Source organism: Cupressus sempervirens, chromosome 11 (genome assembly GCF_028749045.1).
Source record: "Cupressus sempervirens isolate cs-2001-9-10 chromosome 11, ASM2874904v1, whole genome shotgun sequence".
NCBI classification, from domain to species: domain Eukaryota; kingdom Viridiplantae; phylum Streptophyta; class Pinopsida; order Cupressales; family Cupressaceae; genus Cupressus; species Cupressus sempervirens.
The window spans coordinates 659,847,785-660,136,142 of record NC_143128.1 but is presented as its reverse complement, the minus strand read 5'-3'; the positions used below and the strand labels follow the sequence as shown (position 1 = coordinate 660,136,142).

At 33.8% G+C, this 288,358-nt stretch overlaps 3 protein-coding genes across 4 annotated transcripts in view; all 3 read left to right on the top strand.

Annotated features, from left to right (window-relative positions):
* LOC149531504 (uncharacterized) overlaps nucleotides 1–483 on the top strand; it is an 806-nt gene extending 323 nt beyond the window's left edge. The window contains exons 2-3 of the mRNA XM_089809973.1: nucleotides 1–63; nucleotides 224–483. The exon at nucleotides 1–63 is cut by the window's left edge and continues 43 nt beyond it. Coding sequence (XP_089666099.1) covers nucleotides 1–63; nucleotides 224–357 — 197 coding nt within the window. The 3' untranslated portion in view covers nucleotides 358–483. The remainder of the gene's footprint in view (nucleotides 64–223) is intronic.
* A 169,519-nt stretch (nucleotides 484–170,002) lies between these two features.
* LOC149531503 (uncharacterized) lies at nucleotides 170,003–170,810 on the top strand. Its single transcript, XM_089809815.1, has 3 exons — nucleotides 170,003–170,173; nucleotides 170,260–170,365; nucleotides 170,531–170,810. Exons 1-3 carry the CDS (start codon nucleotides 170,135–170,137, stop codon nucleotides 170,662–170,664), a joined length of 279 nt encoding a protein of 92 aa, XP_089665941.1. The 5' UTR covers nucleotides 170,003–170,134; the 3' UTR covers nucleotides 170,665–170,810.
* Nucleotides 170,811–210,831: 40,021 nt separating this feature from the next.
* LOC149531502 (uncharacterized) lies at nucleotides 210,832–212,577 on the top strand. 2 transcript variants are annotated; one of them, XM_089809772.1, is made up of 3 exons: nucleotides 210,832–210,946; nucleotides 211,060–211,165; nucleotides 212,284–212,577. In XM_089809772.1, the coding sequence occupies exons 1-3, from the start codon at nucleotides 210,902–210,904 to the stop codon at nucleotides 212,397–212,399; spliced, it is 267 nt and encodes an 88-aa protein (XP_089665898.1). In that variant the 5' UTR covers nucleotides 210,832–210,901; the 3' UTR covers nucleotides 212,400–212,577. The 2 variants fall into 2 exon arrangements, with proteins under 2 accessions (XP_089665898.1, XP_089665899.1); XM_089809773.1 differs by having other exon boundaries at nucleotides 210,849–210,947; nucleotides 211,109–211,165.
* The last annotated feature ends 75,781 nt before the right edge of the window (nucleotides 212,578–288,358 follow it).

Here is a 288,358-nt window from a genome sequence, read left to right as displayed (position 1 = left end):
AACAGGAATGTGCTCATGCACTTTCTATGCATGCCAATGTTCAACCCACCATAACAATTACAGGTGTAAATGCTAACTTTTGTATGTTATTAGCGAATAATTACCAACACTTTCTTTTTTTTGTTTGGCCGATTGTGGATCTATTCTGTTTATTATGATTGGACATAAAAACCAGTGATCTTCAAAGATTTGAGGGTTTTTGCTGTGTTTATTTTCATTGCAGTGTGGAATGAATTGGAAAAGGAGAACAAAGAATTCTTCACCAAGTATAAGGAAAAGAGAGGAGAACATCCAACGCAAGAACTGAAACAGATGTTGGATGATATAACTGCTAGATTTTACAAACAAAATCTTTAAAACAGTTTTGTAAGTTGTTTAATTTTAGAACTTGTGTGATACAGTTTAATTTTATGGGATCAAATTGTAAAATATATTATCATCATGTGGTTTTCGGTACATTCAATACAAGTATATATTTCTTAAGCCTATTGATCATTTTGGTTTCAGTGGTGGGTTTGGAATGAATATAGTATGGTGAAATAATTGGTCCTGCTTTGGGATAAAAAAAGAAAACAACTAACTGTTCTTCCAAGTGATCTTAGAGCTGCATCTAGCATTAGATTAGTACATACAAAAATTCTATTTTTTCTAATGCAAATAAATTAAAATACAATCTAAGCCATCCAATGTGGCGGAATCTTTGCAGAGTCAATGGTGAATAATAATGTTTAAATTTCTTTATATTTTCCAATATTTAATTGTCTCGTCATTGCTATTTTATTAAGCGAAAGCAACAGATCCTTTCTGGAATTCGATGGATCTGGTATTAGGTACCAAACGTAACAGCAGAAATAGAAAAGTTACACACAAAAGTAGACTGAGTTGGTAATAATGATAATAATAATAATTCAAATAAAATGATTTTTTAAAAGCTTTTATTATTACTAAAAAATAATTTTCTAAATAAATAATATTTTTAAATATTTTAGTATTGGTCTTCTTCTTATCATATTTTAGGTAACATAGGTCATTTTAATGTGTGATTCTATTTCAAAATAGGCATAAAAAGCTTTATTTCATCCTTGTTTTTTATTCTATTTTGCATAAGTGAAAAATAAAATTGTCTTTTAATATTAAACATTAAGATATATAGCTTAATACATACAAGGAGTAAAAATATGTCCATATATTTAAAATCTCAAATATGCTTGTTTTCTCAATCAAGTATACAAAAAAATCATAGAATTCATTGGTATCTTGATCTCTTCATCAACATACTTGTTAAAATCCCACATCCTCATATGTGTAGTGTCTAAAAGTGTGACATTTACTCTTAAGAGAGTTGGAAAAAACATTATAAGTTGGAATTAAGTGCATGCCTTATCATGGTGTACATCATTTACCTACCACAAATAATTCCTAAAATCATAAAACAATTTCTAAATTCCATAATGGGTTATTTTTCATGTTCTAGCAAGATAATATTATATGTTTGACACCACAGGTGTGCATTGATCTATCATTTTATTTTTCTTCTTAATGTTTGTTAAGATTCTCATATTCTCATACGTTGTAAAAATAGTCATCTCATGTATTAAAAAAAAGGTGACATTCATTAACTAGTATTACATGATTCCTTTTAAATAGGCATGAAATACACACACACACACACACACACACATGTATATATACACATATATTCATATGTGTATATGTACATATATTTATGTATATATGTGTGTGTGTGTGTGTGTATGTATACATGTATGTATATATATGTATATACATATGTATATATGTATGTATGTATATCTATACACACACACACACACACACACACACATATATGTATATATATATGTATGTATCTATATGTATATATATGTGTATGTATATACATATGTATATGTATATGTATATATGTATGTATATATATGTATATACATATGTATATGTATGTATATGTATATATTTATGTATATACATATATACATATGTATATACATATATATACATATACATATAGATATGTATATACATACACACACACACACACATATATATATATATACATATACATACATACATATGTATATATATACATATATGTATATATACATATATACATGTATATATGTATATGTATGTATGTATGATACTAGTCCTAAGAGGATCAAAAGAGAAGTTTACAAATTAGTGTAAATTACTCTTAAAATTTATAGATCATACATTACTTGAACTCTAACTTACTATAGAAATACACATTCAAGATGAATAGAAGGTTAATATTAAATTGTAATATAGAAATAAAGATCTATATAAGATATTGTTATATGATTTTTTATGGTGGTATGATAGTCAAATAATAAATATAATATCCAATGTTAGCTCTTCAATTTTGTTAATGGTTAAGCTAGGCACCTACCCTAGGAGGAGTTATAGAGAATTTAATATTTGTAGTACTACTATTATTGTTTTTTAAATTTTTAATGTTTTCTATTTAAGCTAATGTCTTTTTTATCAAAAAGTGAAGTCTTTTTCTAAGTGCTATAAGGAAGAATATCCATTCATATTATTTGTAGATCTATTATGTTTAATGATATGACAAGTATAATTCAGTACACAAACTTAGTTGAATGCCTTAACTTAGTTGAATGCCTTTGTGTGTGAGATATTGAATTTCTAAATTTAGGACATTTGGAAGAGATGGGTCAATCTAGATTAATCAAAAAGGAAGTTAATTTTATAGATATAGATAATGAAGATTGGAAAAATATATTCACAAAAGATTAACAAATTATTATTGTTGATTTCTACATATTTCTTCTTCTTTATGTCTCAATTTGTGGATAAGGTTAATCATATTTATTTGATGAAAATTATTTTTTTAATTATATTTAAAAATAAATGTATACACTTCAAAGTTAAAATAAAAAGAGTGTTATGAAGTATTTGAATTATATGAATTGATTGTCATTCATTAACAGATTGAGAAAGAAGAAGATGACAATTTTGTATTGTGTATTTTTTGTTTTCCTAAATTCTAAGAGAATTTAATTATCACCTTGTCTAGTCCATGAAAAATTAAATTATGATTCTATTGTTATCCAGTTTATGAAAGATAGGAGGAGAGAATCCATAAATGGGAGATTGAATTTTTGAATTTTGTATTACATAAAGGCCAAAAACAACAATTAGGTCTAGAATAGAATAAAAAAGTAGAAGATAATTCCAAATATAATGGACTATTAAAAACCCCTAAAAGAGAAAAGTGATCTAGTGGATATATTAGAAATAAGAAAGAAGTGTGGAATAAAAAGCTTATGTAACCATTCCTCCATGACTAATATTTTTCTAATGATGGTTGTAGTCATGCAATTGTTTATTGTTACTAATGTTAATGCAGCCATGATTCTTGGGGAAAAAAAAATCAGGTTGATCTTAGGATATGACTCCTCACAACAATGATTGGTTCTCATTATACTAAGCTTATGATGGAAGCGAGATTATTTTTTATTGTTACTAATGTTAATGCAGCCATGATTCTTGGAAAAAAATGGGTTGATCTTAGGATATGACTCCTCATAACAGTGATTGGTTCTCATTGTACTAAGCTTATGATGGAAAAGATATTTTCCCACTACAAATACTACACATTAATTTCTTTGAAGGAAAAGTTGAAAATGAGGTTCAATGGTTAGAGGATGAAAATTCTTTATTTTGTAATAATATGCTACTTTTATACAACTTGCATTCTTTATTTATGGAGTAATGATAGGCTAAATATGACATTTGATAAGTTTGGTTATATGTTATTAAGGGGGAAATCAAGTAGTAGAATTTTGAGGCTAGTAAATGGGTAGTCAATGACATCTTTCTTCGTTGAGAAATGGTGCTCACTATTGAACTTGCAAGGATTATACTTGGACACTAACTCTGTTTCCATATTTTATTTTGTATCCTATCAAAGGTGGGTTTCAATCCATCATTGTGCTTGAATAATAAGTTATTAGTTTTCCTAAATTTTGATCGCTAAATATTTTACCTTGTGGATTTATCAAGATCATTATTTCAAACATATTTGTTAATATATTTTGTTCTTTAAGCTCAATTTGTAATTATCTTTTGATAGATAATAAGTCAAAGTCTAGATTAATTATTATTATTTGTTATAATTAATTATTATTATTATATGTTAAGGTTGATTATACTAGAACCTAAGACTTTCCATATAAGAGACTCACATGATATTGTTGTGTTGTAGACTTTTTCCTTTCATTTTTAATTTCTTTACATTATGTTATCTATTAGAATTAGAATTTTCATATACATTTCATTTCATCTAATTTATGGGAATTCATAATCTATGTAACCTATTATATTATATTTTTCTTTCTAAATTATTAGATTTAATAGGCTCACTTTGGATTTCCTTTGAAACATCAATTAAGACGTATTCCTATGCATCAAATTTAAGTTTTTTTTAATGATTCATTTTTCTTGGGTTCCAAGATTGGTTGTGTTTTAATATACTACTATTTAGAAATGTTAAAAATATCTAAGTTCAAGTCATTCCATGTTCCCAACTACTTTTGGATATTCATATTTCTATGATACTTTTTGTATTAATTTTTTAGATCCTTGATAATTTTATTATAAACTATTTGAGATCTTGAACTTTGGTACCCAATAATAATTTACACATAGTGTAAGGATTTTTTTATTATTATAAGGGATACCATACATTTTTTAAGTTGTTCTTCCTTTGGGGTACTATCAAGGATATGAATGTAGACACTAAACATCAAAGAATTCATGCATAGGTCAAATTCTAAAGGAGATGTAGCTTGCATAGATAATTCAAGGTTTATGTTTGTCCATGTGGATACATCTCCTATCTCATTACTTCCAAGAATTTAATTATTTGAGGAATGAGTTATATTTGTGAGATAAATTTTTTAATCAAAATATTAAATTAAATTTTAAGTTAGATCACATTAATTTCTATATCAGTAAAAGACATGTTGGCCAAATAGTTCTATAGTGATTTCTTCATTTTTAGGAAAAGAATTTTGAGTTCCTTCTTCTTTATTATCTTCTTTATCTATTAGTACTTTATATGTTGACCATGTATGTCCTTCCATGCTACCTACAAGATTCCAACCTTGTTTAAGGTCTATTTATTAGTATTGTTCAAAAAAAAAGATAAATAATTTTTTTTTTAATCATAAATTAACTCTTAATGATCTTAGACCTACTTCATATCCATTAAATCCATGTTTTTCCTTTGCTAACATCATAAAGTTATATAATATTTATTTTTGTGTTTTTTTGTCAATGGAGTACAAGGTAGGTGTACCTCCAAAGGAGATAACCAAGCCCCCAACACTAACAACACAACATAAGTGGGTTAGTGCACAAAGATGGGTCTCAATTTTGCAAAAGTACACAGATTGAGATCATGCTCTTAAGAAACTCATTTTTTTAAAAATGTGCACCCATATTAGGCATAGGTACCCTATCCAAATTTCAAAAAATGGGCACCCATTTTTTTAAAAATCGGGTGTCCATTTTTGAAAAAATTAATAAAAATAAATTTTAAAATGGGCACCAATTTTTAAAAAATAAAAAATGGGCACCTGATTCTTAAAAACCGTGTACTAATTTTTGGTTTTTATAAAATGGAAGCCTGTCTTTGAAAAAATAAAAAAAATGATTTTTAAAAAAATGGGCACCCATCTTTTTAAAATAAAAAATGGGTACCCATTTTAAATTTTTTTAACAGGTGCCCATTTTCAAATTTTCAATTTTTTTTAAATTTTTGGGGATTTAAAATGCATTCTAACCATTGGAAATACTTTTTCAAAATGGCCACCAATTTCTTAAAACATGGGGTAGGATTTTTTTTCTCCCGCCTTGAACTTCAGTTGAGGATAGGCTTGGTGAGACCAAGCTTATGCCTTAATCTCTCAAGTTTTGGCTAAGGCATTGAACAAATTCAGGCTTTACCATAATTTTTAGAGGGTCTTCCCAATCAAATATTTTTACAAAACAAAAACCATTAGAGTTCTCACTATCTTGATTTTAGATATAATAATTTTAGTGTTATGATCTTGTATTTACTATTTTTGCATTATTTTTAATCAAAGGTGGTACCTAAATGTAAAATAGTGAGGTTTACAAAAAAAATTTAATTATTTTATTTTATGATTTTATTTTAACTTAATTTATGTCATCAATCTACATACAAGTCTTTTGAAGTTCAAAAAAATAATTTTTCAAAAAAAAAAAGAAATTTTAATCAAATTATGGTGTTCGCACATGAGAGGTTTTAAAATTTACCTTTATAGCCAATTACAAATTAATAATAAAAACTTTATTCATTTAAAAATTAAGGAAAAATATTTTCATCAATATTTGGTGTGTTAGGTAACTTCCTTAGGATTTATAAAAAGTCATTTATTTGTGTCAAATTAGGGTGTTCATGCATGAGTGTGGTATGGTTCTAAAACAAACATTTAAAAAAAGTGATTTCTAAAGATCCATACTAAAAAATAATATATCATATGGGTACACAAATAAATTACATATTCAAAAAGTAAATTCTGAGCACTAGAAAGTTTATTTTTGAAGGTTTTCAATATTCAATCTCTAAATGCCTCAAATTTTTACATCAGTTGATAATAAATTTCAAAAATGGGAAAAAATCATCCACATTTTTGCCCAAAAGTGAGACCCAACTTCTTGTACTTACCTAAGTATAACAAGATACAAATGAAAATAACTCACCTTATTAACAAGAGATCTTTAATTAAACATTGAATACTAATTGATAAGACAAATCACATATAATATGTCAAGTTTTAGGGCCTTCCAATTACAACCAATACATTCTAGATTACAAGTCCAAACCTTTCTAATCTTGAGCTTCTTCCAACAATACTAATAAAATGAATTATTTAATGCTACCAATTCTACTTTCTAGGACTCAAGAACATTAAATAAATATCCATTAGGAAAAACATGTTGGATTTTAGTTCACAATCTCTAATAATAGGTAATGTGTTATACCAAATATGACTGACCCTCAATGAATCAATGATGAAATACACAATAGATTATAAAACCTTATGCACCCTTTAGGTATAGGTCCATGTGTTAATCATCTATCTAAATACAAGAGAACATAAGCTAACTCTTAAATATAGAATCTCTTTGAATTAAATAGAAAGCATTGTATGAAGAACAACATAGGAACTCAACACCCGATAAGATGAAGCATAACTTCCACTAGTTGTAATTTATTAAATTATACATACTTAGGATAATGATCCATGATATGTTCATAATAGGAAATGAAGCTTGAGAAATATGGAAAGGACAAACAAGTGTTTACTAATTCAAGCCATCAAATAGATAATAGGAAAATAGACAACAAGAAAATATCTTTTTGGGCGATGCAAAATTGCTAATAGCCCAAGGATTCTCTTGCATCAGACAACCGATGTGAAAAAATGTTTTCCATAAGTATTTATGAAGATATGGAAGAGTTCATAACATAAATCCCAAGCTCATTCTTAATCCATACATCCTCTCCATCAATCAATATAGAAGTCTTGTTGTTGCAACCAACTATTCCATTAAATACCTCAAATCTACTATTGTTGTTACAATGAGGATTAAATGAATCATACATGTTTTCTATCTTCATTCAATTAGATTTTTTTTTTTTCTTTACCTCTATCTTTAATCACATGATCAGATAATGTTTTCAACTCAAACTATCTCTCTTCATTTCTAACCTCCACCACAGGTTCTGCTATATTCAAATTGAAAAGTTTTGAAATCACCTATGTTATTTTCCTTTCCTCCAGCCTCATCCTTAAAAGGAAAAACAAAACTTATTCTATAATTTTCAACTATAACAATACTCTTTCTACAATCATGTATAGCTCCTCTATCAAATTGTGAAGGTCTTTTGAGCAAAATATGAAAAACACTCATATCTATTACATCACATAATACATCATCCTTAAAAGGTAATATACTGAAATCAACCAAGTATAGTTCTCTAACTTGTTCCCAATGATCATCTTGAAACCAACTAATACCATAAGGAGTAGTATGATTTAATATTTTAAATCCAAGTTTCAAAACCATTTCTTTAGAAACAAGATTATTAGTACTACTGTCATGCATAATAACCTTGTAACATTTACCTCTAGACTTACAAATAGTTTGGAATACGTTTCTTCTTTCCACTGGTTCTATAGCATGCTTAGCAAACATGATTATTCTCATCAAAAGAGATTCTCCAGCTTTAAGTGAAGCCAAAATAGCATTTGAAGTTTCTACTTTTTGATCTTACTATCCTAACAAGTTTTGTTTGTCAATTTTCACACCAGGACATTAAAAATATCAATTTCCACCTTTACCACATTTTTGAAAAGTACCTCTAAATGCATACTTATTATCAGAAAGAACTTCCTTACCAGTGTCTTCTTGAATCAATTATTTACCTTGCTTTCTTCTTAACTTTTCTTCATCGGTCAATGCATATTGATAAATATCTTCCACTAACCAAAGTTTTGACATACTCAATTCATCCTAAACAATGAATTTTAAACCAATAACATGCCTTGTAATCTTATCCAAGTAAAAGATTCACAACATCTAGATCTAATTTATAACTTGTAAAATTATTCAATGTAGTTATTCATAGACATATATTTCTACTTCAAATGATGCATCTTCTTAAACAATTAAATCTCTTAATACTCATGGATGAATTTTTCCTTCAATCTAGAAACCATGTATTACCATCTACTAATCTTAGGTTTATTAAAAAAATCTCTATCCTTATGTAATTCCTTCCACTAAGAGGTAGTGCAACCTTTTAATTTAGTTTTTTCTAACCTAACCCTTTATGGATCTACAATATTTTCAAGCTCAATGTAATTCTTAAGTTCATTAATCCAATCTATCAATTCCTCAGGATCTAAAGAACTAGAAAAATTTGATACATCCATTCTATGACTCTTGCCAACTTGTGTCATAGATCTCAACAATATTTCTTCTTTACTAGGGACCTCTAATTTAGCTACTTCAAGATCTCCAACAACTTCAATATATTCATCTTTTTTCTCACGATTTCTCCTCAAGCCATTCAAGGTATTTCAGATCCCATTTCTCATCTTAGCCTTGAATTCTTCAAACATATGTTCCAACCTCCTACGATTCATTCTTATAGGTGGCATATGAAATCACAACAAGGTGAAACTACCTCGAACTTTGGTGATCTATCTAACAACTAGAATCAATAGGTCTATGAAAGGATACCAACATAACTTGAACAAGTCCTTTACAATTGTGAGCTAGAACCATGATCGTCCATCCCACAACCAAGAAGTCTAGGTCTTGAAAAGTTCATCAAGAGTAACCATGATCAAATTAGACACAACTAGACCAACCTTCACTATGACACCATCTGATGCAGTACAAGGTAGATGTACTTCCAAAGGAGATTACCAAGCCCCCATCAATAACAAAATAAAAGAATTATAACAAGATAAAAATGAAAACAACTCACTTTATTAACAAAGTATATTTAATTACATAGTCACATACAATATGTTGGGTTATAAGCCCTTCTTGATTACAACCAATACATTCTAGATTATAGACCAAACTTTCTACCCTTGAACTTCTTCCAAGCATAGTACTTGGTATAGGAGCACCTAGGTTAGGCTACCTAACAACCTAGGGTTCCTAGTTGAGTTTTGGCTTATAGTGGCCTTAGCCAAGACACTATTGAAATAAAGGGGCATAGAGATCCCTAGAGTAGCACTTAGCCATTAGGAAGTCTAATTGGGTCTTTATTACTACCTAGTCATCCAATGTTGTTGAGTGATGTTCAAATTGTTGTAATTATGGCAAAGAGTGACAATTATGCATCTAGAGGGATAGATTAGTGAACTCAGTGGTGGAAGTATTTTTTAATGTCATAAGTGATATATCTAGGAACTTGGTAGAGTTTCATGGGATTTGGACCAAGTTTGGCCTAACTAGGACAAAAATTGTAACGTTGCTTGACAATTTTGCAAAATTGCAAAAATTGTCATGAACACTTTTGTTGCAAAAAATGAAACTTTGGTTAGATGGTTGTGTAACCACATCTAATTGGTTGGATCAGGTGTAATATACTTATATAAGCCCTCCCTTGACCTATAATAAGGGTTGGATGGAATTGTGATAGAATTTTGTTGAATGAGCAAGCATATTTCAGTGTTATTTTATCATAATACAAGTTTTTGGCTTCTTGAAGGAATTTCATGGATTGAATTTCATACTATACCATGTTCATATGTTGGTAGATGTTATTATCTAGTTCTATGTGTGATTATATAGTTTGTGGAATCTGTTTCATTTCCTTTTTGTAAATACTTTGGTTTGTGCACTGTTGTTGTCCTGAACTAGGCAGTTTGTGAAAAATGGGGTCATAACTCACCTTTCCACCATGGAATCCATATATTAGCTTGGGATGTGTGAGGTGACTCCTTGAACTATAAGCATGCAAGAGCTTGGGCCCTAGAAATCAAATTTGGCCATTTTGTGGTGACACCCTAGGCAAGCCAAGTGAGCATGGTTAGAGATCATAGAGTTTGAAATAAATATGTAGGTGGAGATAAGGACATGAAAATGGAGAAGTCTTGTGCCAAAGGAGACCTCTTGGTGACATGCCTAGATAGGTATTTAATCAAACCCTTATGAATCTTGTCAACAAATTTGTAAACCCTTAAATTTAGGCTTAAAATCAATATCCCATTTTACAAATAGGCTAGGGAAGTAAGACCAAGTGAATATCAAAGGTCTTCCAAAAAATATCAGGATATGAATTTTTTTTTCACCTGATTAATCCATTTTCTAAATTAAGTGCCAAAAGATGAGTTTGGAGCCTAAGTCCATGTAGTCCTTCTAAGCCTAAATTGGAGCAATTTCTTGAAAGTGATAGGGATTTCAATGGGTTTTTGGTGAATGATCTTTTGAATGGACTCAAAACCCTAGGGGCAATCCTCTGTCTCCATAATGAGTATTTTGTGACTATGTGTGGGTTTTTTGCAAAGATGAGCTAGTGAGGCATTTGAGTAGTGACTGGTTAATGTTAAGTTTTACATTGGTATAGAAAAGTTAATAGAGCAAGGACTTAGGAGTATGATCCTCCTAATTTAGGGTTAGTTGAAAAACCCTAAAAGGAAAGAGGAAAGGCTTGGAGTAGACCCTAGGAGAAGCTAGGGTTAAGGAGCAAGACATTTTTTTAATCACTACTCCAATGAATTTTTGAATTCTACCAATGCTACTTTCTAGAACTAAAAGACATTACATATATATAGCCATCAAGAGACATAGGTAATCTTTGATTTCAAAACCTCAAATAATAGGAATCATTTTATACAATATAGGAATGACCTTCCATGAATTTATTACTAAATGCATAATACATTATAAAACCGTACACAACCTCTAGCATAGGTCCATACATTAACCATCTATCTAGATCCAAGAGTGTGTAAGATAACTCTTAAATATAGAACATTTCTTAATTAAGTACCAAGCATTGTATGAAGAACAACATAGGAAATTGGTGCAAAAGAAGATGAAGCATAATGTCAACCATTTTTAATATTAAATTATGTGCACTTAGGATAATGATCTATGATATGTCCAAAATAAAAAGCCAATCTCACAGAATCTAAAAAGAACAAACAAGTGTTCACCAAGGAAAACTATCGGATAGATAACTGGAAAACAAAAAACAAGAAAATATTTTTTTGGGTGATTTAATATTTTCAATATCCCAATGATGCTCATACATGAGTACTATATGTCTTCATCCTTCCTATGTCAGATGGAAATGAAATAGATTTTGTAGTTGTTTCAATGAGTTGTTTAAAAGAAATTTTGTCAGTTTAGTATATTCAAGTAATTTAACTAGAAGGAAAGAAGATGATTTTAATCATACATATTTTGGAATTCATCTTCAAAAACACTAGGAAAATATGAACCTAGGTTAGCTATTTCATCTATTATTATTCCATCTAAACATAGGTTAGCTAGTTCATAACCTTGGTTATTACCTTTTCTATAAATGTGTTTAAATTATGTTAACCATTTTATCCCCAATAATTTATTTCCATATCACCATCAAAATCCTATCTAATGTAGCCTTAGCCTTAGGTTTTGTGCTTCAGTGGGAGATTGTTTCATTTTCATATTTTTATCAAGTGTTATTATCCTACAATCAAGGTCAATGGAATCTACTCTTAAGATTTGTAATTTCATCTCCTAATGTTATGAAATGAAGGCTTACAAAGGATCATGGGGGTAATTTATGGGTCTCCTGATGTTATGATGGTCACTTTTATCTTCGCATTGCAAGGGAAAATTTTGAAGGTCCCAATCTTATGATATCTTATGTGTTTGTAGCATCACAAGTGTATATTTTCAAGGTTGTGATCTCATGATCATCCAGTTATCGTGTCATCATAGGGATCTCATGGAAAATGGAAAGTTGATGTTGTGATGTTACAACAAGCTATTGATAGCATAATATTGTAAAACCTATAAGAAGGACTCGCAACCATACAGAAGGATAAGATATCGTGTGGATAGAAGGGTAGAACATAAGTTTTTCAAAGCTATGGGGATAGGATGATCATAAGATTGTAAGAAATAAATATGTTAGAGTGAGTTTTTAGAGTGATAGTTTCTGATTGGTTGAAGGCACTAACTATAACAGTGAAGCTCATGTTTTATTGTGATCATCCCACTTTATAGAGATGCATAAGGTTTAGAAAAAATTAGAAAGTAATGTAGCACCACCTAGAAAGGTGGGACCAGGTGCATAAACATAAAGGATTATTCCATCAGGAAATTTATCTTCCAATCTTATGATAAATGGTTTCTCATAAGATCATTGGAGTTGTAATGAAATATTTCAATCTTACAAAAGGCAAATGGCCATAGTATCACAAAAGGCTTCCAAGGATATGCCAAAGAGGAGATAGCGGATAGAATAAGATCATAAAAGTAAAACCTGAGGCTTCCAAGGCTATGATAAGGAGAGATCACCACCAATGTGTATCAAAAGGTAAAGGAAATGGTTAAGGGGTGACTTCCAAAGTCAGGATAATTTCAATTAACTATGATCATGAGATCATAAGATGTAGACAAGGTGAGGCCCAATATTACACAAATAGTTTGGTAATAAGATTGGAAGATTTCATGTGTAAGGGAATGAATATACAAAAAGGAGTTTAAACCACCAGTGTAAGATCATAGCTATGAAGAGGATGCAAATGATGTTCCAATCTTACAATAAACTATTGATTGTAAGATTTTATGACCTTAAGTTTGACATGAAAAAAGCGTTCTCACTTTTCTAAGTTGGAGAATGATGAAAAGCCGTCTGCCAATGAAATTGGAGAGTTATGCAAAACAAAACATAGATCAATACTAAACAGAGCTAGAAGGATAAAATCTAATACAATAATGATCAAAATCAAATTTGTAGAAAGGGTAGGGTAACAATAAAATTATCTAAGATCAAATGTATGAAACAACATCCAAACACAAACTAAATGGTTGGGAGTAGTTGGAGAGATTAAGAAGAAAAGGTCTATTCACCTACAACCATGCTTTTGATGTCCTCGATGCCATTGCATTCCATGCTTCTTAAATGCATATCATAATAAATTATAATGGATTAGATCTCTTGTGATTGTTTGTACTCCTTTCTTTCTCTTTCAATCATTTCCAGTGGATAGTTGCACTTCATGATTATACTTCTTCTAATTCTTAGTTATTTCTCTCATCTATAATCCAATCCCATGGTCAATTGGATTTTAAACTCAAGATTGTATTTGGGTTATGCCTACACCTTATAAAGGCAAGTTTTGTCATTTTTTAAGGGATCTCTTTTTTCCTAGTCTTTGGAAGATATTCTCCATAAATATTCTTACCTAGATTATTCAATAGAAATTACAACTAGGATATCCATTCTCAGCCATTTGAATTTTTGTAACCTAATTATACCTTATTTTTTGGATATATTTTGAAAATTACAACACTGTGTGCTCATGTTCAATTCAATTAACTAATTTGTTAAGTGAATTTGTTGCATTACTTGCATGGTTATGTTAGTTCTCAATTGTTCCATAGTGTTAAGATTGAAACAATATAGATAGTGATATGTCTTGTGGTGTCTATTGGATGTTAGTGTAATTATTAGGAAGAAGTGGATCAAAATATTATTTGGTGTATCGCCCCCTCTAGATTAGAATAGGTACTTCGACTTATATATGTATTCCCTTCTCCCTTTTCCTCTCAAGAAGTAGTTAGGTGCACCCTGATAGTAAGGAAGTTGTCCTTCTCTAGAGATCTAATCTCTAATTGCAAAGTCCCACACTTTTGAGATTATTTCCATGTTACACAAGGTCTCTTAAGGATCATACCTTAAGAAATGGTGCAAAATTTCATGTGAATATTTTTTTGCACGCTCAATGGGATGGATATTGAAGCATTTCTCAGTCAACCGGCTCACTGGTGTCAAGAAACGACTTCAAGTTATGTTGAGAATATAACGTTTCCCTTAACATTTCAAGCCTATAAGAGGCTCTCATTCAAGCACTTTGTGACTCCATCTCTATATCTTAGTTTCAAACTCTTATTGCTATGATTCATGCCCCAAGTTCAAACAAGGGAATCTTCTAGAGGTATTTTTCAATATATCAAACTTTCATTTTCAAATCCTGGGAAAAAAAGAAGTACACTCTTTTTATCACTACTCAAGAGTAGAAGTGAAACATACGCCTATTAGATCTCTTTGTACTCCTCTAATTGATAGGTCACAACCTAGGGTACCATCCCTTCATTCAAATAGATCACTATTTCACATGACCCTCCCTCAAAATTAGGTTTTTGCCACCTTTAATGGTGGGAGTCCTCTTATTTTAGCTTAAAGACACGATATCCCAATAGCTGCTCTTAAAAGTCTCCTAGGTTTTACTAGAGAAACTTCAATCTCCTCAATAGAACACTTTCACAAGATTTCAAATATATATAACATACATGGTATTATAGAAGATGATATCATTGTTAGACTATTAGCTTGATCTCTAAAAGAAAAAGCCTTACAATGCTATAGAGGATTGCCACATAACTCTATCAATAACTGGGATGAGCTAGGAGAAAAATTATGTAAACAATTCGAAGATAAAAGTGATCACTTATCACTCTTAGAATAGCTAACCATAATCAAAAGGGCACCTCATGAGTTCATGACAAATTTCAATTATAGATTCCAAAAAATATGTTATAGAATACCTGCTACAATGAAACCTACACCTCATAATGCTTTCTTGCATTACCTCAAAGATTTTAACAATGAAATTGCTATCACATTGCAAACCATGGGAGGGGACACTTTTCTAGATTCTTATGACATTTCTATAAAGACAAAGAGCACTTTGATTCAAGGAGGAAAGCTAGCTCCAAGGCCTCTTATGCCACTTTTTGCTGACATGCATACACACCAACTTGTAATGGCCCCCTTCTCAACCATTTCCACATGTCAACCTCTTGTTATTGCCCCTCAACTTCCATGTCTTCAAATGAGATCAATGAAATAAAGACTATGATGCAAACTATGATGCAAAATATGGATAAAATCATTGCTCATAGATAGAAGATTTCAGGATGCAAATGCAGTAATGCAAAAAATGAACAATGAATTGGTGACCCTAAAGAGACAACAAGATCAATGTAGCAGAATCTTTTAGAGTAACTATCAAAATCCTCCTTTCAATAGACAGAAAAACTTTGATCAATGTCTATTTAACCAAAATAGACTTATGGATAATTTTACCCCTACAAATGCAAGTACAAATCCAATAAAGACAGTAGTTGCTCAATATAATTTGGCTCAAGAATATGAACATTTTTTAGTTTATAATTTCTCATATGAGAAATGTATCTGCCATAGAGTGGAACCTTCTCAAGCCTTGAATACACAAGAGAAAACAACAGCGCATTAATACATGATGCTAATCAGCCCACTTTTGGTTTTCAATCCCAACAACAATGGGACTATACTTTTATGAATTACTAGTATGAAGAATACTACCATGTAAATCATGATGATAATGATAGGATAGCTCACAACACTAGAAGAAAAAGGAGAGTTGTACAGGAAGCTCCATCTTCTTCATCAAGTCAGGTTGCAACTTCAAAGACTATTCCACAAGCCATAAGTGCAAATATACAATAGGATGTTGTTGCTCCATTGCAAAATTAGAATAGCAAAAAGACTAAAGAGCCACATATTTCTCCCATTCATACATCAAACCCTATGGTCACCAAGGTTCTAGCCAAGATAAAATACACTCCTCTCAACATTGTAGATCAAATGAAGAGGAATAATATCAATGTTCCTATTTGGGATGTTCTTGCAATGCCATCTTAGTTGGAATTGTTGCAACAATAATTAAAGACTGTCAAGGTGCAGGATAGACCAGCCACCATGGAAGGAGAAATAATCTTTTTGCAACCTATAAGGGAGGAAGAAATAAGTAAGAAGAGTTATCCTTCCCCTTTTTATGTCTCTTTGATTAAAGGAGATAAGCTAGTTCACAATTGCATAGTAGACTTTGGAGCTAGTAACTAAGTTATGCCAAACTGTGTGGCTCATGGCCTTGAATTGAGTATGAGCCAATGGCTAAAGTGGTTCTTCAGTTTTATGATAGTTTTGTTACAATAGTTGGAGTGTTTAAAAATATGAAGATGACATTACATGCATGTCCTAGTTATAATGTCACACAAGATGATGATGGGTGCTCCCCTTAAAACCATAACCACATAATAGAAACAAAGAAACAATAGCAAATGCAAGAAGAAAATATGGACTTCTTATTTACGTTGCAAATGTAGTATTACAAAATTCACAAGTACAATATGCTAACCCACATGGGTGCCTTCATTACAATAATCTACAAAACAAGTTGCAGACTGTCACCCAGAGTTATCCTAGACAATGTTCGAGCATTTCTTAAATAGGCAATTTTATGCCACTTGGGAAGGTTCAAGATATTGAAACTTAGTACCTAGGGCCAATAGATGTTAAAGATACATAGAGTCATCAAAATACATCTTTGACAATTATTTAGATATTTTGGGTAGCCCAACTTTGGAAGGCCATAACTCTCAAACTGTTGCATTGATTAGCTATTATAACCACTTTTCAAAAATGCCAACTCCTAATCTATAGGCTTGGAACCATGCTAGTGCCCTTCTATTGAGTTTTTAGACCTCATCTAGGCACTCTAAGGCCTCCAACAGTGAGCCTAAAGATTTTTCTAAAAATGTGTCCACTAAAAATCAGAAATAACTTCTCTAATACTTAAGCTTGAGTAATGAGATTTTTATGGTGGGCTTGCAACTCTAAAATGAACCTTCTTGTAGAAAATGAGAACATTCCAAGCTCATATGAAAAACTTACTAAAAATAGAAATTTTTCTTAAATAGTAACCACCCTGTCTACTAGTCCTTATTAAAATAGAAAAGAATGAAAAATAAAATATTTTTGGGGGATGCAAGATTGCTCTTACACCTAGGATGCTCTTGCATAAGACACCTAGGGTAATTTGAGAAGTGACCCCATCACGTCTCAAGTGTTCGGAGGAAAACGAAAATGGTTAACCTCCTCCTTTGCTAGCCATGATGAATCCTCAACTATGCTCCCTTTCCATTTGACTAGATATTTGTCATAAGTTATGTTCTTAATACTTTTTCCAACATGACTATCTAGTATCTCCTCAATCTCCTTTATAGCTAAATTAGCTGTTGGAATACTCTATTACACTTCTACAACTTCATCTCCATCACCTCCTTCATAATACTCTATTCCTTCATAATACTCTGGCAAATCTAAAATGTTTAATACTGGTGACGTATTCAATTTAGTGGGAAAATCCACTTCATAAGCCTTTCTAAAATCATGGCTTTTCACTATCTTGCATGAACCAAACTTCTTCATCTCAGCTTATTATATGTAGCCACTAGAAAATGCTCCTTTCTCAAATGAACCATGACTTCATCTCCAATTTGAAATTCCTTATACATCCTTTTCACTATTCATCTTTATGATGTGTTTCCACACCTCCTCATGGATGTTCTTCAAATGTCTAGCAAAATCTTCTACTTTGGCACTACTTATCTCTCCTTTATTCAACTGTCTCAATTCAAAAGCATTTATGGAACTACTCCCATATACAATCTAGAATGGTGATTTACTAGTACTCCTATTGAGAAAATTATTATATGAAAAATTTTCCTATGATAAAATCACATCCCATCCTTTTGGTTTATCTCCAACCAAGCATCTTAGAAAATTTCCCAAACTGTGATTCACAACTTCTATCTATCCATCAATCTATGGATGATGTGATGAATTGAAATTCAAATCTATTTTCAACTTCTTCCATAATGTACACTAGAAATACCCAAAAAATTTGCTATCTCAATCTAAAATGATACTCTTTGGTAGACCATGTAGTCTCACCACTTCTCTGAAAAACAACTCTACCACATGAACAACATCACTAGTTTTTTTGTAGGGAATAAAATGTGTCATCTTTGAAAACTTGTCAACCACCACAAAAATAGAATCATGCCCACATTGTTTCTGCGGTAATTCAAGAACAAAATCCATGCTAACATCCTCCCATGGCTTCTTTGGTACAAGTAATGGTTGATACAACCTTGTATTTTGCATCACTCCTTTCACCATCTAACATACTCTGCAACTCTATAAAAGATTCTTCAAATCTTGTTGTTATTGTGGCTAGTAATAATTCATAGAAAACAAAGCTATGGTTTTATCTCTACCAAAATTTCTAGCCAATCCTCCACTATGCTTCTCCTTTATAAGATTCTCTCTCATTGAACTTCGTGGAATGCACAACTAGCTTCCTTTGAACAACATACTATCTTGGATAATGAAATCCAACCACTTTGTCCTATCAAGTGTAACAAGTTCTGTACAAGCCTTCCATGCTTCACCAAAATTAGGATCATCTAGATACAAAGTACTAAGTTACCTAAACCCAACCACCTCTATCTGCATTTTTGTCATCAAAATTTCTCTTCTACTAAGAGCATCTACAACTTTGTTAGACTTCCCACTCCTATGTTTCAAAAAATATATAAAATTCTGCAAAAACTCAACCCACTTTAAATGTCTTTGGTTCAATTTTCAATGACTATTCAAATATTACAAAGCTTGATGATCAGTATACAAAAAAACTCCTTAGGAAGAAGATAGTGTCTCCACTTCTTCAATACTTGAACTATAGCACAAAATTCCTGATTATAAATAGAATATTTTATTTTTACATCATTCAAATTCTCACTAAAATAAGCAACAAGTCTACCTTTGAGGCTCACAATAGCTTCTATTGCAATACCACTAGCATCATAGTCTACTTGAAACACCTTGTTAAAATCTAGAAGTGCTAAAATAGGCTGCATAATGAGACCTAAATAGTCAATAAAGAGGGAAGGAGAGAGAGAGAGAGAGAGAGAGAGAGAGAGAGAGAGAGAGAGAGAGAGAGAGAGAGAGAGAGCGGGGGGAGGGAGAGAGAGAGAGGAGAGGGGGGTTGGGTGTGTGTGTGTGTGTGTGTGTGTGTGTGTGTGTGAGAGAGAGAGAGAGAGAGAGAGAGTAGGAGATGGGAGAGGGGAGAGGGGAGAGTAGGGGATGGGAGAGAGAGAGGAAGTGAGAGAGATTGTGTGTGTGTGGGATGGGAGAGAGAGGAAGTGTGTGAGAGAGTAGGGGTGGCAGAGAGAGTATAGGATGGGAGAGAGAGATTTAGAGTAGGGGATGGTAGAGAGAGAGAGAGTAGGTAGTGGGAGATTGAGTGAGAGAGGGAGATAGAGGAGGATGGGAGTGAGAGAGAGAGAGAGAGAGAGTAGGTCATGGGAGAGAGTGTGAGAGTGAGAGAGAGTAGGGGTGGTAGATAGAGAAAGTAGGGGATGGGAGAGGAGGGAGAGAGTAGGAGATGGGAGAGAGAGGAAGTGTGAGAGAGAGAGTAGGGGTGGCAGAGAGAGTACAAGATGGGAGAGATAGATTGAGAGTAGGGGATAGGGGAGAGAGAGACTAGGTGGTGGGAGACAGAGTGGAAGAGGGAGGGAGAGAGAGAGAGAGAGAGGGAGAGAGAGAGAGAGAGAGAGTAGGGGATGGGAGAGGGGAGAGAGAGGGGGATGGGAGTGTGTGTGTGAAAGAGAGAGAGAGTAGGGGATGGGAGAGGGGAGAGAGAGAGTAGCTTGAGAGAGAGAGAGAGAGAGAGTAGATGGTGGGAGAGGGAGTGGCAAAGAGAGAGAGATAGGGGGATGGAAGTGTGTGTAAGAGAGAGAGTAGGGCATGACAAAGAGTGTGAGAGAGAATAGGGGTGGTAGAGAGAGAGTGGGGGATCAGAGAGAGAGAGAGTAGAGAGGGAGGGAGAGTGAGAGAGTAGGTGGTGGGAGTGGGAGTGGGAGAGGAAGAGAGAGGGGGGATGGGAGTGTGTGTGAGAGATCTAGAGAGTAGGGGATGGGAGAGAGAGGGGGGGGATGGGAGTGTGCACCTATGAAAGAGAGAGAGTAGGGGATGGGAGAGAGTGATAGAGAGAGAGTAAGTGGTGAGAAAGGGAGTGGGAGAGGGAGAGAGGGGGGATGGGAGTGTGTGTAAGAGAGAGAGTATGGAATGAGAGTGTGTGTAGGGGGTGGTAGAGAGAGTGTGGTATCGGAGAGAGAGAGTGAGAGTAGGGGATGTGAGAGAGAGAGTGAGAGTAGGGGATGGGAGAGAGAGAGAGTAGGTAGTTGGATAGGGAGTGGGATAGGGAGAGCGCGAGAGAGAGGAGGATGAGAGTGGGTGAGTGATGGAGAGTAGGGGATGGGAGAGAGGAGAGAGAGTAGGGGATGGGAGAGGGGAGAAAGAGAGAGAGAGAGAGAGAGTAGGGGATGGGAGAGAGAGTAGGCAGTAGGAAAGGGGGTAGGAGAGGGAGAGAGAGGGGGATGGAAATGTGTGTAAGAGAGAGAGAGTAGGGGATGGGAGAGAGTGTGAGAATGTGAGAGAGAGTAGGGGGTGGTAGAGAGAGAGTAAAGAGGAGAGAGTGAAAGTGTGAGAGAGAGAGTGAGAGTGAGAGAGTGTAGGCAGTGGGAGAGGGAGAGGGAGTGAGAGAGAGTAGGATATGGGAGAGGAGAGAGAGAGAGAGTGAGAAAGAGAGGGGGATGGGTGTGTGTGTGTTTGTGAAAGAGAGGGAGTATGAGATGAGAGAGGAGAGAGAGTAGTTAGTGGGAGAGGTAATGGGAGATGGAGAAGGGGTTTGGAATGTGTGTGTCAGAGACAGAGTAGGGGATGGGAGAGAGTATGAGAGTGTGACAGAGAGTAGGGGGTGGTAGAGAAAGAGAATGAGATGGGAGAGAGAGAGTGAGAGTAGGGGATGGGAGAGAGAGAGTAGGAAGTGGGAGAGGGAGTGGGAGAGGGAGAGTGAGAGAGGTAGGAGAATGAGAGTGCGTGAGTGAAAGAGAGAGTAGGGGATGGGAGAGAGAGAGAGAGAGAGAGAGGTAGTGGGAGAGGAAGTAGGAGAGGGAGAGTGAGTGAGAGAGTAGAGAATAGGAGAGGAGAGAGAGTGAGAGAGAGAATAGGGGATGGGAGAGGAGAGAGAGCAAGAGAAAGTAGGAGATGGGAGAGGAGAGAGAGTGATAGAGTAGGGAATGGGAGAGAAAGTGAGAGAAAGAGTAGGTGGTGGGAGAGGGAGAGGGAGAGGGAGAGGGAGAGGGAGAGAGAGAGAGAGAGAGAGAGAGAGAGAGAGAGAGAGTAGGGGATAGGAGAGGAGAGAGAGTGAGAGAGAACAAGGGATGGGAGAGGAGAGAGAGTAGGGAGAGAGCAAGAGAGAGTAGGGGATGGGAGAGGGGAGAGAGAGAGTAGGTGATGGGAGAGGGAGCGTAAGAGAGATTAGGGTATGGGAGAGGAGAGAGAGGCAGAGAGAGTAGGAGATGGGAGAGGAGAGAGAAAGCAAGAGAGAGTAGGCAATGGGAGAGGAGAGAGAGTGAGAGAGTAGGGGATGGGAGAGAGAGAGTGAGAGAGAGTAGGCAATGGGAGATGGAGTAGGAGTGGGAGAGTGAGAGAGAGTAGGGGATGGGAGAGGAGAGAGAGAATAGGGAGAGAGATAGAGAGTAGGGGATGGGGGATGGTGGGCTAGGGAGAGATTTATTTTCACATAGTTTGTATGCACTATAGTGCATACACACTTTATAGTGCATACGCGCTATGTAAAATCACCAAAAAATAGTCATAAAGAAAGTTTGGGTACCTACTGATTCATATTTTTCTTTTTGTCTATTATGCATTCTGTTGTTTTGATAGAAAACATGGGTTTCAAGTTGTTGGAAGTTAAAAAACACTATTTGAAGACTTTTTGAAGCTAGAAAACAACAAATTCAATCATTAGATACGCTATTTGAAGGCTTTTTGAATATTCTTTCTATAGAAAAGGTTAGTGTAGTGCTTTTTAAATATTGCTTGTTGAAATATAGAGACAAATTTGATTATAATTTGACATGTTTAATATATAGTGAATTCATTGAGATTTGTATGTTTGAATGAATTATTATTTGGAAATGGTTAGAAATTTTTCATATTGTTTAATATATATTGCGTATTCATTGAAATAATCATAATTTTTATATGTATTTGAATGATTTGTAATTTACAAATTGTTAGTAATTTAAATGTTTGAATAATTTGACATATAGAAATCATCATGATGTCAAGGAAGAAACCAAAAACTCAAACAAAGGAAGAGAGAAAGATAGATTTGGCAATTAAAAGAGATAAAATGAAACTACTAAATGAACAAAGAAAATTTCAAAGCAATAATGAAGAATTGACTTTCGAAGAGGAATAAGAACCACTGATACAAAGAAAAAAAGAGGAAGAATTGGAAAGACAAAGACAACGAATGAGATTATTATGCTCAAGAAGATGTTTGAATTGTGAAGCTACACCATCTTCCAATGTTGGAGTCATATCATCTTCTCATGTTGAAGAGATGCTAATTTGTAGATCTAATGATCTACAAACTCCATCATGTCATGTTGAAGGCACAACATCAACATATCAAGTAGGTGATATTCCATCTTTTGCATCTTATTGCCAAGGCACATCATCTTCGGCTTAAGGTATGCAAAGCACTCAAACTTATGTTGATGTTTAAAATGTTGAGAGAATGGAAGAGATTATAACACCTAGAATTTGTTTTAGAAGACCAAAATATTTGATTGATATTGATAATAACATTTTGAAACCAATGCCTCACAATATTAGCAAGCATACTTGTCAAAGAAAAGTTAATCATATGTGGAGATTATTCTTTGAAAAATTAAATACTACAAGTCAATGCCAATTATTTGTTGAAATGATGGAAAATTTGAAATTTAGGCCTATCATGAAGATTCTTGGGCTAAGAATGATGGACGATTCAAATGAAAAAAGTATTGTAAAGAATCTAATGAGTGCTTATGACAAAGTGGGTTCTAAATCACGTACTAAAGATAGTAATATCACAAGACAACTACTTACATAGACAATAGTAATTACCCAAATAAAGAATGCTTGACTCATGAGAAAGAAAAGAAAAACATTGAAAATTGGTAGAGGTACTCTAAGGAGAGCCATACTAAGGCATGAGAGATTGGAAGATCCAACAAAAAATGAGTTATGGACATTTAGCGGTAGACTACTATGAAAGGATAAAGAAATTAGTGAAGCTTTGAAATCATTGATCGAAGATTTTTAGAAAAATAAAACACGTGTTTCCCCTAATCAAAGAGATGTTGTAAGAAGGAGGATTGGTAGCCCAAATCATGGCCCACATGCAAAACATTTTTTGGACTCAACTAAGGCACAATTTTTTGAAAAATTTATTGGTATGTATCCTCAAATTTGAATAAGTCAAAGATTTTTTTGAGATGGGGAAACTTTTTTATGTGAAGATAAATCACACACACACAACTTGTTGTTGTGGGATACATATTCAATGTTCTAATGATTTCGATGTTTTTAGGCATATATGTGTGTTTTTGCATTCTAAGTTTATTTTGGAGGATTGTGACATAAATGAGCCACCAAGATCTTTAAGGGAATTCATATCCAACATTTTATGTGAAATAGGGGATAGCCAACAATTTTACAAGACATCATGCTTTGATGGTACATTATTATTTTGTGGTTCTTTGCAACTTTTACCAACTTGTGAACATATGGATAGTACACATGCAATGGAAAATGATATAGTAGATTACAAAACAAATTAGTGACATATGCTCTAAAAGACGGAAAACAAGGCAAAAGATTGTGATTTAGTCATTGAAAAGATTCTAGTGTATGAGTTCATGAAGATTTTTTCTGAAAATATTATTTATGAGTAGGCAAGACATACACATAGAGCTCAAAGGCTAGATTTTCAATTCAAGTTGTCCAAGGATACATTTCAATTGGCATTGAAATCAATAAAAAGAACCTTGTTTTCTGCATTTTGGGCTTTTTTTTTGCATGGTATGGTCATGTATGGATGTCTAAGGATCAGTTCTTGGTATGATTGGATAGATATTTGAATCAACTTTCTAATGCAATTGGTTTGAGGTCTTCAAACACTATAGAACTCAAGTTATTCCTATTTTAGTGCTGATAGCCCGAAATTCAAGGGTTTCAAGGGTTTTGATTGAAATCAAGATATAATGTGAGATTCCACCATAGGAAAATTATGGACTTTGGTTGGATCATTTTATTTTTAATTCACTTTAAGATGCTTTTGGTTTCAAGTGATAAGATGTAGGGAGAAGGAAGAAACATGATGCCCTAGATGCATATACCTTGTATGCATCAATACACAAACATGTTGTCCTAGCATTTTAAGGCCTCAAAACTCCATATTATGGTCTATAACTTGGTAATCATCATATTTTGATCATTCCACAACATATATAATTGGTCTCATGTTTTTAGCACATGTTTAAATGTACCTCCTTTGTAAATGTGGCCTAATTAGCACTTGTATCTAAATGTTGTTCCCATGGGTTTTGACAATTTTCTTGCTAATGGGATTTCTCCACTTTGGAATATGATAATACATCAGAAATAAGAAGTAATTTTGGTGTTAGTATTTTCTTTTCATGGTAAGTGTACAAGTTGCATACCTAAGCCTCATTCCTTGGGCTACTAGGAATCCAAGAGGTTAACGAAGGAACTATGTCCTTTTCTCAATTTGGGGTCTTCAATTCCAGTCCATATGCCTATTCTAATGTAAGAACATCATTTCTTGAGTCTATGTTCTTGGTTCCATGTCTAGTGTAGGTTTCTTTTATTAAGCAATATTTTTTGTCAAGGTGCAAGTTTGGGGTCTTGAGCCTTGTTTGGGTTGTCAAACCTTGTTAGGTTGTTCTTGTAGGTTGTACTCTCCCAATATACCATGTTAGTACCTTGCCACTTGCATCACTTAGGAACTTTTTTTATATCTTTGAATTCCCTTGAATTATCCTCATAGTTACTAGTGTATAGGTCAATATTTGAATCTCAACATGTGAATAGTTTGTCTTAGTTCTCATATCTAGTCAAGGTCCTTGACATCAATTACAAGTCACAAGTTATATGCATTAATAAAATTAAATTGGGTCTCATAGAATTGATTACAAGTTTTCTCATGCCTAAGTGGTTGGCAAGCCTTAAGACCCAACCAATAAGTCATCCTTCTATGTTCATAGGCACATATTGTAATCAAGTCTCTAGGAATTGATTGCAAGATCTTTAAGCATCTTCATACATCATTGGGTTAAGTCTTGCATCCCTACAATCTATTCTTGAAGAAATAATTGCATATCACCCTCTTAACACAATCATAGTTAAGTATTTGAGACTTGACTACATATCAACATGTAATGAACTTACAACTTGTAATGTAGCTCTAGGACCCAATTACATATTGTATCTCTTCTACACTTGTGCAATAAAGTCTTTAGGGTATGATTACATATCTTCTTTATAGATACTTGTAGGAAAAGTGATGCAGAGAAAGATGGTCCCTTCCAAGTTCTATGAGAAAATACTTCAAACAATGTATTTTCCCAAAGGTTTTCGAATGCAACCTTAAGGCTTAAGTTTCCCAAATCAAATAAATGACTTATCCAAAGACTTCTTAGTAATTTAATGGTTTTGAATACCCTAATACACCAAAAATAACAATTTTACCAAATACCAAGAGCCTATCTCTAAGGTAAACCAATCATACCAGCCTACTAGGCCTACAAGCCCCAATTAGCCTTCAAATGTTGTCCTCTAGCATTTTTCTCCACATTTTTCCAGAACATCAAGAAAATAAATTGGATATTGGGATACCCATTTGGCTTCTCTATAACATATAAAAAGATGAAGTATGGTTTTTTTTATCAAATCTCTGCTATTACACAATGGGCCACTTTTTAGGCATGAAAACCCCTCCATTTACAAATGAACTATATGGAATAATTATCCCCCAACTATACAACTTGGTAAAGTATCTTAATATGATCCTACAGTGAGGATTCATCAATTTTATTGAACCCATGAACTCTCTACATGTGTTTTTTATGAAACCCTCACCAAGCAAGGCCAAAAACTAGGGCCTCTTCAAATCTGACCAAGAAATCACTTCCAGGACATGTTAGTTGATCCTACACCATGTTTATGATAATTTATTTGACTATTTTACATAAAAATATGGCCTCTTTTAGGAAGATCTCCCGCTTTTATACCTATTGCATCAAATTTAATGCATTTTCATGCACCCAAGCACTCCAAACTTGTCCAGTTGGATGATTATCTACATCCTCTAACTATTCCCTACATTAGTATGCATAATTACATATGATACATGTTAATAATCCATCCCCAAGTCACAGCTAGAGTAGAAAGGAGATGGTTACATCATTTGTCTTGAAGGAAACTGGTGCAGGGCACCAAGGCAAATGGATAGTGGTCATAGTTTTTGATTTGAAACATCAATAAGAATATTGTAATAATACCAAAATGTAAGGTCAATTGGGCTCTTGATGCCATTAAAAGCCACAGTGCTAGATTGTACCAATGGGTCAAAAATAAGCAATTTTGGTGGTTTTTAAATGAAAATAGGATTTTTGTGATCCTTAGAAGCTTTTAATGGTCCTTAGGGTCATTTGGTCAAGTCCTGGATGTATAGGAAGTTGTCAAAAATTGTCAAAAATTGCAAAAATTGTCAAGGAAAATTGCAAAAATGCTAACAACTTTGCAATATGGTTGCAAAAATGGTTGTACATTGGCATAACCATTTGAAATATGGTTATTATGATCATTGAAGACATAGAGGAAATGTTTAAATATGTTTTACATGGAGAGGAAAACATTATGGTACAGACTGGTGAACATTTGCATGAATAAAACTATAATGTTTTGTCATTTTTACTATTTTTTAGTGTTGTATGGAAATTTATGGATTGGGAGAAGTGATCAATTGACATGGTTGGATAGCCTAATGAACTAGGATTCATTTTCTTTTGGTTTGAAGGATTTATCTATCCATTTGTTCAAGTTATTGAAAAAAAAATTTCAAGTTGCTTGTTTGGGGTTGAATTTGAGGGTTTTGGAAAACATGTGCCTCTAACTTGCAATCCCATAGGTGGAATTTAATGACACTTGGAGGGATGCAAGTTAGAGGAGTATACTTTGATATAGTAGAGATTGAAGCCTAGAGAAGAAGGTTTCATATTTTTACTAGCTAGCCTTAGGCTAAACATCCCTATGTGTTCAACCCAGATTTTAGGAGAAGTGGTGATTAGATTTCCAAACCAACTGATTTGACCCAAGAAAAGGGTGAAATGGAGATGTGAAATTGGGAGGAAGAGTTCCATGTAGTTGTGCTAGTTCTATGAAACCATATCCTAACATGTGCTTTGGAAAGCCAACCTAATTAGGCCTATAAGGTTTGTGAACAAGGGAGAGAGAGATTAGGGAGAGAGTAGAGAGAGAGGGTGGGATAGAGAGAGAGAGAGGAGGGGGGATGGAAGAGGGTGTGGGTGTGGGTGTGTGAGAGAGAGTGGGGAAGATGGGAGAGGGTGTGTGTGTGTGTGTGTGTGTGTGAGAGAGAGAGAGAGAGAGAGGATGGGATTGTGTGTGTGTGTGTGAGTGAGTGAGAGAGAGAGAGAACAAGGGATACAAATTTGAAGGGTTTTTGAACATTCTTTCTATAGAAATTTTTAGTGCAATCCTTTTAAAATATTCTTTTTTACTATAGAGACAAATTTCATTATAATTTGAGAAGTTGTTTAATGTATAGTGAATCCATTGGAATTTGTATGTTTGAATGAATTGTTATTTAGAAAAGGTTATAAATTCTAATGTATGAATAATTCAATATAATTTTACAATTTTTTTAATATATATTTTTTATTCATTGAAATAATTGTATTTTTATATGTAATTGAATGATTTTTTATTTACAAATTGCAAGTAATTTAGATATTTGAATAATTTGACATATAGAAATCATCACCGTGCCAAGAAAGTAACTAAAAACTCAAACAACAAAAGAGAGGAAAATATATTTTGCAATTAAGAGAGAAAATAAAACTACTACGTGAAAAAAGAAAGTTGTAATTCAATAATGAAGAAATGTCTTTTAAAGAGGAACACAAACCACCAATACAAAGAAGAAAAGAGGAAGAATTGGAAACATAAAGAGAATGAATGAGATTCATGCTCAAGAAGGAAAATGAATTGCGAAGCTACACCATCTTCCAATGCTGGATTCTTATTATTATCTCATGTTGAAGAGATACTAATTTCTACATCTGACAATGTACACACTCCATCATGTCATGTTGAAGGAACAACATCAACATATCAAGTAGGTGATATTCCATCTTTTGCATCTTATTTCTAAGGCACGTCATCTTCAGTTTAAGGTACACAAAAAACTCAACCTAATGTTGATGTTCAAAATGTTGAGAGAATGGAACATATTATAACACCTTCTAGAATTCATTTTAGAAGACCAAAATATTTGATTGATATTGATACTAACATTTTGAAATCAATGCCTGATCACATTAGCAAGCATACTTGTGAAATAATAGTTAATCATGTTTTTAAAATGATGAGGAATTTGAAATTTAGTCCCATCATGAACATTCTTGTGTTAAAAATGATGGATGATTCAAATGAAAAAAGTATTGTAAAGAATCTAATGAGTGCATTTTTGGGTGATGTGATGAGCTCCCCTGGTCACAGGTGGTTAATTATGTGGTGTTCCATGTTCACTAACAATCATGGCTTTTGGTGCAACGGCAAATGGGCCCTACATGCATGTGACAAAGTGGATTCTAAATCACCCACTAAAGATAGTAATATCACAAGACGTGTACTTACATTGACAATAGTAAGTACCTAAATGAAGAAATCTTGACTCATGAGAAAGACAAGAAAAACATTGAAAATTGATAGAGGTACTCTAAGGAGAGCAATGGTAAGGCGTGAGAGAGTAGAAGATCCAACAAAAAATGAGTTATGGACATTTAGTGGTAGACTATAATGAAAGGATAAAGAAATTAGTGAAGCTTTGAAATAATTGACTGAAGATTATTGGACAAATAACATTCATGTTTCCCCTAATCAAAGAGATGTTGTAAGGAGGATTACTAGTTGAAACCATGATCCACATGCGGAATATTTTTTGGACTCAAGTTAGACACAATTTTTTGCAAACTTTATTGGTATGTATCCTCAAATTTAAATAAGTCAAAGATTTTTTGAGATGGATAAACCTTTTTATGTGGAGATAAGTCGCACACATAGAACTTGTTGTTGTATGATACATATTGAATTTTCTAACCATTTTGATGTTTTTAGGCATATATGTGTATTTTTGCATTCTAAGTTTTTTTTGCATGATTGTGACATGAATAAGACACCTAAATCTTCAAGGGAATTCATATCCAATAGCTCATGTGAAATAAGGGATAGTCAAAAATTTTACATGTTGTAATACTTGCATGGTACATGCTTATTTGTGGTTCTGTTTAACTTTTATCAACTTGTGAACATATGAACAGTAAACATGCAATTGGAAATTAAATAGTAGATTACAAAAAATATAGGACAATGACATATGCTCTAAAAGATTAGAAATAGGGCAAAAGATGTGATTTAGTCATTGAAAAGATTCTAGTGTATCAGTTCATGAGGAATTTTTGTGAAAATATTATTTACGAGTATGCAATGCATACATATAAAGCTCGATGGCTAAATTTACAACTCAAGTTGTGCAAGGATACATTTCCATCAAATACCATTATTTTTGTTGTAGGATTTGCATAGAACTACACTCTACAAAAACAAAATGAGGTGCAAGAAAAGTTTGATACTTCTTAGTAGGTTTCCATATTTTTTCACATAACATTCATGCATTCACCTACAAGTACAACAGATGACCAGAAGATAGAGGGAGTACTATTTTTACATCATTGATGATGAATGACACTCTATAAAGTTTGTATATGGTTGTTTTCAACCATTTTATGGAGATTTGGCTAACATGGCATACCATATCATCTATCATCATTACATTATTTGATCAGACAATTGTGCATCTCAATTCAAGAATGCACTAATGTTCTATTAGTTGAGTGAGATGCATAGGTTTTCTAGAATTCAATATATGTGAAATTTCAAAAAGTTTGTTCATGGAAAGGGAAAGCACAATGGTGTAGGCACATGCATCAAAAGAACCTTAGCTCTGTTAGGATAAACCACAGACATAAATAAAAACTACATGCAAATATAACCAATAACAAAAAAATAATAGATCACACAGAAATGAACACAAGGCACCAAGATTTAACATGGTTGACCCAATCCTTGGGCCACATCCACCAAATAGCAAGTCTGATCTTATTACAATCTAGTGATTACAACCTAATTACAGTCTGTAATCCCTTACAGCTCAATACCGCCACAAGAAGCAATTGTGGATCACAACATAATGAAAATACCCAACCCTAAACCTTTTTATACAAGTATTAAACCACTTTAGGGTTATAACATGCCGGCCATAAATTAGCCATAACTGTAGTGGTGAATCTATGAATAGTACCCAAAAAAAAATTGCCCACTAATTATGGAGTATGTACAGTACTTTCCTGATCAGTCACCATAATCTAACAATCTCCCACTTGGGGACTGATCAGGCTCCACACTAAACAACAATCTCCCACTTGCAGACTGATCCTATAGAAATACCACTACCACATGGGGCTCCCACTAGATCAAACCATCCTAGACTCTGTTGTTTTTTTATTCATGTTCGGTCTAAAAGACCAACCGAAGCTGAAGAGGAGTTTCGCTTCTTCCTTGTTAGAACCTTTGTCAACATATCTACTATATTTTCATTTGTATGTATCTTCTCTAGCTTTAACTTTCCATCCTCCAAAACTTACCAAATGAAATGGTACCACAACTGTATGTGTTTGGTCTTAGAATGCAAAGCTGAATTCTTTACAAGATGAATGGCACTCTAACTATCTGTGAACAAATAATTATCCTTCTAAGGATGTCCCAATTCTTCCAAGAAGAACTGAAGCCATATCATCTCCTTGGCTGCCTCTATAGTAGCAACATACTCTACCTCTATAGTGGATAGAGCATTAATCTTCTGTAACCTAGAAACCCAACTCATGGCTGCCCCACCAACAATAAAGACATAACATATAGTACTTCTCCTGGTATCAATGTCCCCTGCCAAATCTGAGTCAACATAGACCTACAAATTAGTAGTAGAGCCCCCAAATTTGTAAACACTTATTGGATGTTCGTCTCAAATATCTGAGAATCCACTTGTCAGCATTCCAATGCTCAAATCCTAGATGACTCATATACCTACTAACGACTCCCACTGCATGTGCAATATCTGGCCTAGTGCATACCATAACTTACATCAAGCTTCCTACAGCTAAAGCATAGGGTACCTTGGACATCTTATTCTCCTCTTCCTATGTCTTAGGACACATCTCCTTAGTCAACTTCAAATGACCAGGTAAAGGTGTGCTGACAACTTTAGCATTCTCCATAAAGAAACGTTACAACACCTTCTCAACATAATCAGCCTAAGATAGCGTTAATGTTCTGTTCTTCCTATCTCTTGAAATCTTCATACCAAGGATTTGTTTTGCTGCCCCCAAATCCTTCATAGAAACTGTATGTGCTAACTATAATTTTAGCCCCTTAATATGATCAATGTTAGACCTAGCTACAAGCATACCATCAACATATAAAGATAAAATAATGTAGTTATCATCATTCAACCTCTTAAAATAAACACAATAATCTGAATGCCACCTATGATATCCATGCTCATGCATAAATTTGTCAAATTTTAGATACCATTGTCGAGGTGCTTGCTTCAAGCCATATAAACTTTTCTTCAATTTTCACAGTAAGTTCTCCTTACCTTTGACCCCAAATCCCCGTGGCTAAGCCATATATATTTCTTCATCCAAATCACCATGAAAGAAGGTTGTTTTAACATCCATCTGCTCTAAATAAAAATATTTAGTAGCCACAAGACTTAAAATAGTATGGATAGAAGTCATTTTAACAATAGGAGAAAATATCTCATCAAAATCAATTCCCTTTTTCTGTGCAAATCCTTTTACAACTAACCTAGCCTTAAATCTTTTCTTACCTCCTTCCTCTTCTTTCAACCTGTAAACCCACTTATTCTATAAAGCCTTTTTACCTGTAGGCAACTTGCATAAATCCCATGTCTTATTCTTTAGCAAACAGTCCATTTCATCTTTCATCGCAGACTCCCACTAAATCTTAGTATCCACCTACATAGCTTCATCATAACTTTCAGGTTCACCAGCATCAGTAAGTAAAATAGAATACAAAGAGGGAGAAAATCTTTGTGGAAGTCTAATTTGCCTCGTTAACCATCTAACATTCACTAGTGTGTGTGGTATTTATTTTTGTGATTGTTGTACATCATGAGGAATGGCTAGAACATCAGCTTTTTTAATATCATCCAACACTACATAATCATCTTCTTTCTTCTCATGTTGCTACAACAGATCTTTGTACAACACTTTCTCATTGAATATGACATCCCGACTTCTAAAAATTTTATATTTTTCAAAATCCCAAAGCCTATAACCAAATTCATTAATGCCATATCCAAAAAAGACACATTTCTTTAATTTAGCTTCTAGCTCGGTTCTATTTTCAGAGTCTATATGAGCAAAAACTTCACAATCGAAGGTCTTCAGAAAAGAATAACTCGCCTTCTTACCAGTCTATGCCTCCTCTAGAATGCCATAGTCCAAAGGAGTAGAGGGACCTCTATTAACCATATATACAGTAGTATTGACAACCTTCGCCCACATGTGTAAGGGCAACCCAACATGAAACCTCATGCTCCTTGCGCGCTCCATTATAGTCCTGTTCATGTGTTCAGCCACTCCATTTTCCTGTGGAGTCCTTAGAAAAAAATTTTGTCTATGAATACCATTAGTGGAGAAATAATCTTGAAATTCATGACTACAATACTCACCACCATTATCAGATCTGAGACATTTTAATTTTTTACCAGTCTCATTTTCAACCAAGCATTTCCATTTCTTAAAAGTTTGAAATACATCATATTTCTGTCTAAGGAAATAAGCCCATACTTTTCTAGTTGCATCATTAATAAATGTAACATAATAATGAGAGCCACAAAGGGAAGATACTTGAGCTAGTCTCCATATGTCTGTATGCACAAGGTCTAATTTCTCCTTTTTGTTTTCCTTCCCATTCTTTACCAAACTCACTCTCTTTTATTTTCCATACACACAACTTTCACAAAAATCCATATTAACACATTTTAGACCTGGTAAAATTTTATTTGAATGAAGTACTTTCATACCTTTCTCATTCATGTGCCCAAGTCTATTGTGCCACAACACTGTATCATAATTTACAGCAGCTATTTGTTCTCCCTGCTCAACTACAACAATTGTTCCTGAACATTCATTTTTCTCTGAAACAATCAAAGTAGAAGGAACAATATAACCTATACAAAGATATAAGGTGCCTACTTTCACACCTTTTGCTACTATAAGGGAACCTTTTGAAACCTTCCAATTTTTATCATTAAACGTAACTACACAACCCTCATCACCACGTTGGCCCTCTGAAATCAAACTCCTACTCAGCCTTGGAACATGTCTTACCTCATGTAGTAGCCAATTATTCCCATTCTGCAACTAAATCTTAATTTTTCCCTTTCCAACAATTTGACAGGGTTCATTATCCCCCAAATAAACAAGCCCAAAATCCCCTTGGACATAATCAATGAAATAACCTCTATGAGGTGTAACATGAAATGAAGCACCAAAATCTAAAACCTATGAATCATCAACACTTTCTAAAGACAAAAGCAAAGCATTCTCTTTGGATTTTTTACTTACCATATTTGTCTCCTTATCTCCATTTGATTTATCTCCTTCATTTTTCTTTCGATTCCAACAATCTTTCTTTTTGTGGCCTGGTTTCCCACAGTACCAGTAGTCATTTGGTCCTCTTGATTGAGACCTCTTCCCCTTTGACTTTCCTCTTGATTTCCCACGATTTCCAGAGTTACTTCCTCTCTCAGTTGTTATGCCCCTGCTTTGTACATTCAAAGCACTTCTTGATGTAGATCCACCTAAGGATTTCCTATTAGTTTCCTCACTTAAAACAACACCGATCAAATCATCATATTTTAGGATATTAGATCCAGGAACAGAATTACTCACAACCATTACCAAGGCATTCCAGCTTTCAGGCAAAGAACACAAAATTAATAGAGCCCTAATTTCTACATCAAAATTGATACCCACAAAAGATAACTGACTAGTAATAGTATTAAACTCATTAAAATGATCTGCAACAGATCCACCTTCTGCCATTTTCATATTAAATTAATGCTTCATGAGAAATACCTTGTTTGAAGCAGAGGGCTTTTCATACAGTGTCGCTAGGGTTTTCATCAACTCTTTTCTTGTCTTCTCTTTTGTAATATTAAATGCCACTAATGGTGTTAGGCATAATCGAATGCTTCCAAGTTCCTTTCTATCCAAAAGATCCCATTCAGCATCTGACATAGTTCCCTAATTCTTGGCTTTGCCTTCCAATGACTTCCATAAATCCTTCTAATATAGATAGTCTTCCATTTGCATCTTCCATAACTAGAAGTTCTACCCATTAAACCTATCAACCCTCAACTTACCCTCATCTACCATTGCTCCCACTCAACTGTGAGACTCCCACTTAACCGTGAGACTTTCCTGCAGTGGATAACTAAAAGACAACCTCACTTTGATACCACTTGTTAGGATAAACCATGGACAGAAATAAAAACTACATGCAAATATAATCAATAACAGAAAAATAATAGATCACATAGAAATGAACACAAGGCACCAAGATTTAATGTGGTTCACCCAATCCTTGGGCTACATCCACCAAACAACAAGTCTGATCTTATTACAATCTAGTGATTACAACCTGATTATAGTCTGTAATCCCTTACAGCTCAATACCACCACAAGAAGCAATTTCTCATCACAACATAATGAAAATACCCAACCCTAAACCCTTTTATACAAGTATTAAACTGCTTTAGGGTTATAACATGTCAGGCATAAATTAACCATAACTTTAGTGGTGAATCTAAAAATGGCATATGTACAGTACTTTCCTCATCAGTCACCATAATATAACAAGCTCATGAAGAATAAAAGTAAAAAGATGGAGCAATACTGAAAAATGCAAAATACATCATCCAATGGTGTAACACTATAATGGGGACTAGGTAGGGAAGGTAAGTCTATGTTTCATAGATATTTTTGACTAATAGATATTGGATATTGACCAGATCAAGTGAGTTGCACCCTTTTAGAAGCTCTGATGTAGGTTCATGGAGTACCCATACATGAAAAATGGCATGCTTTTTTCCATCATGTACAAAGGAAAATTGGGATGATTGTGAGTCAATTGATTGGGTGGACAAATGGGATATATGGGTTTTGGACCCAATTGACATTTGTCATCCCACACAAGCACTAGAAATGGTAGAGATGGATTCATCCATTGACTTTGACAACTTGTCTAATCTATTGCAACCTAGTAATATATATATATATATATATATATATATATATATATATATATATATATATATATATATATATATATATATATATATATATATATATATATATATATATATATATATTCAATATGTAACTTTATAACTTTTACCTAAGTATTTGTTGAATTAATGACCACATTATGTAGATTTATCACAATAGGCCATGTTTTTGTTGTTATTGCACCTAAAGACAATTAAGAAGAGACTAATTATTATTTTTGTCATTGTGTTCAAACCAAAACAAATTGGATCACTTGATTACAGATGGTGAAGATTTAGAGTACCATATAGGTGCAATGGTTGTAGTGGGTACATGGTTTAGACAATATTCTATGAAGAACCCTAACTTGTGGTTATTTGAGGATTGGCAAATAGAGAGGAAGATTCTTCATTAAATTTGAACATTTTCATCACATTAAATGTCCACTTGATAAAATATGGAGGAAAACCACATAATAAGACTCTTTAGAAGGTTCACGAGTCAAACCATGAGGAAATACTTGAGACATTTAAAATGTAGAGAAGATCTAGCTAGTTCATTAGATTGAATATAATTACAAAAACATGGACCTCTCTCAATTTTTGTGATGCAAAGTGCACAACTAGGCAACTTCAAATGTACTTTCCCACTCTTTCACCCAACCAAAAAAATACCAAATCTCCAACCTTCTCAGAAGCTTTTAGCAAGTCTCAATCCTATAATTGATTAGAGAAACAAGACATCCAACTTTACCAAGAATCCAAGGACAAAGAACCAAGTTCACCCAATTTATGGTTTTAGGACCTATTTCCCACAACTAGGTCAATACTAGAAAAACACCATAAATGTTTGTTCCAAGGGTTCAAAAATATGGAATGGACTGAGGGTACTTAGACATGACAAAATACACCAATGGTGTTATTCCTACACTTGCATAATGTCTCAAACCCCAATTTCACCTAGTAGCCCCATGAACCCCTATTAGCCCTCCTTAAGAGGTTTTTGGGATCTAACTTCTCAAATTCCCAAACAAGACCCAAAAAGAATCAATTTTTTGGATACACTTTTTAGATTTGTAGCAAATCCCAAAGCACCAGGTTCCAATTCCACTCTAGCACTCCCTTTCCTTCACTAGACAACACAAACCTAATTGATCAAGTTAAGCTTGGTTTACAAAGCAAAATAGAGGAAATGGATTCATGGAAACACACACAACATTGAAAAATGAATAAAAACAATATTTCAACTTGTTTACAAATGGTCAACCATCCAACAAGTCTCCAACTCTTGTCATACTCCAAACAACATGTCCAAAAGGGCAAATCCTCTTAGGTACTTGACCTAGGGTTGGTTAGGAAAAATAGAAAAAATTCTTCTCTAGTATTGAAACCCTAGAATAATTTAAAGGACCCTACTAACTATTGTTACCTAGGAGGCCATGAAAATCCAATCGTAGAGTTTGTAGTGAGGCACCTATTTATGGAATGTGCACAAAATTGTTGTCCTACAAAACCCTACTGCACTAAACCTTAAATAAATTGAGAAAAGTAGCACTTAGAATGATGAAACCAAAAGAAAAAGAAATTTAAGTCAAATATGATTCTTATAAAATCATTATATTAGACTTTCCTATCCATACAGTATAGCCAGCGTACAAAAAATAGTAAAAATAGTTCCAAAACTCAAAATCCTTAATTGCAACTTCTCCCAATATGTATAATATGCCCCTTCAAACCTTAAAAATGATGTATTCATCCATCCTAGGACTATTCCAATGGTTACAAATATTATTTTGATAGTTATAACTCCTTTCAAACTGAGTTGCATTATTTAGCAACTTTTACAATTTTTTAAATTTGCAATTTTGCGCAAAAGTGCAACTTTTGTGATTTTCACTAGATTTCACTTCTAGGACTTGGAAAAGGTTCTAACTTATTCAAAAACAACTAAAAACACCTAATCCTAGGATATCTTGACCAAAAAATCAAAAAACCCCAATTTTTCCTAATTAACAACTTTTTCTCATATCTTGGACAAAGTGGCCTAGGCATACATATCATGCTCATATCTCTCTCATTGTTTGTTATGGAACTGGGAACTATTTTCTCTATTAGCTCCAAATCATCAAGTAAACCCAAGTTTCAATTTTTTCCCATCCTTTTGACTTCTCAAATGTTCTCAAGCATGCTAAATAGAATTAACACTAAGAGTAATTAAATGCCATAGGACAATGATATTTGATGAGGCATATGTCAGAGCTCATGTGAGGTATGAATGCAATTCTAGGTACTATAGGATCATATTATCAACACCTACAATAATCTCTCTTTTTAGAGATTGGATTCTATTTTGATTTTGCAGCCCCATCTCAGGTGATGCTGAAATGTGCGGTATTGGCCAATACAAAGTCACCAACTATTGAATCTCCCTAACCATTTGTAATGGGATCAAATTGCCTAGTCTCTTAGCTCTAAGTGGAAGGTTAAACCATAGTCCCAATATCATCCTATCCCTTTTACCACTTGACCATTCTCAGGCACACTGAACAAAATTGACTCTAAGAGTCACTAAATGCCATAGGGCACTAATCCTTGATAGGGCATTTGTTGGAGCCCGTATAAGGTATGGATATAATTTTGAGTGATACAAGATTTTTTTATCGACCCCTATAATAACCTGCCTCTCTCTTTGGAGATTATATTCCATTTTGATTTTGTGGCCCTACCTTGGGTGATGCTTAAACTTGTAATGTTGGCGAGTACAAAGTTGTAAAATAGTGAATCTCTCTAACCATTCATCATGGGATCAAATTGTCTACTTTGTTAGCTCTAAGTGGATAGGTAAACCATAGTCCCAAGATCATCCTATCTTTTTAACCACTTGAACATTCTTGGACACACCAAATAGAATTAACCTTAATAGTGGCTAAATGCCATAGGGTATCAATCTTAGACAAGGCATGTCTTAGATCTCATACAAGGTATGGATGCAATTTTGGGTGCTACAAGATCATATTTTTAAAACCTTTAATAACCTCTCTCACTTTTTGGAGATTGGATTCTATTTTGATTTTGCGGCCTCATCTCGAGTGATGCTAAAACTTGTAGTGTTGGTGAATACAAAGTCACCAACTAGTCAAACTATGTAATTGTTCATCTTGGGATTGATTTTTCTACTTTTTTAGCTCTAAGTGGATAGTTAAACCCTAGCCCTAATAATTTATTATACTATTGGCTACTTGAACTTTCTTGGGCATGCTGAGCACAATTGACCTTGAGAGTTGTGCTAAATGCCAAAGGGTAGCGCTCTCTTTGTTGGGACATACCTCAAAGCTCATACAAAGTATGGATAAAATTTTGGGTGCATTAGGATTGTGTTATTGACACCTACAATAACCTCTCTCTCTTTTTGGATATTAGATACCATTTTGATTTTGTGGCCCTATCTCAAGTGATGTTGAAACTTGTAATGTTGGCCAATACAAAGTCGGAAACTAGTGAATCTCTCTAACTATTTGTCATTGGATTGAACTATTATCTCCATTAGCTCTAAGTGGCCAAGTAAATCCTAGTCCCAAGCTCATCCCATCCTATTGATTTCTCAAACATTCTCAGGCACGCCTAATGAAATTGATCCTAAGAGTCACTAAATGCCATAGGGTAGTGATCTTTGATAGGATATATCTCATAGCTTGTGTGAGGGATAGATGCAATTATGGCTATTTGAGGATCATATTATCAATACCTATAATAACCTCTATCACTTTTTTTAGATTTGATTTCATTTTGATTTAGTGGCCTCATCTCGGGTGATGTCAAAACTTTTAGTGTTGGCCAATATAAAGTCACCAATTGGTGAATCTCTCTAACTATTCATTGTGGGATCGAAATATCTCCTCCATTAGATTTGAGCAAAAGCTAGGCAAATAGTAGTTCTAAGCTCATCCCATCCCTTTGAATACTCAAATATTCTCAAGCACATCGAACAAAATTTACCAAAGATTACTTTAGTGGTGAATCTTCACCTTTTGGAAATCCCATCTCATGGGTCAATCATCATTTAGAGAATAACACATGTAACATAGGTCAACCACATTACTAGATATCTATCAGATTTGGTTCCAATGCCCATGGTAGTCATCCATTAGTTATCACATGATTGGTCAAAAATATCAGTCTAATTGTCAATGTAATATATGTTTTGGATACATTTCTTTCTTAAAAAATTCCATCCTTTACATGTTATTTCTTATTGGACAATGTTCTTTTTCCATTACTACAACCAAACAATTTTCCTTTGGGTTGGGTGTCTCCTATCATTTTCCTGACATGTGTTAACCACCAGCCTCATTTAACCAATTGTTTCCTATTGTGGGCTTGCATAGGAAGGTGCATTTCACCTACATTTGACATTTCCGCTTGTTAATCCCATGTTATTCACTAGTCTAGATTGGACTATAAGATATTATTATTTGACACAATTCTCTCTTTTCTAGTCTAGAGATTGGAATTTCTTTTTTTTATCAAAGTTTTAGAGTGTTGAGTGCATTGCCCATTGAATCACGGACTATGCTTTCTGTAAAAGGCAAGTGATTTTTAATTTATTTTTTATGTGGATAGTGGTACTAGTACTATTTTTATTTTAGTTTTACTATCCAATGTCCATTGGTGACTAGACATCTCACATGATAAGATAGGTTTATGAATTTTACTGGGTAGTACAAGAGATTGTAGTACCATAGTAGTAGTACCTTTTTTATGAGAATGAATCATATTATTGTTATTATATGTAGTGTAAGTAGTCTACTATCACTATTCATATTCTTTGACTCATCACTATTTGAGTCTTTTGTTCAACAACCATATTTTTTTTTTGTAACCTTTATTGGTTTGCAATGTCAAACAAGAGGGGTAATAGGGGTTCTGGTAGGATCCTTGAAAGCCAAGAGAGGCCACTAGTACCAAAATGTAGAACCATATCCACATATTTTGGTGGTGGAGATGTTGGCAACCTACAAGATTCACAAGTTAGATCTCCAATGCTTATTGAAAAAGGAGATTCATCACAAGTTGGAGACCATATTGAGGAAGTTCAAGTTGGTGAACCTCAAATATTAGTCGAGAATGAACTTGAACATGATTTGGAGGCACTTTTTTTGAGTAGAGAGTCACAAACTAATATTATAGAGTTGGAGTTGGTTAATGACCAATCGAGTGAGAAAACCATAAGTGATTCCATTAATCATGTTCATGTATAAAACGGGAAAAGAAAATTGGAATAAAAAAAGATTGATCTCCTTGTAATCTTTCCAAAATGAATTTTCAATTAGAATGGGTAGAAAAGTACCATTTCATAGAACCAATGGCTAATCCAATTGATGGTGAGCCTCTAGTAGAATGTAGATGCAAGATTTGCATAGAGATAACAAAGAAGGAGAAGAGGTTGGAGGTTAAACTTGATACCATAGAAAAGCATTTCAATAAAGTTTACAAAAAGGAAACTATAGATCGAGTAGAAAAATCCATGCTAACTTAGAAAAAAAAGGATAAATATCTACATATTAGGAATGTCAAAATATACGAGTTACATAACCAATTATGGGAGAAGCATTCTACAGTAAAAGGCTCCATTGGGAAAGCAATGGAAGTGCAAAATATGGGAAAAGTAGTTCAATTAAGTGTGGTGTTTTATATTTTGAGCAAAGGACATCCTATGATAGACTACCCTTCAATTACTACTTTATTGTACTTTTTTTAAGTTTGAAACTATTTGACTAGTTCCTGGTCACTCAATAGTGGGTGGGAATGGGCTAGTTGTCTTGCACAGGTTGCAAAGAAGATATGAAGAAAAAAATTAAACACTCCAATTTCATTGCATTATCTCTAGATGAAGTTATAGTAATTGATAATACTTCCTATATGTGCATGCATATTTATACTATAAATGATCTTTTTCGTCAACCCTTTCTACTAACTATTGCTAAATTGAATTATAGTGTGATAGTTGAAAATTTATATGATTTATTAAAGAGTACTCTAATTGAATGTAGAGGTTTGGATAACATGGAGATTGCAAAAAAATTGGTGTGTGTTGAAGTGGATGGAGCTTTAGTTGTGCAAGGTCATAAAGACGGTCATAAAGACGGTCTTTGCAAAAAGATCAAGAATGACTTGGCACCCTATGCTCTTCCCATTCATTATATGGCCCATCAAATGAATCTAGCTTTTGGAATTTTCAGTGATTTTGGTTGTATAAGTAAAGTGAAATATCTAATTAAAGAGATTTACCAATCCTTTTTTTGAAGTCCAAAATGATTCCAGGAATTTCAACACTTTGCTTAAGGACTTACTGATGGGAGGAAACATCTTAAAGACAATGATACTTGATGGATCTCTTGGACAGACTACTACATTAAGTATTCTTTGAATATCTATCATTTCTTGGACTAATCCAATCTGTGTGAGATAGAGTCTCTTATCTATATTCAAGTCTAACTAATGTTAAGATACTCTTAACTTGAGCAGCTATTCTCCCCATGCTACAAGACATGAGAAATATTATGAAAAATATTCAACAAAGAGCTATGTACATTGAAAAATGTAATAAGCTACATAAAATGACATGTAATAGCTTGGATACTCTATATCGATTACTACCATTACATGAATCAAAGTTTGCAAAGTGGATAGAAATCACATATTTGAACAATCTCAGGAGCTTTTTACATATTAGTGCAAATGATGAGGTATTTGCTTAGGTACATGGAGTTGGCATACCAATGTATTACTATGTTTGCATCGACCTTGACTCTAACTCCAAAAAAGCAAGAAGTAAAGTAGAACCAAGAATAGAGAAAGTACTTTCAAATGTTACAAGTGAAGACTTCAAGAAGATCAAAGACTTTGTGCTTGACTCTATCAAGTGAGTTTTCTACAATATTTCATCACAAATTAGATTCAGATTCCCTCCAAAGGAATTGCTTGAAGTAATGTCTATTTTTTTTCCTCAATAATGGTCTCTAAACTATCTGATTGATTTTTGAAGAAGGGTGATGACTTTGATTCGATATTTTTGCAAACCTAAAGTAATCAATGGAGTAACTATAAATGAAATTTTAGATGAATCTTAACTAAGAGATCAATCATATTCTTTTGCAAACATAATGAGAGACTAATATGATCTTATGGAGAATCCAAATGAAGAGGGACCGGTAACAAAGCTTTGGAAAAACCTTGGTCAGAGAAATCAGTTGAGAAAGTCAATATCAAAATATTTTAAGCTTATTGATTTATGTTTAACAATGATATTGGGTCTAGTGGAGGGTGAGAGAGTTTTTAGTACTTTGGGCTTCTTGAAGTGAAAGGTTAGAAACAAATTAGACAAAAATTTGGATAATTGTTTGAGGCTCTATAATTATAGGTATGAGGTAGATAGTTTCGTTTATGATAGGGCTCTTAGCATTTGGAGAAAAAATGTGGAAAAAGAGATATGGGCAATATTTCAAGCCCAAATGGTAGTGCTAGTGGTGGTAGCGGTGGCACTGGCGATGGTAGTGGCAGTGGTAGTGGTACTGGTTCATGTCCTAATATTGGAAGCAATGAAGATAATGTTGACTTTGGCATGCATATTAACACTAATAGTGAATTTAAAGAAAAAATAATGAAAAATGAAATTTTATATGCAATAAATGAGGACTCTAATGATAGTGATGCTAAGCCAATCGAGGTAGAGTGGCAACTATAGTAGCTTCTCAACTTCAAGTACTAACTTATCTGTGACTCAAGTAGTAGGCTAGTAGCTTTGGTCTAAGACTCTATCTACTAATTAATTATGTTTGTAGAAGTTAATTTATAGCCTTCATTCAATGTCCTTTTATAAATGCTTCATTTTTTTTCAAAACTTACATGTTGAGATTTTCATCGAAACTAGTTTTTACTCTTAAAGTCTACACATGTTGAGATTTTCATTGATTGCATTTTTTTAAAATGTTGAGATTTTCATTGATTGTATTTTTTAAACATGTTGAGATTTTCATTAATTCTAGTTTTAATACAATAATACGTGTTGAACTTGAGATTTTCATTCATTCTAGTTTTTAGACATTTGTATAATTTCATTGGTTCTAGTTTCTTTAATAAATTATAACATAATGCATTTAATAGAATAAGCTTTATTTAAGAAAAATTGTATTATAACTTATAATTATAAATCAGCTTGTAACATAGTACATTTAACAATTACAAACAATTACAACCCATTGCAAATGACTCAATCTCAAATGACCCTAAATTCACTTTTATAGATATAAGGGAGCAACAATAGTTGTAGGCCAATTTTTTATTGTATATATAATTAGATTATTACTACATAATACATTATGTGTGTACAATCACATTGCTAGTTTTCCACATTGCCAATTGTACAATTTTTTCAAGTAGGAGTAGTGAAATTTTTCAAACTACTCTATGAGTAATAGTATGACAGTGCCTAGTTGTCCAACTATCCTGATACGTTAGCTCTTGATTATTGTAACAATTAACATTAAAAAAAGTTGAGATTAAATCCAAAATTTGAAATTAAAGAGCAACAAGTAACACAATGATTATAGTACTATCATTTACTAAGTTGTTACTTCTCAATGCTATTAGCTATGACTGTCACTGATAGTAACAGTAACAGTTTGAGTAGATGACCCAGCTCCAATGATGTTCTTTAGGGTTAGGTTGTAGCTAAATAATTGTAACCTCATTAACAATGAATACTTAAAATAGATATTTTTACATGAATCAAAGAATTTATCCATAACTACATTCATAATTGATAGTGGTTTGATGCAACTTACAATTCTTTCTGGAGTGGTTTCCTTAGGAAAGTTGCCTAAATTAGAATTTAGAGTGTTGTGCAACTTTTCCATGTAATGTTCTTTTCCAATGAATTTTCCAACTCAGTAAGCTAGATTTGGTAATCCAACATTTAGCAAGTTCAGTATGTTGTGATTCATCTTCATCAAGTCTCTAGAAGAAAATTTGAGAGCTTTATGTATTTCCATTAATTGTTCACAATTGTGACAAATAGAAAAGGTCATTATAGAGGCATCCAAGTAGTTTTTTATTCCTTGGTTTTCCAAATCACTATCACTGGATCTCTGTACTTTATTCAAAATTTGTTTAGCAAGATTTTTTAAGGAATTGGTGAAGATACTTCTTTTACCCTCAACATTTTTTTTAACATTTTGAAAGACAACTTTGAGATTGTTATTTAAATCAAGCCATTCAAACAAATTATTATTGTTCTTCATTATTTTGTCCCAATTTTCTTGTTTGATAAGCTTAACCATGTATATCATAGTGTCCTTGATATGATGGTCTTTGGAAGATGTTATATTTTGTGCAATTAGTTTCACCATATTTTTCTTCATTTAGACATCTCTATTTCACTCTTGTTTAGTATTTCCTCTAGTTGCTCTCTTCCTCTCATCCTCCAATTTCTTCTTCAAACCTTGCATTGTCTTTGTAGTAGTTACCTCTTTTTTCTTCTCATCCCCAAGTTTCATTTTTAAATCATGGATTGTCTTTACAATGGACTCCTCATTTTTCTTCGTATTATCCAATTTTTTCATCAAATCATGAAGTGTTTGAGTAGAATCCTCTTTCTTCATGTTCGCCAATTCCTTCTTTAAATCAAAGATTTTGTTTTTAGTTGAGTCCTCTTTTTTCTTTGCATTCTCCAATTCCTTCTTCAAATCAAGGATCTTTTTTTTTAGTTGACTCCTCTTTTTTCTTCATATTCTCCAATTGCTTCTTCAAATTGTGGATTTTGTTTGCACTAGACCCCTCTTTTTTCTTATCATTCTCCAATTCCTTCTACAAATTATCAATTATCCTTGCCTTAGACTCCTCCTTTTTCTTTTCATGCTCCAATTAATCTTCAAATTATTATTTTCCTTGACAATAGAGTCTAGGTCAATTTTCAATTTATTGTTGACCTATTCACTTCTCTCTATAGACTTGAACAAATGTGCAGTAGAGGTTTTTTCATGTTGAATTCTTTTTTTGCACTCATCCAATTATTTAGTCAAATTTTTTATTTGTTCATTCATCTTTTCTTGCCAAAAAATTACCTCTATAGAAGAGGAATTATTTATCCTATTTTGTAATTCTTTGAACCTATTGTCTATTTCTTTCTCTCTCACCTTCACATTATCAAGGTCTGCCTATAACTTTTATGTTTTCTTTGTAAGTATTTTGTATTCCCTCTCTGCTTTCAGAAGTGTAGAGTAGATCATTTTCTTGCTCTCTTTTGATATATTGATTTTGTCAATATTTTTCACTTTTGAGAAATTCATTTGAAGACTGGTAAATTGTACATCATTGCAATTTATTACATTTTCTAGTGGATTATCCTTGACATTCAACAATTGCATCACTTTTCAAAGTCTTCATAATTTGCCTATTTCTTTTTCTTGTCTAATCAAACTTTTATGCAAACTCCTTTTAACTAAAATCTGGGCTTACTAACACAATTGAGTGTTTAAAAGATGAATTATCAATTGTATTGTTTATACTTCTCCAACTTAAGTTAAACTTACTCTACCTACAATTGTATTTTGAGGATTGCCAACATACTGAAGATGGCCTATTCCAAATCCTGGCATTTTGGGACTATTTTTCAGGGTTTTGTATAGAAGCTACTAGTGCATACATTGGGGAAGTAACCATTGACATTTCTTGCATTGTAATTGTCATAACTTTTTTCTTTTTTTCACAAGGTTCATCCATGCTAGTGCTAGTGCTAGTGCCAATGCCAATGGTATCAACTGTAATTGGATTTGAAGCTTTAAGAAATATTGTGTTGGGATGACCTTCAAAAGAAGAACTATAATCTTTTTTACCCTTTCTAGATGAATCATCTTCAATCTCATTAGAGATTACAATTATTAGTTTACATCATCTTTTGGGTGGGTCTGGTACTAGAACTAGATTCAAAATCTCTTCACTATTTGCACCAATGGGCCATATACCTACATAACTGATTTCTATATCATAGTTGCCCCTTTATTATATGTTTGTTTAATAGAATCACTCATTTGAAGATTAACAATATTTCTACCTCTAATTGACCTAGAATCATGAATACCTTGAATGCCTCCATCAAATGTGAAGTCTACGTACTATCTTTGAATATCACTATCATTGCATCTACCAAAATCATATAGTATAATTAGATGCTCTTTAGTCCAATAATTACTAAAAATTTCATCCTCCTCAATTTCCTCAAAACCTAAAAATATCTTTGGTTCACCTAAATTTTACTTCATTTTCCAAAAATCAGTCATCTTGGTTTGACACCAAAATTGAGATGCACATGTCTCTTTAATTACTTTCAGCATAGACCTCTTAGAAGGTTGAGATGCTTTCTTGTATAAATTTAAGTATGTCAAAGGCTTTGATTTGTGTGACTCTGATATGTGTAATGTCATAATTTGGGATGACAATTCTCACATTGAAATATTATTCTCTATTGCATGTTTCTCTATCTCTCTCTTAACCTCATCCCACGAATCCTTATTTTTTAACTTTTCTATCAATGGCATCTCCTGATGTTGATATTTTCTTGTAGAGTTCCCATTGGAAATAATTCTTATTTTTATGATGTTCAGTGGATCATAATTCTAGTGACTAAAAAAATCAAAGCCAAAAAAAATTACCAATTCATTTGCCACTTTGAATGCCTTTCTCTCAAATGTAAGGCCTCCAATTATGAAAGGCAAGGAAGGAAATATCATTTTATTTTTTTGTATAGTGAAAAGTTCATATGTGCTCTCCATCTTCCATACATATTCTAAAGCAAAAACCCTTTCTATAATATGCATTGGAAGTTTGCACGGTTCAACTGCTAAACTATAAAACCTTACGACAATGTACTCTTCCATGAAGAACTAGTCAACCAATTGAATTTGACTTTCTAGTTGAATGCAATCTTTACAATACATAGCTAATCTAGTCATTGAAGTGCCTATGATTTTTTGGTAAATAGGTGCCAAAAAGAAATCTACAAAATAGTTGTAATTATTATTGTTAGCAATCATCCTCATCTTATGTGTACACTCATATATTGGGCTTGAAGTCTCTAATTTCTTCTAGATTTTCTCATCAAACTTAGAGACCTCAATATCAAGCTTGTTGTTCTATGTCTCAAATATTAGGGGATGTTTTGCTAAAAGAAGGTAGTACAAGTAACTTGCGAACCTAAATGTCTTCATCTTGTCTATAGTTGTACTTTGTTTAATCATTAGTAATAGTTGTTGCATAGATTCAACAATGTGCTAAACAAAATTATATTTTACATCTACCTTCTCAACTGACTAGCCTTGACAACATATATTATAAATCATTTCAAGAACAATGGCTCCCGCTTCTTTCTTACTTTCCAATCCTAGACAAAATGATAACAAATAAATAGCATTCTAAACTCATGGCACAATAATATCATACTGATAAGGAGGGTTATGGTCTATGTCTAATTTAATAGTAATACTAGTATGATCAGTAAATGACTCTAAGTTTATTAAATGCTTAATATATGAATCTTGAAAAACTCTATCTAGTCTTTCATAAGTCTATGCTAGTTTATCCAAGTCAATGTGCTCATTAAAGTTTTTGGGTTTAAACCCTAGCCCTAGGTCTAATAGAGTGAAAAATTCACTCTCAGTTATGGATAAAATTTCCTCCTGAGTGTTTTGGTTTACAATTGTCTTTCTATTTTCATCATAATTTTGAGTGCATAGCATTATAATTTCAGGGCAAGGGAATACTTTGGGCATAGTGAGGTTTGCTAATCTAGTAACCAAAGAAGCTAGTTTATTTGTATGTGCATGAATACTTTTGTTATATTTGTAATAATTTCTCCCCTTTTGTGAATATTTTCACTTATTGAACAATGAATGTCTAATGCCCATGATTCCCAAATCTCCATGGATAATAGCATCAAAAATATCATGACATTCATCGATGAAACTTAGGGTTTGTAGCACTTGCCTGAGTTCTATAATGTCTTTCTTTTCCTTTATGCTCACACTTGTATTGGAGGTTTTTGACTTTGTTTTGACCATGTAATATACTAGTTATTACACAAAATTATTCTTCAAGCCCTATTTAAAAAAATTGTAAAGTGTAAACCTAAGACAATAAGAATTAAGATTTCTATTGTTGCAAATTGTACTGAATTTTTTTGTTCTAATTAAGTACCTAGAACTAAGAATAAAGATTTGACAATATTGGTGCTAGTAGATACTCAAATAATTGGTGTTGTCCTATGATACTCAAGTTTCACACTTTCAGTCTTCAAAACACAAAATGGAATTCACTTAGTCTTTGAAATGTTGAATTTTGAAAACCTTATTGTATTAGTTAAAACGTAAGTATTAAGTAATTAATGGTTTTAAGTACTTTACTAATACTATGTACAATGTACATGTAAACAACATAAAGGGTTAGTAATGTACATAACTATAATAATAAAAAGTTAAAAAAATTAACATTAATATACATTTGAATTTTGAAATTTGTTCATATTAAATCAATTTATTAATAAAAATCAAACTTAATAATCTATATGATTTTTAGGTCAATTTTTGGAATGCTATCATTGTTTTCAAGAGTCATCCAAAATTGTGACACTTGTCATGATTTCTAATGTTTCTTGACAACAATGATAACATTTCCAAAATTTACCCAAAATGCATCTCTAGTTGTTGATCTGTCTTTTACTTAACAATCGTCAACTTGGGATTAAGTAATAAATTATTTAACAGACTAAACATAATTATTATTAGTATTAACTGAGTTTGGACACTTAATCGAGCTTAACAATGAGTATACACGTGTTGCGATTCATCTAGGCACATGGGAAAACATTCCCCAAATCGATCCAAAATTCATCTCGGGTGGCTGATCTTTCTTTTAGTCAATGGTCAGGAGTTAGGACTTGAACATAACTATAACTTATAAGAAAGAATCTTTGACTACACGTGTCCCAATTTTAGGTAGAAATAGAATTTAACTTTAATCTTTTAAAATTTGACTCAAAATAGAGCCACAGTCAATCTATCATTCATTAAACAATCTAGATCAAATTGTGAATCGTGAACATAAAGTCCAATCTTCCAACACATTTTTACTATACATTGCAATTAATTGATCTATTTGTACATATAAAAAAATCCAAACGTTGATTAAAAAATATACAAATACTTGAACACATGAAAACTTATAAATGTTATAGAAAAAATAAATATATGAATTCATTAATGAGTGAAATAACTAACTTTTTATCTCAAATAAAAATTAAAATATCATAGCTATTTCATATATGTGTGTCATTCAAAACATAATATGCTCAATTAAATAAACATTGATATCTTAGTCTATAAATACTACTCCTATGCATACAATTATTGGGGCAGCAATGTATATGCATAGAGTAAATCATATCAATAATATATCTGATCACAATATAAAAGGTGAATATTTATATTTTCTTATGAAATGTGTGAGATTGTCAAAAAAAATTAGTATTCAACTAGTGGTCCCTTTGTGTTGATTATAGGTTATATTTTATATAATAATGTGTTATTTTCATAACAACAATTTGTTTTTCTTTGAAGTATTTGTCATTTTGTTTTATATATAAAAGTTATATAAAACAAATGTTTATGATTAATAATAACTATTTGGTCCATTTAAGTGATATATATGTTGCATTTCATATAGTTATACAATATTCTATTAACAATAAATAATAATTTTAAATTTAATTATTATATATTTTTAGATTAAGCTTTGGTCAAATGTTTAAAAAGTCATTTTTTGGGCACATCTCACTAGGTGCACTATTTTAATGAGTTGTGTGATGAGTTGCAGCTTCAAACCTGAGTTGTAGCCTATAGGTAGTTCAATGTCCATTTTATATTTCTAAAAAAAATGGTCTTACGATATCCTATGTAGGCTACATGTTGACGAAGTTAGCCCTCATGACTACTAGTTCCTCTCCCCTATCTTATAAGTTATTGTTGCACAATGAAAATTAAAACTTAAATCACAAAAAGTGCACTAACTAGTTGGAAACATACAAATTATTTAATGTTCTTGACAATTTCCAAAGTCAATGATTTGGATGAATAAAATTAAACATGTAATTCAATGAAATGTTGAATTTTCAAAAATATAAAATTATTATTTGTAAGTTGTAATCTATTATCATTCATCAATCATTAATTGCTTGATAATTGTTGTCACAGAGGTTTTCACCCACATACAAAGTTTTTACCTAAGGACAACCTTGTGAAACATGGAAACAACCTCCAAGCTATTGGACTTGAACTGTGAGGTTGAGTCTCCAAAGAAGGCTGGCTTTCTTTACTATTAGGGTGCAGCTAACTACTCTTGGAGATGAAAAGGGAGAAGGAATGCATGAAAGAAAATCTACCTACTCTAACTTAAGGAGGTGATGCACCAAAATAGAGTGTTCAAACCAATCTCTACCCATACATGCACTATTGAACCATCATGACACCAAAATATATACACATCCAGACTTGCTTTAATCTAACAGTCACATATAGATCAGAAAACCCAAATGAATGACACAAGGAAAGAGAGGATTCACTTATATACCATTCATAGGCCAAAAGAGATACAATCATGCAAGATTGCAGATCTCTACAATACACCAATGAGAGGAAAATAGTTCTTGCACTTTACATCAATGGCTGGGGGAGATAAGGTAGAATGTCATACAGTTCAGAGGCAAAAGGGGATTTACACTGAAGTTGCAGAGCAATATTAGAGAAAACAAAGAAGATTCGACTAGTACAAAATCTACAAAAATTGCCTTTATAGTTTAGGCATAACTGAGATATCCTCTAACTGAAGTTACTCCACAACCACTACCATTAAACCGTATAGACAATAATCATGGAGATCTAAAGAAAATTTGATCTGAGCATAGATCCAGATGCAATGATATCTGATCTTTGTTGAAATAGGGCCCTGAGAAGATAGAAACGACACCATTAAATTGTCCTAGCTGGGTAGATGGATCAGCTAGGGAATTAGGGTGTTTTCCCACATTCACTAAGTTCAACATTCATCCAAGAGTGGTTGGCATTGATCACAAGGATCAGATCATGCAACAAAACTTGATTTCTCCTATTCCTAGCTAGTGAATCAGTGAAGTCAGCAGGTCAACCTAACTTTGTCACTAGGATGAGCCACGTGGGCTAATGATTTTCCTTTGTTTTTCCACTTCGTAGAGTCTCCACATGGTTGACCATATCTTTTAACTAACTATAGCACCTCCTTAAATCCTAACTATGATGTAACTCCTTGACCTCGCCATGTTTATCATTTTTAGGTGAGTCACTATTTCACAATTGACAAAAGTCACAAATTTCTTGATAGCGACATAGCGAGCTCTGGCAGGTAAAGACTTCCACCCCTTAACCATCAATGCCTTCTATCAATGCTTAAGCTAGACCTACTGGGACATGTGGAAAATCCTTGCTATGTCACTATAGCTAAAGATCAAGCATTTTCTCATAGCAACATAGCGAGAGACATCGATTTGCCACCATCTGATAGTTCTAAAGGTACACCCAATCTATCAGTGTACCGACCAATAGGAACATGGCCCACCTTGGCATCACCCAATGGCTTATGGAACAAGCCTAGCCCCATAAGAACACATGTCACTAAGTCACTATCTCGCCATGTATAACCTTCAAGCAACTCCCCATAGCAAGATAGCGATGATCATAGATCAAGACTGATCTGACGGTCAGAAATCCTCATGTGTTTACAGAAGGGGAGTGGGTCTAGGGTACCAATGACATCAAAAAATTTGCACAATTGGCAGAACAAAACCTTGTTTCAATCATAGTCATCCTTCCATGTTGCCTATGGCCCCACCATGTTCACTTCACGATGCATTGCTATGTTGCTAACAACAAGATGCCTAAGTTTTTGGATAGCGAGATAGCAAGTGCCGAGGACTCTATCAAAACTCGATGCCAAAAAACAAAAAACACCACCATCATCATTCAAACCAATAATAGTTACCAAGAAAATGGGGGACCACCGTGTCTTACATTTCATAGTGCCTCACTATGTCGCTAACAGTGAGATGAATAGATTTTTTGATAGCAAGAAAGCAAGGCATTGGAAAGACCTTTAGTCAGGCACTGACTTTTGGCTGCTTTCACCGAGTCCCTTTCTTTCTCTAACAGTACTTACCAGGTGCACGTGGCTGAAAAAGTCAGCCAGAAAATGAATCTTGACCGCTGCCCCTTCACATTCTAGTTCCATTTTCCATAATTCCTAGTACTCTCTATGTCGCTAATGAAAACAACCTTGGAACTTTTCATAGTGAGTTAGTGGCATCCATTGATCTCACAAGATCTGATGGTAGGGAGAGTTATGGCCAACAAAAAAAAATTATAAGGTTTTAATTATTTCATTTGGTGTTTCCTAGGCATTAAAATAATACAAAAGATGGAAGGTGATTGTTGGGTAGGGCAAGCATTTAAATTCAAATTTTGGCGGGAGGGGGGGGGGCAAAAATGGTAACATTTCTGGCAAATAAGAGGGGCTGCAAGCTTGCTATGCATGTGACCAGTGGCCTTCTACATCCATTAGGCTATGGAGTCACACAAAATTTGGATCTATGCACTGTAAAACCCTAGCCCTACCTCTACAATAGAAAAACATTTGGAAAACCTTGTCTTTGCAACCTTCAAAACTTCAAAAAATTGGCTGCCTCACAGAGAGATAGCATGTGCTCATACACTTCTTGGAAAATAGGAAACTATAGGAAACAAAACCAAGCTACATATGTACATGAAACTTCAATCCTTATTAGAGACATGGCTTGAGATGGACCCCATTAACTAGGATAGGAAAAATTTGACCACCACACTAGCTTAATTGAAAAGCATTGGCCTTCTTGCAACTAAAAATCAAATAGGGAACACTCCATAGTGCATCAAATTTTGAGTGTCTCACTGGTTTTGCCCTGTTTGCATCCCATTTTAAAACTAAGTCACCTTCTCTGAAGGTTCTAACCCTAGCCTTCTTGTCAAAACTCTTTTTTACCTACTACTGATGTGTTTCTAGGGTCTGTATGGCCTGACTTCTTTTCTCTTAAAGCTCCATCAACTCTGAGGTTCTTACTGTCATGGCATCATCTTCAATTAGCTCCAACTGATGAGCTAGTTGTAGGGATGAGAATTCTAATGAAATTAAATGGTGAGTTTCCTATTGACCTCTTAGGTGTTATTTTGTCAACCCAAAGTGCAATTCTCAACTTTTGATGCCATCACCTTTGGTTATCCTCTATAGTACTTTTCATAATCCTAATCAGGTTTTTGCTAGAGGACTCAACCAAACCATTACCCTGAGGATAGTAGTTTGAGGATGTGCTCAAGTAGATATTATGGTCAACTGCCCATGCACAAATCTAAGCTCCTACAAAAGATTTTGCATTATCTAAAATAATGGTTGAAGGGGCACCAAACTTGGTTACAATTCCATTAAGGAACTCAATAACTAAAGATTCTATGGCATCCTTCAATGCAATTGCCTCTGTCCATCTAGTGAAGTAATTTGTAGCAGCTAAAATCCATTTGTGACTAGAACTAGAAGGAGGATTGATAGGGCCTATGAAATCCAATCCCCATTGAGTAAAAGGCTAGTCCACCTGAATGGGATGAAGAGGAAGAGCTACAAGCCTTTTCTTGCCAGAGAAGAAGGCACATTTTTCACACTTCCTCACATACTTATGAAAATCATAGAATAGGGATGGTCTGTAGTAACCAGCTCTCATGATCTTAGTGACCAGCTCTCATGATCTTCATTGCAATTGTCCTTACTAAGAAGTGACCAACATCAGGACCATCATGAAGCTCTTTGATCATTCATTCAGCCCAGTCCTTGTCAATGCACCTTAATAGGGCTCCATTAAAATCTTTCCTAAAAAGGATGCCATCAACTATGACATAAGGGATTGACTATAATCTATACTATCTCCTTTTAGTTCTATCTAATCCTTGAGGGTATCCATTGCCTAATAAGAAATTTTTCATATCATCCATCTAGTTCCTTGGATCATCACTTCTTGCCTCCTATTTTTCTATTAGTATCATAATAACTTCCTCATCAGATTCCTAAGATGATATCATCTATTTACACAACCCCTTCCCTCTTACTAGCTTGGTAACCTGGATGTCAACATCATATTCCATCACTTTAGTAATCCAACTAGCTCTTTTCTCACTAATATCTTTGGTCAAAAGGAAATCCTTCACATTGGCATGGGGTACTAACAAATAAATCTTTTTATGAGACAACAGGTGTCTAAACTTCTTTAAAGCTTTGATGGCTGCAAGAGCTTGCTTTTCTACATAGTTGTATTTGTCTTCATACACTTTAAGCCCTTCACTGAAGAAGGTTATGGGTTGTTCTTCATCTTTATCATTTGTTTGAGTCAAGATAATAGAAATATTTTACTCACCACCCAGGGTATAAAGGATGAAACCCTTTTCAAAATTTGGATTAATGAGAGTAGGGGCTGAGGCTATGGCTACCTTGATCTCTTCACAACTTTCCTTCCCTTCCTTGGTCCATGCAAAGACCATACTTTTCTTAAGCATAGTTGTAAGGGGTTTTACCATGGTAGCAAGATTAGGGATAAATCTTCTCACAAAATTTATCTTACCAAGGAAACTTTGCACCCCCTTCTTATGTTTAGGAAGAGGGAGAGAAAGTATTGCTTTTGTTCTCTCTGGATCAATGGTCAAACCATCCTAAAATACATTGTGTCCTAATAATTTTCCTTGATTGCTGGCAAAGACACATTTTCTTGGATTAAGGGATACCCCAAACTGTCTACACCTGAAGAATACCTATCTTAAATGATCAAAATGATCTTCTACATTCTTTGAAAACCCTGTGATATCATCAAGGTAAACTAATACGAACTTTTCAATCATGCTTTTGAAGGCCATCTCCATTGCCTTCTAAAATGTAGCACCTGCATTGGTTAGCCAAAATGGTATCTTACAATAAGCATAGGTGCCCCATTTGGTGGTAAATGCGGTCTTGTACCTATCAGACTCTTTTACCAGCACTTGATTATAGCTAGAAAATCCATCAAAAAATGAAAACCTCCTTGAACCACTGACCTTGGACAAAATCTACTCCATGGAAGGGAGAGGATGGTGATATTTAAGGGAAGCTTGGTTAAGGTCCCTAAATTCCACACATAATCTAATTTCTTCATTCTTCTTCCTAACAGGGACAAGATTTTCTACCCATGATAAGTGGTTGAAGAGGAAAATTCTATTGGCCTCAATCAATTTGGATAGCTCTTTTCTCATTAAGGGTTTAATTTTGGGATTCATTGGCCTCTATTTTTGTCTTACTGGTTTGACATTATCAATTAAATCTATGGTATGCTGAAATAACATTGGGTCAAAACCCTTTAAATCATCATACGTCCAGGAAAATATATCTTTAAATTCTTGACATAGATGAATAAAACTTTCTTGCTCAATCTCAAAACATACCTTCCCCATGTTTAAGGATTTTCCATCAGCCACTATGATTGGGGTGTGATCATCTTCATCAGAAGCTAGGTTCATGAATCTACCTCTTGCTTGGTCATTAGTATTGAAAACACTTTCTAAGGTAATGAGACCCTTAGGCAATTTTTTGGAACTAAGATTAATGATTTGATCACCATACTGGTCCTGCAGTCTTGACTGGTTTCTATTTGAAAACTCTGCTTCATTCTACAAGAAGCTTACAATTTGTTCAGTAGATTCAAACACTTGGCAATGGATGTTATTGTCAGGGATGTCAAGCCTTACTACCATCTTGATTTGTTGCTTCTTCTTCTCCTAAAGATTCCCTGGCACATCATAAGATGCACCTTTTGCTACAAGTCTATCAGGATGTCTATTTTCTTTTCTAGGGATGCTTTGAATATTAAATGCATTGAAACCTTCAAGTAAATCTCATACCTTATGTTTATAATACTTGAGCAAACCATTCTTGGTGGTATTCTAATTTCTCACTTGATTAACCACCAACTCACTATCTCCATATACACTTAAGGTTTGAATTCCTCTTTTTTGAGCAAGTAGGAGTCCTTGAATCAAGGATTCATACTCGGCCACATTATTAGTGCAACTAAACTAGAGCCTAAAGGAGAAGTAGTACCTTACTTGTGTAGGAGAATCAAACATTACACCAGCCCCTATTCCATTCTTATTGCTTGATCCATCAAAGTACATACTCCATATCTCACTCATGTCTTCTTTAGTCTCCACAAGATTGGGAACTAGAGAATCCTTCTCTAATATACAATATATATTGAGGCCTGTCTCAAGGGTTTCTAGCATAGGATCAAATTGATATGCATTAGCCCATTCATCTAAGAGAAAATTGGGTATCTCTGCTAGGGAAGTAGTAGGCTCATTCACTATGTGTTTCTTATCCATTTCTAGGATAATGCAATTCATGTTGATGAGATTAGGGGTGTAGGGTTCAGTATGACAGAGGGCTAGAGGCTATACTTTGATCAAAACTTTGGTCCCATATCTTGTTCTAAAAAACATATATGACCAATCAGAAGCTATGTAGCCACCAATTTGTGTAGTGAAATCTCTTGATAGACAAATGGAAAAATGTGGCTTGACTTCAACAATGGATATATCTTGAGTTATAGTACAACTAGGACATGCATGTAGGGCCATTTCCACATTCCTAAGTATCCCTATAGTCTTGATAGTACTACCATCCAATTGTAATGCATCCCTAAAAATGGGTTCATATTTCATTCCCAAAGCATCAGCAACACACCTAGGCATCACTAAACTACTAGCCCCTAAATCAATCATGCAATTGTGGACTAGTTTATCCCCTATGATTAGAGAAACATCAAACAGAGGGGGTCTAACTTTTTTACTTGTTTCTTCCTCCCTTGATGGTTGTACTAGGCTTGTGGCACCTTCCATGTTGGGTGACTGATCCTTTGGTTCAATACTTTCCAATTCTTGCTGTAGCAACCTCTTTTGCATGGGTATAGTACCAATAGCATCCCACATGGAAATATTCACATTTTTCTTCTTCATTTGTTCTACCACACTAAATGGCATAGTAGGTACTTTGGTAGAAACCTTGGAGGCTGCATTTGTAGGAGGTTGAGATGGAACAAACTGAGGATCATTTACATATTTTATGCCATTATTTCACCTTTGTTTTTGAAGGGTATTTGATTGATCATTTACTACTTGCTCATGAGGTATTGCATTTGAAGTTGAGGCCTACTTGGGAAGAGGAGGGGTAGCATCTTCAACAGCTCTTCTCTTACTCCTAGTGTTGTGGGCAATGGAACCCTGGTTTACATTACAATGTTCCTCCATTTGATGATTCATAAAGGAGCAATCACCCTATACTTGCATATATGAGGCCTCTTTAAATTGGTCCTCCTTGTATGATTGTCCTACTGCAGGCTCTTGGATGGTCAAAGCCCAATAAGATTCAGCCTTTTGACACATGCAACAAGCATAGGAGTAGTTATAGGAGGGACAAAAATCCTAATCTTGGGCCATGTTGTTTTGAGGGACTATGGCCCTACTTTGATTTACATTTGAGGTTAAAGCATGACTACTCTGCCTATTCTAATCAAAAGAATTGTTCCCATAATTTTGATTTGGAGGCCTACCACTGTTCATAGTTTGATGCTGTAATTAATGAACCTTACTACATTGAGCTTTCTATCTTTTTTGAATCACAAAGAAGCTATCCTCCAGCTTCTTCTCTTGGCCCTGCAATCTTTTATCTATGCTCAGTATCATAGATTGCATCATTTCCTTGATTTCATCTATTCCATTTGAAGATGTGGAAGCTTGAGGGACTAGAGCAAGGGATTGTGATGTGGAAGTTGTGGTAAGAGGAGCCATTTTTGGTTGGTGATTTGGAACATTAGGAAAGAAAGGCATGGGAGGCCTTGGAGCTAGCTTACCTCCTTGTATTAGGATTTTTTTTGACTTTATTGCTATGTCATAAGCATTAGGTAAGGTATCTCCTCCCATAGTTTGGATTATAGTGACAATGTCACTGTTAAAAGCTCTAAGGTAATGCAAGAAGGCATTAACCGGGGTAGGCTTTACTGAAGTAGGTATTCTATCCCATGTCTTTTGAAATCTATAGTTGAAATCAGTCATACATTCATAGGGGGCTCTTTTTATAGTAGTCAACTATTCTAAAAGTAAAAAATGGTCACTTTTTTCCTCAAAGTGTTTGCATAATCCTGCTCCTAATCCATCCCAATCTATTATAGAACCATGAGCCAAACCTCTGTACCATTGTAGTGCTTTTCCCTTCAAGGATGAGGCCAAAAGCCTAACTATAGCATCATCCTTCGTAATACCATGGATATTACAGACATTTACAACTTCTTGAATGTTTTGAGGGAGAGATAGAAGTTTCACCAGTAAATTCTGGTATACTCTTGAGTGCAGCTATTGGTATGTCATGTCTTTGGGCCAACAAAAGAGGACTTCCACCATTAAAGGTGGCAAAAGCATGAGCTCTAGGAAATGCAATATAGACAAGTGATCTATTGATATGTGTTGATTGTAATCTAAGCTAAGATCTAATAGTAGGAGAGTAGAGATAGATCTTGCAGGTGTATTTTCTACTATTGCACTCCTAACTGGTGATAAAGATAGTCTAGTCCTTCTTCTAGGATTTGAAAATGAAAGCTCTTGGTACTGAAACTTACCTTTAGAAGATGCCCTTGTTTCAGCTTTGGGCATGAATTACTGCAACTTTGTTTTGGAAACAGATGCATTTGAAGCTCAGAGTCACCAAATACTTGAAGAATGAACCTCTTGAAGGCTTGAACACTGAAGCTAGTACTATCTCTATGGCATTAATCTCAAGATCTTCCTTTTGACACCAGTAGACTTGAGATTTTTTGAATATAGTCCCACCGAGCGTTCCAAAAACTATTGTCACAGAGGTTTGCACCCATGTCCAAAGTTTTTACCTAAGGACAACCTTGTGAAACATGGAAACAACCTCAAGGCTATAGGACTTGAACTATGAGGTTGAGTCTCCAGAGAAGGCCGACTTCCTTTACTATCAGGGTGCACCTAACTACTCTTGGAGAGGAAAAGGGAGAAGGAATGCATGAAAGAAAATCTACCTACTCTAACCTAAGGAGGTGATGCACCAAAATAGAGTGTTCAAACCAATCTCTACCCATACATGCACTACTGAACCATCATGACACCAAAAGATATACACATCCAGACTTGCTTTAATCTAACAATCACATACAGATCAGAAAACCCAAATGAATGACACAAGGAAAGAGAGCATTTACTTATATACCATTCATAGGCCAAAAGAGATACAGTTATGCAAGATTGCAAATCTCTACAATACACCAATGAGAGGAAAATAGTTCTTGCACTTTATGTTAATGGTTGGGGGAGATAAGGCAGAATTTCATAAAATTCAGAGGTAAAAGGGGATTTACATTGAAGTTGCAAAGCAATATTAGAGAAAACAGAGAAGAGTCGACCAGTAGAAAATCTACAAAAATTGCATTTATAGTTCAGGCATAACTGAGATATCCTCTAATTGAAGTTACTCCACAACCACTACCATTAAGCTCTAAAAAGAATAATCATGGAGATTTGAAGAAAATATAATCTGAGCATAGATGTAGATGCAATGATATCTAATCTTTGTTGAAATAGGGCCCTAAGAAGAAAGAAATAGTGCCATTAAATTGTCCTGGCTGAGTAGATGGATCAACTGTGGAAATGGGGTGTTTTACCACATTTACTGAGTTCAAAATTCATCCAAGAGTGGTTGGCATTGTTCACAAGGATCAGATCATGCAACAAAACTCGATTTCCCTTATTCCTGGCTAGTGAATCAACAAAGTTAGTAGGTCAACCTAACTCTATCACTAGGATGAGCCACATGGGCCAATGATTTTCCTTTGTTTTTGCACTCTACAAAGTCTCCACATGGTTGACCATATCTTTTAACTAACTGTGCCACCTCCTCAAACCCTAACCGTGATGTAACTCCTTAACCCCATCATGTTTATCATTTTCAGGCGAGTCACTATTTCACTATTGACGAAAATCAAAAATTTCTTGATAGTGACATAGCAAGCTCTGGTAGGTAAAGACTTCTAGCCCTTAGCTATCAATGCATTCTATCAATGCTTAAGCTAGACCCATTAGGACACGTGGAAAATCCTCACTATGTCACTATAGCTAAAGAGCGAACATTTTCTCATACCGACATAGCAAGAGACATCAATCTGCCACCATCTAACGGCCTCAAAGGTACACCCAATCTATTAGTGCACCAACCAATAGGAACATGGACCATCTTGGCATCACCCAGCAGCTTATGGAACAAGCCTGGCCCCATGAGAACATGTATCACTGAGTCACTATCTCTCCATCCATAAACTTTGAGCAACTCTCCATAGCGAGATAGAAATGATCATAGATCAAGACTGATTTGATGATCAAAAATCCTCATGTGTTTACGAAAGGGGCATGGGTCCAGGTTACCAATGACATCAAAAAATTTGCACAATTGGTGGAACATAACCTTATTTCAATCATAGTCATCCTTCCACATCACCTATGGCCCCACCATGTGCACTTCATGGTGCCTCGCTATGTCACTAATGGCAAGATGCCTGAGTTTTTTGATAGCGAGATAGTGAGTGCTAGGTACTCTATCAAAACTTGGCACCAAAAAAACAAAAAATAGCACCGTCATCATTTAGACCAATAATATTTACCAAGAAAATGGGGGGCCACCATGTCTTACATTTCACAGCACCTCGCTATGTTGCTAATGGTGAGATGAATAGATTTTTTGATAGTGAGATAGCGAGGCATCAGAAAGACCTTTATTTTGGTGCTGACTTTTGGCTACTTTCACCGAGTCCGTCTCCTGCTCTGATGGTACTTACCAATTGCACCTAGCTAAAAAGGTCAGCCAAAAAATGAATTTTGACTACCACCCATTCTATTCTCATTTTCCATAATTTCCAGTACTTGCTATGTCGCTAACAGAAGCAACCTTGAAAATTTTCATAGAGAGGTAGCGACATCCGTTGATCTCACAAGATCTGACCATGGGGAGAGTTACAGCCAATGGAAACAAATCATAAGGTTTTAATCATTTTATTTGGTGTTTCCCAGGCATTAAAATAATACAAAATATGGAAGGTGATCATTGGGTGGGGAAAGCATTTAAATTCAAATTTTGGCGAGTGGGGGGCGGGGGGGGGGGGGGGGTGAGGGGGTGCAAAAATGGTAACCATAATGATAACTTGATTTAATAATCATAGCATTTTTACTTAATCAGAATTGTTTTAGATTAAAATTGGATCAGCTTGATAATGATAAGTGATAACTTAATTTAAACTTAAATAACTATGGTATTTTTCATTTAATTCAAAATATCATAAAATGTTAGGGGTGCAAAAATGGTAACCATAATGATAACTTGATTTAATAATCATAGCATTTTTACTTAATCAGAATTGTTTTAGATTATAATCAATATTTGCTAGATTGGATCAGCTTGATAATGATAAGTGATAACTTAATTTAAACTTAAATAACTGTGGTATTTTTCATTTAATTCAAAATATCATAAAATGTTAAAAATATTATGATGATCATGATATAATTTAAATAAATTTACATTTCAAAATAGGAAGAAATGAATAATTTAATTAATATTCAATATTTTATATGAACATTTATATAAGTTATAATTTGAACTTTTGGTTTTTAAATCAAATTTCCATATTATCTATATAATTTAAATTGCATAATTATTGATCAAGATTTAGGATTCATGATTCACAATGTTACATGTATCATAAGTTTAACTTTAACAATCTATCTTTTTATTTATTTAATATTTTTAAATAAATTAATAATAGTTATAAATATTCTAATTAATAACTATTAACTTGCATGGCCCTGGCCCCTGCATTCATATATTATAGAATTTTATAGGTTTTGAAATTTGAAGGACATACATAAACATATTACAAATTTACAAATTTTCATTGGATAATTTTCAATTGAATAATTTTTTACTATAAAATGTTAATCAAATATGAAACCATAAAGGGATTTTTGTAACTCTTTTTTTGGTTTCTAGAACTTTATATAACTATTAACAACTAATTTTTATAACAGAGTCACAAACTAACTTTTCAACAGTGCATTGAGATGCCAAAAACAAAGTCTTAGACTAACATGAACAATGATTTGAGAAGCCAAAAAATATTGTTTTCATTGATAATATTTTAAAGTGTACAATGCATATAATACTAATTCATATCATAGATATTCAAAATAGTAGATTAAATTAGCCTAGTTTTACTATTTCATTATTTATATTAAAGGGCAAGGCCCAATCTGAAGAAAAAACATATATCTTAAAAACATTTTTTTCGCCAAAGGGCAAGGGTCAAGGAAACAGGATTCAAGAATTAGGGAACATGGAACTAGGGAATAACAAGGCTGGAAGCATCGGCAGGGTGAGGGACTGAGGGCTTGAAGCCTTCAATCAGAAAGGTCTTCAAGCCCCTCCACAAGGAATTTGTTGAAAAAGATGGTGTCACTAAACTCGTCCATCCATGTGGAGCCAATCTCATTGACATCATCTAACAACAACCACTTCCATAGAAAATCCCTTCCAAACCTCACCAATTTTTGATGGCAAGTTAATTTTTGTTCATTCATGTCGAGTAGGAAGGGATGCTTCTGTACAATGCTCCATATGCCTTGCTCCCAACACTTGTCTTGTATGTCTATAAAATGGATGGCAATGCCCAACCCTAGTACCTGCTTGACCAATAAAATAATTTTGATGTCATCTTCTAAAAATGTTTCCTTAAAAACATTATGTAGAAGCATCAGAATGTCTACTTGATTGCCTCTAAGGTCGAGAAGAGACGCAAGGAAGTGGGAGGTAATTTATGTTGACACGCAATACCTCTTATCATTTCTTAAGAATTCATGGTTGAGGACCATGAATAAAGAATGGAAGATAAAAGGACCTTAGACATCTTCTTTGGAAACCATTGCTAGGACATCATCAGGTATCATGCCCAAAAAAGGCTTTCGCAAACCCATTGTAGTGTATTTCAAGCCAATTGGCGTATCCATGACTAAGAAACTCTGCAAAACAAATTTAGATTTAGGAATTTGAGAAATGATAATGAAAGACAAATTGAAGAGTCTATTTAATGGCAGTTGCATTAAATTTTTTGGTGTTCATGATCTTTCATATCTTATTTTTTTGTATTCCTATTAATTTTCAAGTGTCTGAAATATGCTTGCACTAATGTCAAACAATCAGAGTGCCTAACAAGGTGGTTGTAAATGGAATGTAATAATTTTAATTCTTAGTACTAAATTTATTATTTTAATCTTGATGTGATTTTCATTACATTTTAGTTAATGGTTTTCATGCAAAATGTTTCACGTGTCTCTATTCTAGAGAATTTCATGTGACTCCAAGCCTTTTCAAGTGACTAGCCCCAAAATGTATCTTTTGTCGTTAATATCTAATTAATAAATGGTCAATAAAACTATTGTATTAACAATATGAAAGTTATGGTAGCCAACTTGGTAATGGTGACACTAATGTAACAACATTATTAATAATAGCCCTGAGATAGTACATAAGTTGAAGTGACTACTCAGGAGTTAGTACAATCACTAGCCAATACATGTGCAAATTTGCTCTTAGATTAAATAATTTTTTAGTTTACCACTAAAGATGAGCCAAGACTATTATTATTCATTTTCCTAAAAAACAAGTAATTTTCCTCTGATATTATTAATTCATTTTTGGCAAGGGAAAAAAAAACCATCATTTATTTATCTGTCAGCAAGAAAAAAATTAATTTACCACATTTAAAATGATTTTTGCTAGGGCAAGAAAAAATTGCCAAGATATAATATTTTATTTCCATATATGGAATAGAAAAATTTCCCTTGACATTAAAATTTTTCCACCCACAAAATGTTAGATTCACCAGCATTTTAGGCATTTTTTTCAAGAGGGTTTTCTTAAAGTTATCCCTAGAATTGACCATAGGAGTCACTAACTACCATAGGGTAGTGATCTTTGACAGGGAATATCTTGGAACTTGTGCATGGTATGGATGAAATTATAGGTTCTACAAGATCATGTTGTTGACACCTAAAATAACTTACCTCACCTTTTTGAGATTGGATTCCATTTAGATTTTGTAGCCTAATCTCAGGTGATTTTGAAACTTGTAGTGTAGGCTAGTACAAAGTTGCCAACTAGTGAATCTCTCTAACCATTCATCATGGGATTGAAATATCTTCTCTGTTAGCTTCGAGTGGATGGGAAATCCCTAATCCTAATCTTTTCCCATTCTTTTGACTACTCAAACATTTGCAAGCACACTAAACATAATTGACCCTAAGACTCACTAAATGCCATAGGGCAGTAATCTTTCACATGGCATATTTTGGAGCTCGTGTGAGGTATGGATACAATTCTAGATGCTATAGGATTGTATTTTAAACACCTACAATAATATCTATCTCTTTTTGGAGATTGGATTCTATTTTGATTTTGTGACCCCATCTTGGATAATGTTGAAACTTGTAGAGTTGGCTAGTACAAAGTCACCAACTAGTGAATCTCTCTAACTATTCATCATGGGATTAAACTTCCTACTTAATTTTCTCCAATTATTTAGGTAAACCCTAGTCCCAAGATCATTCCATCTCATTGACCACTCAAAAATTTTTGAGCACGCCAAATAGAATTGACCTTGAGAGTCACTAAATGTCATAGGGCAGCTATCTTTGATGGGGCATATCTTAGAGATAATGCAAGGTATGGATGTGATTTTGGGTGCTACAAGATCATGTTGTCAACACCTATAATATCCTCTCTCTCTTCATAGATTGGATTCCATTTTTATTTTTTGGCCCCATCTTGGGTGATGTCAAAACTTGTAGTGTTTGCCAATACAAAGTCACCAACTAATGAATCTCTCTAATCATTCATCACGAGATCGAAATGTCTTCTATGTTAGCTCTGAGTGGTCAAGTAAACCCTAGTACCAAGATCATCCCATCCCATTTACTTCTCAAAAATTCTCAATAATGTTGAACACAATTGACCCTACAAGTCACTAAATGCCAAAGCGAAGCGATCATTGACAGGGCATATCATGAATCTCAGGTGAAGTATGGATACAATTCTAAGTGCTATAGGATCATGTTGTCAAAGCCTACTAAAACTTCACTCTCTTTTTTCATATTGGATTCCATTTTGATTTTGCAGCCCCATTTCAAGTGATGTTGAAACTTGTAGTGTTGGCCAATACAAATTCACCAATTGGTGACTCTCTCTAACCATTCAACATGGGATCAAACTGCCTGCTACATTATCTCTAATTGGGTAAGTAAACCTTAGTCCAATATTCATCTCATCCTATTGATTTCTCAAAAAAATATAGGTATGCGAAACAAAATTGACCCTGAGAGTCACTAAATACCATATGATAGTGACCTTTGATGGTGCATATCTCAAAGCTTGTGTGAGGTATGGATACAATTATGGGTGCTATAGGATCATGTTTTTGACACCTATTGTAACCTCTTTCTATTTTTAGATAATTAATTCTATTTTTATTTTCTAGCCCCATCTCAGGTGATGCTGAAACTTGTAGTGTTGGCCATTACAAAGTCACCATCTGGTGTATCTCTCTAACTATTCTTCCTAGGATAGAACTATCTACTTTTCTAGCTCCAAGTGGCTATTTTTCACATCCTATTGACTATTCCAACATTCTTGGGCTTGCCAAATGGAATTGACCCTAAGAATCACTAAATTCCATAGGGCAGCAATCTTTGGTAACACATATCTTAGAGCTCGTGTGAGATATGGATGAAATTGTGGGTACTATAGTATCATGTTGTCAACAACTACAATAACCTCTCTCTCTTTTTGGATATTGGATTATATTTTAATTTTTTGGCCCCATCTCATGTGATGCTAAAACTAGTAGTATTGGCTAGTACAAAGTCACCAACTGGTGAATCTCTCTAACCATTTGTTGTGGGACTGAACTATCTACTTCGTTAACTCTAAGTGAGCAAGTAGACCCTATTACCAAGATTGTCTCATCTCTTTGACAACTCAAATATTCTTAGCTACACCAAATGGAATTGACCCTAAGAGTCACTAAATATTGTGTGTTGATACTTTAAAGAATAAAAAAGATACCAGAAGATGAAGATGACATCCTAAGGGAATAAAAATTGTTCTTGGGGAGGTATCCTTTGTCACAAAGTATCATTTACTATCCCTCTACCTTCTCTAAATTTGGTTTGAAATCTCATCTACCTTATGTTAGAAATAAAAATGATAAATATATACTTTTGAGATGGGGGGGGGGGGGGGGGGGGGGAGAGGGGGTGAATCAGAAGTACTAAACTCTAACCAATAAAACTTTTAACTTTAAAACAATGCATGCATAAACATATTGAAATAACATGTAAAGTAAATGCATCAACATAAACACTTGACACTAGATATGATTACCCAGAAACTCTCTAATGAGAAAGTTAAATTGGGGTGTTGGATGACACCCATAATTCTTCACTACTACAGGAATAAAGTTAATCTATTAAGCATAGTTTGACCATTCTCATGATCTGCCCTATGAAAGATCTACCCTATTAAAGGCTTACAAAGGATTGTTAGATCCTACCCTATCAAAGGATTTTAACACCCTGTTAAAAGTGTGCCTAGCTAAAGGACTTTAGAAAACTCACTTGGAATGTCACCATGTTAAAGGATTTCACTATGACCATTAAGTCAACCTTAGTACCAAGGATTTCATCTTGCTAGTATAGTTGTTAGAAAGCATAGTAGAATTTTTGATCTAACTACTTACAATCTGGTATTGCTGATTTTAGATCTCAATTCAATCCATCTTGATCCTTCTTTATTTGATATGAAATTGCTATATCCTCAATCCTCTATTCTGCTAACTAATTCTATAATTCTATCCTTCTTCTAAGTCATCTTGAATGTATACTAATCAATTCACCCATTTCATTTCTTCAGAACTTCGCTCACATCACTTCCTCATTCATACACACATTAAATTATGGGGCTTCATCTCCCTTTAAAAATACTTTGGTGGCTTAGATTTAGGTATGAATCATTTATAGAGATTCATTCATTTTTCCTACTCAATTCCTTCCATTTTTCTAATTGATTACATGTTGATTTCATAGGGAATCCAAATAGATTCGATCTTATCTTCAAAGGTTCAAGATCTATCCATAAGCCAGCTTTAAAAATGGTTTACATAGTTATTTATGCCATCACAAACAACTAGGTCCATTTTGTGTTACTTGACACTTGTTAATACTAATGCTCGACACATACTATAATTTTGTCTGGCTTGACACCTGAACTTGCTTGACATCTATTGTTCACGTGGCACTTGAAACTTCGTAGATGAGTGACTCGGAACTCATTACAACTCGACATCTATACATATTATACTTGGCATATGTTACTAGCTCGATATGAACTTAGTAAAAAACTTAAGTGTGTTGACACTCAATTGTCAAAACTAATCTAAGATCAACAATATTCCCCTTTGACATGAGTGGCAAAAAACACTTAATTATACATAACAAATCTAATCTCCTCGAGTATAATATACATCCAGTTTTGCATATATACAAAACTTCAAAATTGGTTCAAAATTTTTTTATGAACTATCTACCTCAAAATTTTGTGGCTCCCCTTAAATTAATGTGTCTTTTCTGTATCCAAAATCTCTCTGAGTAGATTTTGCTCTTATTGTTACTCTTTTTCTTCAGTCATTGTGATACTCTTTATCTGATATGATTTGATATGCCTTAATTTTTCTTTTCTATTGTTTTCTCCCCCTTTGTTTATGTCCCCCTTTCACATGTCTCCCCCTTCGCATATTTGTCTCCCCTTGGCTTTTATCTCCATCTTTACATTTATCTCCCCATTTTTGACACATATGTCAAAGGGTCTATACACTGAGTGTGTATTTATCCAAAAAATTCTTGTTAAATTTCATAACAATCTTTAGAGCAGCATCCCAGTTGTCTATTACAATGCCTAAGGATTTGATTTGGATGGTTGTCTCTATTGCAAGGTAAACTAAGTTGTCCAAAGTTGAAAGATTTGTATCTTTCTTTAGCACTGATTCAGCATAGGCTAGTTCCTTCTATAGTATTGCCATGTGAAGGGGTAAGGGAAGCTTGAATCTAGACTAAATTGGCTCTTGTGTTAGCGTCTTCTAATGTTAATACAACTAGTTCCTTTTGTGTGTAAAGCACCGTATGAAAATGCTTCTCACCTTGAGTTACATTTTGAGGCAGTTGTGTACATAGAATTTTCAAATTTATTTCTAGGCTCAAAATCCTATGGGTTGTCTCTTGTCTGAAGAGTGTGGAGTCACACAATTTTGTGTACAATGAGAATATATTCTCAAGTAACTTCTTCACTATTTCAATCTTTGTAGCCAAATCCACTTGTGATATAGTTATTCCACTAGATATCTTCTAATTTACCTTTCCTTGAAATTTCTTTTCAGACCATTCCATGAGTTTTACATTTGTTTCCTAGTCTTCATTTGTAACTTGTTCAACAATTTCTGACAATTGTTCCAATATAGGCTTGGTTTCATCAGGTGTTTGTAAGCTAAAGGCATCTAAATAGATATCTTTAATCTCACATAGTGCTTTCCTTTGCTTATACTCCTTCTTTAGTATCTCTTGGTTCTTCTTCCTTTCCAATGCCTCCTACATGATATTGATATGTTCTAGGTTCATGGTTGCATAGTCATATTTTGGTATTACTACTTCTTCATCTAATGTTGGATCTCCATAGTGAAGTACCCTTGCAACCTTTGTTGAGCTTGATACTAGTGCTCAAATCTAAAGTGGCATTGCATCAATGCTCAACTTTTGAAGGACTTTGGTAGGAGTGCCAATTTTTGGTAAATTAACCAATTGTCTAAATGGCTTCCTACTCCTTTTCCTTTGGAATTTCCTTCTCTTCTTTTGATTTTTCTTGATCAATCACAAATTTTTGTCTTGCACCTTGAGTTTTTGTGTTAGGTACATATGTACCTCTGTCTATCCTACTTGATCATTTGTCGGTTCCTCTATAGTCTGAGTGTGTTGTTCAATCATAAAAACTTTGATTGTGGTGTCAACCTTTCTTTATGTATCCTCTAATGTTTTTACTGGAGATTGACCACTAGTAGCTATGGGGATGGTAGAAGGTGGTTCTTGTGTGTTCATCTTATCCCTAGCTATGTTAGCTACTACTTAATATAGCTCATCTACAATGAGCAATACTAGATTATCACATAATTTATCTTGTAATGTGGATTGGTCAAGGATCTTTTGTAGATCCCCTATATTCAGTGGATAAATGTTCTGAGTTGTCTTGTTAGGAATATCTTTTACTTTTATTGTGACTATAGATGTTTTTTTGTCATGTGGAGGGCTTAATGGTGGCAATCATGTGTCTTGCAGACTCTTTTTTGTTTGTTGCACCTCAACTATTGTCATTTCATCCTTTTGTTGTTGTGTCTCCTCCACTATGTTATCTCCCTTTACTTTCTTAGTTTCTCCTTCCTTATCATTATCCTCATGTTCTCCATTGTTCCTTCCCTCAAAAGGATCCTCTTCTCCTTCCTTGATAGTAGTCAAGCTATATATCAACTTCCACATTTGAGTGGATTTCTTTGCAACATATTCAATCTTACTTTGGAGGATGCTAAATGCTCTGTACTTGGGTGAAAATTTGCTACCATGTTTCTCATTTACCTTTGTGATTTTCCCTTTTGACAATTCTGGCATCACTTGTGCTAGTGCAGACTCTCTTATTTCCTTCTCCATATTTAGGCAATAATGCCATTTATTCTCAATAATTGAGTATAAGTCTTTGGACATTGTGTTGTCAAATTCAAGAGGGGTATTCTTGAATTTTTCCATCATGGCATATACAAACTCTTCTAACCTATTATGATCTTCTCTACTCAATTTATTAAATTCAATATTTTTCAAACCAGTCAAGTCTTCATTGTCCCTCAAATTATCACAAATATCATGACTTGGGAGCATGACTTACCTCTTTGAAGTGGCTTGTGCCTTCTAACTCTATCCTCTCATGATTTGATTTTGGTTGTGCAACATATTTTCTCCTTAGTTTCTTTTACATAGGACCTTGTTGTTCAATAGCCTTCTTCTTTTTCTTTACTTCATCCTTGGTCTTTTGAGTGGTGGCTCTTGCACTAGCTCTTGTAGCTGGAGCAGTAGGCTTTACAGAGCTTGGTTTTGCAATTTTCTTTCCCATTGGCTAAGTTTTAGGCTGTGTTTTAGCATTTCTCTTCTTTGGTTCATGTTTGGTTGGTGGTTCCTCAACTTGTTCCTCCTTGTCACCTTCTTCTTCTTCATCTTCATTCATTCCTTGGGTTAGGGCAAGAGTTTCTTGACCTTGCTCTTATTCTTCCTCTTCTTCTTCACAATCATAATCTTCATCATTTCCTTCAGCTCCTTCACCAAATTTAGCTTTTAGCCTCCTCACCATTTTATCTTTCTTTTTAAGAGTTGAGGTTATTTTCAACTCCATCTCAACTTTAGATTTCACAACATCATAGTTACGAAAGATTTATGTTGGCTTATCAACTTCTTCTACAAGTAGTGCAGTGATGGCTATTGATACTTCATCTATTTTGATTTCATAACCCAAAGGCCTTAGCCATTTGACTCTAGGCACTATAGCTTGTATGAAGCTGTAGTTAATGTCTACCAAGAAAACAATATCATTATAATATTTCTCCACTAGGGAAACTAGAATTCTCAGCCTCTTTTTCATTGACTACTTAAAATCTTCAAAGTAACTAGTCATTAATGACTCAAAATTGTCTCCCATTTTCTCTATATACACATTTATTTGCATGGCCACAGACCTATTGGTCTTCCATCCTACTCTTCCAAAATATGGTAATTCATTTTGAGCATAAAAGAATATGCATAGCAAGATTGAACCAAATTTGTATTGAGTACTTTTAGATTCCTTATTGCTCCTAAATTCTCCATTATTTTCTGCAACTATAGCTCTACAAGATCATAAGTATGATCTTTCTTCACAATCTTATATCCTACATCAACTATTATACAAGGAACACTATTCAGTCAGGTTGACTAATAAAACTTGTGTGATATGACCCTCACTATAAATCCAAGAAGTGGATCTTTGATAGTATCAATGGTCATTCCTCTCTTGTTCCATGTTTCCCCTATATTTCACTCTATTACCTCTTTAGAGTCACTCCTTAGGGTCTTGGGCTTATCTAGGGTTGGGTATCTTGTAAACCTATGTACAATTCTCTTTGAAAGTTTTATGGGTCCACCTTCTAGCCATAAACAACTATTGTGTATTCTGCTTAGAATGATTCTGAACCACTCAGTTTTGAAAATGGTGGGGAAATCTAGGGCATTGGTTAGTCCCTTTCTCTCAATGATTTGGAACTCTTCTTTTAACACTCCATTTTCAAATAGTTTATCATAAGCCTAATGAATTTCCATGTCTCCAATTCCTTCAACCTTGCAGTTATAACATTTCCTTACATCTTGTACCATTATGACCTTGGGTGGAATAACACATAATGTGCCTGCTAGATCGATTTTGTATGCAACCTCTAGTATGGCCCTAAAGTCTGGTTGTTTTACTTCATTACTGACCAATTGAACTTCAAATGGTTCCTTATCCTTAGGATTCTTAGAACTAGAGGCCATTTTACAAACTAGGGTTTTAATAAATATAAAACTATGTAACTTGACATGTGAATAATACCTTTAGATTGATGAAATGATGCTTAATCATTGTTGGAATATGTGAAAATGCTTCAATCCTACTCATTCTTGCTTGAAAAGCACTTCTTCACTCTGCTCACTCTTGCTCTGTGTTCATAATGACAAAAAATGAGTGAAATTTGACCTTATACCCTTCAAACATAGCATTTAATGCATGGTGCATGTACAACTATAAACTTGCCTTCTATAAAATTTCTTTTTCACTCGGCATCCATTGGTTTTCCCATCACTCAGTAGTTATTAGAATTACCCTTACTTGGCTTCTATAAAAATTTCCTTCACTTGATAGCTACTACTGACTTGGCTTCAAGTGGCTTTGGCTAACAACTCAACACACACTGGAATTTTACTAGACAATTGAAGAGAACTTTTTACACTTAGCTATAAGATGAAAACTTAAAAATTTGACCTTGGTTTTTAGTTGTTGATTTACATATTTATTCATGCTGGTTTATCCTTTTCAACACTAACCTTTCTTGGAACAAATGTATGATGAAGCATTTAGCTATCAATCCCACATACCTCCTTTTCGCTTAGTTTGATAAGATGTGATCACTTCACCTTTCAGGTTAAGTGATCCCTTCATTTGATGTGTTGCATCCATATTTATTCCTCCATGTTTTGTTCATCTCTCTTTTGATATTCTCAACATTTACCTTGCCTTTTCCTTTTTTGAACTTTGAGTTAGGTTCCTTTGTTGTTGTTGGGCAGTGCTTGCTGATATGACCAGTCTTCAAACAACTAAAGCAAGTAGCTTAACTCAACCATCTGTTGTAGCTACCACTAAAGTGTATTCTTATGAAATTCTCATGGATGTGTCCATACTCTTGACAATAATGACATCTATTTCTTGTATTGTAATCCCAATTATAGGAATTTTCATGGCTTCTTCCCTTATTTGATGAGCATCTGGACTTGCATCTGTATTCAAAGGCTTTGTATCCAAACTTTTGAGAATTGTAGCAGCATCCTTCAAATTTTGGTGCATGTATGGTTTTGGTTCTACATTCATGTCCCTGATGACCTTGTTTGTTGTACTTGTGATAATGAATTATGTTGTTTGGCTTAGCATTTTGACTAGTATTCTAGCTCCTACAAACATTAGTTGTATGCCCTTTCTTTCCATAGTGATGACAAGTATGCTTAGAATTCTTACCTTTATTATTTATTTCCTCAGCAACTTTGGATGATTCTCTTTTTTTAGTGCTTCTATAGCCCAATCCTAATGTGTCTTTACTATATATAAGGGATTTTAGTAGTTACTCAAAGTACTTGATGGCTTCATCTGGCTTGTTGAAACTTTTAGAAAACTCCTTTTCTCTTTTTAGGTCATTCTTTAGTTGTTGATTCTGCAACTTCAATGTAGTTATCTCAATGTCCTTGACATTAAACTCATGATGGGTATTCATCATTTGGCTTAGGGTGTCTAATTGCATGTTTGAGATCTTGGATAACTTTGCTAACTTCTCTTCCAATCAGTTTGCCAAAATTCTTTTATCTTCTTCAATCATGGCCTTGTCTTCTATAGATTTCTTTTTCTATTTAGTCACTTCACATAGTAGTATAGCTTGTGATTCTTGTTCCAACTTGAGATTTCTGATCTCCTCAGCTTTTTCTCTATTCTTGTCCATGAGATCTATAATTGTTGCATCAAATTCATAAGAGTTACCATCTACAAATAACTTTGTGGTGTCAATCTCTTTGTATTGTGTGTCATTTTCTGCCATAGCAATATCTTTCCTTCTCTTTAGTGAACTTCTCAAGGTATCCCTAGCTTCATTCAGTTGTTATAGTAAGAGAAGTATCTTAATCTCCTAATTTTCAATAGTCTTTCCCAACTTGTAAACTTCCATCTCAAGATCTTTTCTCCAAACTATAAGTTTTCTCCTAATGAGAACTTAGCTTTGATACCAATTGTTGGAAATACAAATGAGAAATGTATACTTCTAAGGGTGGGTGAATCAAAAGTACTAAACTATAACCAATAAAACTTTTAACTTTATAACAATGCATGCATAAACACATTGAAATTACATGTAAAGTAAATGCATCCACATAAACACTTGACACCAGATATGATTACCTAGAAACCCTCTAATGAGAAGGTAAAACTAGGGTGGGAATCACAACCACAATTTTTCACTACTACAACATAAAATTTTCCTATTAAGGTTACATAGTTTGACCATTCTCATGATCTACCCTGTGGAAGGTCTACCTTATTAAAGGCTTACAAAAGATTTTTAGATCTCACCCTATTAAGGATTTTAACACCTTATTAAAAGTGTGCCTGGCAAAAGGACTAGAACACTCACTTGGAATGTCACCCTATTAAATGATTTCACTATGACTGTTAAGTCAACCTTAGTACAAAGGATTTCATCCTGCTAATATAGTTATTAGAAGGTATAGTAGAATGTTTGATCTAACTACTTACAATCTAGTATTTCTAATTTTAGATCTCAATTCAGTCCATCTTGATCCTTTCTAATCTAATATGAAATTGATGTATCCTCAATCCTTTGTTCTGCTAACTAATTTTGCAATTATGTCCTTCTTCTAAGTCACCTTGAATATATAATGATCAATTCACCCCATTCATTTCTTTAGAGCTTTTCTTACATCACATCCTTATTCATACACACACTAAATTATAGGGCTTCATCTCCCTTTAAAAAGAATTTGGTGGCTCGGGGTTAGGTATGAATCTATAATTGAGATTTATTCATTTTTCCCACTCAATTCCTCCCATTTTTCTGATTGGTTTCATGTTGATCACATAGGGAATCCAAATAGATTCAATCTTATGTTCAAAGCTTCAAGATCTATCCATAAGTCAGCTTAAAAAATGGTTTACATAGTTTTTTATGCCATCACAAACAACTAGGTCCATTTTGTGTTACTTGAAACTTTAATACTAATGCTCAGCACATACTATAATTTTGTATGGCTTGGCACCTGAGCTTTCTCGGCATCTATTGTTCACTCAACACTTGAAACTTGGCACATGAGTGACTCAACACTCATTACAACTCAGTATCTATACATATTATACTCGGCATATGTTACTAGCTTGGCATAAACTTAATAAAAAGCTTAAGTTTCTTAACACTCAATTGTAAAAACTAATCTAAAATTAACACCTTCAAACCCAAAACTCCTTCAATTAGCACTTTAATTCCCTAGCCAAGTATCCAAAACTTGCCTAGGGCATCATTGGAAAATGAAATAACTCCATTTCTAAGCCCCAAGCTTTATGATACATTATGTAAAATGTTTCCTCTCCCATTTTCCTTAGTTTCATGATGATTCCATTGTGGGAACTCATGGGAGAGTCATTTTTGTGCAGGTTGCCTTGACAGGACCAACACAAAGGGTGTTTTCAAAATAGTCTCTAAAACCTTAATAGATGAACACTTGAAGGAAATTTTAATGAAAAAAAAGTACCATACAAACATGAACCAACTTAATCCAAGGTAAAAATTCAACATTCAATCCATTATCTCAAACTTTCTTTGTAAAATCTAAAATTTGTTAAAGGAAATGTAACAAAACATTTGTATTCAAATTCAAGAATGAACTCTTCCAACATCCAACCTATATATTTTTCTTCTTCCAAGTCTTACAGGACTTCCCAAGGCATGAATTTAGGTAAATGAACCATCTTTCCTTCCTTCCATGCCATAACTAAGAAGTTGCACAAAATGTTGTGGAGCAACTTTTAAGAGTTGTTGACCATGTTGCATTTTTTGTATTTTTGACTTCTAGACCCTTGAAACTTTTTGAATGGAACCAAACAAGTTCAATAAGGATTTTTAGACATAATGTGGCTCCCTAGTAATTAATATGCCTCTTTTTGTCCCCTAGACCCATTTGAGCAACTTCTTTCAAGATAACTTAGCAAGTTTTGGTATTTGGGATCCTAATCAACCAACATTACATTTTATGAGTTCCAAACACTTGAACAAGATGAAAAATAAATATTTAGGACCTAGTTGGGTTATATCCTATTCACCAATTAATTGTACAAACTTTGACCCACTTTGACCACCTAGTGTCCCCCCTAGTGTTTATTAGCTTGCATATACCTAAACAAGCCTTAGTAAAACCAACTTGATCTAAGCACATCAATACACCACCTTGGCTTGGCCAAAGTTGCAACAAGTCTCAAAGTAGAAACAATACAAACAAAGCCAAAAGAAGATTTTTTAGGTGCCCTACACTAGGATAATAGCATAAAAAATATATCAAAGAAATAATGCAACAACCATAGCTGTAGGAATCATAAGAAGAGCATATATAATGTGTTTCCACAAATGAAGCTCTTGAAGAGATGGATAAGCAAGAAATGTTGATAGAAAATTTCATGAATAAATTAAAAACTTTATTTCAAGTCTTCTTGTTTTCTAAAGATAAAACATATTTAAACTCTTGACATGTTTATGATGATTCTAAGATTATACACTTGCATAATGTAGCCAACTCAAGAGTCAAACTTCAATGTTAATTGTATAATAGTAATAAGAATTCAAGTTTCGCTATTCTAATCCCAACAAAAACTTCAAATAAGTTACTCATAATAAAACGTAATTATAACTTGTACAATCTAAATACAAATTAATATCATAGCCTTATTCACATGTCAAAAGATACTATCAAAATTTATTATAACGACTCCTACCCTTATTTTAGATGCAAATTACATTAAAATGAAATATATGAAATGCTTCAAATGTAAACAAGAAAAATAAGATATATATTATAATAACCAATAATGTCATACATGAACAAACCAATGCATCAAAATTGCAAGTCTAATAATATCATGCATAAAATATATGTCATACATCAAATATAAAATGTCATATATACATCAAATGTATGTCAAATATGTCCAGTAATGCATATACATGTGTCCATCCCTATATCTTCCCCTTCTCCTCATGGGAAGGAAAAAAATCCCTAGAGGTCTTTGGTCATTGCATGGAGGGAGATGATGGGGATGATGGGGTCTTCCTCACATGCTCGCTCGCCCTCTTGTTTAGGCCTCTCTCTTACTAGAGCTGATACAAACAAACTATATACGAATCAATATTTATTATACATTGAAATAAAATATATGTATGCACAAAATTAATTATTTTATTATCATCATCAAATAGTCACTTTGCATATCCACCTCAAAGGCTTGTGGATGATCAGGAGTAACAAGGCCCTACAACAATTTAATCGATATAATCACTCAATCATACTTATAAATAAAATTTGAAATTTCAATGCTAACTATTATAAATAACATCTAAAACTATGAAGACTATTTCATATCTCGGTCAATGGCTCTAAACTATCCATTGAGGCAACAACTCCACAGTCGATGGACTAGCAAAGATGAGGAGTCTCTGACGTCAAAAATTGCAAATCATATAATACAATTTACATGTTTTTTATAGAATATAATATAATCAAATAAATTAAATTAACATGAAAAAAATGTACTTATAGGAAGCTTGTATCATGCCTAGGCTCAAAGTCCCTTGTGAATGTCAATGATCCAGTAGAGAATTAATGCACATGGATTAAAAAAATTGTCAATCATTCATATGATTACTTAATAAATATATGTATTAATTTAAATTTTTAAATCAATACATACATGTTGACTCGTCGATGGGACATAAAATAGGATTGAGGAATTTGTACTAGGGACATCAACGCTCCTACCCAAAATTTTGAAGAATGTAAAGACATGCTAATTTATTAGTCATTCATTATACATACGAAATGTGATCAAATTAGTTTATTATAATTTTAATTCACTTATGTGCCAATGTCAAATGTCTCACTTAGGAATTCATTAGTGACTAGCCTATCATCCATAGTGTCTCAAGTGTGATAGCCAAATGTGTTGGAAATATAGATGGAGTAACTAAGGGGGGAGGGGTGAATTAGTTACCACAAAAGTAATTCCTAGATCCCTTAGATGTCAAAAATAAAATTTAAACTTAGAAAATTGATTGTTGCTATTACTCAGTAAACACATTGAAAATGTTGTAAGTTGATAAATGTAGAGTGTGAATTACTTTTATCAAATCTTAAGACATTAATGATAATTAATATTGCAAGCATAAGAGAAATAACATGAACACATGAGACACCAAATTGAACATGGAAACCCAATATGGGAAAATCCACCAATGTAACTAGTTACTATTTTTCACTCCTTTGAAGTGAGCCCTATTAGGAGCCAACTTGGTTAAAGGTTACAAAACACACTATTAGGTGTGACCTTGTTAGAGGATTTAATCACCCTATTAGGAGTGGCCTTATAAGAGGTATTAAAAAAATTCAATGGAACTATCACCCTATTAGAGGATTTAAAACTGGTTGTTAAACCAACTCTATTAAGAGATTTTGGATCACTACTACAATGGTAAGAAAGTAATAGCGAAATTGACCTGATTGTGATGCAACTAAATTGCTGATTATAGATCTCTATTCTGCTTCATACTAGATCCTTCCTAATCAAATATTATTGTGCTGCTCTACAATGATATCTGACCATCCTTCAAGTTTTCTCACACACTTTCTATCTCAATCAATTAATACACTTGCATAATACTAAAAATCACAACTTGACCTGATATTTATATCATTCAAATTGTCAAGTTAGCTCAATACAAATTACAAGGACCAATAATCATTACCATAGTCGGCTGGAACCAATACTTGAAATAATTATACTTCATATCCCAAATCAACAAAATCCTTTGATAGTCGACCTTGCTTACTAAACATTGGTTCTAAAATGATCTCCTATGTTAACCAAAAGATGCTTAGTTAACACTGTGAACTTGCAAAATTCTTTGGCAACTGAGTTAACTCGATTAATACTAACTCTGATCAACTTTCCTTCATTAACCATGAGAACTCAGTTAACACTACTTTCTGCCATAATTTCCTTCAACACTTCAGTGATCTTGGTAGATACTATCTTTGTCAAATAATCTTTAGGAATGCTTGGTAGATAAGAAAAAACTCTCTTGCTAACCAAGTGAGCTCAATAAGCATTGACTAACAACTGATATGACATTTGTGTAACATCAAAGACAACACATAATTAGTCAATTGTATCCAACAATGTGTGTAAGGATCCACATGACATGTACATGTGGCCATGGTGTAAAGAAGGCTCCTCCTCAACTAATTTTCTGACATGATGAATGAGGGTTTGTGTCAAAGCCTTGATAGTACCTAGAGTAGTGGTCTCTTCATGTTCCTTCCACTAATAAATTTGGACCTATTTTTTGATGCTTTGTGGTTGAAAGTTTGAAACTTCCATGTCAAAAAATAATGTTGGTAGAATTGCATCAAAATATAGATGGACTACAAAGCAGTCTATTCATCAATGGTAAACAGCATCAAAAATTATCCCCATCTATGTAAAATGGAAACATCAAACTACTAGTTCAAAACATTGAAATATTGACAGCTACTAGAGAATATTTGATGGGTTTTTCATACTATCGATGGCATGACACATGAAAATATCCATGACTATCATAGTTTTTTTTTTTTAAATCAATTAGTTTGCACCTATATCCTTAATGGGAAAAGATCTCCTATGTGATCAAAATCACCATATGCCCATAAGAATTGTAAATTAGCTCGTAGAAGCTTTTTTTTTTCTTATTGGTGTCCTCTTTAGACTATGATGACATAGATAAAAGGATTTAGTGAAAATTTAGTTGGAGAAATAGTATGGTAAATCTCTAGAAACTATCGTTAGCAAATACAAATGCTTAACCACATTAAAAAGCTAGTGTTATTGATAACATTTTGAAAATATATATTTTTGGACTTGAGTGCATAAACATTTTTCCATTAACATTTCAGATGACACACCATTTATCTTCTCAAACTATCTACTTTCTTCATCAAGATGATGGATCATGGACTAAAATGAAAATTTGGTAGGGAAAAAGTTCGCTCAAATCAAGAAACATATTTTCAAGATACTATTATTGTTGATCTCATATTGGTTTTAATAATTGAGTGTTAACACACTTAAGTCATTTACATAGTTCATGTCAAACTAGTAATGCATGTCAACTACAACATGTAAATATAAGACCATGCCAAGTTATAATGAGTGTTGAGTCGCTCATGTGCTAAGTCACTCAAGTGCCAAGCAGAAAGACCATGTCAAGTGATTCAAGTGCCAAATTAGAAGTAGAATTATAATGTATGTCAAGCACCAGTAACATCATATGATGAGCAACACAGATTGGATATATTCATTTTCAATGCCACAAAAAAATATGTACAACATTTTTCAGCCAACCTAAGGATAGATTACGATATTTTGAAGATAAGGACAAATCTATATGCAGATTTCCTATGCAATCACATGCAACCAATAATAAATTAGGAAGGTTTAAGAGGAAAAATGGATGTATCTCAGCCATAGATTCATACCTAACCCTAGGCCAGCTAAGTCTTCTTAAGGAGGACAAAGTACTAAATATTTAACGATGTTGAGAGCATTGCAAAGGGATGATTTATTGAATTGGAAGACTGAACAAGATGGTTTGTAGAGCATTCAAGGTGACTTAGCAGCAAGAGTGAATTGTAGAATTAGTTATAGAAGAACAGATGATAGAGGATACAAAAAATTGATACATCTGATCATACAGGATCAAGAAGGACATTGTGTAGAGTTGATCTATTATCAGGCAAGCAAGTGTCAATCACAAGATCTATGCTGAGACATTTTAATAGCTGATATCAGTTAAATCTCTTAGGCAAAGTAGTCCTAACAAGATTTAACAAATCCTTTAATAAGGTGCCATTCCAAGTGAATGACCTAAAGTCCATTTACCAGGCACACTTCTAATAGGATTTTGAAATCCTCTAACAAGGTGGGACTTAATAGTCTTTGTAAGCCTTTAACAAGGTAGACTTTTCATAGGGTAGACCATGATTCATGGTCAAACCATTATAACCTTAATTGGCTACACTTTATTGTTGTAGGAGTAAAGATTTTTGGGTGTCATCCCCACTCTAGTTTTACCTTCTCATTTGGAGGTTTTTTGGGTAATCATATCTAGTTTTATGTGTGTTTGATTACTTACATGTTTTAGATGCATTTACTTTACATTTTATTTTAGTTTATATATTGAATGCATCTAATGAATGGTGAAAGGTTTATGGATCCAAGTTTAAACTCCTGATTCAACCTCCCCCCCCCCCCCCCCGCCCCCCCCCCCCTTAGAAATTTACTCCTTTCCCACTTGTAATTCCAACAATTGGTATCAGAGCTAAGTTCTCAAAAGGAGAAGCTTTGTAGCTTAGAGGAAAGATCTTGAAATAGAATTCTACAAGTTGGGAAAGACTATTGAAAAAATAGGAGATTGAAATACATTTCATACTACATTAACTAAAATTAAGCCAAAGATTCTTTGATGAGTTCCTTGAAGAGAAGGAAAGAGATTTCTATAGTAGAAAATGACACACAATACAAAGAGATAGACACCACCACGCTATTTTTAGATGGAAATTCCAATGAATTTGATGTAGCAGTTGCAGATCTAATGGAAAAGAATAGAGCACAAGCTAAGGAAATCAAAAATATCAAGCTAGAGCAAGAATCTCAAGCCATGATGCTATGTGAGGTAACATAACAAAGGAAGAAAGCCATGGAAAATAAGGCCATGATTGAAGAAGCCTAAAGAATATTGAACAATAGACTAGAAGAAAAGTTAACATAACTAACTAAGATCTCAAACATGCAATTGGATACCTTAAACCAAATGATGAATGCTCTTCATGAATTGAATGTAAAAGACATTGGGATAACCACATTGAAGTTACAGAATGAACAACTATAGAATGATCTAAAAAGACAAAAAAAAATTGTTGAAAGTTACAACAAGCCAAATGAATCCATCAAGTAATTTGAACAATTACTAAAATCCCCTAGATCCAACAATGATATAGTAGGATTAGGCTACACAAGCACTGAAGAAGGAGAATCATCAAAAGTTCTTGAAGAAAGGAACATCAAAAGTAAAAACTCCAAACCTACTTGTTACTTTTGTGGTAAGAAAGGATATACTACTAATATGTGCAAGAGCAAGAATACAAATCAAAATGCTAAGCCTAAGAACATGACTCATTGTCATAAGTGCAACAAACAAGGTCATCAGGCGTGCATGAATGTAGAACTAGAACCATGCATGCACCAAGATTTGAAGGATACTGCTATAATTGTCAAAAGTATGGACATAGAGATTTTGAGTGGAAATCCAAATCCATATGGTCATAAAATAGGTTAGCAAAGGTAAGAAACAATATAAAATTTTATAATTAGGATTACAACACAAGATATAGATGTCACTATATTCAAGAATATGGACATATCCCTAAGAACTACATTAGGACTCACTTCAGTGGTAACTACAAAAGATGGTTGAGTCAAGCCACATGCTTTAGCTATTTGAAGAATGGTCACATCAATGGTCAAAGGCACCAAGTTGTGAATTTGATAAAGGAAAAGGAAAGGCAAATGTTGAACACATTAGGAATGAGATGAAAAATACATGGAAGAAGAAATATGGTTGTATTACATCAAATGGAGAAGGGATCACTTTACCCAATGGGTTAGGTGGTCACACCTCATCAAACAAGGAAAACAAGAAGTATGTGTGATTGATACTCAAATGTAATATCACACATAAGTTCCAAAGGAAATAGTAATGACAAGAACTACATTAGTATGAATAAAGATGCAAGATGTTGTTGAAAATCCAAGATAAAATTTTGAGTTTTTCATGTTGTTGCAAAGCATGAAATTTTCTCTATGTATGTCAAGTGGAATACTAGTTAGTGTTGAGCTGCCAAACTATCTAGTCGATGTTGAACTCATAGTAGCTGCTAAGTGATGCTAATATTAATAGATGCCACATGAATTTGAAATCATGTTGATGCCAAGTTCACAATTGTACAAGCACCAAGCATTAAATGCAAAGGTTTTGAAGGGTATATGATCATATTTCACTCGTTATTCATCATTTCAAATTCAAGTAAAAGCAAGAAAAGTGAAAGGTGATTCAAAAACTCATTCAAAGCATTAGCAAATATCTCAATGATGATTTCACACAAGATCTACAAGATTTTTAAGGTATTTATCACAAGTCAAGCTACACAAGTTTTATTTGCATAAACCCTAGTTTGATAGAATGTCATATAGCTCAAGAAATGTAGAAGGGAAAGATGTTTTGAATTTTCAACTAGTTAGTAATTAATTAAAAAAGCCAATATTCAAGGCAATTCTAGATATAGCCTATAAACAACATCCTTCTGGTGCACTATCCATGATCTTGCCAAAGGTTATTATGGTACAAGGTGTTAGGAAATGTTACAAGTGAAAAATAGGAGTAATGGGAGACATGAAAATCAAAGAAGCCTATCACAAACTTTGTGAAAATGGTCCTCTAAAAGAAGAATTCAAAATTTTCAAAAAGAAGGGTTTTACCTATGCCCTAGACTTTCCTACTATTTTCAAAACTAAATGGATTAGGATTTTCTTAAGCTGAGTACACAATGGATCCCTATGGCTAGAAGGAGGACCAATAAAGATTACCAAATTACTAATTCATAGAGTTATTAGTTTCCCAACTCTAGATCATCCCAAGACTCTATGGAGTGACTTTGAAGAGGTAATAGAGAAGAATATATGAGCAAAATGGAATAAAAGAGGAATGACAATAGACACTATAACTAATCCTCTGATAAAATTTGTTGTTAGGGTTATTTCTCACAAGTTGTATCAATCTAGAAAATGAAATAGTGTACCCTATATTGCAATAAATTTTGGCTACAAGATTGTGAAGAAAGATCATACATATGATCTGGCAGAACTTCAACTACAACAACTAATGGAGAACCTTTGAGCTATTAGGAAAACCAAAAGTACACAATGAAAGTTTGGTGTAATACTTGTCTATATATTCTTCTATGTAAAATATACTTTTCCCTCCTTTGGCATAGTAAGTTGGAAGACAAACAGATCAATAGAATTACTAATCAATGAATTTATTGAACATATGGGTGACAATTTTGAAACATTGATGACTAGCTATTTTGAAGATTCTAGAAATCTATGAAAGAAAGGATACTAGTTTCTTTGGTTGAGGAATATTAGAATGATATATGCTTTCTTTTTTATGCTAACTATACATATGTGCAAGCTACCATACCAAGGGTCAAATGGTTAAGGCCACTTGGGTATGAGATTAAAGTTGATGAAGCATCAACAAAAATCACTGTACTCCTAGCAGAGGAAATTGACAAAACTACTAATTTTTTTGGAAACTATGATGTAATGAAATCAAGAGTTGAAATGAAATTGAAGACTACTTCCACAGTTAAAAAGAAAGATAAAATGGTAAAGAAGCTAAAGGCCAAATTTGGTGAAGGTGAAGGTGAGGAAGAAGATGAGGAGGATGAAGAAGAAGATCAATAACAAACACAAGGACCTCTTGCATTAAACCAAGGCATGCGAGAGGACAAAGAAGAAGAAGAAATAGAAGGTGTCAAGGAAGAAGCAGTTGAGGAAGCACCAACACATGTCGAGCCAAAGAAGAGAAAGAATAAGGCAAAACCTCTGACTAAGGTAAAGAAAATTGTGAAGCCAAGTACACTAACAACACCTACCACTAGAGCCACCACACATGCCACAACACAAAAGGAAAAGGAGAAGTCAAAACAAGTAGAACAAGGCAGCCAAGTGCAAAAGAAACAAAGAAGAAAATATGTTGCACAACCTAACTTAGATGAAGAAAAGACTAAATTAGATTATTTAAGTCAATTCAAAGTGATAAGTCACAAACCACATTTTGATATTGAAAACATGTGTGAAAAATAATGTAGATTTATCTGGTTTAAAGAATATTGATTTTTTAAAATGTGAAAGAGAGGAGAAGAATCTAGTAGAAGAGGTAGTGTATGCAATGATGTCTAAATTTTAAAATACTCCACTTGAATTTTATAACACTATACCAAAGAGCCTATATGACATTGTTGAAAAAAAGTGGCATTATTGTTTAAATTTGGAAAAATAGATTAGAGAATCAACACTAGCTTAGGTAATGCCAAAATTAACAAAAGGGCAGATTGCCAAGGCAAACAAAAACTGTGGAGGAAGGTTTACACCAAAGTATAGATCCTTCAACATTCTTCAAAATAGCATTGAAAATATTGTAAAGAAATTCACACAAATGTGGAAATTGATCTATGGACTAACTACTATGAAACAAGGAGAAGAGGACCCCTTTGAGTGTAAGAATGATGACAAAGAAGAGGATAAAAAAGAGGATAAGGAAGAAGGAAATATAGTTGAGGAGGAGACTAAAAAGATAGATACTGACATGGCCACATCTGAATAGTAGCAAGAGGTACAAAGTGTGCAAGACACACAAATGTTGAGTTCCAGTCCCCCTCATGACACTAGTACAACTGTAGAAACTATAATTGTCAAAGATGTCTCTGATGCATCTTCTCAAAACATCAATCCATTAACTACAAAAGATTCAAAGAAGAATCTAGACCAGTCTACACTATAAGCATAATTATGTGATAATCCAATTTTGGTTAGTGTAGAAGAAATTCAAGAGGCAATAAATGAGGTTACAAGGGATAAGGTGAATATACAAGAAGTACCTTCTATCATCCCTTCAGTCACTAGTGATCAACTTTTGATTTATACAATAGTAGACACATCTATTAAGGTTGACACAAGTGTTAAAGTGGACACAGTTAAGTAGAGGCATACCACCAAAGAAGAAAAAGAGACAACAACAGAGCAAATAGGATAGATAGATACATCTATACTCGAAGCACAAACATAAGGTGCAAGTCAAATCATTTTCATAGATAAATATATGCCTAAACAGAAGGAGCAATCACCTAAGATAAATGATCAAGAAGCCATCTAGGCATTGGTAACTTTACCAACATCTGGCTCTTCACCTACAAAAGCTCTTTAGAAACTGAGCATAGAAGCTATACCATTGTACATCTTAGTATAGGCTGAAGCTCTTCTAAGATTGAAAAGGTAATTCACTATGGAGATATCACTTTGGATGAAGAGATAGTGATTCCTAAATTTGACTAGGCAACAATGATAATAGAGAAAATAGGTATTTTGCAACAAGCACTAGAGAAGAAGAAGCATCAAGAAATGCTTAGGAAAGAACATAGGAAAAAGAAAGCACTAAAAGAAATTAAAGACATCTATTTAGATGCATTCATCTTGCCTACTCCTGAAGAAACAAACTCACTATTAGAACAATTGTTAGACATTGTGGAAAAGTTCAACAATGAAGATATTAATACAAGTTCAAAACTTTTAGAGTGTCAAGAAAAAAATTCTAGAGTAAGGTCAATAAGAAGATATATGGTGAGATAGCACTAAATCGAGTTGCATTGGCAATAAAGGTTGAGGATGTTAAGAAGGTATTTGAGAATATATTCTCATTGTACACAAAATTTTGTGACCCTACACTCTTCACCCAAGAAAATAGACATAGAATTCTGAGTCTAGAAAGAAATCTAAATATATTAGTTACATAGCTACCTGAGAACCTAGCTCAGAGTGAGAAGAATTTTCATACATTACTTCAATAATAGAGTTAATTAACTATGTTAATAGTAGAAGAGGCTAACATAAGAGCCAAATTGACAAATATTTAGGCCTTTCTCACCCCACACATGGAAATCCTCCATAAGGAACTAGGCTATGCAAAAAATCTACTAAAGAAAGACCCCAATCTTTCTACTCTAGATGGCCTAGTACACCTTGCAGTGGAGCTAGATAACCAACTCAAGTCATTGGATGTTACATGTGACAACTAGGATGCAACTCAAAATCATCATGGAAGTCCATAAATTCTTTTTGGACAAATACACTATAAGTGTATAGCCTATTTGACATAGGTGTCAAAAATGGGGAGTAAGAAAGAAAGGGGGAGAATAATGCAAGGAGGAGAGATACAAATGGAAAATATAGGGAACAATGAAAAAGAATGAAGAAAAGGGGGAGAGAGCAAAAAGGGAAAAAGGGAAAGCAATAAATTGTAGAGATAGAAACAAAAGTAGCATAAAGATTAAGTGCATTGAAGTCAAAGAGTATTAGCAGAAATAAATTTACTCAAAATGAAGAATAGATTTTGGATATAGAATTGACATATTGACTCAGGGGGAGTTATAAATTTTGAGGTATATAAGTTATTGCAAAATTTTGAAATTTTGAAGTTTTATATATAAGCCAAGCCATGGATATGTTATACTCAAGAAGATTGGCTTGATTATATATATTGAAGTGTTTTTCATACTCATGTAAAAGGGGGAGATTGTTGATCTCATATTGGTTTTGACAATTGAATGTTAACACACTTTAGTTCTTCACTTAGTTCATGCCAAACTAGTAATACATGTTGAGTACAACATGTAAATTTAAGATCATGCCAAGATGCAATGAGTGTCGAGTCACTCGTATGTTGAGTCACTCAAGTACTAAGTAGATAGACCATGTTGAGTGATTCAAGAGCCAAGTAAATAGTAGATGTCGAGTAGTTTAGGTGCTGAGTCAAAAGTAGAATTATAGTGTATGCTAAGCATTAGTAACTTCATATGCCAAGTAACACTAATTGGACATATTTTTTTGTAATGGCACAAACAACTATGTAAAACATTTTTTAGCTGACCTAAGGATAGATTACAATCTTTTGAAGATAAGGACGAATATATATGTAGATTCCCTATGCAATTACATGAAACAAATTAGAAATAAGGAAGTTTAAGCAAAAAAATGGATGAATCTCAGCCATAGATTTGTACCTAACCATAAGCCACCTAAGTATTATTAAAGAGGAAAAACTCCTAAATTTTTAATCATGTTGAGAGCATTGCAAAGAGTTGAATGATCAAATTGGAACAACGAACAAGATAGTTTGCAGAGCATTAAAGGTGACTTAGCAACAAGAGTGAATTGTAGAATCAGTTAGAGAAGAATAGAGGATAGAGGATATAGCATTGATACATCTGATCATATAGGATTTGTATCACCTAATTTAATATTGCAAATTGAAAACTAGCTATTAAATGAAATATTTAACTATACTAAACCAACTAACACTTAAGATAGGACCAAATAAAACAATATGGAGGAAAGTAGACCAAGAATGGTAAACTCCTCAAATGCTTCTCATGATGACAAAGCTATGTCTCTGATGAGAGGGGATGTATGCTCATGTTATGCTCAAGCTTCCAACTGATGGGGGTTTTTACCAAGTGTATGCATGGATGAGGGTTTCAACAATGGAGGAATGAGGTATTTTAGTATTATGATGATATTTTGATAGTTTTTAGGCTCTCAAAATAGTATTATAACATTGCATGAAAAGGTGGATGATTTTGTGAAAGGAGAGGGTTCCATTTATAGGCCAAGGGGTAGAGAGATGGATGGTCAGGATGCAAAGATGATGAGATGATGAGGGAGGGCTAGGATGCAAGGATACAAGAGCACATGGATTGTGCTTGTTTGGCACCAATAGGGAGGTGACACATGTTAGAGGGTGATTGGATGAAGGGAAGGCAAGGTGGATGGTCAAAAAAGGAGGCTCGAGAGATAAGGGCTCCATAAATGCTCTGTAAGATTCATAAAGGGGGATGTAAGAGATGTAAGAGATATTTAAGGAGGTATAAGAGGTGTAAGGGATATTTTGACTTTACCTTGGGTTAGCAAGTCTTAACCCTTGCTTAACGTTGTGTACATACTTAGGAGGGGGATTAGGATTAGCTTAGAAAGGGGGTTAGGAGGGCAAGTAGCTTAGCTTTGATGGGATGGGTTAGCTAGGTGACTAAATGAGGTAAGTAAGGGTGAATGGGTTGGATTAGGGGTTACGATAGGGTTTAGGAAGGCTTTTAGGTTTTTAGATATTTTATTAAATGATTTATTCAATAAAATGGGAGTGTGGAATTAAATTGACTAGATTTGAGGATTTATTCAATTTAATAAAGGAATAGGGATTTAATTGATAAATTGATTTTGGGTTATCATTTGATTTTATCAATTGGACTATAGTTAATTAAATTAATTAATTAACTTGGGGATGATAATTAATTAATTAAATAATAAATATTTAATCAATAATGTCCTAGGAGATGTTTAAATATGTTTACCTATTGATGTAATCAAATTTAGGTGTCTACATTTTGCCCCTCGTTGACATAGTGTTGAAACAACACTATTTCAAAGAAGTTTGAATATAAATGGCATGAAGAAGACTTTTTGAAGCAACATGGTTGCCCCAGTTTTGAGTAGAAGAAGAGAGAATGGATTGTGTGATGCCCCCCTCAAGGTGGCAGGGAAAGAAAATGAGACACGACAGCTTCTTGAAAAATGACAGTAAGCTGGTAGGGGCCATGAGGACAGGTAAGAGGGAAAAATAGTTTAAAAAGGACAAAAAAGGAGAGAAAAGAAGGGTGATAATTAAAAGGAGGATTTCCAAAGGACTGATAAAGGCAGCTAGGGCACCGTGGGGGCTTATAAGTGGCTAGAAGAGGGATAGAAGGGGTTATTGGCATCTAGATTGATGAGGAGATATAGCTACCAAGAGCTCTGAGTGGGATTTTATGATGGTAGCTATGGGATGACCAAGCATCAAGTAGATATAGTGCAGAAACTATAAGTACGATGGATTCTTGACCGACTGGTAGGGTTGAAAACTTCTCTATAATTTTTTGTTTTGCATTATGTTAGAGCATTCTCGCAAAAGTGGAAATCCAATCAATGTAGCCACAAGTCTGGCAAAAATGAGTGTACAATTAGTGGGATTGTAATCCTACAAAAATAGCCTAACAAGAGGGGAGTGTGATAGGTTGATTGGATTTTGCATGGGAATGTGATTTCGAGATGGGAAAATCTACGAGATGGTGGGTAAATAGGTAGGATTATGTTCTCACAAGAAGGAATGTGAATACCTCTACAGGAATGCAATCCCGCATCGAGGGGAGTTAATGCAAGGATAGGGTTTGGTTGACTTGGGGAGTAAAGGGGAAAAATGTGATCTCATAGGAACAAGGGTCTGTGGGATCACTAGTTTAAGCTAGTCCTAGAATGCGCAAGCAGGAATGTGGTCAAAAGGTCAAGGGTGGGTGAAATTTGTAGGTGTGATCCTATGAGAAAATGTATTTTTAGGAACACGAGGTGTAGATTTCATAGGAATGATGTTCGTAGGAATATGGGTTTTTATAAAAAAAAGTAGAGAAATTTTGGGGTAGGGTAAGATGAGCGGTTGGGATTAAAAATTGACATAGAATACTGATAGCTGAGTGAGTTTTTTTGGTGTGCAGCGGTCACTAGAGGTGTTGGTATCATGGGAGTGGTGAGTGGTACTACATGTGGGAGATATGTTGACACCCATAGACTAGGTGAGGATCGAGGCCATTGGACTTGGTTATCTGGCATGGTTGCCCCACACCCATACATATATGGTGTTCGTTATAGCCCTATGCCAACGATGGCACAACAAGACCATGACCTTCCACTTGTCAACTGGGGAGATGATAGTGACCTTGGAGGATGTGTATCATATTTTTAGACTACCAATATGGGAGACATCAATGATGGTGACTAGGGAGATGATAGTGGAGGTGACAGTGCAAGGGCTAGTGGGGCCTAGAGTGGACTACAGGATCTGACAGGGGTAGTTTTCTTTAGATAAGCACCTAGACTATGTAACCCTAGAGAGGTGTATTTAATTTTATGCATTGGGATTTACTTTTATGCATTGGGACTAGTCTCTGGATACATCACTCTAGATATAGGTGGGACAGGAGTGACCCTAGCACTGATACTAGTGGTGATGCAGATAGTGGATGCAGGAGTCCTGACAGCATGGGTGTCCTTGATATTGGTAGAGTTATACAAGGATCTACACCAGATAGTTTACTAGGGTGTTAGCCAACAAGGGAGGAGTATAGGATTCCCTACTCTTCTATAGGTATGGGCCTGGAAGCATATTGCAGTGCTCAGGCCACTTGGTCACAAAGAGAGATAGGCAGAGGAGCCAGTGGCATATAGCTGGGCCAAGCCACTAACTTACCACCATATAGATGTGGTAGATTAATGGAGAGTCATTCTGGATGATGTGGTGATAGTAGTGTAGAGGCCATATATGGGCTTGGGGCCATGGGCAGAGGAGGTGGAGTAGCTACCATACATTATATCCCTGTGCTTTGTGTTTGGTTGGTGGGCGTACTAAGCTGAGCAATATAGGCTAGATAGGTTGTTGTAATAATTTGGATGGTGGTAGATGGTTCTAGGAAAGCTAAAATAGTATTTGCATGTTACACAAGAGCTAATATCGATGTACGGGCTAGCCATGCGAAGAGAAGGATTATTGAGGGCATGGTTGGAGCTAGAGCCATAGTAGTGGAATTGGTTCAAGGGGTTAGCAGATGTGGGCTCCATGCAGGAGTACCAAGACACTTTTGTGTGGCTGAGACCAATGGGCTAAGTGCAAGTTACAAGGGCATTAGTGGTGGTGGGAGTTTTAGGTCGAGCAACATGATAAGGGAGGTACATGGCTAGAGAGTTGAGATAGTGGGTAGAGACCATTGTGAAGGAGAAGGGGTGGCTAATGCAACAGAGGTAGAGGGTAGGAATGTAGGAGAGGAGAGAGTAGAGGAGAGAGGAGGAGAGGAGAGAGTAGAGGAGAGGAGGTTGTAGAGAGAGAGGGAGCAGAGGCCAGTAGGGGGTGATGGAGGAGGGCGAGCAACAAGGGGAGGAGTTTGTGGATGGGCAGCCCATTATGCATCCCTACAGTAGGCACATGATGTGATGAGCTAGCTACTTTGTGATACCTAGCAGAATCAAGATTAGCTTCAGATAGGGCAAGATCAATTTTGGCAAGAGCAGGATGTAGCATAGGAGTAGGTGGATAGGGAAAGTGTAGAGGTGGGGAGGCTATAGATAGAGATAGGGTGAGTGGAGGGGAGATTGGTTGTGGTGACTATGGAGAGGTAGGTCACTTAGGCAAGGATAGAGGCCCTCCAATAGGATCATGATAGGCTAGTGGTGGATGTGGTGACCCTACGAGCACAGGTGGCAATGGGAGGTGGGATAGATGAGTTGAGGAGACTATGGGAGGACATAGAGGATCTGAGGGAGAGGGCTAGTTTTTATCAAGGGAGATACCATGCAACAATCCCAACATCCTAGATAGAGCATTACAAGGGACTGACATGGTCTGGTCTAGCTGGGACACACACAACAATGTAGGGAGGAGGGGATAGTGGGTTTAGTAGAAGAGGGGAGAGTACAGGTGGGTCTAAGTGCACTAGGCATAGTCACAGGATTGGACAAAGCCAAAGGTAGGGGACAGGGGTGAGGGGGAGGAGGGATGAGGTATACAGCTTAGGGATAGGAGGAGGATTGATGAGGCCACCACCTCCATGACCAACAACAGCAAGGGTTGGGGGAATGTAGAGGAGGAGCCAGAGGAATCAAATCAGTGACCAATGATATGCTTAATTTTGACATGATGAGCATTTTTTTGTACAAATCGATAGTTTTGAGATGTATATTTTGTGCAGGCATAGACTTGTTGTATGCTATGGACATTATATAGTGACACTTTGATGGACTGTTATTCTTTCATTCTTTTGTGGATTCATTATGGAGGGGATTTTATATATATATATATATATATATATATAGAGAGAGAGAGAGAGAGAGCTAATGATTCTTTGGGGTGGGATATGTGTTATGGACTTCTAATGTCATGAGTATTGCTGATATGTTTGATATGTAGGATGTGATTTTTGATGATATTGCTAATGAGTTGTGATGCAAGATGTGATATTTGTTGAGATTATGATGTTGTTGATAGTTTATGATGCAGGATGTGATATGTGCTATGATTATGATGTCGTTGACAATTTATGATGGAAGACATGTTTTTTGATGATTTTGTAGATTAGATGTGACACTTTATGATGTGATTTGCATTATGATATTTTGGATGTGAGGCAAGATGTTCTAAGGTGATCCCTTAGGATGTGATTTCTTTTATGATAGATATGATGTGAGATGCTTGTGATGTGATCCCTAATGATGTGATTTCTTCTTATGATATGTGATGCAATATGTTTTGATATGATCTCTGATGATAGGATTTACCTTATGATATGTGATGTGATATGTTTTGATATGATGATAAGCACAAAGTAAAGGATAAATGACAAATGTAAAAATGGATCACTAACTAAAGGATAAACAATAGATTTTATGATATGGAAAATGAACATAATGTTATGATATTTTTAGGTTATGCTAACACAAACTAAAGATGAATGAAAGATTGAAAAAAGGAAGCACAAAATAAATGATGAAAATACAAGTTTAAAAGGAATGACAAACTTACTAATGAAATAAAATGTTAAAATGAATCATAATCTAATTATGAATGACAAAGCCAAAATGAATGACAAACTTAATGATGAACTACAATGCTAAAATGAATCCTAATCTAATGATGAATGAGAAAGACAAGATGAATGAAAAACTTAATGATGAACTACAATGCTAAAATGAACCATAATCTAATGATGAATGACAATGCTAAAATGAACCATAATCTAATGATGAAGGACAATGCTAAAATGAACCATAATCTAATGATGAATGAAAATGCTAAAATGATTCATAATCAAATGATGAATGACAATGCTAAAATGAACCATAATCGAATGATGAATGACAATGCTAAAATGAACCATAATCTCTGATGAACTATAATGCTAAGGTTTAAGCAAACTAAAAGAGAGAGAACAAAAAATTTATGATATGCTAGAAAGAACACAAACTAAAAAGATATGTCTAAGACTTATGATAAGCATGTAAGAATAACATAAAAGATGGAATTCAATGATATCCTAAGATATGATAAAAGGATACAAGCTATGATTATACAACATACTAGATTTGAGGAGAGGCAAGACAAACGATGATGGTGAAATAGGATAACCAATGTTTGACTCATGATAGGTTGTATGATATCAAAAGGGAACAAAGGAGATACTGACTCTCAGGAGAATGATGTGGAAGATGAGTGACCAACAAACTCACAGTCAAGAGGATAGTGGAGATTAGAGCTAGGATAGTAACCTATGATAGGGATCACATCATGATGGTGGTGAAATAGTAACTTAGGTATGAGAAGCTATGATAATGAACAAGAGTCCTTGTTTGGTGATTTGAATCAAAAGATTTTGATAGTGTCAAAAAATTGAAATGTTGAGGGAGAGAAGTGATGAAAAGGAAGAGGATACTAGGGGTTTTGAAAATAAATGTGAGGTGTATCAGAAGCTTAAGCATAGTGTACTTCATGAGGAACTACCACTATGTAGTGTGAGCACTTTATTTGATATAGGAATATTAGGGATCTGCAAAGGTTACTAAGAAAATCAAGGCATTTTTCCCAATATTATATAGGACTAACTTCAAACAAGCACACAAGGATTACCCTAGCATCACACATGAGTCTCAGAGAAATCAGTGTGGGAACGATGCTGGGGGATCCACAAACAAATGAGATCACCCAAGTGCAACATGTTATCAGAAATGAAAACATGGGTGAAATATGCAAGGGTGATATCTGACTAACTCACAAGTAGAAAAAGATAGTGATTGAAACCATGCCCCTAAGTTGCCTTAGTCAAAACACACCATGATATGAAATGATCATGGTGATTATGAGGAGGAAACAACAAAATATACATGGAAGCAATCAATCAAAACATACAAAAACCAAAGATTTCGTAAAGAAAGAACAATAGTGAAAAAAAGTAACATTTTTCTAAAGAGATCAACTGATGGGCTACTGATGGGCTAGGGACCCAAGGTGTCACAACAGGACCTAGATAGGATGTACAAGCATGACTATACAATAATTGGAAACTTAGGAAAATATAATAAAATATAGCACTAAGTATGTACATGATGGGGGAAAGCTTAGGATGAGGAGATAGCAGTGTTATAATACAAGTATTGTTACAGGGGTGTGATATGTACAATATGACTATTGTTTGTGATACTACTATATTTACAATATTATGATGCATAGGATACAAGAGTTGGAACAAGGATATAATACACAAAATACTACTCATCAAAGAGGATGGATATGGTAAAGTACAAGGATGAAAACATCTGATGAGACACATGTGGGAGAGTACAATGGTAGGGTAAATCATGATATGAGATGCTATAATACAAGGGGTTAGGTAGGATGTTGCGTAGTGTGAAGTGTTGGAGGATGATGTTGCGAAGCATGGTGGAAGATGTGAATAGTAAAATTATGAGGAACACCTTGGAAAATGGGGAGATCGGTGCCATAATACAAAGTGGTGATGTGGGGGATGAGTGTCAATGATACATAATAAAAAGGCTTAAGTACACCTAGTGCCTATTTGCTAGGTTTTCACTAGGGACCTATCCAAGGAACTTGAATTGACAGGTTTTCACCATTGGATGCTTATTTTTCTTTATGTTTGATTTGAGAATCTTGTTTTCAAGCATAGAATTTCTTAAGGTGAATGATGTTGGTGGAATCATTTAGGACTTCACCTTCAAGTGTAGATAGCTGATAGGCTTTTGAGCCAAAAGATTTCATGACCACATAAGGACCAAGACATGTGGGCTTGAACTTGCCTTTCTTTTCTCTATCAGCCTAAACATTCATGTTCCCCTGGAGGACCATGTCGCCTTCTTGAAAACTATGTGGGTGGACTTTCTTGTTGAAATTACACTTGAGCCAATTCTGGTAGATCATGAGGTGGTCATAGGCCTATTGCCTATGCTCATCAAGTAGATCAAGTTGAGTAAGTTGAGCCACTCTATACTCTTCATCATATATCTAACCCCATAAAGAAATGTAGAGGGATGGGAGTTCAACCTTAATAGATAAGACTGCTTTGGCACCATAGACCAAGGAGTATGGAGTTATGCCAATGGATATAAAATGAGGTGTGGTATGCCCATAGGGCAAGATTGATTTGCAAATGCCAATCATGGCTAGAGTCATTGACAATTGTCTTGAGGATTCTAAGTAGAGTTTTATTAGTTGCCTCCACTTGACCATTACCTTATGGGAAATATGGGCTAGAAAAGTGATGATTGATGTGAAGGGAAGTGCACAATTCCTCCATATTTAGGTTTTCAAAATTACCTCCATGGTCAGTGAAAATGGTAGTTGGGATGCCAAAGTGACATATGATATGATATAGGATAAACTTGGACACTTGTACTCCCATAGCAATGACAAGGGGAACTACTTTGACCCACTTGGTGAAATAATTAGTGGTGGTGATTATCCATTTGTGTCCTAAAGAAAGTGGTGCAATAAGACCAACAAGATCAAACCCCCAATAGGAAAAAGGCCACGGTGGTGCTATAGGTTGTAGATGCTAAGCTAGGGCCCATATTAGATTAGCATGATGTTGAAAAGGTAAACATCATTTCACAAACTCACATGCACATTTCTCTAGAGTAGGCCAATAATATCTAGCCTTAAGGGTTTTCTTTGCTAGCACTATCCCTCTTGTGTGAGCACCAAAAAGTCTAGCATGTACCTCCTTGAGAGCCATTGCAGCCTTATTTTGATCTAAACATCAAGAGAGAGTATCATGATAATCACAATGAGATAGGGTTTTGGTGATTATAGTGTAATGGGAAGCTCTGCAAATAAGGTTTTGGCATTGGTTTCATGTGAGGTGAGGAGATATGATATGATTTAGCAGGTAAGCATGAATTTCATGGCACCATGGGGATTGGGGACCAACTAAGATGTAGACTCATGTTGATTCATCATTCTCATATGTGGGTTTGTGTAACTGCTTGACCAAGAATTCATATTACATAGCTTTGTGTGGTATTTCGAAGAGAGAACCAATAGTAGCCATGATATCTACTACTTTGTTTTTGAGTCTAGGTACCTATATGAACTGGATTCAAGTAAAATGCTCCCTCAATTGATCAACCAATTCCTTATAAGGTAGTATCTTGTCATCCTTGGTTTTATATTCATTCAAGGCTTGTTTGGTGATAAGATGAGAATCAACATAGACGTGTAGCTCTAGAATATTCCATTCAATGGTGATTTTGAGCCTTGCAGCAATGGATTCATACTCTGCAATGTTATTGGTACACCAAAATTATAGCTTGAAAGATTTAGTAATATAATCACCTTGAGGTGTGACCAAGAGTATGCCCATGCTAGAGCCATGAGATGTATAGGAGCCATCAAAATATAGCTTCCAGGATGGTTTTTCTTCTATCAAACAAAGGTGTTCATCTAGGAACTCCATAATGAGGTGGTGGTTTGCAACCAAGGGTACATCACCAAGTGATCTACAATAGCCTGGCCTTTGATAACCTTTCTATAAATATATTGGATGTCAAACTCACTAAGAAGTAAAACCCATTTTGCCAGGCATCCTGTGAGTGCTGTGTGCGAAAGCATATATTTCAATGGATCAATTTTTGGGATTAGCTGCACAATATAACTCAAAATGTAATGGCATAGCTTCTGGGTGGCAAATAATACTATGAAGAAAACCTTCTCCATTGGCACATAGTTGAGGTCATATCCCACTAAGGTACGACTGATGTAATAAATAGCCCTTTCTTTCTGTGCATCATCAAGTTGCACTAGAAGAGCACCTAACGTTGTGGAAGTAGTTGTGATGTATAATAGAAGTGGATGCTACAATTGGAGTAACTAAAATAGGTGGATTAGCCAAGTATTTATTGATGAGCTTGAAGTTATGCTGGCGAGCAGGATCCCATCTGAAGTTTTGATCCTTCTTGAGTAGGTGTGTAAATGGTTGGCATTTATTAGCAAGCTGGGAAATGAGCCATCTGACTGATTGGAGTTTGTCCTATAGAGAACAAAGGTTTCTAAGTGTCCTAGGAGGAGCCATATCCATTATGGCTTTAACATTTTTAGGGTCAATCTCGATACCATGCCATGAAACAATGAATCCTAGGAGCTTTCTTGAGGTGACACTGAAGACACACTTCTTTGGATTCGGCATGAGATGATATTTTGCCAATCAATCAAACACTTCCTTGAGATGAGATAAGTGATCAAGAGCATTAAGGCACTTGACTAAAATATCATGTACAGAATCCTCAAGAATTTTATGGATTAGGTCATGGAAGATGATCATCATGGTGCACTTATAGGTCACCTTGGCATTCTTTGGCCCAAATGGCATCATGTTGTTGTAGAATGTGCCCCAAGGTGTAGTTAATGTTGTCTTATGTTGATCTTCCTTTTCTATATGAATATAATTACATTTGGAGAAATCATCCATTAGTGACAAGAGTTCATGACTTGTAGTGAGATCCACAATCATGTCGATATTTGGTAATGGAAAGTCATCCTTTAGACAAGCTTTATTAAGATCCTTGAAATTAGTACAGATTCTGATATCACCAAAAGGCTTGGTAACAAGTACCATGTTAGAAATCCATTCAAAATAATTTATTGGGAAAATCATTTTGGCCTCTAGCAACTTTTCTAACTCCACTTTAACCAATAAAGCAACTTTGGGGTGCATCTTATGAAGCTTTTGCTTAACAAGTTTGGCCTTTGGATCCACGGCCAAGTGGTGTACCACTAGCTTGGCTTCCAACCCTGGCATGTATATATATGACCATGAAAAATGACCCACATTCTCATAGAGGACCTCAATGAGAAGATCTACCTTCTCAAGTGGTAGAGAAGTTGCAATGTATGTGATATGTGGTGTCTCTATCAACCTGATATTTACTAGTCAAGTTTCCTCTGTCAAAATTGAAGGTAAAGGAGGCCTATGCTCTTGTAGGGGAAGGATCAAATCTCCATCTTCAAGTGCCTTAGAGAGGTTTTCATCGTTAGATACATCCTTTATTTTTATTTCATTTTTTGAGTCATCTAATGGTGCTCCAGAGGAATTTTCACTAGAGTACATTTTTCCTTTGATTTTTTTCTTTTTTGTTCCTTTTTAATTCCATTTTTGCTATTGGAGATTTCCTCCTCCCTAAAATAACCCATTGGATCTAACTTGTATACATATGCTAATGGTGGTGGCAGCTATTTATGTGGAATTTTTGCCCCCATGAATTTTAAGGAGTGTGTGCTTGCTAGAAAATTTGTCAACATGAATGACACTTGTTGGTCCCAATCTATGAGTGAGGGGTAGGTCTATGAGATTTAGGGGTAGTTGGCAAAGCACAAAGGCTCCTAGGATTATTTCATCAAGGAAAATATTGTCGTAAGCTTTATTTTCTACTTCCTCAGGAATGTCTTTGACCTCAACAAGATTGTTTTGGATATTTGTGAAGGCATGGTCTTCCTTCGTAGTGCCCCCAGTTGTGGGGAGTCGATAACCTAAGCCTTTGGTTTTTTGTCCTTAATGTGCCTCTATAGGCTTTCTTATACCTAATTCTAGATTTCCTAAACCACCTCCTTGATAATCCCACTACTTTGTGGTCAGGTGATGTGACCAGGGATATTTCTGATTAAAGTGATCAAGAAGTGCTTCACTTTTTGGAGGTGGTTCTTTGTACAACCATGCACTAATGTTAGGAATATTTTCCTCTCCATCAAGGATACCATTGGTAAGAAATGTGGTAGATCCAAGCTATTTGATTTGAGGTGTAGCATTTGGCCTTGGTATCTGATAGGTTGGGTGCCCCCAAGTATGTCGATCAATTGGTAGGGCACCAACAACAAAAGCATCTGTAAGACTGTATTCACCACAACCTTGGTAGTTGATCTTAAATGTGGAAAGAGTGGAGGCTAAAATGGTGTCTAGATCATGGTAGGTACCAAAGGAGCTTTCCATGGTGTGGCCAACTTTGATCCTAGGACAATGATTGGTGTATGATGTTTCAACCACATTGCAATAAGTGAAGGGTTCAAGATCTGCATGGATGGTTATCCCAATGCCATTACAAAAAAAATTTACGGACTGGTGATATGTGGATGGAACACCTTTCATGGCATGAATCCATGGGAAACTGAGGAGGATGTTTTATGGAAGGTTAAGATCAACTACATGGCAAAGTGTTTCTTGAGTAGCTAGGCCAACACTGATAGGGAGCAAGATGGTTCCCTTAGTGGTGCACTCCAAATTGTCATATGCCTTGATGGTGATTACTTCATTAATGATATCTACTTTAGTGTATCCTACCTATTTAATGAACTTTAGAGTACATAGATTTAAAGTTGATCCATTATCTATCATGATCCGTTTAACTACAAAGTCAGAAACCATGATGGCTATATCAAGTGGAAGGATATGATCTGGTTTGACCACTAGGATATTAGTGGTTTTGAAGGATAAGGTGCATGATGCCAAAATATGGCCAACCAAGTTGTGAAACTCTATGGCATTTATGTTAGAGGGGATACGTGCCTCCTATAGAGTACTATCAAGGATCTCTTGATAAAGTGGGCTTGTTCGTAAGAGATCTAGAATGGAGATCTATGTCGGTGTTTTTCCAAGGTGTTCCAAGATGTTATACTATGCCCCTAATGAGGATGATTTTGATGGAGATGCTCTAGATGGAGGTGGTCTTGATGGTGCAGAAATAGGTGGGCCAGCTATATTGATTCAAGTCTGACAAGTAGTGACTACACATTGGGTATCTAGGCCTTTAATGTTAATGACATTGATCGATAGCTCAACCTATGATATGCAACCGATAAGGCTTCCATAGTCTAAATATGTTGAGGTATAGTTCTAAGACTTATCTCAATTATCTCCTTGTTTGTCTTGAGTATTGTTCAATTTGTTGACAAGAGGGTTTGCAGGTGCTTTTCCTAGGTTTTTGTTATGAGGAGGGAAAGCATTTTGATACATCATTAATCCTGCATTAGGTGAAGTTTGTGCTCCTACTATGATTTATTTCTATTCAATGAGGTCCTGGACATAATCCTTAAGCTACATGCATTTAAGGGTAGTGTGTCCTTTGACATGATAGAATTTATAATACTCATTATCCTTGTACCAGGATGCTCTAGACTGATTGGGCTCCAAAGGTTGTGTTTGTGAATACTAAACAAGGTTATCTTTGGCCAAGTTTTCAAAGATTGCATCAAGAGGCTCCCCCAATGGGGTTTATGCACATGGTTTCCTTTGAATAAAGGGTTTAGTTCCTGCTGAAAGTGTGGTAGCAGTAGTTTGATTATGATGAATAGGTATTTGTTGATTGTTCTATATGGGTGGCGGGTGATACATAGGGGGTTTTTTATGATAGGGTTTTTGCTGACAAAACATGGTAGGAACATTGGTAGCCACCCCAATGATATGAACTTGACAAGTGTCAGTGGCACCATTTATCACTGTGTTTTTGTTTTTGTTCCAATATCGGGTTTTTTCATTGTTGTGACCTTGGTCTTGGGTGTTTTCCTTGTAAAGTCTAATAACACCATCCTTAATGAGGCCTTGTTCAAGTCCCATCCCCTTTTCTTTGATTTCTTTGTATGTTTACAAATAGTTCATAACCATATGATGGGTGAGACTAGGGTGTGTATTGTTTATGAACATTTTGACAAGATGATGCTCAAGGATGGTACAAGAAATCCTGGTTATGAGTATTTTCGAACGTTGCAAGTATTTTGCAAGGCTTTATCCCCCTTTTTTTCTTAGTATGAACTAGGTCCATGATAGATAATTCAGTTTCAACAAGATGGGTGTATTGAGCCACAAAGACTTTAGAAAGATCAGCAAAGGTTTTGATAGTGCCTTGAGGGATACAACAAATCCATTCTAAGGCTAGGCCTCCTAAACTTTTGTGAAAGAGCCGCATGAGGAACACATCATTATAGGCCACCTCCTGAAAATGCATATAGAATTCCTTAACATGTGTGACTAGATCACTTTTCCCCCTAAATTTTTCAAACTTGGGGATCTCAAAATGTTTAGGAAATGGTGTCATTGTGATGGTTTTGTCAAAAGGGTATGGGCATTCATTCTCAAACTTGAAAGTTTTGGATTCTATCTGCATCTTTGAGGGCTTTGAGAGAATTTTTCATCTCTTTTGATTTAGAGTTTACAGGTGGGAGAGTGAGTTCCCCCAATCTAGGTGCCCCTAGTGTAGGATACATGCCATCTACGAAAAAATATATTGGGCAACTGGTGGGATGCATGCTATGGGTTTCTAGAATGTCTTTTGGGTACACTACTACATCTACGGAGAAATTGTTTGGTGTGGAAGGTAACTATGAGGCTATTGCCCTATGAGATAGTTTTGTGTGGGTGCTTGAGCATACTTTTGGCATGAATATTGTAGCTAAAAGGGTGGTAATGTGGATAATTCCTATGCCATGCTTTGGAAATACATATCATGTCCAATATATGTGGGTTGTGTGCCTGCTTGAGAGTATAATTGATTATGAACATGCACAAGGTAATTAATCTGTGGTAAACTATTCATAAAAGGGCACTGCAATGGCGGGGTGGTTTGGCTATTGCCTAAAGGTGGCATGGAGAAATAGTTGGTAAGGGATGGTAGTGAATATCTATGTGAAGCAGTAGATGAAACTGCTTGAGGTGCAGGTATGGTTGCAATGCTATGGGGAAGACTAGTGATAGGGCCATACATCATAGCAACATTCCAAGGTCCTAAAGGAAATGGGGCTAAAGAGCTTTGGCTAGCTACAAAGGGGTTGATAGTGATGTTAGGTGGGATGGAAGATGAGGTATTGGACCCTAGTGGTGGTATTTGAGTAGTAAATGGACTAGATGTGATGTGGGGTGGAAGCAAAAAGGTAGTGCTACTAGATACAAATGGAGGATTTGGTGGGGGAGGAAAATGAGTAGTGGAAGTAGATGTAGATAGTATACTTGGGTTTTTGTTGCGATGTAGTATGAACTAAGGGTTGAGTGAGAATGGGATCAATGTTTTGTGGAATGGGAACAAGCACCTGGGTTGAGGGTATATTTGGGTCTCTTGGTTCTATATAAGATGGTTGCCATACAAAAAAAGGGTGAGTAGGATCTATTATGTCAATGGGGGGTGGATGCCCAAACTCAAAGGCACCAACATTGTCCCTTAAGTAATATTCCATGATGGCATTTACAATGGTAGCATGATCAAGTTGGTTCATGAATGCCTCAATATCTATAGAGGATCTTGGCTCTTCTAGAATTTACAATGGTGGATTTGATGACATCATGGAAACTATAGGGTATAGTTGAGCTCGAGATGTGTTACTACTATGACTAGGATCCATGTCCTTCTCTCTTTGTGTTTTCTTGCCAAAACTTGTGGTGGGTTCCATGAAAGGATGATTTTCATAAGGATGACAATGCAAAGAGGGATGATGCTAGATATATGATACTTGAGGGGTCTAAATAATATGATGCTAAGTGCAAGAGATTGTGTTTCCCTAAAATATAAGTGAGGAAATGCAATGGGGGTATGAGATGTGTGGCCCTAACCTTTGGCTCAAGATGATGTGGGGTACAAATGACAACCTTTTTCTAGAAAATGTTGAGTTTCAAGGATAACTAGGATGGTGAGATATATGATGTTAAATGCTTCTAAACAAGTGAGGGAATAGTTAGAGATACTAGGTTTTTAAAAATGTGTGTGGAAGATTCTTTTTTTGGAAATCTAAGATGAGAGGAGGTGATCTATTTCTAAATTTTTGTGTGTGATAGTGGGATTTTGAGAGACCAAACCTATAAGTGCACAAGTGTGTATAGAAAAAGAAAGGACCTAATCAAAATGAGTAATAGTAGAGTTGTTGATAAGGCTTTGATTAACACCCCGTTGAAGAGTTAGGTTCTGGATTCTACAGTCCCACTTGGTTTGTAATGCTACCTCTAGACCATCTTTCTCAATTTGATCTAGTTTTGCAATCCTTGGGTTGGGGGTGTTTTTCTTTTGCTCTACTTCTATTTCTTTGTAAACTAGTATTTGTAGGAGCTTAGCCTTTTTGAACTTAGTCTTGGGATGGCTTGACATGAGATATTTCCAAGGAATTTTGATCACAACTGTGGGGTTTTTAGAGGTAGTGACTATGCTAAGTATACCTTTTGCACCTTTGGTTGAAAACACAAATCAATTGAGAAATAGCTAAGGATTTCTTTTCTCTCTCTTTTTTTTTTTTCAACAATGTTCGAGTGAAGTCAGACAAATGTGACCTTAGGTTTTGTTATGAATGAACTTTCTAACAAAATTTTTTGTCAAGGGAAAAATATGACATTTTCAATCAAGTAGGATAGATAATAAGGCTAATTTGGAAAGTGAAAATTTTGGATAAAAGGTAGAAGGATTATTTGAAACTAGATTCTGTGGGTTTCTAGACAACAAGTATAGGTAGAGACAAATCAAGATGAGAAAATGTTTTTGCAAATGGACTTGCTAAAAACCATTTTTCATATGGAAAATGGGGTCTTTCAAAGACAAGATGTGATATTTTCGATCAACTAGGGTAGATAGCAAAGGTATTTTGACAAGAGCAAAACTTTGGAACAAGGAAAGAGGATTCGTAGCAAGGATTTTCTTAGTGATTTTTTGTGTTTTGAGGGAACAAGTATAACTTTCTAGAAAAAGGGACAAAGTGGACCAACAAGAAAAACATTTTTTGCAAATGGACTTGCTAACAACTATTGTTTGAAATGAAAAAGGTAAAACATTTTCTCTAATTTGAGGATTTTTGTGAGCAAATAGTTTGTTAAAGGACAAAGAAACTTTGAGAAAGACAAATAGATGATCTCTTTAGCAAAAGGATTTTGATAGTAACCACTAAATTGTGTATGTTCAACAAATTTTTTTTACAGGTCTTGATTACAAATAAAACAACTCAAACACATGCTTTATCCCTAAGATCATATTTTTTATTGCAATATGTTATTCAACGGCCAACAACTTGATGTTTTCTAATTCTAGTGCAATATGTCCCTCTCATCGAAGAGGTGAGTCGATACAAGAGTTGATTGAAAAATGATACACATCAAAGAATCTTCAAGGCATGGCAATAAACGTTCCCCTTCTATGGGAACAACAACCCTTGGAGATGAAACCCAAGTGGCCTTATGCCTATTCCAGGGGAGCATAATGGTGAGTAATTTTGAGGGATTTTGTTTCCCTTGCACCATGAATGAACATACCATGGAAAAAAGTGAGATACTTTTGACTAAAAGGGTTGTAAATGGGTCTATGGAGTCCTTCAAATGATTTTTATGTATGTGATCCAGTTAAGAATCTATTCCAGACATGCTAAAATTGTGGGAAAGTTTTCCCACCTCAAGCTACCCCTAGAAACACACCACTTGAACTTGAATGATGGAGTGATAAATTTTACCTTTCCCCTCATTTATATATCGGCCAGACTTTTTACCAATTTGAGCTTCTCACCAAAGGGGAAGCACTTCCTAGAGGTGGATGAACTCACTAGAAGCACTCCTAAGTTGTTGTGGATGGTCTTGCTAACAACTTTGGTACATGTGTCACGTATTTTAAGGTCTTACTTTGCATGAAAAGAGAGAATTCCAAGATGTACTAAAATGCAAAATCTCAAAACACACAAGACATAGGATTTATTACTATTTCAACATGTTAATGCTCTATTCTATGATTTGAAAACACATGTGATGTAACGCCCCGCTCGGGAACCCAAGAGAAATAAACCTAACATGTTACAATGTTTACTGAACTATTTTTTTTTTTTGAAGTTTAAACAACATCAAGATAACATTAATGCGGAAGCAATATGAACATACACAACAAATACACATTTGCAATTACAGATATAGTTTCAATTCCTCAAAGGTTCCTTTACGTTGAGTCACATTTAATAATCTTAAATTAATTAGTTTAAGTTTCAAGTACAATGTCTCAAGATCATAAAGGAATAACAGATACATAGTCGCATAAGCAAATGCATAAGTATAAACAATACAATGAAAGTACATCCAATCAATAACATCCACTGCACATGTCGCAGGGTATGTGAAAATAGATACTGTACAACAGAATACATGATAACATATATACTTCATCTGAAAAGAAGTCTCTGAGATAAGAAGTAAGAATGATAAAGGTACATCTTCTACAACGAACATCCAACAGCTGGCAATGTGAAGGGGAACCCAAATGGTAAGAAGGCACTACCTCCCAACCGCGTGGTTACCTAGTCAGGCTTCCACTCCCACCATGCAGGGAAGATAATGAACGATTCACAAACGGCTATCAAACATAAAACACTCCTAGGCATGGAATACCTACTAGCCAAAACTATCTCAAAGGTAACACATACTACTCAAGAAGATGAAATAAACCAGAAAGAAAGAACACTCAATCCAATACTGACATCACATAACCAAACATCATACACAAACCAAGTATAAACCAAATACCAAGATCACAAGATAAAGTCAACAAAAGATAATCCTCCTCAAGTCAAAAACCACATGTCAAAAGTACAACATAATGAAACACCAATCATCATCAATGAAAGTAAGTAACCACAATAAACACATCCAACAATAGATACACCACCAACAATAAGTACACCACATCCAACAATAAGTACACCACCAGAGATACACAAAAACTACAGAGGAGACTTAGGCTACATACTAGGGAGTGTCATCACATGGCTGCTTGAGTTACCCTGGACTGATCTCTTAATAGACCCCGGACCCTCAAGCGTTGAGTTACCCTGGACTGGTTACTCTAAACCCCGGACCCTCAACATCACACATATGGAAACTAGAAAGCCCTCTCAAGAAGACGAGGCACTCATCTCATTCCCATCCTTAGTCTATACAAGCACTCAAGGCATGGGTGGATCAAATATCTCTAACTTATCTTTTTAGTGCATTTCCCCCCATAAATTTTAATTACTAGATTATCACTTATTACATAACTTGCATTAGGTTACCCTGGTACTGACCACTTTGGGTCCCGGACCCCTATGCAAGCCACTCCCAAGTCACATACCTAGACAACCTCTCCTAAGCACATAAAAACACAGTTGTGTCCCATACCACAACACCCATAAAGATCAAACTTGGTTCCTTAACAGGCAACCTGATAACAAGATGGATCAAACTAAATCCAAATACACATAAATGCTCACAAAACAAATCTCATAAGTATAAACTCCAATTTGAATCACAAGAATCATCATAACATCTAGCCACATAATAGTATCCAAGAAATCTCACAAAACCTCTGGTGTACATCCTAGACTGGTCGACATCTAAACAACACCAAAATCCAAAAAGAAATATAGACAGTATATAGAAAACATCATAGTCTCACAGTTGGATTTGATTGATAATATATTGTTGAATTAATGTAAGGTTTCAATTTTCGTTTTCAATATAAGTTTCAATTTGCGTTTCAATGTATGTTCAAGTGTATACGATTCTCAGTATTACTCATACAATACACCCGTGTATTTGTTTGAATTAAGGTTTTAAATTTCCAGTTTAATACATGTTTTCAAGTAAGTAAGTTTTTCAGTTAACCTTCATAATTAACCCTTGCAATTAAACTTATTCTTGTTCATATAATAACATATCAAGACTTAGAAGTAATATTAATCATTTATTAAATTATTCGATTACTAAATAGAAATATTTCCCAATTCCATTAATAATTCAAATGGTTAAATAGTAAATATTATTAACCATACCACTGCTGTCATAGCCTGCGTCAGCAACGTACGGCGCCGACAGGGGTTATAAAAAATTTTGTTTTTTTCTTTTTCTTTTTTTTTTTTTTAAATTTCCTTTTTTTTTTTAATTTTTTTTTTTTTTTTTTAAAATTATTATTATTATTATTATTATTATTATTATTATTATTATTTATTATTATTATTATTATTATTATTTTTTTTTTTAAATTTTTTTTTTTTTTTTTTTTTTTTTAACTAAGTCAAATTTCAATAATTTTGTTTATTAGAAGAACAACCCTTCTAATAAATTTAGATAAATTATTATATATGAAAATTTTAAGAATTGTATCATAATTCTATATTCTTTATTTTATAATATTTTTCTCAACGAACTTCATAACAATATTATTTTAATATATACATATTTTAATAACATTTACGATATTAAACTGATAGGAAAAATAAATTGAACCCTTCGAATTTTCAATCCTAAGCTTTTCATTTCCAAAAACAAACCCCTTCCAAATTTAAATTTCTTAATTCCATTTTAATTCAAAACCCAAATTTCAATTTAATACTAAATTTCTTTCAGAAGTAAAACAAGGTTTTCTAAATAGTTTTTCAATCCCGATTCCTAGAAGAAATCAAATCGCAAAAGATTCAAAAGAAAGGTAGCAAGATTCATTCAATAAAATTTGAGAAAGCAATTTCCAACAAGCACGAAGAAGACAAAGATCCGAAAGTGTTTCTAGAATGGTTCACAAACCCTACCTTGATCTGATGCTAACAATCTGGTGAAACCCTTGCTAATCCGAACCCTTCCAAGCTTCCAAAGATTTCTTTGCTCCCCTTTCCAAAAGTGTGTTCCCTAAAAACCTGTGTGTGCAATAATGACCCAAAAACCCTCTAATATAGAATCTAATTACCTTTTAGGGCTTCTGTCCCCACAACTCTAAAATAATAATTACTTTATTTAATTAATTCATTCATGCACAATTAATTTCCCTTTTAATTAAAATTATTATTTTATTATTCCTTTCATGCACGTTAAGTGAATTGTTAAATTACTTTATTTAACTTTCCACTTTACTTTGATAAATTTATAACTTTTTAAATCTCATGTGCACATTATTAAAATATCTTTATTCAAGTTCACATTTTTATTTTTTTTAATTAATTTTATTTTTAACTCATGCATAATTCATGCGAACTATAATCTTTATGATAATTAAATATCTTTTCACTTTTAATTTCATTTTAGAAACTTAATTGATAAAATATTTATTAACTTAAATAACAATAATATTTAGCATTTATTTAAAAATGCACTCTTAATATATTATTATTAAATTAAATAAATATAATCACTTTCTAAATTTAAACTTTAACTTTTATCTCCAATATTTAATTCTCTCTTATTTAATTAATTCATTCATGCACAATTAATTTTCTTTTTAATTAAGATATTCTTCTATTAATCCTTCATGCACTTTAAGTGAATTGTTAAATTACTTTATTTAACTTTCCACTTTGACTTTGCTTTTAAAGTTAATTTATAATTTTAATCTCATGCGTGCTTTATTAAAATACTTTTATTCAAGTTCACATGTTTTTATCTTTTAAATTAATTTCTATATTTAAAACTCATTCATGCGAACTTAAATCTTTTCCATAAATTAATATCTTTTTTTTTCCTTTTTAATATATTTTTGAACGTTTTAATTTGATAAATATTTATTAACTTAAATAACAATAATATTTAGCATTTATTTAAAAATGAACTCTAAATATATTATTATTAAATTAATAAATATTATTACGTTCTAAATTTAATCTTAAAACTTTTATCTTCAATTTAATTCTTTATATTTAATTAATTTCTCAATTAATTAAATATTCATAATATCATAATAATTCTCTATTAAATTAAATTATTAATTTAATCTATTAATTAGACTTAATTAATAGAAAATACATCAAAGACTCACAAAACAACATACGCATAAAATACTCACGGGTTTAAAAAGGGTAGACAGTCTGTTACGAGTCCTCCTTGCAGGACAAGTATTATAGGCTTATGGCTAGGATTGGACCTGATCATTATCTTCCCATTCTCACCATTTGAGTATTTGTAATAGGGCACGCTCATCCTGGCAATTCAGGGAAGTCGATGCCCGGTACCTACATCCTACATAAAAGACGAGCATGTACATGTATATAATATATCTAAACTAAACAGACAATGGCGGGGAGTGGTTCATCGTGTAGATCCCGACTAGCAGGTGACTACAACTCCCTCCCTTAACCACATCAAACACGTCAGACAGAAAGATAAAATAAACACGCACACCATACACATGCAAGTATGGGGTAAGTATCATAAAAATCACAAGTCTAACATCAAATGCGTACATATAATAATGCATCTCTATCAATACAACATAATCATCATTAAAGACATCATGTTAACATTTTTATGAAAGAAACCACATTTACTAACTAGGATCATCAAAATACCATTAACAACACATGAATGAAATCAACTAAGCAATAATAACCGATGCATTTGTAATCAAAGTCATGAAATAATATCATAATAATGTAAATCTAGTATCTCTAAAACTAATCAATGCATAAAATTAGCTTAAAAGAATTTGACAATGATAATAGAATGTGAACTAGGGGCAGGCACTACATGTGATTAATATATAAAGGTTCGTTCCAACTTCACAATGTCATCAACAAAATGAATCGAGTCCACAAAAGGGAAACCGAGTGTGAAAAATTCAAAGTGGAGGGAATAAGAGCATTTTGACCTTAAGGCATTCAAGATTTGATGAAAATCATTTTAAGCACCAAGATCAAAGTCTTTGCACATAATGTTCACTAACTCTTAAAATGAAATGTTCATCACATTGATTAATTTTAAGCCTTTTTCATTCAAGAGTTGCTTTTTAATTAAGCTATTTCAAAAATTCCAATTAAAAGCAAGATGTCCTAAAAGCTCTAATCATTAATTCCAAGGATTTGTTTGATTTTAAGCCTTAAAAAGATAATTATAGCAATAAAAACTTGCAATGAAACTGTTAGTGTTCTACTCCAAAGAATACTTGAAATAGGAAAAAGTCAGTTTCTTCCACAAAATAGTTAAATCTAAAAACCCACAGGTTTAGGAAGCAATGTCGCGGTCTTGGGAATGAGGCAAAAATTCACGTGATTGATGTGCAAGGATTTGTGAAAAAGGAAAAAAGGCCACGGGTGCAAAAATTTACAGAGCATTCATTCGCATAGGAAATCTGATGAGAGGTTTGTTCAGCATTCCCATGAACGAGTTTTACAGTAGGTTTGATTGGTAAATAGTTCAAGTTGGATATTATGGTTTGACTAACTACAAAAATGTTCCCATAGATAAAAGCAACAATCCTGCAGGAAATTTTTGGCATTCTGGTGGGTAAAACTTTGGTGTGGATGTAGGGATAGTTTGGGGACATGTGTAAAAAGATGGAATGTGGCAAATTGTGAACTTGTGGTCATGGGTTCATTTTCCCGCAGGTTTATAGGTTTAGTCCCATGATTGCAGGATCACTTTCCCAGGGTTGTAGGATCACAAACACAAAGTTTTTTGAAGTGTTTTAAATTTAAAAACATTTAGACAATCGAGAGTGCATTTTCCTAAGATTAACCTGTGTATCTGCAACAATGTTAGCAAACTTCCTACAAAAACCCACAAGGAAATAAGGTTATTTTGGTTAGTTCATAAAAAAAAATTTAAAACTGATTAAATTGACCCAAATGCAAGGTCCCACCAGGTGTGCCAAAATGTATCACCTAATTTAGTATTGCAAATTGAAAACTAACTACTAAATAAAAGCTTTAACCATACTAAACAAGCTAACACTTAAGATAGGAACAAAGAAAATAATATGGAGGAAAGTAGACCAAGAATGCTAAATTCCTCAAATGCTTCTCATGATGACAAAGCTATGTCCCTGATGAGAGGGGATGTATGCTCACATTGTGCTCAAGCTTCCAACTGATGGGAGTTTTTACCAAGTGTATGCATGGATGAGGGTTTGAACAATGGAGGTATGGAGGTATTTCAGCATTATGATGGTATTTTGGTAGTTTTTAAGCTCTCAAAATAGCATTATAACATTTCATGAAAAGGTGGATGATTTTGTGAAGGGAGAGGGTTCCATTTATAGGCCAAGGGGTAGAGAGATGGATGGTCAGGATGCAAAGATGATGAGATGATGAGTGAGGGCTAGGATGCAAGGAGAAGAGAGCACATGGATTGTGCTTGCTTAGCACCAATAGGGAGGTGACACATGTTAGAGTGTGATTAGATGAAGGGAAGGGAAGGTGGATGCTCAACAAAGGAGGCTTAAGAGATAAGGGCTCCATAGATGCTCTGTAAGAGTCATAAGGGAGGATGTAAGAGCTGTAAGAGATATTTAAGGAGGTGTAAGAGGTGTAAGGGATATTTTGACTTTAGATTGTGTTGGCAAGTCTTAACCCTTGCTTAAAGTTGTGCACATGCTTAGGAGGGGGATTAGGATTAGCTTAGAAAGGGGGTTAGGAGGGGAAGTAGCTTAGCTTTGATGGGATGGGTTAGTTAGGTGACTAAACGAGGTTAGTAAGGGTGAATGGGTTGGATTGGGGGTTAGGATAGGGTTTAGGAAGGCTTTTAGGCTTTTAGATATTTTATTAAATAATTTATTCAATAAAATGGGAGTGTGGAATTAAATTGAATAGATTTGAGGATTTATTCAATTTAATAGAGGAATAGGGATTTAATTGAGAAATCAATTTTGGGTTATCAATTGGACTATAGTTAATTAGATTAATTAATTAACTAGGGGATGATGATTAATTAATTAAATAATAAATACTTAATCAATAATGTCCTAGGAGATGACTAAATATGATTACCTAGTGATGTAATCAGATTTAGGTGTCTACAGGATCAAGAAGGACATTGTGCAGAGTTCATATGTTATCAAGCAAGCAAGTGCCAATCACAAGATCTATGTTGAGACATTTTAATAGATGATTTCAGTTATATCTCCTAGGTGGAGTAGTCCTAATAGGATTTACCTAATCCTTCAATGAGGTGGCATTCCAAGTGAATGAGCTAAAGTCCTTTAACCAGACACACTTCTAATAGGGTGTTGAAATCCTCTAACAAGGTGGGACTTAGCAGTCTTTGTAAGCCTTTAATAGGTAGGCCTTTCACAGGGAAAACCATAATTCATGGTCAAACCATTATAACCTTAATTGGCTACACTTTATTGCTGCAAGAGTGAAGATTTGTGGGTATCATCCCCACCCTAGTTTTACCTTCTCATTTGGATGGTTTCTAGGTAATCACATCTCATGTTATGTGTGTTTCACTACTTACATGTTTTAGATGCATTTACTTTGCATGTTATTTTAGATTATATATTGAATGCATCTAATGAATGGTGAAAGAATTATGGATCTAAGTTTAAACTCTTGATTCATAGCCCCCCACCTCCTCCTCCTCTCAGAAGTTTACTCCTTTCCGACTTGTAATTCCAAAAGTTGCCGCTGATTTTTTATGTTCAAAGTATTGGACAATAACCTCTAGTAATCAGTAGTGTATGCATACAGTTAATTCTATTACATCTTTTGAGCTTCACAAATTTTTGAAATGCTATTCTTCTAGACATGAACAATCCTTGAATTCTAAAGGTATGGATAATATGAGATTTATATTATGTCATCTTTTCAAAATAGTTATGTGCTAGTATCTTTTTATTTGGTAAAGTTTCACTAGTTCTATTTCACTATTTTATTTTGAATAAAATGAAAACTCATCATTTACTAGATACAATACCCATCATCAATATCTACAAATCCACCAAAATTAAATTATATATAAAATAGTGAGAATTGCACCCCTAGGGTTTTACATTGGGTTACAGCATAATACATTGGCTCACATTTTGTCCAGAAGTATCAACTATGCATACAGTTTCACTAATCAAGAAGATATTTGATAAACTACATAAAGATTTACAACTCTATTGTCATAGAGCATCAACAATCATAAAATGGTATGCAACCAAAGAATAGAAAACTCATAAAAAAATTTAAAATAAAATCTCATGGGTAGGTGTGAATGCACTTATAGAAAATAAATGTGTACTCTTTAGTTTGAAGTCAAAAAGTCATTATGTAGATAAAAGGTCACATAACCATTGAAAATGTTTAAACATGCTATGAGCTATGAGATGCTTTATAAAGTTTATCCATATTTTGTGTAAAATATGGAATAAGTTACTTTCTAAAAAATTTAAGGAAAAATTGTCTCTCATGCTGCAAGATTCTAGTGTTCTAACAAGAAACAAATCAAGCAATACCAACAAGATAATAATTCATACTTAAAACTGAAAAATTAATTCACTCTCCTTATCATCTCATTGATCTCTTGTTCATGATTGCCAACATCACTGCCTTCAATGTAGTGGCTTTGTTTCTTCTTTAGTCCACCTGATGGAGTGTTGAGTTTAAATGGCCACAAAAAGTTGTTTTCTTTTGTGAAGTTTGGGCCAACAGTAACAATCTCGTAGATAATATCTTCATTATAGATTATGCCATATTTACCTAAAACCTATTCACAAGCAACAATATAGAAATAATAAGCATTGGGAAAGCATATTGAGTAACACAAAAAGACATCATGAACACAATTAACTTTTCAATGATAGAGTTTTTAGTAAAAGGAATCTATTGCTTATCAACCTTTCCATAACCTCTCTTGTAAATCAGCTCTCTTATACTTTTTAAATTTGGATATCTAGAAAGAATTAAGCAAGAGAATTAAATGACAATAGACACAAGAATCTATGAAATATGAAAAAAATGATCTACATAATACTTATATTTGACAAAGGGATCAGTGCAAGAAGTTGGGTCTCACTTTTGGCCAAAAAGTGGAAGTGTTTTTCATATTTTTGAATTTTTTTGTCAATTGATGTCAAAATTTGAGGTATTTAGAGATTGAATATAAAACAAACTCCAAAATAAAAATTTTAGTGTTCGAAATCTAGTTTTTTAATATGTAATTTATTTGTGTACCCATATGATAGATTATTTTTTTGGTATGGATCTTTAAAAACCACTTTTTCAAAATGCTTGTTTCAGGACCATACCACGCTCGTGTATAGACACCATAATTTGACACAAATAAATGAATTTTCACAAATTATTTTAAAGGGAGTTACCTAATACACCTAAGATTGATGACAATATTTTACCTTAATTTTTTATTGAATAATTTTATTTTTATTAATTATTAATTGGCTATAAAGGTAAATTTTAAAACCTCTCATGTACGAACCACATAATTTGATAAAAATATCACTTTTTAAAAACTAAAATAAAAATTGAACATCAAAAGAATTGTATGTAGATTGATGACATATAAATTAATTTAAGAAAAATTATAAAATAAAAAACTTATTAAAGTTTTAGTGAATGTCACTTTTTAACATTTAGGAAATAGTTTTGATTAATAAATAATGGAAAAATAGAAAATAAACTAATAACACTATAAAATTTTACATTTTTGGAATCAGAATAGTAAGACCTATAATGGTTTTCTATCTCATCAAAAAATTTAATGGGGAGAACTATAAAAAAATTATGACAATACCAGAAATTGTCGATTAAATGCCTTAGAAAAAAAATAGATCATAAAGGCATGGCTTGGTGGGACCAAGCCTATGCCATGCCTTTCCCAAAGGCAAAAGCCCATGCAAAAGTCAGGTGCCATACTGAATTCCTGCTCATGTCTCAAGAATCAGGTACTAGATTTGTAATTCAAAAATCAAGTGCTTGATTGCTTTCAACCGTTGTACCCAATTATTTAAAAATTGGTTACCCAATTCTTTTTAAAATCGAGTACCTAATTTTTAAGCAATTGGGTACTCATTCCTAATGTACCCGTTGGGCCCCAAAATTTGCCCCATAGACTGAGTTTCAATGATTGAAATAATTGAATAACAGTTTCGATATGTAGCAGCAAATTTTGTCATGCTTATTATGTTTTCTTATCCTCTTATACAATTTGCAAGCTACTAATTCAAATTCAAAATAGGTGCAAATATGGGATCAAAACAACAAAGAAAGAAGAAAGAAAAAGTTCTGAGAGATGAGCAGATTGTAGCAAATAAAGAGAATGAAGCACAACATCAATGAGAGAGAAGACAAAGAATTAGAGACTTGAACAATGTTTCAAAGGAGAAAGACATTGAGAATACCATGATGGATGAAGAGGTCAAAGAAGAGAACCCAATACAAGAAAATTTAGGTGCACATTCTAATCACACATTCAATATAGGTGTGTCTCCAAACCCTCAAATTTTCTCTCATGATGAAATTGGTGATTTTTTAGAAGTAGGTTATGATATAAATGATTTAGATTTTCTTCATGAGAAAAAATTATCAAATGATCATGCACAAAAAACTCTAATTGAAATGCATGCCTTGAAAGAAATACCAAGAAAATTTGAAAATGATATTCAAATCCCAAATAATAGTGAAAATAGTAAAGTGTCTGAAAATAAAAATTGCATGAATGTAGACATAGAAATACTAACTACTAAACAAACATGTCAGAATGATAGTAAACTATCTGAACATAATTTTCATATTCCTAATGACATGTTAGATAATCTTGAAGGATTGGTTTCATGGAGACAAATTAGGACACATGCTAATAGATTGTATAGACATTTTTTTTGTAATAAGAAATTTGGGTTTCAATGTCACTTAATGTTGCAACTAATTAAAATGTCTAAAATGCAAAAAGTAATAAGAAGGTTGGGAATGTATGCAAAACCTAAGAATAAAAATGAGCCTTTAAAACAAGTTTTATCCATTGTTGCTAGTGCCTTTGATGTTATTGAAAAGAGAAGTCGGTCTAAAGATAAGATTGCAACATTATGAGCAATGACAATAGCTTTAGTTAACAAATCAACATCTGAAAAAAGATTGATTAGCAACATAAGTGGATATCTTAATGTGAATCATAAAACTTTAGAAAGAGTTGTAAAGAGAAGGGTTAACTTTCAATGTGATCTAGCAAATATTTGATGGACTTCTAGTGGTAGACTCCCGAGATGTGATATGAAACTTACTAGTGAAGTCAAAAGTTTGATTGAAAATTTTTGGCATGATAATACAAGAGTATCACCTAATTCAAGAGATGTTCTTAAATTGAGAATTGGGTTAAAAATACGTGATCCACATCCTAAACACCTTTTGGACATGACTCAAATTGAATTTCATAAAAATTTTGTAGATGGTAAGGTATTAAATATTACCATTAGTCAAAGATCTTTTGAAAAGTGTAAACCATGGTATGTAAGGATTAACAAGGAAAGAATCACATGTTTTTGTAAAATTCATATTCAATTTCATTACCATTATGATGTATTTCGATCTATACATGCTACCATGCATAGTAAAGAAATGTTGTAGGAATGTGGTATAAAAATACCACCTCAAACTTAAAAAGATTTCATATCAAGTTTGTTTTGTAAGCCACCTAATGATCAATACTTTCTTTTTAATGCATATCTTTCTGGTACATGTGATATATGCAGCAATCTTTCTTTGTTAGATGAATGTTTGCATGAAAATGCTTTGACTACTTTTGGACAAAAAATTGTTGAGGTAAAAAGATTCAAAACTATTGAATATCCATTGAAGGATGGGAATATTGGAAGAAGGTGTGATCTAGTTACAAATAAAGTTAGTTGTCATGCATTTATGGATGAGTTTAAGAGTGTGATCATACCAAAATATGTTAAACACTCTCAATATTCTAGATGGCTTGATGGAAAATTTTGCATATGTAAGAATACATTTCTAATTGGTACTATACTTTCAGTTGTTGATTTTTCAGAGAACTACACGCTTGCACCGCAAGAAGAGGTACAACCATAATATTAGAATTCAGTGCAAGTAACAATTTATGTTCATATAGTTTATAGGCATGCACCTGATCATACAGAGGAGGATCAAAAAATATTTAGAGAGTACCATTTTTATATAAGTGATAATAAACTCCATTCATCTGAGTTTTTCCAATATTGTCTCAAGGTCTTTTATGATAATTTAAAAGAGAGACAAATTCAAATGACACAACATTTTATATGGTCAGAGAATTGTACAGGAAAATTCAAGAATGCTAGAATGTTCTATTGGTTGAGTAGGACACATAGGCAAACTAACATCCAACATGTGTGGAGTTTTTTTGAGGCTGGACATGGTAAAGGAGAACAAAGAAAAGAGGTCCAATTTGATCATTAAATGACTCGTGTTGCACTCTTCTAGCTTAAAAAGAATACAAATATTATCAACAAACTATACGTTAGATACTTATTAATTATTTGGAGAGTAGATCCTCTAACTTTTAGAGACAACTAGTTATCTCTAAGGAGATAATGTAATGAGTCAACAACAATAAAAAATAAAGAGGATGCAAGAGGACACCCTTTCATAATTGATCTAGAGAGTCCTAAAAATTATGATCTAACCTCATTAATTTCTCTACTAAAACCCTGACACCAATCATAAGAGAGGACACCATTTGACATAATATTGGATGGAATCCTAGGCTTGCAACATCATCATAGTGAAACTCCATTCCCCCCTTTTGTAGAAATTTTCATAATTAATTACTTGAGAATGCCTACACTCTATCCTAGAAATATTTCCCAATCCAAAGTCTTCCAATAGGTTATCAAGTTCTCCAATATCTATAAATATCCTTAACAAAACACTTTTGTGTAGGGTTAATGATCTTGGGTAGGATATCTTCTAGTCTAGAGGCTAAGACCTTGGCAAGAATTTTGTATGATATGTATTTAGGAGTGTCTTGTCTCTAATTTTTAATGAGATTCTTATCTCCCCTATGGGATCAATTTTATGAACCCTACATTGATTACTTGACCTAGGTATTTTATGAGCCCTCCATTGATCACTTGATCAATTTTATGAGCCCTCCATTGATTACTTGACCTAGGTATTTCTCATTACTAATTTTTTGGATGGAGGAGCTAATTTATGATAGAAATGGGTTTATCAAGGAATAATGCATCTTCATTAGGAACGATGGTTCTCATTTTATCCCTATCTTCTAAATAATTTTTCTATCATCATCTTCTAAATTAAAAAATTGATAGTAAAATTAGGAAAAAGATCTTACTATATATCACTAGGGGGGGGGTTGGGGGGGGTATTTCTTTTTTATAAAATAAGCCAATATTTTCTTATGTGGCCTTCCATTTTGCAAAGGCAATAAACATTTAGGCTACCCATATAGGAAAATAAGAAACAAATAGGGGAATCTCCAATCTCCAAATAAAAACTTGTAGGCACTTCCAACCCAAGATAAATAGAAATTAGTCAACCCTAACATAATTATCTAGTTAGGAATTGGGGTGTTAGAGTGCTTCAATACCCTCCTAATTAGAAGGTTTAGGCATCTAGTGGAAAGACAAGTTATTCACTTCTTTAGATATATTCTTAGGCATCCAAGGATGTAGTCCAGGCTCCTACTCGCACTGATGTTTCACCTCCACCTCTTGATGGTGAGGGAGGGTTACTTAATTAGATGCCTAATTCATTCAAGTCTCTTCTAATTTTTTATGATGTATCATTTTGAGACCTTGATATCAATGTTAAATTAGTTTTAGGATTAGGGTTCAATTTGGTTTATTGTTTGATTAGGTTTACATGCTTAGGTTTCAATTAGGACAAGAGTTAATAAATTGAATTAAGTTTTAAAGTGCTAAATTTGGTTTTAGATATAGAATTATAGTTAGAGATTTTAGATTAAAAACCAACATTAATTCAAAAAAATTAGGTTTTAATTTTCTTTTAAAGTGTTGAATATACTATTGAGTTCTAGTTTAGGGTGATTTGGTTTAGTCTTAAGGTCAACGTTTAACTTGGTTCAATCTTAGGGTAATGGTTCAATTTGGTTAATGGTTGGGGAAAGGATTCAAGGTTAAATTCAAGGTTTGTACTATTAAGTTGGGATATATAATTAGGTTTATGATCATGGTTTAATTTAATTTGGTTTATAAGTATAATATTAATTAGTTAAGAGCCAGGGTTAACTTTCAATCTAGTTTGATACATTCAATTTGGTTTAGGGTTACCCAAGGGTTAGTTTATTTTAGTGTTAAATATTAAGATATAATGCTTCAATATCACTCATTTTTTGATATGTTGATTATATCACCCCTATATATTGATAGTATATGCAATGAATCTTACAAATATTATTTGATCTCATTACATGTGTCATGGTAAATTTTTTTAGTTTATGTACATGAGATGCTCCTATATATGGTGTTTTTATTTCTTTATTATATATATATATATATATTTATTTACCTAAGTACCCTTCTTGATTATCTATGATGGACATGTCATAAATGACATATCTCTATATGATTCTTTTGATATGATATGCATGGATAATATATATAATGAAAATTTTAAATCCTTCCTATGCAATAAATGATGTAATTAGATATGTACAATTTTTTTTAGATTCACATGTACGTGACATGTAGATGTAGATATGATGCTCTTCTAGGATAATTTAGTTTATCATAAATAAGATTACAATTTTAGGGTTTGACATTTATAAAATTAGTACTCAAGGTAAGATAGGAAAGTTATTTAATTATTTATATATTACCTGGTGTAGGTTTTAGCAAATTAAGATTAAGATTAAGATGATAGTAAGGGTTATGATTAGAGTTAAATTAAATACAAATTGACATTATAATTAATCCTAAATGATGCCCAGCCAAGGGATCCAAAGAACTAATCAAAAATTTTACTAAGCAAGCAATAACATACATACAATAATTTACATTTATAAAAAAACATAAGAGATTGCATTCCTTAATGAGCACATTTACATTTCATTTTTAAATAAATATAAGTACTAAAATTAAAATAAATAACACATCCACATGAAAGAATATTAACTATTTTAGTTCAATCCATTTAAATAATATATAAATTTATTCTGAATGCCACTTGGCAAATTAATTCGGAATGCACAATCATCCACTATACATGTCATAGGGTATGAAAGGCTAAAAGAATATACATTTATAAAATAGTTCACATCATCCATTTTTTATCCATGAAACAAAGTACAATACAATTTAAGTAAATCATTTTAAATACTAAGTTTTTTATTTGGATCCCTTGACAGGGTGTTACGTGATTAAGTACTTAGTTATATATGTTTAGGATTTTATTTTACATAACTATATGGTTAGGTCAAGATTATAGTTTAAACAATGAATTTAGGTCGAGGTTATAGTTTAAACAAGGTTGAGGTTATATGGTTCTAGGACGAGGTTATATTTATTTGTAATTACATGTTTAAACAATGAATTTACATCTAATCTAATCATTCATCATTGTAATAAATACATAAATTAAATACATTTCAAAACATCTAAAATAATAATTTTTTAAATAAACATTTACAAAACTATATTTTAATTAATAGATACAAAAATTTAAACATCTACTCATTAACAATGTAAAGTTACAATTTTATGTATATTAAAACTGAAAAAAAAATAATAATAAATTAACATACATATAAAACATAAAATTGAAAAAAATAAAGTAAAATAGTACAAAACATATTAAAATACCTGGTATATCAAAAAGTAGCAGCAGGGGGGTGGTCAGTAGGGCTAAAAATGAGCACCTGATTCTAAAAGCAATCGGGCGCCTGATATTTGAGTGGCTCGGGCACCTAATCTGCTTTTAAATATCGGGTACTCAATTTTTGAATTTTGGATCGGGTGCCTGAAGCTTGAATTTAGAAATGGGTACCCAATTTTAAAAAAATCAAGTACCCATTTTTGATAAGTACAATTCTACGGACTTGACTTTCGCAGAATTGCGACCCAACTTCTTGCAATCACCCAAAGAACATACCCAAAGGTCACATATGGCTCAATTTAATGCAACATGTTCATTTTTTCTTTGTTCAATTTTAGAAACACGTCATTGAAGATCTAAAATGAATTGCCATATCAAGTCAATACCACTGGAATGTTGTGTATATAACCAAAAGTGGTCATTAACCACTATTTTAGAAATAAAAAGTGCAAAATAGACAAGTCAAGTTGAAAAAGGACTAACCTGCCTCAAACGTAAAAGTCACAAAATTGTTCTTGTCTTTGGATGCATATCACTAATACTAAATAAGAAAGATAAGAAACTCAATAAATGAAAAAAAAAACAAAAAACTACTTAAACTTATATTAGAATTTGGGGAAAAGTAAAAATTGTGTTCCTCTTTATTTAAAATAGAAGAGATGTAAATATATTTGAATAGAAAGAAAATAAGATTTCACTTTCTTAACCCTAATTTTCAATGTGATGGTCCAAATTAATTAAACTCAAGTGGGTGTTCAATGCAGAAATGGATCAAGTGATGGAAAATAGGGAGAAATGAGGTTATATAATCTTTCTATTATGGGGGAGTACATGCCTAAATCCTAAAATAGATAAAAGACAAATGTTCACATTAAAATAGGATAAATCTAGAAAGTGTTATTTTCTAATGTCTCTATGTAGTTTCTAGAGAATCTGCAACCTATTTTGGATTTGAAATCTCGAGATGGAAAAAACCTAGAAATGTTTTGTCTTTTTGAAGGGAGGTAAACCTTGAACTTTTTGGTGGGGCAAAATCTTACCCTGGGGTACAATTGTACCCCAAAAAATTGACCTTGACCTACACTGCCCCAATGAAATTTATGTTCATAGATCTCACAAGTTCGACTAAAAGAGTATCTAAATCTGCTCTCCAATTCACTATTTCACAATTGTATTTGCAGGAAAAATGGTTTTTTTTTGGATGGGGGGTTTTCCAAATTCAAACCTTGGTTTGAAATGAACATTAATAATGGAATTGAAATAGAGAATCCTAGCAAGTAGTAGAAGTAGATCTAACAATGAAGTTATGATATTCAGTAGATATACAATTGTATTTAAAAAGTAAACAAGTATATTGATATGAAATCTTGAACATAACTTTAAAAAAATGTAAATGAGAACCTCCATGATTGTATCTTAGAATCCACCTTGAAAGAATTATTAATAAATCTTGAAGATAAACAAAGGATCTTGAAGGAAGATCACACCACCATAACGGCTAGATTTAGGGTTTTGAATCATGAATATTGAATGCTTGAACCAAATCCCTTAAAAGGCTTGAATGCTTCAATCCTTGATCATCAATGGAGAACTTGAATGCTTGAATGATAGAATTCTTGTTTAGCCTTGAAAATTATATAGTATTCATTCATATAAAATTTTAGGTTATTTTCTTTCATAATAAGTGGATAGCTTGTAGATGTGAAAATGAGGGAATAAGGCTTCCTTATATAGAGATCTAGGGCACTAAATCCTAGAGAAGGTAGACATAGGAGCATTAAATCCCATTTAACCTTAACCCTAAGGAATAGACCTAGATTAAATGTAATTTAAGAGTCTACCATTCTAAAACTCAAAATAGGTGACTCAGAAGTGGGAAAAGAAACTTTCTGAAACCTAAGATCCCAAAACTTCTAGAAATTGAAAATAGGACCTAGGATCAAGGGAAAGGTCAACTCTACCCTAGGTTAAGGTTGAGGTCATCCTTGACTTAGGTTAGGGTCAAGGTCAACCTTGACCTAGAAGGTCATCCTTGACCTAGAGGCCAAAGTCCTTAGTTTCACAAATTAATTTGTTAGAAACATGCTAGAAATAGAGAGAGAAGAAGAAGAACAAGGGGAAAACATCCAAATCCATGAAAAAACCCATTCAAGGAACTTGACATGACCCTAGACCACTTACTTAGAGGGATAAATGCTCTCAACATGGAAGTGCTTCTATTTTAACATGATACATTAAGCCCCCACTTTAGCAAGAGTATGGACTCGATGCAAACTCTTGGTAAAGGAAAAGAAGAAAGAAGAGATTCGAGTGGATTCATAATGAGATAAAATAACACTTACCTATGGACATAAGCCCTCAAGATAAGGATTCTAACTCAAAATTCATGCACAAGAGTGCAAAAAGAAAACTAAAACAACAACATAAAAGGGTTCATACAAATACACTCAAATCAACTAGCACAAAAAACTAGCTAATAAATATTTCTCATACTAACATCTTATTTGGAAAACTATCATAAAAACATGAGTAATTACATAAGAAATACAAGAGAAATACTATAAATAACAAAGCTTCATGATACATTTCTACTAGCATGAAAGTGAAAAATAAAGAAAGGAAAAAGTGATTAACTTGCCCAGTAAGATGCTAACCTTACCATGAATCACCAAGGGAGAGGGAGAGCCAAACAAGTGGCCAAACTTGATAGTTCACCCATAAATTGTGCTTGCAATTGTAAATGCATCTTTTCACAAATTCTATAATATTCATAGATCTCTCTTCTTGTATCACTATGAATATGAAATGTGTGCCTTCTCAAGATTTAGCAACTTATGTGCGTTACCTTCAAAAGATTTAGCATATTGAAAATTCAAAAATTTGTGTATCTCTTTAGGATTCAACAACTTATAAGTGTTAGCTGGTCTACCTCACAATAGGTGTATAATAATCATACTCTAGGCCATGCTTAGAAATAGTGTATTCAATCTAAAGGTTATTTTTCCCACTATGAGGTGCATTCAATCTTGTCAACCCAGGGACATATACTTGAAATGGTCGACACAGTATGTGCACTAGGTCTCTTAATAAGTCATTATGCTTATGTTGTAGGAAAGTAAAATGCAAGGAAAAGAACCTACACTATCGCTACAGGGAACTAAGACACTTAACTAGAAAAAGTACTGGAAATGTAATGAAATGTTAACATCTATTCCAACTCGGTTCATCTACTATAACTATTCTCACAGATGCTGTAGGAGCATTCACAAAGTATGATGCTACAGGAAGGAACTTATAACTTCTACTTGCAATGCTAGAAATGCTCAAAAATAAATCTATATTACTTTAATATAATCTAATCTAATCCATTAGTTGGCTTCTACTAATATACTAATACAGAATGGAAGCCAAAACTTATTTCATTATGTTTCATAAACTCATTACATGGGAACAATACATAGAACTATAAAAACAACAACTCACTACAAAATTTAATAGGTTCTTGTCATAAACTTTCCCCTTCTAGCTAAACTTCCACACATGGTCCAATCCCTATAAATAGAAGATCAAAATTTATTCTAAAACAAAAAAGTAAACAACCTAGCTATAAATCCATAGGAGAGAAAGAAAGAAAATAATAGATCAAGGTGGGAATAGAAGATAACAACTTAAAGCGAGAATAATAAAGTCTAGACAAACGCTTTGACATAGCAATAAATGCAGAGAATATAGAAAGTCTTCATGGCTCCTCCATACTTGCAACCCTATCCTTCAGTACCATTATGACTTTTCCACCATAACTAAACTTCAATGTCCTTCTCCTTGAATGCTATTGATTGTCTTCAATGTTCATCTTTGAATTCTTCCAATCATCTTCAACTTCATTGATAATAGGTTAGTTATAATGCAGAGATATTTGCAAATAAGCATTATCAAATTAAATTAAAATATAAGAACACACATTCTGATAATTATATGAAATATTACATTATATATATGATATTGGCAAAAGATGACATACTATCTACCCATAGGTTAATCATTGGTTTAGGTAAACATAAGTTTATAAATTTTTTGATGAAAATGAAACAGAGTATTAACAAAGTGCTTAAAACTATCGTGAAATAGAGGTAACAATTAGCCTCATCATCAGCCCCCTATTAAATTAATGTTTTTCCTCAAGCATTGCATTTCCTAGTTAGTGACCTGAACTTGCCAACTTTTATCCTTCCTTTCCTACTACTCTTGAAGGTATAGTAGAATCCTCTTGTTCTTTCCCAAACTTCCCTACTATTTTCCTCCTATAGCTTGTTGAGTCTATTAGCATTAATGTCATATCAAGGCCACATAAGCATTGGAGGTTGCACAGTGAGTGGGAACCATCATTTTGGTCTAGCCTATTTCCCTAACTCTAGATACTTTAGAGCTCGGTGAAGGGAAGCCTCCAAATTGATGGGACTATGTGGCTCTGACCTTTTAAGTGACTTAGGTAATCTAGCCCATCTACTTCTAGCACCATCCATGGATCTTTGGAAGGAAAAGTAGGGTAAGTTCTCATAATTAGCATAGGCCTTGGTTCTGGCAGGGAATATTATAACCCTTCCTCCCTTATTCGTATCCCTATAAGTTAATCTGAACCAATCCCTAAGAACTTCTTCTAGTTTACTACTCTAAGCTCTTAATGGCAAGGGCTCTATCGTTTCCTTGTCTCTGTAATTATTTAGTTTCCTATCATAGTTTTCTTCATTAGTCATCTAGGAAATTAAAGCTCTTAAATGTATATCCCCTATATAGAGTAAAGGATTCCATTGGGTTTCTGAAGGGATAATAAAATTATGCACATATAATTCATAGAGAAAATTATGTTGCCAAGATGGAAAAGTCTAGTATAAATCATAGAATTCTTAGGTTGATTTGAATTCTACATTAATATCCTTAAGGGTTAGCATAAGTTGGAATAAAATAAATTGTTCCTTCAAATAGAGAGCATAGATATGTGGTGGTGGTCTACAAGCAACTGCTTGATTAGCCAATTTGAGGGCATGATTCATTCATTGTTTTTTATTTGCTAATTTCTCCTTAAAATCTGTGATTTCTTCACCTTGGGATGCTATGACTTTCTTTATCTTTTTCCTCTCCTCTTCCCATAGGGCCTCAACAAACATATGTTGTCCAAACAACTAGAAAAGGATTTTTTGCAGGGTAATGGAACTACTATCTTCTTCATGGTTTCTTTTTCTCTTTCTCTATTCCCTCTATAAATATTCTACAAAATCAATAAGCCATGTTGAATTATGGGGAACTAGGGTAGTGTTTGGATAAACCTGCTCAAGAATTGTTTCATCTTTACTACTTGAAGTACCTCGTTGGCCTGTTGGGGTATCATTTGGGTTTTCATTAACTTCAACCCTACATTCCTCATTAGGGTTTTTAGGAATTTTTGTATTTTCAGGATGAGGAGGAGAGTGATCAGGGAAAATTTGTATAGGAGATTCTTTAGTAGATATCTTGAACAAAGTGGATTCATTAGAAATTCGCCCTTTCATTCTAGGACTTCTTCTTACAAGGGTTTCTTCTTGTATCAGAGCCTTTTTCCTACCTCTTCCTTTTCGTGTTTCTATTGTAGGATTAATTGCTATATGAACCTTCTTAGTTCTCTTTTGCCTCACAACTATAGGGTTTGGCTCTTCTTTTACTGGAACAAATATTTCTTCTTTCAATTTTTGTTTTCTCTTTGCTCAACTAGATGTAGGTTTTTGGGTTTCTTGAATAGGTAAAGGCATAGTCTCTTGCACATTTTCTTAGACATTTTCTTGTACATTTTCTTGCACATTTTGGCTTTAGCCTCTTGAGTGCTTTATTTAGTAGGTTCATTAGTGGGAACTACATTCTCCTCACTAGGCTATTCATTAAGGGCAACCTAGGGTTGTAGGGTTTTAGCTTGGATAAATTTTCCCATGACATGGGAGAAACATCCCCAAGTGACCTTTTTATGAGTAACTTATTTAGGGCATGATAGGTGACAAAATTGTCCTTCCCCATTTGGATTACTTCAGCACTAATATACAACATATTGTACAAGAAATTGGGAACATTTTACCAAATGATTATGCCTTATACAAATGAGCAATTTAAAATGGTGTGCATGTAAATATGAAAATCTTCCTTCACATGTGAGGTACTTGATCAAATGCATGGCTAGCTCATTGTACGATGGTAGAAGAGATGTTCTTTTGCAACCTTGCTTGGTAATATCCATCTAGGGATTAGTTGGTATGAAAAATTGAGCTCTGGTTTATCTTGCATCATGCATATTGGGATAATGTTCTCCTATTGCTAATAACCTAGTTACTTCTGCTATACTCTCTTCTGTAGCAATCATAGTTAAACCCCATACAGTCCCTATAAATTTTGTTGCTAATTCTTCATCAAATGTAGTCAAACTTAGGAAATACCCTAACCAATTGCATGCGTTAAATCTCCTTATAGCCTCTACATCTGAGAGAAAAATTATATGTTCCACTAGATCTCATCACAACAATTGTCCACCCATTTCTACTTAACACTTTCACTATCTGCAATGCTTGCACTATTTCCCCCTTATGAATTTAGGCTTCTTTTGTTGTTTTACAGACCTATTTTCACATTTCATTTCATAGGTAATTAATGTCATAATGATTTTTTATGAGCAATAATATGGATTTAATGAGAGTAAATCATGGATGTGTATGAAATTTGTTTGAAAATGGAATTCAGATCACTTAAAATTTAAATACAAGTCACATCACAGTATGACAATATAATCATTCAAAAATAAGGGGTATGACACCTAGACACTTGTAAATTTCTGACAATTGAATTCCATTAATGAAGGAAATATGAAGATTTGGAAAAATCTTTATGATTAAATAGGAATTTCATTGGGTTTTAGGAACCTCCTTGCCCCGTATAAGATATGTACAAGTGTCCACACTTGTCATACTTAGTATAGGGTATGGAACTGGAATAATGCCACCATAATATAAAGAATACAATATTAAATATAATCAATGAAATCTGCATACTTTAAATGATTAATAATTTGAAAATCATATACATGTTATTTGGTTATTGTACATACCAAAAGGTGGCAAAAGTTACATCAATAGTGATAGCATTTGTCAGAAAACTTGTGGTGTTTATTCAAAGCATTTAGACGATGATGATGTGGCAAGTGGGTGGGTGGAAGGTAAAGAAATGAGATGAGATGAGAAAGTGAATGGAGAAACTTGGAACTTTATGTGGACATAAAGTCTTTATTATGAGCATGCACAAAGAAATCAGTGTTGAAGAGCGAAAAATAGAAGGTTAAGACCTTCAGCTGCAAGAAGAGTTACCTAGTTTATATTTGAATTTGGCTAGTAGAACTACTGCAAGAAGTCCTCTTTTTTTTGGGGCCATTTATATAACTTGAGTCTATGGTCATTGACTAATAATTTAAAAAGCACTGGATCAATGGTAGTTAATTGAATAGCTCCATTGTCAAAGACATGATTAATTTCATAGAGACCTAACCATCTTGTCTATAGCTTTCTTGGCATATCTTTAAATCTGGAATCATATAGTAGTGCCCAGTCACCAACTTGAAATTGTTTATTGATAATGTGGGAGTCATGCCATTGCTTTCTCTTTTTTTGTACAATTTTAGTGTGCTCCAAAGAAATTTTTTGCATTTCATCCAAAGAGTTAAGATGTAGAAGACATTCTCTCTATTCTATAGGAAGTTCAATGTTCAACTCCAATGTAGTTCTTAAAGTTTTATGTTCAAATTCAATGGAGAGCATTGCTGCTTTACCATATAGGAGCTCAAATGGTGTGAATCCTATAGTAGTCTTCTACATTGTTTTGTAGGCCCAAACTGCTTCTTACAATCTATTGGTCCAATCCCTATAGTGCAAATGAACTATTTTGTTAGGATGTTTTCTAGCTTACGATTTGTGACTTCTACTTGCCCATTAGCTTGAGGGTGATAAGGATTGGACTTTCGATGCCTGATGTTATATTGTTTCATCAGTCCTGAGATTAGATTAGAGGTAAATTGTGCACCTTGGTCAGTGACTAGCTCTTTGGGTACACCATAGTGAGTAAAAATTTCTTCATATAGAAATTCTACAACTTTTTCATCACAAGCGTGCTTCATGGCCTTGACTTCAAGCCATTTTGTCAAGTAATCAATAAACACAAGGATATAGGATTTCCAATTGGATAGAGGATCAATTGGACCAATGAAATCCATGCCCCATTTGTCAAATGGTTTTAAAGCCATCTATGGGTTAAGAGGCATTTCATCTATTCTTGTTGGCCGACCCATCCTTTGACACTTATCACACTTCCACGTATAGTTGGCTACATCTTTGTGAAGTGTAGGTCAATAATAACCAGTTGTTAAGATTTTCAAGGCTGTTCTTTTTGCTACAAAGTGCCCTTCACATGGTTCATTATGGCATGCATGTAGAATTTCATATGTCTCATCCTCTCTCACACATCTTCTCATAACTTGATCAGGTCCAGTGTAAAACAAGAGATTATCTATCTAAGAGAAATGGAAACTTTTCTCTACAAGCAACTTATTTTCCTTGTAAGAAAAATGCTTTGGCATTCTATTAGCTACAATTTAATTAGCAGTGTCTACATACCATGAAGTTTGAATAGCAATATGAAATAAATACTCATCTAGAAATGCATCATCTACCAGAGTAGTTTCATTATCATCACGATGGATTCTTGATAAATAATTAGCTACAACATTAGCTCTTCTAGGCTTATCAATGATAGTTATATCAAATTCTTGCAACAATAGTAACCATCTTGCTAACCTACCTATCATAGTAGGTTTATTCATGAGATATTTAATTGATACATGATCAATATGAACAAATATGGGACAGCTAGTTATATAGTGATAGAATATGTTCAAGGCATAAACTATTGCTAACCATTCTTTTTTAGACACTATGTAGTTTAATTATAGTCCATGAAAGCTTTTGCTAATATAATATATTGCATTTTCAAAATTTTGAGATTGCTACCCTAGAACTGCACCTATGGCATAGTCAAAAGAATTTTTATATATATGAAAAGGTAAATTCTAATCAGGGCCTTGTAAAACTGGGGATGTAGTGAGAAGTTTCTTAAGTTGCAGGACTTCATTACATTCTAATGTCCAACTGAATTCAGCTTCCTTTGTGAGTAATTTATACAAGGGACTAGCTATTTTGCTGAAATCTCTTATGAAACATCTGTAATATCCAGCATGACCTAGAAAAGATTTTACATCTTTCAATTTTGTAGGTATCAGCAATGTTCAAATCACCTCTATCTTACCTGAATCCACTTGTATTCCTGCAGCTAATATGAAATGACCAAGTACCACACCTTAATGCATGAGCATGAAACATTTTTCACTATTAAGTGTCAAATTATGTTCTTGACACCGTACTGAAACATTTCCAAGATTTTTCATTGCTTCCTCAAATGTGACTCCAAATGTTATGAAATCATCCATATATATTTCCATACAATCATGTTATATATCAACAAAAATGCTAATAACAGCTCATTGAAATGTTGTAGAAGCATTACATAGACCAAATGGTAAAACAAAATATGAAAAAGTTCCCCATGGGCATGTGAATGTGGTTTTGTCTTCATCTTTAGGAGCAATGTTGATTTGATTATAACCACTATACCCATCTAGAAGAGAGAAATACTTCTTGCCAACTAGAGTGTCTAGAACTTGGTCTATGAATGGTAAAAGAAAGTGATACTTTTTGGTGGCCTTGTTCAATTCCCTATAATCTACAAAAATTCTCCTTTTTCCTCCCTTTTTGGGCATTATGACCAGGGGTGACACCCATGTACTATTAGATATAGGATAAATAAAACTAGCATCAAACAATTTTTGTAATTCAATTTTAACTATTTCTCTAAGGCTTGGATTTATCCTTCTCTAGAGTTGACAGAGTGGTAAACACCCTTCATTGATGTATATCCTATGAGTGCATAATGTAGGACTCAACCCTTTCATATAACCATAGTCCCATGTAAAGGCCTTTTTATGCCTTTGAAGCAACTCTATTAACTGATCCATTTGTGTGGGTGTTAATTTGGGATTAACATGGAGATTATGACCTTTAGGTAGTTCAAAAGTAGTGGTAGACTCTATCATAGTAGCTTCAGAGATTGGACTTGCTTCTAATTCACACTGTAAGAGTTGATGAAGAATATCAAGTTCTTTGAGCAAAGTACAATTCTCACCACATTTCTCATATGTGATTAATTCCAACACAAAACTTTCAGATACATCTTTTTCTACCACACAACTATTAGTAAGAATACTCTAAAGTACCAAATCTTTCCTCCTATAGCTTTAGAAAGGATTGTCTATGTAACATAATGAGCTATACTATAGAATTTAATTCTTCTTCTTCATCCCTTAGATCTGGCCAAATAGATGTGCTCAAATCTGGTAATGGTTGTGTTGGAGGATATAAATCAAATTCTTTTGTTGCTTGGCCACTAGATATGGCCATATTCCCTAATCTACAACTTATATTTGTATCAACTCTAGCTAACCATGGTTGACCTAGTATGATAGGGTAACTAGATAGATTAACTTTGGGGGACAGAATCATGAAGTCTATAGGATACTCTAGAGAGTCTAAGGTTACAACTATTTTTTCGATCATCCCATCAGGGGTTATAGAAAAACTATCTCCAAGTTGCACAATTGTTGGAGTAGCCCTTAATCCTTTTATTTTCAACTTCTTCATAGTGTCTTTGGTCATGAAATTTATAGTAGCTCAAAGATCTATTAAAGAATTTTTAACATACTAACCATTGATACTGACATCTACAATTGGACTACCTAGATCAAAATATTTTGGTGTGATCAATTTTCCTAACATAATGTCAACCAATTATCCCACAACATGGACTATGGTGGGGTCCTTTATCTTCCTCCCAGACTTCTGTAGGAATGCATCTCTAATGGATTTTCTATAGATTGGAACATCTTTAATGGCTTGGAATAGGGGTATTGGGTATGTCCAGGATCATGGTCAAACAAACTGTGGCCTTAAGTGGCAATGAAAAACCAACAAATCAGGGTTATGTCAACTTGACACATAATTTTAAAGTGGTTATGAACTTTATATTAAAAAATTGTAAGAAAATAATCTATAGTAAATTGAATACAGTTTCTAAACTACTGGGCCTTATCAAGAGAAAAAAATAATTGATTGTTCAAAAGTTTTAATTTTAATGCAGTACTATGAAAATTTCAGCGCAAAAATAAAAAGTAGGTGTATATCTGACCACCTTAATCAAAATCAAATGATAATATTTTTTTAATATAATTATAGATATGAAAAGTAGACTCATGCCCAGATCTAACGCATATTTTTCAATATTTTTATTCCAAATAAATAATTAAATATGAATTTTCTACCAAAACTTTCTTGGAAAAAAAAAAGTCATGTGTCTGACCACCTTAGCTAATAGAATATTTTACCAATTTTTTATTTTTATTTTCCTTATACTAGGTGAAGCATAGAATGTGACGCAACTTTTAGATTTAAAAAATGTTATGCCGTTTGAAAATTATAGCTATTTTTCAATCAGTATGTCAATCAGCACTTTACAATAATCTTCATTGATAATTAACTAATAAATAATTATCGAACTCGGAATTTGACAGAAACTATATTGATGGAATCTCGAGAGCGATATTAAAGAACCCTTTTTGTTTCATTCAATTTAGATCAAAATAACATTGTCAGAAGGCTACTCAAAGTCTGAGTATCACTAGAACCCTCTTCAAACACGTCTTTTGGGTTGACCGGGAAGGGTTGGTAAATACCAATCCTAATCGGATATCTGATATGACTCAGTGAATTTTGCTAGAAATTTTGAAATCTCAACCCATTTTGGAGGGAAAACCAGGTTTAAAAGTTATAGCTTATTATTTATAAATTATTTTAGTTATACTACTATGTAAAGATGTATTTTAATATTATATATATATATATATATATATATATATATATATATATATACTAACATAATGTAAAGATATAAGATATAAGCTATTAATATATAATAATATATTACGTTATTCTTATTATAATCTATAAATAAAATTTATATTATTATTATTTTTACTAAATATAATAATGTAATATATATACTATATATAATATGTATTATATATTATTATATTAATATTATTATATTAATATGTATCTTATTAATATATATAATAATGTAATATTTTCATTAAATATAATATATGTATAATAATGTAACATATTATATAATAATATATATTAATAACATACATATTAATATAATAATATTAATATAATAATATATAATACATATTATATATATAATATGTTACATTATTATACATATATTATATTATTATACATATTAATATAATAATATATAATACATATTATATTTAATAAAAATATTACGTTATTATATATATTAATAACATACATATTAACATGTATAATAAGAGCAATTCTCATATGTCCCTAGGGGTCTTAGGGACATATGTCATCATGTAATGGGTCAAAGGGGGTCATAGGTCAACCTATGACCCCCTTTGACCCATATGAACAATTCTAATATGTCCCTAGGAGTCCTAGGACCCCTAGGGACATATGTCGTCATTTAATGGGTCAAAGAGGGTCATAGGTCAACCTATGACCCCCTTTGACCCACATGAACAATTTTAATATGTCCCTAGGGGTCCTAGGACCCCTAAGGACATATGTCATCATTTAATGGACCTATGACCCTCTTTGATTCATTTAGGACCCTTAGGGACATATTAGAATTGTTCATATGGTCAAAGGGGGTCATAGCTTCACCCTATGACCCCTTTTGAGCCATTAAATGATGACATATGACCCCTAGGGACATATTAGAATTATTCATATGGTATGGTGAACCTATGACCCCCTTTGACCTATTAAATGATGACATATGTCCTTAGGGGTCCTAGGACCCCTAGGGACATATTAGAATTGTTCATATGGTCAAAGGGGGTCATAGGGTTACCCTATGACCCCCTTTGACCTATTAAATGATGACATATGTCCCTACAGGTCCTAAGACCCCTAGGGATATATTAGAATTGTTCATATGGGTCAAAGAGGGTCATAGGGTGACCAATTACCCCCTTTAACCGATTAAATGATGACATGTGTCTCTAGGGGTCTTAGGACCTCTAGGGACATATTAGAAAGGTGAATATGGGTCAAAGGGGGTCATAGGGTGACCTATGACCCCCTTTGACCCATTAAATGATGACATATGTCCCTAGGAGTCCTAGGACCCCTAGGAACATATTAGAATGGTGAATATGGGTCAAAGGGGGTCATAAGGTGACCTACGACCCCCTTTGACCCATTAAATGATGATGTATGTCCCTAGGGGTCCTAGGACCCCTAGGGACATATCAAAATGGTTAACATGGGTCAAAGGGGGTCATAGGGTGACCTATGATGCCCTTTGACCCATTAAATGATCACATATGTCCCTAGGGGTCCAAGGACCCCTAGGGATATATTAAAATTGTTCATATGGGTCAAAGGGTGTCATAGGGTGACCTATGACCCCTTTTGACCTATTAAATGATGACATATGTCCCTAAGGGTCCTAGGACCCTTAAGGACACATTAGAATTGTTCATATAGTTAAAGGGGGTCATAGGGTAACCTATAACCCCCTTTGACATATTAAATGATGACATATGTTCCTAAGGGTCTTAGGATCCCTAGTGACATATCAGAATTGTTCATATTGCTGAAAGGCGGTCATAGGTTCATTTTATGACCCCCTTTGACCCATTAAATGATGACATATGTCTTTAGGGGTCCTAGGACCCTTAAAGACGTATTAGAATCGTTCATATGGGTCAAAAGGGGTCATAGGGTGACCTATGACCCCCTTTCACCCATTAAATGATGACATATGTCCCTAAGGTTCCTAGGGGTCCTAGGACCCCTAGGGACATATTAGAATTGTTCATATGGGTCAAAGGGGGTCATAGGGTGACTATAATCCCATTTGACCCATTAAATAATGACATATGTCCCTAGGCGTCAAATGACCCTTAGGGACATATTAGAATTATTCATATGGGTCAAAGGGGGTCATAGGGTGACCTATGACCCCCTTTGACTCATTAAATGATGACATATGTCCTTAGGGGTCCTAGGACCCCTAGGGACATATTAGAATTAATTCATATGTCAAAGGGGGTCATAGATTCACCATATGACCCCCTTTAACCCATTAAATGACGACATATGTCCCTAGGGGTCCTAGGACCCCTAGAGACATATCAGAATTGTTCATATGGGTCAAAGGGGGTCATAGGGTGACTATAACCCCCTTTGACCCATTAAATGATGACATATGTCCCTAGGGGTCAAAGGACCCTTAGGGACATATTAGAATTGTTCATATGGATCAAAGGGGGTCATAGGGTGACCTATGACCCCCTTTGACCCATTAAATGATGACATATGTCCCTAGGGGTCCTAGGACCCCTAGGGACATATTAGAATTGTTCATACAATCAAAGGGGGTCATAGATTCACCCTATGACCCCCTTTGACCTATTAAATGACAACATATGTCCTTAGGGGTCTTAGGACCCCTAGGGACATATTAGAATTGTTCATATGGGTCAAAGAGGGTCATAGGGTGACCTATGACCCCCTTTAACCCATTAAATGATGACATATGTCCCTAGGGGCCCTAGGACCCCTAGGGACATATTAGAATTATTCATATGGGTCAAAGTGGGTCATAGGGTTTAATCCATTAAATGATGACATATGTCCCTAGGGGTCCTAGGACCCCTAGGGACATATTAGAATGGTTAATATGGGTCAAAGGGGGTCATAGGGAGACCTATGACCCCCTTTGACCCCAATAAATGACAAAAAATTTCTCTAAGGGTCCAAGGACCCCTACGGACATATTAGAATTGTTCATATGGGTCACCCATTAAATGATGACATATGTCCCTAGGGGTCCTAGGACCCCTAGGGACGTATTAGAATCATTCATATGGGTCAAAGGGGGTCATAGGGTGACCTATGACCCCTTTTGACCTATTAAATGATGACATATGTCCCTAGGGGTCATAAGACCCCTAGGGACATATTAGAATTGTTTATATTGGTCAAAAGGAGTCATAGGGTGACCTATGACGCCCTTTGACCCATTAAATGACGACATATGTCCCTGGAGGTCCTAGGACCCCTAGGGACATATTAGAATTGTTCATATGGTCAAAGGGGGTCATAGGTTCACCCTATGACCCCCTTTGACCCATTAAATGACAACATATTTATATACTATTAATACTATTGTAGCATAATAATAATAATAATAATATAAATAAATAAACACTAAATATTAATACTATTATATCTATAGTAATAATAATAATACTATTATAGTTATAATAATAATATTGATACTATATATTAATACTAATAAACCAAAGTCGATTTCTCTCCAATAATTATTCTAATATTAATACTATTATAGCAAAGGTTGTTTTCCCTCCAAAATGTCATTGGAGAAAACTAGATATTCGATTTCAAATCGGATATCTGATATGAAATTAGATGTCTAATTTTTCTTGGCACTAGTTTCCAACATATCTCTGTCCCTACAGACCCAACATCACTTTTTCAGTTCTTTTTTCACGAGTTTTGCAAAAAAGTATGTTTTGGGGCCCAACCAAAAAATAAATAAAAAATATAACCTTATGTGTTCGAATTTGTCATCTCAATGGGGAGTAGTAGTTGTCAAAAGGATAAACGCAATGGTAAGATATCCAATAAAGACATTGCGGCATATAAGAAAAAAGACAAAATGGAACACCAAAGAAAAAGATAAGGTATGCTAAATATCAGTCAAGTTGATGATGAATTAGTCTAAGGTGAAATCATAGAGTCAGATAATGAATATGTACAGTTGGGGAATGAAAATGTACCTAGCGAAATTGAAAATTTTGAAAATAAAAATTTTGAAGATGAAATGCTACCAAGTCATAATCCAAATTGCATAATTGACCATGTCGAACATGACAATGCATAGGAACCTAATGTACAAGAACATTACATATCTCCTAATTATAATCAACATGAAGGTTCTAAAATACCAAAATGGATAATTGAAATTGATGAAATGATTATTACTAGTTTGGAAGGGAAAAAATCTAAAAGAACCATTTGATTATGGGCTTCAAGACTATATCAGATTTTTTTTGCAACAAGACAGTAGTAGAGCAATGTCGGCTTTTCATGCACTTATTAAAGATGTAAAAGATGAGACCTATGCTTTCCAAATTGAAGATTTGTGTTAGTAAAAAGTTGGAAAGAAATGCCATTATTGTGAGGAATCTTTTCAGTGCTCTCAATAGAATTGGAAAAAATAATAGGGAGAAGGATAACAGAGTTGCTTGAAGGGTTATTATAACTTTTTTGGTAAGCCATCATTTGAGAAAGGATAGATATATGAGACAAACTTGTATTGATTTGAATCTAAATCATACTACTTTGAGAAGAGCACTTAGTCGACGAGAGAAAATTGATGATCCTCTTCAAAATTAAACATGAGCATTTGGTGGGAGACTTCCACATTTTTATAAGAAGCTATTTGATGATGTGAAGGAAGAAATTACATAATTTTGGCACTCTAACTCACAAGTATCACCCAATGCTAAAGACGTGTTAAAGTTGAGAATTGGCATCAGAGACCACACGCCACATCCTAAACAATGTTTGGAGGTAAGTCAAACTCTGTTGTTCAAACAACTTAAAGAGAGTCATCCAAGTCTTCATATATCACAAAGGGCTTTTGAATCTTTGAAGTCATTTTATTGTGTGCCACTCAAAATTTCAATTACATATTGTTGCAAATATCATTTGGAGTTTTCTATGCACTATGAACTATTACGCTCCATCCGTTCTACTTTGCATAGAAAAGAAATGTTGGAGGATTGTGGTACTAGTGAGCTTCCAAAATCATCAAGAGACTTGCTAGATCAACTTTCATGTCATAGAGTTGATGGTTGTTTCTTTTATAGAAATTCTTGCTTAAATGAGAAGTGTTCAGAATATGATGGCTTATCCAAGTTTGACACATGTTTCCATGAGGGATGTGAACAAGATCTTGGAAAGACAATAGTGAAAAAAAAAGGTATATGAAATGGTGAAATACACATTGAAGAGTGGAGGTGAGAGCTCTAGATGTGAATTGGTTGGAAAAGATATCAGTGTGGCTAGTTTTATTTCAGATTTCAAAGCAAATCTTTTTTACAAGTATGCAAGACATAGTCACAGGTCTCAATGATTGGATGAACAATTTAGAATGTGCAAGGAGACTTTTCCCATTGGCACTATTATATCAATTATTGATTTTGCTGAGAACTACACATTGCAACCTCAAAATGAGACACAATCTCAGTATTACAACTCTATTCAGATTGCTATTTTTGTTCACATAACATATAGACATGCCCCTGATAGTGCGAAAGATAATCAGAAGATTATTAGAGAGTATCATTTTTATATGAGTGATGATAGATCTCACTCTCACGAATTTGTGCAAAATTGTTTCGAGAATTATTTTGATTTCTTACATGAGCATGCAATTGCTATGGATAAGCATATCATTTGGTTAGATAACTATATAGGTCAATTCAAGATTGCTCGCATGTTTTATTGGTAATGTAGGATGCACGTAGAGAGAGGGGTGCCTCATATTTGGAGTTTTTTTGAGTCCGGCCATGGAAAAGGGGAACATGATGGAGCAAGGGCATGTGTGAAGAGAGCTCTAGTCAAGGAGCAACTAAAGATTTCAGCAGTAGAGCTTCTTGATGCTTGTAGCATTGTTGATTGGTGTAGTTTAGCATTACCATAGTGGGGGGCTCTTGATTCAATGGTACATAGGTTCTTTTGGTTGGTTAAGGAAGGGTTTGTAGCTGATAGATTAGATTGTGCTATAGTGAGAGACTCATCAAAAATGCATTCATTTCGGAGCTCTGATTGTAGTACATGGACCATTTGGACACGACAACTAGCTTACTTTTGTCCTAGTTTTTTTTAGTGTGATTGGGATCACTGTGAGTCAAGTGAGTGGGTGGACACATGGGCTCCACACTATCTTACTCCATTATCTATCATATCCTCTATCATAAATGATGACATGGAAAGCTTACTTGAGCATAACCATCTATCAGATCTACTTTAGCCAAGACATGTCTTTGCATTGGTTGCACCACAAGGGAATGATAAGAAATATGATTATTGGTTAGCACGTTGTGTAAGAGGTAAACAAAAACTTGCACAACCAATCACGAATGATGATAGATTCACATATCCTATTGGTTCAGTGGTTGTCGCTGGAACATGGCTGTGGACATACATGCTTAGAAGGAATGAAATTCCTACATTTGAAGACTATCAGAAGCACAAAATAATTCTAATATATTCGCATCTTATTATAGCAACAAATGTAAAGTTGTTGAAGCATCAAGGAATACCAAAAGTAAAAGAATTTTTTACTATTGCTAATGTTGATCATGAAGCCTTGTTGGAGACCCTAAAACAGAGAGAGGACCCTATTGGAACACTCGACTAGGTATATTTACTTCTTATGTTATTTTCTTCATAATGATTCAATGAATAGATGATTATCTTGTTTAATACAATAAGTTACTAATTTTTTTATGATATTGGAATGTAGGTACATCATGAAGAGTTGGGGGGGTGGTATTGGGGAGAATTTCTAAGATTTATGATGTATTATGATGTAAAATGTGAACTTTTTTTGTATATGATTTTTGTAATAATTGAAAAGACAGGTTAAATTAGGTGCACATTCTAATTTGTATTTTGGTAGGTTCTTTGTAAGGAATTATAAGAGGAAGATATTGAACAAGTTCTTGCAAATCATATTTGCATGTGATACAAGGCTATAAGGACAATTTTAAGAGCATTTATAACTATATGAAAGATAATTGCTTGTGGATATCTTATTACAAATTTTTTTTTTCCTTATTTGACATAAAGCTGACATTATGATTATTAAAACTATTTTTATCAAACTAATCAAATAAGAAAAATCTAGAAAGTACGGATGAACAACTAGAATACTTGATTTCTTCCATTTTGCAACCAATCATGGCATTTGAAAGCATAAAGAGTCATAATATTGTATAATGTTTTGGAAGACTTTCATATTGAAAAGTTGTAAAGGACCATGAGATTTGAACTTTAGTAATGTCTAGGTTTGCATAGGGTAAGTGAGTCATTACATAGGTCTTAATAAGGCCTCATAATAATATCAAGTCATTTCAAAGTTGGAACATTGAATAAGTCACTTAAAATTTAGCTTATTGCTTTAGAAAATTCAAATCTTGAATGTAACGGCTACATGAGCATTTTGGAAGGAAACTCTATAGTTTAAAATTTATGAAATATAGGGAACACTAGTGCAAAGCACCTAATCATTTTTCTTTTCTTGATGTAATAAGGTTTAGGGATAGATCTAATGATCTCCCTATGACCATCCACATTACAAGACCCCATGGTGCAACTATAAGCCTTGGCCATCAATTGGTCCAATAAAGTGAATTTTTGGTAAATTCCATATTTTTTAGGTAAGTCTAGATGTTTAGAAAATTATTAGGGTCCCTAGGAGTTTGTAGAGTCTAATTGCAATCAAATTTTCAATAAAACTTGTCAGCGCAAAAATTGCAAAAGGTTGCTTAGCAACTTTTGCAATTTTCTTGACAACTTTTCAAAATCTAACTCCTAACGGCTAGAACTATTTGAATCATTAGTGCCATTAGCTCTGGGTGGGTCGGTGAACCCTAGAGACACCCTTGTTCCAACCACGGAGACCCTCTATCATCTGTGGCCACCCTATACCGAGGAGTCCCCAAGGTTCTCTAAGCGCATTTTGAGGTCGATCTTTTGAGGGTCATAACTCGGAGCTCGTGAGGGCTATCAATAAACTATCAAATCCTACAAGACGGTGATGTTGAGGCCTAAAATAACTTATCTCATTTTTGAGAGATCACATCCTATTTGGATTCAGCACAACGATCTTGCTCGATGCCAAAACTCATAGTGTGCCTCAGTTCATAGGTGCACCACAGCGTAACTTTGAAAAAGCTAATCATGGCATTGAATCATCAGTGCCATTAGCTCTAGATGGGAAGTTGAACCCTAGTCACACCCTTGTTCTAGCCATGGAGACCATCCATCATTTGCAACCACCCCGTACCGAGGAGTCTCCAAGGTGCTCTAAGTGCATTTCAAGGTTGATCTTTTGAGGGTCATAACTCGAAGCTCATGAGGGCTATCGATGAACTGTCAAATACTACAAGATATTAATACTAAGGCCTAAAATAACCTATCTAATTTTTGAGAGATCATAGTCTATTTGGATTTGGCACAGCGATCTCACTCGATGCCAAAACTCGCAGTGTGCCTCAGTTCATAGGCACACCACAACGTAACTTTGAAACTGCTAATCTTGGCATTGAATCATCAGCACCATTAGCTCTAGATGGGTAGGTGGACCCTAGTCACACCCTTGTTCTATCCATGGAGACCATCCATCATTTGCGGCCACCTCGTACTGAGGAGTCTCTAAGTTGCTCTAAGTGCATTTCAAGGTCAATCTTTCGAGGGTCATAACTTGAAGCTCGTGATGGTATCGATGAACTATCAAATGTTATAGGATAGTGATACTAAGGCCTAAAATAACCTATCTCATTTTTGAGAGATCACATTCTATTTGGATTCGGCATAGCGATCTCGCTCGATGCCACAACTCACAGTGTGCCTCAATTCATAGGTACACCACAATGTAACTTTGAAACCTTTGATCATGGAATCAAATCATCATTGCCATTAGCTTCAGATGGGTGGGTGAACCCTAGTCACACCCTTGTTCTAGCCGTAAAGACCATCCATCATTTGCGGCCATCCCGTACTGAGGAGTCTCCAAGGTTCTCTAAGTGCATTTTGAGCTCAATCTTTCAAGGATCATAACTCGAAGCTCATGAGGGCTATTGATGAACTATCAAATGCTATAGGACGTTGATACTTAGACCTAAAATAACCTATCTCATTTTTGAGAGATCACATTCCATTTGGATTCGGCACAGCGATCTCACTCGAAGCCAAAACTCGTAGTGTCCCTCAGTTCATAGGTGCACCATAGTGTAACTTTGAAACTGCTAATCTTGGCATCAAATTGTTAGTCCCATTAGCTCCAGATGGGTGGGTGAACCCTAGTCACACCCTTGTTCTAGCCATGGAGACCATCCATCATTTGCGGCCACCCTGTACCAAGGAGTCTTCAAGGTGCTCTAAGTGCATTTCGAGGTCAATCTTTCGATGGTCATAACTCAAACCTCATGAGGGCTATTGATGAACTATCAAATGCTACAGGATCGTGACGCTGAGACCTAAAATAATCTATCTCATTTTTGAGAAATCACATTCCATTTGGATTTGACACAACAATCTTGCTCAATGCCAAAACTCGCAGTGTGCCTTAGTTCATAGGTGCACCACAACGTAACTTTGAAACCACTGATCTTGGCATTGAATTGTTAGTGCCATTAGCTCCAAGTGGGTGGGTGAACCTTAGTGACAACCTTGTTCTAGCCATGGAGACCATCCATTGTTCGTGGCCACCCCATACCGAGGAGTCTCCAAGGTGCTCTAAGTGCATTTTGAGGTCGATATTTTGAGGGTCATAACTCAGAGCTCATGAGGGCTATCAATGAACTATTGAATGCTACAGGATAGTGATGCTAAGACCTAAAATAATCTATCTCATTTTTGAGAGATCACATTCCGTTTGGATTCGGCACAGTGATCTTTCTCAATGCCAAAACTCGCAGTGTGCCTCAGTTCATAGGTGCACTATAGCATAACTCTGAAACCCCTGATCTTGGCATTGAATTTTCAGTGCCATTAGCTCTAGGTGGGCGGGTGAACCTTAGTGACACCCTTGTTCTAGCCATGAAGACCATCCATCGTCCATGACCACCCCATACCAAGGAGTCTCCAAGGTGCTCTAAGTGCATTTTGAGGTCGATATTTTGACGGTCATAACTCAGAGCTCATGAGGGCTATCAATGAACCATTAGAGGAGAAAAGTTTGTAAGAAGTAGTGGCTTAGTGTTTTTTCTAAAATAAGTTAGTGGGAAGGATTTATTAGAGGGTCTTGGCCAAACTAGTGGGGTGTCTACCCACTCTCTAATTTTAGAGACAATTAGGTTTTGGAGGGAGATTAGAGGAGCTCTACTACAACTATCCTTACCCTAGCTTGGACCATGGTTGGTATCTCAAACTTGCTTCTTTTCCATTTCTTTCTTTTGGCATGGTCAAGAAAATATGCAAGTGTAGAGTTTATCAATGGAGTATGCATTGCATTGCATTGTGGAGTAGCATTCATGTGAGTGCTTGAATGGTGTTCATTCCATGTAGATTAGTGTGACACCATTGTGCATCTTGTTATATTGTGCAGAGTATTGTGAGTATGAGGTTTGGATTTCATCTATTTCCTTGTTGTATTATGGGTGTTGATATTGTGTTGTGAAAATGTGATGTGCTCTTGAAAATTTCTTGTTTTATTTCTACTTGGTTTTGTTTTCTTGTTTTGTCTTGAGTGTTGTTATGGGCATGGGACTTACACTCACCCTTGTGGGATGGGAAGAGAAGTCCAGGGTGAAGGGTTTAAGTTGGGTTCAAAAAATGTATTGAGAACCTTGGAGTATGGGCTCCATTGTATGCCATAACCATTCATATCTTGCTAAGGGTGATAAGGAAAGTATGGTGTAGAAAGGAAGTTTGAGGAGTTACAACTGATGGTAGTGGGTTTGGAGGAGGAAATGTGGAGGCCCCGAGAGGGCATTAAATTGTTGATTTATGATAGTCTCTAGAGGGCATGAAATTTTATGAATTATGATAGCCCCAAGAGGGCATGAAAATTGTTTATTGTAGATATGGTTTGGTATGGCAAGTCTCCATTTTAGAACACACCTTCATCCTATGTTTATGGTTCCATCTATGAAGCAATTGTGAAATAGCCTTGGGGGGGAAATGTTCAAGTTTGAAATAGAATGTTTATGCATTGAAAGATTGTATGTGTATCCCAGTTTGAGCCTTGTTCCCTAGTGCACGGGTGGTCTCTTTGAGGCCTATGGTTGGGTGGAAAGCACCCATGGTCCTTGTTATTTTGTTGTGTTGCATATGCAGATTTGTGTCCAAGGAAGAAATGGAAATGGCTTGGAATGATCATCTTGCATATTGATGTTGGATAAGAAAACTTGACATTGTGCCCTCATTTGTGAAGGAGGATTCACCAGCTTGTTCATGTTCTCAATGATCATATTGGAAAATGTTCATGCTACTCGTTGTCCATATATTTCAATGTTCATGTTCCTTATGATTTTGAAAAGCCCCTTATGTTGCCCCATTATGATGGAAGGAGATTGTATCATTGTTACCTAATGTACGTGTAGAGGAAATAATTGATAAGGTTGTATATGCATGTTTCATTTGGAGTTTATATTGTTATGAAAGCATTGGTATGAGTCGCAGATTTACTTTGACATCATTGTTATCATTTGAAAATGTGAAAGAACATTTTCTCCTTGTGGTATTGTAAATGACTAGTTGATAATAACAATCTATAGATGTTATGTGATACCATTGATTGTATAAATTTAAAACTTAGTAGATTGCTTACAATCTTGTTGTGCACTCAATAATTTGGAAGGAAAATTTTATGTTCATATCACATGCATGGATAACATTGATTTTAATTACCAAGCTTAATGCAATTCTAAGCAAGGAAATCATCAAATTAATTTCATGATATAACAAAATGAAGTTTGTTGTAAGAGAAGACATAATAAAATCTATGAGATACATTGTTGTAGGCATGCATTTAACTCTTTGTAAAATGTATGGTAAAGGCAAATAAATCCCTTCCTTAATATAGAGCAATAAAATATTAAAGAATATTCCCAGATTCTAGACTGTTATCCAATAAAAATAATAAAAATAATAGCATATAGAGACTAATGAGTGTCCTAGACTAATATATTTCCTAAGTGAAAAAATGGTACACATTACAATCTTGTGACCTCTAAGTCACATCCAACACTCAAATAATAAATTAGTAATTAAATAAATAAAGGCAGATTAATGTGCATGTTAGAGAATATGAAAAATTTAAATATTTAACTAAAAAATAAAATAAAAGCCAAGATTGATCTTGACCACCCTTCTAGAGTAGCCCCAACATTTCCTAAGCCATCATAATGCAAAAAGTTTTCTCCACTCCCCAAAGCATATTGTTAAATCTAACATTCATTCTGACATGTCATGTCGAAACTTTTATCCTTGAGCTTGCCTCCTTGAAAAGGGGTTTCATTCCCATTAATATACTTGGGTGCATAGGAGAAAGGGTTTATGTCACATCCTTGTCTTATGCACTAGTCGTCCCCTCCTTGCAGCAGTGGTCATGTGTTCCCAAGCATAGGTAGTTGACTTGAAATTTCTTGCAGCAGTGGTCACGTGTTCCCAAGCCTAGGTAGTCGACTTGAAATTAAGGAGGAGTGGCATAGCAATCCCAAGGGATTTGTACTTAGGAGAATGTCAAGTTGACATTTAATATGACTTGTTCACATTAGGATTGTTGATTGGAGGGATGGGAAAAAGATGTCCTAAGGCTTGGATTATTCAAAATTATGCACATGACCCATGTGGGACCTTGTGGGGACCATGTGTAGGAAGAAATGTGGCCATGGTAAGAGTTATGGAATGATGAGGATTTAAGATAGATAGGAGATTCACCCTTTAGATTTGTTTTTATTTTCATCAAATAATTATTTAATCATTTCAAGTCTTGAGTAGAGGATAATGACACTTAGTGTATTTGAGCTTAGTTTAAGGGTAATGTTTATATCAAGGGGTTCATTTAGAAACATGTAACAATTAAACCATATGGAAATGGAAAAGCTCAATATAGGAAAATAAATTAAATGAAATAAATAATTTTATGAGAATGCATATATAATTAAACATGATGTTAAGTACGGAGGGTTTAATTAAATTAGTGTTAAGACTATAAATTAGGATAGTTGGATGTAGATATAATAGGGTTAATATGAAGTAAGTTGTCGGGATGATGGGATTGAAGAATCAAGGATAAGGATGGATGGTGGATTAAAATAATAACTCAAATCTAGTTTTATCTAGTCAATAAAGCACATTGATGGATAAGAGTTACTAGATAGAATTGAATGCATGACAAACCTGTGTAGATGTTGGTTTAATGTCAAGTGAATTTTATATTTGGCTTGAGGGAATGTTAGTTAGATAATTAATGTTGTGGATTCGATTGAAGATATTAGTAGAATATCAAAGTCAATAGAATATATATACCAATTTGAAAATGTTGTGTAGGAATAAAGCATTAGTTAGCTAGTATGTAATAAGGGTCAATAGGCATGTCATTAGAGGTAGCTCAACAGCTCATGTACCCTATGTATAATTAATGATAATATGATTCATGTACACCACATTTTACTACATTAGTTGCATGAAATGATGAATACATATATGTTAGAACGACAAGGTATGTTATATACAAACCTTATTTATACACTTGCACCTAATCCTTGCAGAAACAATTCATCTAACAAATTTAAATTAACACACTCAATACAATGATGTAGTAGGATGTGTTTAAATACTGGTCGTGAATTATTATTGAGTTAAGTAATTTGAATTGGCCCTTAGACTTACTAAGAGTTCCTCATTTTATGTGCTTACTAATTTGTACTATGAAACTAATTTGAATCTTAACATGCTTTGATAATAATAATATTGATAGTGAGAAAGTAAGCTTATGGTGAATAATTAGATGTAATAATGTAAAAAGTAAATTTAATAGTATAGTAATTATAGTAATTAAAATAGTAAATGTAAAAGAATGGAAATGTAGCTAGATTAATTAGTAGTTGATGAGCTAGATAGTTAGTAATTGTCTTTTGTTAGAGTGCGTTTAATTTATGTATTGAAATAGTAATTTTTGTGTTTAGGAAACTATAGTGAGTGCTAGTTTGGTGAGGAACCAATGTTGATAGAATGCATAAGGATGACTAAATAGAGTAAAGAGGGAGAAAATGACACAGTATTGGTCCAATCTTTGAGAGGACCTGTAACCAGTAAGATATGAATGCAAGCACATGATACACATTTGAAACATAAAACAAATTGTTTATTCCATAAGTTGTGTATAGTATGTGTTGAATGATGGATACTATCAATAAAAGTGGCCCCTTCTCCATCATGTAGACTTAGAAGCTACCTTTGGGGCATATCTTTTCTAATTTCCAATGGTTAGATCCAATATAGTGTGGTAGATAAGTGTACATTTTCTTATTTGACTAAGGGTGCTCATGTGATGAGTACTAAATCTAATTTCTCTAGATATGTCTGTTTAATCGATTAAGATATACTACACTTCCACACCATATAGTAATTGTCACATTAATAAATATTGTAATGATTAATGAATGTGTGCACATTGGTAACAAGGATAAGAAGTAATTCTAATATCCTTCCCTTACATGCTAGAATCATGACCTAGTCCATATGATACAACAGACAAACCCTAATAGAATATTAGTATCAAAGGCTTGTTAGGATATGAATTACCTCACTAATTTGTGAGTGTTGTATCTTGAACTTGCTCTTTTGACTCGTGATGCTAACTTGAACTAGACTATCATCCAATCTATTTGAAAACCACCTGTGATTAAAATGTTACAATCGGATGACACTATCCACATGAGTCTTGAACTCCTATTCAATGATAACCTTGTTTTATAATATGTAATTTCTTATGCGACTTCATAAGCTACAAAAAAAAAAAAAAAATTGTTGTGTTTTTACTAGTAAAATTTAGGCCATGACACATGATCCATGATAAATTGAACAATACTAGATACTAAATTAATATGTATATCATTGTGCACATAAATGAAAAAAATATATATCAAAATAAATGTATCCATAGATAAAATTTTACACAAATATATATATCAAAGATCATGTATCCATAGACAAAGTACTCAAATATATATCAAAATACATAGATCCATATACAAAATGTGGTTGATCATGCCATCAGAATGTGTATAATATCAATGTTTTTGTTTATAATGTGGCATATGCCATCTCAAAATTTCTCATGATGCATCCTACGACAACTATACTATCCTAGGGTGCTGGTGGATGATCAAAATGCAGCATCTTCACTACACTAGGTGAATCGGATGCCTCCTACATAAATAAAAAAGAAAAACCCAAAGTTAGACTACTAAATTTATATGATTCTATGTATCTAACATTGAATTACTCAAATGCATAATGATATTTTTTTTAATGGAGATTAATAATATCAAAATTTTATAATAAATACCTCTCTCGTCAACCTCCTGTCCCAGTCAGGAGTCCTCTCATATGCCCTCGACAATGCTAGTACTTCTCTAATTGTGGGCTGTATATGTTCAAATACCTTTGTTAGATGAATCTACAAATTAAACTATAACATTATAATTCATAGCATGCTAAATTTATAACATATTTAATCATGAATTAAAACTATAACTTACTATTGTAGGCTCCTCCTCAGGAGTGAGTGGCCGCATCATCATATCTACATAACTCTCCCATCAGACCTCATGTCCACTAGGAGTCTCCTATGAGATACAAAATAGCAATTGTTAATATCACGAAAATTAGTTTTGAATTTATTTATGAAGATAAGGATAATAAAAAATAAATGATACTTCTACATACAATGGGGCTCTTAGTGCGAATGGAAATCCCTAATGGTCTACGACGTGAAATCTATATAGGCTCATCACCAATGGCGATGCCCTATATATAATAAAGAATGTAATTAAATGGGATTACCACAAACATTTTAGAAGAATGCATTGATATTTAATCAAATAGAAAGTGTCTAATTACCTTTCCTTTTTCAATGATGTTGGCTCACCCTTCGCACTTTGTCCCTCCAGGACAGGTGCTACCTGCAAGATAAAAGAAAGATTAGCAACCATATATGCTACAATATAAAATAGAAAAAAAAAGCAAACACAACATAATGTACCGTAGATGTCTCAAGGCCAAATGAAATGGCCGAGAGCATGGCATCATCAATCTATCTAAGCTCCTCCTCAATCATCAACTAAATGTAAATGAAGATCACATACATATAAAAGTCAATATGGCTTAAAAATTAAAATTAATCTATTATGAAAATTAACTTTAAATCACATATGTCATAACAAAAAAATATATATATGTACCAGCACTGAAGGAGTCCATGCCTCTGCATTCCCCTCCTCTCTCGCATCAGGGTCTGTAGCCTCTAAATGTGTGTCCAGTGTATCCTCATCTAATACAAAATGATACTCAAGAAGATCACATATGGGACCTAGGAAAATATTCTTGCACGTAATGCAAGTGTGAGGCACACAAACATGTGACGAGCTAGCCGATGATGAACTGGCACCAACATCATCAACACAAGGAGGCAAGATTGACATAGCCTGAGATATCATTAGGCTACTCAGCCTATGAATGGCTCTGATAGTCTTAGAGCTAGCCTATATCATAATATCTAGATGCTGCACTCGAGGAGGAGGGGAGATATCAGTGGGGGGGAAAAAAGTGCTAGCTTTCTTTTGCTGGGAAGAGGGTCTATCCTGAGGAGCTCCTAGTATTAAGCCCATGTTGGGCTTCATGCTCCAATAGTTCACTTTAACTTTCAACACAAATTCAGCATATCATTTTCTAAGGAAATAAAATGGTATGTCTAAATTGCCATGTGGAGGGATATCAAAGACCATCCACCAACAATCTCAAAAGTTTGCGCGTATGGCATCATTTGTGCACCATTTAATTGATAGTTTGGATTTTTTTGGGTCAACTGGTAAACCCATTTTCAGGTTTGCAAAAAGGCTAGCCAAATTGTCTTTGCTTATGTTGAGGGCCGCAACCTCATTATAATCCAAACCATCATAAAACATCTCATGCATTTGATCACGCCAATGAAGAGCGGCATTTTGTTGGTTTGTAAGGGTTTCAATGTTATCCACTATGGTGTTTAGCATGGATAACATAGGAGCCAATGTGGGTACATTATTATATGTTCTATGCAAACCTCTCAACTTGGTGAGATTTTCATTTATCAAATCCTCAATTCGAGGAGGGTTTTGAGGGGGTAGAGGATCGTTTGGTGGACATTTTTGTGGGGGTACTGGATCATTTGGTGGGGGGTTACGTGGAATATTATTCCCTACCTTGGTGTCATCATTCTGATCAACCATTCCTATTGAATTGCAAAACGTAATATATATTTTTAAAAAAATCTTAATTTTAACCTTTTTTTTCAGAAAAACCCTAGATTCAACTAAAACAAACAAAATCATGCTAAAATCTATTGAATTTAGATTAAAAATTAGTTTTAAAAAAAAAACATACCTTAATATCCAATATCCGATCTTATATCTAATATCCGGTCGTGCGCTAATACTAGCCCCCAAAATGTGAGACATAAGGGCCCGCGGGTCTGGTCTTTTTTTTTAATGTAATGCTACGAGTATCGAATATCTGATCGCCTACATATCTTATAGTTTATATATAACATATATAACATATAACATATAGCTTTGAAATATTATATTTTATATAATTTAATATTATATTATATATATATTATATTACATTAATATATATTATAATATAAAATATTATATTATATTATTATATTATTATAATATAATATTATTATTATATTATATTATTATAATGTATTATATTATATTATATTATTATAGTTTATAATATATTATACTTTTTTATTATTATATTATATATATATATATATTATATTACGTTACTATATTATAATATTAAATATTATATTATATTATTATAATATAAAATAATATTATTATAGTATAATATTATACGATTATAATATAATATTGTTATTAAATTTATAATATAATATAATAATATTATTATTATTATATTATAGTATAATTATTATTATTATAATATTATATTTAATAATATTATATTATAATTTATTATACTGTTATAATATAATGTTTTTATATTATTATAATATTATAATAATAATGTCATATGATTATCGGATATCTGATAAGGCTCGGCCTTTCCTTCCACGCCTGGTACCTAGATAGGTGGAAAAAAGTCAAAGCTAATTTTGAAGCACTTTTAGACGTGTTCAAACACTATTTTTTTCACATCGCCACTTTTTGGCACACCATGATCCTGCACATACCCTATTTGGACATGCGTGTTCTTCAACTAATCAAAAATATCAAAAGGTTGTTCCTCTATTTGTACAGGTTTACTTTGTATAATCTTTTTTGGAAAAGGAGGTTCCACCACTAGTTGAGCTTGCGTTGAAATAGTGACATTGGTTGGGTCAACCACTTTAGCAACTAGGGGTTTTGATGCTATAGGAGTATCCACTATTTCAATTATAATAGGCAATTTAGGTGCTGGTAAAGTTGTACCAAATCTCAGATGTATATCTGCAACACGCAGAGCATAAGCAAGATATTGCTAAGCATCAACACTATACATGGGTTGATGTGGTTGTTGGCTATTTGGATTTTGCTGAGGTTGTGTAGATAACTGTATCTATTTTTGAGGTCCAAGATTTGTAGGTGGTGGCATTAAAGTAGGTTGTTGAACTAGAGGTGGTAATTGTGGAGTACTAATATTTTGGTTAGGCCACTATTGAGATCCCCACCATTGGTTCGTAAACTGCCAATTCCCTTGAGGTGGTTACCATTGGCTCTACTAGTTTTGCTAATAGTTTTGTTGGTTCTACCATTGGTTATTATGTTGGTTAGGCCAGGATGGTTGGGAATTTTGAGGCCATTGGGGTTGTTGTGGATTATTTTGCCCAACATTATTCCAATTAGGTTGATATTGTGGAGGACCTTGGGAATTACAGTTTTACCATTGATTACCATATGAAATTGATATTTTCAAAGGGTCCTAAGGCATACCTTGACATTGGGCCCATGGCCGGTGTTGAGAAATAAAAAATACTTGCTCATCATCTCCATCTATTTTGAGGTACTCAGTTGGAAGATGCTGGTTCTCCATGCTTGCAACTAGTTTGCATTGGCAATCCTTCTTTTGCTTCTTGCAATGAGGGAAATATTTAGCTAGTTGTAATTTAGCTTTTGCATGCTTCTTCTTTGTATTCATTGTGTCAAGTATGGAGAAACACCATTTATGATGTCCTGCTTGAAATCTAATAATAGATTAGATATCTCAAGCTTTGAAATACCTTGACTGATTCCTTTAGTGACTATGGAATGAAGTCCTCAGCCTTTCTTCATAGTTGAAATTGAATAATTTTGATAAATCTTCTTGAGATCATCCCACGAAGCTTGATATACATCACCACCAACCATCAGGTCCAATGCTTCTAGACAATCATCATTCACACCTCTCAGAAAGACTAGCTTTTGTGAATCCTCGAACAATACATGCTGAGGGTTCTTTTGCAGTGTATACAAGAAATGTAAAACATAGTCTTCCAATATTTCTTCCTCTTTTTGTGATATCCTGAAGATATCATCTCCTCTCAAACCAGATGCTTTGCAATAATCCTTATATTTATCCATAAATAGATTTTGAATTTCATCCCAGTTTCCTATTGCATTAGATCCAAAGCCCATGAACCATCATGAAGTTGACTCTTTTAATGTTGCTGGAAATAATTTGAGCTTATGGGAATAAGTTTTGTAGTCAGAACTATGATAGAGTATATCAAACTCAAACAAGAAAGTATCAGGGTCTTCAGTTGCAAAGCCACAAAACTTTGGGAGAGTAGTTGGAGGTATGTTTTTTGAGATTAGCATTGGCTACAAGACTTGAAAGAGGGAATGAAAAAGTAGGTTGTGCCATTATTGGAGGTATTATATTTTGAGGTTGCTACTAAAAAGGAACATTGGGTACTAGGTTATTAACAACTGGTGGATTTAAAGCAGTGTTATCAAGGAAACTAGCCAAAATTTCAGCAAAAGTTTGAAGACCACTTATATCTATAGGTTCTACTCTTGAAGATGATTTTGTAGAAAAAATAGGGCTTGCATCTTCAAAAGGAAACTCAACTTCTTCTTCTTCAATTTCTTCATTCAAATTAACAGACTCCCATGGAAGAAATCTACCATGTTCATCTCGTTGTCTTCCTCTTCAATGAATGCAATTGAATTCTTCACATTGGTGAAGAAATTTTTATAACTAAAAAATTTATAAAAACTTGATCTAAGAATTATGACTCAAGAATGCTTCTAGCTTGACACCATCCTTGACAATGGTGCCAAAAATGGTCTGCCTCACAATAGGTGTATAATAATCATGCTCTAGGCAATGCTTAGGAATAGTACATTCAATCTAAGGATTATTTTTCTCATTATGAGGTGCATTTAACCTTGTCAACCTAGGGACATATACTTGAAATGGTTGGCATAGTATGTGCACTAGGTCTCTTAATGAGTCATTATGCTTATGCTACAAGAAAGTAAAATGTAAGAAAAAGAACCTACACTATCACTGCAGGGAACTAACACACGTAACTAGAACAAATATTGGAAATGTAATTAAATTGTTAGAGTAATTATTTTGTTTCACTTATTAATTAGATCATCTTGATTTAATTAATTAAGTGGTTTATTACTCTAGTTCTTAAGCTTGCTTTTAGGTGCATATAATTAATATTTTATATTAATTATAATGCGCAAACCTAGTTAGGGTTTCGTGATTCCTTTTATAAGGATTCACCTCTTTGTATTTTTTCATTCACTTATTGAATCATAATAGAATTTTCTCTTTGCATGTCCATAAGATGTCTCTGGCTTTTTGGCCTCCATAATTTTTTCTTGATTTTGTTCTTTGCTTCATCCATGTGACAAGCTTATGCATGTAGGTGTTCTTGGGAGATTAGTTTTTCACCTAATCTAACATGGTATTAGAGCAGTCTTGTTGCTCCTTGTTCGTGTTTTATTGAAGTGTTTCAAAAGTTGGAGTTTTTCAAGGGTTTTAAAAGCTTTTTATGTGGATTTAGGGGGGACCTTTGTTTCTGGTCACTTTGGGCTCAAACGGACATCACCGCTGCACTCAGAATGCCCAAAAACCCCAGAATCCATATAAAATTTGTCCATTTTGGACAACGTTGGTCTGAGAGGCCAAAAAAATTGTCGTATAGGGTCGTACGGCCTCTGCACGCAATACAACAAAAATTTTTGAAAAAAAAATTTCAAAATAAAATAAAATAAATAAAAAGCGATTTTTTTAAATTCGCAGCGGTTTGCTAACCGCAGCGAAACCACTGGCGGTTACCGTCGCGGTCACCGCTGGCGATTACCACCCAGCAGCCTGCAGTAGCTCCATCGCAGCGGTGCCTCCTGCCCTCCTCCACCGCCAACAGTTCGGCCGCCCTCCTCCACTCCCGGGGTGGAAAGTTTTTTGTTTATTTATTATTTTTTTATTAAAAAAAAAAAATTTCATGCATTTTCATAGGCCCTGCCGGTTTTTCTTCTATAACTTGAGCATACAGATGTATTTTTTTGATCTAAAAAATGTGCCAGAAAGCTGGTTCTAAGATGAAGATGATGGTATAGGTTTTTTTGATTTTTGATGTAGTTTGGTTGCCTATTTTGGTAGTCAAAGCCAGATATTTTGTTTTGCCTTCTAGGAGCCATATCTCGCTCATCCGGACTCTTTTTTGGACTTGCCAGATATTGTTGGAAAGCTGGTTCTGTGAATTATTCAATTGCAGAGGTCTTTTATCCAGATTCTACTCTAGGTTCTTTCTCCTCTAAGTTTTTCACTTTCACACTCTAGCGGATTACTTAGATTCTATAGGTCTTAGGATCTCTTCTTCTGTTCTTTTGGCTCACTCTTCTTTTTATCTTCTGAGCATTGTATGCTTCTCTTCTGTTGCATTCTTTTTTCTATAAACACATTGAGATAAAGTGCCTACTTTTTCATATCTAGGATCTTGTACACCTTGTGTTTGTTTGTACTCACACTCAGTTATAAAGTGTCATGGGGGGTCATGATGTTTTTCCATTTTGTGCTCATCCACCTTTGTCAAGTGAGCGTTCCTTCCACAACATTAGCCCATGCAGTGTGTTGGTGACACTACCCTTTATTCTGTGCTTGTACTTCTATTGCACTATTGGTGTTCCTGATTCTTCTTCTTGTAGATGTTTTTGGCATTGCATTTCAGTGTTCCTGTCACCCCTCTCCCTGTTCAGCATTATGGGGGGGTTCACCTATTGGCTCTATTGCTTCCTTGGTTCGGTTGAGTGATCTACGTATTCAATTTTTGTTCCTATGTACTAGGCGGATGTAGTGGCTAGGCACCTATGCATTTCGGTGAGATGGTTCATCTACTATATAGACACTCATTCATTCCTACTTTTGGAGGTCACCTCTTCGATTGATCAGCTCTTCAGACTTTGTCTTCTCTACCTGGTCATGCACTATTTCAGTGGGGGTTCCAGCAGTTTTTTCTGACAGTGTTTGCAGCTTCATGCTTCAGAGATGCTTCATGCTCTTTCTTGTTCCTTTCTTTGGGACATTTCCTAGATTGGAGGCTTTGTTTCCTTCATCTAGTTCACTTCCTTGTATTGGGTACCTGATCAAGCCTTGTTGCTGGGACCCATTTTTTCTGCTTTCATAGCTTTGCTAGGTTAGCTTCCTCTCGAGCTTTGCTTAAGGGGGGGTGTTAGAGTAATTATTTTGTTTCACTTATTAATTAGATCATCTTGATTTAATTAATTAAGTGGTTTATTACTCTAGTTCTTAATCTTTCTTTTAGGTGCATATAATTAATATTTTATATTAATTATAATGCGCAAACTTAGTTAGGGTTTCATGATTCCTTTTATAAGGATTCACCTCTTTGTATTTTTTCATTCACTTATTGGATCATAATAGAATTTTCTCTTTGCATGTCCATAAGATGTCTCTGGCTTTCTGGCCTCCATAATTTTTTCTTGCTTTTGTTCTTTACTTCATCCATGTGACAGGGTTATGCATGTAGGTGTTCTTGGGAGATTAGTTTTTCACCTAATCTAACAGAAATGTTAACATATATTCTAACTCAGTTCATCTACTATAACTATTCTCACAGCTATTGCGGGAACATTCATAAAGTATGATGCTACAGTAAGGAACTTATAACTTCTAGTTGTAATGCTAGAAATGCTTGAAATTAATCTATACTACTCTAATCTAATCTAATCAACCCCCTAAGTGGGCCCCCTTGGTTGGCTTCTACTAATCTACTAACATAGAATAGAAGCCAAAAACTATTTCATTATGTTTCAAAAATTCAATACATGGGAACAATACATAGAACTATAAAAACAATAGCTCACTACAAAAGTTAATAGTTTCTTGTCATAAACTATCTCCTTCTAACTAAACTAACACACATGGTCTAATACCTATAAATAAAAGATCAACATTTATTCCAAAATAAAAAAGTAAACAACTTAGCTATAAATTCACAGGAGAGAAAGAAGGAAAATAACAGCTGAAGGTGGGAATAGAAGATAACGGCTTAAAGTGGGAATAATAAAGTCTGGACAACCACTTTGACATAGCAATAAACACAAAGAATATAGCAAGTCTGCATGGCTCCTCCATATTCACAGCCACATCTTTCGGTATCATTATGACTTTTTCACCATGGCTAAACTTCAATGTCCTTCTCCTTGAATGTTGTTGGTTGTCTTCAATGTTCATCTTTGAATTCTTCCAATCATCTTCAGCTTCATTGCTAATAGGTTAGTTATAATGCAGAGATATTTGTAAATAAGCATTATCAAATTAAATTCAAATATAAAAACACACATTCTAATAATTATATGAAATACTACATTATATATATGATATTGGCAAAAGATGACATACTATCTACCCATAGGTTAATCATTGGTTTAGGTAAACATAAGTTCACAAATGTTTTAATGAAAATGAAACAGAGTATTAAGAAAGTGTTTAAAACTATCATGAAATAGAGCCAATAATTAGCCTTATCATTACCATTAAAGGATTTAGCAACATGTGTCTCTTTAGGATTTAGCAACATATGTTCATTACCTTTAGAGGATTTAGCATATATATATATATATATATGGAAAATGCATGTCTCTTCAAGATTTAGCAACTTATGTGCATTACCTTCCAAAATTTAGCATGCAAAATAAAAACTATAGTACAACGGAGACCCTATATATGCTCCCCTCCTCATCACAATTGTCTACTAGACAAGATAAGGAAGAGGAGGAGGATATTGATGAGGGATATTGACCCTACATCCAAGAACATAGATAATCATGAAAAGGATATGTTGCTTATGGAAAAAGGATTCTCAAAGAAAGAGATCTTATCAAAAAGACTCCCATCATAGAGGAATTATTTTAGATAAAATATCATATTTCAAAGATAAATAGGAACAAAGATTCAATCATCAAGCCTCCTTCAAGGAAGAGGGAAAGGAATGTTTGGAATAAGGAAAGACAACTCTAACACCAAAGAAGTGGTAAGAGTTTATAAAGAACTTAATTTGCAACATAAAGAAGAGGTGATGACCTAGGACAACTACCCCTCATATAAAAATATTATCCATTCTCAAAACATCTTTCAATATGAATAAATAATATTACAATATAAACAAATGCCACTAAGCTAAGGAAAGTAGTTTCGTAGTCAAAGATAAAGAAGAAAGAACATTTCCCCTAGGGATAAAGCAAAGGGACATCCTTTGGAAAGAAATTTTCTTTAAAAAGATATCTTGAATAGATTCTATGAATGAGTGTAAACAAAATACAAAATCATAGAAAATGGGGAATAAAGAATGACAATTAAGCCTAATAAAAGACCTAATGGATCCTAAGAGATTGGACAAAAATACAACTCTTACCCCCCAGTCTAGAGATAAGAGGAGAAGAGGTCTATATTATATTAATAGGAGGAGAATCCCTTATATCAAAATTACAAAGAAATTGTAAAGTTGCATGAAAATGAGATATAATTCCTAATGTAGCTCATTCACAAACATACAATTTAAAATGTCTAAAATCAGCAAGTAAATGTGTATTACGATAATGAAAAGGGCATTTGTACTTGGATAATGAATCTTGCATTATAGGTTTAAGGATTTCTTTTTTGGAATTCATTAATTCAATATACACCTATTTAGCCACCTCTTGATGAATATTAGAATAATCTAAAGTAGTTGGAGGAAGAAGAGTATGAAGAGGATGATGATTAACATCACCTTTCTTAATTTGAGGGTTCGAACAACCAACACCATGAAAATATGGTTTAGAGGGTATATGAACTAGATACTTAATACCATGCTCATTAACTCAAAGCCCTAAACCTTTATAACCTTGTTTAGTGATCATCAGATATCCTGTAGTGTATATATCCTGTAAATCTTCTACAATAGATGATTTTTTATCATGCTTATGAGAGAAAGTTGTATAAGATGGAATGATAGGTTTTGAAGAAGTGTCTTTACTTTTTACCTTATTGTCATCATGAATCAAAGGAAAAGGTAAATCAAAGAAGTCTTGGACATTTTGTATCCTAAACTATAGCTTGAACCTCCTCAAAAATATGAGAAGAACTAGGGGCAAGAGATGGAGAATTAGACATTAGATTAGGAATAATAGGATTCGGATTAGGAAGATTAGGAGATGATGAATGATCTATTGAATCCTTCACATAATCCAAAAGAACAATAAGTCTACCACATGAATCTTTAATGAAAGTTTTAAATGTAGAAAGACTGGTATCAGTTAAATTCATAAAGGCACAAGCAAGAATAGAATGAAAGATCATGAACATAATAAAATGAATGATACTCTTGTAAAGAGATTCTAACAGAAGGGTAATAAAGAACATAAACACACACCAAAGCATCTTCATCATATTCATAGTAAACGAAATGCAAGAAATGTTTTTATATTTTATGGAATATATAGATTTGTTTGTATTTTTCAATTGTAAAATGCAAGAGAATAAAATAAATCTAATCTTAACGCAAGAAAATACCTAATAAATAAAAGGAAATATAACACCACAAAGCACAATAGAGCTTCTAATTCCACAAAAAAAGGGTGTAAGCATGTTGGGTTCACCAAAATGAATAGTGATGGTGAACCCACAAGATAATATGAAAAGAAATCTAATGCAAGATTTAAATCTAACACAAAAAAGAAAGAGTTTTCTATCACGGGTTCACCAAAATGAATAGCAAGAAAATAATATTTCCCTTTCTAAACCCTAATTTTCAATGTGATGATCCAAATTGATTAAACACAAGAGTGTGTTCAATGCAGAAATGGATCAAGTGATGGAAAATAGGGAGCAAGGAGGTTATATAATCTTTTTGTAAAGGGGGAGTATGTAATTAAATCCTGAAATAGATAAAAGAAAAATACTCACCTTAAAATAGGAAAAATCAGGAAAGTATTGTTTTTTGTAGTATATATGTAGTTTCTGAAGAATCTACAACTTATTCCAAACTAGAAATGTCAAGATTGAGAAAACTCATAAATGTTTTGTCTTTTTGAAGGCAGGTCAACCTTGACCCTATTGGTGGGGCACAATCTTACCTCAGGGCACAATTGTGCCCCAAAAATTCAACCTTGATCTCCATTACTCCAATGAAATTTTTGCTTGTGGATCTCGCAAGTTTGACAAAAAGGGTATCTAAATATGCTCTCCAATTCATTGTTCCACACCTGTGTTTCCAAGAAAAATGGTTTTGTTGTTTGGATGAGGGGTTTGCCTTAGTCAAACCCTAGTTTGGAATCAACCTTAATAAAGGAATTGAACTACAGAATACGAGCGAGTAGTAGAAGTAGATCTAACAACAAAGTTATTCATCTAATATTAAATAGATATGCAATTGTATTTAAAATGTAAATGAGTATATTTATATGAAGGCTTGAACATAACATTAATAAATGTAAATAAAAACCTCCATTATCGTATGCTTGGAATCCACCTTAAAATAAGTATGAATAAATCTTGAAGATGAATAAAGGATCTTGAAGGAAGATCACACAACCATGATGGCTAGATCTATGGTTTTGAATAATAAATCTTGAATGCTTGAACCAAATCCTTTCAAAGGTTTGAATTCTTCAACCCTTGATCTTCAATGGAGAACTTGAATGCTTGAATGATAGAATCTTGTTTAACCTTGAAAAATAGATAGTTTCTCATAGATAGTAGTTATTCATATGCACTCTTAGGTTATTTTCTTGCATAATAAGTGGATAGCTTGTAGATGTCAAAATGAGGGAATAAGGCTTCTTTATATAGAGATCTGGGGCACTAACTCCTAGAGAAGGCTAACATAGGAGCATTAAATCCCATTTAACCTTAAACCCTAGGAATAGACCTAGAGTAAATTTAATTTAAGAGTCTACCATTCTAAAACCTAAAATAGCCAACCTGGAAGCAGGAAAAGAAACTTTTCAAAGCTTAAGATCCCAAAACTTCCAAAAATTGAAAATAGGACCAGGGGTTAGGGACGAGGTCAAGCCTACCCTAAGTTAGGGTCAAGGTCATCCTTGACCTTGGTCAGAGTCAAGGTCAACCTTGACCCAAAAGATCTTCCTTGACCCAAAGGCCAAAGTGCTTAGTTTCACAAAGAAATTTGTTAGACATAGGCTGGATATATATATATATATATATATATATATATATATATATATATATATATATATATATATATATAGAGAGAGAGAGAGAGAGAGAGAGAGAGAGAGAGAGAGAGAGAGAGAGAGAGAGAGAGAGAGAGAGAGAGAGAGAGAGAGAGAGAGAGAGAGAGAGAGAGAGAGAAGAAAAATAGGGGGGAAACATCCAAAGCCATGCAAAAGCCCATTCAAGCTGCTTGAAATGACCCCAAACCACTTACTTGGAGGGCTAAATTCTCTTAACATCGAAGTGCTTTCATTTTGAGATGATAAAATATTATATTAAAATATGGAGAAAAAAAACATTTGCTCTTTTTTATGAAAAATAGACTAGAGAGCTAATATAGTCTACCAAATCTATCACTATATAAAGACCCCAAAAGTACAAGCTATATAAATACTACAGATTAGCTACTTACCCACATATGCAAATAATGAACAATAGCTTAGCTTTTGGCTCAACTTAAAAGCCTCCTTTCATTTCTGCCTCTCTCTTCAGTTTGATAACCTCTTGTTCCTAATTTTTGTCACAAAGTGCAAGAGAAACTTACTAAGGGATAATCCTCAACACTAGATGGCATGATGAGACATCAACCAAACACCAAAGAATTAATTAAAGGATCCACATACTCCTTGGTGACTCGTAAATTGATACAAAACTTGCCAAAAAGAAACTAAGTTACAAAATAGTGACACATCACTTAGAAGTCAACCAATTTATTATCTGCTCCATATACTCCCTTGAATATTCCCCTACCTTCTTAAATATCAGTTTACAGTTTGTAGCTTTTTTTATTGCAACTTCCAACTGCTACTTCTTTTTGTTCTCCCATTCTTCATTTATTTTCCTCTTCTTGAGAACTAACTTAGGCCCAATCTTTTCCCCTTCCAAACTCATATCTAAAATAATAGAAAAAATTAAATTATTTGGCAAAATCAAACATTACACGAGAAAATTCTTTCTCAAAGGGAAAATCAACACACTATATTATATAATTAAAAAATAAAGACAATTATAGTTGTTAATTATATACTAGATGTGGGATTTAGTGATATGGGTCTTTATGGGAGTTGGAGATTTCTTTAAAATGACAATTAACTCTCAGAAATCTAAGTGAAAAAATCTCATTGCTCTCTCTATGTAGAGCACTACTACAAAAAGCGCACTACTTACCATAAAATATTTTTTAAAGAGTTTGAACTATTCTAGATTTTGAATGTAGAAACAAGTACTTTAGTGTGCTTGTGAGGGCAAGAAAAGGCATTTGCATTTTAATTTTGAAAAGTTAATCAAATTAATTAACTATTTTGTAGTCTCCTTTAGAGTGAATTCATCCTAAGGAATGAATTATTTGAGGAGAGATATATAATTTGGTGATTTGAATACTTAGGGGTGAAAGCAAGGAAACTACATTTTCACTTCATTGTAGAGAGGGTGTGTTCTCACTGTACGTAATTGACACTTCCCACAAGTGGTAGCTCATCCCAAGAAGAAAAGTAGCTACACAATATAGTCAAGTAGAGAGGAAATATAGAAATTTTCACTTGTGAGCAGCTCTTCAACACAAATGATTAAGAATTATGACCATTGACTTGTTCTAAAATATAGAAAATAACCTCTATAAGAACTAGCCAACAGTAGTAGCAGTAGAGGGCTAATGCATACAACAAGAAGTAATATCCATTGGTCTAGCAAAAAGTGCAACCCATATGATTTTTATAGCTTTTTCTCAACTCAATAAATATGACAAATAAATATTGCAAGGAAAAAGTTCCAAAAACATTAAGGAGACTCTATAGTTAGAAAGTCATGTGTACAATCCTTCCTCATTTGTTGTGTCAATCTAGTTGTTTAGCATGTTGAAAAATAGGTCAATGACATTTTACTATGATAGGATAAGTTTCACCTTGAGTGCATGACAATGAACAAGAAAAAAAGACAGGAAAAATTAACATGAAATAGGGTCCGGATTAGGTTGTCTATCAAGAATTTAAAAATAGTTATTTGCACTTGTACACATATCATTGTTTAAGTGTAAGTTCTTTACTTTGCTTATGGTGGGTGAACATAAGCACAGAGAAGAACTTGTGACACTTAAACAAGCATTTCATAACATTATTTCTAAAGTCCTAACTTTGAGGTTGTTGGATCTTCTCCCTAAAATTATCTATGTCGAACAAATAGGTTTTGTTATTAGAAGAAAAATTTGGGATTCAATCATTACTGTTCATAAGAACATCCACTCACTAGAAGTCTGAAAGAAACAAGGTTTTTTAATGAATTTGGATTTGTCAAAATCTTAAGATAGATTTTATTAGGGATTTTTGTGCAATATTTAAAGGTTATTTTATTTCAGCCAGAAATTCATTAAATTATTTTTTTCTACTTTGTCTACTATTGTATTGGTGAATGACATGTCTTCTAATTTCTTCAAAGCTTTATGTTGTATCAAAAAAGGTGACATCATTCCTTCTATTTTCTTCAAAGCTTCATGCCCTCGGTGATGGGAGAAATTTTTTTGATGTGGGTCTCATGGGTTTCAATTTTGAAGTCTTAGAAGCCTAAACAGTTTTATTATACCAATTACTTACATCAAAAGTAGAATTCAAAACAAAAACAATGCAGGGAAGAGTATGATAGTAGCATTAGCAATGTATTAATTTTTATGGGTCACTCGATGGACATGATGTTTAATCTTTGTTCTCATTTAATTTATTTCTAATACAAATACAAATGAATGAGAATCATGTGTTTAAGAAACTAAGAATTTTATTTAAACTCACTAAATATTTCTAGCAAAATGAATTATTGTTAGCAGTTGCATGGCTTCATAAAGAAACTATAGATCAGAACTACTCCAATTACTTGATCATTAAATACAAATTCTATGGGTGGAATGAGATAGAGCATGGTGGAGTTATCTTGGGATGTTGAATATGAAGGGGTAAAAGTGCTTGCTTCCATGATCAGTAAGGGTGTAAGCCACCCAAATTTTTAATATGTGGTAGCTTTTAGACAATTATGTTTTTCATAAGATTTAAATTCACTTACTATCGAAAATATCTCCTACTAAACGATTTAAATTTTAACACCTAAAGATATTTCATATACAGGCATAATGCTAAAGAAAAATGGTGTAGCATTGTTCCTTACTTTTTAGCAGTCAATAGTACATTTATCATGTGTCCAATATTAGAAGTCAATAGTATACAACTAATATTAGAAAAAAATCAAAGCATCCATACCCTAAAAGACAAATTTGTCCTTCTGGCATTTGAAGAAAATTGCAATGCAGCCCTTATTTGTGTAAACTAGCATGCATTCTTTATAATTCAAGATAGATTATGATTCTTTCTAAAATTAATCACACACACACACATTTACATATAACTATGCAAAATCATTCTGACTCATAATATAAGCAATAAAATATCTTAAATGTTCAGGATGGAAAGATTTAGGGTCTCCAACATTTTCCTAATTTTTCTCCTTATTCTCACAAGCAATTTTTTTATGACACTATCCTTTCAATGAGTTTTCTATGTCTTCTCATTACTCGAGATGCTTTATTCAATGGCAGATGGAGAAAAAATCTGACGAATGTACTTAAGAAAATACATCAACATCAACATGATGAATGCTCCTCCTAGATGATGTGATGAAGAAAAAATGAACTTGGTTTAAAACAAGATAAGCCACCCAAATTTGGGTCTGAAAACTCTTACCTTCAATGACATTGTAAAAATCTTTGTAAAGCCTCCCTCCCGCCTGTACTTTACCATGTGAATAAATGAAGTTTCACTTTTCTTTTTCTTTTCTTTTTTATATCCTCGACAATGTCAAAATTTTGACACTAAAATTAACTATCATCAAAATTTTGATGTTATCAGGATCATATTTTTAAAAATAAAAAAATTGACAAACCAAATTGTTTTGTTGTCAAAAAAATTGGTTGAAAATGATCCCCAAAAGTACTAGTGTTCACAACTAAATGAATAATGACATGCTCACCCTATGGCTTGACAACAAGCGCCCTAACTACATTAAGGTCACGATGTGCCCCCATCCTCTCAAATGATGACCCTACACCTCTACTCTAAGAAACTAACATGTCAAAATAATTGGGGATCTCCTCGAGGACAAATTCACAATACAATTTCTTTAAGAAATATATAGAAACCTCATGATTATTACGGGGGGGCATCAAAGACCATCCACCATCAATCCCAAAAGTTATTTCTAATATCATCATGTGTGCATCAGTGTATGGGGAACCTTTTAGTTGTTGGTTTAAGAGTGCCTTGTTCTCCTAGCTTTTTAAACAATGTACATATGTTACCTTTCATTATGTCCTTTTTTTACATCCTTATAGGATAATTTGTTTGCATAATATCTTCTTTGTTCTTCTCTCTTAACACACCAAATATCCAACTAACCACTAAGAGAAGCTACATCACTCATAATGGATTCAAGGGAGGATGCCAATTGTGCTCTCATAGGATCAATTTTCCCACAAGATTTAACCTACCAATGATTGCTTTCATTTTTCCCTTTTTTTATTTCATTCATTATATTATCTTGGGTGCTAGGAGGAGGTCTTTCAATCGGTGGAGATTGTGAGGGTTCTTCCTCGGGAGGGTTTTCATTTTGATCTTGTAGAGGGTTTTCATTTAAATTTTTTTGATCAAGTTGGGGATTTGGTGGTTGATTATTCACATTTCCTAATAAGAAATCAATTGTATTTTAAATAAATAAACAAATTTGAAGAAAAACTGAAAAAATACAAAACAATGCTAAAACATAGAAAACAATGCAAAAACAAGATTAGAAAACATACGTAATGATCCCAATCTTGATCTCCAATGACAAGGAGGCATTTTGAGGAGGATAGTGAGAAAATATTTCACCTTCCACAAAATGTGTGCATGTTGTTGGGGACGAAGAAGAAAACCAACAAAAGAAACCAAAAAATAATGAGATGGGCTATGGGTTACAGCCCATAAATATTTGTTTTAAAAAGTGTACATGCACTATGTCTTGGGCTCCACAAGCCTAAGGCTTGTGAAGCCCAAGACATAGTGTGTGGCTTGTGGAACCCAAGACATAGCGTGTGCACACTATTGAAAATTTAAAACAAAAAAGATGTGTGCCCTCTTTTTGGCATCACAACTTGGTGCATTCACCCATAACCCATACATGTAAATAGTATCAATCAAATAAAGTAACTAAGTATCATTAAATCAAATCACATAATCATAAAAGTTGGCCTAAAAGAATTTGATAATATAACATAAAAGAAAACTAGCGGTAGGCACTACAATACCAAGAAGTCTTTGGGTTTCCACCTTGTAAATCTCATTCACAATTGAAATCAAAGGGTGTTGGGAAGCCTAGTCTATTGATTTCCATCAATTTAAAATCTAAGATTATCCATTGTTATCTACTCTTTTAATGCCATCCTTATTTCAATTGTAATCTTAATATTTGAATCTTCATATATGAGAAGAAAGTGGAAAAAAATTTCGTTGTGGAGGGTTTTTCCTAATTCAAGCTTTATGTTGACATTCATTCTTTTACAAGAATTATATTTATTGATAAGAGGGCACTCTTGACTGAAATAAAATAATGAATCAATAGATCATGTGCAAAACCTTAGCTTAAATCTTGCAATGAAGTTGATATTTTCTATAATGTCCAAGTAGTGCAACATGATGTCCATCAAAGATGATACTCAAATATGCTTAATAATGATCTTTATATGTTCTCCATTAATACACCTGCACACTTGTAATGAATGATTGAAATCTCTGCAAAATGGTTCTACATTTGAATTGAATCTCTTGCATCATGAAGTTAGATATCTTAGACTTTCAAATGGGAAGATGGGTTACATTTAACCATAACTTGCATATTTGTGCATACAACTTTTCCATAGAATCGACAAAGGGATACAATCATTAAGGGCATGAAGTTAAGGTGATCAACATTGCAATTTTGGGTTTGGTGTAGGAACAATTACAATGTTCAATCACATTCATCGAGGCAAGAGGTGCTAAACATGGTGTGAAAGTGTTAAAAGGTATACAAATTTCAACATTAGAGAATGATTATTATCTTCTCTCTCTTTTGTCTAGATAGATCAATGGATCCTCCCTATTTATGACCTCTTGTTTGAGATATAATTTTCAACTTCTTCATCTCTTAGAAGGGGCAAGATGGTGTGCTATTGGGAGATTTATTAGTATCTTAGAAATGGGAACCATCCAATTAGATGTTGCTAGACTAAATCTTGTTAGCGCATATTTTGGGAATGATTGTCAAATTCTTTTAATAGATTTTGACATCATTTATTGCTCTAATTTACCTTTGATATTTTCTTTAATTAATGATGGTGTCCCAAGAATCTAATCAAGACTATTTGCTTTCTTTAATGGTGTATGAGTAAGTTGCCATTGCCTACAATGATGAAACAATTGAAACACCACTAAATAGTTTATTTATTCTATTATGAAATATCACCATAATATGTTGTATTTATAATGTCATTCAAATCAATTTAACTATAAATATGATAACATCCTTAATTTAAAATGTCATGGAAATTGATAACATCCTTAATTTAAAATGTCATAGAAATTGATTTAACTATCAGTTATATATAATTGGTTTCTTATATATGATGCACATGTATAATTTATTTGAGTCCTACGTATCCTAGTTTGGCATGATCTTATCCAACAACCTACTACACTTTCAACCTCCTTGAACACTCCAAAACTAGTAGTGTCTCCTTGTCTACATGCTCTTTTTTCCATCCAATCTCATTCCTAATCGAGAGCAAGAGCTCTTCATTTCGACCACGTGTCCCATAGCCATTGGTAGTAGGAAATTCTTAATGGACTTGTGGGGCTAGACTTCCAAGCGGTGGAACATTCACGAGACCAGATGTTGTTCAGATAGTGGCATACACGTGGCAGAATACCATGCGCCCAGACCCCGCCGCCCACGTGATACAGCCGCCCCGGAGAATCTTTGTTAGCTAAAGATAAGATTAATGAATTAAATTACTGGTTTTATCTCTCACCAGCCAATTAAAATGCACTTCCCACGTGGGACATCGAATAATATTAATCCCCTCTCTTCTTCACTCTTCCTGCTTTTCACCGCCGTCATTTTCATGCAGATTTCGTCATTAAAACAGGGCTTTCGTTGTGCCTCAGTTGAACCAAACAATTCAATTTGCAGCAGCAGCAGCAGCTTTACATACATCTGCAGTGGACCTTATAATGTCGGCGCCGGCTGATTTTTCTTCATACATTCATTTGGTACCATCTTTTTACCTTTGGATTGTGGAGATGCTATCAAAAGTTTTCTTTGGTCGATTTATAATTCGCTGTTGGTATTTGGGCAGGTTCAGCATTTGATTGAGAAATGTTTGCTGTTTAACATGGATCGACAGGAATGTGCTGATGCACTTTCTAAGCACGCCAACATTCAGCCCACCATAACTATTACAGGTAGTTTTTGTGAATAATTTATCTGTGTTTGATTGAATGAGTCTGAGATTAATTGTTATTATTATTATTTGTTTAAATTTATGTTAGGTTATGATTTAACTTTAAAAATCAGCATTGTTCATGGATTAATTTGATAAGGGCTCTCGCTTTCTTTTTTCATTGCAGTGTGGAATGAATTGGAAAAGGAGAACAAGGAATTCTTCACCAAGTACAACGAAAAGAGAGGAGAACATCCAACGCAAGAACTGAAACAGCTGTTAGATGATATAACTGCCAGATTTTACAAACAAAATCTTTAAAACAGTTTTATAAGTTGTTTGTGGATTATTTTCTAGTGCGCACATCTGTTCAGTGAAATTGTAAAAGCAGATCTTGTCTGATATAATTTGATTTATGAGATCAAATTGCTTTTTATACATTTAATACAAGTATAGATTTCTTAAAATTCTGAATTATCTTCGTTTCAGTAATGGGTTTTGAATAAATAGTATTGTTAAATACATGATCCTGATTTGGGATAAAAACTAAAAACATATATATATCAAAAACAATTAACTTTTCTTCGAACTGACCTTAGATAAGCATCTAACATAAGATTGGTTCATACGGAACCATTATTGTTTCTCTGTAGAGCTAATTTGAGAAGCATCTAGCAAGATTTTCTAAGAGAAATAAATTAAAATATTATATCTAAACCGTTCAATGTGGCGGAATCCGTGCAGAGTCGATGGTAAATAAGAAAATTAAAATTTCTTTATATTTTATAATATTTAATTGTCTGGCCGTCGCTATTCTAATAAACAAAAATGTTTTCCAGTTTGGAATTTGATGGATCTGGTATTACCAAACTTAACAGCAGAAATAGAAAAGTTACATACATTAGCAAAATAATAATAATAAAATAATTCAAATAAAACACTTTTTCCTATGAAGTACCAATGATGCCCTATGCCGGACAATTTAACATTGGAATTCTTTTCAAATATTGTTAAATTTATTAATGGGAAGCTATGACTAGAGTTGTTGAATCTAGTTATCTAGTCTTACGGCATCATTTTTTCCCTTCAAAGATCATAATTTCATTGTTGACTTGTACCTAAAAGGATTATGATAATCCACAAAAGCTACTTATTCAAGATGTGTTGGTATTAGTCCTAAATAATTCATAAATTCACAAAAGTATTTGTAAATTCCATAATACATCATTTTTAATGTTGTAGTGAAAAAATATTGCACACACATAGGTGTGCATAATTGATCTACCATTTTATTATCTTCCTAATGTTTCCAGAGATTCTTAGATGTTGAAACAACAATGTCATTCATTTGCTAGTATTGCATGATTTCAAATTTAAATAAGTATGATAGAAAATAAATAAATAATATCTTACATATGAATGATCCAAAACCCCAAGAAGATCAAAAGAACAAGTCTATAAAAATTAGTGTAAAATACTTTTATAAATTATAAAAATATATAAGTTGAATTCTAGCTTGCTATAGAAATGAAAATTCAAGATGAATGGAAGGCTACAATTAAACTGTATAATAGAAAAGAAGATCTATATTATTATATGATTTATTACAATAGCTTAAGAGTCATATTATAGGTATAACATCTAATGTTAGATCTTTTAGTTGGCTGGTAATTGATATAGTCCCAAACCCTTTCAAAATAATTCTCAGATAATATTAACACAACATAGATTTTTAGAATACCAAATTCTTCTTTAAACTTCTCCAACTCTACTCTACCTTACAATGAAAGAAAATGACTACTTATTACAATTCTGAGAATTACCATATTTAGCATATTTTCGGAAAAAAAATAGAATTTTCTAATTTTGGTCATTTCCAAAACCCAACCTACGAATCTCAATTTTTCCCAAGAAAATCCCCCAAGAAAAGATGAATTGCCAGTTAATCTACGAAATCAAGAATATGATTTTGGATTTATTACAAAAATAACTTTCTAAAAGCTTTAAAAAAATACAAAAACCAATTTCAGAGGTCAAGATGATATTTTAGGCTCCCGAAAAAATGTCAAAATGGGCATCTATCAAGTTGAACTCTATCAACAATCCAAATAACTCTTGTTCACACAATTGCTTGTAAAACTTCAACCAAAACTCATATCTGAGTCAAAAGTTATGACTCTTGGAAGTTGATGCATCATCTCCCCTTCTTGAAAGAAACGCAACTCCTGCAAGTAGCTATCTGTGAATTGTTGCAATTTTATTAGATCAACTACATTACTTCCCACTTAGATAACCATGTACTCTATGTTTTAGGAACTCATCCCACTATATTAGGTATCTATTATGGTGGGGGCCCATGCCTTGTGGAGTTAGTCTGCTTGTCAGGAATTTTGGCAATCCTTTCCTTCTTATTGGGGAGGTGATGTTGTCAATCCACTCCCTAGTCATCATCTACATTGGGAACATCTCCATGGATTGTGCAGAAATCAAAAACATTAGAACCAAGGGAAATGTCAAGCTTTGCTGGTAAGTTGACCTCATAAGCATTATCATTAATCTTTTTAATGATTTTGCAAGGCCCAATCTTTTTATACTTCAATTTATGATAGGTGCCTATAGGAAACTATTCATGCCTCAAGTAAACCATCACCAAGTCATCAATAGAAAATATTTTTTGTCTCCAAGTAGCATCTGCAGCAATCTTGTAATTTGTATTATTATCCTATAACTTTTGTTTGACATCTTGTTGGAGCTAGTGAAGGTGTTCAGCAAAGGAAACTCCATCATCACTAATTCTGTCTCCCAAGGGAAGTGACACAAGATCTAGAATACCTTGAGGGTTTCAACCATAAACAATTTGAAATGGAGATTTTCTGATGGATCTATTAACAAAACTATTATAGGAAAATTATGCTTGGGGCAATGCCATGTCCCACTATTTAGGCTTCTCCCCCACAATGCAATGTAACAGATTTCCCAAACTTTGATTAAATATCTTTGTTTGTCCACCCATTTGATGATGATAAGCACTACTAAAGTATAACTAGGTTCCTAATTTCTTCTAGAGAATCCTCCAAAAATGGCTCAAGAACTTAGTGTCTCTATTAGAGGTAATGGTCTTTGGAAGGCCATGTAAATGAACAGCTTCTGAGAAGAATATTTCTGCTACCCTAGTTGCATCATTGGTCTTTTTACAAGCAATAAAGTGGACCATTTTTCAAAATAAATCAACAACCACAAAAATAGAATCATTACCTCACTGAGTGTGTGGGAGACCCAATACAACAACTTTCAACAAAACTAGAAAAAAGACACAAAAATGCAATTTTAGAAGTCAAGATGATTTTTCAGGCTCCCAAAAAAATGTTGAAATGACCACCTATCAAGTTGAGCTCCATTAGCAATCCAAATAACTCCTCCTCATGCAACTGCCTAAAAAAATTCAGCCAAAACCCATATTTGAGTCAAAAGTTATTACTCTCAGAAGTTGATGCATCAGTAATCTGCTAGTTGTAGGGGGTAAACTTTTCTTTGGTTGGTAATCTACTAGTTGTAGGCTGGTTTGTCTTATGTAAGGGCCAACCCCCTTGTTTTGGCTGCTTTATTATTCAAAAACACCTAATGTTAGATCTCTAGCTTTCTTGAAATGATTAAGCTAGATGGCTACTCTAGTAAGAATCATGAGACACTTTGTATTTGTACTATTACTATTATTGCCCACCAAATTTTCAATATTTTTTTACTTAAGGTAATGGTTGTGGCAAATTGTAATTCAATATAAAAACTTAGTCCAATGCTTTTGGGTATAAGATATGAAAGTTACAAATGTAGGATGTCTTGGAAGAGAGGCATAATTCAATAGAAATTTTTAGTTCAATTCTTTTGTTTATAAGATATGAAAGTTATAAATGTAGGATCTCTTGGAAGAGATGGGTTGATGTAAATTGAAAATGAAGTAAATTTGTAGATATAGAAAATGGAGATTGGACAAATATGACCATGAACAAATAAGAAATCATAAAATGTGTTTCTTAAATATTTGTTCATCTTGAACATCTTATGGATAAAATAAATCATATTTATTTGATAAAAATATTTTTAATAAATTATTATTCCATAAAATATTTTTAACAAATAATATTTATTTGATAAAATATATTTTTAATAAATTGTATTTAGAATAAATGTCGAGGTTTTAAAGCTAAAATAAGGAGAATATTGTAAAGCATTTGAATAATTGAATCTAGTCATGATTACATTCATTTCATTGGTTGTTAGTAGTACTTGTAGTACATGGTTAAGATAATTTTATCTCCTTCTTTTTATTATTATTCTAAATGCATATTTATTAACTTTATAATTTCTAAAAAATATTTTTCTAATTTTTAATTGGTTAAATGGGCTAAGATCTTATATTCAATCTAATGACTTTTTCTAATTTACTTTTCCACTATAATTAATTGTACAAACTATTAGTATAATTTATTTGGTTAGATTGTAAAATTTATAATAAGAAAATTTAGATTTATATAGTTTAAAACTTTTGTAGTTTTTTTATAATTCTTTTTATAGTATAAAATATTTTTTAGTTAAAATTTGAATATGTATTTAATAATTATTTTATTATTTGTGTATTAATTTGTTAAAAGATAATTCTTTTAGTGTGAAAATATTGATGGATATGTGAATTAAATGTATTATTATTTTAAAATTTTAATATCATTCATTGAAATCATTTGCTTATAATTATTATTCAATATTTTGATAAAATTGTTTTTTTTTTTTTTAAAAATTAATAATAAAAATTTATCATTATTTTTTTTACAATCTAATAATTTATGTTAGATGGTAATATTATAATATATGTTATTTCTAATACAATTTTTTGAAAATTTTAAATTAATTACAATACAAATAATTTTGATTTAGATATCAATTATAACTAAATTATATATACTATTTCTAATTCTAGTAATTATTAAATGTAAAGAAATCATTGTATATCTAAATATTTGATTAATATGGTTGTATGTTGGTAAGGGATTGGTTCTATGTTGCTAAGGGGTACATTAAGTTGTCACATCCTAGTAAATTACCAAATATTTTATTCAATGACATTAAGCTTCATGACAAATGACAAATGGTGCCCAACATCGAATTTGCAAAATTTGCATTGTTTATTTCAAATTTGAATGTTCAATCATTATACCAAACATATTCATTAATGTGTTATATCCTTAGAGTTTTCCTTCTAATTACTTCAAAGTATGTTGTCCATAAGATTAAAATTATGAGTACATTTAAATTTTCATATAATTTATGAGAATGCCTAATTTATGAATGCTACTATTTTTATTTTTATTCTAAATTGTGAGATTTAGTCATCCTATCTTTTGTTTTTTCTCAACATCAATTTAGAGGTAGTCCTCAATTCTAACCAATAAGTCCAAGTTTTTTTATTATGATTCATTTTGGTGGGTTCCTAGGTTAGTCATATTTTGATATCATTTAGGAAAGCTTTTGAAGTAATTGATAGTAGCCAAAAGAGATGGGGGCCTAACCTCAAAGTACAAAAAAGTTGAATAAATAGTCAAAGGTACCCTCCCCATTAGCTAACTAATACCATCTTTAAACTTCAAAAACTAACATAAGTTTATAGTTAGCCTAATAATACTAGCAATATTTAAACTACTATGCATAATAGACTATAAAATAAAATAGCAGTGCTTATAAAAATTGCTTTTATGAATCCTCTTAAACGACATAAACATAAAGACCCCATGGGGTACCAAGTTCATAGGCATAATCATAAACATAGCAAAAAAAGAACAAGACACGGGGCTAGCTACCCTTTTCAAGCCCATGGTTGTCCTCCTTCTTAGGTCCATCCTTGTCCTCATCCTCTCCTTCCACTTTGATTGGTTTTTCCATGATGGGTTTTAACCAATCTTCAGCCAGGAACCCATAGATGGATCGAGCAGTCTTAGTGACTTTGCCCAGGTCCTTCTCCTCTTTGTTTGCTTGCAAAAAATAAAGGGTGGTGGTCATGGAGTGTATGACCTTGGTGGAAAACTCCACTAAGATTTTGAACCTCTGGTAGATTGCAGTTTTGTTGTTGGTTAGGTCCCTCATGGAATTCTCTAGCCTTTCTAATCTCACCTTGCTATGGCTATGCTTGCCCTTCTTCTTATCACCTTTGGGGGTTTCTTTTCTCAAGGAGGTAATATCATCCACCCTACTCCTAACCAAGCTAGCCTTAGGGGTGTCAGAGACATGGGAGGGACATATAGTGCTTGGGGTAGGTTTTTTGTCCTAAGGCCTTCTCTTGTTTTTAGCAGGTTTGGCATCACTTTCTAAGGAATCAAGGTTGGAATCGTGCATGGTGGGGTGACTTAAATTTTTCTACCTAGAGGCATTTGTTGGACCTCTTAGAAATTTTCTTACCCTTCCTAGTGACTAAATCTATCTCAATCAGAGTTATTTTAATGTTTGGCTTAATGTTGGGATTAGGGGCAGGGGTCTTCTTGAACTTCTTGCAGCTAGGGCTAGGGTCAGGATCAAGGGAAGCTTGCGAGGTGATAGAGGCAAGGGGGTTAATCAATAGTAGCAAATTCAATGCAAGATGTTGGGTATAAATTTTATTCATCAGCCCCTAGTGGATGAAGTAGAAGGTTTTTCCCTCAAGTTTCCTCCTTTCTTTAAGAATACCATCCTCCAGTGAATGCAGTAACAAAAATAAGGAGATGTGGTCCAAATTCTTAAAATGATTTAGGATGGGAAAGTGGTAGTAGTATAATACCTGGAAATAGTCCTCCAAGCTGATGTAACACATGATGACATAACAGATGATCTCCCAGGGCTTAGGAAGGGTAACCCGAGAGAACCCACCATGAAATCTCTCTTGTTCCTCCTTTCCTTTGAAGAATTTTTGTAGGCTAGCTTCATTATTGACCTTTTCTTTCTTTCGCTAGTTCTTTCCTTCCATCAAAAATTTGATAGCCCTCATAATGGTTTCTTCTAAAATATCAAAGTTCATGCCATTAACAATCACCTTCCTATCCTTCCAAGTCTAGAAGAATTGCATCTATATAACCTCATCATGCTTTACCATACCCTCCATATACTATAAAAGGTCACCTTCCTACAATTACACCATCACCACCTCACTACTATGAATGCTCTCTTCCACACCCACTAGTTTGATTTGATTGCTATTTCCTATATTGTCACTAGATCAACCACTAATTCCTTAGATGACATAGCCTTGTTGTAGGTTTTGACATTGCCAGATTTAAAATGGAGAACCTCATAAAATAAAATGAAAAGGCATTGCATGACCATCATAAGTCCACAGTGTTTCCTGAAAAACAAAAAAACTACTCTTCTTGGCATTTGTGAGTGTTCTCTTTCGTTCCATAAACGGTCATTGCCAGCTGTATCTTGTGTGAGAATTCAATAACCTATAATTTTAATCATTACTAGATTGTTCACTAGATCTTGCCAAATCTTCCCTCTATGACCTTTTATGGTAGTAATTAATATTCATGGCAACCAAAATCACAATACAAATCAGTAAGCAATCATGCCAAACACTCCCTTTATAAATCATCCTTTTCATATGCCCACATGGAGAAAAGGAGTTCTGCCACCCATTTTGGTTATTCATGTGGTATTAATGAAGGTATGCTCCCTTTCCATCACAACTTGATTTGATGATGGCAACATTCTGACATCATCCCATTGCACAAGTTTCTTGGCTAAGCAAGAAATAGCACTATATCTCATAAAGTAAAAAATAAGCAATGTAGCAACTACAAACAATTATAATTAGATTATGTGGATGAAGTAGATGTTATAGGACATTGGGATAGAATTCTCAAAACTTTTTATCATACATTATGATAATACAAGTACAATATGTCTAATAATCTCATGTTGCATGTTCTAAGACTAAGCATATATCCATTAAGTATCATGCCTTGAGAGAGAAAGTTACAGAGAAAGAAATCATATTAGAGTATGTGAGTACAAAAGAGAAAATTATAGATATCTTTATGAAGCCTTTACGTAAACATACATTTGATTATTTGTGAGGTATGTTTGGGGTTATGCCCCTATCTACTCTTGAGTAGATTATGCAAAAATTGCATCAGTCCAGTGGTATAGAGAACTATTGTTTATTCGGATTGAATGTTGATGCTTCCTATATGGGGGAGTATCCTTGATGAGTAGAGTCATCAAGGACTCTTGATAGATGGTATAGAAAATTGTCTTTGGATACTTGAGTTGGTTGAAGACTTGGAGTAAATGATTGACATAATTAAGTCTTTGTCATTGATGTGAATGAGGGAGAGATTACATGAAAAACATCTCTTATGTTTGAAGTATTGTAAAATATCCTCTAACATAATGGGGAGAGACTATGTACATAAAAGACATCTTCTAATAGTATGTGTAATACCGTGACCAAATTTAGCCAATCCATTGGCAACGTCATTTCCTGTGCGATATATATGGGCCATGTGGATCTCTTGGAAATCTTCCATCAGCCTTTAGATTTCCTTGACTATAACTTTAATCGACCAATTTCTTATGCCTTCTCCCTTAGCAGCCCTAATGATTAACATTGAGTCTCCCTCAATAGCCAGCTTGTTGACACCCTCAGCTCTCGCAATTCTCAACCCCTAAAGAAGTGCCAGTGCTTCAACTTCATTGTTATAGCCTTTTCCAAAATTTCTTGTGTAGGTGGCAACCATATTTCCCATACTATTATGAAAGATACCTCCTGCGGCAGTGCTACCTGACATGACTAAATCATCAAATTTTAGCTTGAACTAGGAGTTAGGGGGGATGCCACACCATCTTCATTCTAGCCAAAACTTTGGAATTTTCAAATTGAGCCGCAATTGGGCCAACATTCCAAGTTGAAGTGTATTTCATCTCTTGCTTGCTTTATAGGTTTAGGGGGTGCTTTGACTGCCAGACCCCACTGCATTCTTTTAGAAGCTTGATAGTGATTTGGACCACCCCCCAGCTAGTAGTGGCTTGGTCCCTAAAAATCATGTTGTTCCCCTCCTTCAAAATATTCCATGAAATGTATGGGGGATAATCTTTCATAAGTTTTTGAGGTATGGGTGGTTAGTCGGGCCATCCCAATGAGTGAATTGTTTTAGGTCTCTATCCATGCACCACTGAACCTCCCATAAAGCAAGAACCTTACTCCAAACCTCAATGACAAAGGGGTAGTGAATAATCATATGAGTAACAGATTTATCTTCATGGAGACATAAATTACAAAAATTAGTGAGTTGGCACCCTCTATGCCAGAGGTTGTAATAGTAAGAACTATCCCATGCAAGGTTGTCCGCCAAAAGAATTTTATCTTGGGCAGGATCCAAGGGTGCCAAACTTTATGCTAATCATCTTGTACCTCTTCCCCCCCAGGTCACAGAGGTAAGCAGGAACTCCCCCAAAGGTGTGAGTTTCCAAACTAATGAGTCCTCGATAGGGGCTAAAGAAATTTTGCAATTGTGTAGGAGGTCTGGCACCTCAAGAGCTAGGTCCAAATCCCTAGGCTCAACATTTTGGAAGGTAATCCATTGTCTATCAAGTGTGATAAATTTTTGGGTCCAAGGGCCATATACACTAGTGCAACCTTCTTGCAGAGGTAAAAACTTAGTTTTCATGAGGTAGTTCTCATGAATCCATGTTCACAATTGGCTAATTTTGATATGTAATTGTTGTCATTAATGGAAAAACATGATGTACATGTTGATAGGAAATCTCAGAAATAAAGATACTTAATGTTTGGTGATCAGAAAAATTTCTAAGTATAGAATTTGGTTTACAACAATATATTTTTTTTTTTATAACATGTTGCAAACATCATATTATGAAAAGAAAATTTACATGGAGATAGTATACATGTTGATGATGACATGTATAACCTTGGAAGTTTCTATGGATTGTATGGAGCAGAGTTAATCATGTTTTGATGAAGCAGGACAGTGGAATTGAAGGAAAAAATTGTTTTGGTTGCAAAATAATTACTTGTCCAATAATGGCTAACATCCTAGATGTTTTCCCTAACTTGAAAAAATTAATTGTGGTCTTAGCCAACCTAACAATATTTTATGTAAAGGCATGGTATTTATGCAAAGGACTTCTTGCAATAAGAACTGTATAATCTTGATGTATCATGAGAGCAAACTTGTAAGAAAATTTTTGCAAAAGCGATATATGTGAATTTTTGTATGAATCATTTGCTGATATGAGATCAAGTTTAAGGAATTCAAATAATATTAGATTACTTTTTTGAGAAATGAGCTCTTCATGTAGTTGATATTGCATGTTTGGGCAGTGGGCTCATCTTGTATACATTACACTACAACTCCTAATAGGGTTAGAATCTTCTAATAGGGATTCAAAGTCTCCTAACAGGGACTATTGTACTGAATTTTCTCATTGACTCCTAACAGGGTCCATCCTCTAACAAGGAACATATATATCAGTATCTTATCTAGTGGGTATCATCCCCACTAGGGTTTTCCCTTGGCCATGGTTTTCCTAGTTAACAAAATATGGTGTCATGAGTTATCTTTGTGCATTATTACTATTAATATTTAGCATTACTTTATTGATTTGTTATGCATGATTTAAACTAAGTAATAATATCTAGTTGGCAAATAAAGTTTGTATACTACTGATTCACCCCCGCCCCCCAGTAATCCCTATTTTAAACAATTGCTATCAAAGTAGAGTTATTTTGAAGAGGGTTAATAGCTTAAGTAAGATCCTTATGGATATGGAATAGTTGATGAAAAACCTCGAAGAAGCTCTTGAAAAAATTGATCTCCTTACTAAAGAAAGAGATAAGCTAAAGAGCAGATATGAAGATTCCAAAGTATACATTGGTCAGTTGAAGGAAAAGATTGAACATCTGAAAGCCAAGCCTGAATCTACTAAATCTAAAACTACTGATGATGACTATTCAAATTTTAAGATAGAGTACAAAATCTTGAAGCATGAATTGAAGATTACAAATCTGAAGTTGACTTTGAGAAGTGATCCTAGCAAAATTGAATTTGATTTGAAGATTAAAAATGTAGATCTAAGAGCAGGTCTGGTAAAGAAAAAAATTGAGTTTGAAACATTGAAAGAAGATCATGAAGAACTAGACATAAGTACAATACTATTGTGAAAGGTGAATTAACACAGTGCAAAAAATAGTTTGAGAAGCTCTATTCTAGTAGAGAAAAACTTAATGATTCTATGTTTATACACAGACCTTATGGTAAGACTGGTCTTGGTTATTTGATTAACATGTCTACAAAGAAACCTAAGATTAGGTCATATCCAAAAGAAAAAGGAAAATTTGATGATAAGATTGAGTCAAGTCAATCCTTTGAGAAACCTAAAGAAGTTGAGCAAATCAATGAAATTGAAATCTTGGATGAACCAAAGCAATTAGAGACTTCCAAGACAACGAGGTATGAATTTAGAGGTAAGTTCTTTTTATTTATGAAATAGGTCATATTAAAAGAGATTGTACTAGTAAGTCATTTAATCATGTTAAGGACTTTTATTGTCATAATTGTCATGGTATGGGTCATAATGCAATTGATTGTAGGAAACCTAAGTATGATAATGATAGAAGAAGTAGTAGAATGCTTGGAAATACTAACCCTATAGATAGAAGAAGATCTAGTGAAAGGACATCAAGAGAAGGAAGATCTTGTGATGGCAGAAGAAAAATATTGTGTGCTATAAGTGTAACAACTTAGGACACATTGCTTAAAATTGTCGTGCACTTGATGATCAACAAAATCCTAGAAGCAAAGCACCTATATGTCAGTTATGCAATAACTTCAGACACACAACAAGGTACTATAGAATGGATAGAAACTTTAGAGATAGAAGGAACAATAGAAGAAATTTCAGAAATAGAAGGAATGGTGGAAGAAACTCTAGAAATTATAGAAGGAACTAGGAAAGGAACTTCAGAACTAGTAGAAGCAATAAAGAAAAAAGAAACATCGTAAGTGCACTTTGAGAAGAACTTAATGAAGCATTTGTGAAAGGAATAGATATCTCAAAAGAAAAGTTAAATGATGATGAGATAAAAAGATTGAAGTCAGTTGTTAAGTTTGATTCAATTAAGTTGAATTAAGCTTGTTCACAGCATCAAATTTTTATAACTTTAGTTAGAGATTGAATTAGAGGTAGAAAAGTTTGGAAAAGGTGTATCTAGTTGTATTTAGATGGTACCTAAGCTCACTTGTAATTTGGAGCTCATCTAAACAAGTTATGATGAAATTTAGAGTTATTGGTATTATAATAAGAGTTGATTTTGTAACAGAAGATGAAAAGTACATTTTTGCAGAGAATCTCGTGATGTGAAGTTTTAAGGATGTTTTTCTTGATGAAAGGAGCCTATAATAAACCTTGAATGACATTTGAAGATTAGACAGATTGGTTTGTGTAGCTATTTAATTACATAATGCAAATAGAAGCTTTTTCATGTTTGTGAAGTACGCAATTAGTGCAGTTTCAAGTTGATACATAAATGGAGTACAAAATTAATTTTACTTCATTTGTGAACACATTCAAAGTGAAGTGCATTGTAAAGAAACTTATCAGAGCAATTTTGAAGCAAACCCTATTTTTAGAAATAGATATTATGAGTAGTGATAGATGTACTATGGAAAAGATATCAGAGGTGTGCAGAAGACACCCTACAAAAAATGTATTGGACAGTGGTAATCTGATTATGATAGTATTCCAAAATGAGAAGAAATAGAGATTTAGGATCTCACCTACTATTGTGTATAGGTTCAAGGAGGACATATGTATTTTAGTTGATACTGACCATACATACATTCAAGCAGTAGAACCTTGGGAAACATTTTTGGATCCTTTGAGCTATGAGTTGAGTGATGATATTGTAGTTGGCTACATTGATCTATTATTGAATTCTAAGATAGATAAAAATGAGTACAGATTTGGTACATTTGATGAAATCACACATCATGCTCATCAAGCAACCTTGGAGAAGGCATCTCATAAGAAGGTTGAATCAATTATGAAGAAGGCATTATCTGATGCTGAAATGATAGAAAAGTGAGTCTAAGGCAGTGAGAAAAACATTGAAAAAAGGTGTATTCAATATTCAACTTGTTAGTTTCAGTTGAAGAAACAACTTCAGGAAATATACCTTATGCAGTAGTATATGATGTTTAGCCTAGTGAACATAAGAGAAAATCAGAGAGATTAGCTAAAGCAGTGCCAACAAAGGCAAAGAGAGTCAAGAAAATGGCTTCAGGACTAGGAAAGAAGCAAAAAATCATTGTTGAAAATTGAATCCAATAGTGATGAGGAAGTTGAGGAACAAGAAATCAAGGTGATTCCACCTAAACAAGCAGCAGGAAAAGCTCAGCAACCATGGAAGCTGAAGATTGAAAAGATAAACCCAACAATTGAAAATGAGGGAAACTTTTTTTAGATGAACAAATTTTATGATCTTTATAATAACTTTGAGAATGACCAAATTGATATTTCTAATATAAGACATATCATTGCAAATGATCTAAGTATGAAGGATATCAAAGGAGTAGTGAACCAGAAAGTCTATGAGAGACTTATAGAGAAGAAGACTCTAGCAAGGGAAGAAGACCTTGAACTTTAGAAGTCTATGCTAAGGAAAATTTGTAAGACTGATGATGAAGATGAGATTAAGAGATTGTTGAATAACCTTGCCCCATCCTTGTAAAATAAAGTAAGGCTATTTTTATTTATGGTTAGAGAGAAGGATAAGTTGAGGAAGGAGACAATAGTAGCTATCAGCAAGATGTTGTCAAAATCATAGATAGCAACTCCTCTAACCCCTAGAACAATAGAAGTATTAGTAAGTGGTGATACCATGAAAATTGATCAAACCAATGTTACTCTAAACATTAATGATACCAATCCATTTGGTGTCTCCAAACCAAATATACCTAATACTGAGGATGTTGAAGATAAGATAAAGCAAAATTGAGGAAGAAAAAAGGCTTATAGAAATTGAAAAAAAAAAAAAAAAAAGATAGAGGAAGCCAAGCAATAATTGCTAGAGAATGAGAGGAAAAGAAAGGAAGAAGAAGATAATAAAAGAAAAATAGAGAAGGAAGAAAGGAAAAGATCAGAAGAGAGAAAAGAAGATAAGAAAATGTCATCTTATTTGACATCTCATCCATCCATGAAGCCAGAGAATGGAAGGACACTCTAAACCACTATGCACTAATATCTGACCATTGCATTAATTAGTAGAAAAGTAAAGTATATTTCTTCAAAACCATTGCTAGTTTGAGAGGAAAGGTGACTAATATTCTTGGATATTAGGAAGTATCCCTCCCTAACACTTATCTTGGCCTACCTCTTCCCATAAAGGAAGTCCCCAACCAATATTGAAATCGTATGGTTGAATGCATTCAATGGAAGTTGGTGGGCTATAAGGGAAAAATTTTGAGCAATGCAGGGAAACTCTAGCTTCTCTCTGCCTCTCTACAAGGTATCCTAGTGTATTTCCTCCCCATATTCAAAATCCTTTGTAGATTCAGAGATATTCTTGAGAAAATATAATAGAATTTCTTATGGTCTGGCATTGAAGAGAAGACTAGAATGAGCTTGGTGTGTTGGGAGAAAGTTTGTTGCCCAAAAGCTCTTGGAGGTTTGAACTTAAGAAGAATAAGACACTTGAGTAAGGCTCTCTTAGCCAAAATTGGTTAGAATTTAGTGAAATACCAAGGAAGTTGGTGTAACATAATATCGACTAAATATCTTAGAGGTTTGTCTCCTCACCAATTCCCTTGGGCTCAGACTCTCCCCCAGGGGTCCAAAATCTGGAACAATGTTGTTAATACCGAAAAGATCCTAAGAAAAGGGTGTCACTAGATTTTAGGGAATGGTAATTCTATTGACTTCTAGGAGGATCAATGGATTGTTAGAAATAGGGATTACTGAGCAGGGGGGTCAGGGGGTCAGGGAATTAGTAATCTACAAATTGTAATTGCCAACTAGATATTATTACTTACTTTAAACCATGCATAACAAATCAATAAAGTGATATTGAACAATATTTTTTAATTAGGGAAACCCTGGCTAATGGAAAACCCCAGTGAGGATGATACCCACTCGATAATATATTGATATATATGTTCCTTGTTAGATGATGAAGCCTATTAGGAGTCAATGAGAAAATTCAGTATAACAGTTCTTGTTAGGAGACTTTGAATCCTTGTTAGAAGATTCCAACCGTATTAGGAGTTGTAGTGTAATGAATGCAAGATGAGCCTAATGCCCAAGCATGCAATTTCAACTACATGAAGAGCTCACTGCTCAAACAAGTAATCTACTATTATTTTCCTTCCTTAAACTTGATCTCGGATCACTAGATGGTTCATGCAAAACTTTGCATAGATCAATTTCACAAAAGTTCGCTCACAAGTTCACTCTCATGATACATCAAGATTACACACTTCTTATCACAAGAAGTCCTTTGCATAAATACCATGCCTTCACATAAAATATTGTTGGGTCGACTAAGACTATAATTAATTTTTCCAAGTTAGGGAAAACATCTAGGATGTCGGCCCTAATTGGACAAGTAATTGTTTTGCAACCAAAACAATTATTTCCTTTAATTCCACTGTCCTGCTTCATCAAAACATGATAAACTTTTTTCTATATAGTTTGTACAAACTTTCAAGGTTATACATTTCATCATCAACATGTATACTATCTCTATGTAACTCTTCTTGTCATAATATGACATCTACAACATGTTATAAACAAAACAATATACTACAATAAACCAAATTCTATACCTAGACAATTTTATGATCACCAAACATTAAGTATCTTTATTTCCAAGGTTTCCTGTCAACATGTTGATGAAAATAATATATTGCTGGAAATATTCCTAAAGGCTAAGTTACCAAGAGGGGAGGGGTGAATCAGTAACTTCTAAAACTTCTAAAACTTTCAACCCAATTAGCAATTAATCCTTTATATGAAAATTTTGATCTAACTGCATCCATGAGAAACTAAAAACATGAAAGCATATATAACACTCTGACACAAAGATTTAGTGACCTAAAAAATTTCCAAATAGAAAGTAAAATTAGGCTAGGGATGATACCCACAAGCTTTAATACTGTAGTATAAAGTTGGCCTATTAAGGCTTACATTGATCACTTCCGATGATCTACCCTATTATGAGCAATAAGGACTGCTAGGTCGACCTTGTTAGAGGATTTACAAATATACAATGAAGTATGCACTTGGTAAAGAGATTTGCATAAGACTATTAGGTTTACCTTGTTAAAGGATCCGATTGATCAACTTGTTAGGATGAAACGGTAGCTGATCTCTGACCTATAGCTTGGTTTTCTGAATGAGTTTCCTTTAAGTGTAAAAATCACCTTGCTATGATAGATGAAACTTTCCTGCTCCTTATACTGTCGTAGCCTTTGTAATTCTCAATTGTTCTCTTCACATTACTTCCTTATTAATTTCATACACCTTTAATACATATATTGGATGTGATACAGTACATTACATATATACCAATCTAATTATACAATTACAAAGTCGGCCACAATACAAGTTTACATTAATATTACAAAGTCTACTCAAATATTGACACTCGAGTTTTGAAGACTAACTTAGTAGACGTAGAAGCTTGGTCCATACTAATCACTTCCAAGTTGTCTTGAACTCGGTCTCCACTAGTAACTCAGCAAATATTGTGAAAGTCGTCATATAAACTGAATCACTTGGTTACCACTACATAGCTCGGTAAACACTATCACCTCGAGCTTGGTATAAATTGAGTCACTTGGTTAACACTGAGTAGCTTGGTTACCACACGACTAGGATCACATCAACTACAAACTTGGTAAGCACTACACAACTCGATTTGCATTGGTAAACTTGGCATACATTGAGATGCTTGGTTTACACTGCTAATCTTTACAATAACTATAACTGCTTGGTATACACTAGAAATTGTCCAAAGGACTCAGTAGCAACTGTAGAACTTGGTGACAACTAAAATGCTTGGTTAACACTATTAACTATACAATAAGCTTAGTAGATACTTCAAATCTTAATAAGTGTATGTCACTAATAAAAAACTTCACTGATATGTCAACAATCTCCCCCTTTGGCATTAGTGACAAAAACACTTATTAGCAAAAACTAAATTCAAAATTTTCTAGAATACCTTTATCCATCACCATGTGATTCTAGCTCAGGAGAGTATATTGTTTTTGAGATTTTTCAAAATTGGTTTTGTAAGATATATTTCTATACATGGTAAGGCTCTTATACAATATATTGTACATCTAAATACATCTCCTTTCTATATACAATATACACTTGCTATACATTCTTCCTTGAATCATTATTTACATTTATCTCACATTTATCTCCCCCATTTCTTTATAGCTTATGTATCAATTCTTACATATTTCTCCCCCATAACTCATTAATCCCATATCTTCTCCCATGTTTTCTCCCCATTTTTGACAATAATGCCGAAGATTTATTCTATATATTTACATATTAATGCCAAAATGAGACAAAAAGTTTGAATGTACCTTGATTATGATAGCCAAATTTTTGTCCCAATTGTCCTGCAAGACCTTACATGTTAGAATGAAATTAGAAGTTAGAATGAAATTTGGAGCCATTTCGTGAAGTCCCATTTTGAGCATTTGTCAAATCTGCATTTTTACGTAAGTGTCAAATAGTGACCGGAGGCTATGTTTGCAATCGAATAACTTGCACCCAAAAATTTTTTAGGACTCACCACTTTGGGAGTGTCTATTATCCATACCTAAGAACCTATGTTTCAAATTTCAAGCTGTTTTGAGTTTGTTCGACTAGGTTTTGAATCCCTCAAATTTGGTAGTTTATTGTTTTCACACATTTGCAAATTGCACACATTTCTAGGAAGCCCTATTTGACATGTTATAACTTTTGACCAGTGGACCTGAATGCTAAAATTCATTTTGTGTTGTATTTTAGATGTCAGAGACTTGTTATGTTTCAAGTTTCAACTCATGACGAATCTATTTGATCAGTTTTCAAACGAAATTCCAAACGCAATTTCTAAAGCTTTACTAGTATCAACATTTGCAGATTTGTCGAAACTCCTGTTCGTGATGTCCTATCTTGAAATCTATGACTACCTAAATTGAATGGATTGTACCACTATGTTCTCCTCTAAAAATGCTTTTACTATGCTAGTTTTTGAGCTTTGATGAATCCATTTGCATACTTTCCTAGGTCAATTCCATTTTCAAAAAATCACTTTCTATCAGTGTTTCCAGTTTACAAAATTTAAGTAGCCCACTTTGACTGCTTGCCATTTGTGCCCAATTATTTATCATGAGATGAGATTTGGCAGAGCAAAAGTATGCAGAACAAAGAATCAATGTGTCAACTTTCAGAGCCCGATCAGGTGTTTGGATAATTTTTTAAGGCTAGTCAAGGGACCTCCTGACACCAAATTCATAGTTTGCAGATCTAAGGAAAAATGAATTTTAAATTGATGGTTCAGTGATCAAATTTCATTCTAGTCAATCTGAGAAGGTCGACGGATCAGTTTGCATATCAGTTGTTTGGAAACGAAATTCTTTTTTTAGTTGGACCCACATTGGGGCCCAACTGATTCCATCAAATGAGCCTGAATTTCGTAGAATCTTGAAGCTGTCTTGATGATGTAAAAATGGGGAACTGAGTACAAGAAGAATGAAGTTTACAAAAGGTGCATCTACAAAAATCAGGGACAATCCACATCTATGGCAGGGAGAGTGAGGTTCGGGATGAGAATTATGAAATTCACTCATATAGTAGAAGATGATTTTGTCAAAAAAGACAAGCCAAGTGGAGAAAATCTATTATATTGAGTTAGATAGCATATTTTTTCGAGCAATTATATGGCTCAGAGATAAAGACAAATTACAACACGCTACAATTGAGTTTCATTGAGACTTACTATAAATCAAATCCAAAATTTGATTTTCACAAATACATGATGCCAACTCTTGAAGCAGATTTCAAGATAGTTGTCGATATAAGTTGGCACATGTGGTTTTTTGTGGTGATCCTTTTGCTTGTCAATATTCATGGTCGACACCCACATTTTTCTTAGCTTTCCTTCCTTTATTTATTTTGCCTACTATTGGTGCAAAATTACAGCATGTCATTATGCAACTAGCTCAAGAAGTCTCTAAAGAGTACACTGTAGTTGAAGGAGAGATCCTTGTCTAGCTCTTAGATGACTACTTATGGTTCAAAAAGCCCAAGTAGGAAGCTTTTAATGCCAAGGAATAATGAGCAGTTAATTCTAGGGAAGAAGTTGGTTAGGAGGCATCCATGGCATGTCGAGCACAGGGGAAGCATGTGTAGAGTAAGTTGCCCATAGCTAAAGAAAACATCACGCAGTCAAAGGGGAGTCTACGCTTCAAACCTAAGCAGAAAACAAGTGGTATGATCAAATCAGAACAACTACGTCAAAGGAGCTCCTACAGCGATGAAGTTTAAAAGGGAAGGCACTCTTAAATTTCATAAAATGATGCCAATCAAAGAAAAGAAGAAACTCAACACATAAAAAGAACAGAGGGAGCCAGCTAAATAAAAGTCAGATAAATAAAAGAACTCCACACACCAAAAGGGTGCGAGCTACAAGCCAAATCCAAAGGACAGAGGTCATGTGAAGGCAAATACTAGATTTAGTATTTTCATTTGCAAAAAACCAAACGTATGTTATGTGAGTGCTTGATTGCACCAATTTAAGCAATCACCATATCACAGCAAGACGAATGCCTCTTTGATTTTATTTGAATATGGATTGAGTGTAGGAGATTATAAAGCGTCATCAACATGCCAGCGTAATCAATCTTATTTGATTTCCCATCAAATCTGTGAATTGGAAGGGTTTGAGCAGAAGCCACCTTGTGAAAAGAGAGATCCATGTGAGCAAAGCTGGTGCCCTACGACAATCAAAGGAATTCCCACATGCAACACCAAGGGAACAGCAAAGATGCACGCATAATGGAGACGCCTATTTGAGCAGATTTCCATGCCAGTCAAGCGGGAGCTCTGCTTGAAGATTTTAAGCAACATTCTTATAATCTTGCAAGAAAAAGGAGCAGCACATGCCCTGTAGGATGAGTCATGCCAAACAAGAGAGGACGTCGAGTAAGCACAACATGGAAGAACTCACACAATGTACAAGGGACAGTTGTGATGCAAGCTCAAGATTGTCTTAGTCCTTACAATGGATTAATGGGGCCGTTTATTGGCCTGTAAAATTGAAATTTAAGTCTCTGTCGAGAAAGAAATCAGGGTAGGAGAAGAAATGGCAGTTAAAGTTTCCTCCTCCTGAGGTTGTGACAGATTCTAGGAAAAGATCCGTGAAGAATCAGGGTTTGAGTCAAAATTCTCAAAGATAGAATTGGAAATCAAACTGAAAGCACAACAAGTAAAAAAAACTCAAGGCATTAATCCCATATTGTTCGTGTGGAAGTGATTTCTAGTTTTTAAATACTGGCGCACTCAAATTTTAACTGTGTTTAAAGACACGTTGGCTCCAAAACTTGCACGAGTGCTGGACGGGCCCGCCTGTTATGCCCGCGGGGTCAAAGTCAACATTTTGACATTTAACGCATAAGACCAAGTAGCGTGTATGAGCATAAGGTGAATTCAAAGCTCCTCCGAGGTTATGCCACGTATAAGAAAAAATTGATTTGAAAAGCCTTACGCTCCTCTGGTTGCCCCATATGGTTGGGAGAGGCAAAGTTTCAAATGGCGAAATGGAATATATTGGGTAAAAATAATTTAAAGGATAAATTTGATTAATTAATTAATATTTCAAATTGATGGTCCAATGGAGAGTTGACAAGTGGCAGGACTATAGAGAGAAATGATTTTAAAAATGAAATTCAAAAATATTTTCAAGGCATGATTGAGTGAAAATTTTGAATTATTTTAAATTTTTATATAGTTCAGACTATATAATTTTTTAAATTTTTTAATTTTAATGCCAATCCATAGTCCAGGAGCTTGTTTTTCAAACTACCATAACAAAGGTGATTTTTATCAAAAATAGGCAGTGTTGTATACCGTTGGAACTAGGAGAAGTTGAATTTTCCAGTTTTGAGGTCAGATTTTGCACAACAGTCCACCGGTTCAGTCTACAAGCAGATTTGTGTTCTCTAGAGCATTCTCAACAAAAGAGGCAAAATTCATCATGGGATGTCAGAATCAGTTGGGGAACATATAGTGATGTTTGTTGAAGCTCAAAATGAATTCTAGAAATGTTTTTACCCTTTTTGAGTTCGTTTTTAACCAAATTTTGTCATTCCAGATCAAGTATCAAATCAGTTACTTGCTCAATCATATTTTTCAGATATTTGGTGCTTTTGGAGCAAAGATTTGATTCACCAGTTGAGGTGAAAGATTAAGAGAGATGTTTTAACCTGTTGAGACGGTTTTCCAAGTGGATAGATGTCATGTTTTGATAAGATCCAGGAATTAACTCTTCTCCTATATCTTCTTTTCTTTTCCTCATGGTAGGGGTTCCAATTTATGTCATTGAGAAACTAGTTGGTTCCAATCTTTGGAAAAAAACCAGTCACTGCTGTGATACCATGTTTTGGATCCAGTTTTTATGTGTTCCCATATTATGAAACCACATATTTTTCAGCAATTTCTCTTGTATGAATAGCATAAATGAAGAGAATACAGATAGTTCAGGTCTTTTAGGTGTTTCTATGTTTTAATTGCATGCATATAAATGTATTATTTCAAGGAAATGAATAGAAAGGAGCACGAATTTCATTAGTTTCATTCTGATTCTCATCTCCAATCTTAGTGAATTTTCAATGTTTTATGATCTTTGAACAAAGAGCTTAGGTCATAGTTGTAGTCCCTTAAGGTTGTATGTTGTTTTGTTGGTTCTTTTGACTCAAGGAGTTATGTAAATGCTTCAGGGAATCAATAGGATTGCAAGTTTATTGAGAAGAATATCATGTAAGAATGAGATTCAGATTGAACATGGATGTCTATTTACAAGGTAAATAGATAGATTGTATATCTAAAGATACAAATATGTCTCAGATATCTATATGTATGTGATTAATTCATGGAATTGCCCAATAGATAAGGCACTGATCGTTTTCAGGATCACTTGTTCATGCTGCTACATATTAGGGGTTTTTCTGAATTCAACATTATTAATCAAATATTCTTCCCTTTCATGTTGAAGGACCTAAATGTAATGCCCACACTCAGCTTCTGAGATTCATAGATTTGCATTTAGCTATTGTAGATCTATGTTTTTTTATAAGCCATTAGGAGATATAAGGGTTTTCATCTGCTTAATAGATTCAACGATATGTTTTTGCACTAGTACCATATTAATTAAATTTGAGGTCTACCCACCTAGGTTTAGTAGAGACTGAAGTAGAAGAATGGTCATGCCTTATAGTTGGCCCGGTGTTAGTATGTTGAAAATGGGAGTTAGCTGCCTCTAGATATACCATATTCTCATCGGGATAATTGAAAACCCTCTAGCATTTTCAAACACCAACACATACTAAGCTTCATGATGTCTACCAAGCATCTGAGATAGAATATAGTATTTTCTAATGTTCACAATGTCTACCAAGCATCTAAGGCAAAGTGTAGTGCTACCCAATCATTTAGTATCTACTGAAATCTTCAGTATTCTCTAAGCCATCTAGTGTTGACTGAGCTCCTATTACTTCAAATGATTAGTATGGACCGTGCATCTATGTCAATTGAGTGCTAGAGTTTTCCAGGTGTTGACAAGTGTTTCTAAGTGTCTAAACATCACTTGAGTGGTCTTCAAAACCCAAGTTATAGTAGTGCGCCAACTTTGTGAAGATTTTTTGAATTTGGTATTGTAATCAACTCTAGAAGGTAATTAATTGGATTGATATATATGTAATAAATCTTGTCATATCCAATATATCGAAGAAAAAAAAGCAAGAAGCATATGAGTGTGAATTAAGAAGGCTACAAGAAGTATAAGGAAAAGCAGAGTCTTATCTATCATAGTCAGTTGATCATTGTATTTCAAAGGAATCTCATTCAACAAACTAAGTTGCAGATCAAAGATCAACCATTGAATCATCCTAATAGGTGTATTAGAAAAGTCCTCTAACAAGGTGGACTTAAAGTTTTCTTTTCCAAATCTCCTACCAAAGTGCATACTTCATTGTGTAAAAAAAAATTTTAGGGAAAAATCACCCATGATCAAGGAACTCAAGCACAAGCACAAGAATAGACCAAAAAAGTATGATCAGAATAACAATATCAATTTAATTAATGATATATCATGTACATACACATTAGGAGTGCTTGTATATAAAGGCCTTTGGAATGCTTCTAGAATGTCTACGAGTTAGCACACTAGTAAGTCTTACAACCAAGCACATGTCCACCAGGACTGGATTATCTTCTATTAAGCAAAGGAGTAAGTGTGATGATGAGAGGATAAGCCTACAAAGGTATAGTATGTAAAATTATGTTATAGACACCATGTGCTAAAATGAAAGTGCTAATAACTATGTTGTCAACATGACAACTCAATTAATTATGCAAACTCTAGTGTCGCAAACACCATGTGCTGAATTAGAGTTGCTTACTCTACTGTTTTCAACAAGACAACTCATAAGAGTACACAAACTCCTAAGTGTCAAACTAATAAATAATAAAATAATGTATTGACCTAAGTAAACTTAAGTAAAGTGTAAATAGTGAATACTTATTTACACCAACACCCCCCCTTAAGTGCAACTTAGGGAATGTACTTAAGCTTACAAAAGCTATAATGAAATGTATGATGAGTCCCAGCTACTAGGCCATGTTAGATACCCGTGTGCAAAAACAATGCAATCTCTCATAAAGTAGAGAAAGAGGGAAAACCTCATGGAAAATACCCTCCCCAAAGAGAGAGATGAAAAATCAAGATGCATGGATGGATGGAGTAATCAAGACCCCCCCCCCCCCCATTACGACATACATCAAGTATATACAATACAGAAGTATCAGAAGAACACAATTCCAATAGAGGAAAATGTCTCACCATAAGAGAGAAGAAGAAAGGAGAGAAGGTAGTCCCCCTCCCCCCCCCACAAATATAGAATGCCTATCAGTGATAGTTGCTCCAATGTAGAAGTTGATCCATGACTGTTAAATAATGTTGCTCCCTTTTGGAAGAAACAATATCATAGGTACAAATGACATGCTTCCCAAATGTGTAGAAAGAATCCCAATGATGAATGGTGTCTCTAACACCTGCTCAACTATCCTTGTGTTGATACTGATTGTTGCCCCTTCCAATATTGCTAAAAAGAACAATGTCGGATCTAGCAAGGATGAATATAGAACATCTTCCAAAGAACCATGTGTCTCCTAAAATGATAAAGAGACCTCCTACAACTGTTGCACATAAAGATCTACAATCATATCAATCTATGAAGACTGATCATGTAGAGAATAAATAGGAGGGTCAAAGTGAGCTCTCACAAAAACTAAAGAAGGGTCTTCTTCATCAAAGAGAAGATGTATATCATCAATGATGTCCCCCAAATCTACTATGTATGACTCCACAAACAAACCTGAAATGTATGTCAAGAAGTCATCCCCTAATTCTGGAATTGGAAGACAAGGTGTACCTTGTTGTGTTGGACCTATCACTATAGTAATGTATGCATGTGGAATGTGCTGATGTTGTGACCTCTTATTACAACTGTCAATAGGATCCCACATATTTGAATCTATTGAATCACTATCACTATTGTCACTATTAGTTTCCACTATGTATGAAGTATGGAGAGGATTAGAGGATAAGCTAGGTGAACTTTCCTCAAAAAGAACATTCCTCTCTATAAAAATCTCATGACTCTCATGATCCATAAGTCTATATGCCTTAACAATATCTTCATATCCAATGAAAATAAAAGGCCTTGGTGGCGGTGCCTTGTATTCCCTGGAAGAGATGTTTACCCATGCTGTACAACCAAAGACTCTGAAGTGTTTCACAACTACTTTTCTATTGCACCATGCCTCAAAAGGAGTCTTTCCATCTAAGGCATTATGAGGAGACCTATTAAGTATGTGATTGGCATTACCTATAGCTTCAACTTCGAGTGATGGATCAAGAGACTTGGTTTGAATCATGCAATTGCATTGATTTAACAGTTCTAATCCTCATTTTTGCAACACCTGAACACTATCGATTGCCCTAAAATGATATGGGTCAGGGTAGGCGGGTTTCGAATGCTACTGGATTCTGAAGATCAATACCTTCAAGTTTACAAAAGTCTCTAAGTCTTGAGTTCACATGTCTTCTTTCATTGTCCATACAAAGAATCTTGACTACTTTCCTTGATTTCTTTTCAACATGATTCTTGAAGGCTAGAAACTTATCAAACACTTCATTCTTATGATCAAAAAAGTAGACCCATGTGTAGTGTGAAAATTCATCAATAAAAGTGAGGATGTAGTGACCCTTGCTAACATATGTTACTACAAAAGGACCTGCTAGAACCATGTGAACCAACTAAAGAGTGATTGATGCTCTCCAAGACTTCCCTTTATCAATCTTCTCTTCTAGATGCATATTCATTGAACAAGTGGAACATTCACCCTTAGAAAAGTTTATTTTAGGTAGACCTTTTACCATATTGTTTGAGCAAAGTTGATGAAGATAGTGCAAGGGAAGATGTCCATACTGCTCATGCCATAATGTACTTTGTGAATGAGATTGAGTCAAAAAGGCATGTGAAGGAGACTTAGGCACAAAGTGGGAAAAAGAATAAAGCCTTTTTTGATGATTGACTTTACCCACTGCAACTAATGAATCATCTTTAAGATTGTGCACCATTACTGAATTAGGAAGGAACTCAACTTTATTACCATCTCCATAGTGAGTGAATTGGTAGATTGAAAGGAGATTAGAGCTAAGGTTGGGAACATAGAGAACTTCTTTGAACTCCCCATTTTCCATCTCAACTTGTGCTTTCCCTTCAACTTTTGTTTTTGTATCATCTCCTACAAAGATGTGCAGTACCTTAAACTACTTCAATGAAGAAAAGTCTCCTTTTGAAGAACCCATATGATACAAGGCACCTGAGTCAAGAATCCATTCACGTGAAGAACTTGAACCTAACATAAGTGCTTTCCTTTTTCATTTTGGAGTGGGTGGAGTTGAATCCTTAGAAGCATTTGGCACATTGATTTTGTTTTTCTTGAGTAGGTTTTCCAACTCATCAATTCACTTAGTCTTACAATGATGCTCATCATGATTCAGTTTCTTGCAATATGCATAAAATAGTTTGTCCTTCTTGTCATTGTTTCCCTTCTTGTTGGAAGAAGAATTGCCTTGTTATGAGGAGGTAGATTGTTGTGTCTCTGATTGTGATTTTTGCTTCCACTGCTTTTTCTCACTATTGGTAGAACTTTTTTCTCTTTGATTTGATTGGTTCTCATTACTAGCCACCAATGTTTTGGTCTTTGATGACGTGGGAAGTCCCATATCTATCAACTTGTATTATTCCAACAACAACATTTCTACAAATGCATCAAATGTAGGCTTGGTGAAGGCATTCCCATGGTCAACCTGTGAGTGTTGTAACTCGACACAAAAGATGCATACTCTCAAGGTAGCCTCTTCAGGATGTGATAAATTAATCGATCATCCTTCATGGGATTACCACAATCTTTAAGTAGTGCTCTCAACTCATTAGCTTTGTTGATATAATCTTAAATTGTGTCAAAATTCTTAGGATCCAAGAGAAGTAGGTCATCCTCAATCTGGTATACCTTTTCCTCATCCACCTTAACATACAACCCTTCAAGTTTGTCCCAAGAAGGCTTGGCTTCCTTAAAGATGGAAATGTGGAAGAAGAGATCTCTATGAACACAACTCCTGATAATTCCTAAAGCCTGATTGTTTTTAATTTTCCAATCAACTAGTGTTGTAGCATCAATGTGTTTGGCAATTGTACAATCTATATATAGATTTAAACTTTTTTCCATTAATCTGCTTCATATAATATCTTTCCATTTAGTATAGTTGTGTGAAGTTAGAAGTGGAGCTTTAGGTGAATCCATGATGTAAAAAATGAGAAGAGCACAAAAGAGGGACACAAAGATACAAGAGACACCCCCCCCATTCACTCAATCAAAAGACCACCCCAAAAAAAGATGCTTTTGGCACTTTATATGTAGTGCATGTACAATAGGCCACTTGTCAAAATGTACAAAGTGGACTTCTAATTTTGCTATTTACAATTGCCTTTTGAGGCTCAAATTTGGTACTCAACATTCTAGCTTAGATGTACAACAAATTTGAAGAGTAATCAAAGCAATACAGTGCAGAAAAAGACCTAATTCTGAAAGTGATATTTTTGTCCACACAACCCTATAATTTGATTACAGATCTAGAAAGTAGATGTAAAATTAAGCACTTTCAAAAAAAATGGAACATGAAAATGTGTCTAGATGAGCATGTATGGAGCGTTTGAAGTATTAAAATGTAGGATTGGATAGGTACAGTCGCCAAAAAACATAACTTTTGACAAATTTGTGCACTAAAACTAAAAAGGAACAACACCACTAAAAATTTCAAGAAATTCTACCCAAAATTTAAAAAATCACACCTGATTTGGAGTTCAAATGACGCAATTCTAGCCTCCCAAAGTTGAATTGTCAAATCAAAACTACATTTGGAGAGGGGTCTAGGCAACAAATTATGAGGTTAAATTTGATGGTCAAATGATTGTTAGAGTAGTTCAATTTTGGTTGAAAATGATAGTCAAATGGCCATCAAATTTAAGACAGTGTCTAGCTAGCATCAGCAAAAAAAGTCCCTGGGTTAACATGGCAAGGCCGTATGCTAATGTAGTGGCTGATCTATCATATAGATCATAAAAATTTGATTTCATGGAAATACATGTCAAATTATGGATCCACATTGGTGGAGCTGACTGGGCAGCAAGCTAGTGCTTATGTGGCAAGTTTGTTGGGCAACATGTGTCCCTCTATTATCTATCAATACTTGTAGTCTACATTAGAGCTTGAGTTGGTAGTAGCAGTTGTTGTAGCCAGAAAAGGGAAAGTGCTAGTGTTTTAAGGTTTGCTAATGAATTTTATGCACTAGATTTTGAAGGTGATAGGAAAAATGGTGGCTGCAACTTGATGGAAGATGACGATGATTTTTTGAAGTTATTGTGTTGGTCAAATAAATAGTATTGATAAATGAGTGTCAACACACTTAACCATTTTCACTATGTATGCCAAGTACACAATAGATGTCGAGCTAGAATTTCAATAGGTGCCAATTCACAGTTAGTGTTGAGCAAATCATAGTGTAGTATGTGCCAAGTGATACAAAATTGTTCATGTGCCGAGTAAGAGAATCATTCAAATGTCGAGTAATTCAGAACAACATATGTCGAGCAATACAGGATATAACAGGTGCCGAGAAAACTAGAAAACGTAGTTGATGTCGAGCAATCTAGAATATAGTATGTGCCGAGCATCAGTAATACTTCATGTGCCGAGCAACATAGAATTAGCATATGAGTTTGTGCCCTCACAAACTAAGATGTAAACTATTTTTGGAGCCGACATAGAGGAATTTCAAAGGAGAAAAAGGATAAGAATGAATCATTTACATTCCCTATGCAATCTACATGTTGCCAATTAGAAAAATGGTAAAGGCATGCAACCAATAAGAAAAATGCAAAGTATGAGTGGGAATTTGAGATTCAATATAGATCGTAGATCCATACCTAACCCTAAGTCTTCACACTCTTTATAAGGAGAATGAATGCACCATTGTATGTGTTGAAGAAAACAACAAAAAGGGGAGATTATAGTGAAATTTTAGTGTGAAGAGAAAAGACTTAGTGGAAAGAACAAAATTTATACATCCAGTTAATTAGAACAGAACAAGGGACATATTTAGAGATCAGATCAAGCAAGGATCAAAAGAGGACGAGTAGATCAAGTGTCTGAATTCAACAATTTGAGATTGTATTGAATCAGGTTAAAAGTTCTAATACTCTCTCACAATTGTTTTAGAGGTTGAAATCCTATGGTGATAGGTTAGCTTAACAGCTAGGTAGGAGAGCCTTTGGAGAAGGTCAAGAAAATCCTATGTATTAGGTGGGTTTAACAACCTATTGTAAATCCTTTAATAGGGTGACACAACATGTAAGTGTTTGTAAATCCTTTAACCAGGTCACTATTGACATAGTGTAAAGCCTTTAACAGGGCAGGCCTTTAATAGGGAAAACCATCAAAAGTGGTTGAACTCATTGCTGTAGTGATTTTTGTGGGTGTCATCCCCACCCCAGTTTTACCTTCTTATTCCTGGAGGGAATCTGCGTTACCAAAATCTTTGTGTTATGTATTCATGCATGCTTTCATTTCATGTTTGTTTACACATTTACTTGCATGCATGTTAGTTTCAGTTATATGTTATTATGAGTTAGAAAAGAATAAGAATTGTGTACTTTTGATTCACCCCCCTCTCAGAAGTACTCTTCCCATTTGAACATTCCAATAGTTTATTGTAGCCAAAAATTAAATGTTGAAACCTATATTTACGATGGTCGAGGTTTTAAAAAAAATTGTTGGGCATTTTGAATCTGTAGCCAAAGAACTATTGGGCATCAGTGAAGTTGTCGTGAAGTGGTAAAGGCGATCAAATTTGTTGTGGGTTTATCCCAAATGCACTAGGAAAATGTCTTACGAGGTTTTTAAAATGAAATGCCCACTATTTTCAAATAAAAATTAGTCATCGATTGGTGCTTTTGCCAGCCAAAAATTTGGTTGGGCCACCAAATTTTCTTTGTGCTGACTCGAAGTAGACCACTATGTGTGTAGACTGCTAGGAATATATGGAGTTTTGGGCTTAAATGGAATATTCTTAAATAACAAGAAATATTCACTGTGGGGGCTGGGGTTTCACCACCCAGTTCCCACAAAATAAAATTCTCTGTAGGCCCTACTAGCCAAAAAAAAAAATTGAAAATTCTTCCAAAAAATGTAGAATATTCTAACAGAAATTGCACAGAATAAAATATCAATCTCAAAATTAAATTTGTAGATCTAAAAGATGATTGTACCAAAATTGAAAATTAGGCCTTTGGGTGCCAGTTTGCAAATAAAATTTGCCTCAAATTCAACTATGGCCTAGGGTAGGTGAATTTATAGTCAAATTTCACTGAATCAATGTTCCGGACATAATGACAAGGTCTATTTTGGCTCTAGATGCTCCTAATGACTATGATACTGTGGATTTTGGGTTAAGGTTTCCTCAAAGAGGTGAAGCAAGAATGTTCTCCAATGGCTATGTGAAGAGAATTTCCCTCAGCTCGGATACCATGTAAGAATTTTTCTTAGGAAAAAATCACCCATGATCAAGGAATTCAAGCACAAGCACAAGAATAGACCAAAAGAGTATGATTAGAATAACAATATCAACTAAATTGATGATATGTCATTTACATACACACTAGTAGTGCTTGTATATAAAGGCCTCTAAAATGCTTCTAGAATGTCTAAGAGTCAACACACTGATAAGTCTTACAACCAAGCACATGTCCACCAGGAGTGGATTATCCTCCATTAAGCATAGTGATGAGAGGATAAGGCTACAAAGGTGTAGCATGTAAAATTATGTTGTAGACACCATGTGCTAAAATAAGAGTGTGAAAAACTATGTTGTCAACATGACAACTCAGTTAATTATGCAAACTCTAGTGTTGTAGATATCACGTGTTGAATTAGAGTTACTTACTCCAGTGTTGTCAACAAGACAACTCATAAGAGTACACAAACTCCTAGGTGTCAAACTAATAAATAATAAAATAATGCATTGACCTAAGTAAACTTAAGTAAGTGTAAATAGTGAATATTTATTTACACCAACACATTGTATGTTGTAAATCCTTTCATAAGGTGGACCTAATAGTCCTTATTACTCCTAACAGGAAAATAATCAAAAGTGATCAATTGTAAGCTTTAATAGGCTAGCTTTATACTACAATAATAAAGCTTGTAGGTATCATCCCCATCCCAGTTTTGCTTTCTATTTGGAAGGTCAAGGTTACCAAATAGTGTGTCAAGTGTTATGAATGTTTTCATGCATGCAAGTATATCATATTTCACAGTGAATGTTTAAGTGGTGAATTAAAGTTAAAGTTTTATTGGTTCCTGATTCACCCCATGACCCACCCTCTCAGTCACCCAGTCTGTACTATGTTTCCAATAGTTAATTAGTACATAGTTAATTAGTACATAAGAAAATTACTTTTGTGTGCTAATAGTTTAAAGTTCTTTTAACAATGAGCACTTACTATCCATTCCTGTGAATTACAAATAGATTTATTAGAAAAGAAGAATACAAAAACTGATGAAGCAGAAAAGTAGATTTCTACTACTGACCTTCTATACTGATGTTTCTAGTCAACAAACTATTTTCTTAGATTCTACAAGATGTAACTTGTAGAAATGAAAAGCAACCAAATAGATTTAATTGTTAAAGTTAGCAGTGTTTAATTTTTAAATTAAATATTATTGAAAAATGACCTCAATGTAAAAATAAAAAAAGAAGCAGAGAAAATGAACATTATATGGGCAAGTGATAAAAATAATTGTAATGTTTAGATTGAGCTAGGAAAACCATTTAGATTTCTCATAATTTATGCTATAAATTGTAAAGGATGTATCAAAAATATTAGTTTTGTGTAGTAAGTTGTTTCAAGATTTTAAGGAAAAATTAGACAAATTAGTGAAATTGACTAATATTGACAGTAGAATGCATACATAGACTTGTGTTTCCAAAAACCATTGTTGTAGCAAATCTAAGCACTGAAAGTGATAAACCCCAAATATAAGCTCTCTCATTAATTTTTTTTCATTTTCCCAATAAGTCTTGAAAACAATATTTGTTAAACTAGCAAAAATTACATTTATAGATTTTTGAACTAGATAATTATTAAAAATAAAACATTCAAAAAGTTACCTTTTAATCTAAAAAACTATAATAACCATTTTAACTTGTTCAATGTTCTTTTAAACATAGGTCAAATTTTATTTCTAATATTATGAAGTTATCACTTTTAGTTTACTATTCAAATTATGCTTGCAATGTTTTTCTTAGAATTGATAAAAATACTTGTTATGATAACAATTTGTTTTGCATAAATTTAGTATTGTATTATAAATATTCATGTTTCATTGGAATAATATTGTTTGATATCACCCCTTATGCATTTGGATCAATTCCCTATTTTATCGAGTTATTGTCTTCAAATTATTTGGAAATTAATTTTATTTTTCCTTGTTGTGGATTTTTTAGAGAAATGACATAATCATTGAGCTAGGCTTATGCCCTCATCATGCAGGGGTCTTGGTATTAGGTACATAATTAGTCTCCAAGATATCTCTATAAAACATGAAGATAAGAGGTAGTGGAAGTGATAAATCCTTTGGAAAACCCCATAAAATTTGGAGTCCTGAAGGGTAACAAATTTCTTAAAGAGTTGAGTTAAAACCTCTACAATGGAGAAATAGTTCAACCACCCTATCTCTCAAGCCTCAATGGCCTCAACCAATTGGGATCCTATTAAGAAAACATTAGGACATGGATAATACTATAGATAGTAGAACCCCATGAGCTAACCTTCAAACAACATGATTCTAAACTTTTCTCATTAAAACTTCCTAAAATAGGGCTTTGTACTTTGCTTAGTCACAACTTGAAGTAGAGAAAACCAACCACCCTATACATAGAAAACCCATAACAGTAATCTGAGAAAATATAGAAGGCAATCCTACTTGTAGAAAGTTGTTCATTATGGATGGATGAAAGGGCAGTGACAACCATGACAAAATCCAAAAAAGAAGATGATAAATATTGGCGACAATTTTCCAACAAGAAGTGAATGGAAATTTTTTGTTCCAATCTATAATTTATTTATTTTTCTTTGGCTATGAAGTAATTTCTCCATAACAATGCAAAGTTAGGATGTGAATAAGAAAATTTAGACTAGCGCTCCACACATCCTAAGCTTCTAGTGTTGTGAGGAGGCTATTCCCAAAAGATTGGTGCCACAAATTGTGTTGCTCAAATGCAACGAGGGTTATAGCATTCTTAGGGTTTAATAGATGGTATTTTTGCAAATATTTTTTGTAATTTCAAGGGGTATGCATAGGATATCTACACATTTTTTTTCGAGCATGGATAAGCATGGGTAAAAGAAGTTCTTTTGGGTATGGACACATGGCTAACATTTTGATAATAAAGAAGGTGGTGAGAACAAGAAGCTAAAGAAACATAAAAAAAACACAATTTTTGGAATCTTTTGTTATGTATTTTTTTACAAAACACAATTCGGGGATGTAATTTTACATAATTTCAAAACCAAAAGTTTGGCAGATACCTGATGCTCATAAGCTTTAACTCAAAGCCCAAACAAAATGATATTCGATAAGGTAAAAATTGAAAGTTTCTCTATCATTGTTATCTACATCTTATGTTGTGGTCTTGCTGCAATGAGATTAATTGCACCTTTTTTCCATCCACTCCGTCTTTGATGTGAAATAAGTGAAAGCATATTTTTCTTCACAAGTTCTATTTTTTCCCTAATTTTAATTTCCAAAAAATAATAAAACCCCACCTAAAATTGGCTTAGCTAATTAGAAATCAAACTTGGCAACTAATCATTTTATTTTTCTTAATATAACTTCTCAAATTTTGAGATATGATGTGTTCTTAGAGAAAAAATAAAATAGGTGGGGAGGGAGGGGAGGGAAGAGAGGGGGTGAGGAGTCCAAAAAAATGTTAATTCCTACCTTATATAAGGTAGGGACTAATAAACTTATTTTCATGCGAATAAAATAATTTTAAAACTAGCATTCTACAATACAATTGTTTGATTTGATCTGTTCTTAGAGAAAAAATAGAATAGGTGGGGAGGGAGGGGAGGGAAGAGAGGGGGGGAGGAGTCCAAAAAAATGTTAATTCCTGCCTTATATAAGGTAGGGACTAATAAACTTATTTTCATGCGAATAAAATAATTTTAAAACTAGCATTCTACAATACAATTGTTTGATTTCAAGAAATAAATCATATATAAGAGAGATTTATTTTGTTGTGATATTGTTTTAGATTATGGTAAAAGCAGGTTTTGAAGGGACCCCGAAACCCTTTAACAAAAAGCAGAAAGATAAAGCATTATAGCCCAACCAGTTAAAAGAAACCTACAACAAATTGTAGAATAGTATCAAAATCAGGCTTTACAGGGACGTGAAACCACTAGAAAAGTCCAAGAACAAACTAACCAGGTTTTATAGCCCGACCTGGAACCACAAATAGTCAAAATGATAAAAACCAAAAACCAGGACCAGAGACCCCAACCAGTAACCAGAACAGACAAAAACTAAACTAGGGAACCTGACCCAGAGCCACTAATGCAGCTCCAAGATCATTTTAGCAGCTTCCTTACCAATTGCAGCAATCTCTTGAATGATGTCAGCAGCCGAAGTAGCAGCAACTTTCATTGCACTCTTCTTCGAGCTCTGCCTTGTTCTTTTGCTCGGACCCTCAGCCAAAGTGATATCTTCATTAGCCCTTTTACCCAGGCTTGCAGCAGCCACACATATACTCAAGGTGACATGTTCCATCTTAGTGCCTCTCTCCTTGATTAGCATTCTGAGGTTCTGCTCATAGTTGTTAAGTTTATTAGGGATGTCTCCCATCTGCCCTTCCAGTTGGCTAAGTTTGACATTGATAGTATCCAGGTTATGTTGGAGAATTTCCACATTTTTCTTCAAACCCATCATTTCATTGTAGATCCAGGAATCTACTTTGAGCATGGTGTCAGCTTTATCCTTTGCAAAATGCAAGAAGGAGAGCATGGTATCCCTCTGCATTGAGTCGCTATCATCTTCAGCAGTCCCATGTGGGGGGGAACAGACATTGTCATTATTTTCCTCCATTTCCATTTCATCCTCCTTTCGAACCCCAGCAGAGTCCTCTATGTGAGCAGAGTCCTTCTTTTTTTCTTCCTCTATCCCCTTGACAGGAGAAGCAGTCTTAGCCGTATGGTCCTCCTTACTCTTCTCAACAGGGTTCCCAATAGTATTATCTTCCTCTTTATCACCCCCACTAGATATAGCTTGGTTACCCTCATTAACAGCTTTACTCTGTTTAGAATTACCATCACTATTGGCTTCCTCTTTCCCTTTTTCATTATTACCTTCAATCTATGGGTACCCGTCCAAATTAGAGCGTAAATCCCCAACGTCAGTATCTTCCTCAACGTCAGGGTTAATATTCTCATGGCTTTCCGATTTCTCAATCTCAGACTCATCATCCTCATGTTTTTGAGAAGTCGAGGGTCTCAAATTCAGGGCTTTATCTTTACCCTTAACAGAGTCACCCTTCTTACTCTTAATGGAGTCCTTCTTCTTGTCCTTAGAGGGAGTGGAAGAAATGTGTTTATTTTTACAATACCTCTCTATAAGAAGAATCAACCCTTCATGTAAAATGGGTCTAGACTCCTTCTTATGAGCTTCTAAACTATGAAGTAAAGAAAATCGCAGAAAGAAGGGGAAAGATATTCTATCTTTATGTCTGAAGTGATTTAAAAAAACAAAGTGGCATTTATGAACTCTTTTACTTCTTCCATCAAGTATGAAATACTCATGGATACAACAAAGAACATCCCTCCAGATCTCCTTTATCTGATGCACATCAAAGAAATCACCACTCTTTTCCAGTTGCTTCTCCTTGTCTTCCATTTTCGAAAACTTTTTGTAGGCTGCATTTGAAATACTGGTTTGCTTTGTGAATTTTATGCCCGCCGTGGAGAGCCCCGTGATCTCTACAATAAAATCTTTCATAAGTTTCACAGTAACACCATGGAGAGTGACTTTGTCATTGGACCAGTTCTTAAAGAAAGTTGTAGTGATGTGTGGCTTAAAACCATTGAGTCACTCCAGATAACAGGTCACATTTCCTTTCTGCAAAATTTTCCATACATCCTCATGAGCCTTCCAAGCATCATAGTTTTTTGGTTCCTGCTTGTGCGGTTCGCCCCCCATCGGCAGAGAATTGAGAACGCACTCAAACCAAAGTAACCAGATGCAGAGAGTGAAAGAGTTAATATGAAAACTATTTTTTGTCACATCAAAAGAGACTCCCTCTTTCGGAGATACGTGTGAAAACCACATCGCATTCATTTGAGTGTACTTCCTTGGGGAAGAAAATCTAGCAATAATATGCTCACTCCACAAAATCATTAACTTTCTAATCTTTACAAATCTTTCCCACTTGCGCATGGATGACTTCATAATGAATAATTGCTTTGAGATCAACTTGGTTAGTTAATACATCAGTCCACCTCACCTTTTGCCCCAATAGGACAACATAGTTGGCAATCCAATCAGCAACACCGTTGGCCTCCCGAAAGGTATGGGATATGACAACTTTTACAAATTTTTGAATAAGGTATTTGATCTCCTTGATTGTGGCCTCTATCGACCATGAGATAGAACTTTTATTATTTAGGATATTCATAATATTTAGAGAGTCACCTTCCAACCATAAATTCGGACATCCCAAATCCACGACAATTTTCATAGTATAAAGGGCAGTCGTTGCTTCAGCAATGTGACTATTAGTCCTACCTATGGGGATTGCTATAGCATCTTTAACATTTCCCTTATGATCTCTCAACACACCTCCACAACCCGCACTTCCCAGATTGCCCTTAGTAGCACCATCAAATTTTCCTTTAATCCAACCATAAGGGGGGGAACTCCAAGTGATGGTCAATCTTGGGTTATCAGTTTGAAGTTTAGGATTTTCGGAATGCATTGGATTATCAACAGGAAAGGTTTTATCAGGGTTCTTTAGAGATCTAAAGTTCTCCTTAAAAGCTCTAATAATATTCTGACCAAGCACCCATCCAAGAACCTCTCTATTTCTAAAAATGCTATTATTTCTTTCTTTCCAAATACCCCACCAAAGATGAGGAAGAGTAATTTTCCATAGGAATTGAACATCAAAATTCTTAGAAGGGCATTGCTAGCTTTTAAAAAGAAGATTCCACATTGTTATGATGAACCCAGGTCAAATTGCAATACATAAGGATCTTAGTCCAGACTTGTTGGGTATAAGAGTAGTTCAGAAACAGGTGGTCTCTATCTTCAAATCCATTCTTGCATAAAATACACCTATTCACCAAATTTATACCTCTTTTCTGCAAGTTATCAAGGGTCAGAATTTTATTTTGAAGTAGGACCCAAAAGAAGATGTTAATTTTAGGAATGAGACACTTAGTCCAAGCCTGCGACCAAAAGGGAAGATTTTCCTTCTCCTTAGAAACAAAGAAAGAAGAAACTTTGAATTGCCCACTAGGATCAGCATACCAAATAATCTCATCCTCAAAAGAAGGATGGAGAGAAACAACATTGAGAGATAATTGGATGTGATTGAAGCATTGATCAATGTCCTTCAAGTTCACCCAAGAGTCATTCTGTCAGTAATGACTAACAAGAGTGCCATATCTCTGCTTGCATAAGTCAACCTGTGTCATATCTTGAACATCTTCAATCAGGGGGTGATCCTTAAGCCAGACATCTTCCCAAAATCTCACCCTAATCCCATTACCAATTTTCCAAGAGCACCCTTCTCCAAGAATTTTCTTTGTTCCCTGCACAACTCTCCAAATGGAGGAAGGATGAGCAACATCAGAAGAAGAGAAGAAATCATGAAAAGAAACAGAATTAAGAAGGTACTTGTGTTTCCAAATGGTACTCCACTCTTTGTTTTCATGAAAGACACGCCATCCTTGTTTAGCTAGAAGAGCTTTATTCATGCTTCTGATTTTTCGGATGCCCAGTCCACCTTCCCTGACCAGTTTACAAACTTGGTCCCAAGCAATTAATGGCATTCTCTTTTTTTCCTCTGCATTAGTCCATAAAAAATTCCTTTGAATTTTGTCAATAGCCTCAGAAAATTTAGTGGGGATTTTAAAAAGACTTAAAGCATAAGTTGGTATACTTTGGAGTGAAGCTTTAAGAAGAATTAATTTACCAACCTGGCTTAAAAGGTTCCCTTTCCAACCAGCCAACTTCTTGGCTAATAAGGTCTTCCCAGAAGGAATCCGGAGCCTTCAAGCCTAAAGGAAGACCCAGATAGGAAGAAGGGAAAGACCCTATAGAACAGCCCAAGATTTTGGCAATTTTATGTTGTCTAAGAATAGGGGTATTGAGAAAAAACACAACACTTTTATTCCAGTTAACCAGTTGGCTTGAGGCAGAAGAATAAAGATTAATTGCTTGCTTCAAATTTTTGGCTTCCCTGACTTCAGATTTCCCCATAAAGATGGTATCATCAACAAATTGGCCATGAGAACATATAAGAGGATGGGAAGAGGGTTGTAAGGCCTTAATAACTCCTTTATGCACCAGATCCCCAATGTACCTCCCCAAACAATCAACCATAATAACAAAGAGAATGGGGGATAAAGGGTCCCCTTGTCTCAATCCTCGAGAGGGATTAAAAAATGAGAAGAGCTACCATTAACCAGGACAGCAATAGAAGAAGTAGAGATCAACTGATGTATCAGTCCAAACAACCTTGTTGTCAAAGCCAAAGGTAAACAAAATGTTTGAGAGAAAAGACCAATCAACTCTGTCATAAGCCTTAGCAACGTCCACTTTCATTACAAATCCTTGATTGTTGGAACAAGATAAGGAATGAATATTCTCATGAGTAGAAATCACAAAATTGAGGATTTGTCTACCTGGAGTGAAGCCATTTTGTTGGTCAGCAATGATCAAAGGGGTCACCAGAAGCAATCTAGTAGTAAGTCATTTTGTTGTGATATTGTTATCACGATTTAACTATGTAATTTTTGAGTCAAACTCATTGACCCATGTATCATGAGTACTGATTCACACATGAATCTAATGTTCCATTTATTCTCATGAGAGATGGATTCATGTGTGAATCACACTCATGATACATGGGTCAATGAATTTGACTCAAAAACTACATAGTTAAATCTTAATAACAAAATCACAATTTGACTTGTTATGGAAAATATCTCCTACTTATCAATTTATTTAATATTTATTATATCAAAAATTGAAAAGGAAAATTTATGCAAAGTGTTCCATTTATTCTCATGAGAGATGGATTCTTGTGTGAATCACACTCATTATACATGGGTCAATGAATTTGAGTAAAAAACTACACAAGTTAAATCCTGATAACAATATCACAATTTGATTTGCTTGAAAAATATCTCCTACTTATCAACTTATTTTATTTTATTTTATTTGAAAATTGAAAAGGAAAAATTTATGATAAGTGTTCCATTTTTTCTCGTGAGAGATGGATTCATGTGTGAATCATACTCATGATACATGGGTCAATAAATTTGACTCAAAACTACATGGTTAAGTCCTTATAACAATATCACAATTTGATTTGCTATGGAAAATATCTCCTACATATCAATTTATTTTATTTTACTATATTTGAAAATTGAAAAGGAAAAATTTATGCTAAGTGTTCTATTTATTCTCATGAGAGATGGATTCATGTGTGAATCACACTCATAATACATGGGTCAATGAATTTGATTCAAAAAGTAAAAACCTAATAACAATATCACAATTTGATTTGCTGTGGAAAATATCTCCTACTTAACAATTTATTTTATTTTATTATATTTTCAATTTAACCTAATAACAATATCACAATTTGATTTATTGTAGAAAATATCTCCTACTTAACAATTTATTTTATTTTATTATATTTAAAAATTGAGAGTCTAATAGACATAAAGTTTCTTAAATATTAAGTATCCTTGGTTGTAATTGAGAACAACGCTCAACACGTCTAGAGAAGACGAACTCAAAACATGAGCCAGAATCCTTCGATCTGGAAGCGTGTCACCTATTCATTCGCTGAAGTAGATTCTCGATGGAATTCCTTGAGGTAGGGCCCACAAAGAGAGACGTTACTCGCAAGAAAACCCTCACGACCCCAAAATAAGGGGTTAGGGTTTGCGTAGGGAAAGAGGAATATACGTGGCGGTCAGACCGCATAGTACGCGCCGACCCCACAAACCACGTGACACAGCCGCCCCGGAGAATCTTTGTTTACTAAAGATAAGATTAGCAAAATTAAATTAATGAAATTATCGCGCGGCGGCCAATCAAAATGCGTTACAAACCAAAACTAAGTTCAGTCATTTTCCGAACGGGTTAAACATCACACACTAAGCTTAATTCGTAGACGAAAAATGTTAAATAGTCAAAGTTGACTTTTTTTTCCAAGATTAATTTTCCTTTTTTTCATCTAGATTTCCTGTTTAATGCTAATTTTATTCATCACTTATTCATCTGCAGCAGCTTCGCCTACATTTATTTGCAGGGCACCTTAAAAATGTCGGCGCCTACAGATGCATCTACCACTTCATTTATTCATTTGGTAAATCACTCAATCTCTCTTTTAGTTTGGGATTATAAAAGATCGTTTAGATTTTTGGTACTTGAAATTTGTAGCCAAATATTGTTCATTTTCTTTTGTGGGTATTTGCACAGGTTCAGCATTTGATTGAGAAGTGTTTGCTGTTTAATATGGATCAACGGGAATGTGCTGATGCACTTTCTAAGCACGCCAACATTCAACCCACCATTACTATTACAGGTGCGCTGCATATTGTATTGTTTGTATGACAAATGTTTTTAACTTTCATTTTTTTACGCACTTATCAATTCATTGTTCTTCTATATATCTATAACTCTGAATGAGGGAAAAAAGAATCTGTTATGCTCAAAAATAGAAATACCCTCAATCCTAGAGGTCCATGATTCTTGATGCAAATAGGATCTGCAATAATATACGCTTGTGTAAGAATTTTTTCATAACATTTCAGATCATACTACATGATCCATCATCTGATAGCTTTAATATACGCTTGTTTATCTTCCCAATAACAGAACAAGTTTCAAACAATTGTCCTCTATTTTTGGTAGAGAATTTAATTTTTTTATGTAACTTTTAACATAAGTGTTCCCTCTTGTTATGACTGACTGATTTCATGGCTGCATAGCGGCTGCCTTGATTTTTTTCCCTTGCTCTTTTTTAAGTACTTCATAAAGACTTCTCCCAGTTTTCTAGGATTTGATATCATTGATGAGATCAGCTTTTCCATCTAATATATATTCTGAGCATGAGTCTAAGGCTGAAATAGGATCTGATGTTGGTAAGATTATTTTTTTTATCTCATATGTTTAGGCGCATGAATCTAAGGTTGAAACAGGACTTGGCATTGATAAGATCATTTGTTTAATCTGATACTCATAGCGTGAATTTAAGGTTCAAACATTCAGATCTAAAACTAATCGATAAAGTTTTTTTATGATAAAAAACTACACACAATCGAATCCAGAAACTAAAATTCAGGTTCAAACATTATTAATCAAAGCTTAAGTAATGAATAGCATTTCTTCTATCAAAATATTGAGTAATGAGAGTTATTTATTTTCTCAAAATTTCGAGAGGTATTTATTTCCACTAGACTTATTTAAAACAAATCAAATGCACCAACAAAAGCAAAAGCCCGTTCTTTTTTTAAGATACATGTAAAGTTTAAACTATGTGTTTATTCTGTGAATAAGTAATCTATGTTGCATTGATTGAATGGAATTAAAGCTCAAAGTTGATTGATATATACTCTTTAATCATAATGTGACTTAATCAAAAACCAGTGTTGTTCATAGTGTAAGTTGATTCGTAGTCTCAGTTTGTTTGAATGTTTGCAGTGTGGAATGAATTGGAAAAGGAGAACAAAGAGTTCTTTTGGAGGTACCAACGCAAGCAAGAGCTGAAGCAGATGGTACAAGGTATCAACGCTAGACTTGCCAATCAAACTCTGTAAAACATGGGTATAATCTGTTTGTGGATAACTTTTCACTATGTATAACCGTTGTAAATTTGGTAACAGCAGACCTTGTGCCATATAATTTGATTTATGAGATCAAATTGCAAACTATATTCTCAATAATTATATTATGTGGTGCATTTATTTATGATATAATGTGCACCAGTACTGTCCACTTACATGTACAGATTTCTTAGCATGGTAAAATTAGAGATCCATCAAAGATAAAACTAATTGAATGCAATAATGCACGCGTATAGTGTTTTTGGTTTCACTGATTAGAGCAGCAACTAACAAAAGATTTATTTTTTAAAAACATTATTATTCGACTCAACTTATTAAGAAGCATCTTACAAAAGCATAATACAAACAAATAAAAATGTTCTCCCAATAGTCTATTTGTAAGTTTAATATTATTTAACATCATCAGATTTTACAATCTATTTCAAATTTATAAATTTTATTTCTCGATTAGATTGTGTAAGTTTTAATAGCATCAACATTTCTGATCACACTCCCTAATTCATCAAGTGTAATCCATCATCAGAATGAGAATATAACTGTAATTCATACATTGTGTCATCCTCATAGATAAAACATTAATCCAAAAATAAAATTAAGTTTAATATAATGCTATTTCTGTAATGAGAAATAAATTTTCAAATGCGCTAGGGAGTCTGTTAAATTGTATGTGAGATGGTAACAGCAGAATGCCCACATGATTGAACGTTAATTCAGAAAAGTAGTGTTGCAATAATGTAGGCATCTTAACATTGTAAGAATAAAATTATTAATCTTAAATTAATAATCTTTTTTAAAATACCCAGAGATCTTGCTTTGTCATTTGTGAATGGAGTAGGTCATGACAATTTAGCCATTTATCACTGAGTATGTTCGTCGTGAGAAATATAAAAAATTTAGTTTAATACTCACAACCCTAAACCTAAAATTTTACTCGGCACTTAAAAGTTGCTCGGCACATGAAGGTGCCGAGTGCCAGTTTTACTCAGCACATAAAGGTGCCGAATGACAGATTGCTCGACACTTGATGGTGCCGAGTGGCAAGTTGCTTGGCACTTCATGGTGCCGAGTGACAAGCAACAGGTGTCGAGTTAGCTCGGCACTCAAAGAAATAATACTCGGCAACAATGGATGCCAAGTAAGCTCGGCTCCAAAAGAAATGCTTGGCAACAATAGATGCCAAGTGAGCTCAACTCCAACTGAGAAAGAGGATGCCGAGTGTTCTGTTCAACTGAAAATTTATGATTTAAGAAATTTCAATGTGAATGCTTTCACCATTAAAACCAGAGAGCCAAAGCTTTAAGCTTTCAAACAAATTACTCAAATGCAACATACAAGGGAAGAGCAATGGATTCAAGTATGCCTACTTGCCTTCTATTCAATCTTTGATTTAAACTATTACAAAATCTGGAAGCATTCAGCTTCAACCAAAAAACCCTAAAACAACCCTAAACTGGTAAAACTTCAAACTTCAATAACCTTTAAACCTGCAACTCTAATGGCTACATACAATGGTGCTTGGAGCAATCACTGCTTCAACAAGACAAATCCAAACAACAACTTACAGAGAGAACAGGGAAAACACGTGCAACTACAAGCACAAACTTCTTTTCTTCTTCCTTCTTTTGCTCTACTCTCATCTGCAACTTTTGATCTGCTTGATCTGCTTGAACTCTACAAAATGAATGAATAAACATTCCTTTTGTCACATTCCATTTTTTCCCTCTTTTTCTGATTTGAAAAATCTCACCTACCCATATTAATGTTTCTATCTGTTCTGGACATCAGGGGGGTAGGTGAGTGTTTGGCTCTAGGGAGAAAACGTACGCTGCATTTAAATATCCCAACACTCCCTCTTTGTCCCGAGCCAAACAAGCAAGGATCACTACTGATCCACATCAACTACACCAAGACACTCTATTAGGTGTACAAAACTTTCTATGCCTAATGGCTTTGTAAAAATGTCTGCTAGTTGCTGCTCAAACTTGCAAAATTCCATCTTAATATCCCCATTCTCCACCTGCTCTCTAATGAAGTGATATTTGATCTCTATGTGTTTGCTTCTCCCATGGAAGACTGGATTCTTAGCCAGTGCAATTGATGAGATGTTGTCACAATAAATTGTGGTTCCAACCTCTTGCCTTTCATTCAAATCTATCAAGATCCTCCTTAGCCAAATTGCTTGACATGTTGTTGCATTTGCTACTATGTATTCAACCTTTGCTGTAGATTGAGCAACAATAGGTTGCTTCTTGGATGCCCATGAAATTGCACCCGATCCCATATGAAACATGTATCTGGAAGTGCTCTTCCTATCATCTATACTTCTAGCCCAATCACTATCCGTGTAACCAACCAACTTGAAATCATCATTTGCAGTATACAAAATCCCAAATCCCTTGGTACCTTTCACATACCTTAGGATCCTTTTTTCCACTTGCCAATGGGAATTCTTTGGGGTTTTCATAAATCTAGAAATCAGACATACTACATGCATTAGGTCTAGCCGAGTTGTAGTTAAATACATTAAACTTCCAACCATACTCTTGTATAATGTTGGATCTACTCTTTTGCTGATGTCTTATTTGCTCAACTTCAGACCTACTGATGTTGGTGTGGGGGCTACCTTACTCTTCTGCATTTTGAATCTCTCCAAGATCTATTCTGCATATTTTTCTTGAGAGATGAAAATGCCATCATGCATTTGTTTTACTTCTATGCCTAGAAAGTATTTCAAGAGACCTAGGTCTATCATTTCAAATTTACTTTTCATGGCCTCTTTAAACTCACCAATTAGAGCCTTACCATTACTAGTAAAAATCAAGTCATCTACATACAAGACACCAATCAATGCATTACCATCTGTTGCCTTGATGTAAAGAGTGGGCTCATCATTGCTTTTGCTAAAGCCATTGCTCATCAAATATGAGTAATCCTACTGTACCATGCCCTTGGAGCTTTCTTGAGCTCATAAAGAGCTCTCTTCAATTTATAAACTTTATTCTCTTCATCTACAACTTCATAACCAGGTGGCTGCTCCACATACACTTCTTCTTTCAATACACCATTTAGGAAGGCAGACTTCACATCCATTTGAAATACCTTCCACTTGTGTTGGGCTACAATTGCTATGACAGCACGCACAGTTTCCATTCTTGCAACAGGGGCATATGTCTCATCATAGTCTCTTCCATACTGTTGTTTGCAGCCCTTGACTACTAGCCTTGCCTTATGCCTATCAATCTTTCCTTCAGCATTGCATTTGGTCTTGTAGACCCATTTCACTCCAATCACATGCTTCTTAGGAGACAATTCAATTAGCTCCCATGTCTCATTCCTTTCTATAGCATCTATTTCTTCATCCATGGCCTTACACCATTTTTTCTCCTTAATAGATTCTGCAAAATATATTGGATCACTATGAGAAAATAATGCAAAATTAACACTCTCATCATAATCTTCATACCTTTCATCTTGGTATATATCCCTAAGACTCTTGGTCTTTCTTGGTAATATGGAGGAGAGTGTGGGATCAGAATCTTCACTGCTGCTGCATTGCCGACCAGCTTGGTCTTCGCTATTACTCAACACTATACTCAGTCATGCCTAGAGGAGCTCGACAGTGACTGAACCTGCTTGCCTTTTCTTGTATTTGCTCCTTCTTCTTGATGTTCATCGGCATCTTCTTCACTCATAATTGGCACTTTATTTGATGTGCTCCATGACTCATCAGTTGAACCATACCAAGACTAATTTTTAAGAAATTCCACATCTCTCGAAAGAGTCATCTTGTTGTTCAATGGGTCATACAATCTGTATGCCTTTGATTCTGAGTTGTACCCTGTGAAGATGCACTTCACACCTTTGTCATCCAATTTCTGCCTTTTCTCTTTAGGCACATGTGCATATGCAACACATCCAAACACCCTTAAGTATTCAACTTTCCATCTTCCTCGTGACCATTCTTCCATTGGAATTTTATCACGAATTGCCTTTGTAGGACACCTATTAATTATGTAAACTGCTATTGCCATAGCTTCTCCCAAAAATTCAGTTGGGAGACTTTTCTCTTTCATCATACTTCTTGCCATTTCAACAATGGTCATGTTCTTTCTTTCAGCCACTCCATTCTGCTGTGGTGTGTAGCTAGCTGTGAGCTCTTTCTTTATGCCATATTTCCTGCAAAATTTTACAAAAGAATTGGAGGTATACTCCCCTCCTCTATTTGATCTTAGGACCTTGATATAATGTCCACATTCTCTTTCAGCCTTGGCTTTAAATTCTACAAATTTATCAAATACTTCAAATTTATTCTTTAAGAAATACACCCATGTCCTATGACTGAAATCATCAATGAATGTCATGAAATAAGTACTCCCCCCAATGGAAGTAACTTGCATAGGACTGACTAGGTTGGTATGCACTAACTCTAATGGATATCTAGCCCTCCTAGAATTTTTAGAATTAAAGGGAAGCCTATGTTTCTTACCCAAAATACAAGCCTCACACTTGTCACATGAATTTCCTATACGTGGAAAACTTTCTACCATTCTTTTATTTGACAAAAAATTTAAACCAGCATAGCCTAGATGACCATATATGAGGTGCCATAGCCATGAGGGGTCTTCAATCACACTTCTTAGAGCTGATTGTGTGTGAGATGCAGCACAAACTTGAGATGAGAAACATGTCTCTATCTTCAAGGGAAACATTATGTTCTTTGTCATTTGAACTGCTGCAAGTAGGTTCTTGCTCCCATCCTTTTCATAAATGACACACATGTCATTCTCCATCAGCACTTTGTATCCATTTTGAATGAGCTGACCAATGCTCATCAAATTGTGCTTCATACTAGGGGCAAAATACACATTTTGTATTCCCTTCTTCTCACCTTTCTTGGTGCAGACCATAATAGATCCTTTGCCCACAACTAGTAGGGTTCCATTGTTACCCATCTTAATTTCTGATTTGAAACTCTTGTCAATGAATGAAAACAAGGTTTCATTGCCACTCATGTGGTTTCTACATCCACTGTCGAGGTACCAAACCTTAGCGCTTCCTTCTTCACCAACATTACACATGATGAAAGCAGTGGTATTGTTTCCACTTCCCATGTTAACATCATCCACATTTGCTTGTCCCGACTGATCACTTTGCTTCTTCTAGCATTCACTTGCATAATGCCCATATTTATGACAGTAATAGCATTCTATATTACTCTTATTTGAGTTGTAGTTTTTCTTACCTCCTCTTGAGGTATTTTGTGAGCTACTTGCTCCATCTACTCTTCTTGAGCTTTCTGCTGCAACATTTCTTTGTCCTCAATTTCCTCGGCCTCTTCCTCTGGAGTTTCTGCCTAAGCCATTTCTTCCTCTCCCCCTTCCTCTTGGATTTGATTGAGCCTTGAATGCTTGCTCTTGGAAAGAAGAAGATGTAGATCTATTAATCCTATGCTCATGGGTTTGAAGTGTACCCATCAACTCATCCATTGTCAAAACAATGAGGTCTTTTGCCTCTTCTATGGTCATGACCAAATTGTCATATTGATGAGGTAAACTCCTCAATATCTTTTTCACTATCCTCTGCTCTTGATAGTCTTCTCCATTTGACTTCAATTGGTTAATCACATTGGAGGTCCTTGAACTGAAGTCTGCAATTGATTCATTTTCCTTCATCTGAAGGTTCTCAAACTCCCTCCTTATGTTCTAGAGCTTTACTGTAAAAACTTTATCAGTCCCCTTGAAGTTCGTCTCAAGGATATCTCATGCTTCCTTTGCATAATTTGCTTCTACAATCTTTGGGAAAATTGTCTCTGTCATTGTTGCTTCAATAAGACTTAATGACTTAGCATCCTTCCTCCTTGACTCTTTCAAATGAGTCTTCTGTGCATTTGTGAGAGTAGCATACTGAGTTGGGTCTATCACATCATTGAACCCATTAACAACAAACTCTCACAAATCATTTTCAACCATTACGGTTTTCATCTTCTTTGCCCATGTATCATAATTTTTCCCATTAAAGAATGGTGGCTGCTGCCATATCTTTCCTACATCTCCTGCCATGTCAAATATCTCAAGAAAAAAAATGCCCTAACTCATTGTGGATGTGGGGCCTCAAAGCTTTGATACCATGTGAGAAATATATAAAATTTAATTTAATACTCACAACCCTAAACCTAAAATTTTACTTGGCACTTAAAAGTTGCTCGGCACATGAAGGTGTCGAGTGCCAGTTTTACTTGACACATGAAGGCGTCGAGTGACAGATTTCTCGGCACTTGATGGTGCCAAGTGGCAGGTTGCTCAGCACTTGATGGTGTCGAGTGACAAGCAACAGGTGTTGAGTTAGCTCGACACTCAAAGAAATAATACTCGGCAACAATGGATGCCGAGTAAGCTCGGCTCCAAAAGAAATGCTCGGCAACAATAGATGTCGAGTGAGCTCAGCTCCAACTGAGAAAGAGGATGCCGAGTGTTCTGTTCAACAGGAAAACTATGATTTAAAAAATTCCAACGTGAATGCTTTCACCATTAAAACTAGAGAGCTAAAGCTTGAAGCTTTCAAAAAAATTACTCAAATGCAACATATAAGGGAAGAGCAATGGATTCAAGTATGCTTGCTTGCCTTCTATTTAATCTTTGATTTAAACTATTACAAAATCTGAGAGCATTTGGCTTCAACCAAAAAACCCTAAAACAACCCTAAACTGGTAAAACTTCAAACTTCAATAAAATTTAAACCTGCAACTCTAATAGCTGCATACAATGGTAACTAGAGCAATCACTACTTCAATAGGACAAATCCAAACAACAACTTACAGAGAGAACAGGGGAAACACGTGCAACTACAGGCACAAACTTCTTTTCTTCTTCCTTCTTCTACTCTACTCTCCTCTGCAACTTCTGATCTGCTTGATCTGCTTGAACTCTACAAAATGAATGAATAAACATTCCTTTTATCACATTCCATTTTCCCCCTCTTTTTCTAATTTGAAAAATCTCACCTACCCATATTAATGTTTCTATCTGTTCTGGACATCAGGGGGGAGGTGAGCGTTTGGCTCCAAGGAGGAAACGTACGCTGCATTTAAATATTCCAACATCCATGACCTTGAAGACCATTAGGTGGATGCTCTAGACATTGATATAAAGGGGAGAGAAGTTAATATTGTAGAAGGTAAAAGGTGGGATGGAAGTGAAACACACTTACTTCAATAATGAAACACAAAAAATGTCACGATAAAAATTATCTTCTAAAATTTTACTAAATTTTTAAAAAACAATCAATTATGTGATGGGCATGTCTTTAACCTGATTTAATGCATAAATATGAATCCAAAAATTGTATTAGGCAGAGAAAACATAGGATAATCACTATAGAACTTTCTCCCCTTTCAAACTTCTCTAATTAATGGTCAATTTCATTATCACATTTTTAGTAGAAAAAATTAAGTCTATTTTAAAATTAAAAAATCAATACATATAGATATGTAATATCATATTAATTGTTAATATTGAATTTAAACATTATGATAGATAGTTTATCTTTATAATAGTAAAAAAATAGACAACAATTTATAGGAGAGCAATAAAATGTTAGTTTATCTTTATAATATTAAAAAAATAGACAACAATTTATAAGAGAGCGATAAAATGTATATATATATTCGGGAGTTCTGCTCCTATTAAATTCTGAATGGAAATTTATGATAGTCAAACGTCAAATTTAATCCATCAGGTTGTCCCCTCGATGGAAAAATAGAGGCTCATGTCAACATCAAATCCTTCGATCAAGTGACCTGTCAGCTATCTATTGGTTGAAGAAGATTCTTGGGGGAGTTTCTATCGGTGGGGCCTACACGCAGAAGAAGAAAACCCTCGGGGCCACAATTAAGGGTTAGGGTTTGTGCTTAGGAACCGCACAATACGCGTGGCAGGCTACGCGCATTATCCGGGATGTCCAAAATGCCACGTCAGACAGCCGCTCCAGTTAAAAAACAATTACGAAAAAATAAACTACAGAATTTATGCGCTGCGGCCAATTAATGAATTTAGAAATCAATACTATTCCTGATTTCCACTGCAAACAAGTGTAGAATTATTATTATTATCTTGTTAATGCATACAATTATGTTTTCTACATTAAAATCAGTCAAAGGAGGAGGCTGGCTTTCAGTACATCATCATAGATAAACTATGTTATTGTTTCAAGTGATTAAAACATATGGAATATAAAATTTGATTATATTCAGATGATTTTGATTTAGAATAAACAAGAATACAAATTAGTCAATATGGATTGTAAAATCTATTATTTTTTAATGTAAGCCATCTAATAAGGCATAATCAGCAGCCCTATTTTGTACGTTTACTTTAGATGTTTATATGATCGAAAATAATTGTTTAAATGAGTTTGAGACAGTAACAATAGAATTCCTACGTGATTAAACATTAATTGAAGAATTTTTACATATTTTTAAGAATGAAAATGAAGGAAAGAAAGCATAAAACTTTGGGCAGCAATCAACTTTTCTTCATATCTGCTAAAATAGCCGACCTATGGTGATGTATTACTTGTTTATGATGGGGGCACTCTTGAACATGGAGTGTTATTGATAATTGTGTATTCATAAAGTATTTTGAAAATGATTGTTGGTGAAATAATATTTTACTAAACTTCAAACATAAATGTCAATTAAGACGTCCTTAGGTTACTCTCATAGCAATCATTGTAGCTTAAGGGTCATTAAAAATATATATTTCAATTAATTGAAATGAGTGTTTATCTATTTTATTTTTAAAAATATCACTTTCAGATCTACTATAAATCTATTAGAATACTATAAAAAATCGAATAGAAAATTTTCAAATAGAAATTGAAGTAGAGAAATATAATTAAACAAGTGTCACATAGTGGCATGTATTTTCCATAATTTATAATAGCTTAACTAGATAGAGTAGTAAAGTTAAAAATTTGATAAAATTGTATTAATATTTAATTAATATTATAAAATTAGATCATTTTTTTTTTAAATTATACTTTTACATTAAAAATCTAATTTTTAATTTAGAGAAATAAATGCATAGAGGTGGTTAAATGTAGAAGGTCTCTGCACTGCTCTACTCATGCAAAAAACTTAAGGTCTATACTCTGCCTTTTTAGCGAACTTTTTAGCGATCTTTGCATGCAAGTTGGCGAAGTTGTTTGATTTGGCCATGTCAGACCGCAATCTACTGGCATCATCAACACTTCCGAATTTTGTGGCAAGGTAATGGTAGCGAGCGCTAAAGGTATATCCGTTCATGATTTGGCAAATAAGGATGTCTCCAGGTGTGATCACTCCTCTCCCCTTAACTCTAACTTAAATGCGCCATTTAATTGCTCGAATGGTTCTGTTCTGCTTAGCATTAACTCACCCGTGCCCAACTCCAATGTCAAGTTTAATAACATTAGCAATACTACCAAAACTAATGGCAATGATGGTAAACCGAGATCCTTCCTAGAGGTAGTTGCTAAATCAACTCCCACAATTTTCTCTGGTGCTCATTTCACCATGTTGTCTCAGGATGAAAACTCAGCCCAAGGTAAGCAATCTAGGGACCCTTTTGTGTTTCATGTTACTCCCAATCCTAAAATGTTAGCTGAAATCATAAGTGAAAAGAAAAGGTTAAGGAATACCGCCATTTTCTTCTCTGCAGTGGAAATTGACAAGGTTCCTACAAGAATTTTTTTAGATTACTAGTTTTATAATTATTGGCATTTGAATATTGGCTATCAAATCTCCTTTTGTAGGCAAATACAAAAGGGCTTTTTTGTTGTTTTCTTTAACAAAAATGAATCGTAGCTAACCGTCCTTAAAAAAGATTACTGGATTGTTGAGAACACCACATTCCGAGCTCTGGCATGGAACACTGAGGCTAACTTGGAAGAGATTGTTTCTCTCTCAGCCCCCACATGGGTTCTTATTAAGCACATTCCTCCTTTCTTGTGGAGATTTATCCCTCACTTGGTTGAACCCCTTGGAAAAATCCTTCACATGGATGACTCTACTGGTCTAATTCCCCATCTTGATGCTAGGGTTCTTATTTCTTTGAAACTTGGACAAGATTTTCCTAAAGAACTCTCAATCACCATTGACGATGAAAATGTCTCTTGCCTTGTCGAAACCCTATGAGGGCTAAATGCTACAGGAAAGAAGGTCATCTCAAGAAAGATTGACCTATTCTCAATAATAAAGGTCCTAAAAACCCTAAGCCTATGAACACCCCTCCTTCTACATAGTTGAATTCCACCTTTGATAATTCAAGCCTTTTGCCTTCTTTCTTCACCTCCTCCCAATCCTTTCCCTCCTCTGTGTTGACACCATCCATGCATAATGCCTCTATCACAAGCATCATAGATGCTAACGACTTTCAAGTGGTTACCAAAAAAAGGAAAAATTGATCAAACAAGATTGGTTCAACCCCAAATGTATCGGTCTTCCTCCCTCCCCCAGCTAATAATTTGATTTGTAATGCTCAAGATTTGGCAAGGTTTTTCGCCCCCACCCCTTTTGTTTCTAAGACCCTGGCCAATCTGAAGCCCCCTATTAAAACTTTCCAAGAAATCTCTATTGAATTTATTTTTGAAGTCATACCTACAATTCCTTCAAATGCTAACAACCAGCCTTCGATTCTAGATAACTCCTCTCACTCTCTATCTAATAGTGAGGAATTTCCCACTTCTAAGAGGAAAAGGAGACCTCTTGGTTCAAAAAACAATAATAGGAACAATAAAAATTGATCCCTCACTAGCGATGTCTCTCCTATGGAGGATATTGGGGAACCTAAAGCAGCTAACTCTAAGAATATGTCTCAATGAATTGTATTTCTTGGAATATCAGGGGACTTGAATGTCTTGATAGAAAGTTTGTGGTTAAAATCTTTCTCTATTCTAGAAATACTATGTACATGATCATGTTGCAAGAAATTAAGTCCATTGGATTCATTTTGGAATCCAATCTTAATTTTATCTGGAAGGATGCTGTTAAATTTTCCACTAATCACCCTCAAGGAAGAGGAGGTGTGGCTATCTTACTCAATCCTAAATTGGGTCCTAAGCTTAAGAGTTTTGGTTTCTCTCCTTGCAATAGAGCTATTTGGTTAATTTTTAATTATAATGGTTTTGATTTTGGTATATGTTCCTTATATGCCGCTAATGACTATGCTGAAAGGAGTATGCTTTGGTCTTGTCTTAGTTCACTTCCAAATATCCATTGGATGTTTGGAGGGGACTTTAATATGATTGAACACCACGAAGATAAAATGGGAGGCCTTCCCTTTTCTTGGAAAGATCGAGAAAAATGTGCTTGGAATAATTTCAAAATTGCCAAGTCTCTTTTTGACCCCTTAAGTGGGAACAAGAACACAAACCCTGGTCTCTAGTTTACTTGGTACAACTTCCAAAAAGTTCAGTCTAGAATTTACTCTAGGCTCGATTGCTTCTACCTCAACAACAATTTCTTCTCTGTTATTCCTGAAAATCATAATATTCTAGTTTATGTCTCTCCTACCACTCTCTCGGATCATCACCTGATTTCGATCTCTGTTAGTTTTAGTTGTTCCCCTATCCTCAATAATTAGGGGAACCATAAATTCATTCTTAATACTAGTCTTCTAATAGATGAAGATATCCTTACTGCTATCTCTATTATAAGACTCGTTAATGAGTCTCATTACCCCTCTTTATTGTACATTAGTAGATGGAATGTAGATATCTTTGTGTGGTAGATCTTTCTTAAGACTATTGGGCAAAAAAAGGCCAAGGACTATAGATTTAAGGAATCTTTCCTTAAAAGTAACCTTTATAATGCTGAAAAGGCTATCCAAAACAACTCTGATGACCCTCACCTATGCCATCAACTTGCTCATGGTAAGAATGCTCTCAAGAAGCATTAGCATCATAAAGCCCTAGGAGCTAGAATTTGTGCTAGAGCCCATTGGTTACAATTTGGGGAAAGAGGTAGCAAATTTTTCTTTAATCTTATTAAACAAAAGTAGGCTAACGAAACTATAGATAAGATGCTCATTAATAACCAGTTGATTATGGATATGGACATCATTAAAAAAGAGTTTTCCTAGTTTTAGGAGGATCTCTTCACTACTGAGGATTCTCAGGAAGCTAAGGTCCTTAGAGAGAAATGCAGAAATCTTATCCCCAAGAGAATCTCAGATAATGATGCTTCCTTCCTCCAAAAACCTATAACCCTTGAGGAAATTGAAAAGTCCATTAGCTCCTTTAGTAATGATAAAGCCCCTGGCCCTAATGGGTTGCTTGTGGAGTTCTACAAAGTTAACATCAAAGGGATTTGTAAAGATTTACTTAATATTTACAATGAAGCCATTGATTATGGGACCTTGGGTAGAGATATTAATTCTAGAATTATCAAACTTATCCCCAAGGAAGGTGATAAATCCCTCATTAAAAATTGGAGACCCATAACACTGTTAAATGTCTCTTATAAAATCCTCGCTAAGATTATGTCTCATAGACTGGAATCCATCCTTCCTAAGTTTATTTCTCCTACCCAAACTGGATTTGTTAAAGGTAGATATATCTTAGAGAACCTGATCACTGGTTGGGAGGCTCTTAACTAGGCTAAGCATACTAATCAAAATGTGTCTATGTTGTTGTTGGACTTTGAAAAGGCTTATGATAGAGTCAAATTGAACTTTATCAATATGATGCTTGATGCCTTTAGGTTCCCCTCTATCTTCTATAACATTGTTAAATTTCTCCTCAAAGATGCTTATGCTCAAGTTGATATTAATGGATCTCTTTTAGCCCCCTTTCCTTTGGGAAGATCGATTAGACAAGGCTACACGCTTGCCCCAGCCCTCTTTGTTATTGCTTCTAAAGCCCTCTTTTATATTCTTAGGGACAATACTCTTTCCCCTGTGGTTAAAGGTATCACCCTCCCTAATAATAGTGAAATTATTAATTGCCAGTTTGCTAATGACACTTCTCTTTATCATGAAGCCTCTGAAACTAATTTTGAAGCCATGATCAATAAATTGGAATTCTTTTGTAAAATATCAGGAGCTCGGCTACCTCATTCTAAGTCTATTTGTCTTGGATGGGAGAACCATCCTCCTATTTGGTTTGAGAAGTGTGGCTTCCAATGGGGTGGCCCCTCTAAAGTTGTTAAATACCTTGGTATCTGATGAAGGTACGGCTCTGATACCACTGACGAAGGGCCACACCACCCTTACCAACTCACAACCAATAATGCAACAATATGAAGACAATTTTATTATACCTGAAAATTCAATAGCAATTACAATAACATTTTTCCAAGATCTCTCAAGATCCAATCCAAACCCAAGCTAGTCCAAATCCGCACTCTGGTAGAAACCTCCAAGATCTCAACTTGTGCTCGCAAGCCACCAAGCAACCTCCTTGTTTTTAAACCGCAACCACTAGCTCTTCTCCAACTTTATCCAAGATCCAAGTGTAAACTGCCTCACATTCGGCGCTCTGTCTACACACTCACAAGTCCATCACAATCCTACTGTAAATTGCCTCACATTCGGCGCTCTGTCCACAGACTCAGGAAAACTGACTCTTCACTTCCTCCTTCTCTTTCACACCTTCCAAGCTTCCACTTCTCAAGCTTCTTCTCCTTGAGCTTCCACTCCTCAAGCTTCTCCAAGTTTCCCCTTCTCGAGCTTCTACTCCTCAAGCTTGATTTAGAAATGCTCATATGCCTTGCTTAAATAGGCACTTACCACCCCATGCATGACTTATCCACAACCTTCTAGAATTCCTCCACAACCTTCTACAACTTCCATAACCTTCTAGAATTACAACTAAGCACCACCATGTGGCCCAATTAGAAAATTACATTTCCTTTATGGATCACAACAAATATTAAATGCAAGATTTAAGAAACTTTCCACAAGATTCTAAGATGCCACCTACACACCTCGATTAATGTAATGACAACTATTTTCTTATTTTTCTATTTATGCCACCTATGCACCTCGAAAATAAAAATCCTCTTTTCCTTTCTTTTCTCCTTTTTCCTTATTTATTTTTTTAATTATTTCTTCTCTAATTTTCGTCACTTTCTCTCTCCTCCAAAAAAAAAAATTTTTTTTTTTTTTTTTTCCATGCAAGATGCTCCTGCATCAGACTCCCCCGGTAGATAGAAAAGTGTGTCCCACACTTTGACGCCAAAAGAAAGATCTACCACCATCTTCATCTTCACCAAAGGCTTCGACCTCAATAGGGACAACAAAACCACCATGCAAATCTTCCACATCTGCATTACTCTATCAAACACTAGAATCTCAACCATCCAATCAACAAGCTCATGCCCAAGAACAAACTGAATGTAATGCTTCATTAGAAAACTCCCATTCACATCAACAACTAGTGCGTCCATACCAGCAATAACAAACTCCACATCAGCATCCACATGTACATTTCCATCAACACATGCCAAACTCTCAACACTAGCAACCTCATTTCTCACAACAAGATGCTCTGCAATACATAACTTACCTCCAACAACAACTGGATCATTCACGACCAAGTGCTCTGCAACATACAAGTCACCACCAACATCAACTAGATCATCCACAACCGAGTGCTCCATAATCTCCTCAACCAATTGATCATGAAAACCAACATCTGTCCCAACATCAATAGCATTAGGAATATCTTTAGCAACAACCTCTAGTTGCTCTACAGGTTCTGCATCAGGCTCCACAAATTGATCAGCAAAACCATCCTCTTCCACCTCAACCTTGTGATGCCATCTTCTCTCACGAACCTCCTTAACTTGATCAGCCAATCTATCATCCAACCGAGAAATCATCTTAGAAAAATTCCTCTCCACTATATCATGAATTTTGGCAATCATCTTAGGGTCCAATCCTCTTGGAGCCATCTTCCAAGATCTTCGTAAACCCTCTGCAACAAATCCTTCCTACGCTCCTTGTGACAACCTTGAATTGTTTGCAAGTCAGATCGCAACCTGCCACCTCGCACGAACAATCAGGAACCACATCACAAGTCTAGGACAACGGATTTGCAATCCACAAGCTCTGATAAACTTTGCCCAACCAAGGTCCTGGTACAAACTGCCTCACACTTTCGGCGATCTTCTTGTACACTCAGGAACTCCTGCTCTGATACCACTGATGAAGGTATGGCTCTGATACCACTAATGAAGGTACGGCTCTGATACCACTGACGAAGGGCCACACCACCCTTACCAACTCACAACCAATAATGCAACAATATGAAGACAATTTTATTATACCTGAAAATTCAATAGCAATTACAATAACATTTTTCCAAGATCTCTCAAGATCCAATCCAAACCCAAGCTAATCCAAATCCGCACTCTGGTAGAAACCTCCAAGATCTCAACTTGTGCTCACAAGCCACCAAGCAACCTCCTTGTTTTTAAACCGCAACCACTAGCTCTTCTCCAACTTTATCCAAGATCCAAGTGTAAACTGCCTCACATTCGGCGCTCTGTCTACACACTCACAAGTCCATCACAATCCTGCTGTAAACTGCCTCACATTCGGCGCTCTGTCCACAGACTCAGGAAAACTGACTCTTCACTTCCTCCTTCTCTTTCACACCTTCCAAGCTTCCACTTCTCAAGCTTCTTCTCCTTGAGCTTCCACTCCTCAAGCTTCTCCAAGTTTCCCCTTCTCGAGCTTCTACTCCTCAAGCTTGATTTAGAAATGCTCATATGCCTTGCTTAAATAGGCACTTACCACCCCATGCATGACTTATCCACAACCTTCTAGAATTCCTCCACAACCTTCTACAACTTCCATAACCTTCTAGAATTACAACTAAGCACCACCATGTGGCCCAATTAGAAAATTACATTTCCTTTATGGATCACAACAAATATTAAATGCAAGATTTAAGAAACTTTCCACAAGCTTCTAAGATGCCACCTACACACCTCGATTAATGTAATGACAACTATTTTCTTATTTTTCTATTTATGCCACCTATGCACCTCGAAAATAAAAATCCTCTTTTCCTTTCTTTTCTCCTTTTTCCTTATTTATTTTTTTTATTATTTCTTCTCTAATTTTCGTCACTTTCTCTCTCCTCAAAAATTTTTTTTTTTTTTTTTTTTTTTTTCCATGCAAGATGCTCCTGCATCAGTATCCCATTCTCTGTTGAGCCCTCCTTAAAAGAGATGTGGAGTTGGGTTAAGGATAAGATCCTTAATAAGCTTAACAAATGGCATAATAGGTCTTTGTCTCTTGCTAGTAGAATCCAAGTGTGTCAAAAGATTCTCTTTTCTTACAATATATATTATGTTCCTTGGGGGTCTAGGGCTTAAGGACCTAAAACTTAGTGGTCTTTCCTTGGCCTTTAAATGGATCTTTCATGCTTTGGAGGTAGATGACCCCTGGAAGGTCTTGATTCGCAATAATATTGAGAGAGGTTATCCTAAAAATGCCAGATTCTGGAAGAATCTTCCTCTCTCTAATCTCATCTGTGGGGATTTCCCTATCATTGTTCAAGGTTCTCTAGTTTTTAATTCCATTTACAAATCTTAGAACCATGTTAGGCATTTCATCCAAAACAAGAATTTCTTTGATGATAAATCCCTCCATGGTGAAAGATCCCTTCGGTGGAACCTAAAGCTAGGTAATAAACCCCTTGCTCTTACCCAAAGTTGCGTTGCTAAGTTTTGGGCCAACCATGGGATCAAACAATTTATTGACATCTTTGAAAATGACAAACTTATCCAGTGGAGTGAGCTAAAAAATAAATTTAATCTTCCTGATTCTCATAGGAAGACTTATAATATGATTCTCAAAGCTAGTAAGGATATTCCTATTTTATGTCATGTTGATTCTAACAGTTATCTAAAATTAAATGGCCTGGTGGAATTATCTTACCCAAGCTTAAAGCTAAAAACATTTACACTATTATCAATCATAGTGACAAGATTATTAGTCATCTTAATGATAATTGGTATGTACTGATTTGGATGTTTCTGCCTAGATTAAGCTTCTTGATTCTTGTTGGAAAAGTTCTATTGATCCTAAAATTAAATGATTTAGATGGTTGCTTATTCTAAACAACCTTCCTATTAGAAGCACTTTCTCTAATATTAATTATAGCAGCATTTGCAAAACCCTGAAAATAGGAAGACATATTTTCTTTGAATGCAGTTTTGCTAAAGAGGTTTAGTTAATGTTTGGTGTATATATCCCCTCTGCCTTTAATATTTTTGAAATTATTACTAGTTTTATTTGTAATGCTAAAAATGATGTTAATATTTTTTGGGACATTCTTTCAGCTAACATTTTGTGACAAATTTGGAAGTGCAGAAATGAGGAAAGGTTTCAAAATATCCCCAGGTTTCTTACTGGGTCTTTTCGAAGTCTCACTTATTTTTAAAAAAAATTGTAGGTTCAATTTACCATGAGAACCAACAAGGAAAGTTCAAAAGGTTGCTTAAAGATGGCCATGCCATATTTTTTGCTAATGAGGTGAAGGATGGGTTCTTTTGTTGGCTGCACTTGAATAATACCCACATGTTTAATCAAACTCTCAATTTCATCAGCAAGGAAGTCAAGAGGACCCCTCATAGATCCACTGGTGAAATGATATGCATGTAAAAAAAATTCAAGATCAGAAGAACTTGGTTTGGATGGAAGGCTCTATGGGTTGGACAGCATGGGTTGACACTACTAAAGATGTGCTCCACTAATGGATCTTTTTTGCTTGAACTCCTATTGATGTATATGTATTTCCTCTTTTTTGGTGTTAGGCTTGTCCTCTAAAACTTTGATACTCTTTGGTTTCATTGTATTTTTGATCTCCTTATGCTTAATACAAAAAAATAAAATTAAAAAAATTAGAAAAATAATATTGTAAATAGAATATATATAATTAAATATAAATGTCACCATACTATTATAATTAATTCAGTCGTATCTTAAAGTATTAATATTTTATTTAAACTAAAAAATATTATATAAAATATAATCAAAAGTTATCAAAAAAGGAAAACATGTTATTAAAATAATTGTACCATATAGTAACATATTATTGATTTAATAGTTCTACACAACAAAATATTTTTACATTCTAAAATATCTAGTAATGCTTCCTCAAAATCTACTCTTATAAGACCCAAATTTATAAGCCAATGAAATTCAAGTAAAATAATTTTTTTAATTTTTAAAATTAAAAATCTCATAACTAAACATTACAAAAATTAAAAGTTTAAATTAAAATGAAAAATACTTACATCTAATTGGTGAAGATAGAAAAGTTTAATAACTAGTTAATTACAACTAATTGCAATAGTATAGCCTATAGCAAATACAATAATAGGAATTGAGTCAAAGTAACATAAATAAATGTTTAATTTTTATGTTATTTTTAAAAGAAACTGTTAAAAATATATTGTCATTTGATATTAAATATTTTTGTTTTGATTTAATTAATTTATTAGTAACATGTTGAAGTGTAACTCTCTCTCTCTCTCTCTCTCTCTCTCTCTCTATATATATATATATATATATATATATATATATATATATATATATATATATATATATATATATATATATATATATATATATATATATATATATATATATATATATATATATATATATATATATATATATATATATATATATATATATATATATATATATATATCTGTGTGTGTGTGTGAGTTAATTAAATAATAAATTATATATAATTATGTTGTTATCATTTTAGTGAATAGATTTGTCCCATGAAGGGACATGTCCCCTCTTGATTTACTATCAATATAAATAAGAGGTTGTTGCCAATTGGGAAACACATACCAAAACATTATGGTAGTACAAATACATTTGCATCAATCCATGGAAAACAACATGGTATCAAAGCCTATTGCAGATGTATAAAACTTGGAAAGGAATAATGAGATTATTCTTAGAGGGGTCCTGTAATTAAAAAAAAAGTAGAAGATTGTTTTATGACAGTAATTTCTCATGTTCTTTGTTACCATCATTGCTAGACTTAGAAAGATCAAAAGACAAGCTCCACCATAAGTGACTGATAGATAAACAAATGTTAATCCCTCCAAAAGACCATTCGAGTGCTGCAATGTTGTGGTGTGTATGTAAGAAGACATGTAATAGTTGGAGATATTAGAAGGGAAACATATGTGAGAAATCACAACTTAAATACTTCAATTTTTTTCTTGACAATAGTTAATGCCAAGTGATAATTTCGCTCAGCAATAGAAGGTGTCGAGTGATAAGTAGTAGGTGTCGAGTGAACTCAGCACACTAAGGAGTTGAGTGAGCTTGGCAGTAAGGGAAGCTTAGAAATAGTGGATGTTGAATGAGCTTGACACAATGGATGCCAAGTGAACTCAACAACAAAAGGAGAGCTCGGTTCCTAAAGGGAACACTAAGAAGATCGAGTGAGTAGAGGATGAGCTTGGTTAACTCGTGAACTGAGCAAGTCAATAAAATACTTTCTATCTAAACTTTTCCACCATTAAAACATAGAGAAGATAACAATAAAAAACTTGCAAATATGAATTTCTCAAATCCTAAGCACCATGTAATAATGAATAGAAAGGAGACAACAATGAGCCAACAACTAAATCGATTAGTATGCTTCCTTGCTTTTTTTCTATTCAACTGGGTTAAACTATTACAAAAGCTTGGAGCATTTGGCTTCAACCAGAAAACACAAAATACTTTAACTAATAAAAGTAATCTTAAACTTATAGCTCTAAAGGTTGCATACAATAATGCCTAGAGCAATCACTACTTCACAAGACAAACAAAATGAACTTATAGAATGACAGAGAGATTCAACATGTGCTATTGTAAATATTGAAATTGAACCTTCCTTCTATCCGCTGAACTTTGTTCTGAATATATTTCTTTCACCTCTTCTTTGATCTATTGATCTTCTTCCTGTCTTTGCTCTTTTTTTTTGCTTCTTATCCTCTATCTTAATTGTAATGAATAATGAACCTCATCCCTTTTATCTAACTTCAAAAAAAAAAATTCCCTCTCTTTTCTACATTGAAACTCACCTACCGAGTTAAGGAGTATTAGGAAGGTAGGTGGGCATTTGGCTCTAGGGGAAACTGATTGTTGTCTTTTCAAATTTTTGACACTTCCCCTTTGTCCCAAGCCAAACAAAACAAAGATCACTCTTGATCCAAATCAACTACACTAAGACTCCTTCTTAGGTGTACAAAAGTTTCTATGCCCAAAGGCTTAGTAAAAATTCCTACTAGTTGCTGCTCAAACTTACAAAACTCTATTTTTATGTCTCCATTCTTCACCAACTCTCTGATCAAGTGATATCTAATTCCTATGTGGTTGTTTCTCCCATGGAAGGCTAGATTCTTAGATAGTGCAATTGAAGAAATGTTGTCACAAAATATTGTGGTTCCATCCTCTTATCTTTCATTCAAATCTATCAAGATTCTCCTTAACCAAATAGCTTGACATGTTGTTGTATTCACTGCTATGTATTTAGCTTCTGCTATAGATTAAGCAATAATAGGTTGCTTCTTGGATGCCTTTGAAATTATGCTTGATCCCATATGGAACATGTATTCAGAAGTATTCTTCCTATCATCTAAGCTTCCATCCCAATCACTATTAGTGTAACCAACCAACTTTGAATCATTATATATAGTATACAAGATCTCAAATCCCTTGGTACCATTCACATACCTTAGGATCCTCTTTTTTTCTTTCCAATGGGAATCCTTTGGTGCTTCCATAAATCTAAAATCAAACTTATTGCATGCATCATGTTAGGTTGAGTTGATGTCAAATACATTAAGCTTCCAACCATACTCTTGTATAATATTGTATTCATACCTTTGCTACAATCTTCCTTGATGAACTTCAGACCTACTATTACTGTTGGGGCTGCCTTACTATTCTACATTTTGAATCTCTCTTTATCAAATTTGCATACTTTTCTTGAGAGATGAAAATTTCATCATGCATTTGTTTTACTTCTATGCCTAGAAAATACTTCAAGAGACCTAGGTCTATCATTTCAAATTCATTCTTCATGGCCTCTTTGAACTTACCAATTAGGAAATTATCATTTCCAATGAAGATTAAGTCATCTACATACAAGAAAAAAATCAAAATCTTACCATTTATTGCCTTGATGTAGAGAGTGGGCTCACCATTGCTTTTGCTAAAGCCATTTCTCATCAAGGATGAGTTAGTCCTAGTATACCATGCCTATGGAGCTTGCTTGTGCCCATATAGATATCTCTTCAATCTATACACTTTATGTTCTTCACCTGAAACTTCATAACTAGGTTTTTTCTCTACATAAACCTCTTCTTTCAATACACCATTCAAGAAGGAAAACTTCACATCCATTTGATATACCTTCCATTTGTGATGTGATGTAATTACTCTAACAGTGCACATGGTTCCATTCTCTCAACCAAAGCATATGTCTCATCATAATCTCTGTCATATTGCTACTTGTACCCCTTGACCACTAAGTGTGCCTTATGTGTATCTATTTTTCCTTTAGCATTGCATTTAATCTTGTAAACCCATTTTACTCCAATTACTTTCTTCTTAGGAGGCAAAGTAGTTAACTCCCATGTCTCATTTCTTTCAATAGCATATATTTCCTCATCCATGGCATTACACTATTTCTCCTCCTTCATTGCTTCTTCAAAGTAATTTGGATCACTATGAGAAAATAATGCAAAATTTATACTCTCATCAAACTCTTAATCATACCTTTCTTCTTAATATATCTCTGTTAGACGCTTAGTCTTCCTACCATATAAGCTTCCAACCCAATCACTATTAGTGTAACCAACCAACTAGAAATCATTATCTATAGTATAAAAGATCCCAAATCCCCTAGAACCATTCACATACCTTAGGATCCTCCTTCCCACTTGCCAATGGGAATCCTTTGGTGTTTCCATACATCTAGAAATCAAACTTACCACATGCATCATGTCAAGTTGAGTTGTTGTCAAATACATTAAGCTTCCAACCATACTCTTGTATAATGCTGGATTCATAATTTTGTTGCAATATTCCTTACTCAAATTTAGACCTACTATTGTTGGTGTTGGGGATGCCTTACTACAATCTACACTTTGAATCTCTCCAAGATCTGATTTGAATACTTTTCTTGAGAGATGGAAATGTCATCATGCATTTTTTTAGTTCTATGCCTAGAAAATACTTCAAGAGACCTAGGTCTATCATTTCAAATTCATTCTTCATGGCCTCTTTGAACACACCAATTAGGAAATTATCATTTCCAATGAAGATTAAGTGATCTATGTACAAGACAATAATCATTTAATGTTACCATTTATTGCCTTGATGTAGAGAGTGAACTCACCATTTCTTTTTCTAAAGCCATTGCTCATGAAGTATGAGTCAATCCTACTATACCATACCCATGGAGCTTGCTTGAGCCCATATAGAGCTCTCTTTAGTCTATACACTTTATGTTCTTCACCCAAAACTTAATAACCAAGTGTCTACTCCACATAAAACTCTTCTTTCAATACACCATTTAAAAAGGCAAACTTCACATCCATTTGATATACCTTCCATTTGTGTTGGGTTGTAATTGTTATGACAACATGCACGGTTTCCATTCTTGCAATTAGGGCATATGTCTCATCATAATCTCTATCATACTGCTACTTGTACCCTTTGACCACTAAGTGTGCCTTATGCCTATCTATTTTTCCTTTAGCATTGCACTTGGTCTTGTAAACCCATTTCACTCCAATTACTTGCTTCTTGGGAGGAAAAGTAGTTAACTCCCATGTCTCATTTCTTTCAATAGCATCTATTTCCTCATCCATGACATTACACCATTTCTCCTCCTTTGTTGCCTCTTCAAAGAAAATTGGATCACTCTGAGAAAATAATGCAAAATTTACACTCTCATAAAACTCTTCATCATATCTTTCTTCTTGATATATCTCCCTTAGACTCTTAGTCTTTCTTGGCAATAGGGACGCAAGAGTGGGATATGAATTCTTAGTAGTAGTGCTACTACTATTTTGCATACTAGCTTGGGTTTGTCTTGAACTACTAGGAGTTATCACTCAACATGTTAGAGGCTTCTTTCCCTTTTGCCTTTGTTTGTAATTTACCATGTTTTTTGCTTCATCATCTTGCTAATCACCAATATCTTCTTGTTCAATGGTCGGCACTTTACTTGAAGTGCTTAAAGATTCATATACCAAGTCATCCCATGAATGATTTTTAAGAAAATCCACATCTCTTTAAATGATGATCTTCTTGGTGATTGGATCATACAACCTATAATCCTTTTATTCTGAGCTATAACTAGGGAAGATACACCTCACACCTTTGTCATATAGCTTTTTCCTTTGTTCCTTTATCACATGTGCATATGGTACACATTCCAACACTCTCAAGTGTTCAACTATCCATCTATTCCTTGACCATGACTCAAGAGGAATCTTGTCACAAGTTGACTTTGTAGAACACTATTTATCAAATATATTGTTGTTGCTACAACTTATTCCCAATATTTAGTTGGGAGTCCCCTTTCTTTCATCATGCTTCTTGCCATTTCAAAAATGGTCATGTTCTTCCTCTCAGCCACTTCATTTTTCTATGGAGTATAAATGGCTATAAGCTCCTTCTTAATGTCATCCTTCCTACAAAAATTTAGAAAAAAAATTGAGGTATACTCATCTCCTCTATCTAACCTAAGGACCTTGTGATAATGTCCATAATCCTTTTCAGCCAGGGCTTTAAATTCAACAAATTTATCAAATGATTCAGATTTTTTCTTCAAGAAATACACCCATGTCCTACAACTAAAATTATCTATAAATGTCATAAAATAAGTACTCCCCCCAATATAAGTAGTTTGTATATGGCCTACTAAATCATAATGCACTAATTCTAATGGTTCCCTAGCCCTTCTAGAATTTCTAAAATTGAAGGGAAGCCTATGTTGCTTACCCAAAATACAAGCCTTGCACTTTTCACATGAATCTATTATGCTTGGAAAACCATCTACCATTCTTTTCTTCGACAAAACATTTAGACTAGCATAGCTAAGATGTCCATACCTGAGATTCCATAGCTTGGAGGGGTCTTCAATCATGTTCCTAAGAGCTAATTGCTAATGTACTACTGTACATGCATGTTTGGGAGATGCAACACTAACTTGAGAAGAGAAGCATGTCTCTATCTTCAAAGGGAACATTCGATTCTTTGTCATTTGGACTACTATAAGTAATCTATTACTCCCATCCTTTTCATGAATGACACACTTGTCATTTTCCATCAGCACCTTATAATCATTTTTAATGAGTTGTCCAACACTCATCAAATTTTGCTTCATGCCAGGGGAAAAATATACATTATGTATATCCCTCTTCTCACCTTGCTTTGTGTAGACCATGATAGATCCCTTACCCACAATGGGAATGGTTCCATTATTTCCCATCTTAATTTCAAACCTAAAGGTCCTATCAATGAAAGTAAATAAACTTTCATTACCACTCATGTGGTTGCTACAACTATTGTCTAAGTACCATACCTTAGGGTTCCCTTCTTCACCAATGTTGCACATTATGAAGGTTATGGGATTGTTTGCATTTCCCATGTTCAGATCAACCACATTTGTATTCTATCTTGATTGATCAACCTACTTCTTCTAGCATTCACTTGTATAATGCCCAAACTTATGATAGTAATAACATTCTTCTTTGCTCTTATTGGAGTTTTAATTCTTCTTACCTCCTCTAGAGTTGTTTTTAGAGGTTTTTTTTGCTTCTCAATTACTCGCTCATCCTAAGCTTTCTCCACCACCATTCATTTCATCATTCCTCATATGACCTCTACTTCTTTAGCATTTAATGGAGCCATTCCTTCCTCTCCCCCTACTTCTCAAATTCTCTTGAGCCTTGAAAAACTACTCTTGGGAAGTTTTTTTTGATCTATTGATCTAGTGCTCATGGGTTTGAAGAGTTCTCATCAACTTGTCCATGGTCAATGTGGTGAGGTCCTTTTTTTCCTTAATGGTCATGACAAGGTTGTCATATTTCTAAGGTCAACTCCTGAATGTCTTTTCTACAATCCTTTGCTCTTCATACTCTTCTCCATTTGATTTTAGTTGGTTTATCAAAGTGGAGATTCATGAGTTAAAATCTAAAATAGGTTCATTGTCCTTTATTTGAAGGTTCTCAAACTCCCTTCTAATCATCTATAGATTTACTACTCTAACCTTATCAGTGCCCTTGAAGTTTTTCTCAAGGATATCCTATACTTCCTGGGTGAACCCACAATAGTGGGTTACACTTTTTCAAAGGAAGAAATTCCTCCAAAAAAGCGCGGATCCAAAAAATTAACCGTATAGTTTCGATAGAAACTTGTTTTAAAAGTTTCGATCGAAACTAATTACTTTCGATATAAAGTAACTGTCGATCGAAACTAACTGTGCTGGAAAGTTTCGATCGAAACCTAAGCAAAGTTTCGATCGAAACTTGGAACGCAGGTTTCTCCGCAGTTTTAATGTTTCGATCCAAACTTTACTTAAGTTTCGATCGAAACTAGGAAACCCGCTAGCATAAATAGCGGCATAGTCGAATTCTTTCCTCATTATTTCGATCGAAAGTTGGAGAGAGATTAGCATCCGCTTTATTGACCATCTAAAAAAGGTATGAAACATTTGTTTTTTCCTTTTTTCTATTGTTTTAGTTAAAATTTATATGTTTTTTTGTATATTTTATTGTTTTTTATATATGTTTCTTTGTATATTTTATTTTACTGTTCATGCTTAAGCCTCTAATGTTATTGTGAATCTCTAAATGCACAAATAAGATTTTTTTAAAGATAATTTACATCTATATTAGATCTAAGTATATAATATTGTCTTTTAATTTAAATTTTATTTAAAAATTTATTATTTTAGATGTTTTGAAATGTATTTAATTTATGTATTTATTACAATGTTGAATGATTAGATTAGATGTAAATTCATTGTTTAAGTTACATGTAATTTTACAAATAAATATAATTTTGACTTAGAACCATATAACCTTGACCTAGAACCATATAACCTCGACCTAAATTCATTATTTAAACTATAATCATGACCTAACCATATAGTTATGTACAATAAAACCCTAAACATATATAACTAAGTATTTAATCACATAACAACTCGCCAAGGGATCCAAACAAAAAACTTCTAGTACTATTTAAAATGATTTTACTTAAATTGTATTGTACTTTGTTTCATGGATCGAAAATGGATGATGTAAACTATTTTATAAATGTATATTCTTTCAGCCTTTCATACCCTATGACATGTACAGTGGATGATTGTGCATTCTGAATTAATTTGCCAAGTGGCATTCGGAACAAATGTATATAAATTATTTAAATGGATTGAACTAAAGTCTAGTTAATATTATTTCACGTGGATGTGTTATTTATTTTACTTTTAGTACTTATCATTATTTAAAAATGAAATGTAAATGTGCTCATTAAGGAATTTGCAATCTCTTATGTTTTTTATAATTGTAAATTATTGTATGTATGTTATTGTTTGTTTAGTAAAACTTTTGATTAGTTCTTTGGATCCCTTGGGTAGGCCTCATTTAGAATTAACTATAATGTCAGTTTGTAAATTGAATTTAAAAATAATCTAAGTATATAATTAACTATATTATAATTCAATCACATGTCTTAACTTGGGTCCAGATCCTAAATTAAATACATATATAAGAATGTCTAGATTAATTTGCATCTAGGTAAGAATATAACATACATATACATACATAAGAACATATAACTTAGAATGTGTATGACCTAAAGAATACATGTTACAACCTTTAATTAATCAAAGTTAATTATAAGAACATAACTTGATTAAATAATATACAAGTTACATAAAAAAATGTACATCATATAATCTAATGTTCATGTAAATATTAAATATATTTAACTTAAATTTTAACTCTTAAGTTCCTTAATGCTAAATAGTAGCCCTAAATTATACTAAACCTAGTCATAATCCTAACTACAAAACCCTTTAATCATAAATTATAACCCCTAATCTTAGATGCACACTTGAAACCATAAAACTTTCCTAAATCTCAATTTGAACCATAGAGGTCTAAATGATAAACCCCAACATTAAATAGTAAATCATATTAATACTTGATCCTAACTTTAATTATATAAATTTATTAAAACTATGTGTTAAAACCATAATAAATTTTTTTATTGCTAATACAAATCCTAAACCTCAGAATCATACTTCTAGTTCAACATGATGTAAACCCATACCCTAACCCTCTAACCATACTTCTATCAATGATCATGTACAAACCTATAACCTATAATCATAAATGTTAAACCATGACCCTAAATTATACTGAACCCTAGAATCAAGATGTATGTACACTAAGATCCTAAAATTTGTTAAATTTAAATGCTAAACTCTAATTTTAAAAGCTAGCTAGATATAAACTAATTTTAAGTACTAAACCATTATTCTAACCCTAATCATAAATTATGGTAAGTTCCCTTATACTAGATGATAAGCCCCAACCCTTATCCTAAATTATAAGCCCTAATCATAATCCTAGATCCATAAATTTAAACCCTGATGTACAAACCATAACCCTAAAAATAATACTAATACCAATGTCAACCCATATCTTAACCTTATAAATAGTACTAATAGAAATGTAAACCCAATGTACCCTAACCCTAGAATCATAACTATAACCCTAAATCCTAAATGCTAACTTGCCTACTTTACTAACCCTAATTGATGTAGACTATAATAATTTCTACTCAGGTACTTGGTCTCCGACCACATGATCCTAACCCTTTAATCATGGTCTCAATCCTAAATCATAGCCCTAACCATAATCCTAACTCTAACCCTAAACCTAAAACTAAAATTTAATTATCTAAACCCTAACCCTAACCTCAAGATCTTGAAATTTAATTTCTAAACTCTTATATTATAAATGATAATTTACAGGCTAAATCATAAGATTATATATATATATATAATCCATGCATATCATATCAAAAGAATCATATAGAAATGTCATTTATGACATGTCCATCATATCAAAATATCAAAAAATGAGTGATATCATAATTTAGCATTATATCTTAATATTTAACACTAAAATAAACTAACCCCTGGGTCAACCCTAAACCAAATTGAATATATCAAACTATATTGAAAGGTAACCCTGGCCCTTAACTAATTAATATTATACTTATAAACCAAATTGAATTAAACCATGATCATAAATAGGTAATTATATATCCCAAGTTAATAGTAGAAACGTTGAATTTAACCTTAAATCCTTTCCCCAACCATTAACAAAATTGAACCGTTACCCTAAGATTGAATTGAAACATTAATTCAATTTATTAACTCTTGTCCTAATTGAAACCTAAACATGTAAACCTAATCAAAAAGTACAAACCAAATTGAACCGTAATCCTTAAACTAATTAAAAATTGATATCAAGGTCTCAAAATAATACATCAATGTTATATATATGTACACAAATAGATCTATATATGCATATGTGTCATGATATGTATATTTGTACATATCATGTGCATGTGTATATATATGGACGCATATGCATGTATATATACACATGTGCATGATAGATCTATATGTGCAAATATACATATCATGTACATGTATATATGCATATATCTATATATACATATATGCACATATTTAAACTTTGTGGACCTAAATTACACCTGACAAGTTTATGTGCACACATGTCTAAAACCTTTGAACATTCAATCTAGCTTAGATAGAAATATAACTTGCACACATGTAGTTCTTAAAAGGTCCTTGAGCTACAAACATTATATATAACAACATATGTGTTTTAAAATTTAGTTTTCTTTTAAGGTATATCTTCATTTAAGTTTTAGGACTTTTATATATATGTAGATATGTACGTGCATGTTTAATTTTATTAAAACAATTTAGATACAAGTTTTTTTAATTTTGTCAAATTGTACATACATATATGTTAATATAAATTTCAAGTTTATTAAATGTCATACATTTTAATTTTAATTTTCAGGTTTACACATTATACACGCACCTACATACATTGACATGGCTGATCAACAGCCTTCTATCCCCCCCAAGCAGCCTGTCCCCCTCGAGTAGCCTATACCCGGGCCCGAGCAGCCTATCCCGGGCCCTGAGTAGCAGCCTATACCCGGGCCCGAGCAGCCTATCCCAGGCCCTGAGCAACAGCCTATCCCCCCTGAGCAGCATCATGTCCCCCATGATTAGCTACCTATCCCACCTCAGGAGCTCTATGATTGCACTAACCAGGAGATTCATAGACTTCAGGAATCCCTGACTAGTGGCACATGCTCCAGTGTTTATAGTGGTACATGCCAGACTATCTTACACAGCCTGACATTTATTCGAGATGAGATTCATGGTGCTACCCCATATTCTGCACATACTGTATAGGTTGTCCTTGACAGTAAGAGATGAGAGGCCTCCTCTGGTCTTTCACTCCAGGAGGTGTAGGGCTTGGTGCTCAAAGATGTCCTGAAGAGGGAATGTTTCCCTCATTATCTTTCACAAAAGTATGTGAAGGGGTATTCTCCCTTTAAGTGTACAGATCCACAGATGGCTACATTGATATACCCACGCTTCCTTGCTTCCCATGGTCGTTATCCAAATAACGACCAAATTCCACTCTATTTTGCCCGACAGCTTTATGTAGAGGTTCGCTTATGTAGGGCGGTGAACTACATAGATTTACCAGGACATTTAGGATAGGGGCATGGTAGATTGGCTTATAGGTAGCCAGGTCATCCCCCACTGGCACATAGATCGATTGTCGGAGAGAGGGCACCTGCTATTTCCCCTGTGTTAGGTCCATCAGCTGATGAGGCCATGCGTAGCACTCAATTATGTGGGGTCCTTTAGGGAGTTGGAGAGATTGTAGTAGCTATCAGATCTATTTCGAGTGATGAGGTTGGTTAGTATTTGATGTCTCGTCGACGTTCCAGATCATCATCCTATGCTTCATCTTCAGGAGACTTGTACAATGCAGTAGGCATCCCTTTAGTGGCTAGCTTAGAGGGTCTCACTGGAGTGTTGGCACGAGATACTATGATTGGTCTGGCTGAGGATTTATTAGATACATATAGATTTGTATCAGAGCATCTTGGCATACCCATATCAGATGTTCGAGGTCGTGTCCATGGTAGTACTAGGACACATCCTCAGCCATATTCCTCTCATTGATCAGGTAGTGGTCATGGTGGTAGTGCACATGATGATCCATCTACTGACCACTCTTTTGCTCCATAGAGACATTTACATACCACAGACCCTTCAACCAGTGTTATAGTGCAGGCTCAAAGTTCAGATGTGGGCCTTGATGATGTTGATTTGAGCTTGTCGACCACAGGATGGATGGACTTGTTGACACGTGATGATTCTAATTCTATGCCATCTCATGTACATAGTCCACTTGGCTCATCATTATTAGGACATGTGCCAGTCACCAGCCATGGGGCACGCGTAGATGCAGAGATTAAAAAATCTGGATGCATTAGTGGACACGATCGATGCTAGGCAATCCGAGTATTATCAGATGCCACCATCTACACAGGTAAAAAAAAATTTGTTCATGTTAAAATTTCAATCATTTCAAACTAATTTAATTTAGACATGTGCATGTGTGCACATGTACATGTATATCATGCACGTAGATTCAAATGTAATCATGTAGAGAAATTTTAATTTGATGTGTTGCATGTGCACGTGTACAATGTAGGGGGACATGCCTATTTTTACTCCAGCTTTGATGCTAGATCATGTACGTCGTCGAGACTCATTGGATGATGTCAGTAGTGAATAGGTAATGTTTATTTATGTTTTGATTAAATGCATGTACATGTATTTCAATATCACTTTCTCTTGATTAAATGTATGTATGTATTGATATCACTTTCTCTTGAATTTATATATAGGGTTCAGCACATCCTAGTGAGCACCTTGATACTAGTCAGTCTTCAGAGTGCGTTGTGAGGAGGCGTGGTGATGATAGCCCTACACCTGATGATCTATAGTTTTTTTTATCTAGATGATTTGTTGTAGACTTTCATCTAGAGAGACATTCATTTATGTTAGATAGACACTTTATATACACACATGATGTATGTTATATTTATATTTGATTTGATATAGATGTACTTGGATTTACATGTCTACATGTGTGCACGCTATTTATATTTGATATTATCTTTTGATAGATCTCTAGATAGATACATGTTTTTGTTATTTGTTCTCAAGATGATTGATACATGTTGCATTATGTTGTGGAATCTAATGTACATACTAGATCTAGATCTAGTATATTATAAATTGTTTCTATCTAAGATATGTAAGTAATTTATTTAGATATGTACGTGCATGTTTAATATATTGATTAAATTTAGATATATATATATAAATAGTTCATGTAATTTAAATGTTTGGTGATATATTGAACATGTATTAAATGTTAAAGTATTAGGTAATTAGTTGTACATAATTCCTAACTCGAGTAAATCTATAGAACTCATCCCTTTTATTTGTACACATATCCTAGAATTTTATCCCCTTAAGCCCAATGTTGTAAAATTCAAGTCCAACTTAAAACATGTACATGTTCAAAATTTAGTTTAAACAAATTGCAATTTGAACTTGAAAGCTCACATGTCAAGTAATTAGTTAAATCGAAAGCTCACATGTCCTAAAATTGAAAGCACATGTCCTAATTAGTTAAATTGAAAGTGTACATGTGTTTTAAAATTGACAAGTTATATGAAATAGAAAGTTCAATATAATATAAAGTTAAATGAATTCTTGCATTGAGTTAAAAATGAAAGAGTAAAAGTTCAATTTAGAAAATTAGTTATTGGACACCAAATTTCAAATTGTTCAACCAAATTTGAAATAGTTTGAGCCAAATTTCAAATTTTTCTTGAGTTACATTTCAAATTTTAATCACAGTGAAATTTTAATTCAAGTGCACACATGTATCCTAGAATATTATCCCCTTAAGCCCAATGTTCTAATTCAAGTCCAACTTAAAACATGTACATGCTCAAAATTTAGTTAAACAAAGCTCACATGTCCTAAAATTGAAAGCTCACATGTCAGACCTAATTAGTTAAATTGAAAGCTCACATGTCCTGAAATTGAAAGCACATGTCCTAATTAGTTAAATTGAAAGCGTACATGTGTCCAAAAATTGACAAGTTAAGTGAAATAGAAAGTTCAATATAATTAATTTTACAAACTCCTAATTTCATCCTCTTAAGACAAGTGGTGTTCGAATTTCTTTCCCTCAAGGTGCACATGTCAGGTAATTAGTGTACACACATGTACATATAAGTTCATAATTTCTATAATTAGTTACTTTAGAAAATTCAAAATGAAAGAGTAAAAGTTCAATTTAGAAAATTAGTTATTCCACGAAATTTCAAATTGATCAAATGATTGTTCAACCAAATTTCAAATAGTTTGAACCAAATTTGAAATTGTTCTTGAGTTACATTTCAAATTAGGAGTTGTTTCTATCTCATAGCAAGTGGATCAGCTCGTTCTTGGATAACATTTAATATTTTCTCATGATCATCAATATGGAGCCTCCACTTATGTATTCCAGGTCCTTTGACTGGATGAAGAGTTAGACCAGTGGCAATAAGATGGTTACTATATTGATATACCTTATTGTTAGGTTGATAATCAGTGAAATGAATCCCACTTTTAAGTACTTTTATTTGCTTCAAATATGTTCCTTGTACAACAACAGAACCTGCACATGTACACATTTAAAAAATACATCAATCTTGAATTTAAGTCAAAGAATTTGAATTCATTAAAAATATAGATACTTGACATACATATATACATAATTCAACTATATACTAACCTGTGGGAAAAACAATTTCATCACTTATTTCAGTCTTTGTTAGCTTCTCTCTTTCCATGGTGCAACGTAATAAATAATAGCTAGCACCTTCTATATTTTCCGATTCTGCTATGACTACAAAAACATTTCCTACACAAACTTATATATGTCAAAATTTTGGATACACGTCATTTACATAAGTACATATATATAATAAAAATTAACCAAAATTATGAAAAATGTATACATGTACATGATCCAGGTATATATATAGTTCATACATACCAACTCTGATCAATCCTAAAATATGGTTATAATCACTAGAAATCAATGGAATATCATCATAGTTTTTGTCCTCAAACTCATTCGTATTAATAACATCTAGTGGCACCAAAGTCCATTCACCCACATATCCACGTTCTTGATTAATGCAACCACCATAGTCTTCATCAATACAATTAGGAAAAAAACATGAGTATTCTCTTATATACAATGACCACACATTACTATTTGTACTCATAATTGAATGCAAAGATCATGTCTTCTCTACCCTCTTGGATGCATGCATTGATCTTCTATCAACACTTGAATGTGTACACAAGGTCCATAATTTAGTTAGAGATCATCTAAGGTAACATATTAAATATAAATTTAAGATTCAATTTAAAAATATGAACAAATTAATTTATATATACCTAATACCTCCCAAAACACTCTAAATGGTATGACTCGATCTGCATCTGATGATGTGTTATCTATATTTGTTGGCACCAAAAAATGTGTTTTGCACCACTCAACCACATCATGAGCATTATTAATGTGATATCCTTTATAGTCCATTTGATACTTTCTTAAAGCACATTTGATACAAGCTCCTGCACCATCATGCTCACCCTTTCCATGTCCACTCTAAAAAAAACTCCAAATGTGTGGTATATTAAGGTATCGATGATATCTACATAATGCATAAAATGGTCTAGCTGATTTAAATTGTGCTGCACATCCATCTGACCATACCAAATGTTTTTCTATTTCAATGTTTTTGTTTTTCAAATATTCAAAAAATGTCTTAAAACAATGTTCCACAAAATGTGTGTCATGTTCTTTGTCATCACTAATATAAAAGTGATACTCTTTTTTAATGACTCGTGCTTGATTTGTACTTTCCACACCATCCAGATCAATTTGTGCATGTCGATAAGACACTTGAACCATAATAGTAACCTGCTCTGTATAGTAGTATTCTACTTGAAGTTGTTTTTGAGATACGAAAGAGTAATTCTCTGCAAAGTCAACAATAGATAGAATTGTTTCGAGTGGGAAAGTTTCTCTTAGTGTTTGAAATTGTTCTACTTGCCACTTAGCAAAAAATGCATGGCGTATATATGGTTGAATCAATTTATGAAAATTTGAAATAAATTCTCCAGCCGATATCTCATCCTCTACATATTCTAACCTTGTTGATTCTTTTCCAGCTTTTGTTTCTGACTTTATGTACTTATATCTCTTACATTTTACCATCCTTGTTGTATTAATATCTTCTTCTCTCAAAGGAAATTTAGTCAAGTTACCACATGTTTCACAAGTTCCTCTTATGTAATCTATTTCATAGACACAATCATTTGGTTTGTCACATAAGATTGATGTTATGAATTGACTTGGTCGTTTAGGAAAAGTATTTTGAGAAGTTTCACCACTTTCTTCTATCATCTTTTGAAACCCTTCATAGTACAGATCAAATTCAACATGATATCGACAACAACATGTTTCAAAAGATTTATTTATCTTCACAAAATAGGGCTTCAATCTTTCAAACATTGTTTGTCCAATCTTTATGTTAGGATTTAAATTACAAAATGAGAGATACAATTCATGTTGAGTGACATCCAACCAATGTTTTGCATGTTGAATATATTCCTTAGGCCCAATCCTCTGCTTGATGATATCTCTTCTATTTGGTGAAGGACGAGTATTATCAATCCAAAATTGAATAACTAAGTTCTTAACTATTTCCCCAATCATGTCAGATCGAGGAGCTCTACACATTAGTGCCCAATTGTCTTCTAATGTACAATCATTCAAATTGTTTCTCCTTTTTAGATAATGTAGTACTGTCTTTCAACTATACTCTAAATGAGATGATAATGAAGAGATCTATCTATTTTGGGATTTTTTATTATTTAAAATAGATGTTAGTATCACTCTTCATGCAATGGATTTATCTGCAGATCTAGTTTTTTCCCCAATGGAATGCAACCCTTCCTTAACACTTTCAACAATATCTTTTTCTAGTTTAGAAGTCCTCATTATTTTTATACTTGTATGTATACCCAATAGTCTCAGTGGCTCTTTTAATTCATCTTTGAGAAGTGAAATTGATAATAGTTGAGTTTTCTCCACTGTTGATAGATTCTCAAATTGTGCAATTATGTCTTTAGAATTTTTATTCAATTTCCTCTTCGTAGTATGTGTAGGTTGATTATCATATTCTCTCAATGTTTCCACATCCATTTTAATTAAATGATCTATGTTTCTATGATTAATTTTTCTCTTCAATCTTTGAGCTAAATTAACATTCTCATTTGATGTTTGATCTCGGGCTGCACAAGAAAAAATGAAACAAAGTCTTAAGATACAATCTCTTTAGGGGACATATATGTATACATATATACATGTTTAACTTGAGTGAAATATTATGTACTTGATTAAATTATCTAACCTTCAGATGGTCCTTCTTCAATATCCATTGCTTCATCTTCAATTTCCTCATGTCCAACATTTTCATCATCTACTAGAATTGCACGTGCACGATATAACAAATAAAATCAAGTAAGTTTATAAGGGGAAATATCGCTCACTAAATTTAAAAATTAAAGATATAAAGTTTGATAGAGACCTAGAATTCTAGAAAGATCTATATTATATACTTGCAAGAGATGCACGTGTACCTGTTTGAACTTGGGATGAACCTTCTCCAATGTTGGTAGGTTGTCCTGGTTGATTACGTCCTAAATAAATTCATTTATTTAATTTTAATCATAATCTAATAAACCTTAATGGACTATAAATTATTAACATAATTGAATAAAAAAGGTAATTTCCATGCTAAATAAATTCATAATTTAAATTTATTCATAATGTAATATTTACCCTAAGGACTAATATGGACATAATTGAATAAACCCTAATGGCCTAAATAAGAACATAATTTCAAATAAACTCTTAATATTAAGCTAATCTAGTAATGCTAATTTAAGATAAATATGATATTCCTAATTGGATTTAAACCCTAATCCTAACTAAATAAACTAATTAAATACATTGGAAAAAAGATTGTGCATGTGTACCTGATCTAAGATAGTATCTTGCTAGCATTTTTTGACGATTTTCATCTTCTTGTTCCTTAGTTCTTCTTCGTGCATATTTACTTGCTCTTTTATCTTTATTGCCCATGTCATAAATTCTTCCTCCAAAATTTGAAAATAGGTTGAAGTTTGTCAAATATTTCTTTCTACCCAATTCAAAAGCCAATAACTTGATTTCACATAAATGCAAATTGTAAAAAATGAAACTCATATTTATATACAAATTTTTTTTTTTAAGAAACCTCTTTATTAGTTGACTAGGGAAAAACCCTAAGGAGCCGACTAGAAAAACACCCCTATGGTCGGCTTCTACTTAATATAGATGAATTTTTTGGTGGTAGAGTTCTGAATGACAAGTCAGTTTCTCCCTCTTCTAGTGCCTCTAGGAGGTTTTCACTAGAAGATGCATCCTTTATTTTGTCTTTTTCTTCATATAAGAGTGCTCTAAAAGAGTTTTCACTAAAGGATGTTTCTTCTATTTTTAATTTTTAATTTTTTTTTTCACTTTTGTGACTAAGAGAGTCAACTTGACTACCAAAGTAGGCTTCCTCATTGTATTGGATCTCATGTTTGTAATCTTGGAGATTCTTAAGGCCAAAGAGTGCCATCACTACTTCATTAAAGTTACAGATGTCAAGAGTTGGTGGTGTGTCTTGAAGGTCCCAATCTATTATATCAAGGTTAGTGAGGGGTAAGTCAGTGGATGAAAGGTCAACTATGGTGATGCCATAGAAATAGTTATGTAGGTCATCCTCAATGTATTAGAAGGGTAATTCAAAAAATTCCTCCTCTTCAGTCTTAGAATCAAGTTCAACCATACAATAGTTGTCAGAAAAGGCCACCTTGGGTTTAATGGAGCCCAAACCACATCCTTTAGGATAGCTATTAGCCTCAAAGGGTTGTCTGATTTCATCTTCTTTAGGTACAAGGCCGATACCATGATATACCATGTTCTCAATAATGGGATGAGATTTGATATACTTATCTTTAGGGAATTCTAGAGGATCATATTTTCCATCATAATATAGCCAATCTAAGATATTAGACTCCATCTGTTCATCACTACGTGAACCTCAATGTTCAAAGGTTATTTTATTAACATGCATGGTATCCTTTTTAGGAGTAGGAGGTATTTGGAAAGGCTTGCCAAAGGATTGGGGGGGATAGTGTTAGTTGTCCAATGCACAAGGCATTCTCAAATTTATACTCTCTCATTCCTTGATCGGTAAAAGTAACCTTCTTTATACCTTCTCATATCATTTATGGGAATTGGAATCAATATTGGATAACTCTAGAATTATGGTGGAAGGTGCTTCTATTATGGTGAGAGATCTAGATATAACCTTAGCAAACTCACTAACTGGAAAAAAATTCATTGAGGAAACTTACACTATTGTACAAAAAGAAAAAGGCAAAGGATCTCTTGGAATCATGACCTTTCTTCCTTGGTGGGGAAATTATAAGCACTAATGATAAGTAGATGGGACCACTTTCAGTGTATCTATCTAGGGTTGACCAAGCAAGATGTTATATGGTAAGTCCAAATCTAGGACATGACATTCAATGTTGATTACAACCGGTCTGACCACTAGTGGTAGCATGATAACCCCTTTTCATTCTCTTGAACTCTTTCATCATATTATTTAATGGTTATCCTTTTATTGATGTCTAGGAGGTCTTCTAGAAACCCCAAGAAGTGGATCATCTTCAATGTACAAAGGTTCAGAATAGATCCATCATCTATAAGGAAACATTTAATTTTGTGTCACTATATAAGGACATCAATGTGGAGTGACAAATCCTGGTGGTGATTAGGACCTTTGAAATCTTTGTCTGTGAAGAAAAGGTGTTGTTGTGTGGAAATATTTCTTATCATGATAGTAAATTAGGATACATTGATGTTTTTAGGGACATGAGATACTAAAAGAACAATCTTAATGATTTCTTTGTGGATATATGAGGTGGTGAGAAGCTCTAGAATGGATATTTGTGCAAGATTTTTCCCTAAGTGAGATAAGACATCATAGTGAGAAGTGGGTCTCTACGAAGTGGATGGTGCAATAGGTGCATGTGGAAGTAATGGATTATAGTGGAATTGGGAGTGGCAGCTTGCAAAGTAATTCTTCACCACTGAGTGGTTGCACCAAAATCAACTACTTGTAAGACTAGGGTATTTACATGAGTGTCTACCTCTTCAATGTAGCCACATATGGAGTCAAAGCCACATATATCATTTGTTTCTATTTTTCCATAGAAGGAGTCAAAACCTGACATGTGGTTAGTATAATAGTCATAATAGAGTGCATTTGATGTGGAAGATTGATTTACACTATTTGTGTTGTTTTTTCAATTGTTTTTGTCATTGTTGTGGTTAGGGAACAACTTTTGAAAGATCTTTAGTTTAGCATTTTTAGAAGGTGGTCCTCCTTCAAACTCAATTTCCCTATTGTCAACAAGGTTTTGGATGAAGATTTTGAGATTGATACACTTCTTAGTGTCATGTCCTTTGATGTGATGGTAGTTGCAATATTTATTTTCCCTATACCATTTGGGTTTGGGTTGATTTTTGTTAAAAGGCCATGTATTGGGAAAAATGATCAAATTATGATCCATTAGTTTCTAGAATATAGAATCTAAGGGTTTATGAAAGCTAGTGAACTTTCTATTGCGGTCATAGTCACAATTGTAGTTGTTGTTGGTATTGTTGTTATTGTGAAGAAAGAATCATGTTTGGTTATGAGATTGTTGATTGTTTTTATTGTTGTTTTGATTCTGATTCTGATTATCATGATTTGAATTATTGTTTTTTCAATTGCGATAGTTGTTGTTGTTGTTATTATTTCCACCTTGAAGGTTTTGTATACTTTTGACATCGGTGACACCATCATGGGTAACACCTTTTTTTTTGGACCAAAATTTTGGTTTTCCATTGTTGTTCATTTCATTGTTTGAGGATGATGAGTTATAGTGTTTAATGGAACCCTTGTCTAGTAGTCCATTTTCAATGTTCTTGCCTTTCTTGACTAAAGTGGCAAATTCTTCAGGGCTAGCCATCTTCATTTGGAACGACATCTCCAAAATAAATTTTTTGATGAATATGTATATAGGTGGGAATCCTCAATTTTTTTGGGCATACAATTGGCAAGGTGCCACCACCATTCTATAAAATTAGAAAATGCTTCACTAGTTCATTGTTTTGTGTTGCACAAATCACTCAAAGAGGCATGATGTTCCATGTTGTAAGAGTATTGTGCTATGAATTTTTATGTCAAGTCATTAAAGGAGCTAATGGAACCTTTGGGTAATTTCATTATCCATTCAAGTGTAGGGCCACTAAGGCTTCTTGTGAAGAGACTCTTAAGGTAATCCTTACTATAGGAAACTTCTTGACATGAGATAGAAAACTCTTTGAGATGTGTGACATGACATGTTTCTCCTATGTATTTATCAAATTTGGAAATCTCAAATTTTTGTGGAAATGTTATCATGTTTATAGTTTGTTAAATGGAAAGGGAAAAATTTCCTCAAAAGAGAAATCTTCCATCTGGGTATGTGCAGGATCATGGTGTGCCAAAAAGTGGTGATCTGAAAAATATGTAGTTCTGAAATGCCTCAAAGAATTTCAAAATCTATTCCCACTTTTTTTCCACCCATCCTGATACTAAATGAATACAATTAATACCTTTATAATTCCTACTATATCTTTCAATACCAACCTTATATGGTCATCTTTAAAACATCCCGAAAATGTGTTTTTGGCATGTTCTTATGTGTTTTTTACTTCAAGCATGTAACTGACAACTTTTTTTTGACCAAAATTTGATGTAATGAAAAGGGTTTCTTAAGAATGTTCTTAGCTTTTCATAAATGTAAGTTTTGTCAAATTATGAGTTCAGTAAGCAATTATTACTTATTTCTAATGGAGTTAGCTACAAAGTGCTGATTGACATACTGGTTGAAAAATAGCTATAACTTTCAAACCGTGTAAGATTTGTGAAATCCAAAAGATGCGTCACATTCTATGCTTTGACTAGTATAAGAAAAAAAAAAAAAAAACTTAATTTTGATTTTTTTTGAACTAGTTAAGGTGGTCAGACACGGGAGTTTTTTAATTCTGAAAATAGTATAGTAGAAAATTCATAATTAATTATTTATTTGGAATAAAAATTGCCAAAAATATGCATCACATCCAGGCATGAGTCTACTTATATATATATAATTATATTTAAAAATATTATCATTTTATTATGATTAAGGTGATCAGACATACACCTACTTTTTATTTTTGCCCTGAAATTTTTGTAGTACTGCATTAAAATCCAAACTTTTGACCAATCAAATAATTTTTTCTCTAGATAAGGCCTTGTAGTTTAGAAACTAGATTCAATTTCCTACAGATTATTTTCTTACAACTTTTTGATATAAAGTCCAAAACCACTTTAAAATTATGTGTCAAGTTGACATAACCCTGATTTGCTAGTTTTTCACTGCCACTTAAGGCCATAGTTTGGTACACCATGATCCTGCACATACCCATCCCTTTGTTGTTCATATTATTGACCAAACTTTAGAGTTCATGTAATTGTTGGGCTAGATCTTGGTTTGGTTGCATTTGTGGTGGTTGTAAATTGATGTTTAATCCACCTCCAAAGTTGTACAAGTTCCCAAATGGATTATAGGGTGGTGGTAGATTATGAGGTGGTGGAGGTGGCAGTGCATCACTTTGGCCAATGTATTAATATGTAGTCATTGGGACTAGCATAAATGTTTTCATCATACTTTTTGGCATTTGTAAATAGGAGGGATGCATTGGTTGTGTTGAGACTTCCATTTTTTGGATAGGTACTTGCCCAATATTTAAGCATCCTACAACTAGACCTATTAAGGTTGACTATTGAATACTAGCATGTATATTTGTGTTGGGCATAACACTAATGATTTGTTGAATGTGTTCTACACTCAACTGAAACATGGGTTGCATTGAAGTTGATGTAGGTATAAAAATAGTTCCCACTATAGGTTCTTTTCCCTTGCCAGATGTTTGTGCTACATTTGGAGTTGGTTATAAGGGAGCACCATCTTTGGTAATTTGTCTAAACAAAGTGCTCTCATCAAAACTTGTAGGTACTTTAACACCATCCTTGACAACGTTTAGGAAGATCTTAGTTTTTTTCCCCTAATAGATTTCTCCAACATTTCCAAGTTTTATAGGTTTGTAAGAAATGTTTGAACATCACTAGGAATGTTATTATTGTCAATGGGGTCTTCATCTTGGTATCTTCTTCCTCATCATGTGCGTTACTCCCTAGAGTGGTGTTTCAAAAAGAATTATCTAGTTCTTGTGTGGGTGTTGAGCTAGGCATACCAAAGTTTTTACTAGGGGGAATGTGTTCCCCAATGAGGTTGACCGAGGAGGAAAATGATTCTCCATCTCTTGTTGTCTTAGTAATTCCAATAAATGAGACATAGGATTAAATGTGAGTATGTCAGATCATGTTTGTACCATATAAGCATGACCAAATCAATGGATGTAAGTGTGTGGGAGGAAAATATGTGAGAGAATGATTGAAACTTACATGATAAAAGGGGCAAATAGCCTAAATATAAACAAAAGATCTTGTTGATTTGGAAAACTAAGTATGATATAGGATAAAAGTATCTTTCTCCTACCAAAGATGGACAAATGATCTTTGAGCAAGATAGGACATTGAATAGAGGACTCAATATTTAGAGATGGACTTGTGATCCCAAATGAATGAGTCCAACTATGATAAACATTTTATTGTGGATAAAGGTCTAGTGTTGTAATCTAATAAAGTTTTGTAACTAAGATGTTCTTGAGATGAAAGATTAAGGCTCAAATGATCAAGCTCTCTAGATGAAATTTTTGCAAATGGAACACTAGAAACTTCGAAAAAGAAAATACAAAAAATGGATTGACGTGGAAAATGAGGGCGATATGGTCACTATGTGTTTAGCTTAATCCTCTCTCATTGGAAATAGAAATATTGAGTTTACTCTAGGGAACATAGGCCAATTTCAAAGTTTAGCATTGTATAAAATTCTCTCATAACAATCCTATTTAGCTTCTTCCTTTTTGATGGCTTTGATAGTCCATCAAAATTGTTTATCACTATGTGCTAGGATTTTTCTTTCCTTGTAGGGAAATGGTTTGGATAACTTCACCTTCTTAAGTTTGACTTTGTTAGACATGGTAGGAAAAAAATAACCCCAACTACAAGACCAAGCACCAAAATTTTGCAAAAATATTGTGACTAAAAGACCTAATGAATTTCAAATGCTAGACCAAGTATAAGGACTTATGAAAATAACTATAGGTCAAGAGGACTCACTTATAACCATTTTTCTCACCAAATGTTTAGCTCACCATTTCACTCATTTTGGACTTGTTTGATGTTTGGTATTGGTTTTGGATGTTTAAACACTAAAACACATTGAACACATCAATAATCCTAATAATGCTTCAACTAGGATGTTCAAAGATCAACTATAGGGTGTCCTCGATATACGAAAGGTATGTGAGGCCAAATTTGTAGATGAAAGAAAATAGTGCCACATAGCCAGGAGGAGATGATAACCCAAATCTCAAACTTCACTTTCTATAGTTATAAAGTTCTTTGGGGCTTAGCCAAGAGTGACAAAAATTTACTTCCAAGAGAGACGTCTATAGATTCACCTCCCAATATTTATACTCCCTCGAAACACAAGGGGTGATGAAATCCCCAAGTAGGCCTCCTAAAAATGAAACAAGACCACTTATTTCATGTGCACTCAAGATCACCTGAAGGTGCGAGAGGAGAGAATACATAAGAGGCCTTCGGGTTTAAAAGACACTTGTTCTTTTCCAATGAAGCTTTAGATTTTCTATCTACTTTTGCAGACACTTGTGTTTATAGCATAAACTGTTCTTTCCAACTTGACAATGTTATCAATATAATAAAAGTGAGGTTTTGTCAACAAAAAATAAATTGGTCATTGATATAAAAAAATTGATAAAGCTAGAAAAAATTCCCTTAAGTCATTCAAGACTGATTGTGTTCATTTTAAGCAACAAGTCCAAATATTCCATAACACACTTCTTTTTCCCTTAAGTATTCAAGATTTATGAGAATGTTTTGAACCCAAATCAAAATATTTCATTGCATTCTTTTTTTATTTTTAAGAATTCAAGAGTGTATTTTTTATCTAACCATTCATTCCAATGAAAAACATATCAATTCCTTAAGGCACTCAAGATTGCATTTTGCTAGTCTACACATCCATTCTAATGAAAAATCTTGTTCAATCCTTTAAATCATTCAAGAGTGTATTTGAACATCCATTCCAATGAAATGTGTGGAAATTCCCTTGAAGCATTCAAAAGTGTGTGTGAAATGTTACTTTAGATACATTCAAGAGTTTCTTTGAATTTTGGTATTAGTTGCGACATACATCACAAGGACAAGTGATTAAGCCATACAAGTTCATTTGTCCTCTAAATCCTATAAGTGATTAAAATAACTAAAAATCCTCCAAGGTTTGTCTCCTACAAAAAAATTAGATTAGTAATCCATTTATGTCAAACAAATGTGAGTTAAGTATCAAGAACTTAGACAATTTGTAAAAAAAGCTAAGAAAAAAGAATGTAGACCTGCAAATGAAAAAATATCAGAGAAGACAAAGTGCGCATGACATAGTCAAACCAAGTGTGATATACCTGTCACTTAAACTCATGGATCGCAGATGATAGTATAAGATCATAGATGCCACAACTCGTAGATGTCAGAACAGTCAAAGATGATAGTCAACTACAAATGAAGACTTTTGGTTGCCCACAATGTAGATGACAAAACACTATTAGTAGAGATGATAGTTTGGAAATTTACAAACTTCAATTGCCCACAACATAGACGAAAGAGCATACACAAAATTTGGAGATGATAGTATATGAAAATGATAGGTTTTTAAGTCCACCTACAATGCAATCAATAGAGAAAATGCAAACTTTGTAGATGATAGTTTACAAAATGACAGTCTTTCGGCTGCCTACAATGCAGACGACAAAGAGTGGAAACTACAGAGATGATATAATAGGATAGATATGCAGTGTTAAATGATTTGTAATTTGCCACTAGTGTAGATGTTAAAACATGGAAACACATTTGTGGAGATGATGAAGCATCTGTTCAGATGACGCTACATCCTAATGGAGACAATAGTGTGTAGTTTTTATCAAAAATGCCAAGTTTTATGACTGAATTTGATAATAGAAAAAGGGATGTGGGTCCCACTAGGTGTGCCAAAATGTATACAAGAAAATCTAACCTATCAAGAGCACATATAAACAAGAAAACATTAGTTGCACATGTATATCAAAGATTCAAATAAGATTGAAATACAACTAATTCTACTTGAGTTTTAAAACTTAGTGCAACCAAAAAGAAAATTTCTCATGGAACCTCAAAGAAGCTCAACAAGGGCACCCATAAGAGGCCTTGTTGATGTTCTCAAGATGAGGGATGTGAATGTGCTCTCCTCAAATATAACTATGGATGAATCTCATGATTTGATGAATGATCAATGATATACAACTTTGCTAAGATGAATAGAGAACACTTAAAGTAATGGCTTTGGAAACAACTTTGCTTGAAAGCATTCAAAGAACGGGAAGATGGATGCAAATAATCAAACTAACAATGAAAATCTAGAAAGAGAATTTAATATCTAAGACTAGAATGCAAACAACTACCAAAGGTTAGCTCTAGGAATAAAAATCTCTAAAAGCTCTAAAACTAAACTAGCATGATAGCAATGCAATGGAGGAGATGTAAAATGTTTGACACAAGGGATCTATTTATAATCTTGAGAGAGGCATTAGGGAGGTTGTATTAATGTGGCATCCACATAGTGCCACAAGGGAGAAACATGGGCTAAGGAGACAAGTCATGCAAAGGTCAACATAAGCCTTTTTGGTGATAGAGATGGCTCAAGGTTTGCTCACACATGTGTGAGAAATCTTGGAGAAATGAAAGGAGGACAAGTATGTAAGAGTGTAATAGGATTTTGGATAAAATAATAAAAGGGAGGCTTTCTTGGATCCTGAGTTGCTCACACATGTGTGAGAAAACACTTAGGAGCTAAAAAGTGTTTAGAAAGGTATTTAGGATAATTAAGTGGGATTAACAAGTGTGTAGGCTTAGAAGATGAGTGTGATGGATGGTAGACTAGGCTCTAGGTGAAATTAGGATTAAATTAAATAAGATTTAATTTAATCACAGGATTATAGAATTTAATAAAGTGGAGGGAATTAAATAAATTGAGAATTATTTAAAAGGGGATTTATGGAGCACTATCCATTAAATTTTTTTAACACATTAGAGGGGAGTATTTAAATTAAATTTAAATACATTAGGTAAGTTAACCTATTCAATTATATTTAAATTTAATTAAATAAGTAGAATAATATGACAAATATAATTAATTAATTTAAATAATTAATTATAATGTCAAGAGAAATACTAAATAAATTACTATATGTTTGGGACATTTTTAAGCATCTACAACCTTTTATAATTTGAGTCCACACTCTCCAAGTCAATTTTAATATTATATGAATATGTCTTTAACTTTTCTAATGTCCCAAAAAGAGTACATTACATTAATGATAACAATTTCATTCAATTGAATAATTTTTATACTATGTATAGCAATATTGATAGAATTTAATTAGAGAATGCAATAGTAAGGAATATGATTTTGAAGAATAAAAGATTTGAAGATGTACAAAGACATATACTAGAGGATCTATAAAATAGGTTGATAAATAGGAGAAGAAGAGTTATTGGTGAGGATAGGAAAATAAGAGAAAATATGATCAAGAAGTTTTGCAAATCCAATAGTGAAGAAGATATGAAAGATACAATAAAGGGTATTGAGACTTTATTGAGAAATAAAGCAAGAGTTATTATTTTGATGGGAGGCAATTATGAAGAGGTAAATAAGAAGACAAAAGAATCCATTGTTAAATACATTATTTTGTAACCAAATAACTGAGTGCAAAGTCAGGGGGAGAAATTCCTATGTCTGTTGAATAGAGTACTCCAACAACAACACCAGTGGAAGCCAAGGACACTTAGATGACAGATCTATCTTCATAGAACTTTATTGGAATGAACACTATTTAAGTTGGTACCATAAATGGGATAGTTAACATCACAATTAATCCTTTCAAGGATCTTTGGACAAATATTGTTGGCAATATCATTTATTACTCCACCTTAGATGAGGAGGAAAAGAGAAAGAATGAAGGAAAAGAGAAGAAGAGAAAAGAAGATGAAAAGAGAGAATAAGAGAGGAAAAAGAAATAATGAGATGAAGATGAAAAGAAAAGAAAAGAAGAGGAGAAAAAGACAAAAGAGGACAAAAAGAAAAAGAAGAAAGAAGAGGACAAGAAGAGGAAAGAAGAGGAAGAGAAGAGAAGGAAGGAACTAGAAGACAAGAAGAAGAATGAAGAAGAAGAAGAGAAGAAGAAAAAGGACGAAGAAATCAAAAGAAAAGAAGATGAAAAGAAGAAAAAGGATGAGGAAAAGAGAAGGAAAGAAGAAAAAAAGAAGAAAAAAGTAGAGGATGAGAAGGAAAGTGCACCTAACACATATTTCACCTTAGCTACACTCATTGTTTTAGATGATGATGATCAAACAAAGTTGATATCATCCCTCAACAAGATTATTAGTGAGAATAAACAGGTCAAGCATATGTAGAAAACTCTCATGGAGGTAACTAAAAAATTGTAGGGAGTCATGATTATGAAGTCACTTGATCCAAACCCTAAGGAAAAAGCCAAAGCTATGATTCAAGCCTTTAATGTTGAATTCACAAGTTTGTTAGAGGTTGCAGTAGCACAAGGTCAAGCTAAGCATGATGCACACATGTTTGAGACTATCTATCAAAACATCAAAGATGAATTATTGACTCTTGATACATTCATCAAGACATTAATGAAGTGTGAGCTTGAAGATAAATCTTTTTATGCAAAATGTGTGATGTAATTTAGCTTTACAAAAGAAATTGATAATGAGTTTAAAGGAATGTGTGTAGAGTAGAAGCATTAACAAATCAATTAAGTCAACTTGATGTGCAGATTGAAGCAATTGAAGCATAGGTTAGCAAGACTTATGATGAGATAAGTCTACTAGAACACATGAAGACAAGGATTATAAAGAGGTTCTCACTTTTGAGAGAACATTTATCTATGAATCTAGGCACTATTGAGAAACATGTAGAGGATTTCATAACAACAAAGGCATCATTTGACAATTCTATTTACTCAAACCTAAATGTACTGGAGATAATATCCTATGGATTGTGTGCTCTTCTCAACATTTTAGGAGTAAAGGAATCATGGGAGAAGAACATGAAGAGCCTTGCAGTTAGTTTTGGTGACTGTATTTCTCACTTGTTAGCCTAAGAAGAGGTAATGAAATAAATTTCAAGACACCTTTGTCATTGATGTCAAAGAGGGAGAAGTACAAAGAGAATTGTATAAAGTAACTATATGTATAGAGGGAAATGTTACTTAGTATTATATTATATTACATGATATAAGGAAAGATGGTTATAAATGTAATGATCCACAAAATTTTGTAATTTTGAAACTTTGTAAAGTTTTGAAGGCTAGTTTTGAAAAGTTCTTTTGTATAACATTTTGGCACTTAGCCAGTTTTCCCATATATTACCATCAATGCCAAAAGGGGGAGATTTTTGTCAATATGGCTAGGTAGGATGAGTTGGGGTTTCCATTTATTGAAACATATATCTCAGGGTGAGATGATAGAATATAAAATTGAAGATTCTACAATCAGAGATATAAAATTGTGTAAGTGTTACTCTAGTAGTGTGGAGACAATTTTTGGTATTGCAAAAGCTACAAAGATATTTGGCATGTGCATATTTAAGTAAAGGTAGAAAAAACTATCATGATGATGTACCTAAGTGCACAAATTAGGATGGACAATATACACAAAGTTACAAGTCAAATACTAATAAAGGCAGTATGTACAACAGAACATAGCACAATAGGAACAAAGGAATTATTTTAGTCATGAAATAATTACTTAATTATGTAGGGAAAAAATGCTAGATGATTACCCTAAATTAGCATAACATGTGAAAGCATCAAGTGAATTACACAAGAGTTTTTAAGAAAGAAAAAGAGTATAAGTATAAAGTCACTACTTGCAAAGTGATGATGATGTCGTGAATGAAGATGTAAGAATGTGAAGTATATTATGTATATGCAAACTAAGTATGTGATATGAAAACTTGTATGAGAGATCCATGATGCAAATTCTGATGCAAGATCAGAGCTATGTGAAGTACAACAAACAATAGATAAGATTTTTTTGTATCTATCTCATTTTGTATAAAGGTACTATATTTTATAATTGCATGTTAGGGTAGTGGTCTCTTCTTGCATACAATTGTATTTGTATTACAAAATCCTCACAAGGTTAAAGAAAATCCTAATAGGATTGAGGATTTTAAAAGGGCCTAGTTCTCTAACAATGACCAAGACACTATATGAAATTCATAGACTCTTAACAGGGTCAATATCAATGACATGATTCTTTTGTTTATTGGATCATTTTGTGGGAACCATCCCCACTGAGGTGTCCCTTAGTGAGGTTTTCCATAGTTAAAAAAATATGGTGTTATGAGTTCTCTTTGTGTATGGTTTATTTATTGTCCAACATTATTGGTTTACTTTCATATGCATGTTCCATAGTAATTAATAATATCTAGTTGTAGGAAAACATTTGTAGAATATTGATTCACCCCCCTTCTCAGTATTATCTATTTCTAACAATTGGTAATAGAGCTTGGTCATAGGTTAAAATCCCTAGACCCTCAGGTAACACTAAGGGGGATATTGTTAGAAATTTATTTAGCACTCCCATTGGTATCTGTGACAAGGGCTTAACCACCTCCTATGTACTATAAGTTGAGTGGTTGTATTAGACATTGACAGATCAAACTTTTGGTGCAATAAGAACCCCACTCTAATAGATTATGGATAAAGTATGTCAAGAGATTAGTGGGTTATCAAGTTTTTTAGCATTCAAAGATATTAATTTTGATCCTTTAAATAAAGAAGACTAGGAGAAGCTTGAAAAAGATATGATAGACATGATGATAAAATTAAAAAAAACACCTATAGAGTTAGGTCAAGGAATTCCTATAATAAATTTGATGCTAAGTAAAAGCAGGCTTAGGCCATTGAAAGAAAAATCAAGGAAACCACTTTAGCCTAGACAATGCCAAATTTGGGAAAGGCACATATGTTTATAGCCCTAAAAGATTTTTTGAAGAGATCAATGCCTAAGGAGAGGGCTTACAAAATTTTGATGAATAAAGCTCATGAAGTTGAGAAAGAGAATAAGTATATGGAAGGAATCATTCGCATTTCTTATTCCATTAGTTGATGGAGAAGATGAAGAACAAAAAGAGCAAGGTGAAGAAGTAAAGGAAGAGGAGCAAGATACAACAAAAGTTGCTAAACTTTTAGAGGAGATAAGAAAATTTGTAGAAGGTTGTGAACAACAAGATTTTGTCACAATTGAGGAAATTCCTGATTCATCCCCATAGAATTAGAATGTATTGATTGAGGAAGATTTGAAAAGTGTTACACCAGATGCTTCAAATCCTCCCCTACCATGTACCAATCTAGTATTACTACAAGTACAAGATTATCTAATTTCTGAGAGTGAAAGTACTAAAGGTTTCAATGTTACATCAATTACAGTGGTTTCTGACATGAGTATCGAGAAATAGGGCAAGGCAGTAATTGTGTTTCCATAATTTACCTATGTCACTGATGTTAAACTAGATGAGAACAAGGTACAAGAAGAGAAAGAGATGACATAGATAGAGAAACCTAAAGAGAAAGAGGCTATCCAAGCTCTTATTCAACTACTATATGCCATACCTACAATGATCTTAACCATTAGACCTAAATTATAGGTTAAATCTACTCAAAACGTGAAGTCACATGGATTGAGTGCAAAGTGAAAACAACTACAAATACCACTACCTAGTGATAGCAACCTCGATCTCAGATGTTGGAACAAAAAGATGATAAAATAAAGGAGTCAGTAAGTTAATATGAAGTCATCACATTGCCTATGTATGAATTGAACAATATGACATTGGAACAGATGGAAGAATTGCAAATTTTTCTACGTTGCAAGAGAAATAAAGAATAGTTGAGAAGAGACAACACAAAAGAAATAGGTATTGCATAATATCAAAGATATTTTTTTGTTGATGCATTTCAAATTTTTGATGTCAATATGAACCATCCAATTTTGGACTAGTTAGTGAATATAGATAATAAGGTTTAGATTGAGGATATAGAGACCAATGATAAATTGATAAGATGGTCTGATAAGAAATTTGACACAAAGTTTTGCAGAAAGTTTCAATATAAATTTCAATTAGGGAGGTTGAAATTTCTAAACTTACCACTCAGTTGGAAGGAATTTTGAAAGTAATTCATTCTTTTTCCATGAAAGTTTGTGATATTGAGTTCTTCACATTGGAGAATCAATAATCTATTGATATGATTTAGGCAGATATGAAAGAATGTACACATTCATTGGGCAAGAATGCAAGTTCAAGCTCACCTTTAGATAAAAAGTTGACATTTGATCAATATAGATTAGCTGAGTTAATGTCTAGAGATAATGGCATAAGGAACAAATTGGTTTCCATTCAATTCATACTACTACCACATTTGGACATAATTTATATGGAATTAACTATAGCTAAGAGTTTAACGAAGAAAGATACACATCTTTCAACTATAGAGAGATTAATTGATCTAGCTGCTTAGCTAGAGATTCATATTCAAGTCATGGAATCTGCAAGCGATTGATGGAGTAAAGGGCTTGAAGAAATTTTGGCAAGTCATCAAACATTTTTCAATAAATACAAGTTAACTCATGTAAACCCTAAGCCATAAGTGACAAAAACAAGGGGGAAATATATTCATGACATACATTACAAGGGGGAAAAATGAGAAGATGACACAAAGGGAGAGATAGAAATTAGATAGACCATTATTAGATGAATCAACATCAAAGTTTATATAAATGTATACATTATATAGTTGAGATAAAGTCTTGAAGACCAAGTAAAATTCTCAAGGGGAGCATTATATTTGCATTGAAAGCTAAGTCATGGTAAAGTATTTTTTCCACTAATGTCAAAGGGGGAGATTATTGATCTCTAAGTCCAAGTTTCCTATTAGTCTCTATCACTTAGTCATTTCCAAGGTAGTGTTGGATGGTCATCACTATGACCAATCCATCTAGAGAAGGCTGAGTTGCGAAGGACTTATCTACATTTTATTATAAGCCAAGCACCTCAATAGAGACTAAGTCAACATGCTTGCCAAATAACATAGAAGAGATCAATCATTTGGAAATTCAATTTATGCCGAGTGTATAGAAGCTCAGTGATATCATGAATGTTAGTTATGACTAAGTGTTAGAACATTCTAGTTTTGAGCAAACCCATTTTGACATATGAGTTTGTAATTGCACAAGTACACATATGTATATCATTTTTAGCCAACTTCTACATGAATTTAAAAAATTATAGATACATTTAAGGAGGAGATTACACATTTTTTTAGATTAATCCAAAGAAATGGAGATTAATCTTGATCAAAAAATTAGAAGGGTAAAATGACAAAAGGATGAAATGAGGATTGTTGATCCTAATCTAGAACTTTATATGGTTATCTATTTAAGAAAGGTTATTACCCTTGGATAATAATGAGAGAGTGGAAGTGAGGGTAAAGGAGCAAACAAGATAAGTATAGAGTGAAGGAAGGATAAGTTTGAAAGGAGGTTAGATAGAGAAACCAGAAAAGTGAAGGAAAAAATAAAGATATCAGATAAGGAGATCAAATTGAGATTTTGAATAGAGGAGATCCATAATAAGCTTTCAGAGAAAACTAAAGGATTGGTTACTAGATCAGTTTTAACAAATTCAGTTAGGGGAAATCTCTTAACAAAGTGGTTCTAATAGACCTTATTTAAATCTTCTAACAGAGTCCTTACTTTATTGTAAGTGCAAAATCTTTTAATAGGGTAAGACCTAATAGTCTTAAATGCTCTTATCAAGGCAAACAACTCATAGGGTAGATTATCAAAAGTGATCATATTGTAGCCTTAATAGGAAAAATTTAATGTTATAGTAGTAAATATTTGTTGGTTTTATCCCTATCCCAGTTTTATCTTCAACTTGAAGTGTTTTTGGGTTACCAAAATCATTGTGTTATGTGTTGATATTTGTCATGGATGTTATGCTTAGATAGATTTCATTTCAGCATTACAAGTTTATGATTATATGGTATGAGATCTAAGATATGAGATGGATTATGGAATACCCTCCTCTAGTTTTCTTTTCTCTTCTAATTGCCAAACTCTTTTAGGCCTATTTCATGCATTTTTAGTTTTAAGAGATATTTGATATACATTTATATGATATTATTTCATGACTTAAATTAGAAATATATTAGTGATGATTACTTAATTGACTTAAATTCATGTGTTATTAATGTTTATGATTGCTTACAAGCATATTGATGATGTTTCAAATGATTCATAGTTAATGAATGTGATTTATTTCATTACCAATGTCAAATGAATTTTAGTGATGATTATGTTATATTCATAATGATGAATTGTTATGTCTTAGCATTCAATGTTTAACTTGTGATTATTATGATATTTACCCCATATTGGCATGTGTATGATGCGCATGTCTATTTTATCTTTCTGTTTGACGTATTTGATGTGGTTAAGGGAGGGAGTCATAGTCACCTAATAATCAGAATCTACACAATGTACCACTCCCTACCATTGCCTATTTAGTTTAGATATATTTATATACATGTACATGCTCATCTTTTATGCATGATCTAGGTATTGGACATCAACTTTGATGAATTTTCACGATGAGTGTGCCCTATTACAATACTCAAATGGTGAGAATGGAAAGATATTGATAAGGTCTAATCCCAAACATAGCCTTAATACTTTTCCTACAAGGAGAACTCATAACAAATTGCATACCCTTTTTAAAGCACATGAATCTTTTGTGTGTATGTGGTTTGATTCTTGCTTTGGTTGATTTTTCTTATGCATTTCTTGAGGTTTGACTTGGTGATTTTCTTGTTAGACTAGCTATTTATGATTCTTGAATCGATTGTTGATATTAATTTATCAAAAGTTACTTAATTATAAAAAAAGGAAAAATGTTAAAGTAGGACGATTTTGCATTATTGGGATTATTTGGACTTTTTCAATTAAATCAAGAGATTTAATTCAAAAGTCTTAATTTAAAGAAAACTACATTAAAAAGGTTTGAAAAATTAAACATTAAATATTGTGTAGCATTATTATTTAATTAATAAAGAGTTAAAATAATTTAGTCACATTTAAATAATGCGCTTAAGTTATCTTTATTAATTAAATTAAAAAGGTCTAGTTTTTATGAATTTACTTTAAATAAATAGTGGAGAAAAAAACAAATAATAATAAATTTATTTTTTTAAATTAAAAAGTGAATTAAGTGTGCATCAAAGGAATAATTAAATAAAATAATTACAATTTTAGAGCTTGTGGAGAGAGAAACCCTAAAAGGTAATAAGAGTTCTATATTAGAGGGTTTTTGTGTCAATTTTGCACACACGGGTTTTGGAGAGTAACTTTGGGGTTTGGAAAAGAATGAAATCTTTGTGGCTTGAAGGATTTTTCTTGCAATAGAAATTTTCATCCGCCTGTTAGATTTTAGTGTCAACATGAGTTAGGGTTTTGAAATTTTGAGAATGTATTTTCAATTGGAAAAGATTTGTTTGCTCCATGCTTGATTGAGTGTTTGGATTCTGTTTATTATTATGATTGTTTCTCCATATCTGATTGAATAAAATTAGTTTCTCGTTTATTTTATAGAAGAAACTTTAGATAAAAAATGAATTTATAAGCCAGGGTTTGATCAAAAGCTAATTAGATTGAGTTTTCAATTGGTTTATGAATTCTACTCATTATTATTTAAAAATAAAATATTGCTTGCTCAAAAATGTTCAACTTCCAGGTTTGTACCTATAGATTTATTAAAAAATAAATAAAATTATAAAACATTATATTAAATAATGTTGTTTTAATTTAAAAGATTTTTTTTTAAAAAATATTTGGGTCAGGTTTTACCTCACCCAACCGATGGCTAAAGGCATGCATGCAGCTGTCTAAAGCAGCTTGCAATTGCCTAAGTAGCTCGTGATTGCCTAAAGTAGTCCACAACTACCCAATGCATCTCATAGCTACTTAAACCAACCACTCCCCTTATTTAGGGGTTAAATATAGTTTTTTTTAAAAATATTTTCTTAATATATATTAAATTTAGCTAATGTTTAATTAAATTTAATATTTGTAATTAAAATTTATATTATTATTAATTAATTTTATAAATAAGCTAAAATTTTATTTAATTGATTATAATTAAATATTTTTCTTAAAATAAAATATAAATTAATGATATTGTGTTGTAATTAAAAGGTGTTGGATTTCATTTTAATTGCTTTAAATTGGAATTGTTTAAAAATGGAAATATATTATAATAGATTTAGTTATGATTGTTTTTAGGTGCATACTACATTCTTAGAGATATAGTAAAATCTAAATATCATTTTTTCCTAATGAATTTTGGTATTAAAAATACATCAGTTTAAACATGATAAATTATTTTGACTTATAATATTTACTTGTATCTGAGAATCTGATTATGATTGTTTTAAATATTTGAATTTGTAGAGACATGATTTAATCTAGAAACCATATATAACTTGGTGATTTAAAAGATGTTATTTTGGTTGAACTAGACTTCTCATAACAAATAACTTATAACTATTGTTCTTTTGGTTTTTATTTGTAGTCTTTCATCGACCTTCTGTGTTGGTTCTTTTTCTATGAGTTGTCTAGCTTGGCCAACTAAGACTTACACCAAAGGTTGTCAATGTGTTTTCTTTTATGACATTTCTCTATTTAAAATATCATGATGAACTTGTGTTTCCAATTTGAAAGTTACATTTATGAGAATCACTACATGGTGAATTTTTGTTTACCTAAGTTGGGAGAACCAACTTGTTTTCGAGTTACCTATTAAGGAACTGAGGTCAAATTTATGGCTATTGTGATATGGGACACAACTATGTTTATGTGCTTAGGAGAGGTTGTTTTGGTACATATCTTTGGGAGTGGCTTGCAGTAGGTGTCTGGGACCTGAAGTGGTCAGTGCCAGTGTAACCTATTATAAGTTATGTAATAAGGGATATTCTAGTAATTAATATTTTGGAAAATATTCTAAGAATGGGAATAGGATGATACCTAGTGAAAGCTATGACTGGTTGCCTCATCTTCTTGAGAGGGTATTCTAGTTCCGCATGTGTCGCATTGAGGGTCTAAGGTTTAGAGTAACTAGTCCAGGCTAAATCGACACTTGAAGGCCTAGGGTCTATTGAGAGATTAGTCTAGGGTTACTCAATCAATTTCACCATGTGATGACACTCCCTAGTTTTTAACCTGAGTCTCCTTTGTAGATTTTGTTTGTACCTTTGGTGGTGTACCTATTTTTTGATGAATTTAATGTGGTTATTTACTTTCATTTATGGTGATTGGTGATTCATGGATGCTACATACTTTTGACATGTGGTTCTTGACTAGAGTGGATGTCTTTCATTGACTTTATCTTATGATTTTAGTGATTTGATCTATTCTTGGTATATGTATGATGTTTTGTTATGTGGTGTTGGTATTGGATTAAGTATTCCTTCTTTCAAAGTTTATTATATTCTTGAGTAGTATGTGTTACCTTTTAGGTAGTTTTGGCTATTATGATTCCTTTCCTAGGAATTCTTTATGTTTGATTAGTCATTTGCGGATCATTCATTATCTTCCCTGTATGGTGGGAGTGGGAGCTTGATTAGATAACCACACAGTCAAGAGGTAGTGTCTTCTTACCATTTGGGTCCCCCTCACATTTCTAGTCATTGGATGTTCATTGTAGGAGATGTACCTTTATCATTCTTATTTCTTATCTTAGAGACTTCTTTTAAGTTGATGTATATACATTATCATGTATTCTAATGTATTGTATCTATTCTCGCATACCTTATGAGATGTGCAATGGATGTTATTTAGTGGATGTACTTTCACTGTATTAATTATACTTATGCATTTTCTTATGCACTTATGTGTCTATTATTTCTTTATGATCATGAGATAGTGTACTTGAGACTTAAACTAATTATATAAACCTCTTAACATGACTCCATGTGAAGGAACCCTTGAGGAATTGAAACTGATTTGTAATTGCTTATGTGTACTTGAGGTGTATGTGTATATTGCTTCCACATTAATTCTATCTTGATGTTGTTAAACTTTAAAAAAAATTAAAAAAATAGTTCAATAAACAATGTAATATAATAGGTTTATTTCTGTTAGGTTCTCAAGCGGGGTGTTACATCTGGTATTAGAGCCCGAGTTTCAACATTGGGAACTTTGGGCATATTGTGCACCATTACTTGAGCAATTAGAAAAATTGCAATATAATTCAACAACAAACTTATATTGACATCAAAATTGAAACCAAACAAGTGAATAAAAAACTTTAAAATGATACAAATTTTGAACATGGAACTAGAAAACTAATAACACTTTCTAGATGCTTTCTTTATGTCGGTGAGTTATGACCTTATCTTTTATGATGGATCTTGAGATGTCATTTTTTTTTTTGGATGTTGTAGGAGAGATGACTTCTAGTTCTAGATCCATTGCTAGGGATCGTAGTTTAGGACATGATAGAAGTTGTGGGAGAGGTAGTTACCATGGTCCTCCCTTGGTTTGTATAGAGAACCCTAGTTAGGAAGAGTCTAGAGGGGATGATAGTGTTGAGAAGGATGCTAAGACAGAAGGGCCGATCACTATAGACTTGGTCAAGGAGATCCTAGAGTGCTTACCTTTGTAGAATAGATCTCATCATTTGGAGTATGGGGAGAGAGATAAGTCCAAGATTCATAAAGGGAGAAAAAAAAAGATCGAGTCCAGTGAGATGAAGGACCTAGTGCTGGTCAAATTCAAACATTTCAATGGAGAAGGTACTAGATATGATGCTGAGAGCTAGTTGATCGCATTGGATAGGTGCTTTTCCATGCAATACTTTAACTCCAATGTCAAAGAAAGATATGTCATCACCCACTTAGAGGTCTTTGTAGTTATTTGGTAGAATATAGAAGAGAAGAAACTTGCGATAAATATGCAGACTGTTATGTGGGAGTTGTTCCTCACACACTTCTATGAGCAATTTCTATCAGAGCAGTGGAAATAATAGAGGCAAGATGAGTTTCATGACTTGACACATGGTACTATGAATTTGAGGTTACCCCTATTGGAGGTATATTGGATCTCTACAAATAACCACATAGCGAAAACACAACAACAATGCAAGATCTAATACCAAATCTAAACTCTTCACTCATTAACTAACTAATTGCATGCAATATGCCTGACTGTAAGGCCTTTTGGGTTAGGGACAAATACAACACCAATTACAATAATATTTGTACAAGATCCAACAAGATCCAATCCAAGCACTACTCCTAGCTAGCCTAGATCCACACTTTGGTAGAAAACCACCAAGAAAATCTTAACTTGTGCTTGCAAGCCCACCAAGTAATCTTCTAGTTTTCAAACTGCACCACTAGTCCTTCAAAGCTTGCATCCTCTTCTCCAAGATACACCACTACTACTAAAAGACTCCACAAGACCCTCTACTCATACCCAACTAAGCCAAAAGTTGGCCCAATTCATTAAAAATTAAATTAAATCCCTTTCATTAAATATATGTTGAGCTACAACAAAAATTAAATACCCAAAGTTAGCTCACAACATAAATTAAATACCAAAAGTTAGCTCAAAGAAAACTTGACACCTATAGGAACCAAGACCAGACCAAGCATTAGAAAAACCAAGCCAAGCATCAACAAAATCCCAAGCATTACTGAGCTCCCAGTGCATTCTGAGCTCCTAATGCATGTCAAGCTCCTAGTACCTAACAAGCTCCCAGTACATACTAAGCTCCTAGTGCATGCTAAGCTCTATAGTATTTTTTGAGCTCCTTCATTGGCCGAGCTCCTCGGCCAACACCACATCTAGTAGAAATTGAGTACCACTTCTTCTTCTTTGATTGAGCACCAAGATTATCCACCAAGCCCATTTGGTCAAGCCTCCAATTGAGAACACCATAGAGATGACCAAACACCTCCATCTTTCCCATAAAAATTCTTGAACCTTCAAGAACCTTAGATGCCCCTACATCAGACCCTTGGGGTACAAAGAAAAGTGTGTCCACACTTTGATGCCCAATGAAGAATCCACAACCATCTTCATCTTCACCAAAGGCTTCCACTCCAATAGGGACAAGAAAAAAAACATGCAATCATCCACATTTTTACCATTCTATCAAACACCAAAATCTCAACCATCCAATCAACATGCTCACTCCTAGGAACAAAATGAACATAACACTTCATCAATAAAACCACATTCACATCAGCAGCTAGTGAATCCACACTAGTGGTAACAAACTCCATATTAGCAGCAATATGTAGCTCCTCATCAACATACAGAAAACTGTCCACACCAGCAATCTCACTTCTCACAACAAGATGCTCTATAACATACAACTCACCACCAACAAAAACTAGATCATTCACGACCAAGAGATTTGTAATCTCTGTGTCAGCCTCAACTGACTGATCATGAAAACTAACCTCCATCCCAACATCAAGGTTAGGAATATCCTTAGCAACAACCTCCAGTTGCTTTGTTAGTTCTATATCAAACTTGATAAATTGATCAACAAAACCAAACTCTTCCACTTTGACCTTGCTCTACCATCTTCTCTCTCGAACAAGTCTCTTAACTAGCCAAACAACACTCTTCCAGATCGGTAGACTCTAGCTCCAAAAAAATCTACATAATTCAACGATCCCTTCCTTAACTCAATCAGCCAAGATAGCTTCAAATTGAGAAAATAGCTCAAAAAGCTTTGTCTCCACTACATCACGAAGATTTACAACCATCCAGGGTCTAATCCTCTCAATAAGTAGATGTATGTCTGACCACCTTAGTCGAACTGAAATGATAATATTTTTTAATAATATTCTACATATAAGTAATAGACTCATGCCTAGATGTGACACATATTTTTGGGTATTTTTATTCTAAATAAATAATTAATACATAATTTTTGACTTCAGTATTTTTGGAATAAAAAAACTCTCTCGTCTTACCACCTTAACTGATTCAAAACTCTGCAAAATTCAATTTTTCATTTTTTTCCTTATTGTAGAAGAAACATAGAATGTGATGCATCTTTTGGATTCAAAAAATGTTGTATGATTTAAAAAATATAGTTCTTTTTCAAGTAGCGTGTCAGTTAGCACTTTATACATAACTCTATTAGAAAATAAGCAATAAGTACTTACTAAACTTATAATTTGACAAACCTTACATCTATGAAAAGATAAGAACTTTCTTAAGAAACCCTTTTCATTTAATCAAATTTTGGTAAAAAAAAAGTTGTCTGCTACATGTTCGAAGTAAAAATCACATAAAAATAGGCCAAAAGCACATTTTTAGGATGTTTTTAAAGTTGACCATATAGGTTTGGTATCAAAATATATAGTAGACCTCATAAAGATATTAATTGTTTTCATTTAGTATCAGGGTGGGTGGGAAAAAGTTGGAATAGATTTTGAAATGGTTTGAGATATTTTAGAACTATAAATTTTTTAGATCACCACTTTTTGGCACACCATGATCTTGCACATATCCAAAAACACAACAAAAATGCAACAACAATACAAGATCTGATACCAAATCACAACTCTTTACTTATAAAATAACTAATTACATGCAATGCTCATCTGTAAGGCCTTCTAGGTTAGGACCAAATACAACAACAATTATAATAATAGTTCTGCAAGATCCATCAAGATCCAATCCAAACACTACTCCCAACTATCCTAGATCCACACTCTAGTCAAAAACCACAAAGGAAATCTTAACTTGTGGTCATAAGCCCACCAAGTAATCTCCTAGTTTTCAAGTCATAGCTACTAGCCCTTCAAAGTTCACATTCTCTTCTCCAAGATGGATCACTACTACTAAAAGACTCCACAAGACCCCCTACTTATACCCAACTAATCACAAGTCAACCTGGTTCATTATAAATTAAATTAAATCACTTAAATTAAATATATGTTGAGCCACAAGTCAGCTACAACAAAAATTAAATATCCAAAGTTGGCTCACAACATGAATTAAATACCAAATTCATCTCATAGACAACTCAGCACCTACAAGAACCAAGACCACAACGAGCATAAAAAAACCCAAGCCAAGCATTAGCAAAATACCAAGCATTGTCGAGCTCCCAGTGCATGCCAAGCTCCTAGTGCACTATAGTATCTACCAATCTCCTTCAATGATAGAGTTCCTCAATCAACACCATATCTAGTAGTGACTAAGCACCAATCCTTTGATTGAGCACCAAACTTATCCACCAAGCCCATTCCATCAAGCCTCCAACTGAGAACACCATAGAGATGACCAAGCACCTCCATCTTTCCCATAATAATGCTTAAACCTTTAGGAACCTCAAATGCCCCTTTATCATATCATGACCATGGTGGAGTATGAGCATAATTACTTTGAGCTTATTCCTTATGTAGGAATCAGTGATAGCTCACCATTGATGATCCAACATTTCATTAGAGGACTTAATGATATCATCATTGGGGGTCTTAAGGTTTTCTAACCTAAAAACCTTAAGGATGCAATATTCCAAGCTACTTTGGTTGAGATGAGTGTGAATTTGGGTCAAGGTGGCTTACTTGGTGTTCAAGCTAGAGGGTCATCTTATTTAGGACCATTTAAGGGAAACTAGTCTCAAAGATCTAGAAGTTCTAAGAATCCTCCTTACTTCTCTAAGGGTAATCAAGAGTAGCAGGGAAGAAAGTTATTCCATGGTAAAAATGGTGGGTCACAATTAGGGGACTATCACAACTGACAATGTAGTATGTACAATAGGTCAGATTGAGCTCCTTGGGATCATAGTCAAGATGATAGTGTTGGTAGTTTTCATTAGTCACGTGCACCTAATTCTTAGGGAGGCTTTAATGGAGATTGCTACTCTTGTGGACAATGTGGTCATAGAGCGACCAACTGCCACAAGTGTGTACCTCAATTCTCGAGTCAAATGCCTATAATTGTAGAGCTTATAGTAGAGAATTTCCAAGAGGACCCACACATTGAGTTTTGAGTTTTGAGTTTGTGTCTCTATAGTAGGATTCCAGGAGTAAGCCTAATTTTAGGGGAGGGTGGATATAATGTCCACCCATAGTTTTCTTTTTTGTTTTGATTGCCAAACTCTTTTAGGCCTATTTCATGCATTGTTAGTTTTAAGAGATACTTGATTTATAGTTATATGATATTATTTTATGACTTGGATTAGACATATATTAGTGATGATTACTTAGTTGACTTAATTTCACATGTTATTAATGTTTATTATTGCTTGTGTATTAATGATGTTTCAAACGATTCGTAGTTAATGAATTTGACTTATTTCATAATGATGTCAGATTATTTTTAATGATGATCTTATGTTATATTTGTAATGATGCATTGTTATATTCGAGCATTCGACATTTAACTTGTGATTATTATGATACATACCCCATACTTGCATGTGTATTGTGTGTGTGTCTATTTTGTCTAACAAGTTTGATGTGGTTAAGGGATGGAGTCATAGTCACCTGCTAGTCGAGATCTACATAATGTACCACTCCCTGCCATTGTATGTTTAGTTTAGATATATTTATATACATGTACATGCTATTTTTTTATGCATGATGTGGGTACCAGGCATTGATTCCCCTGAATTGTCAGGATGAGCATGCCCTATTACAATATTCAAATGTTGAGAATGGAAGATAATGATAAGGTCCAATCCTAGACATAGCCTTAATATGTGTCTTGCAAGGAGGACTCATAATAGACTCTCTATCCTTTTTAAAACCCATGAGTCTTTTATGCATATATGGTTTGATTCTTGCTTTAGTTGTTTTTCCTTATGCATTCCTTGAGGTTTGACTTGGTGATTTGCTTGTTAGACTAGTTATATATGATTCTTAGATCAATCATTGATATTGATTTATCAAATGTTATTTAATTTTAAAAAATGGAAATATGTTAAACTATGACAATTTTACATTATTGGGATTATTTGGATTTTTTAAAGTTAAATTAAAAGATTTAATTTAAAAGTCTTAATTTAGAAAAAAACATTAAAAATGTTTTAGAAATTAAATATTAAATATTGTGTAACATTATTGTTTAATTAATAAAGAGTTAAAATAATTTAGTGACATTTAAATAATTTGCTTAAGTAATTATTAGTAATTAAATAATAAATAAAAGTCTTTTTATGAATTTACTTTAAATGAATAGTGAAGAAATTAATAAAAAATAATAAAAGAATATTTTAATTTAAAAGTGAATTAAGTGTGCATGAAAGGAATAATTAAATAAAATAATTACAATTTTAGAGCTTGTGGAGATAGAAACCCTAAAAGGTAATTAGAGTTCTATAATAGAGGGTTTTGGGTCATTAGTGCATACACAGGTTTTGGAGAGCAACTCTGGGGTTTGGAAAAGAAAGGAATTTTTTGGCTTGAAGGATTTTCCTTAAAGTAGGAATTTTCATCCAACTATCAGATTTTAGCATCAACACAATGTAGTATTTTGAAATTCTAGGAATGCATTTTCAATTGGAAAAGATCTGTTTGCTCTGTGCTTGATTGGGTGTTTGAATTATGTTTGTTATTGTGATTGTTTCCCCAGATCTAATTGAATGAAATTAGTTTCTCATTTGTTTTGCAAAAGAAAATTCAGATAGAAAATGAATTTATGAGCTAGGGTTTGATTGAAAACTAATTATATTGAGTCTGCAATTGGTTTCTAAATTCTACTCATTATTATTTTAAAAAAAGATTGCTTGATAGAAAATGTTTGAACTCCAGGTCTGTACCTACAAATTTATTTTAAAAATAATTTAAAAAACAATTTTATTTTAATAAATAATTAAAAAAATAAATTTATTTGGGTGGGGTTTTACCCCCCAGCCGGTAGCCGAAGGCACGTATGTAGCTGCCTAAGGTAGTTCGCAATTGCCTAGTGTAGCTTGTGGCTGCTTAAAGCAATGACTCCCTTTATTTAGGGGTTTAATATAGTTTTAAAAATGAAACATATTTTTAAAATTTATTAAATTTAGTCAATTTTTTAAATTTATTTTAATATTTTTAATTAAAATTTATATTATTATTAATTAGTTTTATAAATTAGTTAATTTTTTATGTAATGAATTATAGTTAAATATTTTGTTTAAAGTAAAATATAAATTAATGATCTAGTGTTGCAATTAAAAGGTGTTTGATTTCATTTTAATTGCTTTAAATTAGAACTATTTAAAAATGGAGATATATTATAATAAATTTAGTTATGATTTTTTTAAGATGTGTAATGCCTCGCTCGAAGATCCTTGGAAACAAGGATGAAAAACAAGCAAGAGTTTTTTTTTTAAATTTTAAGTTTTTAAAAACTAAGTGTAAGTGCACATGATAACAACCTACACAGATCATAAAGATCGCAATGAAAGACAGATAATCAATCAACACCAATGGATCTCCAAATGCCACTACTAACCAAAATATCAAAAAGGAAAAACATACGAGATCAACGAAGTTGATAGACAATAGCTGACTCCTAAAAATTGGTTAAGTTTGAAATCCTGAAGCCGTAAAATTTGGCTAAGTCTGTATTTCTGAAGCCCTAAAATTTCCTAAAATCTTTATCTTAGCTCGTAGAGGTCTGGAACCTATCTCAAATGAATCATTGCATATATTAAAATATATCTTAAGTATAAGTTATACTTAAATGATATATTTTCAACACCAATAGATTGACTACTAAAACAAACTCAACAGAAGTCAAAATGCAACACCATAGGGTTGAAGAACATCGAAGAGGGTATCCAAATCAACTCTCAAAAAATTTAGACCAGACCAAAAAGTGCCCACTACCTGCCTGCATAGGTTTTTACAAAAACCAGGTGATACTTTAATACAACACAAAATAGTATAGCATGACATTTCTAAAGAAGGAGGGCAACACTTTCAGGGACTAGGCAATACTTCTTCCAAAGGTGTGCAACACTTTAAGAGTGTTGTACGACATTTCTTACAGGGAGGTGAGATACTTTTCAGTATCATGTGATATTTCTCCAAGAGGCATGTGATAGAATCAGGGGATGCATGATATAGTTAAAATGGGTGTGCGATACATTTTTGTGTCTCACCATGCTAATAAAAGGTCACCCAGGGAACTAAAGAAAAACTCTTAAGGACAAACAATATACTAAAATTGAGTTCAAAACCTCCACACCGAGGAGTACTAGATCCACATCTCGAGGCAAGAACCCTCAAATTGAATAAGGGAATATGAAAATAACATCTAACTATCTAAAAAAAAGAGTTAAAGTGCATAAGGAACATCACAGTGAACTAAAGCAACATCACAATAACTGAACTAACATCACAATGTACAAAAATAACCAAGTAAGTACATGGTTCCTCCCAACCATCAATGGCATCATAAGACCATCATGGGCCTTAGCCATCCCCCACACGTAACATCCCAAGCCACTGATCAAATCACCAGTACTGTTGTAATAGGGATGTCACTACTAAACATGCTAATAACTAAAAGCATAAGGAAATCTAACATGCTAGTAGTACAACAAAAGATAAATTTGCAAGTAGGTAACATCACCTATCACATGCTAATCATCATAATAAGGAATGTGTCAAAAATAAGATCATCTAAACATGATAAACAACATCCAATGAAAGCATGAATCACAAGAAGCATACTCCATAAATCAAAGTACCAAGTGAACACATCCAGCAACAGGCACACTAGGATATAAGACTATCTCTGTACATCGATCCCTAGTAGTGGTGTAGGTAGCTATGCCTCCCAACCATGCGGCACCCATAGGTCCACACCCACCATACTAATGGAGATAATAATTCAACCACAAACACACACAAAACAACATCCATGGTTAACACATAGGCCAAGCAGTATGATGACTGAATCCAAGACAAAGACAATGCATACTATAGGTCTTAGTCAAACATCTCAATGGGCTACTATGTAGGGGCTGACAGAATGGAGAGTTGCTTGGCATGTACAAGCCTAAGCTTGAATCGTGTGTCCTCAAACTTAAATGGGTGCTCACACATTGTGTCCTCGAACTTAATCAGGTGCTCACACATTTTATTATCTTAAGTTTTATTTCCACCCAATATTTCTTTAGTTATAACTTATATAAAAATTCTTCTGCCAAACCATGGCATCACGATCGTTAGGCTGCAAGATAGAAGCCCCCTCCATATGCTACCTTACCCTACCCATGCTCATCCAATGATGAGTGCCCATAGGCATGTAAATTCCCAACCCAACCCCAATGATCACAATTCTAGAAATACCATGGAAGATTGGAACTCACAAGTCATCTAACAATGTACACACACATACTCGTGTGTGGTGCACCACCATCACAAAGATCATAACAAAGGACTGGATGAGAACCCAAATAGAAGGTCAATCAACCAAAAACAAAAATTGGGATGACAGATGCTACACACATCCTAATGCAACATAAGGTGCAAAAGTGGTCTAAAAAAATCCAAATGGATCATCCAAGTCCATGACCCACATTGTGTGAAGAAAACTCAAGAAAATAGGGCAGCATGCAAAATGAGGTAAAAACCCCAAATTTTGGAAATTTTTTGAAATTAAAACCCATTTGGCCTTTGGGTGCAAAAATCCCAAAAATCCAAAAATAAATGAAATCGGGCACCGTATGCAAAAATGGCCAGCGTAATGGCTCAAAAACCCAAACCCCCATTTTAGAAATAGGGAAAACATTCATACTCGAACAACTAGGCAAAACTAGGAAACAGAAATAGAGGGGAACACTAGTTCTCAGCCTTCTAACAAATTGCTACAACAATCAAAAGTTGAAACAGAGTGAAAAGAATAAAATGAGAAAGCCCTACCTGACAGCAAAAGGGGCAGAAATAGTAACTTGCACAGTAAAATAAATCACTTGCCAAATCTACTGAAAATGATGACAAAGCATAAACCCCCCAAGTCAAGTCCAACGAGACCAACCTCGTGTAGATCCCATGTTCACAGCTCCCAGAACAAACAAAACAAGAATCCTTCAAAAGAGGATTTCCAAATTTGCTCTCCAAATTCTATTTCTAAAATGTGAGAATCTTTTTTTTTTAATGAATTCACTTTTCCAATACTTATTCACTTTTTGAGTGAATAGTCGATTCTAGAAATAAGCTAGTTGGAGTAGCTAGAATCTGAATTGATCCAAATGAAAATAGGTTATTATCTGTAATGGAAATTCACCTAAGGCAAAGCTGCCAGAAAATAAATCCAAAAAGATTAAAAATCCAAAAATCCAAAATCACAGAAAATCACTTAACACTTTAACGACAAATGTGAACTTCTAAATGCATAGACACACTCGCTGGTCTATTCACATAATGCAGATGAGTTTGGATTTACTAATCACCAAAAGGTTTTAATTAAAAATGACTAAATAAGGATACATCAACCATATAGGGATGACATTGGTAAAATATGAATAGCTAAATCACTATCTCCATGTGCCACTACCAGGGATATAATTCCTGCACACTAAAACACATGATCAAGTGCAATTGCATATAATATCATAGCTGAAGCAACATGTAAATTAAAATATCTATTTAATCCATTTACATCACTCACATTTGCAAAAAGCGTAAAAATACAAGAATGAAGTAAATCACCATAGCATAAAAATCCATCACATAACATAACCAACAAATATTTCTAAATAAACCATATAATGAGATATCATCATAGATCTACTGTCATCTCAAAATAGCATCAACATGCAAATATGATAAACTGAACATCATAGCAGTATGGCATCTATGGTACCAAATCAAGGTATAACATTCGACCTTTGGGTCATCACAAGGTACAAAATAAGAGGATCAAGTATCTCTCAAATCAAAATAGACAAGGTACAAACTGCAAACATGAGAGGCACTACAAGATGCATACTACATTCTTAGATATATAGTAAAATCTAAATATCATTTTTTTCTAATGAAGTTTGGTATTTAAAATACACTAGTTTAAACATAATAAATTCTTTTGACTTATAATATTTACTTGTGTTTGAGAATGTGATTATGATTGTTTTAAATATTTGAGTTCATAGAGACATGATTTAATCTAGAAACTATATATAACTTGGTGATTTAAAATACATTCTTTTGGCTGAACCAATCTTCTCATAACGAATGACTTATAACTATGTGACTTGATTATCTATGTGTTCTTCTAGTTTTTATTTGTAGTCTTTCATTGACCTTCTATGTTAGTTCTTTTTCTATGAGTTGTTTAGCTTGGTCAACTAGGACATACACCAAAGGTTGTCATTGTGTTTTCTTTTATGATGTTTCTCTATTCAAAATATCATGATGACCTTGTGTTTCCAATTTGAAAGTTGCATTTATGATAATTTCTATGTGGTTCTTTTCTGTTTACCTGGGTTGGGAGAACAAACTTGTTTTTGAGTTTCCTATTGAGGAATCAAGCTCAATCATATGGGTGTTGTGGTATGGGACACAACTATATTTATGTTCTTAGGAGAGGTTGTCTAGGTACATATCTTTGGGAGTGTCTTGCAGTAGGGGTCTAGGATCTAAAGTGGTCAATGTCAGGGTAACCTATTGTAAGTTATGTAATAAGGAATAATCTAGTAATTAATATTTTGGGAAATACAAGTTAAAAAGATAAGTTAGAGATATTTCCTCACCCATGTCTTGAGTGCTTTTATAGACTAAGGATGGGAATGGGATGATACCTAGTTAGTGAAAGATATGGTTGGTTGCCTCATCTTCTTTAGAGGGTATTTTGGTTTTGCACATGTAACATTGAGCATCAAAGGTTTAGAATAACTAGTCCAAGGTAACTTGACACTTGAGTGTCTAGGGTCTATTGAGAGATCAATCCAAGGTAACTCACGTAGTTTGACCATGTGATGAAACTCCCTAGTTTGTAGTTTGAGTCTCCTCTGTAGATTTTTTTTGTACCTCTAGTGGTGTACTTATTGTTGGATGAATTTAATGTGGTTATTTACTTTCATTGATGGTGATTGGTGATTCATGGATGATGTAATTTTGATATGTGGTTCTTGACTAGAGGTGGATATCTTTCATTGACTTTATCTTATGATTTTGATGATTTAATATATTCTTGGTATATGTATGATGTTTTCTTATGTAGTGTTGGTATTAGATTGAGTGTTCCTTATTTTGAAGAATCTTATCTTCTTGAGTAGAATGTGTTACCTTTGAGGTAGTTTTGGATATGAGGATTATTTTCCTAGGAATGCTTTATGTTTGATTAGCCATTTGTGGATCATTCATTATCTTCCTTGCACATTGGGAGTAGAAGACTGATTGGGTAATCATACGGTTAGGAGGTGGTGTCTTCTTACCATTTGGGTCTCCCTCACATTATCAATTATTGGATGTTTGTTGCAGGTGATGTACCTTTATCATTCTTATTTCTTATATTAGAGACTTTTTTTCAGTTGATGTAAAAATGTTATCATTTATTTTGATGTATTGTATCTATTCTTGCATACCTTGCAACATGTGTAATGGATGTACTTTCATTGTATTAATTATACTTATGAATTTTCTTATGCAATTATGTGTCTATTGTTTCTTTATGATAATGAGACATTTTACTTGAGACATAAAATAATTATATAAACCTCTTAACATGACTCCACATGAAGGAACCCTTGAGGAATTGAAACTAATTTGTAATTGATTATGTGTACTTGAGGTGTATATGCATATTGCTTCCACAATAATGATATCTTGATGTTACTAAACTTAAAAAAGAATAGTTCAGTAAAAATTGTAACATAATATAGGTTTATTTCCCTTGGGTTCCCAAGTAGCACATTATAGATTAGGTGTGAATATAGTTAATTGTTTTATTAGTGAAAAGTTTGTTAGATTTTGATTCACCCCTCTTCCAGTATCTTGGTTCCCATTAAGATTTCCAACACTAGTTAAGATTTTTAAAATCAAATATATAATATTTTAACATTTAATAATTTTATAAGTAGGAGATAATTTCCACAGCAAGTCAAATTGTGATATTTCTATTAGGATTTAACTATGTGATTTTGAGTCAAACTCATTGACCCATGTTTCATTGACTCAAGATGGGTGACCTCCCAGAAGTCTGAGTGCTTCATCCCTATGAGCATCACCTAGATCTAATGAGTGCTAAGTGTTCCATTTATTCTCATGAGAGATGGATTCATGTCGAATCACTATTCATGAAACATGGGTTAGTAAGTTTTACTCAAAATCACATAGTTAAATCCTGATAGCAATATCACAATTTGACTTATTGTGGAAATTATCTCCTACTTATCAATTGATGAGCTTACAAGGCTTTCTAATGAATGGTTCATAAGACACAAAACTTGGTGAATATTTTGAAAATGGGGTTGCAAGCTTTGGGTTTAACCATGGAGGAAACTTTGTAGTTAAGCATGCTCAGGCTAGACTAGTACTGGGTGGGTGACCTCCCAAGAAGTCTCGATGCTTTACCCTTGTGACCATCACCTAAATCTAATGAGTTCTAAGTGTTCCATTTATTCTCATGAGACATGGATTGATGTTGAATCACAACTCATGAAACATGGTTCAATGAGTTTGACTCAAAATCACACAGTTAAATCCTGATAGCAATATCACAATTTAATAATTTTTTTAGAAAAATATAATATTTTTAAAAAATAAATATAATATTGTATAAAAAGACTATATAATATTTGATTAATAAATTCAATATAAAAATATAAAATTTATAACACACATTATTATTAATTTTAATTAATCATCAATTCTACAAGAATATATATATATATATATATATATATATATATATATATAATATTATGTCTTAAACATTTGATATATTTTACATAATGATGATATTATTAATTTTAAATATGTAAAAGTATGTTTACTTATTTATAAATATGTTTTATGATTTTATCTATATAAAATCAATAACATAATTAATATTATATATGATATAATATTATGTTTAGATATTATAGATATCTAATTTTAATAAGTTAATATTTAAACTATAAATTATATGATTATACATTGCAATTTTTTATTTATAAAAAAATTATTTCCTAAATTTACATGGCTATCGTTAGTTAGATAACTTAAGGCAAGTACTTAACCACTACTTGTCACTTGTTTAAATTTAAATAAGTAAATAAACTTGAAATCAATTTTTATTTGATGAACATAATAGAAATTGAATAGATGTTTATAATGTAGGTGAATATATTTATTTATATTATGCTATATAGGCATTAGTACAAATTAATTGACCTTAAATGTGGACAATCTTCTTATAATTTTGAAATTGGAGACTAAGTAGAAATCAATCTAGATATATAAACAACATTTCTATTTGATATTTTTCATTATGTATGAAAATTATTTTAAATTCAAAAATTAAACTAATATATTTTTGTAAATTTTTAAAATGAATCGATACTAAATTTAAAACTAAAATCCAATCTATATTTTTTCTAGTTATACAAGTAATATTTTTATCTTGTTAGAATATGATTTTTTTTATTGCACCTTACAATCACTAGGGTCACACCCTTGTAATATAATTATTAATTATGCTATAATTATTATCTTAATTAATATGATTGTGATAATGTAGCATTGGAAAATTTTACATTAATTATAAGTATTTTTTATTTTTGAAAAAGTGATTACAAATATCCAATCATGCATTTGAAATATTGTTAAGAATGGAATTTCTTTTCTATAAGTGTTGCTTGAAATTTGATTTTTATATACATTATTAAAAGAAAAAGGTGAAAATAAATTGCATATAAATATCATTAATATAATTTTATTAAAATATCAAATTATATATTACATATGATTATTATTTGAAAATAATGCAAACCCTTTCTTAAATTCAAATTCAAAATATTTAATGTTAAGTAACAAAATAATTTTTAATTATTGCTTATGTTATGTTATTTTTTGAGGATCATTGCAAATGTACTTGCATTGCCATAATGTTTTGGTATGTATTTTCCATTTGATAGAAACCTCTTATTTATATTGATAGTAAATCAAGAGGGAACATGTCCCTTCATAGGACATGTCTATTCACTAAAATGATAACAAAATAATTATATATATAATTTATTATTTAATTAACTACATATGCGCATGCGTACACACACATATTACATATATGTATCACATATATATATGTAACTTCAATTTAGTCTCAAAGTTTAACTAACTGAAGCCACAAAACTTCAACACTCCCTCGTAGAGCTAGGGAAGATAAACAAAAGACATATATTACACCATTGATAATATTAGGAATGACAAATTTTAACGATATCTTTGATTAGAAGATATCCACCATTTTGATATCATATTTTATATCATGAGTATTGGTTTCATATAGAATATCAATTGATGATATTCACCAAATACTCAAAAAAGGTTTGATATCACATCTGATATCATGAGTAAATTGGTCTCCCAAAATATTGATATTCGATATTCACCAAGTTCTCAAAAGGTTTTGATACCATATCTGATATCATAAGTATTGATCTCCTAAAATATCAACATTCAATATTCACCAAAAATATCAAAAGGTTTTGAAATCATATATGATATCCTAAGTATTGGTCTCCCAGAATATGAGCACATGATATTCACCAAATATTCTTTAAGTATCAACCTTCTAGAATGTTGAGATGCAAGATATTCACCAAGTGTACTATGAGTAATGACCTTCTAGAATGTCAAGTCACATGATATTCACAAAGTACAATATGTAGTAGCCCTCTAGAACATCAATTTGTATAAAATTCACCATGTACTCAAAAAATTGTTTATAAGTTATGTACACACACATTCTCACAATGCTTACCATATAAACATCCAACATGTAAAGTATAATCTATCACAATCTGTATAGACATCATAAGATAAATTCATCCTAATAGAAAAATAAGTTATCGTAAGATCATCACCCTTTAATAACTTCTACAAATACAAGTGACATCATTTGAAGTTGTGATTTCTTACATGGTATTAGAGCTTTGAGGCCGCACATCCATAATGAATTAGGGCATTTTTTTCTAGGTATTTGACATGGCAAGAGATGTAGGAAAGATATGGCAATAGCCACCATCCTTTAATGGACATAATTATGATACATGGGCAAAGAAGATGAAAACCATCATGGTTGCTAATGATTTGTGGGAGTTTGTCATCAATGAGTTTAATGATGTTACTAACCTAGCACTATATGTTGCCCTCACAAACCCACAAAACACTCAATTGAAGGAGTCAAGGGGAAAGGATGTGAAAGAATTAAGTCTAATTGAGGTTTCAATAATAGAGACTATCTTTCCCAAGATTGCAACATAAAAATAACTTAAATTAATACTTCAAAATTTCACTTGGCAGAAATTAATGTCGAGTGATAGTCTTGCTTGGCAATAGAAGGTATCAAGTGATAGGCAATAGGTGTTAAGTGAACTCGGCACACTAAGGAACTGAGTGAACTTGGTAGTAAGGGGAGCTCAGCAATAGTGGATGTTGAGTGAGCTCAGCATAATGGATGATTTTTGAACTTGAAAACAAAAGGATAGCTTGGTTCTTGAAGGGAACACTAAGGAGATTGAGTGAGCAGAGGATGAGCTCAGTTAACTTGTGAACTGAGCGAGTCAACAACAAACTTTCTATTTGAAATTCTTCGCCATTAAAACATAGAGAAAGTAACAACAAAATACTTGCAAATATGAATTTCTCAAATACTAAGCACCATGCAATAATGATCCAACAACTAGATCAATAAGTATGTGTTTTTTCTTTCTTTCTATTCAATTGGGTTAAACTATTACAAAATTTGGGAGCATTTGGTTTCAACCAGAAAACACAAAATACTTCAACTAATAAAACTAATCTGAAACTTACAACTTTGAAGGCTACATACAATAATGCCAAGAGAAATCACTGCTTCATAGGACAAACAAAATGAACTTATAGAATGATAGAGAGATTCAACACGTGCTTCTACAAACATTGAAACTAAACCTTCGTTTTGTCCTCTGAAATTTTTTTTGAATATTTCTTTCACTTCTTCTCTAATGTGCTGATCTCCTTCTTGTCTCTGCTCTTTTTTTTTCTTCTTCTCCTCTATACTAATCTTAATGAATAATGAGCCTCATCCCTTTTTTCTTTCTTTAAAAAAAAAATTTCTCTCTCTTTTCTGGATTCAAAATCACCTACTAAGTTAATGAGTGTCAAACAAGCAGGTGGGTATTTGGCTCCAAGGTCAACTGACTATTGTCTTTTCAAATTTTTGACAACATACGGTCCCCATTTTTTTAGAAAGTACATTGCTTCAAATTATTCATTTATAGCTCAATCAAACAAAAAGTTGATGGTGATTAGAAGAATCATGACAATGACCAAATTGATAATAGTGGGGGAGTGATACTATGTGAACAATATTGACAAAAGGGGAAATAGTCTGCAAGGAAATAGAGTCACTACAAAGAAGAATCTGAAGGATCTTAGCACTCAACTATATATTCAAATAAATATTTTTGAGAGGGAGATACTATTTTGAATAACAAGATTATATTGAAAACAATCCTTTATGTCATCAAAGATCATACTATGAATTACATATATAACTATATCATTTGGCTTCTATATTCATAGGATATTGATTCATGGTTGGGGAAAATTTGAAGCATATAGTCTAGAAGGAAATACAATTTATTTTATACATATGTAAGGATAAGGAATATGAAAGGTACTTGTAATTTTCATGGGAAGACTTTCAAGGGAATGATACAATCAAAGGCATCGATGGGTGGTGCAAACTTCCAACATGACCCCATTCTATTCCAAAACAACATCTCCACTCACAACTAGCAATCCACATAAGAAGCATCAATTTACCTTACTCCCTTTATATAAGGACTTCAATGCCAAAATTGAAGGAGACTAGTTGCGTTAAAAGGGAAAAAGTCCACTGAGGTGAAAAGAGAAAGGAAAATATTGCCAAATAGGACCGACAATAATCCACTCACTCAAATACTAGGTGGAAATTGACCAAAAAGGGCCAACCCATAGGCATATGTCCATTTTATATGCCACCCTCCTTTCATCACATACTCAAAGAAAGGAAATCTTGGTCATCATCTCCACACAAGCATTAAGGAATCTTCAAGAAAGTTGGACCGCTCACGACACTTGACATGACAAGATAAGAGAGAGTATAGTATGTTGTTGCAATATTATATTAATAATGAATATTGTATTAGGAGTGTGATCCTCAAAATATAATGTTTATAACTATTTATATGGTAGATATTTAATATTATATATATAAGGTAATATTGATATTGTAAAATTCATTTAAAACTATTCTTATTGAATGGTACAATATAAATAGATCATTTATATATGATTAATTAAAATCTAATTTATAATGTAAAATATAATATTATTATTGAGAATAATTATTAAAGATAATTTTTGTTGCTATAAGAATTATCTGCCTTGGTCTTTTTTGAGGATGTTATTGTAGGAAAATTGATTAAATTATATCATATTCAAAGCGAGTCTAACAGTTTTTTAAAAGGAAGTTTGGATAAGAAGGTTGGATGGTTGATGTTCAAAGGGAGTCTAGCACATCTGTCTGAAGGAGCAGACAAAGAATGTGATTCAGTCACCCTTCGGTGATCTCAGTCATATTGATTCAAAGGGAGAAAACCATGTCGAGATGGATTCTCCAATGATCAGTAAATTGTAGTTCTCAAGAGGGCTGTGATTCATTAATATACCTCATGACTATGTTATTTCAATAAGCATATCCATGTGTACATCATGAGGAAGTGAGGGCTTATGAAGAAACAATTCTAGTTAATTTGGGTACAATAGATAATCCAAAAATCACCTACATTGTTGCTACCCTAAGTCCAAAAGAACAAAAAGTGATGAATGAATTCCTATAGAAATGAAAAATCAATTTTTCATGGATATACAAAGACATTCCTAGTTTAGACATAGACTTAGTTGTGTATAATCTAGCAGTGGATCCAAAGGTTAAACC

Coding starts and splice junctions, on each gene's coding strand:
- LOC149531503 (XM_089809815.1), top strand. CDS start 170,135: ATGTCGGCGCCGGCTGATTTTTCTTCATACATTCATTTG. Junction 170,174..170,259: donor TTTCTTCATACATTCATTTG/GTACCATCTTTT, acceptor GTATTTGGGCAG/GTTCAGCATTTGATTGAGAA. Junction 170,366..170,530: donor GCCCACCATAACTATTACAG/GTAGTTTTTGTG, acceptor TTTTCATTGCAG/TGTGGAATGAATTGGAAAAG.
- LOC149531502 (XM_089809772.1), top strand. CDS start 210,902: ATGTCGGCGCCTACAGATGCATCTACCACTTCATTTATTCATTTG. Junction 210,947..211,059: donor CCACTTCATTTATTCATTTG/GTAAATCACTCA, acceptor GTATTTGCACAG/GTTCAGCATTTGATTGAGAA. Junction 211,166..212,283: donor ACCCACCATTACTATTACAG/GTGCGCTGCATA, acceptor GAATGTTTGCAG/TGTGGAATGAATTGGAAAAG.